The 250520-nt window shown below is 47.5% G+C and overlaps 5 protein-coding genes and 1 long non-coding RNA gene across 18 annotated transcripts; 3 read left to right on the forward strand and 3 right to left on the reverse strand.

Moving 5' to 3' along the window:
* Positions 1 to 980: 980 nt before the first annotated feature.
* On the forward strand, positions 981 to 28999 carry HADHA (hydroxyacyl-CoA dehydrogenase trifunctional multienzyme complex subunit alpha). The gene is made up of 20 exons (XM_062622624.1): positions 981 to 1213; positions 5717 to 5758; positions 5847 to 5917; positions 6698 to 6831; positions 9009 to 9147; positions 10175 to 10294; positions 10379 to 10481; positions 14209 to 14331; positions 14979 to 15097; positions 15882 to 15938; positions 19605 to 19714; positions 20026 to 20160; positions 21268 to 21439; positions 22124 to 22210; positions 23883 to 24023; positions 25285 to 25353; positions 25732 to 25927; positions 26794 to 26908; positions 27166 to 27311; positions 28384 to 28999. Exons 1-20 carry the CDS (start codon positions 1126 to 1128, stop codon positions 28527 to 28529), a joined length of 2313 nt encoding a protein of 770 aa, XP_062478608.1. The 5' UTR covers positions 981 to 1125; the 3' UTR covers positions 28530 to 28999.
* A 971-nt stretch (positions 29000 to 29970) lies between these two features.
* GAREM2 (GRB2 associated regulator of MAPK1 subtype 2) lies at positions 29971 to 37224 on the reverse strand. Of its 6 annotated transcripts, none has more exons than XM_062622605.1 (7): positions 37000 to 37224; positions 35618 to 35758; positions 34923 to 34994; positions 33972 to 34102; positions 32128 to 33243; positions 31216 to 31379; positions 29971 to 31097 (listed from the first exon to the last, which is right to left on the reverse strand). In XM_062622605.1, the coding sequence occupies exons 1-7, from the start codon at positions 37148 to 37150 to the stop codon at positions 30230 to 30232; spliced, it is 2643 nt and encodes an 880-aa protein (XP_062478589.1). In that variant the 5' UTR covers positions 37151 to 37224; the 3' UTR covers positions 29971 to 30229. The 6 variants fall into 6 exon arrangements, with proteins under 6 accessions (XP_062478589.1, XP_062478591.1, XP_062478595.1 ...); XM_062622607.1 differs by having other exon boundaries at positions 37034 to 37223; XM_062622611.1 differs by lacking the exon at positions 37000 to 37224 and adding an exon at positions 36580 to 36628.
* A 2295-nt stretch (positions 37225 to 39519) lies between these two features.
* On the reverse strand, positions 39520 to 88131 carry RAB10 (RAB10, member RAS oncogene family). Its single transcript, XM_062622612.1, has 6 exons — positions 87650 to 88131; positions 60490 to 60550; positions 48837 to 48975; positions 44989 to 45078; positions 44415 to 44516; positions 39520 to 42495 (listed from the first exon to the last, which is right to left on the reverse strand). Exons 1-6 carry the CDS (start codon positions 87774 to 87776, stop codon positions 42412 to 42414), a joined length of 603 nt encoding a protein of 200 aa, XP_062478596.1. The 5' UTR covers positions 87777 to 88131; the 3' UTR covers positions 39520 to 42411.
* LOC134165623 (uncharacterized) lies at positions 85474 to 87633 on the reverse strand. Its single transcript, XR_009965592.1, has 2 exons — positions 86600 to 87633; positions 85474 to 85673 (listed from the first exon to the last, which is right to left on the reverse strand). It is a non-coding gene; the product is annotated as an uncharacterized LOC134165623 (long non-coding RNA).
* An 11957-nt stretch (positions 88132 to 100088) lies between the features above and the next one.
* On the forward strand, positions 100089 to 115352 carry KIF3C (kinesin family member 3C). The gene is made up of 9 exons (XM_062622613.1): positions 100089 to 101605; positions 105392 to 105493; positions 105582 to 105704; positions 105809 to 105927; positions 107176 to 107292; positions 107423 to 107531; positions 108008 to 108183; positions 109055 to 112873; positions 113647 to 115352. Exons 1-8 carry the CDS (start codon positions 100193 to 100195, stop codon positions 109146 to 109148), a joined length of 2253 nt encoding a protein of 750 aa, XP_062478597.1. The 5' UTR covers positions 100089 to 100192; the 3' UTR covers positions 109149 to 112873; positions 113647 to 115352.
* An 11868-nt stretch (positions 115353 to 127220) lies between these two features.
* ASXL2 (ASXL transcriptional regulator 2) lies at positions 127221 to 241755 on the forward strand. 8 transcript variants are annotated; one of them, XM_062622616.1, is made up of 13 exons: positions 127222 to 127471; positions 159019 to 159229; positions 161282 to 161364; positions 181221 to 181329; positions 183877 to 184027; positions 209370 to 209485; positions 213892 to 214018; positions 218387 to 218527; positions 219927 to 220090; positions 223572 to 223668; positions 225496 to 225601; positions 228922 to 229639; positions 231589 to 241755. In XM_062622616.1, exons 2-13 carry the CDS (start codon positions 159206 to 159208, stop codon positions 233995 to 233997), a joined length of 4245 nt encoding a protein of 1414 aa, XP_062478600.1. In that variant the 5' UTR covers positions 127222 to 127471; positions 159019 to 159205; the 3' UTR covers positions 233998 to 241755. The 8 variants fall into 8 exon arrangements, with proteins under 8 accessions (XP_062478604.1, XP_062478600.1, XP_062478599.1 ...); XM_062622615.1 differs by lacking the exon at positions 159019 to 159229; XM_062622617.1 differs by lacking the exons at positions 127222 to 127471; positions 159019 to 159229 and adding an exon at positions 130625 to 130886.
* The last annotated feature ends 8765 nt before the right edge of the window (positions 241756 to 250520 follow it).

A 250520-nucleotide genomic window follows, 5' to 3' on the forward strand; every position in this document is an offset into this window, starting at 1 on the left:
GAACGGTTTGGGTTAGAAAGGACCTTAAAGCTCATCCAGTTCCAAACCCCTGCCACGGGCAGGGACACCTTCCACTAGACCAGGCTGCTCCAAGCCCCGTCCAACCTGGCCTTGAACACTCCCGGGGATGGGGCAGCCACAGCTTCTCTGGGCAACCTGTGCCAGGGCCTCACCACCCTCACAGGGAAGAACTTCTGCCTCAGATCTCATCTCAATCTCCCCTCTGCCAGTTTAAAGCCATTCCCCCTTGTCCTGTCCCTATAGGCCCTTGTCAAAAGCCCCTCTCCAGCTTTCTTGTCAGCCCCTTTAGGTACTGGAAGCTGCTGTAAAGTCTCCCTGGAGCCTTCTTCTCCAGGCTGACCAAACCCAAATCTCTGCTCAACCAACAGAACTGCTCCTCTCCAGGTTCCCAAACCAGACCCATTCCCTCACAGCTGCTCTCCTCGCAGCGCTCCCACTGCCATCCCTCGCCCCACGCTGTCCCCCGCGCTCTCAGAAGCCAGCTGCTTCCCAGCACCCCGAAGCGCCCCACACACACAACCGGATCTGGCCAAGGCTGTCCACCCCACGCACAGCCCGGACCCACGACGCACCCACTCCTCAGCCACGAACACCCCACTCACCCACCAGACACCCCGAAACTCAGTAACAACCACACAAACGCACCTGTCCCTCACACATAGCACAGCTACGGCTCCCTCCACCCGGGACGGGGACACAGGGCCCTACAGGATGCCACACACCGACACATGACACACTTGACACCACACACACACCACACAGCCGCTCACCTCCGCCCGCACTACCGACACCGCCACCGCCCGCCGCGCCGCCACTCACTAAGGACCCCGCGCTGGCCCCACCCTCTGGGCAGCACACCAGCCACCCGCCTGAGGAATCCCACCCATCCCACAGCCCCTACCCGCGCTCTCCCTCCCGCCGTTCCCGCTCGGTACATAACAGAAACGTCCGCGACCACGCCACGAGCGGAGAAAAGAGAGGAAGGTGGCAGCCGGCGGTGGCGGAGCGTGCAGGCAGCTCCTCAGGCAGCCGCGGGCAGGGCGGGGACGGCGCGGCCAAGCCCCCGAGCGGCCTCTCCCTCATTCGACCTCGCGCGCAGGAAAGATGGCGGCCGCGGTGCGTGCTATCGGCAGCCTGGGGCGCTTCACAGCGGCCGCCAAGTACAGCCCGTCCTGCCGCCCACCGCCCGCGGGTGAGACGGGGCCCCGCGGCGGTGCTGCCGCCTCCCGCGCCGGGGGGACGGGCGCGGCGGTGGGACCGTGGGCGCGGTCTGTCGGGGTGGGGTGCTTTTCCGTGAGGGCGGCGGTGCGGGGGCACGCGTGAGGACGGGCCTGTGGCGGGGTGCCGCGGGGCAGGGCAGGCTATCATGGGGTGGGGGTCACCTCCGGTGCGGCCTCAGTGGCAGCGGGCGGCGGCTGCAAGAAATGGGCTGTTACCGGGGACGGGTCTCTGAGGTACGGGCGGGGGACGTTCCGGTCTCCCTGTGTGTGCCTGTGTCCCACGCCAGGGTGTTGTCCCCGCGGCCCGTGAATCGCGCAGGAGGATCCCTGGCATGGCCGTATCCCCTTCCAAGGTTTCCCCAGGGAGGGTGTCCGTGCTTCCGCGTCTCGGCTTCCCACCGCGGTGTGGGGTGCGCCCACGGGGGAGATATTTCCATGCCGGTCCCCAAGGCAGGCTTGTCTTTGTGTGCCCGGCCATGGTTCCCATGTCCTTGTACATGGGTACGTTTTGGGAATCCATCTATGGCCCTGGGGAGGGGGACCCTGTGACCCTACTTTGGTGGGAGGCAGGATTATCCTCGGTGTATGAGCTGATCCCCAGGGAGAGAGCGTCCTTGACTCCATGTGTGCGTGTTCCCGGTGGCCCTGGGGGGGAGAATGTCCCCATGTCCTTGGGTGTCTGGATCCTGGGGCTGTCCTCCAGGCATACAGGTGTATCTATGGGAAGCTGGGATCTCCGTGTGGGTGGAATGCCTCCAGGCGTATCAGCATCTCCATGCGTGCCAGGATCTGGCGTTACTTTGCTGTACAGGCATCTCAGCTGTTGGCTAATGCTCCTTTGTGATCTGCCAACCTGGGCAGGGTCTAGGCACTCCGCTTGTTTGCAGTGCTGGGTCGTAGTGCTTTCTTGCAGAGCCTCCAAAGCTGTAAGGCACCATTTGCCCCTAAGAAGGCTGAAGGGCAAGGCTGAGAGCCATTGGGAGCCAGTTCTTGTTTCTGTGCTTTGAAACCTGGCAGTTTTGTTTAAACTTAGTACCTGTCCTACATGCAGTGTTGGAGCGAGTTTGTACATGAGCCGGCTGCTCCAGGAGCAGAGTGCTGCGATAGATTAACAAGCAGAACTGTTTCAGTGTGTTTAAAGGGTCAGTACAAAGAAGACAGAAACTCTTTTTTACAAGGAGTCCCATGGAAAAGACACAGGTGATAGGCACAGATTCTCCTGGGGGTATCCCAACTGGACACAAGGGAAAAACTTTTCACCATGAGAACAACCCGCTATTGAAATAATCTCCCAGGGAAGTGGTGACTCCCCAGTATTAGACACTGTTAAGGTTCAGCTGGACAGGGTGCGGGGCCATCTAGTCTAGGTCACGCTTTGCCTAGAGAAGTTGAACCAGGTGATCCTTGAGGTCCCTTCCAACCTGGGATTCTGGGATTCTAGGATTCTATGAAGTGTGGCAGCTCCAGGCTGTTACTGATTGGAGTCCTTGTTACAACTAACAAAATTCTTCATCACAAACAGTCTGGGAGCTGTGATGAAGACGTTGTTACTTGCCCTAATTAGCAGCATTGCTCTGCTGTAACAAAGTGTTAAACTGGATGCAAACCTCGCCAAGGCAGGCCAAAGAGTATGCAAAAGGCAGCAAGCAGGCAGAAGACTGTGAGCTCAGAGCTGGCTGTACCTGCTGAGCCACATGCCGTGTGCTGGCAGGTCCCCACAGGGGATAGGGAAGCTCAGGTTGTTAAAAGTTCCCCATCTCACAGCTCGACGCTTAGTGCTGTCGGCTCGCAGTTACAGGCTGGAAGCACTGGCAGTCATCCTGAGCTTCGGCTGGTTTGCTGTGCTGATACTTGGCTTGGTCCAGGACTGCAGGAAGGCTTTTCTCCTGAACCATGGATGCTGTTCCCACTTCAAGTGGCATGCCACATCTGGGTGAGTGGAAAGGCGGGAAGTGCCAAGGGAAGCAGCTGAGGAAATAACAGGGAAAAGAGAAAGTGAGAAGAAACAGGTCCTGGCTGGAATGTGTGAAAGGGGTGGTTTCCATTCTCTGCTGCATCCAAGTTCCTGGCCAAGTCCCAAGAGCATCTGTGAAGTGTTGGTGTCCATGTTTAGATGGTCTTTTAATTGGAGTGAGTGAAGTAGTGAAAATGGAATCAATATTCAAAGCTTTTAATTCTAGAGTGACTGTCAGTGGAATAGCAGAAGCATACATCTGGCCTGCTGCTGCTTCCTTTGGCATTTGGAGGGAGGACTTTTCTGGCTCCAATCTTGGCAAGTCACCATTGTGCTGCTGAATGAATCCAGGCCTGAAGCAGATGCACTGTGACTGTGACCAAATAACTGCTTTTAGTTTTAAATGTGGAAGATGTTTTCCACAAGTATTCTGGGCTCTAAAACAAAATACTGTCAGGCTAAACAAACCTCACTCAGGTATTAAACAGCTGTTACTCTGATGGCAGAACCTCAAAAGAGTTCATATTAAAATGTAGTGAGATTGGTTCAGTAGTGCCCTTGATGTTGGTTTTGTTTTTTTTTTCCCCTACTTCATATCTTTTGTTTTGCTTGAAGTGAAATGCAAAGTGAATTCAAGGTTTAAGGTTTTCATGGAAGCAGTCTGTTTGGAAACTGATATGAAAGAGGAAAGCATGCTAGATGGTAGAAAGAGAGAAAAGTTAATCCATTCCCTCTTTGTTTGGAATTGACATTGCTTTGCATGCAGTATAGTTTTTACTACCCCATCAGTACCTTGCTCTCAGCCTTAGCAGGTGCCTGACTGAGGGGAAGGAAGGAAAACGTCACTTGCCTTGCCGCTGAGAGTTGTTCGGTCTGATTCTCCTGGCTGTGCCTAGCCATGGGCAGCAATATGGGAGTGAAGTGAGGGAGTTCAGTGAGATAGTTCAGTCCTTGCCTTCCTTTTCAAGGTAGTAGGGCTGTGTGGCTTTTATTGGGTTAAAATACTGTTGTTAACAGTGCATCATATTCTGCAGGGGAGTATTTATCAGCTGAGAAACCACGCTTGGTTTTGTGGGACAAGAATGTCAGTGCTTATTTTCAGGAGTACTTGACTTCCATGTTCAAAAAGTTCAGGGAAATTAATGTTGGCTACAGCAGTGGCAATCTGGAGATTGTCCTCATCAAAAAATACTTTAAAGCAGCTTTGGAGTGAAAACCAGTTCACTCTTTGTTTATAAAATGGTGTGGTGGGCACATGACATGCACATGCACACAGAGCCCCGTTTGCCAGAGCAGACTGACGCTGAATTTCCATCCCTAGCGTTGCACAGTGTATCCTGAGCTCAGGGAATGGAGAGCAAAGGTCAATCCCTACTGCCAGCACCAGAGACAAAGTGGAAAGAAGGCCAAAGTGCAGCAGAACTCCGTCCCTGAGCCCGTGTGACAGGGCTGTGGGAAGGGGGAACCACCTGTTGGTGAGGTGCAGGCTGAGGTTTTAAGCTTGTTTTCCCTGTACTGGATTTTCTGCCTCCTTGCTGCTGGGAATGGAAATGTTGCATTCCTAAATATTTTATCAGCATCAACAGTAAACCTCTCCAAGCTAAATGGCACTGTTCCACTTACAGATGTGCATGTGGTCCTCAAGAAGTAATGCTTTTACTACATTTCAGGCTTTACGGAGCTTTGATAGGGATTCAGCCTAGGATCTGTGTCAGAGGATCCTCTTAGTCAAGATCAAGGTTGCTTGCATGGAACTGAGATTCATTCATGTATTGAGAGGTCATCAGGCCAAATACAGTTTCTCAACACAAAAAGGAGGTCTGGGATTTATGAGTGAGAAAAGTGGCTTTTCTCTTGTGGACAGAACTTGTTCATACCCTGGTCTGAATTTTGACTGCTTTGAAACAAGTTTGTCTTGGGGCTTCCATGTGTAATTAATAGACACAGATTGAGTATCTTGTTGAGAGAGGAAGGTGAGCATAAATATTGTGTGCCCTTCTTGTGTCTCACCAGCTGTGCACCCTGAGCTCTGTGGGGTAATACTTTGGGTGGCACAATTCCCTGGCACCAGGGCGTGGTTTTCCAGAAATATTCTAGGGCAGTTGTGTTTGATTTGCAGACAAGTTAGCTCATAGGCTGGAAAGCCTCCGAAGTGTAGCAAGGTCTCTGGTTTAGCATGTGAAGAAATGTTGAACCGTGCATCCAAAAGGCAGAACACCCCTGTGTGCCACCTGCTACCTCTCATCAGCTCTTTGGGAAGAAAGCTTTGATTATTTTCTTTGCTCTCAGTCTGGCATTGCCAGCATGGACTCTGCTGTAAAGGTCACTTCAGTAGTGTGCGATCTGCTGAACTCTGGTGGTGGCACAGGTCAAGCTGTAAGAGAAGGAACTGGCTCATACTCCGGATTCTCTAAAATGCTGCCCTCAGTAGGTGAGGGGAGATGGGAAGATGCATTAATAAAGGAGAGTTAAGCAGAGACTACTGAGAATTCCTTTAATATCTGCAACTTCTTTTCTTTAGGTTATGCTTGCCGTAACATCTCCACCTCCACTGCTCTTCAGAGTAAGTATGAAGTTTTCCTATGTGATTTAGCTTGCTTTCTTGGAATCCGCTGAGCATAAGCTGATAACATGTTTCTGTTTGTTTCCAGCTAGAACCCACGTTAGCTGTGACATCAAAGGAGATGTTGCTGTTGTACGCTTCAACACACCAAATTCAAAGGTGCTGTTTTACCTGGCTGTGGTGGATGGGCATATCAGTAGAAATAACAGGAATAGCAGTAGTACAGAGAAGACATTGAAAGGTCAAATCTAAGTCTAAGAGCTGTCCTAACCTGCAGCCTTTCAATGTTACGAGCAAAGCAGAAATAGGAAGATGAGTAATGGAGTGTTTAATGAGAGGTCTGAAAATGCCTCATGGAAATGTTTTGTGTGTGCTAAGCTAACCAGTGTGAAATTTTATTAAAATCATATTAAGTTCTTGTATTCAAGATGGTTAAAGAGTGTATGTTGTATAGAGAAAAAAACAGCTCATAAAATCTGTGTTTGAGGTCACAAACCCACTGTTGGAGAGGTTAAGGAGGAACTTTTAATAGCAGATTACTTGGTGATCTGCTGCAGGGTTCATCTTGGAAGATTTTTTTCTCATTGTATTATGACACAGGGTGAATTAATTTTTATAGCAAATCTAGGCTCAGTTTAAGCACCTCAGAAGTGTTATAATTGTGCCAAGCAATGCACTGGCTGTTGGGCAAATTCCTGGGTAGTCTAGTCCATTTTATTTCTTTTTCCCAAAAGGCAGATATTGAAACACCATAGAACTGCAGCTGCTACTGGCTTGGAAGACCCACTCAGAGCTACCACTGGCTTTGTTTTTTTAATGTCGATCTGTCTTCTTTACAAGTTTTCTGATGATATAATAATTGAGTCCAGTACTTAATCAGAGGCTAAACTCCACCATCATCTGGTCCTCCTATTTACAATGCTTATTTGCTGTTTTCAGGTGAACACTCTCTCCAAACAACTCAACTCTGAATTTAATGAGGTAATGAATGAGATCTGGGGCAACGAAGCTGTCAAAAGTGCTGTCCTCATCTCTTCAAAGCCAGGCTCTTTCATTGCTGGAGCAGATATTACGTAAGTATTGGGATGTTGGAAGTTACACTGATGGAGCATTCTCTGAAGTCCAGCATCCAGGTTGGGTGCACTGTGAAGGCCGAGCAGTTTGTCACGGTTGTATCCCCAGGGGTGAGTCAGAGGCTGCAAACAAAATCATAGAATAGTGAGAGTTTGGAAAGGACCTTAAGATCATCAAGTTCCAACTCCTCTGCCATGGGCAGGGGCACCTCACACTAAACCATGTCACCCAAGGCTTCGTCCAACCTGGCCTTGAACACCACCAGGGATGGAGCATTCACAGTTTCCTTGAGCAGCCCATTCCAGTGCCTCGCCACCCTTACAGTAAAGAACTTCTTCCTTATATCCAATCTAAACTTCCCCTGTGTAAGTTTTAACCCATTACCCCTTGTCCTGCCACTACAATCCCTAATGAAGGGTCCCTCCCCAGCATCCTTATAGGCCCCCTTCAGATAGAAGGCTGCTATGAGGTCTCCACGCAGTCTTCTCTTCTCCAGGCTGAAAAGCCCCAACTTTCTCAGCCTGTCCTCATACAGGAGGTGCTCCAGTCCCCTGATCATCCTCATGGTGCTCCTCTGGACTTGTTCCAACAGTTCCATGTCTTTTTATGTTGAGGACACCAGAACTGTGCACAATACTACAAGTGAGGTCTCAAATCTGCGTTCACAGGATGCTTAACCTGCTCAAATGAAGTTAGGACCTGTTGGAGCAAGTCCAGAAGAATGTCACAAAGATGCTCTGAGGGCTGGAGCATCTCTGCTGTGGAGACAGGCCAAGAGAGCTGGGCTTGTTCAGCCTGGAGAAGAGAAGGCTCTAGGGAGACATTAAAGCAGCTTCCAATGCTTAAAGGGGCTGACAAAAAGGCTGGAGAGGGGCTTTTGATAAGGGGCTGCAGGGACAGGACAAGGGGGAGCAGCTTTAAGCTGACAGAGGGGAGATTGAGATGAGGTCTTAGGAAGAAGTTGTTCCCTGTGAGGATGATGAGGCCCTGGCACAGGTTGCCCAGAGAAGCTGTGGCTGCCCCATCCCCAGCAGTGTTCAAGGCCAGGTTGGATGGGGCTTGGAGCAACCTGATCTAGTGGAAGGTGTCCCTTCCTGTGGCAGAGGCTTGGGACTGGATGAGCTTTAAGGTCCCTTCCAACCCAAACCATTCTGTGATGCTATAAAGAGGAACATGGCAAGTCATGAAACCCCATTTGGCTGTAACACTTGGTCACTCCTTCCTGCATGCTGGGGTTCAGCCAAAGAAACCCATGCTGGCTCTGGTGTGAGCATTGTGCTTTGGTCTGGGACACAGTAAGAGCAGATAATTTACATTCAGAACTTCATTTAAGCTGGGTTTGAGTGCCTGGCAGTCTGCCAGCATGGCCCCTTGATTGGGCAGGATTTGGCATGAACAGCCTCCCAGGCATTTCAGCCTGGGTAGCCTTGGTAGTGTGTGGGGCAAACTGTGTTGGTGCTCTCACTGAGATCTGGAGCACCATTGCTCCTAGTCCTGACATTGGGCAGGAGAAAATGGTTGTTTAAAGTCATTAAAAGCCAGAAACCTCTGAGGAAAGGGAGATTGGCGAGACACCCATTAAAACCTTTTTGGCTGGCCTTATTCAGGGCGGAGACTTGATACATGATGTAGTGGGAAGGAAGCAGTGAGTGTAAGTAGATCAAAAGGACAGGCTGTGTTTAAGAAGGGCCTCATGGGTCTCAGTGCTAGGAGCCTCCTGAACTACACCAGCTTGGCAAGCACTGCTGACCTTCATGAGAATAACTGGCACAGGGAGCCTCCAATTGGCAGAGTGCAGCATCAGAGCCCTGGCCATCTGCTCCTTTAAAAAGTGATCCTGGGCTCTCCCCCTCCACCCTTTCTTGCAAGTGCTTTGAGACTTCCTATGACCCTTTCTCCTGTTCCCCAAAGTCTTTCAAAGCTCTGACACAAGGAAACTCATTCAGTGCCTGCAGGCACAGCCCAGCGTCAGCATGCAGTGGCTTAACCACTGAATTTAGTAGTCTTCCTGTATTGTCTGTTAATCTAAGGCTGGAGGACTAAATAGCTCTTGCCTCTCTGTCAGTCACTGGAGCTTTGTGGGGAAAAAAGGAACAAACTCCTTGAAGCACTCTCATTTTACTGCTGTTTTCACAGTGCCTTTCCAATTCTCATCAGTCTTTCTGCCTCACTGCAGCATGATTGAAGCTTGCAAGACTGCTCAGGAAGTGACTCAGCTCTCTCAGGAAGGACAGAAGATGCTAGAAAAAATTGAGCAGTCTCCAAAGCCCATAGTTGCTGCCATCAGTGGCTCCTGCCTGGGTGGAGGACTGGAGGTACTGCACAATTCTGGGTCTGTCAAGCAGGAGAGGAAGTTGATAGTGCTGATTCTCCAAACTATCCAAATGATGCCTGCAGGACTGCTTACTGTGAGAGGGATTTGAGACCTGATGAGGGTTCATTACACACATTCCAATGAGTTGGTGGCACGTTAATGGCTTGGTTGTGCCTCAGGACTCTGCCATGCTAATTTTTCTGCTTCTGTTGAGAGCTAATCAAATATGAATCCATGTGGGCCAGGCTAATATTTAGATGAGAGCATCCCAGAGAAAACTGGCTGTTTCTGGCAGGCATTGGATCTGGGTAAATGCTTGCTGGCAAAGCGCAGGCTGGAAATTGCTGCTTTTCAGATGAAGTGAGGCTTGTATCGCAGCAACTTCTGTTCTTTAAGAGGTTGTGGTGAGCAAGATGAGCATGGGTAACCTGGCCGGGCTCCACCCTGGCCTGTGTACTCTGCTCACTCTCTTGCCTCTCACTTTGGCTGTGTGCAGTATTTGCTTCATAATCTCCATTAAGGGTTTTGTAACCTGAACGACTCTGAGGTAGTTCCTGGTGCAAAGCTGTTACTAAAACAGAATAACCTTGTGGGAATGGAGTCTCTTCAGTTGCACTCTGATTTCTCAAGCAGTCACAGCTTTTAACAAGCACTATGGTGAAGGATCTGGACCTGGTGATCCAGTGATAAACCAAGTATCATGGCTGATCTGCATATGGGACTATGCTGTCAGTGTAATGAGTGAATTTAGCTCTTGATGGCCTAGATGAGATTTAAAAGTAACTTGGCTTAGCTTGGTATTTCATGTTCATGTCATAGTTGCCTGCTATCATCTGCTCATGTGCACTTCTGCCAGAAGCAGCCATCAGTGAGAACAGAGGGAACTGGGGCAGTTGAATTAGGGAGTTGAGGTAGGGGTGGGAGGAAAGCTGAGGCAGTGTGTAAAAGAGACCTTTGTGATGGATGCCCACCCAGTTCTTCTGTGGTCTTTCACAAGGAAACCTTTATTTTTCTTTCCCCTTCTTAAGGTTGCCATTGCCTGTCACTACAGAATAGCAACAAAGGACAAGAAAACAGTGTTGGGAACACCTGAAGTGTTACTGGGTCTCCTGCCAGGGGCAGGGGGCACTCAGAGGCTGCCAAAGATGGTAAGTAAGAGAAGAACTTCAGTCAGTAGCCCCTTCTGCTACATGGCTTACTCCCATTCTGAAATGCCCTTTCTGCCCTTCCAGGTGGGACTTCCTGCTGCCTTTGATATGATGCTGACTGGAAGGAACATCCGTGCTGACAAAGCAAAGAAGATGGGTCTGGTTGACCAACTGGTGGACCCACTAGGTCAGACATGACTCCTCTCAGTTTCTTGATCTGCTGCCCATCAGTTTACCACCTTATTGAAGTGGGTGAAGAAGCCACTGGTGCCGCCAGCAGTTTAGTGAGGGCAAAGCATGGACTACAAAATCCTTGCCATGCATGCCCTGCAGTGCAATCTCTGTTTCCTCTTCAGAAGCATCTGCATGGGAACCTTGAAATGTCAGGTTCCTACTAAAGCTAAGTGAGTAAAGAAAGGTTAGTGTAGAGGGCAGCTTGCTGATGGCTGTCTTGCATGAGCTAATTATACAGATAAGAGCCTGCATTCCTCATTTATTATGTCAGGGGGACAGATCACAACCCATAATGAAAGGAGAATAGATAACTGATGTCTACGTGTATGCAGCCTGCAGATGTTAATCTCTGTGACAAGATCTTGAGACGAAGCCAACCTCCATGGCTTAGGTGCTCTGAATTGTCAACCAGCTTTCAGTTGGATGGAGAAATTCCTTGCAAAATGCATATTTCCAAGTGCTGAGTGGGTTACTGAATAATTTCTTGCTTCTGCTTTTCCTTCCCTAGGACAGCTTTCATGGAAGGTGACTAAATGAAGGGGCAAGCCCTCCACAGCCTCCTCTGAAAGGTCTGAGCAGCTGCAGCCAGGAGTTAGACTGGAAACCAGGAGTTAGACTGTCAGCTGGTACTGCCACAGAGTAGCAGGGTGCTGAGCTTGGTTTCCCCAGGCAGAGCATGGTCAGAGTACCTTGGTAGCCCTTAGCTCCTGCAGTAGGAGAAAATGAAATAAACAAAAAGGAAAGGTGCTGCTGCTTGCCCTGAGTAATGCCATGGAAGCCTTTGTATGTGTTCTCTCGTATGACAGTATTCAGCTGGATCCTTAGCTGTAGTCTCACTTATAAAACAGATCGGGGTACCCAGGCTTGAGTTAAAATTGCCTGAGTAAACTTCAGTGCTCTATACTTGCTCAAATGTGAATTGGCTTTTAAGTGACAGCCAGTGTGGCTTTTTATACCAATGATTACAATGGCTTTCTTAAAGGAAACCTGAACTTTGTGAAGAGCTGTTTGCAATCCTAGCTCAGACCAGATAAGCACGTAGGAGGAACACAAAAAACAATTTATGTGCAGGCATTAAAGGCATTTCTTGCTCATTCAAATAGCAGCCAGTGCCAGAAGGCTTTCTGCTGAGTATTTGCATGTTCATTCTGAATGTCTGGGGGAAAGCAGCTTTAAATGGAGGATAATGTTTTAACTGATTATACAGAGCTTTGAAAGAGAGAGACAGCATTAATCAGGAGGCAATTCCATGGGGTGCAGTCAGCTGTCCTTCAGTAGGGAGCTCTACAGCATGCTCTTGATGTATTTACTACTGTGCCCAGATCTAATTCTGGCATGTGCCATTTATATAGGAAAGCAGATGTGAGTCAACCACTTGGAGTTTTCCCAGGTGAGGACACAGCAAAATGTTGGGAGGTAACTGCAAGTAAAGTAAAGCCACATACGTGGGTTTGACCACCTTGCCTGAGTAGATTTACAGCTCAGACTTACAAATAAACAGCTTTATTCTTCAGCTGTAGTATCAAAGTTCAGCACTTCCAAGCTAGTGGAAGGGAGAAATCGGGTATTTGCATCTGGTGGTGGGAAGAGAATTTGGAAGCAAGTATGGTTGGAGCTCAGAAATCCATCCCAGATGCTCTCAGATTTCCAAGAAATTCTCTCAGATTCCCTGGGCCTTGCTGAAATGTAGATTATGCAGCAGCGCTGGATTAAGTTTTTATGTGCTGCCTGTAACATGAAAGATGTTGCTTTGTTTGGAATGTTTTCCTCTACACTGGATTTGTCATACTGCCAGGGCATGAGTGAGACTTCCCAACAGCGAGCTTTCGTGATCTGGTCAAAATGTGCGTGCTGCTTTATTTGCTTCTTGCTGAGAGACCCTCCAGCAGGCAGCAGCATCTGTGGTTTGCTGAGTGTATGCTCTCAAGATTTATGTGCAAAGAGATGAAACTTGAAGTTGTTTGGGTGAGTCCAGGGGAGGCCACAAGGGCTGGAGCACCTCTGCTATAGAGACAGGCTGAGAGAGCTGGGCTTGTTCAGCCTGGAGAAGAGAAGGCTCCAGGGAGACCTTAGAGCAGCTTCCAGTGCCTAAAGGGGCAACAAGGAAGCTGTAGATAGGCTTTTGACAAGGGCCTGGAAGGACAGGACAAGGGGGAATGACTTTAACCTGACAGAGAGGAAATTGAGATGAGATCTGAGGAAATTCTTCCCTGTGAGGGTGGTGAGACCCTGGCACAAGTTGCCCAGAGAAACTGTGGCTGCCCCATCCCTGGCAGTGTTCAAGGCCAAGTTGGACAGGGCTTGGAGCAACTTGGTCTAGTGGAAGGTGTCCCGAACTGCATGAGCTTTAAGGTTGCTTTCAACCCAAAATATTTGTGATTCTGTCAAGACCTCAGCTCGTGGTGGAGGGAGGGAATAGTGGGAGGTGAAAGAGGAGGGGGGTTTCTGTTTTAGTTTTGGTTTTTGACTGTCTCCTGTGTCATAGAGTAGTTGTTTGCTATTGTGGTTTCTTTGCTGTGAGGGCTCTGTGGAGCATCTGGGTGTGGCTGGAGTAGTTTACGGTGAAGGTTAAGGAGGTTGTGCAGCCATATGATAGAGTTGTAACCTCAGCAGGTTTGTTCTTCTAGATCAGAGGCAGCCCAAGGGTGCAGGTTTACCTGCAGGCTCTTCGTGGTGGCCCACGCAGAGTCACTGGGCATTGCTCTTTCATTAATGACTCATTGTGCTTCTAGCAAGTTCACACAACTGCCCTTTCAGCGCTGCACTCCGTCCTCTTGTCTGATGATACCAGTTCTGTGCTTGGAAATTGTGCAACCCACCCTTGGAGACTGCTAAAACTCATTTTGTGGTGGCTTGCTTCGTTGTTTGTGGGACAGCTCTGAGTTAGGCTGGGTGTTGCACTAGCTAAAGCAAGTGAGAGATTTCCTGCAACTGAGGCCAGAGGTGGAGGTTTCACTGGACATCAGCTCCAGGACAGGTAATTTTCAGGGATACACTGCTTTGAAACTGTCATCTGTATGTTTAATACCAACAGGTATTGTTGTACAGACTTACCATACCATGTAAGAAAGGAGAGGTGCAGCAAAAGGGAAGGCAGACAGCACACTGGAGTTCTGCTGGGATCCAGGAGTGCCTGCAATTAAATTAAATAAAAAGTTGAGGAATAAAGGCCACAATTTGCAAAAAAGATGGTCAGGTGCTGAAGCAGGGGTCCAGAGAGGTGATGGGACCTCCATCCTTGGAGTCCTTCAGAGGCTGGCAGAACATGTCTTTGAGCAGCCTGATGTAATTCCAGAGCTGGATTTAACTTTGAACTTGACCCCACTTTGAGCAGCATGTCAGAGCAGATGGTCTCACATCCCCTTCCAAAGCTATTCTATGCTTCTGTGAAAGTAGCGCTGATGTTTAAGTGGCATAGTGCTATCTGCTCCCCTTGGGAGCTGGTGTTTTGGCATTTGTGTATAAAGCCATGTATAATATATGCCTTGGGGCCTTGATATAGTTGTCTGAGCCTTTCCCTCATTGTTCATCAGCAAGAAAAGTCATGCAGGTGTGGGGAATAGAGTGGTGATAATTCAAAGGAATGTCATGTTGCTAGTCTTACCCTTGCACCTCTGCATCCTCAGCTATCAGTGACAACTTCCGCTGCATGTCCTCACGAGTTCCTTTTTTATTCACAGGGCCAGGTGTGAAGGCTCCAGAAGCACGAACAATTGAGTATTTAGAGGAGGTAGCCATTGGCTTTGCCAGAGGACTAGCCAACAGGACTGTGTCTTCCAAAAGATCCAAAGGGCTAGTACAGAGTAAGTCTGTAGGTGCTGTGGCAGATCCCAAGGGATTGTAGAGAGTATAATCCATCTTTCTTCACGTGTCTGTGTTTGTGCTCCTACTTAATTCCATTTGCAAAACAAAATTATTTCATGTTGTAGTCATCTCTTGAGCCTGGTGGGTTAGCAGAGAAAACATTGCTCTGCATATCTTGAGGTGGCATTGCCGGAGCTGCACATGGTGCTGCTCCTGAAGAAGGGAGCCAAGCCTCAAGAGAACTTAAGCCTCAACAGCTACCTCCAGAGGACTTACCCATCTTCAAAGTTTTAGTAGCAAGTTCTGTACCAAGCTTGTGTAATCAAGTGGGAAGAAGCACATGGGTTTGCTCTGCACTAATCCTCGTTAGTGGAGCCCTTACATAGTTAGAGCCCAGAAAAGGTGACATCTATGTGCAAGAACTCCCCAGAGCTCTGTTTGTCACCAGTTGTATTAGGAGGATGCTGCAGCCCTAAAAGAGTCTTGTCTGAAACAAGCCATAGAAATTCTTCTGAGGAGACCCTGCTACCTGGGGCTGAGGTTCTGGTGTAGAAATGTGACATTCACACCTATACTCCTGGTTAATCATTTAAAGGCTGATTGTGCATGTAGCACTGTGCTGAGACATGTTTTGTCCATCTTGCAGAGATAACAGACTATGCCATGGCTCTTCCGTTTGTGAGGCAGCAAGTCTACAAGACAGTGGAGAGCAAAGTTCAGAAACAAACCAAAGGACTCTACCCCGCTCCAGTAAAGATCATTGAGGTAATCACTACTGTGAGATGTAAGAAACTACAGTGATGGTGGATCTGTGGGATAACGTGGCAACAGATGGAGGGAAGGTAGTTCATTTCTCTTAGCCAAGCCTTATATCCTGATCTTCACAGATCAGGTTAGTGCATGCTGGTTGTGTGATGCATCAAGCAAGCATGGTAAAATTCAGAACAGCTTCCCAGAATACAATCACCAATCTAGGTGATACTGGTGCCAGTAAGGGGTAGATCAAGAATCCCAGTTGAAGGGAGGCTTAGCTGGAATATGTTGTCTAAATGAAACTTTCAGCTGCAGTTTTAGTTTACAAAGAGTTGGGTGAATCTGTTTGAAGCTAAGAAAATAAAAATTGCTGCTTTCATAGCATGAACCACTCCATACTTAAAAAGTTAGTTCCCCAGGTTACACAGGCATTGTGTTACTTACAGGCACAATCCATGGTTGAATCCTTATTATTTTAAAATGAATTTTTACTATTAAGTTGTTGCGAAGACTTCTCTAAGACCTGTGAATGTCCCGCTCTGACTCTTGAGAGCAGAGTCATTACAGGAGCACAGTCCTACTGAAAAACAGTTCCTGAAACCACAAGGCATGTGTAAAAATGAACCTGATGGAAACCCCCGTGATGGACCCAGAAAGTCTGAAGTGTTACCTGAATATTGGAGAGGAGTCACATGTGAAAGCAGGAGGTGCAGCTAAACAAGTGATCTTGTTAAAGTGTAGATGTTGGCAGATGTGACTTAACAGTGGCATATCCTTATTGTTCTTCTTTGACTAGGTTGTAAAGACTGGTCTTGATCAGGGGCGTGACGCTGGATACCTCACTGAATCCCAGGTAAGAAGATTAGATCCCTGGCTGTAATTAGTGAATTCTGTAGTCAGGGGGATTTGTGTCTAACCACACACAAAGGATAATATTCATCTCAGAATGGTATCTCACTCCCTGCCCCTTCTTCTGGCAGTGGGGGTGTGAAAAAGGCTTTCTTAAACAACAGAGCTGCTTTTCAGGGTTCTTCATCTCTGAAAACAGTTTGTGCCTTTTCTCGTTCCTGTCTGTGTTTCCTTTCTGAGTAGAAGATGACCAGGAGGAGTTCACCAATACAGGTTTCATAGAGCAGGACTGTCATTTCTCCATGTGTCTGAGCCCTGTTTGTTTCCTCTGATTGTACAGGGGACAGGTATCCAGAGGTGTGGGTGTAGTGCTCTTGGTCTCCTCATTGTTTCCAGACAATTTGGTGCAAAGAAGTTGTTTCCTCCAAGAGTTAACTTTAATTTTTACCAGTGCTCTGTTTACTCTGTCACTCTTTTTCACCATTATCTTTGTTCAGGGTGCTAAGTCTCCAATATTCTTGGTTTGCCATTTACCATTTCCTAGGCCAGATACTTTGTGCTGGTCCTTTTTCACTCATTGATGATTTTGGGTGCTTCTGAAAATTAGGTGGGGTTTTTTTTCAGCAGTAGTTTCTCACCCCAAATTGGACTTCTCTCTCCTTGTCCCTTGATCAAACTCACCTTCCTACCTTCCTAGTAGATACTCCAGTTCAGTGTACTGGCCATGCAGAGGGACCTCAACAAACCAGAGAACAGGGTGGAAAGGAACCTCATGAAGCTGAGTGAAGGGAAATGCCAGGTGCTGTCCTGGTGAGGAATAACCCCATGCACTAGTCCAAGCTTGGGCCAACTGGTTGGAGAGAGTCCAGCAAAGGGCCACAAGGATGATTAAAGGTGGGAGCATTTGGTGCACAAAGAGACACTGTGAGACCTGGAACTGGAGAAGAGAAGGTCTGGGGGGACCTTATCAATGTGTATAGATCATAGAATGGGTTGGGTTGGAAAGGGACCTTAAAGGTCATGTGGCTAGAATCCAGCCCTCCTTCTTTACAGGAGGGTTGGAACCAGGCTCCAGTTTTCCATTCTACCTATTCTAGTGGCAGAATAAGAGCACAAACAGAAATGGGAAATTCCACTTAAATATGCAAACCAACTGTTCTAATGTAAAGGTGATGGAATGCAGGAAGATTGCCCAGAGAGACTGTGGAGTCCCCCTTTGTGGCAGTATTTAAAACCCATTACACACAGTCCTAAGCAGCCTGTTCTGGTTTGAGTAGTGGGGTGGGACAAGACAATCTCCACAGGTCTCTTCCAACCTCAACCATTCAGTGGTTCGGTGGTTCTATGAAACAAGCCTCTGTATCATTCTTCCTTTTCTTTCAGTTCTTTACTTTCCTGGCACATCATTTGAGTTTAGCACCAATATCAACTGTTAAGGGTAGTCAGGACTTTTGCATTTAAGACCCAGAAGACTTCACCTCTTGCTCTGCTTGCTGCTTTTCCCCTGTGTCCGGCCAGTAGCGAGGCTGAGTAGCTGTTACAATCATAGAAGAGATATCGTACTGCAGAGGTGTAGCTACATGCACACTTGTGCTCACAGACACATGACACGCACGGCTGGTTGCACAAACAGCATGGTGCCTTTACTGATGACACCCACATAAACACAAACAGCTCATGGGCGTGGCCAGTGTGGGTGATTGATGCTGTTCCTCCTGGTCAGCTGATCAGAGTTGAAGTTCATGTGCACACACACCCCTTTATTAGCTGTCTGTAGAAGTTTCATCTGTCAGTCGGCCACAGCGCCCAGTCTGACCAGCTGCTGGCACATGGACCTCATGCCCTAAATGTCACTCAGTCCTGCCTTAGGTTTACTAGTGACATACCCAAGGAAGACAGGCATAGAGTTTAATATAGAGGTAGAGCAGCCTGTGGTGGGCAGGCCCATGGCTTGAGCAGGCAAATGTCCTCACGGCAGCTTGCTCATGCATGACCCTTTTATTACACACACACACACACACACATAATCTTTGTTTTCCTGTGCTTCTTCATCTTCAGCCATCCTGATCCCTCCCCTTCTCTGCCCTTGTCTTTATCTTAATAAGCAAGCTGCCCCTGATTAGTTTTTCCTCACTCAATGCACACTCAAATTTGCTACTTCTGATACTGAAGAGGCAATTCTGGCTGTGCACAGTGTCACTGGTGTGGGTCCCTTGACACTTAAGGCTCTGCAAGACCTGACTCCCCAGAAGACCCACAACGCTCCCATCTGCTTGCCTCTGCGTTTGGGTCATGGCTAACATAGCTGCTCTGTAACTGCTGGTGAAATCCATCTGTCCACCACAGTACTATCTGTAACTTTCACCATCTTCTCACATTGCTGTCACATCCCCCAGTCTTTCCTGCCATGCTTAGTAGCTCCTTTTGCTCTCTCCTCGTGACAGTGTTCTGGTCTGAGATGTAGCTGTCTGCCTCCTACCTTAACAGTGATCTCCTGGGTATACCCCATCTGTTCTGCTTATGCATTCCACCCACGTTTGGTCTGGTGCTGAATAAAAGGCTTGGGGTACTCTGTTCCTTACTGAAAAGAATTAATGTTTTTTCCTGAGAACAGCAGCAGGATGGAGATCTTCCCAGAACTCTAAAGAATAATAAGTGTCAGTGTCGTGTCTTTTTTAATGCCTCCCTCTTTCCCCTAGGATAGATTTGCACATTCTTTTCCAGGTTCTGTGTTTCTAGTATTTTAACAAGCATCTGACTCATAGGAAAGTGGTGAAGGAAGACACAGCCTGCTCCAAACTACACTGATTTGGTGGCTTTCCTTAGCTGACTTGGCTCAGACAGCATTAGTTTTCTGTTGCATTGTGCTGTCTTTTCCTGACTACTTTCCTGTTTCGTGCTGAGTGCTGGGAGTTTATGCAGGCCTTAGTTTTTGTTGCCTGGTCTGTGATCCTCTGAAAATAGTGCCAGGCTACTGCTGTCAGTAAGAACTGGCCTATTTAAAGATTTTTTTCTCAAAGCCTGAGGGCAGAGCCATTTCACTTGGAAGCCACTGGGGCAATGGTCCCAGCTACGGCAATATGCACGCAGGGGACAAAGGGTCCCATATAAGTCCTGCTGCTGGGGACCTAGAAGTGGCTCCTGCACTGAGGGACCCTGCAGCTGCTGGCTGGTCAAGGCAGCTGTGTCGTTTCTGGCCTACTATCATGGCAGTGAACTGCCAGGAAATGCTTCAAAGCTGTGGTGGGAGGGTGGAAATGAGCTGTGAATGATTCAGTGGGTAAGAGGGAGATTGATATGGAACTACAATGGCTGGTTTTGTTCTCTGGCAGAACCCCTGTGCCTCCAGATGAGAGCCTTAGAGGTACACACTTTTTCAGGTGCTTTAAATGATAGTGTTTAAGGGACAGGCCATTGAACAAGCAGTTCCCTACTGCTCTTTGGCAGCCTATGTGGAAGGCAGTGGTGCAAAGCAGGCCATGCTTAACACAGCAGGTGCTTTGCTGCAGAGGATTCATATACTCTGTCCCTTCTTCCTTTTCTAACTTGGCTACTAGTCTGTGCAGTTATGGCTGTGCTCCCCCCTTACCATGTTCTTGATGTGTATGTGCTGGAAGTGAGACAGATGTTAAATGCCAAACTCTCTGCTTCCTTCTTCCCTTTCTTCCAGAACTTTGGCAAACTTGCAATGACTAAGGAATCCAAAGCACTGTTAGGACTTTACCACGGGCAGACACACTGCAAGAAGAACAAGTTTGGAGCACCTCAGCGAGAGGTCAAGTAAGTGCATGTGTGGGATGCCTGAAGGAGGGGTTGGAGGACCTCTGCTAAAGAGAGAAGACCTCTGGAGGATCTCTGTTCTTGGAGTGAGTGGCCTACAGTCCTGAAAAGCAGTGTATCAGTGCAGAGAGATTTCTAGCCTCCCAAAGGCTAATGCTCTGCAGCTGGGAGGTCTCACCCACAAGTGAAATCTTGCATGACCTCACTAAAAATAGTTCCTGAGTGGACAGGAGCTGTGGGAATCTGTCAGCAGCAATGGAAATTCAGTGATTTCTAGCTTTAAGCATGTCCCCTGTTCCTTTTCTGTGCAGGACTCTGGCAGTGCTGGGAGCAGGGCTCATGGGAGCTGGCATTGCACAGGTTTCAGTGGATAAAGGGCTAAAAACCATTCTGAAGGACACAGCACAACAAGGCTTGGACAGAGGGCAGCAGCAGATCTTCAAGGGGTACGTGAACTAAAAGGAATTTGCTCGGGATGGAATAGGGCTGCCGTCAGTCAAAATACTCCTCTGCTTTCAAGCAGTCAGGAACTCCTGACACCTGCTCCTTTGGAGTCTTCTACCATCAGATGTCACAGAAGTGCTTTCTTTTAGTGCTTTCTTTTCTATGCAGTGTGCTGGTATATTGCTATGAAATAGGCCTAGTGTATTCAGCCTTAGCTCCTTAGGTAGGCAGATGATCTAACCATTGCTTTAGTTTTTAGATACAGCAGTAGCTTATAGAGCTAAGGGGGGGAGGGAGTAATCCTGGTTGCCTAAAATCCCATCTTAGGAGAGGCATTGGGTCACACTTCTGAAAAGCTGGATCTCTTTCCCCTGTTCTCCTGGCTCAGCAATAATAGTGCTCAGCTGTGCATCATCAGGAGTATCAGTGATTGAATCACAGGGTGGTTGGGGTTGGAAGGGTCCTCTGGAGATCATCCAGTCCCACAGCCCTCCTAAAGTGAGTTTACCTAGAGCAGGTTGCACAGCATTGTGTCCAGGTGGGTTTTGAATATTTTCAGAGAAGGAGACTCCACAGCCTCGCTGGGCAGCCAGTTCCAATGCTCCATCACCCTCATGGTAAATAAGTTGTTCTTTGTATACAGATGGAGCTTCCTGTGTTTCAGTTTGTAGCTGTTACCCCTCATCCTGTCACTGGGTACCACTGAGAAGAGTAGCCCCATCCTCTTGTCACCTGCCCCTAAGATAATTGTATGCATTGATGAGATCCCCTCTCTGTCGTCTCTTCTCCAGGCTAAACAGGCCCAGCTCTCTCAGCCTTTCCTCATAAGAGAGATGCTCCAGTTTCTTAATCACCTACGTAGTCCTCTGCTGAACTCCAGTAGATCCTTGTCCTTCTTGACCTTCAGACTAGTTGACTTTCAGACTAATGCACCAGCTGTGTTGTGTGAGCAGGGCTCTCCTTTTTCCAGGGGCCAGTGGCAGTCCTTCTGGATTGGAGATGTTGTTTTGGGTCCAGGAGGGAGGCGGGGATGCCCTTGTTGGCATGGTGCACCTCTAGCACCCTGGCCTGGCCTGCTCAGGAGCTATGACAATGCTGTCCTTCCCTAGGCTGAACAGCAAGGTGAAGAAGAAGAGTTTGACATCATTTGAGAGGGACTTCATTCTCAGCAACCTTATGGGCCAGCTGGACTACAAGGGCTTTGAGACGGCAGACATGGTGATCGAGGCAGTGTTTGAGGACATCAACATCAAGCATAAAGTGCTGAAGGAAGTGGAGGCTGTGAGTATTGTTTCTGAGCAGCTTGCGCTAGATGTGGCCCCTGTATGGTGGAGACTCGGGGAGTCCTGTCCTGCCCTGCTGGGTTTGTCACATCTTTGTGCTTGGTGCAAGTTATGTCAGTAGAGGGGTAAATGATAAGGGCAGCCTTCCTATTCCCTAAGGATATTTACTGTTCAGTAAGGAGTCAGCTTTTAGCTGAATGGGGCAATTCTGACATTTGCTAACTCCTGGGAACCACTCCAGAAATAATTCTATTTGTCTGACAACATTAATATGATAGTAATGTCTTTTGATATCTCCACAATTTATATTCCTTTACCTGCTATCTCTAGCTTTCCACCACTGCACTTTTCTGTTCAAGAGTACACTTGGGGAAGTAACGGGATGGTAAAAGATCTGGTCTGTGCACCTTTCTGAAGTCCCTCTCTGCCATGTGTAATGCTGTTGCGGTGGTCTGGCAGAAAGACAGGGGCTCTGACCTGTGGAGAGTTCAGGGGAAGTCAGATCTGGCTGACATGGGCTGCTGCTTTAGAATTGGTTTCTAATGCTGACAGAGAAAATGAGGTTTGCCTTGTTTGTCAGGATTGCCAGGTGCTTGTGCTGTTCTCTCAGGGTCTGCACATCCCACTGGATCTGTCTCTGCAGCCTGTGCGTTTACACTGTCTCTTCCACCCCCTACCACAGGTGATACCTCCTCACTGTATCTTTGCCAGTAACACATCTGCCCTCCCAATCAGCCAAATTGCTTCTGTTAGCAAGAGGCCAGAGAAGGTGAGTACCCAGCACCAAGTGCCTGTTCTGCTCTGCACGAGGATGCCTGTTAGGGGCAAACTGTCTTTGCTGGAGGTGGGCACTGGGAACTTCTACTTCCTCCTCAAACATGAAACAGCTCATCCTCTGCCCCCAGTGCAAGTATTGAACAAAGAGCTTCTGATCTTTGGGTAGGTAGGAAGTGGGTGAAGGTAGACTTGCCTCAAGTGTGATATTAAGGCAGGGTGCAGAAGGGAGGTCAGTGCGCTTCCAGGAAACATTAATGCACATGGGGGTAGGGAAGCTGTGGAAGGACTCGAGCAATTCCAGCCAACAACTTCAGTTAATTTGATACGCTGATTAGACCTAGGAGTGATTTGCCGTGATAGGAGAATGCTTCCACCTTCTTGGAGAGGAAACTAACTTAGCAGCAAAAAGGGAAGGAAGGTCAGTGACTGGAAGCTGAACTCAGAGGTGCTGAAACCACAGTGTTGGTCAGCTGTGGAATCAGCTTCTGCAGGGATGTTGGGGTTTTTTTCTGGCTCCAGATGGTCTATGTGAACAGGATGCCAAGAGTAACTGTTGGAGGTTCCTCTCGTTCATGAGCTTCTTCCTGATTTACTGTCAGACCTTAGTTGTACTGGAAATGCAAACTGAGTTTTATTTCTTCATACTTGCAAAATAACTTCCTCTTGCTGTATAAATTGACTGCATAATGACTCTTTATAGGAAACTAATAGGAAATTAGTTAACTAATTAGTGTGTTTAATTAGTTTTTCAGTCTGCAGCTCTCTCCAGCAGGTGTTCCTCTGGCAGATCTTAGTGTCAAGTGTAGCTTCCCAGAGGCATGAAGGTGACAAGCTGATTACATGGTCATGTTAAGAAAGTGAATCACACAGCCGAATAACCTCCACTTAAATGCTGTTCCCAGAGGAAGGCTGCGCATACCTCCGCATTTAGTTTCTCGAAGCTTGCCTTCTCATCCTTAAATTCACTTCATTGTCAAAAAAAGAAGCATAGAATATCAAAGTTAGAAGGGACCTCGTGGATCATCTGGTCCAACCTTTCTAGGCAAAGTATGACCTAGATTAGATGTCCCAGCACCCTGTCCAGCCAAATTTTAACAGTCTCCAACACTGGGGAGTCACCAGTTCCCCAGGGAGATTATTCCAATGGCAGATTCTTATGGTAAAAACCTAGGAACAAATCATTGACAAGCAGAACACAGGGACTTTGATCAACATCTGTTTCTGTGGCTGCTGTTCCACTCTCAATGCTCAGCAGAAGTACCACCCAGGCATGTGGCTGCCCAGCCAGCTCGCACAGTACCTGCAGTCACACAGTGCCTGTGATTTACCTGAGGGGACTGAGCTTGCTGAGGTTCCCAGACAGCTTTTGTTGCCAGACTATTAACAAGCATAAAGAGAGCTGATCAGCACTCTTGGTCCTGTGTTACCCCTTTGTCCTCCCTGAGGCAAGAACTGTGGGGCATGTGATATGTCCTTGGGAAAGCCAAGGAGGGAAGGGAGCTGGGGAGCATTTCTGTTGGAGAGGGATAGAATGGAGTGTGTGGCTGAATGGATAGTGCATTGTGGTGATGGGTGATGTCTGTGCAGCTGGACACTTGACTTGCATAGCAGATTACTCTGGGAGCCAAAGTCTGTCTTAACCCTGAGCTCTTCCTTCTGGCCAGGTAATCGGGATGCACTACTTCTCCCCTGTTGACAGAATGCAGCTGCTGGAAATCATCACCACAGACAAAACATCCCAGGACACAGCTGCTTCTGCCGTTGCTGTCGGCCTCAAACAGGGCAAGGTCGTCATAGTGGTAAAGGTGAGGGAGCACTGCACAGAATATAAGCTGGGGTAATGAATAAAAGGGCAGGCTGGTGCACTGAGGAGGCTGAAACATGGTTGTGAGTACACTGGCATTAGCTACTCATGCTGAGAAGTAAAAATGGAGGTTAGAAGGTGGCAGGTGCCCCGATGATCCCTGAAGTGTCCTTTGGAGCAGCCATGGAAAGCCATGAGGCACAGGTGCAGTCTGATCAGCCAGCACAAGGAGTTGGCAGTCCTGCTTCACACAGCTTCCAGGAGCCTTGAGCCTGTAGTGGCATCAGAGGCGGGGCAGGATTCTCACCACCTCTTCTCCCTGGCAGGCAGCAAGGACAGAGGGTCAGTGAGCAGTAACCCTCCTCTTTCTGGATTTAAAACTTGTGTGAGAGGGGGCAGAAATACATGTGTAAGTGTAGGCAAAGGTCTGTACCAAGCGGAGGGAGAAGACTGAGCACAGCAAGGCAGCAGCTGAGAACAAACTACTGTGGTCTCTAGGAGGAGGTAGCAGAGCCTCAGAAAAGCCATGGGCTTCAAGTGTTTCGTCAGGCTGACAGCTGCTATTGAACTCATGGTCCTGCAAGTAGAGCTGGTCTCATGCTAAGCAGTGCTGCTGTTTGAACTAGGTGGGAGGTTCATCCAGTAGGCTCAGGGCAGTTAGAGGAGTGTATTATTGGATTGGTGTTTTCAGTGGTGTGTGAGGTTGCCAGCAGTGCTTAGCAGGTCTCTCCAGTGGTACTGGAAAAACTGGCTTGTCAAAAAGTGCTCTGAAAGCAAGTGGAGATACAGCGCTGCTTCTCTAACCCTCATCCCCACATGCCTCCTGGCATGGCAGTTTTCAGGTTATCTCCTGCTTCCTGATTTCATGAGCAATTTCAGAGCTAAAACAACCAGTTTGTGCCAGTTCTGCTTGTGCTGAGCACCCCTTCCCTTGTCAGCCTGGTAGGCTTGGTGAAGCCATGGGACTTTTGCAGCCTGCTTGGAGCCTCCAAGCACTATTTCAAATAAAAACACTCTGGTGAGAACTTCCAGGGAGTGAGTTCGTGAGTGAATCTTCAAACACTGTGGAGCCCTCCAGGATAAAAAAACACTGTCCTAGCAGTCTATAACATACTGTTAGAAATGGAGTTGAGTGTGCTTGTCCTGTGTGTCAGTGCCTAAGCTGCAGCTTGGGCCATGAAATGCAGTTCTTGTGCTACCGAGAGGGGCCATGTTCCTGCAGTTTGTACTCACCTGCCTTTCTGCTGCACTTCTCTTAATAGGATGGGCCTGGCTTCTACACCACCAGGTGCCTTGGACCGATGCTGGCAGAAGTGGTCCGAGTCCTCCAGGTGTGTATCCCATCAGCTACCAAGCCTCTGCCTCAGAGTCATGTAAACTCTGCTTCCTCCTTACCCTCAATCAGGCTGACCCCAGCCCTGGCCAGGAAGGGGGGTGGGTAACCAGCCCCAGTCCTTCTGGTTGTCCCCAGGCCACTGTTGACTGAGCTGTGGTTTGATGGGATGTGGTAACAAGGGTCTCTCCTCCCTACACAGCACCAGGGAGAGTCAGGAATGGGGTGAGCAAGATGACACTGTTCCTGTCAGTCATCAGATGGCTAATGGGACTGGTTGCAGTCCATGGCCCCAGATGATTGAGGGATTTCTGCCCCACACTGGTTTCGGGACACTTGCCCAGAGATACCATTGCTTCCCCTTCTATTCCTGCAGGAGGGCATTGACCCAAAGAAAATAGACACCATCTCTACAGCCTTTGGCTTTCCTGTGGGTGCTGCCACGTTGATCGATGAGGTGGGTGTAGATGTGGCTGCACACGTGGCTGAGGACCTTGGCAAGGCCTTTGGCGAGCGCTTTGGAGGAGGCAGCATCGAGTTGTTCAAGCTCATGGTGCAAAAAGGCTTCTTAGGTGAGACACTAGGCTGTTCTAGTCTTAACATATTTCGCCTTTGTTCAAGGAAAAGCACTGGTATCCATCAGCTTCTTCTGCCTTCAGGTGTGAGCAGTTATAAAGAGTCCTGGAAATGGGTCCGGAATCCCTCCCAGCTGTACCCTGGGTAGAACTTTGGCTGGAACCAGACCTTCTTTTGCAGAACCAGCAGCAGCTGGCAGAGATGCTGCCCAAAGCAAAGGCAGCAGACAAGATCTCGTGAACCTCTCTGTGGCCCCTTCCTGAAACCTGCACTGGTGTCCTAGGACACAGAGAACAAGTGGCTGGAAATAAATGTTCTCAGGTGAAAAAAGCCCTGAGCTGAGCTTTAGAAGCTCCATCCACATGGTAGAAGCCATGCCACTGGGTGCCAGAGGCAGCTGTGGCTCTGAGCATGCCAAACGGAGTAGTGTCCATCAGTGGGACCTGCACATACACCATGATAGCTCTCGTCCTCCAGTGACCCATGCTGTGACCAGACTCCTGGCAGGAAGAGTTGCTCTTTAGATCTTGTCATCTCTGTCCCTTGCTCCCAGGGTCCTTTTGCTGCTCTAGCCACAGAAATTGTGTTTTTATTTGACTGTCCTCTAGTAGTAGTGAAGACATTAGGGCCTGGCACAGTGGCAACATCTTGTCAAGGATTTGGTTGAACATGAGACCTCTTCACTCTGTCCTTGGTGAGGCAGTAAATGGGCTTGCTACGAAGTGCAGAGATGCTGCCTGTGCTGGAAGGATCTACTTGTGCTAACAGCAGCAGGAGACACAAGATCATCAGTGGCAAAGATGTCAGGAGCAAAAGGGATGTGTGGCAGGATGTGACTGACTGTTTTTTTTATGCCCGGCAGGTCGTAAGACAGGGAAAGGTTTTTATGTTTACCAGGAGGGGGTGAAGAACAGGAATGTCAATTCTGCCATGGACGAGGTCTTAGCACAGTTCCAAGTGCCAGCCAATCCTGAAGTGTAAGTAGCTGTGCATGTTTGAGTGGTGTGGGCTGGCTCCCACCCCTGACCTGATCAAGCCTTTGCCATTCTTATGTGCCTGCTTTGGGACATGGCACAGAGCACAGTCCTTATCCACATGTGGATAGGGACACCCCCAGTGTGAGCACCCATCCTCTCCCCCTGGCTTTAGAGAGTCTCCCGTGCATGCTCGCATCATGTGCTCCTCCCTCCAGCTCCTGTTACCTGCACAGCCCTTACAGGCTCTTTCCTTGCAGCTGCACTGAGGAGGACATCCAGATGCGCTTGGTGACGAGGTTTGTGAATGAGGCAGCCATGTGCCTGCAGGAAGGGATCCTCAGCAACCCCGTGGAGGGAGATATTGGTGCTGTGTTCGGCTTGGGCTTCCCCCCGTGCCTGGGAGGTAAGGGGTTTCAGCTGTGCTAGGCTGCATGGCTTGGTTCAACGACTTTGTCACAGGCTTGCCTAGTGAGCTCTAGCACCAGCGGCAAGGCAGCTGTTAAGGCCAGGTTTGAGCCCCAGTCTGACAAGCCCAAGTGTCCTTTTTCCACGTAAAGCCTGAGCCAGAGAGGTTGCTCCACCATTCCCACCCTGTGAGAGGTGGCAGTGAGCCTGACAGCTGCTGTCAGATGTTTTGGCAAGGACCCTGTGGAGTTCCTCTACTGGTAACAGCTGTTTAACAGAGCTGTGGCTGGTGAGGTCAAAGGACTCCAACCAGGTCGTTTGCTGTGTCTTCAGGTTTGAATAAGAAGGCAGAGCCTTGCTGGCCCCAGCCTCATCAGCACTTCCTGGGAGAACTTCAGAGGAAGAGCTTTGACCATGCCTGATAGCTGTGGGGTGTAGGTGGGATGGGGACTCGTAAAGGCCCTGCAATTTGAGAAAATCTCTGGCTTGCTTTTGTGCAGCCATATGATGCTTGGTGAAAAATGAGGCTCTGGTGTCTCATCTCTTGCCACTGCGACTTGCCTGGCTGGGCAGGCACACATCCAGCACTGCTGGAATGCTACTCATGCTGCACATAGAATTCAGAAATTGTGCCCCAGGACACAGATAAATGTGAGCTGACAAACTCGGCCATGGTGCACAGCACATTTCAGGCCAAGATACTTACTGGACCCAGCCAAGAGCATCAACAAAGTGCTCCTGGACCCATCTGCAACCTGGGTGGGTGGCTGCGGCCATGGATGCGCCATGAGCTGAGTTTGGGGTTGCAGCTGAAGGGTACCAAGGTCTCTTGGGCCATGAGACAGTATTGCTGCCCCATGCCTCTCGTTCCCCCCTTTGAGGTAAGGGAGCAGTCCCAGCAGTCGAGTGTGTCCGCTCGGTGCAGGTGGGCAGGCAGGGACCAGGTCCTGCATTGCCCTGCTGAGCGCCTCGGGCTCTCCTTTGGAGAAGGATGGAGTGGTCAAATCCAGTGCTCTTGCCCTTGGTGCTTCTCGCCTCCGTGGCACAGCCGTGTCCCCCTGTCCCTGCAGGTCCCTTCAGGTACGCAGACTCATACGGAGCCAGGGAGCTGGTGGACAAGCTGCGCAAGTACGAGGCCGTGTACGGCTGCCAGTTCACACCGTGCCAGCTGCTGCTGGACTACGCCAAAAACCCCAGCAAGAAATTCCACCAGTGAGCGTGGCCCCACACCGCCCGCCTATGACGCGCCGACAGCTCGAGCTGAAGCCGCCGGCTCTCCAGCGACACCCCACTCTGTAGGTTAATTTCCAAAGCACCCAGGGGAGGAAGGAGAGTGGCAGCGGATCTCCTCATGGCTTCTACTCATTTCAAGTGCCTTAGCAGCAGCTACTGTGTGTTGGGCACGTCCGTCCTGTGCCACCGTGGGCCTGGTGGTTCCTTGCTGGAAGAGAGTTTCTTTTGCGTTCACCTCCATGCTGTGACCTCCAGTGCTCCCCCTTGGGCAGGCTGCACCCAGGATGGCACTGGCCCCGCAGCTTTGCCTTTCCATAAACTTCCAACAGAATAAGCCCCCATCTCCTGGGTTTGGACTCCGTACCTATTTCTCCTCCTGTCTCGCTGGGGCAGCAGCCTCTCGGCACCGAGGAACGGAACTGTTCAAGTCGGAAATAAAGCGTTCAGGCAATCCTCTGGGGTCCTCTCTGCTTTTGCTTGCTGAGCCACCCACCAAGGGGCTGCTGGCAGTTGCTGGAGGCAGTGCAGAACAAAGGCTGCCTCTGTCACCTCTGCCATCAATCAGGGGCTGTGAGGAGCCTCCGGTTCTTTTGTCTGGCCCTGAGCACTGCCGCCGGGGTTATTCTGACAGATGGACCCGCCTGTAATTGCAAATCGAGCAACCAAAGACCAGAAGGGACCCCCGTGGGGAGAGCTCAGTTTAAACTAAAAGGCTTTAAATCTCCATGCACCTGTCACTGGTTTCAGAGCTTGGCCCGGTCTTCCTTTCCTGGGCTTCCTGTGATGCCACGCATTGCCTCCCCAGCTCCAGCCTTTCTCCTGCATCCTGGCAGGGCTGGGGCCAGGAGCTGGGTGATGCCACACTCTTCGTGCCACATCCATGCTTGTTTCCTAAGGCTCCAAAACCAAAATCGGGCTGACACATCATCTCCTCCTGTTTTTGCTGCCTGCTGGGAGAGGCACAGGACTGCCTGTGGAGCTGGTAACCAGCCTTCAGCCCGCCTGGGGGGGGGGGGCTGCAAACTCTGGGACCTGGCTGTGAGAGCAGGACCATGGGTTGCTGCCCCATGGAGGGCTGTGCATGTGAGGACTGAGCTGTGGTCATAGGGCTGAAGTCAGGGGTGGGGGTATCTTGCCATTGAGAGTGGGGTGCTTTTGGCTGGGGGTTGCAGCCCTGAGCATAGGTCTCTGCCTCCCTTCCCCAAGATTAGCTCTGTCCAGCAGGCAGGGGAGCTTCCTTTCTGTCCCTGAACTCACCCTGGGGTGCAGGCAGCCCAGGGCAGGTCCAGAAGCACCATCTTCCCAGGCAGGGGGATCACAGATCCCAAGAGATGGGCAGGGTGTGCAAGGATGGGAGAGATCTTCAAAGCCTCCTTCCCCACTGACAGACTCTTTCCCCAAGCAAGGGCGTTCTCTGGTGGCTTGTTTTTCTCCCGTACCTTTATTACGCTAATCCACAAGGATTAAGTTAAACCAGTCAAAGCAAACTCCAGTATTTTCCAGCCCATTTGGGCCAAAATTACTGTCCAGTGTTAAAACAGAAAAGGGGGAGGGCCAGGTGATGGGGCCAAGCTGCCGGGGATCCCACAGCCGGTGGGCACTGCCGGAGCACGGCAGGAGACAGGAGCAGAGACATCAAGACCTATAGTCTGGGTGGCTGCCCAGGGTGTCCCCAACCTGTGGCTAGATCTTGGGGCGCCAGCCTTTGATGAACTGCATGATCTTCTTCACCTGGAGCTTGGTGAGGCGGAAGTCATCGGCCAGGATCTCCTCGCTGAGCTGCACGAAGATGCTCCCATCGATGCGCTCGCGGGCGAAGAAGCTGACCACGTCCTCGGAGAGGCCGATGAAGCGCAGGCACTTGGACACCTCCTCCAGCGAGAGGGCTGAGAGGTCAGCTGGGGGCAGCCAGGGCGAGCTGTCCCCACTGTGCCGGGGAGCAGCTGGAGGGGCCCCCCCATCGCCCCGCGCCGCTGGTGGCACCTCGATGACACCCTGAGCCAGGTAGAGGTGGGTGACACTGCCTTCAGCCCCGCGCAGGACAGCAGGAGAGAGCGGGGCCGCCCCATGGATGACAATGCTGTCCCCATCGAAGCCCTTGGGTGGGCGAGGGGGGGGCACTGGCTCCTCAATGGGCGCAAAGGGCTCTGGCGAGGAGGAGGAGGATGGGGCAGCCGGGGCTGAAGGTGGTTTGGGCCACTCGGGGCTCTCTGGCCATTCAGCTGGGCTGGCAAAGGGGTTGAGTGCCCCGAAGGGAGCAAAGCGCTTTTGGGGGTGTGGGGGCTTGAGGCGGGGGCAGCTGCGATAGGGCTTCAGGGGGGACTCAGCCCCCGACAGCAGGGTCGAGCAGCTGCCGCCCACCCCAACGCCTGGCTCAGCGTATGCCCAGGGGTCCGACCAGGAGGTCTGGGTGGCAGGGGGCAACGTGGCAGGGGGCAGTGGGCGCCCAGGGGCCTCTCCGGCCTTGCAGTCGCCCCACGTACAGGGGTAGCAGTAGAGGGAATAGGCGTCGGGTGAGGGTGAACCGCTGCCGCTCCTTGGGACGGACCTGCTGGAGGAAGAGCAGCATCACCATCACCCCATCCCTGCTGCAGGGACATCCCACCCCGGGGTGTCATCCCGCTGCCACATCCCCACCACAACACCCAGACCACACCGGCACCACTCACCCGTCGTGGAGCCCCGAGGAATAGTAGGAGAGGCTGGGGCTGGGCGAGGGAGCGGGTGCCAGCTTCGAGCAGCGCAGGGCAGCTGGGGGGCTGCAGGGTGCCGGGGGGCGGCTGCCCCTGGGTGGCACAGGGGGGGCGTTCAGCAGCCGGCATTCCTCCTTCACCTGGAAGGGGGGGTGCACACTGTCAGGACCCAGTCACCAGTGATGGGAGTCTGCCCATGGGACCCTGTGGCTGGGCGGGGTGATGTGGGGGGGTTGGGGGCAACCATCCCCAGTCAATCCGGGAAGCTCTGGGTACCAGTGGGGAGCTCCACACAAGTGTGCACCCTGTAGTGCCAGGGATCCCAGAGAGTTTGGGGAATCAAACAGAGGTGGGAGGGACCCCAAAGGCAAGGGACAGCACCCCGGGTAAGAATTTGGGTACCCCATGATAGGGAGGCGAGAGGCTGAAATTTTGCATACCCCATGGTGCAGGGGAGCCCAGAGGATTTGGTTACCCCACAGTGCTGGGAAGCACAAGAAATTTAGGTACCTTGTGGTGCAGAGCCCTGGGCAACCAGAGACTCCGTGGTAAAAGGGTGTCCTGAGGATTCAGGGACCCCCCTGGTGATGGGGAGCACTGGAGAACTACGTACCCCATGGTGCCAGGGAGCAGAGGCTTTGGAGGACTGAACAGAGCTAGGGAGGGACCCCAAAGACAGGGGACAGCACCCCAACACCCCTGCAGGGGGTCAGACTGGCTGTGCCATGTTGCTGGCAGCATGGCCCTGGGCTGTGCACCCCTGCCCACGGCACAGAGCTGCTGGTGGGATCGTGCTGGAGCTCACTACTCAGTTATCCCTGTGCACAGCGCTGCGCAGGGCAGCAGGCGGGACCCCGAGTGCATCATTCCCCATCGCGTGGCTCTTACCGCCTCCGACTTGGGTGGCACAGGGGGCGGACTACCCCCGCGGGGCTCGTCCCCGGGCACACTGGGGCGGTGCAGGGACCCCAGCGGGGCCACAACCCCGAAGGAGACAAGGTCCTGCCGGCCGGCAGCGCTGCCCGGCTCGCAGCAGCCCTCCAGGCTGGGGTTGCTCCAGAGCTCCTCGTAGGGGATCTCCAGCGGCTCCTGAGTCCTGAACTCGGGCTCAGCCCAGTCGGGGGTCACGTATTCCCGGTCGGGGTCGGGGAAGTCGGGCAGCGGCGGGCGCGGGGTGCCCCCCGCGATGCCGCGCGGTCCCTGGCAGCGGGCGGTGGGCTCCCGGGGCCCCGCGGTGCTGCAGGAGCAGAGGGAGAGGCGCTGCAGGGGCTGGCTGAGCTCCTCGCGGGCGCAGGCGGGCAGGCAGAGCCGGAGGCGCCGGGGGCTGGCGCACTCCTCCAGCAAGTCAGGCTTGGCCTCCCGCACGGCCCGCGAGTACTCGTCGGGGTTGAAGCGGTCGTGGCAATACGCGGCGCTGTCCCGCAGCAGCTTCTCCAGCTGCGGGTCCCCCGCGAGCAGCCCTTCGGGCAGCTGGAAGCGCGGCATGTCGGTCAGCAGGAGGAAGTGGAAAGGGACCAGCTCTTCCCGGCGGAGGATGCAGCAGAGCACCACGGTCTTGGAGATGATGCTGACCAGCTTGTAGCAGTGTCCCTCGCGGATGGCGTGCAGGTCGTAGGGGTTGCGCGCGGGGCGGCTAGGCACGGCCACGTTGACGGGCAGCCGCACCTTCTCGATGATGCTGCGGATGGTGTGCTCGCCCTCCTGCAGCCGCAGCTCCAGCGGGCTGCGTGTGCTGAAGCGGCCCTTGCACTGGAAGGGCAGGCTGAGGCTCTCATTGGTGCGGTGGTTCATGCAGATCAGGCAGGGCATCTTGCCCTTCACCTGCCTGGCGCCCGCTGCCGGCGCCGCCTTGCCCAGCTTCCGCAGGATGGTGTTGAAGCGCGACTTCTCCTTCACCGTCTTGGCGCAGAGGATCTCAGCTTGTCCCATCAGCGTCAGCTCGTCCCCAGCGTTCAGCGTGAAGTTGTACACCTCGCTGTCCTCGCTGAATTCCCCCGACACCACCTGCCCCGGCACAGCCCCACCATGGGACCCTGGCGCTGTCCCCTGACACCCCATCGCTGCTCCGTAATGTGCCACCACCATCCCTTGCTGGCCCACTGCTCTCTCCTGAGGTCCTGTTACCAAACTCCTCCTCTGCACACCTCTTTTAACCCCATTGCCGTACCTGCATGTCCCACCGCTATCCTCGATGTCCCACTGCCATACCTTGCTGTCCTACTGTCCTCTCCTGTCCCATCACTGACTCCTTTTGTCCCAACACCTATCCCAATGTCTACAACCACCTCCTGATGTCCCACCACCACCCTGTAACGTGCCACCACCATGTGCTGACGTCCCACCAGCAGCCCATGAAGTCTCACCACCACCCCCTCATGTCCCACTGTCCCCTCCTGATGTCTCCCCACTGACTCACAATGTCCCACCACTATCACCTGATTCTCACCACCACCCCCAGATGTCCCAGCACCATTCCTTGCTGTCCAATTGTCCTCTTGTGATGTCTCACCACCATTCCCTTAGTCCCATTATCACCCCCTGGTGTCCCACCACTACCCACAGTGTCCCACCACTATTGCGGATGTCCCACCACCACCCCCGATGTCCCACCAGTATCCTTCACTGTCCCACTATCCTCTTCTAATGTCCCAACACTGACCCACAATGTCCCCTGACATCCTACTACCATTCCCTGCTGCCCTACCAGTGTCCCCTGCTGCCCCCATACAGACCTTCACACTGAAGGTGATGGCCTCCATGACGAAGATGCGGTCTGGGAAGATGCTGGCCACTTCCTCCACGCTGTTGAAATACTGCACGGGCTCACGGATGTCCCGGTCCTGGTCCAGCAGCTTGAACTTCCCTGTATGGGACAGCCAAACCCAGAGTGGTGAGAGGAGCCCACCTTCAGTGCTTGGCCCAGCATGGCCCTTCACTGAGGGGCAGCCACCCTTGAGTACATCCTGGGGTCCCCATCACATTCTGGGGGGGCACATCCTGTGGCCTTCACCCAGTGTGTCCAATTGCTGCACATGGACACCAGAGCAGCCCCATAGCTCTGCCCCACATACATACACAGCCTCAAGGCCGTGGTTTGGGTGGGACAAAGCACACGGGCTGGCTCTGCGATGCCGCTCCGGCACTGCTGGAGCTGCAGGAGCCACCACAAAGCAGCCACAGAAACGCCCCATGGACGGAGGAACCCACCCAGGGCAGAGCCAGTGGAGCCCCCATTGCCCCCCTCATTGCTCGAGCCCCACCAGGGCCCTGTGACCCCCACCACCCCACCCCCCTCTCCCGCCTCCTGCCTTGGGTGGGAGACCTGGTATGGGGCTGGGCAGCAAGGGACAGCAGCAGAGGCAGAGGCTGGAGCAGCAAAACTGCCGCCATCGGCATCGCCTCGGCGGGGACAGACCTGACGGGAATATTAATCCCCCGGCACCAGCTCCAGTGCCAGCCCGTGCCAAGCGGTGCTGGGGCCGCAGTGATGGGGACACAGGGCTCGGTGCAGGCTTCATGTGCCAGGGCAGCTCCAGCACTGCCAAGCTCCCCCCCCCCCCCCCCGAAGCAGGTTAACACAGTGCCCCCCCTCCCCTCTTCTCTCCCCCCCCCCCCCGGGACAGGCGATTAACCCCCTCCCCCCCTCCATTTTCCATTATTTATTCATTAGCAGGACTCATTACCGACATGGCGAGCACTTAGAGTGGTCATTAAGGCTCTTGCTACGGCGGCCGCCAGCATCTCAGCACCTTCATCTGCATCACCAGCCCCAGCCCCAGTCCCATTCCCATTCTTATTCACATCCCCATCTTCAGCCCACCCTCATTCCACCTCTGTCCCCATCCTGATCCCTACCCCATCCCCAGCCCATCCCATCCTCATCGCTCTACCTGTCACCATCCCTTCCCCATCCTCATCTCTTCTCGTCCCTGTCCCTGTCCTCATGCCATCTTCAACCCTCTCCCATCCCCAGCCCCATCTCCACCCCTGCACTTGTCTCCATCCCTGTCCCTGTCTGCATCCCATCCCCTGTGTCCCTGTCCCACCCCGTTCCATCCCATCCCCATCCCTGCCTCTATACCCTGTCTGCAACCCTATCCTGTCTGTCTGCATCCCATCACATCCCCACCAGAGTCCTTATCCCATTCCAGCCCCACTCTGAAGCCCCCCCTGCTTTGGGCACCGGCAGGGTGCTAGGGGCTGAGAGCAGCCCCCAAACCAGAGCATCTGCTTCCCCAGGCCAGCCCACCCTGGAGCACGCCCCGTCCAGCCACTTGAGCAGAGTGGGGGTCCCAGCCCTGCTGCCCCAAGAGGCACCAACACCCCTGTCCTCACCCCCAGGACCCCGGCACCCTTGTCTTCACCCCTCGCACCCCACCTGGGTACTGGAGCGGGATGTCGATCTTGGGGCCAATGACGTAGTGTCCCTCCTCCAGGCTGTGAGCGGTCACCGTGGTCCACTGCCGGCAGGAGTGGACCAGCAGCACGTCCTGGGCACTGACACCCTCCACGCGCTCTCCTGCCGGGGGACGGGGCTGTCACCATCCCCAGGACACCCTCACCCCCCGTGGAAGCCGGGACGGGGGATGGAGGGACAGCCAGCGGCGGGATGCGCAGGTTCCCGCTGCCAAGAGCCACCAGTTGCCCAGGAAACAATTTCTTTGTCCCCCCTGAAAAGCTGCAGCCGCCGCAAACAACAAGTTTATTGAGCCGGGGCCAGCCCGGGGGCCCCCACCGCTGCTGCTGCACCCCCCGGCACCCACACCAGCACCCACCCTGCTGCGGAGGGATGGACCCCGCTCCGGAGGGGACACATCCTGCTCGGCCACCCCAGGATGACCCTGTGCACCCCCCTGCTCCCCACCCGGACTGCGTGTGGGGCAGTCACAGCCCGGCCCCCTCCCAGCCAGGCCGTGTCCCAGGGAGGGTGGTGAGGGCACATGGTGACCCCGAGCCCCTGCCAGCCTGGTGCCACCTCCTCCGGGGTGGCACCCGGAAAGGGTGAGGATGGCGACCAGCCTGCAGGTGAGGACCAGGGACCTCCATGCACACACACACTGAGTTTCTCCAGGCCCCCAGCCTTCCTCCCTCCCTCCTCATCATCATCAACATTCCAACCCTCCTCCTTCCTTCTCACTCCAGCCTCCCTCCCTTCTCCTAGTCCCTTTGGTCTTCCACCTTTCTCTTCCTCATCCCTCCAGCCTTTCTCTCTACCTTCTCCTCACCCATCCAGCCTTCCTTCCTCATCCTCTTCCTCAACCCTCCAGTCCTCCCCTCCTCCTCTTCCCTCCAGCCTTCTTCCTCTTCCCCATCCTTCTAGCCTTCCTCTCTCCTCCTCACCCCTCCAGTCTTACTATCTCCCACCTCATCCTTCCACCATCCATCCCTCCAGCCCTCTTCCTTCCCTCCTCCTCCTCACTCTCAAGTCTTCCTCCCTCCTCCCCACCCTTCCATCCTCCCACTCAACCTCCTCCCTTTAAGCCTTCCTCCCTCCCTCCTCCTCACCTCTCCATCCTTCCCCCCCCCTTCTCCTCCCCATCACTTCAGCCTCCCTCCCTCCTCCTCCCCATCACTCCAGCCTCCCTCCCTACCCTTGGTCCCTCCAGCCTTCTTCCCTCCTCGTCCCCATCACTCCAGGCTTCCTCCCTCCCTCCTCCTCACCTCTCCATCCTTCCTCCCTCCCTCCCTCCTTCTCTCCATCACTCCAGCCCCCCCCCCCTTCTCCTCCTCGTCCCTCCACCCTTCACCCCCCTTTCTCACCCCCAGCCCCCCATCCCGCCCGGGCGCCCCTCACCCTGCCCCAGGCACACGAGGGTGGGCAGCCGGCACTGGCTGACGATCGCGTCGAGGGGCAGCGCCGCGGGGCTCCAGCGGAGCCGGGCCAGCCCCGCCGCCAGCTTCTCCATCGCATCGCGGCTCAAGCCGGGCCCGGGCCGGGCTCCATCGCCGCCGCCGGGCCGGGGCAGCGGCGGGGCCGGGGCCGGGGCCGGGCCGGGGAGGGCGGGGGGCGGTGGGAGCGGGGCAGCGGGAGGAGCCGCCCCCCGCCCGCCCCCAGCCCCTCCCCGGCAGGCGGGAACCCCCCGGGGGCGGGGATGGGGCGGGGACCCCGGGGGGACCCCCCCAACCTTCCCCTCGGCCCGGCCACCCCGTCGGGGACCGCTCCGGGGCGGGTGGGGAAAGGAGGCGCTGCTCGCCCCGGGCTACCGGAGGTGTCGCGGGCTCAGCCCCGGCGCCCCTCCGGGCTACCGGTGAGCTCGGCTCGCTTTGGCCGCAGGAGGAAGAGGCGAGGGGGCACCGGGAGCCCGCCCCACACACACCGCGTGTCCCGCAGCCGGAGCCAGCTCCGGGGCTCGGAGCCGCTGGGACCCCGCCGGGGGGTCCCCAGGAGAGACCGACACTGGAGGAGCCGAGACGGGGTTGGCGCTGCAGGGGAGACCAGGAGGAGGAGCCCAATGCTGCCCCAAGCGGGGCGGGGACCCCCCGAATGGCACTGGGCACCCGAGGCACGAATGGCGCCGGCTCCGGGAGCGGGATTCCCCTGTCTGGGACATCACCATGATCAGCAAGGACACGGCGATTATGGGGACTCCCCGGCAGGGATATCACCAGCACAGGGATCCTCCGGCTGGGGCATCTCTGTCAGGGAGACTCCGGGGCTGAGACACCATCGTTACACCGAGCAGGGACACCGCACCCTGGAGGCTCACAGCCACCCCGAGCTGGGACACCGGGTTCAGGGGTCCCCGCACCCCTTGCACTAGGGACATGCTCGCTCACAAACCCGTTCTGGGGTCTCTGGCAGAACAGCAGAGGGGAACATGGGACGCAGGGCGCTGCACGCCCAGCCACCGCCTCGGGGTGACCCGGGAAGTGGAGGGTGAAAGAGTGGAGGAAGCCGCCACTGCCTGCAGGGTCGGTGCCCAGGCCTGGGGATGTGCCACCGTGCTGGACCCTGCTACCCGCTGTCTCCCTGACATACACCTCAGACAGAGCAATGGGTATTGGAGACCCCAACCCCTCCTCGAGGGCCTGATTCGGTGCGGGGTCCTGGTGCGGGTTAGCGGGGCACCCAAAGGTGCCGTCGGAGCAGCAGTGGGGTGCTCGGGGGCAGAGCCCAAACCTGTTGGGACACATGGAAAACTTGCCAGAATAAACAGGGATGGGGTTGGAACAGGGACAGGGATAGAGCGGGGAGAAGGACGGGGCAGGGAATTAAAAGGTGCAGGGACAGGGATGCATCAGAGATGGAGACAGAGCAGGGATGGGGATGGAGCAGAGACACGGACGGAGCAGGGACCGGGAAGGAGCAGGTTCAGGGATGAAGACAAAGCAGGGACAAGGATGGAGCACGGATGGGGACAGAGCAGGGACAGGGATGGAGCAGCGACGGGGACAGAGCAGGGACGAGGGTGAAGCAGGGATGGGGGCGGAGCAGAGACGACAGAGCTGCAGGAGGAGGATGGGGAAAGGCTCAAGACTGCCGGGGGTGATAGCAAGAAGCGGGACACCGGGAGTGTCCCCGCCGGGTCCCCTCTGCCCGCCGGCCTGTCGCACAACCACCACCGCAATGGCGACGGCTGTGCAGAGCTGCCTCGCTGCGAGCCCCCCGCCGGCAGCCTCCTCTCCGAGAGCAGCACAAACCCCCCTCCTCCCGGTTACCGGCACCATGGCAGCGGGAGGCCAGCGGCAGAAGCACGTCCTACCTCCGCCATCCCATGCCACGGGGATGGGGCCCTGGCAGAGCTCCAGCAAGGGGTCACAGAGGCTGCAGGAAGCCCCGGGAGCACCCACTCTCTGCGGCGAGGGCAGCTTGCAGAGACTGGAGAGGGCAAATGGACTCTGCTCCATAAGGGAAGGATTTGAAAACTGCTCTTGGAGAGCTGGCAAACCCACCTAATGCTCTTCCATGAGGAAAGGGCTGAAACAGCTACTGCCCTTAAAGGCAGTTGTAAAGGTCCTCTCCACCGAGCCGGGGATACCCGGGGGTCTGACTTGCATCCCAAGAGCTGGGTGCACCCCCCACCCACTGTTCTACACAAACACACCACTGCACTTCCTACAGCCCTGCCCCAGAGAAAGAACAGCCTGTAACTTCTCTGAGGAGATGATACAGAGCAACAGCCCAGCCCCATAACCCCTCAGCAGCAGCGATCAGCTCCTGCAGCCCAGGTTTTACTGGTACATCCCAGCAGCTGCGGGTGCCAGGTCCAAGAGCCACTACAGCCCCGACAGAAAGCTTGGCCCAAAAGGAGTCTAACAGGGCCTAGGAAGGAACCAATGCAAGTTTATAAAAGCTTTTATTTGCTCTTGGTATGACCAAGAATGGGACAGTGATCTTTTATACAATTTGATACAGTAAGTGGTACAAAAGAATGTGTTTTAAATAAAAAGCCAGAGTGGAGTAGCAAAAATATTAAAAGATTAAGTAAAAAATCGTAGGCATGGGAATTAATCCTAGACCTTAAGTTGATGCTGTTTTTTCCACCGTCCGAGTCGGAGAACACAAAGCACCGCTTCCACCCCTGCCCCGCACCACGGCACAGAGAGTGGCTGAGACGCTTGTAGGATAGATTCAACCTCGGGTTTTAGGTTATCATGACCAATTTAATTAAGTTACATGACTTTTGCTTTATTTGCATGACATAAAGGTAGTGCTGAGTCCTCCGCCGGCAGCTGGGCTGGCTAAAGCCGGGGAGGCTGGCACAGGGAAAGCTACTTTCGGTCCTTTTCCAGGCTGGGCTTCGGCTTCATTCCACGCTCAGGGCTGGGGAGGGGGTGTCTTCCAAGCAGAGGTTCCCCAGGCAGTTATTTCTCTAACTAGCAGGAAGTTTAGATACCAGCAGAAATAAAGTTACTGCAAAATCCTCCAACATGATTATTATTTCTAATCTTTCAGCATCTGCATCACCTCTTGCTGCTCATTCATCCTTGGCTGGGCCTTGCACCCCACAACACAACACAAAGCCAAGCCCCACAGTTTTCATACGAACAGAACTAGACCATCTAGAAATATTTCAGTTTATTAACTGGGAAAGGGGAATAGGAAATGGAGGTGGGAGCTGGTAGTACCAGCGAGTGGCCTGCTCTCTACCTGCTGGCTTGCAATGAACACAGTGTCTACAAGGACCCCACGGGACTTACACAAGAGGGAGCCAAGCCCCTGGAAGCAAATAAAAAGCTCACGTTTAAAACAAGGATTATACAAAAGACCCTAGATGTACAGCTCTCCATTTTTCCCTTTTTGATCAGGTTAGAAAGTGCAGGTTTAGCCAAAAGGCAGCCGTACTCTATTTACAATGCCGGGACGCAAGAAGCAACACAGTGCTGATTTATCCCAGCGTCCTGCCTGACCCCAAAAGCCACTCAGCTGGGAAGGGTTAACACACATGGAGACAAAATGCCAAAATACAGAGGGAAAAGGAGACACCTCGGTCAAGTTACCACCAGAAACTAGCAATTCAACGTTAAAACACCATCACTTTGTTAAAAGTAAGTCAGAGCTATTTACTACTTCAGTTATTTACCGGAGACAGTCCAAGACTCGACCAGACAAGAGTGAAGCAGGAGCTTGCCCAGCTTTAAAGGAGAATGTGAGGCTTGGGGAGGAAGAAGCTTCTATTTAAAACATCTCTTTGTCCTCAGCTCTCCTGAGTGGTGTTTTAAAGCAGGGGAACATACCTGCTGGCAGACCCAGCACCCAGTCTGGAAGGAGCAAGTGACAGCATTGGACCATCAGTCCTTAACCCCCTTCCCCTTCAGAAAGGATGAGGCCACATCGTCAGTGACACCGGAGCCTGGGCAAAGCAAGAATGCAAGCTGGAAAAGCCAGTGAATCCCAGTGGGGCTCCACAGCCTCACTGGGATTCCCCCCCCCCAGCATTCCCACAGCCTGGATCAAGAACCAGACAGACCCAAGTACCAATGACTCAGCTTTTAACACTGGAAAATGGAAAGTTTTCAGGGAGGTAATAAATTAAACTGCCAACTTTTGGGTTTCTTTCCCCTTTCTTTTTAAATCTAGTTTCACTCTGTCTTTGGCGAGGTTACAGACCAACGCACCCGAGCGACTAACGGGAAGAGAGAACTTAAAAGTTCGTGTTAACTGCTGTCAGTTTGGGAACTGCATGTTATATTCATACACATAAAGTAGACAACCACATCACCCTCCATAGAAAACTAGTGCATGCAAAGAACTCTTCCATATCATAAAACCCAACGGCTATGCAGGAGGAGAGAGAAGATATACTAGTGGACTGACATTGCCTAGAGGGAAATTAGTAGGTATCTTCGACATTTTTAACCTTGAAAGCTAAATCAGTGCTTTGTATTAAATTTTTGGCAAACATACCATGTTGCCATCCTCTTAATTAACACATCACACCATGAAGAAATGCAAATAAAAGCAGCATGCAGGCAAAAGGAAAGAGCCGCAAGTGAGGAAAAAAAAATGGCAGCAGGAACATCTGAATGGCTAGATCACCAAAAAGGAGACACAGCAGATTAAATGTCATTTGTTTTTTGTTTTTGCACCACCCTTTGTCCTCGATGCATTACATCAACAATTACAGAAAGCAATCACAAAAGAGTTTGGTAGCTTAAAATGGTCAAGTATGGATGGTACATCTCCTGCACATGCTTCCACCAGAAGAAAAGAAAAGAAAGTGAAACTAAAAGTTCCTTTCCACATAAGGCACAGGACAAAACAAACCCCATTCACAGACTCAAGGCGAAAACGAGAGTGTTCCTGGCTCTCTGGCTGATGCATCTAGAGAATACGGTGACTCAAGCACATAATCCATGACAGAAAATTCCACTGTTGTACAAAATAAATTGTTAATTCTAACTTTTATTCTTATACAATTTGCAGAGTAGAGTTGAATATGATTGCTATATGTTTTAATGTCAGGAGGAACGGGACTATAATACAACCAAAACGTAGTGGTAAGTGGAGCAGGTACATTAAAAAATGAAGTCACGGGGATGATTTTCCTACAGATGTTGTTGAGGAAATTAGAGTACGTAAGCTGTCCTAAACAGAAAACCAAAGGGAGACAGGAGCTCGTTAAGATGAGGAACAAAACATTGGTTTAAGGTTAAAAAATGGGCAGAGTGGTTTGTTTTGCAGCGAGAAAAAAGGGGCGGTGGATGGCGATTGGTGATATAGGAGAACGTTCAGCAACACTTGCTCTTCCAGCCCGTCACCCCACCTCCACTGCTGATATCTACATTTTCACTGTTGGGCTCTTTTACGGGGGTCTGCAATGAAACAAGTAAAGAGAGTTAGATGACTCATGAGGCATGCTGGAAGAAAGTGTTCAGAGCTGAAGAGATAGTGGCTTACAGAAAAAATTACATCGCCAAATGATGTTATGAATAAACTATGGACAACGAGATCCTCCTGCCCCCCTGCAGCAGAGTATGCAAACCCAGTTGAGGGCTTTCTGTTTGGTTGGCTTTAAATAAACAACTGGAAGGCTGGAAAATTAACAAAACAAAACAACAACCACCAAACCTTAACTCAGACCACCCCAAAGTAAACTCAACCTATTTCTAGATCCTGCTCTTAGAACTGAGACTCTGACTTTGGTGCAGTAAGTAAATCACAGCATACAACTAACACAAGCTGCAGATACATTATGTGAACTAATGACCTTAAAAACCACTGAGTCATTTAGGATAAACAGGGGTTGTTCAGAAGCATCTGCCTTCCAGTTAACCAGGACAGCAGTTTTGGAGGCAGTGACAGAAGAGGCTTGTCTGCATCACTGGATATAAGCTTGGTTAGACCAAGGCAAAAATCCAAGTCAAGTGGTTTTGGTCAGACACTAACATCTAACTTTAGAAACTAACCTAAACATTCACCAGAACGCTGCAAGTTTAGTCTCTGTATTCTTTTCTTCCCCTCTTTGCAGAAGCAACCCACCCTGCTCTTCAGATAAATACACCAAAATAAAAACTGAGAGGTCATAAGGGTCAGTAGGACTCACCAGCCTGACCTCCTCTTTGCCAAAGGGCAGGGATTTTCACCCAGTTTCTCACATAAAACTTGTCAAAAAACAGATTAAGGAACAACTCAGCACTACAATGACAAACCAGACATCATTGAGCAGATGTGTATTTAAAGGGGTTGTGATAAAACCCAGCATTGACCTTGCATTAAATTTTAAAGCAATTAACTCGGATGACATTATGAACTGGATTCACGTGAGTGTGGTGGCAGACAGTGATGAAGGTGGTCCCATCACAGGGCAGTCCCTACAGCTAAGCTGGAGCACAGAAGAATTCACTTAGGGTCATTGGTTTAGAAGCAACAGCACATACACTAGAGTTCGCCAATCCATGTGTCTTGGGCTCCAGAGAGTTTCAGCGCTGAAGAGGCACAACCTGACCACAAGCAGGAATGTGCCAGCACAGGGGTGACTGCCTGGATCAAGTCCATCAGCTAACTGCAACCAGCCCTGAAGCCACCCATCTCAACCCTGCAACTAAGTGGTGGCAGCTGCTGAAAGCCAATGAAAGGCATCAGAAATACAAGTGCAGCAGTATCCTGTAGCTCTGAGCATACAAAGATTTGGGTAGAGGCCACAGAAAAGACAACCATTCTCATGGCATGCTCTAAATTTCAGGAAGAGGGGCCAGCCACCAGGACTAACTGGTGACCCGCATTCTTCTCTCAGTTGTGATGGAACTGTTCAATGAAACCTTCAATGAAACACAGAGGCCAAGGGGGGTAACCATCAGAGGCCAGGTAGAGGTGACATAGTTCATCCCTCTGTTCTATCAACAACACCTGAACTCTTTCCAACGGGTGCCAAAGAGTTTTTACACAATGCTGCACATTGACAGTGGCAGGTAAAGGACAATTCTTTTCCACAACAACTGAAATGTTTTAATTCCAAGCTCATGTAGGACACAACTGTGAGTTTAAGGGCCAAACACTTACAAATTTAAGTTCCTTAGCTCTTTGATGTACACCACTCCCTTTAGATAGCACTCTTACAATAATCAAACATCAAACAAGCTTTAGAAGCTTTAGGTGTACAACACTCCTCCTTCAGGTACTTGTTTGTCTCAGCATGCCAGAGTCAAAAGCTGCAACAATTCAGGTAAACGTCAACAGACAGAAGCTGAAATTTAAGGGTATTTTTTTTAAATGAATCCTGTAGAGCACCTACCTTTCGGAGAATGTCTTCTGCTAATGTGAGGAATGCCTTCTCAATGTTTATATTTGCTTTTGCACTAGTTTCGAAAAACCTAATACCATGCTCCCTAGCAATCTAAAGCAAAAAAGAAAGAAGAGGTTAGAGTTACTGTATGCAGCTGCTGCTGCGATAACGTGGGGATTAGCAGCATTTATAAGCATGTAATACTCTTTCAGCTGTAGCAGGCATCAGAAGTACTAGCTAAGCAAAGTGTCACAAAAGAAGATTTGGAACTTAATGATTCGGGAACAGTAATTAAAGTGTATTAAATCACAAGTCAATGTCTGAACCTAAGATGACAGACACCGTATGAGTCTGGCATGGGGTAAGTAACTTAACAAAGGATGCCTGGAAACTTTAGGTATCAAAAATCAGAAACTGCAGCTGGACTCATTTGCAATGCAGCTTCTGAGAAAACATTCCCTAGACTTGCAAACCATTCGTAAATGCAGCCTCCCTCGCTCATTCCCTGGCACATCCCCTTGGGGCTGAGACTCTTGTCACCAATTTCCTCATTTCTCTAAGCAAGCTTTTGTCCGACACTTACCTGTTCGCCTTTTGCTTTAGGGACAACTCTTTTATCTTCCATGTCACACTTGTTTCCTAACAGCATCCTCTCCACATCTTCATTGGCATGCTAGAATGAGACAAGAGATCAGTTTAACACCTCTCCCAACAAACAGTAAGTATCTACTTCACTTTGTACTTCCAGGCTGTTTGAAGTCCAGGCTAACATTTACAGGTCTTGGTGCCCTGCACTTTCCCGAGTTGTAACAAATACTGCTGGACATCATTTTTCAGACTAAACTGCTCATAAAACCCGGAAGTGGAATGAGCTACAGGCTTGACACAGCTCTATCATCATCCCAATGCCAGTTATTTTTCTCCTTCCTTTTTATTTCAGTAATTTAAACATGAAGTCTTTTCTGAAGCCCAGATCCTTCTAGTTAATGACACCAGCCTACCAAATCTTTGTTAGTTTGCATTCAGTGACATGGGAAAAGAATCAGCTTCCTGCCTGGCACTTAAAAGGTGTCAGATGTTACGTGTGCTGGACAAGCACATTGCAGAAATGATGGTACAAAACATTACAGGACAAGAACTAGCCCACATCTACAGCTGCCAAGCTTTGTGCACTGGAGTGGCAGAGTAACAAGCTGTGACTAAAAACCAGCCCTCCTAATTACTTTCTATAGCTGGTTAATTGCTTTCTCCTCCCCATTTTGCTGATCCACAATAAGGGAGATTAGGCAGGGAAGGAGTGACCAGGGAGGGAAACAGGACCCAAAGAAAGAAATGTGGGAGCCATGAAGGAAGGAAAACAGGTTGGAAAAGCCAGAAAGCAGAGCAGGGGACTGCAACTGTAACAGGGAGGTGAGCAGCTGGTGTTTCCTGCATGGTGTCAGGACAGGACGAGGCAGTGTCAGTCTGGGCAGTGATGAAGAGCCCCACATTCAGCACACCTCCTTCTGGAGGTCTCAGTTAACTGGAGGTTAGCAAAACATGACACCCATCTACAAGAAGAGCCAGAAGGAGGATCTGGGAACTACAGGCCTGACCTCAGTGCTGGGAAAGGTTATGGAGCAGATCATCTTGAGTGCCATCATGTCACACATACAGGCCAACAAGGCAATCGGGCCCCATCAGCATGGGTTTATGAAAGGCAGGTCCAATCTGATCCCCTTCTATGACAAGGTGACCACTCAGTGGATGACAGAAAGACTGTGGATGTTGTCTACTTGGACTTTAGTAAAGCCTTTGACACTGTTTCCCGCAGCATTCTCCTGGAGAAACTGGCTGCTCATGGCTTGGATGAGTGTACTCTTCTCTGGGTAAAAAACTGGCTGGATGGCTGAGCAAAAAGAGTGCTGGTGCATGGAGTTAAATCCAATGGGCAGTCAGGCACAAGTGGTGTTCCCCATAGTTCAGTACTGGGGCCAGTTCCGTTTAATGCCTTTATCAATGACCCGGACAAGGGGATCAGATCAAGTGTACCCCCAGTCAGTTTCAAAGTGACACCAAGATGGGCAGAGTACTGATCTTCTGGAGGGTAGGAGGCTCTGCAGAGGAATCTGGACAGGCCAGATTCATGGGCTGAGCACAATTGTATGACATTCAACAAGGCTCAGTGCCGGGTCCTGCACTTGGGTCACAACAACCCCATGAAGTGCTACAGGCTTGGGGAAGAGTGGATGAAAAACTGCCTGGTGAAAAAAGGAACTGAACATGAGCCAGCTTGTCTCCAACTGGATAAGGCAAACAGCACCTGGCTTGTGTCAGCAACAGCATGGCCAGCAGGACAAGGGTAGTTTTACTGTCACCCGGTACTTGACACTGGTGAGGCTGCACCTCAAATCCTGTGTTCAGTTCTGGGCCCTCACTACAAGAAAGATATTGAGTTGCTGGAGTATGCCCAGAAAAGGGCAATGGAGCTGGTGAAGGGTTCGGAGCACAAGTCTGATGAGGAACAGCTGATGAAACTGGGGGTGTTTAGTCTGAAGAAAAGGAGACTGAGCAAGACCTTATCACTCTACAACTACCTGACAGGAGGCTGTAGCAAGGTGGGGGTAGCCTCTTCTCCCAAGTAACAGAACAAGAGGAAATGGCCTCAAGTTGCACTATATGAAGACTTACATTGGATATGAGGAAAAATTTCTTCCTCAAAATTGTTGTCAAGCACTGGAACAGGCTGCCCAGGGCTGTGGTAGAGTCACAGTCCCTGGAGAGATTTAACAGATTTGTAGATGTGGTGCTTAAGGACGTGTTAGTGGTGGGCTTGGCAGTTCTGGGTTAGCAGTTGGACTTGATCTTAAGGGTCTTTTCCAAACTAAACAATTGTATTATGATTTCTATGATTTATGATTAGTGAGCTGCTTCCATAATAAAAAAAGCTGCCCAAAGTGTCATAAATCCCTTACAAAACTGCAGTAACCATGCAGCTTTCACAGTGCACCTGGAATCAGCTGCAGAGGTTTGTGAGACAGATTTAAGAACCTTAGGTCAGCAAAACCATTTCTTCTCCGACACAGTGGCATGAATGATATCCATTATTCAACTTCCTGGATACTATTGAAACTCTTTAAACAAAACAACTGCAGAAGCTAAAGGCCTTGGTTTCAAGTTTACATTCAATTCATTATTAATTAAATCTCTTCCTCTATTGCCTTACCACCCCCTGTTCTATACCCACCAAGACACGTACCTTTCCATAAACAGTACAGTTTTCCATTTCTCATGTCAGGAAATTCAAGTCTCAGTATCACAATTTTGCTCTTTCACCAGTTTTAATGCTTTGACTAGGAATGCCTGACAGCCCACATCTGCTGAGACTCAGCTCTGCAGAGCCCTCTTCCTGCTTTCTAGGAAAATAACGAAGCTGGAAAATCCAAATATTTGTTCCATTTGGGAGCAGTGTAACAAAAGCAAGCACTAACAATTGTGCTGCTCTCTAACATCTCAGAACTCCCACAGAATGAAATCTTGGGGTCCACGCAATGAATGTTTCCACAGCAGTTTCTTCTGCTTCACTTGACCTTGCTTGAAATTTTATCAGCCTGTTTGTTGGTACTTCTAACAGGAATGAAAATCAGCTATGCAGGTCAGAGTAGTTTACAACAGATGTTTGCCATACTATCTGCAAAAGCCATGATAGACTTGCAAATATTTTGTGACATCAGTTCTGGGGGAGTGGAGGTGATTGTACTGATTTGTCTTTGAAGATTTACACAGTCATCCTTATAAAATAGATTAGTACTAGAGGTGACGCATTCTGTAGCTACTCCTCAGTTTGTAGCTTAGTGTTGCTCCTTTGCACACCACCTTGTGGTGGCAGCTCCTCTTGAAAACTGCAACTCCCAATTACTAGAAGATATATTGTGTTCTCCAACAAAGAAACAAAGTTGTGTCTTAAAATGTCAAATTTGTTTATGAGACCACTAACTTCTGCGTAGTACTGCAATCTGTCATGCCATTGCTGAAGGGAGAGTGGAGGGACAGGACACAGGACAGAAGATATAAATGAGATCTGAGGAAGAAGCTGTTCCCTGTGAAGGTGGTGAAGCCCTGGCACAGGCTGCTCAGAGAAGCTGTGGCTGCCCCATCCCTGGCAGGCTTCAAGGCCAGGTTGGATGGGGCTTGGAGCAACCTGGTCTAGTGGAAGATGTCCCTGCCTGGGGCAAAGGGGTTGGAACTGGATGGTCTTTAAGGTCCCTTCCAACCCATTCTATGATTATGATATGACAGCTGAAGAACAGCACCCAAACCTCTGTGTTCATGTACACCTTTTGCAAGGGCAGAAGAAGGTGCAATCCAGAAGCCAAGTTCTATGGGACTCATCACACGCTCTAGGGGTTACAACAAACAGCTCAATTCCAGGACCTTACAAACATTACTCACCTCATCTATGTTTCTGAGCCACTTGCTGATGTTTTCAAAGCTCTTGGCATTGGTGATATCATATACTAGCATGATTCCCATGGCACCTCTGTAATAGGAGGTGGTGATGGTGTGAAATCGTTCCTGCCCCGCTGTGTCCCTGTGGAAAACAGACAAAAGTACATATTGGAGACAAGCTATAAAGAAACCAGCATGGTATATCTGTTAGGTAAGTGTGTACATAACATTACCGATTTCTGTAAGTTATATGCTGTAAATTGATCCTGCAAGATTAATGACAGCACATATCTTCCCATTTCATTCTGAGGTATTTAATAGAACGCATGAGATTTGGTTAAACAAAACTGCATGCCATTAAGTTGAGAATTAGGACTTAACAGCATATTCTACAATGTTTAGCAGAGGACATAAACCTAAGAGATTACATTGGGCAGAGAAGAGATTCAGAGCAGCCCTGCGGAGAAGGACTTGGGGGTGTTGGTCGATGAGAAAATGAACATGAGCTGGCTTCAGTGGGCGCTTGCAGCCCAGAAGGCCAACCATATCCTGGGCTGCATCAAAAGGAGCGTGACCAGCAGGTCGAAGGAGGTGATCCTGCCCCTCTGCTCTGCTCTCGTGAGACCTCACTTGGAGTATTGTGTGCAGTTCTGGTGTCCTCAGCATAAAAAGGACATGGAACTGTTGGAACAAGTCCAGAGAAGAACCACGAGGATGATCAGGGGACTGGAGCACCTCCCGTATGAAGACAGGCTGAGAAAGTTGGGGCTGTTCAGCCTGGAGAAGAGAAGGCTGCGTGGAGACCTCATAGCAGCCTTCCAGTATCTGAAGGGGGCCTATAGGAATGCTGGGGAGGGACTCTCCGTTAGGGACTGTAGTGATAGGACAAGGGGTAACGGGTTAAAACTTACAACAGGGGAAGCTTAGATTGGATATAAGGAAGAAATTATTTCCTGTTAGGGTGGTGAAGCACTGGAAAGGGTTGCCCAGGGAGGTTGTGAATGCTCCATCCCTGGCAGTGTTCAAGACCAGGTTGGACGAAGCCTTGGGTGATATGGTTTAGTGTGACGTGTCCCTGCCCATGGCAGGGGGGTTGGAACTGGATGATCTTAAGGTCCTTTCCAACCATAACTATTCTGTGATTCTATGTTTACAGACAGCTTTCAGTGACACTTCACAGAAGAAGGATGTGGACCTGCTGGAGGAAGTGCAGAGTAAGCCACGAAGATGCTCCAAGAGCTGGAGCACCTCTGCTATGGAGACAGTCTGAGAGAAAATGCCTTAGAGCAGCTTCCAGTGCCTAAAGGGGCTGACAAGAAAGCTGGAGAGGGGCTTTTGACAAGGGCCTGTAGGGACAGGACAAGGGGGAATGGCTTTAACCTGACAGAGGGGAGACTGAGATGAGATCTGAGGAAGAAGTTCTTCCCTGTGAGGGTGGTAGAGGAGCTGTGGCTGCCCCATCCCTGGCAGTGTTCAAGGCCAGGTTGGATGGGGCTTGGAGCAACCTGGTCTAGTGGAAGGTGTCCCTGCCCGTGGCAGGGGGTTGGGACTGGATGAGCTTTAAGGTCCCTTCCAATCCAAACCATTCTGTGATTTTATGATAGAAACAACTCAGATGCCTATAGAAGTCTTAGGTGAAGATGCAATCGAGTGGATAGAAAACTCATAGGCAGAGAAAATAAGCCACGTGTGGGTAAGTTTTGTGAGATGTTTTGAAGCAGTCTGCCCTGAGTTTCATGATAGGCACATTTTCTTCCGTGGCTGAGATAAGGGAATAGTGAGTATGGTTACTGTACTTAAGCTAGGCAAGAAAAGATGAAGTTGCGAAGTATAAATCATATAGAGGACTGGATTATAATTCAGATTGGTTTTGACTGATTAATGTCACTGAAGAAAGTCCTGGGAAATTCAGCAGAGACAAATGCAAAGTTATCAAATTCAGTGTGTCATCAGTTAGTCAGATGCTGAAAAAATCATCTTCATCATGAGGAAGGTGAGTGGGATGCACAAACAGTGTCTGACTCTTGTAGAAAATATTCCTGTACGAGGCCGGTAAGACTTCAGCTGTGCAGTCTGGCTCAGACATGTGCAGAATGGAGGGATTCCAGAGAGAGTAATACATGAGGCTGCGTATCTTAGACCTTTGGCCAGTGAATAAGGTCTAAAGAACTTGAGGTGGCCTGGGAAAATTCAGGGAAGGTGCAAGAGCTGTGTTTATGTTAAAAATAATTGTAGAAAGAAGAAAAATTAACTCCTCTAGTTACCTGTGAAAAATACAACAAGGATTGATAGCCTTAATTTGCACCAAGGGAAAGCCAAGTTTGGCATCTAAAGAATCACAGAATGGTTTGGTTGGAAGCAGACCTTAAAGCTCATCTAGTCCAGCCCCCTGCCACAAGCAGGGACACCTTCCGCTAGACCAGTTTGCTCCAAGCCCCGTCCAACCTGGCCTTGAACACTGCCAGGGATGGGGCAGCCACAGCTTCTCGGGGCAACCTGTGCCAGGGCCTCACCAGACTCACAGGGAACAACTTCTTCCTAAGGTCTCATCTAAATTTGCCTTCCTCTAGTTTAAAGCCATTACATCAAGCAGGACAGAGTCAGAAAAGGCTTACTAAACCTATCAAGGGGTATGGCATCTGTGATTTCTCCCGACATGGCCAGCAGCTGTCATACTAAGAATTCAGATTGATTTTATACAACTTGGCATTGGCAACACTTAGTTGTTACTTATTTCTTGTCACATCTTATGCTGCTACTACTTATTTGCTTAGTTAACTCCTCCCATGTTTTTTCTGGCAACTGACACTAAGCTAATGGATGAAAAGAAAGCCGGGGAGGGAAAAAACAAAGAACCTGGAATCTTGCCCCCCCCCCCCCCCCCTTTTTTTTAAGCACTATATTTGCCCTTTCCCCTTCTTTAATGTGTTCTCCATTCATTATTCAGAGATAACTCTTAATGGATGTGAGATTAGAGACCTGACTGAAGCAAACAGAGGAAATGAGTTATGGTTTTCAAACTGCCTATGACTGATGAATCCACCCTGAGCAAATGGCAGACAGAAACCGCATGTCATCTTCACTGCCCTAGCCCTCCATTCCTTTCTTCAAACCCCCAGGATGTAAGAATATGCTCCAAAGCTATGGGTGTGCAGTAAATCCTTGACATAGGCAAAAAACATTTGCGGGTGCTAGTAGCTCTTCAAGCTAAAATAAATGCAGACAGGTATTAAGATCACCAAGGAAAACGAAGCCCTCCTGCACAGGAGGGAACTGAGAGAAACTGGGCTGTTTGGCTGCAAAATGAAGACAAGGCCTATGGGACTAGGAAAAGGAGAAGCCCAAGGAAAGCAAAAAATCTTTTTTAAATTATTCTCATGCCAACATTAAAGTATGTATAAGGTGTGTCATGTAAGAGGTTCAACGAGCTGAGAATGGGCTTTCTGGGACAGCTTTCCAGTTGACCTAGCAGAGACTAAAGAAGCCTTAAAATGTACTGTGATTTGCTTATGAAAGATTTACATGGATGCAACAAGAAGAGATTATATCTGATGATCTGTGAAGATCTTTCCAGCGCACGCAGGTCAAAATAAAGCTCTTCAAGGTATTAAACCAAATAATTCCAAAATAATCCTAACAATTTTATTACTGTTTCTTCTTATAATATTTTTAAAACCACGCAGCAGAATACTGCATTGAAGAAACTGTACTGGTGACACCAGGCACACTTTACCGACTGGGTCAGAGACTTTCCTTCACAAAGGAACATCCGAGGGATACAAATTCCAGCTTTTCTGAAAAAATACACTACCAGAAAAAAAAACCCAACAGCTATAATGACTGAAGCATCTAATTGTTTTACTGACATGCCAAAAGTCTTGTCCACCTTGAGCTTTGCACATGGTGAATAATCTCAAAAGCTCTCAGCAGCAAGAGTTAGCTTTCAGATGTTCTGAGCATAATGCATAGAATCAAAGGAAAATTTGGGTTGGAAGGGACCTTAAAGCTCATCCAGTTCCAAACCCCCTGCCACGGGCAGGGACACCTTCCACTAGACCAGGCTGCTCCAAACCCCGTCCAACCTGGCCTTGAACACTGCCAGGGATGGGGCAGCCACAGCTTCTCTGGGCAACCTGTGCCAGGGCCTCACCACCCTCATACCCAGTAACTGCAAAAATTAATGAGACTGACCGCACACTCGTTAGTGGTGCTTCCTGCACCTCTGCCTGTGCACCAACACACTTAAAATGCAAGAACTTGGAGAGAACAGGGCATTTCCACACATGGAACTATTTCTGGTAGCTATGCTGCTGCACGATTCTTTTACTTGGATGACTGTTCCAGGTTCAATGATTATTTTTGCAACAAGGTCATTGCTGAATAAAACAGGATTCTGAGGACACTTTTCTAACCATGTAAAAGTGTTGCTAGCAAAGATGCACGGATACAAAAATGTTACCTTATGGTCCTCTACACACTTAAAAGCTGCATACTCAAAAAATAAGGCTGTTTCTAAAATTTGGAATCAGTCACAAGACTGTAGGAAAATAGCCTGCCATGCAAGCTGCATGTAAAGACAGGAGGGATAGAGCAGCAGCTAAGGAGGAAGAAAAAAACTTTAGGTGTCCTTGAGTCTGATTTGAGTGATACTTAGTTCACTACGGAAGCAATTCTGTCCTCATCCAAGTGCGAATGTTTCATACCCCACCGAAGAGAAACACATCACTTGTCTTGCCCAACTCTGGAAACTTCAGGATCTAGCCTTTCATATCTTCACTTACTGGCCTTAAGAGTGCAGGTCACTGACTTGTAACAAGCTAACTTTTAACAGTTCAGCTAACAAGCCTGCCCCAGGCACAGGAACAATCAAGCACCTTGCTAACTTGTACCTACTGTCATCCTCTTGGTCTATCAACCAAAGTTCCTCCTCCTGGCTTGACAGCACACACTGCACACTGTCACAGTGCCAGGAATCTGCATAAAAACTGGTAAATAGAAAATTCACAAGTGAGGAATCAACAGCCATTAAGTCCCTAACCCCTGGGAAACTAACTCTTCATACAGCTCTACCCATATACTGTGGTTACTCCTTAAGATCAGTTTAAGACTAGCTTAAGACTTTAAGACATGTATACACCATGTGGCTATTTAAGGAAGCCTGGGATTACTTACCACTGACTTGGAAAAGCAAACACAGACCTCCTGAAAAGGCTACTCGCTCACTGCTCACATAACCCCACTTTGTTTATAATCCCTAGAAACCCATTCTTAAATACTGCAGTTATTTCTTGAAAGGCTTTCTGCCCTACCCCATCCGTCCAGCATTCCACAGTCAGCACCAGGTTGTTTGGGGTTTTCTTGTTTTGGATTCACTCTCCAAATACCAACGTCCTGTAAATCCACCTTCAGGATCACCTCCTACAGTCCCTACTTGTCTCCCCAGACTGCAGAGTCTGTGAACACAGAGACCAGAAAGCAGCTCCATTTTCTGCAACCAATTTTCACAGAATACTCTTGAATAAATAGGAGGAGAGTTCCTTGGGCAAGTTCTTCTGCAGTAGCTGAACACGATACATCATAATGCTCTTGTCAAATTCTGTTCTAAAATACTTGTTTTGGGGTTTTTCCCCTTCTATGTTTCCCTTTCTCTATTTCATTTGCATGACACTGAACTAGGGCTTCTCCTAGAGCCTCCCGCTCTTGCTGGTGGATTTCCAGCAACTTCGATTCCCACTGTCCTTGAGCTTAAAGTCCTTCCTTCTCCTCTGCCACCACTATGTTTTTTTTACATGACAGCAATATTTCCTTTCAGCCTTTGCTTCACCAGGATGGAAAACCTAGATCTGACTTCTGTGTGTTTTCACAAGCACTGAAAAGCCACACGTGGTCAGGCCAGAGGCTTTCCAGCTTCTACTTCCATGCAGTTAAAGGACTTCTGGAGCCAGAGATCACATCTGTGTGTTAACAGTCCAAAACAGTCTGTTCCTTTGTGAAATCCCTTGCGAACCCACATACATACCACATTGTGTGATGAGGAGTTTCACAGCTTAACTTCATTTCCGTGTGCTCAGCATGGGCCACCTTCTAGCCTTGAACTAATGTTCTGGGATTGGAGAAGGCAGTGAGCTATATCAATGTCTACCTACCCTTTCCAGTATACTCATGATTTACAAACTGCACTTTGGTCATTTTGCTGACATCCCAAGGAACCCTAATCTTTCAATTTTTCTTTTCATAAAATAGCTATCACATCCTTCTGATGATCTTGCTTGTCCCTTTCTTTGCAGGGCATGCTAATCAAACCTCTGTGTGATGTCAGACTGTGACACGTCCCTGCCCACTGGAAATGATCGTAACCCCAGTATCTGAAAAATCACAATTAAGTTTTCAATTTATACATTATGCCAGCAAGTTTAGTGAATTACAGGATGCCTAAGTCTTGTTTGCATTTCAAAGCAATTCTATCAGAGTTCCTGGAGCGTATGATATTACAGTCTTCACAGCTGAATTTTCAGCTCTACTACTCTATTCCTCTAAAGTGTTTCATTGCTTTTGCAGTGGTAACACTGTCTTTTCCTGGAGGAGTAATCTCTTATTTTTGTTCTTTTATTCGCTCTCCCTTCTCTATACTATAAGCATTAGTGTATTAATATTTTGTGTCATCAGTGTTAACACACACACCCCACACCCCCCCCCGGGTCCCACCCTTCCCAAGTATTTCTAATTCGAAATCTTTAATACCTTTCTCCATATGGCAATCTGCTTGTCCTGGGTTCATACATACTGTCACATTAACAACTTTTCTAAGCAGACAAGCAGCACAAGTACCTCACCAAGAAGATACCTGATTCTTCTGTGTACTTCCTCCAGAATGTTACACACCAGGAGCCCTCCTGATGCATCTGCCCTGAAGAAGCTCATTCCTTCAGAAGTGCAGGCCTGGGGTTTGTGTCATGACCTCCTCACTGCCTGCAGCCCATGCACACCACCAGGCTTGCCCAGCCTACCTGAGGCTGCTCCAGAGCTCCCAGACCACAGACGTAAGCCAGTCCCACCACCCTCCTTTTCCTCGTGTCCCAGCCTCCCCTCTCCCCACTTCAACATTGTTCTGTAACAGGCACATCTACATTTGGAGCAATACAAAAACACTTTAATCCTGGCTTGATCCTTGCTGAAAAGCAACCCAATTTCTTAATAGCTACAAAGTATGTTGCTTACCACCTCTGGCAAGGTTTAACTCGACCTTTGATTCCTACTTTACTCCTATATATATGTATATATATACACACACATATATATTTAGAGGTCAAGGTATGACTGCTCATGACTGCCATGTCTGATCATTTTCTGCACCCAGGAGGAGAGGCAGGAACACAGCAGAGATATATTAGGAAGTGTTGGGTTTAGCTGTTATCTGTAAAACTAATCACTCACTGAGAATGCACCCCTGCTCCAAGAAGTACAAAAGCCAGTACTAGCCACAGTAAGACCCAGTGACAGAGCTCTGCAGGCAGCCAGAGAGCAGCTCCTATACCAGGACAACAGCATGATTTAATATGTGGGTGATGGAAGATTATACAGATCAGTGGGAAGCAGGTCAATACAGCAATTTTAAACTGAGGAACAGTTTCTTTCCAGTGCTTCCTATATGTGAAAAGAAACACAGTTTTCACTTACATAAATAACAAATGCCACATAATCAAATACTTGAGCTCTCTCACTGATGTAGAAACCCTATTCAGTAAAGTCTGCTCAAGCCTTCCCTTTTGCCAGAGGTAGCTCATCAAATACAGCTCCTTCATAAATGCTGCATGACTCTGAAGAAAGTCCATCATATTTGGGAAATGGCTGACACATACTAAAGTTCTTTAAGGTACAAAGTAAGAGGTCTGAATCTGAGTAAACACCAATAATAATAATGATGAGGATGAGAACAGCAGCAGTGCTGCCTTTGCTTCTAACAATGAAACGGACTCAAGCAAGAAAACAGCATTAAGAAAGGCTGGATAAAGGTGCAGTGGCACTTTGGAGAGCCACAGCTGGATTTACGGTCATGGGCTGGACCGATGTCATTGCACCCAGTACGCTGTTGCTGTGAGCCACCACCAGAAGCAGCTCTGACGAGTGAGCAAGAAACAGGGCAGACTGATGGGCATTCTTACAAATAGGACAATGGTTTTCACACAGGGGGGAAACCCACAAGTGAAATACTGGTCATTTCTCTTCTAAATTAAGATCACCATGACCTGACAGTGTGCGCCTCCAGCTCAGAAAACAACCATGTAGTGGGCTGCATCACCAGCAGTGTGACCAGCAGTGTGACCAGCAGGTCGAGGGAGGGGATTCTCCCCCTCTGCTCTGCTGAGACCCCCCCTGCAGTCCTGCATCCGGCTCTTATGTTGGGGCCCCAACATAAGAAGGATGTGGAGCTGTTGGAGTAAGTCCAGAGGAGGCCATGCAGACACTCCAAGGGCTGAGGCAGCTCTGCTATGGAGACAGGATGAGAGAGCTGGGCTTGTTCAGCCTGGAAAAGAGAAGGCTCCAGGGAGACCTTACAGCAGCTTCCAGTACCTAAAGGGGCTGACAAGAAAGCTGGAGAGAGGCTTTTGACAAGGGCCTGTAGGGACAGGACAAGGGGGAATGGCTTCAAACTGACAAAGGGGAGACTGAGATGAGATCTGAGGAAGAAGTTCTTCCCTGTGAGGGTGGTGATGCCCTGGCACAGACTGCCCAGAGATGCTGTGGCTGCCCCATCCCTGGCAGTGTTCAAGGCCAGGTTGGATGGGGCTTGGAACAACCTGGTCTAGTGGAAGGTGTCCTTGCTTGTGGCAGGGGGTTGAAACGGGATGAACTTTAAGGTCTCTTCCAAACCAAATTATTCTGTGAAATTCTGAGCACGAATATCCTGCATGAATACTAGCACACCTGCAGCGCAATACTAACTGAAAGCACACAAGCACAAAGGGACTCCTCTCCTGTCCTTAACTGAAAGTATGTGTTCTCTTTTGCTATCTTGAGACCAGGTTAATCAAGTATGATGTGTCCCAGTGAAAGTGTCACAACTCTAAAGACCTGTTTCATTGATTCAGCCACATTAGCTCTTGTGCGCTTACTCTGGTCATAAAAGCACAACCCACAGTCTGGACACAAGAAAAGCTGAGAACAGATTCAGGTTTACAAGGGAACCATTCCACTAAATGCATCCTTTGCTTATGGAGCTCCTGCAGCAGGAGTGAAGTGTAATTCTGGAAATACATTACACAACTCCTAGAAGTACAGGGTGAGTTTAAATACAGGAAGCAGTGGTTAAATATAGATGTATTGCACAATATGTCTTCAAAAGACAGTACTGTCCTAGCCACCAAACCACTGTGGGGCAAAACTCCTTGTATGGGAAAAGATGAAAAATACAAAGCCTAGATACTATTTTTCGTAAATTTACTTGTTTTTTTTTCCAATCAGAAGTTTATGCCACAAGAACTTCATTTTCTGCTTTCCAAGTGTCATTTCAATTGTGACATTTTAAACTGGCAGGAACAAGATGATCGAGGCTAGCACCTCCCAGCTTTAGAACACTTAAAAGATGCGATTTCCTAAAACTCAAGTTCACCCAAACCCCTCTTCATTTCTCTAAGGTACTGAATCCCACAATGGACACAGCTTCATTAATGGGTATATAGACAAAGCAGCCATAAACATCCTTGTTTTTCAGTATTTTCAGTTTTTATATTTCATGACGATTCTTCCTGAAGTTCAGTTGAACACTTCCTTTAAGTCATTCCAACATTCTACCTTTGTTTCCCGTGGCAGTTCATAGCACCTACCCTGCTGGGGTAAAAAAAAAACATAGCACAGAAAGACTGATAGAAGCTATGGTTTGAAAACCTGAATGTCTGGGGAACTCCCAAAGCAAGAGCTACCCAGAAAGTCAATCAATGAGGCTGTATTACACCTGAATGGCTCTTTAGCTAATGCTCTGGGTTCTTTCTCTTCCACTGCTCTGCTTTCGGATCCAGTTGATCTATAACTGTCCTTCCTCAGACAGCTCTATCGGAAACACTGCCTTTTGGAAGATGGTTACTCTTTGCAACTCCCTGCTGAAGCATTCCAGCGTGGTGAGTTGCTTCATCCTCCAAGCACTTCCTTATCGACTAACTACACAGTTTATGCAATAAAATCAGCTTTGACAACTCTTTTCCTTGCAGGACACACACCAAAATAACTAAGTTGGCCAGCTTCTGCTAAAGATGTGCTCGCAGGAGTGGGATACAAGACACAACTAGGATTCAGGGTGCATGCTCACAGTAGTGGTAACAAGAAGGACTATTTGTTAGGAAGGATAACCATCTGGTTGGTCCTACAGAGGAAGAGCAGCGCCTCCCCCTAACTGGAACCCATCCATCTGCATCTACGAACGTCAACATTATCAAGCCATGAAAAGATTTTTATTAGCGGAGGACAAAATGGACAAATTCAGGTCCTAATCAAATTCAAGTTCTGAAGCCTCAGTAAAGCTGGAGAACACTGTGGCAATAGGTATATGTGGAGGAGAAGGAAGTGTAAATGAACATACAGGCTGGAAAAAGCCATTAGCTTTCCTCAGCTCTTAACAGGACCAAACCAGAAGAAAACTCTGTAGACATGCACAGCAAGCTAGAAGGAAAGATTTTAAGTTTTGCCTCATGTTAGATTTCCCAACAGAAGAACAGCCTTATTTTAAGCCAGTTGAAAAACTCCAGAGTTTATAACGGAAAAACATAATGCAGCCCTGAGGAGGACTTGGGGGGTGCTTGACCTGGCAGTGTGCGCTTGCAGCCCAGAAAGCCAGCGATGTCCTGGGCTGCATCACCAGCTCAGACCTGGGCCTTATCAGCCTGGAGAAGAGAAGGCTTTGCAGAGACCTTAGAGCAGCTTCCAGTGCTTAAAGAGGGCAATAAGAAAACTAAAGAGGAGCTTCTGACAAGGACCTGTAGGGACAAGACAAGGAGGAATGTCTTTAAACTGACAGAGGGGAGACTGAGATGAGATCTTGGGCAGAAGTTCTTCCCTGTGAGGGTGGTGAGGCCCTGGCACAGGTTGCCCAGAGAAACTGTGGCTGCCCCATCCCTGGCATTATTCAAGGTCAGGTTGGACAGGGCTTGGAGCAATCTGGCCTAGTGGAAGGTGTCCCTGGCAAGGGGTTGGAACTGGATGAGCTTTAAAGTCGCTTCCAACCCAAAACATTATATGATAAAGTAAGTGTAGACGTGGAATATGCTTTCTTGCTGACACAAAGCAAGGCTACTAGTCATAGATTTAGAGTCATAGTTTCATGGCAACTCCTAATTTAAACACACCAGTTTTAAACCACTTCCCACTAAATCACAGACTGTGAGGATCCTGTCCTCCCAAGCAGGAGAGTTGCCAACAGCCTGTCCAAGGGAGCAGCCGGAATCCACAATTATAAATGCAACACATGGATCTCTTCCCATTTCTTAAACACAGTTCAGGGGAACGCACGTGGAGCTTTACCACTACTGAAAATATAAAACACTGTTCCAAAATTAGATACCTCAATGTGATCTCAGGAAGAGTAAACCCTTCTCACAAAAACCTGCTGCTGATAGAAGCCATCCAGCAGGATGTTGACTGGCAGTTTCCTGGTTGTATTACTCACCATATCTGTAGCTTGATCTTCTTTCCTTGTAATTCAACGGTTTTAATCTTGAAGTCTATCCCTAAAATAAAAATATAAATAATTAGTGTTTATTTACATAAAAAAAGGAGCAATTCCACATCAACTTAGAACTACTGCAGAAAGAACAGCAGCTTTTTATTTCTCTGTCTGAATTGCCAGATAAGCCAAGGACACCCCAGTAAGCAGAATGCTGGAGCAACCAGGGCCTCAAAGGGTCTACGTCGGTCAACGGACACCCTCAGTTAACACAGTTAAGTTAACATGGGTAAGATGATCTGGCTTGTAATATCATGGTGAATTTTTATTTTTTTACTCTTTAGTGTGATAAATGTAATACCACCATTTCAGAAACCTCTCCAACAAAACCCACCTCTTTTCCCCACGATTCTCCTTTCCATTAATCCCATTCAAGCAACTATCTTCAAGAATAACATTAACCACAGAAATCATAATGCTTGTTACCTGTCTACCTCAAAGCAGTTGGTGCGAGAGCCTATACCGACACACGTGCAAGACTCCAGTCTATCAAAAATAGTCATCTTGCTTTTCACACCACTGAAACAATCAGCAAAATCTCTAAATTACCTCATGAGCTCAACATACACGTCCACGGTTTATGCACAGTTGATCTCAAGCTTCAATAACACAAGCAGAAGGGTTTAAGCAACACAAAGCTTTCAACCAGTTAACAAAAGGCAAGTTATCAGCACAAGAGTCCTCGTCAAGGTCCATCCCAGCTCCAGCCTCCAACATAGTACAAGCAGAGTCAGGCCTCAACAGAAGTGCAGAACCAAGACTCATGGAACTCAGAATAAGCAGAGACCATCCTGACAGAGGAAGAGTAAGGTTTTTACTTTTAATACCAACTAATACAAAGTAACTCACACATTCATTTGTGGCAAAGCTGAAGTGGAATCACAGGGAAGTTAGTTAATTATGGGATTTGCAAAGACTGATGTGATAAAGGAAAGCAGTCCTAAAAAGACTTAAGGAAGAAGAAACTATCAAAATGAAGACAGATAATGAGCCAAGACTAGTGCTGAAACCAGTATTTAATATTTTCATTATTAACTCTGGTGTAGTTAATTGTCCTAGATGAAGTCTACTGCTTACAGAAGCGAGAGGCTCTGTGCAAAGGACAATTAAAATCAGAAACTGATAATCTCAAAGACAGTATAAAAACAAGGGATGTCAGCAGCACAAAATGCAGCGCCTGTTACCTAACAATTCCTTCTGTGAACCAGCAGCTGTCTTCAGATGACAAGGAAGACAGACCAAAGGCTGAGATGTTACCATTTGACTTTCAGGGAGTAACCATGATTTGATGGAGAGGCAATGCTAGCGTAAGTAAATCGTGCAGGCACTTGGTGAGACATTTCTATGTGAGGCAGGGAAACAGGAAAACCATTGTGCAAGACCTTGGTGAAGCCTCATCTGTGCAACATGTACAAACTGGTCACTCTTCCCCAGAAGAGATGGGCTTGGAGGCAGATGCCACACAAGATGAACAAGGATGAGGACCTCCCCCAGCTGCTCCTTCCCAGCAGAGGAAGCTTGAGGACCACATTTTGTTTCAACCTTCTCTTTCCAGAACTGCATACAAGAATTACTGCAGAGTACAGAGGACTGCAAGCCACAATCTCAAAGTACTCTGACAGTATTTAGATGCCAGAGTTCTAACTTTCAGTTCCCATCAGAGAAACGCCACTGAATTTTTCACGTTTTCCAAAAATCTGTTTATATTTAGACACTCTAAAATAAGCAGCTGCAATCACAAACTTCCCTCCTAAATCTACAAGGTCATTTTATACTCAGTAAGATTAAAAAGAATTTATAAAACACACTATTATGTAAGAAGTCTGCATGGGAAGTCTGCCTTAAACTCCTTTTAGCTCAATGTACTGCACACACTGCTTCACTTTAATGCTAAAACGTTAAACTACTAAAATCTCTTCACGTAAAGTCCAGATACCAGAGCCTCTCTGGGAAAGGCTCTGCAATTCCAGAGGAGAATCCCCTCCCCACAGGCCCGTGCCGTGCAGGGGCAGGAACTGGGACAGCACTTACTAGATGGACACATTCTGCACATGCAGCCAAAAAGGAAAATTAAAACCAAGCACAGCTCCTCAGAGAGCCCCTTACCGTTACCAAGTGTTTCACAAGCATGAGCTAGAGGAAAAGAGGCAAAATCAAACGGAGCTGATCATCAGAAGCATGACCAGCAGGTCGAGGGAGGGGATTCTCCCCCCCTGCTCTGCTGAGACCCCCCCTGCAGTCCTGCATCCAGCTCTGGGGCCCCAACATAAGAAGGACATGGAGCTGTTGGAGCAAGTCCAGAGGAGGCGGTGAAGATGCTCTGAGGGCTGGAGCACCTCTGCCATGGAGAAAGGCTGAGAGAGCTGGGCTTGTTCAGCCTGGAAAAGCTGCTCCAGGGAGACCTTAGAGCAGCTTCCAGAGTCTACAGGGGCCAACAAGAGATCTGGGGAGGGGATTTTGACAAGGGCCTGTAGGGACAGGACAAGGGGGAATGGCTTTAAACTGACAGAGAGGAGGACATACAGGTTAGACATTAGGCAGAAGCTCTCCCCTGTGAGGGTGGTGAGGCCCTGGCACAGGTTGCCCAGAGAAGCTGTGGCTGCCCCATCCCTGGCAGTGTTCAAGGCCAGGCTGGACTGGGCTTGGAGCAACCTGGTCTAGTGGAACATGTGCCTGCCCGGGGCAGGGGTTTGGAACTGGATGAGCTTTAAGGTCCCTTCCAACCCAAACCATTCTGTGATTCTATGAAAATTCCCCAATTCTAAGGATTTAAAACATTACAGTGACCTAAGGCTGAGGCAGTCCACCAATTCTAAGATGTCAGCTTGGGACCTTCAGACCTCCAGTTCTGGTCAGTGCTCCATTGTTTTTTTCCAGTTAGCCAAGCAGTACTTCATCACTCAAACTTATGACTCAATACAGCGAGCATCATATATATGGTTTGAAAAACAAACCCGTTGAATGATTAACAACCAACACACAAAACTGCTCCAAATCCACTCAACTACCCCTATATTTTGTAGCATTTAAGCAAACTGTTTGCTACTATGTAGTGTTCCACAGCAACGCTATCAAACAAATGAACACAGCATTTGACAAAAGATCATAAAAGTATTTTATACAGCAACATACTTTTAGGTTCTGCCCAGATAAAGCAGGATGTTTGACAGCCACTTTTTATGTGCCAAGATAAAGTAAACTATTAACCAGCCAAGGAAATTAACTCTTCTCTGCACAGAGAGGGATTTTGCTAACTCTAGTATTCGGGATAAAATAAATCTCTAATCCCATGTTACGCTCAGCTTTCATTCCAGCATAATACTAGTTCAGCCTTCGTAACAGAAAGACCGTTATAAATAGCAATGACTATTTGCCTCCAAATACTTTCAAAGTAGTTCTAACAGGCTGGAAAAAATGAGACCTCTGTACCTCTGCAATTCCCTTTTGGTTCTAGATATCTCCAAGGAAGTCCCAAAGGCTCCAGAGAGAACGAGGTTACAGGTACAGGGAGTTTCCAGTAACATTAAGTTCAGGAAAGGGTTTAAAAGGGTAATGGATATAAAAATTGAATGGCATGCGGAACAGACATAGTACTATCAAAGGAGGATAATGACACAACTAATGAATTAGAGATGAAAACGAAATTGCTCCCTCATTAAGTGTTGATAAGATATTCATCAACTTCAACAGGGCAAACTGGAATTCACTGAAAAACCTGGGAGCATACCAGCAGCCCTTTCAACACTTACATAACTCCATACTTTCAAACAAAAAGTTGGAAGTGTTTGTTATCCACAGTCTAACAATGATGTCTCCTTACAGGCAGATGATCCCAGGTTTCTGAATCAATTCTGGCTTTCCTTCAAATTTCAAGTTCTACCAGCTGCTTACAGCAATATACAGGCCCAGGTCTGTACAAAAACTGAACTCATGGTTTTAAAAACAGGTAGAAGCTATCTGTGGATTCTTCAGGTTACTGGCCTTTGAGTATCAAGGCTTTAGGAGGACCACTGGTTGATCTCATGGTACATGCAAATAAGATTAACCCTTACATGAATACTGAAAGTCACTTCTGCCTAGTGACTGTGAAAATGCAAACCAAGAGGAGCTTCAGGAGCGGAAAGGTCACACTTGTGCATCAGGCCACTGAAGTCAAGCTTTTCTATCCCTTCATCCATCAGCAGAAGTTACTGTCAGAGACTCCCAACAAAGCAATCCAGTTTTATTTGTGTAGGTTTAAACATCTGAATGCCTTGGTGAATACAGACTTATTTGCTCAACAGTTTTGTGTTTCCATCGCTCTCAGATGAAAGACGCTAATGAAGAGCCAGGAGCTGCATCAGCAGAACAGTGCACTTTAAATCCACAATCACTGCATACAAACAGTTACAGGTCATTTTACACCTTCCCAAGCCACTGTCAATGTTTTGTAAAGATCGCTCTGCCATTGGTAAATCACAAACCAATGATTCTTGAAACAGGAAAGACAAAATGAAAGAGGGAGGGAGAAAAGTTATTTTCCAGTCCACTGCAGAGCTACAAATGATGAGCTGGCCCTTTTCAGACAGCACGAATTTTGCTTGCATTCTTTCCAAACAAAGACACCATTCAGCTCGGTGAGGGCGCTGAGAGGGAGGAAGCAGAATGTAGGGCAAGAGAGGGGCAACGCTGCGGCAATGGAAGCCCAACAGCCAACCTGCATGTTGAGTTGCCACCAAATGAAGACCATAAGCAGCACGTAAAGAAGTGCATTTTGTATTTCATTGGCTTTGCAACTCTACTTCAACTTGGGAAAGAAAAGCAAATGTGCACAAATTCATACTCAAGTCTTGTGTCTGCAAGCTGACAGAGGGTGGATTTAGATGAGATATTACAAGTTCTTCCCTGTGAGGGTGGTGAGGCCCTGGCACAGGTTGCTCAGAGAAGCTGTGGCTGCCCCATCCCTGGCAGTGTTCAAGGCCAGGCTGGACAGGGCTTGGAGCAATATGTCTCTGGTGGAAGGCCCCTTCCAAACCAAGCATTCTGTGACTCTATGAAGCTACCTGCCTTTGTGCTATAGGCTCTGACAACAGCAAGTGTTTTACTTAAGAACGTACCTAAACACTCTTAAGCTGAACTGCAGAATTATCATGGCAGAACTCAGGCCATGCTCAGATTTTCTGACGAGCACTGGGGGTGGAAGGGAAGGTTCCTAGCCTGAGCTACAGCCCTTTCTCCTTTGGCTGGAAGGTGCACTTCAACCTCCCCCCCACTAACCCACTTCAAACAACTGAACCAGAGCCAGGTGGAGCTCCTGCAAGCTCTTTCAGAGGCACAAAAAGATATCAACCTTTATCTTTACTGCCTGACTTTAGAAATCCCAGTGTTAAGTAAAGAAAGCAACTGACTAGGCAGAAAGAAATCTATCTGCTAACTTTCTTTGAATTAATGACTATCCAGTTCACCAAGTAAGAAAGAACACAACCTCATGACTTACAGCACATTAATACCAAGAGTATTACAGGAGTATACAAACTGCAGCATACCTGCAGTTAGCACAGTGCTGCCAGCACTAAGGAAAATCCGTATCTTTCACATAGGTTTACAGCTTACAGTAGGGTTCAATACACAGCCCTAAAATGCTTTTATTTAAAAACCAAAAAAGTAGTAAAAGCAAACATACCAACAGCAGGAAAATAGTTATATCTAAGCCCAGAAACTTTAAAAACTACAAAGTTAACTTTGGGGTAGAAACCTTTGTCCAGTCATTTTTCACAGAACTGTTTGATCATGAAATCCCACAATTCCCAAAACAGGTTTGTTATATTGTAAGTCTTTCTTAAGCTTAACACCTTAATGCAGAAGATGACTCTAAAACTCCTAAGCCAGCTACTACTTCATAAATTGTATTAAAGTCTAGAGCACAACACTAATAAGGAGGCAACTCCTCCAGCCCTCCCAGTATTAAACCTTTCAAAGGTATCAAGTCCAGAACTATAAACTCTCCAAAGTCAGTGCCTTGCAAACAAGTTTTAACACTTCAGAATGCTATTTTACCAAAATTTAGCAGACATTAACATTTGTTATCAATGAAGCAGTTAAGAACAAATATTTTGGAAGGAAGCTGCAGGCATAAACGTACTCTTTCCCAAGAAAGCCCTACACAAGTGTAATATCTCATCTAAAACTTCTCCTCTGTCAGGTTAAAGCCATTCCCCCTTGTCCTGTTCCTACAGGTCCTTGCCAAAAGCCCCTCTGAGCTTTCCTGTCAGCCCCTTCAGGCACTGAAAGCTGCTCTAAGTTCTCCACCAAGCCTTCTCTTTTCCAGGCCGAACAAGCCCAGCTCTCTCAGCCTGTCTCCATAGCAGAGGATGAGCTTTAAAATCCCTTCCCACCCAAACCATTCCGTGATTCTATGAAAATGAGAAGCCTATCAATGCTTTAGAGCCTGACAGGATGCAAACATCAGTGTTCCTCGTATACACCTACCAGGCAAACCTAACTTTGCTCATGCCTTTGCTGGAGCATGTAGAGTTATCAAGGCAGCTCCACACCTCTCAGTTTTACAGCACCGAATCCACCCTCCACTCCAGTTTTCAAATACATTTAATCTCATGAGTAAACAAGATAGTAACTGAGTAAATAAGACAGCTAGTCTTTCTCTTTCAGGAAAAAGCCCACTTAAAATGCAGGCTTATCTACTGATCTTCTTTTGCGTTTGTGTACACATACATACAACAGACCTATCTGCAGCCTCCCATATACACTTGTATGTGCATCAGTACTTGTTTGCATCTTTTCTATGCTTATGTAGGGCAATGAATTCTTTGAATAGAAAAAATGTTCGACATAAAACAAACTGCTCCCCTCTTGCTTTGGAAAGATAGAAACCAGGATGACTGAACCAAATTCTGCAAAACCCATACTAGTCTTCAGGGTCTGTGCAGTGTCCCAGCCCCACTGACCTCTTCTGGAGCTTTCCCAGAGAGCTGCGGTCAGTCATGGATCACCCACCACAACACTACTGTACCACAGGATGCAGATCAGGTCAGACAGCCCATGGAGGCTGCAGAGGTCTCAGGACAGGTAATCCCATGGTAGCTCATTTCAGAGCTGGGTACCTCAGGTTTTATGCCAGGGCTTGCCCATACTGTGCTCTCCTGCAAGTGCAGAGTCAGGGAAGAGGGTGGGGAAAAGAAGGAGTTGCTTTGCCAGAAACAAAGCTCTACACAGACAGCCAAGTTCTGGTTAATACAGTTACAACTGCAACCCCAGCAGCAGTTCCTCCCCTTGCAAAAGCTGGAGCAAGATACTTACAACTCTCAAGTCAATTTTATCATCTTCACTTGAATAAAAACAGCTACAAGAATAGCTCAAGACTGACACACAGAGCAAGTTACACTCTCCAGCAAGACTTTTCCTTCTGATACATTTTCCTTGACCTCATGCTAAAACCTGCAAGTACAAACTACTGCAGATGCCTCTAAAAGCTGAAGGACCAATCTGATAGCCTGCTATGATGGAATAACCACCTAGATAGATGAGGGGAGAGCAACGCATGCTGTCTACCTGGACTTCAAGCAGGTCTTTTTACACTGTCTCCTGTAACCTCCTCCTAACAGGTAAGCTCAGGACACATGGTTTAGATGAGGGGACAGTGAGGTGGATTGGGAACTGGCTGTGTGGCAGAGCTCAGAGGGGTGTGATCAGTAGTCTGGTGTCTGGCTGGTGGCCTGTAGCTAGTTGCCTTCCCAGGAGTCAGGACTGGGTCCAGTCTTGATCAACTTACTCATCAATGACCTGGATGAAGGGACAGAGTGCACCCTCAGCAAGTTTGCTGATGATGTAGCACTGGGAAGAGTGACAGATCTACCAAAAAGCTGCGCTGCCATTCAGCAAGACCAGGACAGGCTGGAGGGCTGGGCAGAGAGTGGCCTCATGAAGTTCAACAAACTTAATGAATAACCCCACACCAGTACAAGGCAGGGGTTTTCATGCCTGAAAGCAGCTCTGCAGACAGGGTCTGTGGCGTCTTGGTTGACACCAAGCTACCCATGAGACAGCAGCAGTGTGCTTGAGTGGCCAAGAAGGTTAATGGTGTCCTGTGGTGCATTAAGAGTGTAGCCACCAAGACGAGGAAGGTGATCTCTACTCTGCCCTGATGTGTCCAGTTCTGGGCTTCCCAGATCAAGAAAGACATGGAGCTCCCAGACAGGATGGCCCAGTGGAGGGCTACGAAGATGATAAAGGGACCAGAGCATATCTCCCATGGAGACAGGCTTAGACAGCTGGGCCTGTCCAGCCTGAAGAAGAGACAACTGAGAGGGGATCTCATCAATGCATACAAATATCTTAAGGGTGGGTGGCAAGAGGATTGATTAGACTCTTTTCAGTGGTGCCCAGCAACAGGATAAGGGGCAATGGGCACAGACTGAAACACAGGAAGTTCCACAAGAATATGAAGAACTCCTTTACTTTGAGGAGAAGGAGCACTGGAACATCACTGGAAGAGGCTGTCGATTCCTTGTCTGGAGACACTCAAAACCCGCCTGGATGCGATGCTGTGCAACCTTCTCTAGGTGACCCTGCTTTAGGAAGGGCATGGGACTGGATGATCTCCAGAAGTCAATTCCAACCCCAACCATTCTGTGATTCCATGACATCATCCATTACAAGCAAGCACTGCTGTAAGACAAAGCAAAAATGAAGCACTTATATGAAAGAAAACTAAGAATAAATTTAATAGCAGATCAATTTAACTTTCTTCAAAAAATAATAAGATATCTCTGAACCTGCTTGTAATGGTTGGCAGAAGGGAACAGATGGGAGGGAAAAAACAAATGGAGAAGAAAAATGTAGCAGGTAGAAACCATCAGGCAGTGACTGAGTTACTGTTCTGCCTTCAAGGTAATGTTAAGTTTCTCTGCAAAACCAAAATGAGACATCCTAACACAGCAAGAAGCTTGTAAGCTGCTTTCCAAAGAATTCTAGCTAAGCTGTGTAATCAAACCACAGCCAGATGTGGATGGAGAACAGAGGAGGCATATGGGTATCTTTCACCACTTGAACACATGGAGCCAGGCAACCTACCTAGTTGCTGCTCTTAGCCCAAGGTAATGCCATGCAGACTGCTGCAAAATTAACTGTTATAAAATAATGCTATAAAATAATGTACCCACTGGCCATAGATGACAGACAACACTTAGTGGTTATGTTAGACCATGCTGCAGACTCCCATGCAGTTTAACCAAAGGCTACCACCACACTGGTCAGACGTAAATGCTCACCAAAAAAAAAAAAACAAAAAAACAAACCCACCCAAAAAAGACTACAGTCATCCATGACAGAAAATTACACAACAGTTTCCTTACATCTTCCCAAGCAGCAGTGATTCAGGACTCCTATTAAACTCCAGGCTAGGGAGCACCCACGTAACTTGTTCAGACACAGCAGCCCAGCACAAGGACCGGGAGCAGAGCCTCAGCCATTGGGGCTAAAGGGTCTCAAAAATGAATCAAGGCAGTGCAGGGCTCCCAGAGCCAACACCTGAAGAAGGCTATGGAGAGAACCAGCAGCAGACTCCCAGAACCAACAGAGAGCATATCAGGAACCACAGAGGCGGTGACACCGAAGTGGCCTCTTGGCTGTCCCTGCTGTCTTCTTCTAAACCTTTAATTCCATCATTTTTGACATTCAGTGACCAGAAGTGTAACAAAGAACTCTAGATACCAGCAGACTATAAATTTATGCGGTAGTAAACCAGAAATCCAATGAATTCATGTGTTTCAGCATTTCATCTTCTCTGCAGTTTTTTTTCTCAGTGCAGAGTGTGCAAATTAGAGCAGCAGCAAGAACTCACTCATCCTGTTCTGCAAGGTTTCAAGTCATGACAATTCAGCATTTACAGAGCATCACAAGTTGCATCTAAATAAAGTAACACATACCTCACATGAAACCTCAGGAAAGGGTTAACTCTAATTTAAGGAAGTTCTACAACAACTTGGAAAGGGAAAAAGAGTGCCATGTTTGAGAGCACAGTTGTGACCAAGCTGGGCATGGAAGGACAGTGGTAACAGAAAGAAGTGATTTAATTACTTTAATTCCACCAGCCACAAACGATGACGTGATTATTGTTACATTTTTTTTCCACTCCCCTTCCCCATAGATCCAGTCACTGGTGTCAATTGCTCCACCCTCAGATGGAGTCTATCACCCAACAGCCTCTCCCGTCTTTCCCAGAGGACCTTCCCCAAGTGCTCTAATAGTCACCCATGTACCAACCCACCTACTCCCTTTTTAGTATCCTCATGAACAGCCACTTGAGTAAACTTGGTTCATTGCTTTACCTCAAGGTCACCAGCCTCAATCCACACCACCTCGACAGCAACAGCTACACAGAACTGTTTTTCTTAGTAACAAGTCCAGAACCCACCAGGGGAATAGCTGTATCTTTGACTGCTTGGGATCCATGGTACCTAAAATATCTTGAAAATTGGTGGGTTTGTAGATCAGGTATCAAGAACAGGAATTACAGCAAGAAAGTTCTGCTTCTAAAGTTGATATTTGCTAGTGTGGCGTGCATCGCATAAACTGCTCATTTAATTCTAGCATCTGTATTTAGGAATGCAGTCGATTTTCAAAATCCAAACAATCCTTCCTGAATTTTCAGTTTTTCAGTGTGATTTTACAGTATCTTTCAAAACTGTATTTGCAGGCTATGTTTCACTAATACCACATCAATACAGATAAATTCTGGAGCTGGTAACATAAGGGAGAATGCAGGACATCAGCATCAGCACTGTTGCCAGATTGCCTCCTACCAATTAATCTATTCCTAACAAAGCAGATGACAATCCCGTGAGACAGCAGCTCCTTAGCATGACCTACATTCTTCCATTCCAGATGCCTGCGTTTGTTGTGTTTCCAAATGCTGCCACACATCATGAACAAATACAACTCAGCATTGCAGGGATGTTTGCTCTATGCAAATCAACACTAACTGATACAGGACTGAGCTTAATATTCATTTTGGTGACAAATCCAGTCCTCTAGCTCATAACCCCCAAAAATACCTGGCTTAATCCCCCCAAACAATGGAACGTCATTGTTATCCAGCCTGACCTCGTATCAGGGAAAGGTCACATGTTGTGAATTCATCCATGTCTCCACACTGGTAGCAATGGGAGATCTTCATGCTGCACTGCTGTCTCCCCATCAGCAGCTGCCTCATCAGAACTTCCCAGACAGCCTGCTTCACATCCCACCCACAGCCACGAGAGATGAACAGCCATGCTCAGAATTACAAGACTCAGAATTACAAGAGCGAAGGACACTTTCCAAACACAAAGTTCTTTCTGAAGTGTTCCTATTTCCCTTCAAAGTGGCAGACACCCAACACGAGAAGGACGTGGAGCTGCTGGAGCAAGTCCAGAGGAGGCCACAAAGATGCTCAGAGGGCTGGAGCACTTCTGTTATGGAGACAGCCTGAAAGAGCTGGGCTTGTTCATCCTGGAGAAGGAGACCTTAGAGCATCTTCCAGTGCCTAATGGAGCCAACAAGAAATCTGAACAGGGGCTTTTGACAAGGGCCTGTAGGGACAGGACAAGAGGGAATGGCTTTGACCTGACAGAGGGGAGATTGAGATGAGATCTTAGGCAGAAGTTCTTCCCTGTGAGGGTGGTGAGGCCCTGGCACAGGTTGCCCAGAGAAGCTGTGGCTGCCCCATCCCTGGCAGTGTTCAAGGCCAGGCTGGATGGGGCTTGGAGCAATCTGGTCTAGTGGAAGGTGTCCCTGCCCATGGCAAAAAGTTGGAACTGGATAAGCTTTAAGGTCCCTTCCATCCTAAACCATTCTGTGATCTGAGGACTCTATCACAAGTCATAAGCATGCAAGCTGCTCTTACGCAACAATTCAACTCAAGGATGCATATTAAATCTAGGTCAAGACTGCAGCCTCCAAGCGCACCAAAAATGTTCTCACTACTCTCACCTGAAACCTCCTCAACAGTCATTCTTCAGAGATTTATATTCAAATTGTAAGTTAACACCTACATGTTAATTATGGAGTAAATCACTACAAAATCCAATAATGCTAAAGAAATTCTAAGCGCACTTGGGGGCAGTATTAAAAAAAAATATTCAAAAACCAAATCATCAAGGAGACAGGCTATGGCTTGTCTCTTCTCCATGAAGCAGGTCACTGCACCTACATAGCAACTGTGACCTTCCATCCCACCACTGCTCATCACCTGTATTTAAAAAAATAATCATCTTCAGAAGCAAACTTTGAGTTCTTTTTCATTCTACTTTACTCCCTTCCAACAGAAAGAAGTCCACTCCCTGCTATTATGCACTGGATACTTGCAGACATAAATCTTTATACTAGCTGGAACACAAGCAGCAAGACTTTTCTTCCTAGGTATCAGAAGCCACAAGCCTGTAAGGAAGCAAAGAGCATCAATACATCAAGAATTTCACAAAGCTGTTTCTTCTCAAGTGGCATTGTTCAGATATTTAATAGATGGATTACAACGTGAAGTGCTGTTCAACCCCACACCTGGAATTAAAACAGCAAATCCAAACAATCAGAAAGTGAGAAAGGCACCATTGCCATTCTGCACACAGATGTAGCTGAGGTCCTATCAAATATACCTGCTTGAAAGACTTTTAAAATGGCATTGCCTCATTCTACAATGACATGGCATTGACCTACCAAGAATTCTGTGCCTCTCCAGTCCCAGCTCCCTTACCCCACCTGCTGCATATATTTAAACACTGACCTGGAAAAAAAAAGCTAGTAAGAAAATTTGCAAGTATTAGTACAAAATACAACTTTTATGTGAAGATAATGACCCCTCCAATGGAGGAACTAAGATAAATGAGCTTAAACCCACTAACTAGAAATGAGAAAATGAAAATGAGCATGCAGTGTGCGCTCACAGCCCAGAAAGCCAACCGTATCCTGGGCTGCATCAAAAGGAACGTGACCAGCAGGTCGAAGGAGGTGAGCCTGCCCCTCTCTGCTCTCGTGAGACCTCACCTGGAGTATTGTGTGCAGTTCTGGTGTCCTCAACATAAAAAGGACATGGAACTGTTGGAACAAGTCCAGAGAAGGGCCACAAAGCTGATCAAGGGACTGGAGCACCTCCCATATGAAGACAGGCTGAGAAAGTTGGGGCTGTTCGGCCTGGAGAAGAGAAGGCTGCGTGGAGACCTCATAGCAGCCTTCCAGTATCTGAAAGGGGTGTACAGGGATGCTGGGGAAGGACTCTTCATTAGGGACTGTAGTGATAGGACAAGGGGTAACGGGTTAAAACTTAAACAGGGGAAGTTTAGATTGGATATAAGGAGGAAATTCTTTCCTGTAAGGGTGGTGAGGGACTGGAATGGGTTGCCCAGGAAGGCTGTGAATGCTCCATCCCTGGCAGTGTTCAAGACCAGGCTGGACGAAGCCTTGGGTGATATGGTTTAGTGTGACGTGTCCCTGCCCATGGCAGGGGGGTTGGAACTGGATGATCTTAAGGTCCTTTCCAACCATAACTATTCTATAATTTTATGATTCTATAATTAGATGTGCCTGACTGGAGGTCTGCAGAGAAGAGCTTCTTAACAACTCAAGGTAACTCCACAAGTGCTCAGAACAACCTGGTTTCTAGTAACCTGTCCTTGAGAGGCATTGTATCCTCCTCCATGTTCAAAAGCAGTGACAATGGCACACACGTTCATGCCTCAGCAATTCAAGCCAGTTTTGGGTGATTAGCTAATACATCACTGGTGATTTAAAATGATAGAGACAGCTGAAGCAGTACAAAAGAACAACGTGGGTTTCTACCTCTGGCAAAGCGCCAGGGCAGGGGACTCTGGGCATAAACTCTGCAGGGTGCAAAATGCTGAACAACACACAGTGTCCTCATCCAACAGCAACTCAGCCAATGGCAAGGGAAGTTTCTGGGACCAGAACTTCAGCCACTGGGCCAAGTGCTTGTGGCATGGCTTTGATTTTAGAGCTGGCACTCCCCATATCAGGGCTTGGACAAAGTTCAGAAGATAACCAGGGCAAGGACTATTTCCCAATGAAAAGAAGGCAGGATGAGGTTCTGGACAGCAAGTCAACAGCCATTTCCAACAGTAAGCATCTGCCATGTTTAAGTTAAGCACCAACTCAGTAGACGTGCTCAAAACACAACTGCCATGCATTCAGGGTGCAGTGAGTCTACCTGATATCCACGCCAGCCAGACTAAAACTGAGATCCCAGACAACGACAAAGATTCAGTCTCACTTCAGTGCAAGTAACCTGTCACGTACAATAGGGACAGAAGCTGCTTCTCAGGCCAGAACCAATCACAAAGCCTTCTCATCCTCTCCTCCTAAGATGCCTTCTTCTCATTCATATGCATTAATCTGACTTTTGTCTAGCCTGTAACTCTCATGATTGAGCAGTCCTCAAAGTAGCACACTGTGCCGAAATACCTGAGGTGATCACAGAGAGCAAGGAGCTAAACCAGTGAGGGTCCACATGGGATCTCTCTTCATTTAACTACATTTCATCCAGGGAAGGAGCTTCAGACATCATGTGAAAGTACAGGTCAAATTTAAATGTAAGAAAATCCCTGCTTGGAAAGAAAACTAAAGCTTCCTGTTGACACCACCTACACTGCAACTTTTATCTGCAAGACCACGCACAGCTTCAACACAAGCAGCTACTTCTTCCAGAAAAAAGAAACTTTATCACTTTGTAATTCCAGCAGCTAAACCTTACACAAGGCTCCCACAAACAAAACAAAATGAACAAAGGAACTATTTTAGTGATGTTTTATGCATACCAGGAGACAAAAGAGACAATAAGGGTTTTATTCATAAGGTAGTAAGGGGAAAAGAAAGGAAATGAAGCTCTGGAAAGAAACAGTACCTACTTCAGAGTTGTTCCCATGAAGCCATAACCTCTGCTTAGTGTCAGTTAAATCCAGGTTCTAGGGCTGATTTAATTCTCTGCCATTACATCTTCCATTTTCTAATATATTCAATAAAACCCTGATGCACATAGCAGCATTCTGCCAGCCACCTCTACCAGGACTGATTTTCAGAGAGGGTACCATGTGCTTGGGAATTCCTTGTCAACGAAGCCCATCAGGTCCCATACCTCAAATCACGGCAGGGTAAGGTCTGGACTCCAGAAAGCCAACAGCCCACACACAAATTCACAACTAATCAGAATTCTACCCTAAACCACCAAGGATGTGCACTAAGTATGTTTAAGTTCAATTACAGATGATGAGATCAGTTTTTATGCACATCTTGGCCTACTTATGCTGTATTTGTCAGCTAGAAAATAAATATAGTCCATGAACCTGCTTTCACATAAGCCACTTGTTTTATGAAACAGGAAATTTGTCACTACTTGCTGTAATTTTGTTCTCAAATTACACAAAAGTAAATTCAAGTTTAACATTTACACTGGCTAATCCCTACTCAGTAGATTGACAAGACAGATAATACATAAGCAAAGGGAAGTAGATTCATTCAGGAAAAGCATCAGCTTTCCTAAAAAGTCAGATCCTACATCTTTGAGGTCATTAAAAAGATTCAGCTCATTATAAAGTCAGAAGCTCAGGATAAGCCCAGCAGCCCTCTGCCTTCTCAGCTTCCAACTTACTGCAGTGCAGAAGCTCACATCAGATTCCTCCTGTTTCAAGAATTGGAATGCAGGAACTTCCAGTGGAAGAGAGTCCATCCTTACATTTCCAGGTCACACTAGCAGAGGAAAGACACTAAATACACTGAGACACCGCCACAGGTGAACAAGCCACACTAGAATTTCCAACTTCTACAAGCAAAGCTCAGGAGCTGGAGATTCTCCAGTTGCTTCCAAACAGATTCTAACACTCATTTCCATAATGCAGTTACTAGGAATATTTGGGAAGTGAAAGCTTGTAATGCTTTATACACTTCACAGTATGTCTGAAGTTTTTCAAAGTCAATGCAGCTTTACTGGGGCCAGGTGGTGGATTTTCAAATGTTTTCTCTGGTGATACAGCCTGACAGCTGCCTTTTCCAAATCACTGAAAAGAAAGAATCTGCTTCTACTTACTGCTGGAAAACCAGGTTTTATAGACTCATCAAATGGTTTGGGTTGGAAAAGACCTTAAAGATCGTCTTGTCTGACACACCTGCCACGGGCAGGGACACCTTCCACTGGAGCAGTTTGCTCAAAAACCTGTCCAACCTGGCCTCTAACACTGTCAGGGATGGGGCAGCCACTTTTCCTTCATTACAAACAGAAAATACTACCATTATTTACGAAAGTATCCTAAGTCAAGCTATCCAGACTGTACCACAGCAGCAAGCAGTGCTGCTGCTGGCATTAGATGCACACTGACATTACTAAAGCACTCAGGCCTGCAGTCTGAGATGCTGTCTTAGCACCATTCCCATTTAAAAGAGGGCTGGAGATCAGCCGTGACCCAGCCCTTTCTGCGTAAAACTTTCACTGCAGAACTGCTGGGTAAGGACACACCTATTATTTCTTACATAGTCTCCAAAGAACAGCGTTGTGTCCAGAGTTAAATGTAGTATGCTCCAACTCTGAAGCTCCACTGCCTGTGCTACATTAGTACAATTCAGCGCATACTTAACTGAAGCAGTCACCACATGATTTACAGTATCTTCAGTTACTGAATATCCACTTATACTTCAATACCTCAGTCTCAGAAAAAGAAAGAAATACAGAGATTTCATGGAACCAAAGCACAGCAGCAGGTACTTCCCTTTGGTTTACACACATTCTAGGAATCCATTAGACAATTTCCACACCTCCAGCTATGTGGCACAGCGTGACCATGAATGGTCCTTCATCTCCCTACTCTTGGAGGAGATCAAGTATTGTAATACCAGATGTTTCTACCCAGCCTCTACATTCTCCAGCAGGTGAGAAGATAAATGGTAGTGCTGTCAGGCTAATTAGAAGGAAAAAAAGAAAAAAAAGCTTGACCTTAAAAAAAAAAAAAAAAAAAGAAAGAAAAAAGAAGGCCTATTGCCACATATTGCCCAAAGGTGATACTTTATCAGTAAGCTTTATCACCTTTTTCAGCTATTACTGATACTGTGACACTCAAATTGAACTCACAGAAAGAGCCTGAGAAACAGCAACTATGAAAGGCTGGAAAAAGCTGGAAGAATGTCACACAACAGACCTAGACACAAAAGTTACTGTTACCCCAAACCATGGGCTTCTCCCAGGGCAGCACTGAAGGCTGTAAGACTTGTTTGGATTCTTCAGCTCACTGTATACTGAAACAAGGTTAGCTATACGTCACCTGCAAGAACAACAAAGCCACAAGCTAGCACCTTGCCAACTTTCACCTCCAGTGAAAGAAAAGGCCTTGTGCCTCAAGATGCTGAGAATGGATACTCACCTGCAAGGCACACAACAGACTCCCATTTCAGTTCTCATGGAATAAACCCATTTCCCAAGGCAAAAGTGGTCAGTCAGCAATGCCACCTTAGCAAAAGACCTGCTCTAGCTCCCACTATCCCACATCTATTCTGCAACAAAGCATCTCACCCCAATATTGAAATGGGCTATGTTAGAGAAGTAACATCAGGACCATGAAAACCTCATGAGGTTCAACAAGGACAAGTGCAAGGTCCTGCACCTGGATCTGGGTAATCCCAAGCACCCATACAGGCTGGGCAGAGACTGGATTGAGAGCAGCCCTGAGGAGAAGGACTTCGGGATATTGGCTGACAAGAAGCTCGACATGACCCAGCAGTGTGCACTTGAGCCCAGAAAACAACTGTGTCCTGGGCTGCATCACCAGCAGCGTGACCAGCAGGTCGAGGGAGGGGATTCAGAGAATCATAGAATAGTTTGGGTTGGAAGAGACCTTAGGATCACCCAGCTCCAACCCCGACCCCCAGCCATGGGCAGGGATGCCTCACACTAGACCATGTCACCCAAGTCTCTGTCCAACCTGGCCTTCAACACTGCCAAGGATGGATCATTCACCATTTCTTTAGGCAACCTGTTCCAGTGCCTCACTACTCCCACAATAAAGAAGTTTTTCCTTATATCTAATCTGAACTTGCCCTGTTCAAATTTAAACCTACTACCCCTTATCCTATCACTACAGTCCCTGATGAAGAGTCCCTCTCCAACACTCTCACTGCTCTGCTCTCATGAGACACACACCCCACACCCCGCAGTCCTGCATCCAGCTCTGGGTTTTTGGTCAGTCTGACAGCAGCTCTGACCCACATTGGTAATTGGGACCTCCAACCCAGGACCAACAGCAAGACTAAGGCTGTGGAGCAAGGAGCTTGTGCTTCTAGCATCCCACAGCAAGGCCATGTTAACTTGGGCTGCCTTGGCTGTCTTCCAGAAATATTCTCATTACCCTAAGGACAGCAGTTTCATATCTCGCTGCATTTCTGTGCCAATCATGCAACCTCCTCCCTTGCAATTCTTTCCCCAGTACCCAGGTAGGATTTTCTCTGTTGTGACTTTCATCCATTGCTCCCTGACCCCAGCAGCAGTCTCCAGCAGCACTGCAGTGAACACCCAGGCCGCCACATCCCCCTGGTTCTCCAGCTGGGTCAAGGCCTCAAGTGAGATGGAACACAAGCCCTGTGGCACATGGCTGCTACGCCGGCACAGTCTAACACTGCAGCAGTAGAATCTGAGTCCACTTCCACGCAAACCTCTAGCATCTCTGCTCAATGAAGTAGAAATAAGAAGCCTCAGACCATCCAGAGAACTCCGATTTCTGGTCCATGCTGTTCCAGGCACACCAACACTGGATATAAATCCCAAGGAACTAGCCAGTAATTACCTCTGTTTTCATCAGAAACTTGAGTAGATAAAAATCAAACAACCACACACATTAAAAACCTGTTGCTTACTGTCAAGATCAAAAAGTTATGTTGAGATGAAAGCACTTCACAGTACATTTAGTGAAACTGAAGCATTAGTGGGATTTATTTAAACAATTAATCTACAATCTAAGCTTCCTTCAAGTGACAGAGGCATGTGTATGCACTGCCTTCTTTGGATGGATGGAGTTTCTTATTTTCTTTCCCCCCATTACAAGAGCCTAGAGAGCCTGTGCAGACAGGTCAGCTTTTAACAAGATAGTTATGCTAGAGGAATCTTATTTCAGAAAACAATAGCAAAAGGTTAAGATGTAGACTGAAGCAAGCCTTGGAAAGTGGGAAATTGAGGAACTGGGGACATTTAGATACTCCTACCAACATCTTCAAGTTTATTAAATTATCAAAGCTCAGACATTTACTGTAGATCTGCAGTAGCAGAACAATGTAGGAAGCGCAGCCATGTTAGTTACCCACAGGGAACTCAGCTGCTGGAGAGATTTGGTGGTGAGGAAGAATGGGTAACATGCCTGTGATTATACGGGCAGGAGATGACACTTGGCACATGAACAGGTCCAATATCAGCAGGTTAATTTGGATGTCCAGATACCTAAAGTTACTTGAGAAGACTAAAATGATGGTGAAAGTCAAGACATAACCACCTCAGGGGGCAGAGTAACTTCTTTCGTGGGACCATTCAGTGAATGGTGCCGTGAAACACACGAGTTCAATCCCATGAGCCACAGCTGAGACAACTTGAACAGACCAGTTATAATGAACCTTCCAACAGCCTCGTAAATCAAAAGACAGATGAGCAAGTGGTACTGCACCCTGACCTATAATGGGTGAGCCCCTGGAGTTACCACAGTACTACCTTTGTAACATCGTCTTTCAAGGTTCTGAAGCTTAGACCTTGGGCCAACATGGAGCCCACTGAGGACAAAGTGGATTGCAGCCCTGTCAGACTGCAGTGCTAAAGGAACTCCCAGTATACAAAGCAGCACTCACATCAGACCCATGTTACCAGGAAGAGACTACTTCCAGCACTCCCCCAGTCCAACACTGCTTCAGCGTATCTAGTATCTGTAGAGCTGCATTAGTCCAAATATGACAGGACCAGTTTGAAAAGCATCCTCAAGAAAGAAGCTGTACAAGTATGGATGTCTGTGTAGGAATTACATGCTCAACAACAATCAAGCCAGCAGTACTCTCTCTGAGAGCATTAAGTCAGAGTTTAGAAATGCAAGACACAAATGGGTATTTCTGCAAGTTATACAGATAAGACACAATCCCAATGGAAAAGAAAGCCCCGAGTAGTTTTAGCTACAGCACAGAACAAAAACATGCAGAGACTTTAGTTAAACCCACACAAAACTTCTAGTTAAACCCACGCCAGAAAGAAAAACCCACACAGTTAAGTTGTACCGAAACACTAAACATTCAAGACAACTTGTAGCAGCAGCTCTGGTCTCTTTCCCCAGGGCCAGACAGTGATTTCCCACAGCACAGGGAATTTGATAAGCTGGTTTTCCACAAAGGATTTCAGAAATACCTTACCCCCTCGCTAGGGTTACACAAAATCAACACAGACTGAAACCCTTCTCCATGTGTCATCAGAAGGTCACAAAGCAAAACAGGCACCAGTTGCTACAGCCAGGAGGATCTCTGTAACCTGCTTTCATCCAGCATCTTTCCTGGGCATTTCTCACCTCCAGGCAGGATGAAGTGCCCTGGCAGGAGCAGCCCACTCCCAGCCACCATCCTTCCCAAGATTCTCCAGCTCTCCCTCCACTGCACCACTAACAAGCAAGAACATGCTGCCTTTCCACAGCTCCAGAAAGGAGGAGCGCAGGAGCAAGTGGTTGCCACCGAAGGGTGGAAGCAGCCCACACCCTGCTCCTGAGGGCCGCCAGGAGCAGGTACAGCCAGCGTGGCCTGCCAAGACAAAACCCCGCACATGCAGCTCAGCTGGACTACAGGCAGCAACATCTGCCTAGCACAACCTAAAACAATCCTTCCTATCCCCTATGAAGTATTTATCAATAGACTCACAACCAATTCTCTAATTAAATATCAAGTTTAAGGGTAGAGAAGATTAAACCTGTTCTTAGGATAAAGAGAGGGGAGTAGCAGATTTTCTTTTGAAAAAGGTAAATCAAGAAGTCAAGAGGAAATCCCTTCTCTGTGCCCCTCAGTTGTACTTATCACTCAACAAGGTACTAAAAAGTAGTTCTTGGTTTCTTAAACTGAAGGCTGTACCCCTGCTTCACAGATCCTGAGCAGGTTTTCTGCCAACATCAACAGGCATTTCACATTTGGTCTTGTGAAATTCAAGAGCAGACCATGGATTATATGGACAGCCTGTCACAAGAAGCCACAGGCCTACACTCTAAATCCATAACACACTTTAACCTAGGAAATGTTAGTGACTTCATCCACTCTTTGTCACTTACTGTTGAAGCGACAGTTCAGTCTCCTCCTGGACATGGTGCTGGCTTAAGTGGAGCAGCCAACCTCTGCTCACTCCTTCCCATTTGTCTCCATATCTTTGGATCATACTTAGCACATTTAGGTAACAGCTGCCTATTAGTTTCAGTTGAACATAAATAGTGTGTCAGTGCAAGGACAAACAGAAAAAGGAGCAGCAGGGCTTCTGTGTCCTGTGCTGCCACTGCACGGGTATGTGCCCAAGGAAGGAGTTCAGCAGCCTGGTTCTCACCCTTCGACAACTGTTCTGGGCCTGACACAACGACAGCAGCAGCAGAGAGAGCAGCAAGACTAGGTTAGGGGCCATTTCATAATGGGAGCAGGGAACACTAGGGAAAAGCACTGCTGTCAAGCGCTTTGTTAGTGTGGAACAAACACCTTGAAGTGAATTTTCACAAGTATCCTCTCCATACCACCTATTCCAATGCTTCTATGTCCCCAGATTCCCTCTGCATTATGCCAGTACATATTTACATGGTAACCAACCCAAGAAGCCAGATCAGGGAAGTGATCCAGCCCAGCTGAAAAAATACCAATGTTAAAAAAATTAGTTTCCAGCCCACTCAGGTCCTCAGCCTTCACCACACACTTCTCATCAGTGCTGTAAGGCACGTGCAAGCAGAACTGCTGCTTGTTAGCCATAGCCCTAGATTAAAAAAAAAAAAAAACAAGAAAAGACAAACCCCAAACCTCCCTCAACCATACCATACCATGCTGTAAATCCAATCCACTCTGCAGCCTTTCTCCTGGGTGCCTCAGAAGCCAGAGCTGAGGGAAACCACCCTCCTCAGGCCAAAGAACACTTGTTCAACCTCCAGCATCCAAGAGCAGAGGGGATTCCCAAGGTGAAGACCGCATCCAAAGCATTATGTCCATCACCCACCAAGGCATCCTCTTCAATTTTCTACTTGCATTCTGAACCTATTTGTGTTTTCCCCTCCAAAAACCACTCCATGAAGGCAGGTTTTACAGCTCAATTACCAGTATGTGGAAATGACTTTTGCATCTCTTGTTGCCTGGTTATTTCCAGACCCCATAGCATGGAAATGACCAAACAGAGGTTGAGGTCAGGGTTTTGCTGGGGGGTGTGGTTTATTGGTTTGGGCTTTTTTCCTAACCCGTTTGCTCCACACCAGGAGTCAGACACAGGCTGAACCCACAGTCTGAGCAGAACATAAACCAAACTCAAAGTTGCTCACTGTCCCTACAAGATTTGAGGTAAAAATAAGAATACAGGGAAAAAGCAAGCTGGTATGTCCAACTACTGTAGCAGTACTTTTTTTTCTGATCCCAGAAACCACTTGTTTTTCAAACTTCATTGCAACCACCACACAGCTAACAGCATTTTCACAATTCAAAACATAATTTGCACCTAGTTTGTTTTCCCACAATCTACCAAATTTTTTCCCCTTTCTCCATATGGGACTCCTTCCTTTCCAATATATCCCATAGTCCTCACAAGATCATAGAATGGTTTGGGTTGGAAGGGACCTTAGAGATCATCTAGTTCCAAACCCTCCACCATAGGCAGACACCTTCCACCAGACCAGGCAGCTCAAAGCCCCGTCCAACCTGGCCTTGAATACTTACGTCCTCAGCTTCCAAGTTAAAACGGAATATTTATTTATATGAGAAGTGACTTGTTTTATTTGCTATTTGTGTTATCTGATGATTGACTTTAAAAAAACTTAACTGCTTAAATGTATTAGTATGCAATTACAAAGCAAGTGCTTAGCAACTCATAATCACTTATAATAAAGGCCAAAGAAATAAAAAAAAAAAAGAAAAACAGATTTTAAACTATTAAAAATAGTTTTCTTACACCTTTGCATTTAAACCAACACGGTTTTGCACCCTCCTAACACAGCTTTGGCATCAAGACCTTGCTGTGTTCAGACCTCAAAACCCCACACTGCTTTCTCTCTGTCTGGATTTGTAGAGCTGCCGTCAGCATGAGCAAAGACGAGAAGCACAGAACACAGCCACACCTTGAGTACAGGTTAGATCCATGACAGCTTCACCTGCATCAGCAGCATTCAGAGGAAACCTCACCACGATCACCTACGCTTTGTTCTCTTGAGCACAGGACTAGAGGCAGTCAGATTTCATGGGAAAGCATATTTTGTGACTCATCTTTATTTGCATTTTACTTAGTCAAACAATAGCAATTATATGCTTGAGCCCAGTTTTGACATTCAAGCTTTCAGACAGCGATCCTGGCAAGGGCAGTCCTCTCTACCTGCCTGTGCTCAGGGAAAGGCCAGCACTTTACCTGCCCACTCTACAGAGCTTTCCAAAGCAAAGCATACCACTGAGCTCAGGCAGACCACTCTGCACTTCAAACTGTCATCAACTTGACACACTGAATGCCAATATAAAAATAAATTACTAAAAAAGATTAAGCTATCAAGTATACCTTGACTGAAAGTTACTTATACTAGTATTTTTAACATGAAAAATAAAGGAAACCTGCTGGAAGCATGAGAGGCAGCAAATGAAGTACTCAAACTGGCAACGAGAGGAAGCTAGGCAGCAGCCGATTAAGAGAAGCCTCCCAGGGAACAGCACCAGTGCCGAAACGAACAACCACCAGCAGACTGGACCCAAGAATAAAGTATCCACAGAGCAAAACTGGAAAGTCAGCACAACTCCTAAAAAAAAAAAACAGACACCCTAAAAATTATTTTTGCACCACAGAATTATCAAAAAGTCATTAAAACTAAAAATGGTTTGCGATAACATTACGTCTTCTGAAACATATTCCCTTTCTACCCTGAAAACGGCAACACAGCACTTGAGGACAAGGCCCCTGCTCCCTCCAGGGAGGTTACAATGACTTAGGGATTCTTGCAGAAGAGCCATCAGGATATTTATAGTACCTCTAGACAGGGTAATGAAACCGTTCACACACACACCTCAGCACATCCAAAAGCTTAACTGCTGGTTTAGCAGGAAATATTGGACTGAAGTGATTCAAAGTCAAACGTGGAAGAGAACATACCAAATCACACATACAGTAAATTATACCCAAACTGTATTAAGCGTGGATCATGCTTAATCAGTTCTTAAAATGTGTGAAGATGAAAGTAACATGCAGGCTAGTTTCAATGTTAGTTGAGACCCTTTTCCTGTAACAACCAAACAGCCCCTGCTTACGGCCAGGAACACATTTTACATGCTCAGCTATCTCGGGTTCTTGGTGGAGCTCAGTGCAAACACAGAAGCATGAATCAGAGCTAACAAGCTACCAGGTTTGGTTTGTTGTTTTTTTTTTTTCCAAATGTAAGGAGAGATTCAGCCAGTCACCTTCAATGTCATCTACTGTGTACACAAGTGCTTTGGAAATAGCATTTCCTTGTTGCTACAGGTCAAAGACTCTGCCTGAGGTTTTTCCTGAAGCTCTCCGCTTCTGGCTGCAAAAGCAGCCCAAGTTGTGTAGCTGCTGTGGTGGGATTCATCACAGCAGGTCCCAGCAGGCAAAGCACCTTTCCACATTTCTGGATTGCCATTGCTGGCGTCACTGCTGCAGCAGAGGAGAACCTGAGAAAGTCTAATCACTGTAGTTATCAGTGGCACTTTGAAATAGCATTACTTCCACACAGATTACTCAGTTGCTTTATTGTAACGACATGGAGAACAACCAGTGGACAGATATTTTAATGGAGGTCAGGATTCTTCCTTCATGGATGGGCTGTTTTTTAAAACATGCCAACATAGAGTCTTCCTTTCAACTGACACTTCTTGCACAGGACACATTCCCAAGAGGTTTCCTCTTTAACCAATTATTTCCAGAAGAACTAAGAAAACAATACATTTAAGATAAATTTGGGAATGGAATTCAGCACCACACATAAAAATCTCTCTTGTACCCCAAAATCTACTGAATTCCACTATGCAGACTCAAGTCTGACATGCTTCGACATGCCAACTAGTCACTGAGTGGTGCTCACCACCACCACAACTAGATACTTAGTTCAGAATCTAGGAAATAAGCTTGTCTGCCTGTCAGCCTACAAGCACTACAAACAATTTATGCACTCCAGAAATAAATATCCACTGGTCTAAATTGGTTTGACTATTCCAAAATGCTTCCAAACTCCGCACATGTACTCTTACTATGAAACCTGATGTTACCCTGCTTGAACACTCAACAACTGCAGTTAGACCAACCACTAATACTAATTACTCAATTATTAATTACTAAAAATTACTGGTCACTGAAAGCACAAGTTTTCTGGACAGAGAGCCGCCATACACCCGCTGACTTCTTAACTGAGACATTGACTATTTTTAACTTTGAGAATTGAAGTAAACCTTCCCAGCAAACTCGGAAAGCAACAAACACCATGTGATCCAGGCGGGAATTTGCCAAGCAAAGTTAAACTACGGCCACAGCAGCACAATAAATACAGCCTTCCTTAGCCAAGGTATGCAATGGTAAGAGACAAGATTAAGTGACTCTCATGTGCATCCCCCAGAACAATTAAGCAACTCAATGAGTTGAGACCCTAAGATCTTAGATCTCTTAGGCTACTGTGTTTTGACACTTAGCTGTCCCAAATATACTTTCCCTCACTTCAAATTACCCAAGGCTTGCTTAAGAGCATTTTTTACATCTCATAGACTGCGATGCAACTTTAGGATGACGTTTCGGCACTGATGAGGAAGTATACAGCAGTGTACACACACCTAGCACTAGGATTTACACTCTGTGTTTTCCTACCCTTGGTGAATGGCTGTAGGGCCAATCATTTAAGGGATTTATATCACACACAAAAAGCCAGATCCAATTCAACCCTCTGCCAAAATTTTCTTTTATCCAGATGTAGGTATCTACACTCATTACACCAACGGGTACTGCAAGAATGAATGGAGGCATGAATTCTCTTAAATTGCCAGAGTCACTCACTGAGAAGGTTAGAAGCTGCTGACCTGAACTCTCCATCTGCAAAAGAAGATGGTGTTGAGAAAGAAAAACGCTGTAATAAACCTAGGGAGAAAGGACATTAGGTACGCAGCCTGTCTCACAGCAGACTAAATGGAAAGAGGAAAGCCTAGGGAAACACACAGCTCTCCTTCATGATGTCAAGAAAACTACCTTAACGAGAAGCTGCGCACCACTGAAAGGTCGCCTTTGACAGCAGCCCAGCAGCTCGCTCGCAGACAGGGAAGGACAGCTTTGTTGGGTGAGGAAACTGACTCCACCCACGAGCATGATCATTTCTGCTAAGCCACATCAATAGCAGTGAAGACACTGTGCAGGGATGGTCACCCCACCGCCCTCATAGGGGCTGAGGATGAGCCGGTGATGGAAGGAACCAGGTGGGCCCTCGCTGGGAGCTGGCAGAGCATGTGGGGACAGGCTGCCAGCATGCCCCAAGGGAGGTCGCTGGGGCCACCGGGAAAACTGCTGCACCCGACTGTGGAGAGAAACTAAATCCTTTCTCCCTGCAGCAGAGGCGAAGCCGGCGTCGGGTGTGACCAGGGCAAGGATTCTGCGTCGACAGCAAGAGCAAGGAGGAGAAAGGGTGGGGACAGGGGGTCCCCGGGGACACCAGGACACAAGGGGAGGATCTCACAAAATACCACAGAACCCCAGGTTAGAGGGGACCTCAAGGATCCTCCGTCCAACCTTTAAAACACGACCGAGAGCTGAGAGGCAGGGCACAGAGAACAGGGTAAAGCCCCGGGCAGGCGCCCACCACGGTGGAAAGAGGGAGGCCGGCCGCGGGGAACCGGACCCCAAGGGAGGGGGGCAGCGAGCTGCACTGACCGATGGTGGAGATGAAGGTGGTGTTGAAGGCATCGTCGGAGAAGCGGAAGAGCACGCAGGTCTTGCCGACCCCCGAGTCCCCGATGAGGAGCAGCTTGAAGAGCAGGTCGTAGGTTTTCTTCGCCATGGGGAGGCGCGGCGGCCACCGCCGCCCGCTCCGGCCCCCCGCTCACCCCCTCGCCTTCACCGGGCGCCCCCGCCGCGGGTCCGCCCGCCCACCCCGGCCGGTAGCAACGGCCGCGCCGCTCGCGAGGGCGGCGGCGAAGGAGGACGAGGAGGGGGCCCACAAAATGGCTTCCTGTCGCGGGGCGGCCCCAGAGCCTGGCGCGTTCCCCGCGCCGCCACGGGCCCGCTGCTCCTCACAGGGAGGCGGCGGCGCCCGGACTCATAACCCCGCGGTGCGGTGCGGTGCGGCTCGACGCGTCTCGGCTCGTCCCGGCGCGGCTTTCCTGGACGGCGGCAGCTCCCCACAGCCACTGACCGAGGCTGCGCGGGCGCGCCGCGCGCAGGCCTCGACGTCAGCACGCACCGCGGTGGCAGTAAGGCCGCAAAGGAGGAACAGAATGGGCCGGCAGCGCGCGCCCCCGCGAGGTGACGTCACCCGCGCGCGCGGCCGCGAGCCGGGGGCGGAGCCTGTGGGGGCGGTGCCCCGCCTTCCCACCCTAGCTCCGGCGGGCCGGCGGAAGTCCCGCCTCCTCGCCTTCCTCGCCGAGCTCCCATTGGCTACACCGGCCTGCCAGTCTCGCCTCCTCCCCGGGGGTGACATCAGAGGGCGGGGCGGGGGCTGCCCCCTGGCGGTGGGTGCCTGTGGGGGTCACCGCGCCGCGGCAGCCCTTTTCCTCAGCGGTGCCCCGGGGCATCTGGCGGCCTCCGCAGGCCCGGGACCCGCCAGTCCCAGCCCAGCCTCACCGCAGAGCCGGGGGCGCTGCTGCCGGGCCCCTGCGCACGACTACCCGTGAGCAGCTGCAGCCAGGCCCTGTGCTGAGGGGTGTTCCATCAGCAGCCTTGTGCAGGCTCTGCCAGAAACGGGGGTGAAAACCAGGCTGTCCCAGGGGCTGGCAGGGAGCACTTGGGGCCGTGGTGTGTTACGGACCCAGGCAGCCGCATGGCGAGGGCCGGTTTGGTCACAACTCCCACTGTCACTGTGCAGCAAGGCAGTGCCACCAGAGCCAAGCTGCTGAAGCCACACGAGATGGCCCCATAGGCAGGGGCTGCCACAGACCTCAGTGCTTCAGCGTGGGGAGGAGCAGCCCTTGCCGAGCCCACGCTGTCCCGCGGTGCCATCCAGCACGCTGCCAATTGCTTTTTGCTTACATAATTAAGTGTTCCGCAATCAGTGGTTTCCCACTGTTTGCAGAATGAGTTGCCTCAAAAGGTTTAATGGGAGTCGCGTCTCTCCCGCCCAGCGCTTCCCGAAGCACAGTTTAGCACAGCTCTGAAGGCAAACACGCAGGTTTCTTCCCTTTGTGTTTCGATTTCTCCGCCTTCACAGCTCCTGCTTGCAGGCACACGGGTGGGGGGGAACAAGCCTACATCTCAAGAAGCCTTGAACTCTGTCAATGGGTTCTCTCCGGGAGCTGACACAGCAGGGCAGGAGTTTGTGGCTTCACAGCGAAGGTTTATTTTTAGCACTTTGCTGGATCAGTTTAAGGGCACCATGTGAAATGCTTCCTGTTGGCAACTGGGCAGATAAGGAAATAACTGCTGGTACCCATGGAGAGCTCTGCAGCGAGGGCACTGCCATGGGTACCAAGTGGGGACCAATGGGCAGGCAGCTTCCAGCCACTCCCCAAAGGTGTATCAGCACAAGCACATCGCTAGGTGTTTGCCCTACTGCTTACGATATCCTTTTGTCCTAAAGAGCTTGTTCATGGGCTTCAAAGGAGTTTACCTCTTAGGATCCTAGGGAGGAAGCCGTATGAAGTCACACGTATCCACACTGCAAACAAGACGAAGTATTTTCTGTGTGGTGTCTAAGACTGGCCCTGAGTTAAATGTTACCCCCCACAGGAACCAGTCCCAAGGAGACACCCCATCAAGGACAAGGGCACCTTTGCTCTGGGTTGCTTGGTGGGATCCTCACTGGGAGACCATCACCGCAGCGCTGGTCGATTCGGAGATGTCCAGTGAGAGGTGGTGCGGTTCTCACAGCTCTCCCTACCACATCATCACAAGGTTCTTCTGTCCTGATCTCAGGAGGGCACCGATGTGATGTGAGAGGGATAATCACTGAATTAGGAAGAATGGGGTGGAAGGGAACAACCTCTTCCTGGCTGTCAGAGCCCACTTGCCAGGAGCACTGAGCAGCAGGAGTTGCAACACCACGCCGCAGATACGTGCCCTCCAGATCTCACTGCGGGCAGGGGAAAAGTGAATCACAAGGAGCGAGTTGCGCAACAGTTTTGGGAGGTTTGCCTGGGGAGAGCGGTGATGTGCTGGGCTGGCTGGTTACTCAAATCCTCTCACAGAGCAGGGCCCAGCCCTTGGTGTGCACAGGGATGGAAGAGATCTTTGTCATCCAGGAGGCATCAGCAGCCACAGAGAACAAGCAGCTTTGTTTTCGCCAACTCCTCCCCCAGCCAGGGCAGGGACAAGAGCCCCACTGCTCAGCTGCAGGCACAGGTCGGGGTGTCTGAGGAGCTTCTGCTCCATTTCTTGTTCCTGACCTTGAGGGATGAGCTCCCATGGAGCCCTCTGGCACAGACCCTCCCAGCCCTTGGTCACCTCTAGCTCCCACTTCAGGAATAGCTGTAATCCAAAACTTATGCAAGGACTAGAACCCTGGCAGAGGTGACAGTAACAGCCTCAGATGCTCAGGAGGTTAACTGAGGAGGAGCAGGAAAGGGGCTGAAGTTGCTTTACCTGGTGCCATGAGACATCCCCTTAGCAGCAGTTACCACAGCACTCTCCATGCCGCGACTACCTAGGCACCAGAAGGGGAGCTCTGAGCTGCAGCCACCCCTCTGCAGGCACATCAGTGGCCAGCTGCCTGCGTGATTTCGCTGTTGTTATGAAGGAAGGGGAACTCTAAATTAATACCAAACCATACCCAGGAGCTGGTTGAGACACCCCTGGAGAACCTCATGTAAGAAATAAGCTTTGGCAGAAGGATGAATTCCTGAGGAGGGGAAGTAAAAGTGATGCTTTTCTCCTTTGCAGATACTTGCATATGTGCTGTTGGGTCTCACCAGGCTCCCCAGACACCCTCCTGCCTCCAGGTGATCTGTACAGGCAGGCCAAGCAGCTTCTGATACAGCTGTTCGACAGCAGCAGGACATGCCAATGCTTGGAGCAGCTCCTACACCACTGCTGGTGGAGTCAGACTTTCACCGTTTCGGATCACACGTCCCTGCCTCCTACCACACCTACCTCCCAGGCAGGGTTGTAGTAGACAACCAGAGAATAACAGAAGCAAGAAAGGCAGCTCCACATTGCTGAAATGGGAACCCTCTCCCCCATTTTCTGTTTTATCTGGCACTACCCCACTGAGAGCAGGACTTGATCAGCACTTCCAGGCAGCAGGGAAGATGGAAAGGTCACGCAAGGCTCAGAACCTTTGGTAAAGGGCTCGATGTACCAGGCACATCTCATTTCTGCACAGTCACCTCAGCTTGGCTTCTGGCGAGGCAGTGCCAGCACAGGCAGCTCAGAAGGGCTCCCAGCTCATTTGGATATGTCCAAGGAGCTTTCTGCCCTCGCTGCTGCCCAGTCCAGCTCCATGCAGTGTGATGGGGAAGACGTGCTGGCAATGTGACAGGCCAGACCTCCACCACGCGACAGGACAGACCTTGGCCATGCACTCGCAGGGGCTCTTTCCCTACATTTTATGCTGGAGGACCTCGATCTTCCTGTGCTTCTGCCCCCTCCAAGAGGCTCAGCCCCTCTGCCTATTGCCAAAAGTTTCTGTTTTCTGGCCACAGCATCCCTTGCTTGTGCTGGGTCATGATCCCACCCTACCAACGAGCGGGGGAAGAAGCTCCGCATTGTTGTCATCAGTGCTTTGCAGAGCCAGTCACTGCCTTGTTTTCTAAGGGTTTTCACCAGGCAGCAGAGCAGTGATTAGAACAAGGGGCTGAGAAGCAGCGATTGCTGGCTCACTGCTGCTGCTGAATGACGCTTTGACCTCTGGCAAGTAGCAGCACCACTTCCTCCGGTGCCCGGGGACTCGCTGGCGCAGAGTACACCACCCCTATTCCTTATTCCTTGAGATCACTGAATGAAGGACTCCCTAGAAGAACGTTACAAAGGAAGATGAAACATTAGTCCCTGGATCTGTGTAGAAAAGGGCCTGCCCCACATGCACTGAGGGTTTATTCTGCTTACAGGAGGGTTTGGAGGGATCCCAGGGAGAGCGTGGGAACACCCCAGTGCATTTGTTGAGCACTGTACAACCAGAGCTCTGCCTCTTTCAATTACATCTTGCCAGCAGATTATTAAATCCTTTAATCTCTGAGCAGTGATGCTGATCTAGTTGTCTTACAGCCGTTGCTCACACCACATCTGTTGAAAACCCAGATCTGAGATAAAAGCCTGAAGCTTCCCACATGGTTGCCAGCCATCCCTTTCCCCCCCTCTCTCAGCTCTTGTAGGACAACAGCAGAAGTGGGAAGGGGGACAGTGGGGCACAGCCTGGAGGCTGAAGGACATCAGCAAGTGGCCACAGAGTTTCCCCAGGTCACACAGGACTCAGGGACACAGCTCTGGGGCTGCAGACAGGGCACATATGGCACATGTAGGCTTTCTTTCAGCCTGCAGCCCCTGAAGCTGGGCAGGGCTGCAGCTCCTTCTAGCCCACTATTAGCATAACCAGAGATCAGTGAAGTGGCACAAGATGCCGCAAAGCCATCCAGGATCTCAATAGGATTCATCCTCTGAGTTCACATCAGATGGTTTTCTCCACAAGGGCAGCCTCGGGGCCTGCAGGAGAGGCAGCATTTTGCAGTGGCATTTGTTCCTCATCCCCCATTCATCAGGAGGTGCATTTCATCACTCGGCTGGGGGTTTTAAGTGTCTGGGGGTCATGTGAAAAACGGGATGTTTCCTTTAACGATGTGCATGTGGATGGGAAGAGGTTGGAGCTCTGCACCCCAAGCTGGCTCCTGTACTGCTGCCACCGTCTAATTATAGAGGAGTCAGCTGCCGGCAAACTGATCCATCCTAAATCCAGGCTTAGTATGTGTGGTGCTTACCCCTCCACCTCCCCAGCCCTTTCAGTTTGGGGTAAATCTTGCACCAGTGCAGTCCCTTGCTGCCTTCCCAGGTCGCTGTGGGTGCTCCTGCCCTTTCCCTGCCCTCCTGTGTCATGCCTGAGCAGTCTCTGCTGCTCTGTGAACACTCAGATCGAGGTCCAAAAAAGCCAGAAAACCTCTGATCTCAGCCCAAAGGGTGGCCAGAGCCTGGGGCTGCAGCCGGTCAACACCGGGGATGCTCCCAGCAGCCACCAGCACGTCCCCCTCAGCAGAGTTCACCTTCCCTAGCTCTCCAGCACCGGCCTCTGCTTGCACTGCCTCTTCCCATAGCTGCCAGGAGGTGGAGGCAGTACAGGTTCTATAGAGGATGAACAGGATCCAGTTCTGCCTTCAGGCCCTGTACAGGGAACCTGGCTCACTGGATCTGGGGTGTCCGGGCAGGGAAGGATGCATTTCCAGCACTGGTCAGGAGAGTTTAGCAGAAGCTGGAGGCTTATTCCCAGATGACTTTGCAGAAGTTGCATGGTCAGACACATCTCTCACGTCACAGAAAAACAGAAAGGTGTTCCATGCTGAAAGGGGAGACATGCTGGGGCTGGCAGCTTGCCCTGGAATTTGGAATGGGTGGCTCCTCAGCACCTTACATGCTCCCGGGCAGTGCCAGGAAGAGAGTGCTGCTTCACAAGCTCACCTGGCACATCGAAACAGGGACACACAGGGGAAGCCTGGAGTGTCTAGCAGATGAAGAGTGCCACAAGCAGATGGGATTACAGCAAAGCTGAACTGCAAAACTGACACAGAGGAGGGAAACAGGGAAAGAAATCCAATGGATCTCTGGGAATGCTGATGAGCTGATGTTGGGGGAAAGCAGCAAAATGCCTCCTGGACACACACACACACACACTGGGTCCCTTTCCCTGTGTAGAAGCCAAGAGAAGAAGGCTGAAGGCAAGAAGGACCATTGGTGGGGGTCAAGCAAAAGTGTCCAGTCTGCTGGGACAGCATCATGCAGGGACATATCCTTTCCTCCCCAGGAGGACAGGTTTTCCTCCAGGGCTGGTCCAGCCAATACCAGTACCAGTTACTCAAACTCAAGAAGAAACCTGAGGAATGTCAACCCAGTGCTGTGAGCAGAGATTGTTGTCCCTGCTCCCAGCCCGTGATCTTCTCTATGTCCCTGCAACAGCATCCACAGAGGCCAAGGTCCCCACAGGGCTGTTAATGCCTCCTGGGACCCCACTGGCTGTGGCAGGGTCTGTCCAAAGGATGCTCATTGAGCCCCAGCACCATTTCCTGGTGGCAGCCGGGTTAGGAGGGTTTTGGCAGTGAGCCTCACTGAGCAGCACCAGGACCTAGGAATGAGGGACAATGGGGATGATGAGGAGGTGAGCGGAGGTGGAGGCCAAGTTCTGGAAGCTTTGAGATAACCTTGAACAAGGTTTTGGCTGGAGGGAGCTGGTGGCACTGGCCAGCTGTGCACCTGATGCATCCAAGGGCTGAGCACTGACTGCCCATGGGGAAATGGGGCTGTCGGTGGCTCAGGAGAGCTACTGCACCAGGACACATGGGGTACATCCCAGCACAGCCCTGGCACCCTTTCCCTTTGGTCACAACCCCGGCAGAGAGCCTGAGGTGGCCCAACCACCCCAGGGACCACTGAGCTGAAGGAGATGGGATGGGACCACAGGGTCCCATGGGTGGCAGAACCTCACCACCAGCACCGGCACTGGGTGTCTCTTCCCTCCCACATCCGCCTGGCGAGGCAGGCAGGGAAACCCGAGAGGCTGAGGCAGACCATGGGAAAGGCATCTCAAGGTCTCCTGCTGCCCTGCTGCCAGAACCCGGCCCAGACAGGGCCCTGCTGCCAGAACCCGGCCCAGACAGGGCCCTGCTGCCTGTCCACCCTCACTGCCCTGCTGCAGCCATGCCGTGGATGTCGAGCTGGAGGGCTCTCCATCACTGCCACCCGCATCAGCACAGCCTCTGGACTCACTGCAGGTGACAGTGGTGTGATTTGGCTGGAGCTGCTGCCGGAAACCTTGGCTTGGCTGGGCTTCCCTCTCATGCCTCATTAATTCCTTAACAACTCTGGCCCGTGGCTTTGCCAAGTCTGGGCAGCCCTGGATCCCCTGGCCCCAGGAGATGCCTCACTGTGGGGGGCTGTCCCAGGATGAGGATGTTGGGTGTCCCAGCAGCTGGGGGGTACATGGGGCCACAGCCCCCCCTGGTTTCCCCCAGCCACCCATGAGATCTGGGAATTGGCTTGTTTGGCATTTTCCAGCATTTTTTCGAGCTCAGAACGTCTCCCTGGAGCAAAGCTTGGCTGTGTTTCCATGGGAGTGTGGGGGACTCAGGCTCTTCCCATCTCATTTCATGATGGCTGCCAGCACAGCTCCCCTAGCATGGCTAGAAAAGGGCAACAGCCACCCATACTGGGGTCCTTGCCCTGGCCACATGGGAAGCCCCCCACCTTGTCCCACAGTGGTCCAGGAGACCTGGCATGGGCAGGGTCAGGGGGCCTGTGAAGCATCACAGTGGAAAAAACAAAGGGAAACTGCCCACAGTGCCCCTCCGCTCAGTGCTCGGGGGCTGGCGACCACTGGCAGGCAGGATGCGGCAAGGTGCTGGATGGCAGGGATGGTACAGTGTCCAGGGGGTGCTAGTGTGTCCCAAAGATGGCTGTGGTGTCCCACAGATGTCCAAAGCATCCCACGGTTATCAGTGTCCCTGTGGTGGCTGCAGTGGTGACCACGGTGGCCCAGGAATTGCCATAACGTTGCAGAGTCAGCCACAGTGTCCCAGTGGCTGCGGTGTCCCTGGAGTGACCACAGTGGCCGCAGTCTTCGAGAGATGACTGTGCTGTCTCAGGGACAGCCTTGGTGGCCCAGGTCTGGCAGTGATGTCTCAGGGGTGGCCATGGTGCTGGGGACATTTTGGGGATGGGGTCACAGGGCTTGAATGGCACCCCACCATTCTGTGGCATCTGGACCATGTACCTTGTCCCGGCGAGCCCAGTGTCACCCCTGGGATGCTCAGCCCTACCTTGGCCATGGCACTGATGCTGGTGTGGTACCCACAGCAAAGAAGGGCGAGGGCAGCATTCCTGGGATGCCATATAGATCATCAAACTCTGGAGCCTGATGGGAGTGGGTCGGTGCACCCCTCACCCCGCACAGGGACATGCTAGGGGGACCAGTGGGGCCTGAGTCACTGCACAGCTCCCTCCACCCCGGGACTCACCCTGCAGCCAACCTTGTGACTCAGGGTCTCCTAATACCCCCCCTCCCCAAGGGCACTCAGCCACCCATGCACCATCCGGCACCAGTCATGTCACCGGGACCCCCACCCAGGTAGGGCTGCTCTGGGGTCCCCCAGCCCACATCCCCACTTTGCACATGGCTGGGATAAAAGCAGTGGTGGGGTTCCCTGGGGCCACACTGTGGTCCCCATACACACTGTATCCCACGTGGAGCAAAGAGTGGGAGGCTCTGTCCTGGCTGCTTTGGGGGCTGCTGTGGGGTGGGTGGCCCCAAGCCTCATAGTGCCCCTGGCCGTGTACACAGGGCTGGGTCAGCGCTCGGCAGGGGCACAGTAAGGGTCCACTGGCCCCACCATCCCGGAGACAGCCCTGGGCTGCTGCAGAGGTCAGCCACGAGGCCAGTCCAGAGGCCACCAGCCAGCAGCAGTGTGCACTGCTCTGGTGCTGACACCTGTGGGTAAGGGACCGTCCCTGCATGGCACCCAGCCCTGAATGGCACTGTGCCCCTGCATGTCATTCTGCCCCTACATGTCACCCTGTCACTATGTCACCATGTCCTCACAGGTCAGCCCAACCTGACATGGCATGCTGTCCCTACCTGTCACTCCCTCCCTACATGGCACTGCTCCTGACATGTTACCCTGTCCCTCTGTCCCTTTGCCCTTACCTCATGCCCTGCCTAAATATCACCCCCTTCCTATGGGTCACCTGACCCCTACCTGTCACCCCAGCCTGGTCTGTGGAAGATTTGGGGTCGGGGGCTTCTGTGGGAGCAGGGCTATGTGCTCTTGAACCTGTCTGCCTTGAGGACTCTCATGCCACAAGTAGAACCAAGCAGCACCGAGGTCCTTGTCCCATGGTAAGGCCACTTCCCCTCCATCCCCCCTCCCCACCATCTCCATCACGTCAACTAAGGCCTCCATCCCCCCCTTGCATCATCCCTCCCATTCTCCTTCCACTCTCCCTCCATTCCTCCCTCCATCGCTGCTGCATCGCCCCTTTAATCCCCCTCCATCATGCCTCCACTGAAGCTTCCACCTGCCTCCATCCCCTCTCCATCCCTCCTACATCCCCTTCGACCATCCCCATCTTCTCCCCAGCCCCCTGCATTCCCCCTGCATTGTCCCTTGTCCCACTTCCATCTCCCCTCCAGCCCTGCTGCATCCCCCTGCTACCCCCCTCCACTGTGCCCTGCTTTTGTCCCCTGGTCCCCCTCCATCACTGGGGCTGTGCCTTCGGTGAGGTGACCGTGCCCTGCCCCTCAAAGCTCCTCTGGGAGTCAAAGGACTTGGATTGCACCAGACAGCCCTGCCTATGGCAGCAAATACCCTAATTAATTAATTATGGGATAATCTCTGGTTCTGGGGAACGGGTGGCTGCTGGGACTCAATTAACCACAAGAATGTTTAATCTCCTTCTGAAGCCCCAGCTGCCTGTCCCATAGGGTGCTGGGGATTATTCCCACTGGGCTGCAAGGAAGGGACAGGTCTGGGGTCCAGGACCTGGAGGCTTGGGGTGAGGGGCACACACAGCCTGGGGCAGCTCGAGGACCCCAAAGCACCACCAGGGTGGCTGGTGAGGGTGACGCTGCCCTGGCCTCACAGGAGATGGGCAGGGGGAGATACCCCTGTTCCAGCTGCTGGGCCCAAGGGAAGAGCTTTGTCCCTTTGATAGGCTGCTGCCCTCCCCTGCTTCTATCCTCCACCCTGCAGCCAGCATCCCAGTTCTGCATCCTGCACCCCATACCATGTACCGTGCATCCTACAGCCCGGTCCTGAATCTGTATCCCACATCATGTCCCCTCCATCCTGCATCATCAAATGGTTTGGGTTGGGAAAGGACCTTAAAGATCATCTTGTCTGACCCATCCCAGCCCTGCAGCCTTAATCTCACATCCTAGTCTTGCATTCTGCATTCTGCATCTCAAGCCTGCATTCCGCATCCCACATCTTGCACCCTGCATCTCAGTCCTGCATGCTTCATCACACATGCTGTACCCTGCATCCCGCCTCCCAGCCCTGCATCCTGCATTCTGACCCTGCATCCCAATCCTTTATCCCAATTGTAAATCCCATATCCTGCATCCGAGTTTTGCAGCCCACATTCCAATCCTGCATTCTTCATCACACATCCTGCACCCTGCATCCCAGTCCTGCATCCTTCATCACACATCCTGCATCACCCTGCATCCGAGTCCTGCATCCTTCATCCTTCCTCACACTTCCTGCATCCCAGTCCTGCATCCTTCATCCTTCATCACACATCCTGCACCCTGCATCCCAGTCCTGCATCCTTCATGACACATCCTGCACCCTGCATCCCAGTCCTGCATCCTTCATCCTTCATCACACATCCTGCACCCTGCATCCCAGTCCTGCATCCTTCATCCTTCATCCCACATCCTGCACCCTGCATCCCAGTCCTGCATCCTTCATCCTTCATCACACATCCTGCACCCTGCATCCCAGTCCTGCATCCTTCATCACACATCCTGCACCCTGCATCCCAGTCCTGCATCCTTCATCCTTCATCACACATCCTGCACCCTGCATCCCAGTCCTGCATCCTTCATCCTGCACCCTGCATCCCAGTCCTGCACATCCTGCGCCCTCATCACACATCCTGCACCCTGCATCCCAGTCCTGCATCCTTCATCCTTCATCACACATCCTGCACCCTGCATCCCAGTCCTGCATCCTTCATCACACATCCTGCACCCTGCATCCCTTGCATCCTTCATCCTTCACACATCCTGCACCCTGCATCCCAGTCCTGCATCCTTCACACATCCTTCATCCACACATCCTGCACCCTGCATCCCAGTCCTGCATCCTTCATCCATCCTGCACCCTGTCCTGCATCCCAGTCCTGCATCCTTCATCACACATCCTGCACCCTGCATCCCAGTCCTGCATCCTTCATCCTTCATCACACATCCTGCACCCTGCATCCCAGTCCTGCATCCTTCATCCTTCATCACACATCCTGCACCCTGCATCCCAGTCCTGCATCCTTCATCCTTCATCACACATCCTGCACCCTGCATCCCAGTCCTGCATACTGCATCCTTCATCACACATCCTGCACCCATCCCAGTCCTGCATCCTGCATCCTTCATCCTGCATCCTTCATCCTTCATCACACATCCTGCACCCTGCATCCCAGTCCTGCATCCTTCATCCTTCATCACACATCCTGCACCCTGCATCCCAGTCCTGCATCCTTCATCACACATCCTGCACCCTGCATCCCAGTCCTGCATCCTTCATCCTTCACGACACATCCTGCACCCTGCATCCCAGACACATCCTGCACCCTGCATCCCAGTCCTGCATCCTTCATCCTTCATCACACATCCTGCACCCTGCATCCCAGTCCTGCATCCTTCATCCTTCATCCCACATCCTGCACCCTGCATCCTTCATCCTTCATCACACATCCTGCACCCTGCATCCCAGTCCTGCATCCTTCATCCTTCATCCCACATCCTGCACCCTGCATCCCAGTCCTGCATCCTTCATCCTTCATCCCACATCCTGCACCCTGCATCCCAGTCCTGCATCCTTCATCCTTCATCCCGCATCCTGCACCCTGCATCCCAGTCTTGCATCCTGCATCCCAATCCTGTATCCTCCACCCAACATCCTGCACCCCGCACCCCAGGCTTGCATCCCAATCCTGCATCCCAAACCCCAATCCCGCCCCCCGCCCCGCTCCCTCCCCGCGGTGTAGCAGCACAAAGGCCGGACTACAGCTCCCGGCGTGCCCGGGCCGTGGTGCGGGGGGAGCCGGGGCCGCGCACCCTCCCGCCCGTGTCCTGCCCGTGCGTGTGCGTGTGCGCGGCCGGCAGCGAATCAGCCGCGCCGCCCGGCCCCGCCCGGCCCCGCACACGGGCGGTCGCAGCGGCCGCGCTGCCATGAGCGAGCGCCCGGCGGGGCCGCCCCGCCGCCCCCCGGCTCCCGCCGCCCCCCGCCCGCCGGTCCCGGCCGCAGCCCCGGCCTGGGGGATGCTGCGGGGACGGCGCGGCTGAGCCCCCCCACCACCACCACCGCCGCCGCCGCCGCTGCCGCCGCCGCCCCGCCCGCCGCCGCCGCCATGGCCGGTAAGCCCCGCAGCGGCTGCGAGGCGCTGAAGGTGGTGGCCCGGTGCCGCCCGATGAGCAGGAAGGAGGAGGCGGCGGGCTACGAGCGCGTCCTGGAGCTGGATGTGAAGCTGGGGCAGGTGAGCATCCGGAACCCCCGCGCCTCCCCCGGGGAGCTGCCCAAGACCTTCACCTTCGACGCTGTGTACGACGCCAGCTCCAAGCAGGCAGACCTCTACGACGAGACGGTCCGGCCGCTGATAGACGCCGTGTTGCAGGGCTTCAATGGCACCGTCTTCGCCTACGGCCAGACGGGCACCGGCAAGACCTACACCATGCAGGGGGCCTGGGCGGAGCCGGAGAAGCGGGGCATCATCCCCAGCTCCTTTGAGCACATCTTCACCCACATCTCCCGCTCGCAGAACCAGCAGTACCTGGTGAGGGCCTCGTACCTGGAGATCTACCAGGAGGAGATCAGGGACCTCCTTGCCAAGGACCAGAGCAAGAAGCTGGAGCTGAAGGAGAACCCCGAGACAGGGGTGTACATCAAGGACCTCTCCTCCTTCGTCACCAAGAACGTGAAGGAGATTGAGCATGTGATGAACCTGGGGAGCCAGACACGGTCAGTGGGTAGCACCAACATGAACGAGCACAGCTCCCGCTCCCACGCCATCTTCCTCATCACCATCGAGTGCAGTGAGACGGGGCCGGATGGTGAGGAGCACATCCGTGTGGGCAAGCTCAACCTGGTGGACCTGGCTGGCAGCGAGCGCCAAAGCAAAATGGGGGCCCATGGAGAGCGCCCCAAGGAAGCATCCAAGATCAACCTCTCCCTCTCTGCCCTGGGCAATGTCATCTCCGCCCTCGTGGATGGCAGGAGCACACACATCCCCTACAGGGACTCCAAACTGACCCGCCTGCTGCAGGACTCCCTTGGGGGCAACGCCAAGACAATCATGGTGGCCACCTTGGGCCCAGCCTCTCACAGCTACGACGAGAGCCTCTCCACCCTCAGGTTCGCCAACAGGGCCAAGAACATCAAGAACAAGCCCCGGGTGAACGAGGACCCCAAAGACACCTTGCTGCGGGAGTTTCAGGAGGAGATTGTCCGGCTGAAAGCCCAGCTAGAGAAACGTGGCATGTTGGGGAAGAAGAGGAGAAGGAGCAGCCGGAAGAAGAAGGTGATGGATGGAGAAAGTGCTGCAGAGAACGAAGGGGAGGATGACAATGAGGATGGCCTGGAGAAAAACATGGAGAGCTACTTGAAGGAGCAGAAGGAGAGGCTGGAAGAGGAGAAAGCTGCTATCCAGGATGACCACAGCCTGGTGAGCGAGGAGAAACAAAAGCTGCTTCAGGAGAAGGAGAAGATGATTGAGGATCTGCGGAAGGAGCAGGAGGCCACGGAGCTACTGGCCACCAAGTACAAGGTATGTGTTGCCACGTGCTACTGTGAGCAGTGCTGGGGGAAGACCTGCTTTGCCTCTAGCCCCCTGTGGAATGCCTGAGAGGCTCCCAAGCAGGGTGTCGAAGCAAGGTGGGCTCCCAAGCAAGGTGCCCGGGGCAGCCCCATGCTCCTGTGTAGTGTTCGGCTGGAGTTGCCCTCAGACATGGAGCTGCACGGGGACTTTGTATGGGAGCTCTGAGGGCTGTGGGGCAGGAAGGGCCGTGGGGCAGTGGATCACTTTGCTGTGTTCAGTTCTTGTCCCTCTCAGCACAACAAAGCAGCTTGCAGCGGGGCAGGGGAGTGATGCTGCACATTTGTCCCTGGTGGCCCCAGGAATGCACTCAGGGGTGGGGCTGGGACCGTGGCACTGCCTGCTCCCTACCTGCCCCCCGTGTCCATCCCCATGGCTCCTAACCCCAGCTTGGGGATGCTGGGTGATGCGGAGCTGAGGGCAAGAGGGGCCACAGCAGCCCCAGCCCTGTGCTGGCATCTGGGGCTGCCCCACTGCCATTCCAGCCCTGCCCCTCTCCTGGTGACCCTGGGGGTGTGAGCCCAGGACTAGAGCAGTCATGGTGATGGAGAGGAAGCCCCAGCACCCTGCCCCACCACATCACTCTTCAACACAGCCCCTCCGTCACCACAGTGGCCCAGATGCAGTGGCTGGTCTGGGGACCAGCACGGAGCCCTCCAGGCATGGACGTGCCTGGGGTTCTGGTCTCTGCTGAGGAATTCAGGGGCTAAGCAGGAGGATGCTCTTGTGCCTCCTCCCTTGCCAAAGCCTTCTTTGTTGCAGCCTCAGGGATGCGCAGCCAGGCCGAGGGATGTGCGGCCGTGCTCAGGGATGCATGATCATGCCCAGGGATGCATGGCCGTGCTTGGATGCCTGCACAGACACCTGCAGGCTCGCAGTGGGACGTGCAGCGAGGGCAGAGCCATGGGGGAGGACACGGGTCGCCTGCTGGCATTCCGGGTGTCCCATGGCGGGTATCCTGGTGGAGCAGGATGCTCGGCGTGGAGCGGGGGTCCCCGCAGCCGTTCCCTGCACTGCCACCGCGGTGGAGTGCAGGTTGTCACTGGCAGCCATCCAGCGCGGTCTCCTCGTCCGGCACGGTGCAGTGGAGCTGGCTCTGGGCCACCGCATGTCCTGTAACTGCTGAGTAACAAGGCAGGGCCGGAGGTGGGATGATGCTGCATCCTTTTTGGTGACCTTCGGAACTGCTGTGCAGGCCGGGACCCTCAGCCCATGGGGGTACAGCACACTCACAGCAGTGACGTGTAGCCCCAGGGGGCAAAAATCCCTCTGGAGCCAGCGATGGAGGGCAGAGCCTGCTATGATGCTCACCCCAGTAGGCACTGCCCGGGGCCAGGCAGAAACGCTTAATGGCTTCATAGTGACTGTGGCAATGGCAGATGTAGTAACCGGGGGAACACAGGGTGCCCCACACATGTGTGGGTGATGCAAGTTGGACCCTGTCCTGCTGTCACACTCATGGGCTCTCTGGCACAGCCAGGGCCCAACCCTGCAGTCTGGCTGGGACATGTGGGCAGCTTGGAGAGATGGGGGCCAGATGTGCATCTCAGTGCCCAGATGTGCACCTCACCACCCAGATGTGCACCATGGCACCCAGGAGGATGGGCCGTACCTGCAGCTCTTCAGGGCCCCTTGCCCGAGGGCTCTTCTGGGTGCTGAGACAGGGGTCAGTGGCCAGGAAAGTGCCAGGGAAGTCATTGGGTGCCGGAAATGAGAGGCTTAGCGTTCAGTCTGTCCCAGGCACTAAAGAAGATTGGGAGTCATCTTCATTAAAAGGAATAAATGCTTTGGCAGGGGGGAAACAGCAGTGCTAAGAAACCCCCTAATCCCACGCGAAGGTGGCAGCCTTCCCCATGGAGAGGTGTGACAGTGTGCTGCCCTGGCCAAGCATCATCCACATGCGCACCTGGTCCCCTCCCTGCACCCCAGCAGGGTTTGGAGGACACTCGCCATCACAGGATGCAGTTAGAATCAAGACAAAGGAGGAGGAGGGGTGAGGGACCCTTTAATGCCTGGCCAATGGCACCCAACCGAAGGTGGCAGGGCCAGGAGGAAGGAGGAATACCCATCACTGGAATTGAAGGGGCTGGATGGGCACCCATGTGAGGATGTGCCCCATAGCTCTGAATGGTTGTGAGGGTGGTGGAAGGTGAGAGCTGGTGGTATGGACATGGGGGTTGTCCCACAAGTGCTGGGGGGCTGCTTGCATGTCCCTAAAGCCCCACACTGCGCACCCCCACAGTCACCCCGCATGGGAACTGGGGAAGGGAAAAAGCAGGGGAAAAAATAGGGAGAATAAGAGTATTGTCCCAGATAGCTGTTGATCGCCGGTTTGTCCAAGCCCCCACCTCTGTGCCCATGGTGGTGGCTGGGAGACACAGCACCCCCAGGGAGAGCTCTGCCTAAGGGGGTGTGTGGTGGCCCCAGTGAACACCGTGTGTGCCCCCGCAGTGCTGGCATCTCCCATGGTGTGGTGTGGTGGCACTCCCCCCTCTCAGGGCCTTGGCTGTGTCAGTGGGGGTGTCCCAGGGGTCTGCATGTGGGGAAGAAGCTGTCGGTGCTGCCGCTGTGTCTGGGACATTCATTTTTAAAGGTGTGTGTGGTGATTGGATCCGTCCCTGCTCATGTCCCTGAGGTGCAGCGGTGGGGGCATGCATGTGTGCACACAGGCTGCGTGTGTGCGGATGCACATGCTGCATGTCAGCGCTCCCCCATCGCACGCGTGCACACACGTCGCAGGAGGACACACATGGGAACCACGTTGTGGTGCGAGGCTGCTGTGGCAGCCCAGCAGGGCTCCCGGCCCCATGGTTTCCAGACAGGGATGGCTGTGCACACGCATGTTGGATGTGTGTGTGTGTGTGTACAGGCACACGAGTGTGCATGCATGACTGTAGTAATGTGTGCATCCATGGAGTAAATGGGAGCACGCATGTGTGTGAGCACCGATGTCTGCATACTTGGGCATGCTTGTAGCAATGTGCATGCACGTGTGTGTGTACATGTGCGTGTGTGCACGGGTTTGACTGTGCACAGGCATGTGTGTACATGGGTGTATGCATGTACACCGATGGGTGTGTGCGTGTGTGAGCCCTTTTCCCCTTAGGAAAGCTGGCATGGGGGTGACAGGGTGGGGTGGGATGGGATGGGATGGGATGGGGAAGTCAGGGTGGATACAGATTTGGCTGAGCCATGGGAAGTGCAGCTGTGAGTGGTTTCCCTGCTGCATTTTCCTTGGGAAGTCCCAAGGGGCTTGAGACAGAGCCCCCTGCCTGGCTTGGCACAGCTCAGCATGGTTTGGCATGGCTTGGCATGGCTCACACAGCTCAGCTGGAGGTGGGAGGCCAGGGCTGGGGCCCCACTGCCTGCAGCTGCTGCACATCCGTGGTGTCCCGCTGGCTTGCAGCTGTGCGGAAGGAAGTGGGACCCAAAACAGCCTGGGCTCAGAGCCAGCGGCCCCAAGCCACATCCTCATAGAGGGGGCACATCGCTTGCACCCCTGGCTAATGCACCCAGTGTTCAGCACGGGGCTCATGGTGTCCGTGTGCAGCCCCCTCCCCATCAGTGGAAGCATGTGTAAAAGCCCCCTGCGCCTGAAAGCAGGGGTGAGGACACAGTGCCCAGCACAGGGACCAGGGATGGGGGTGACCCCCTGGCAAGGGTGGCCTGGTACAAACCCCTCAGGGGTGTGGGGTGGTAGAGCCATGTTCTGACCCCCCACCCTCCTCTCCCCACCAGGCAATGGAGAGCAAGCTGCTCATCGGCGGCAGGACCATCGTGGACCACACTAATGAGCAGCAGAAGATGCTGGAGCTGAAGCGACAAGAGATAGCTGAACAGGTAACAGCACTGGGGCCTGCAGGTGATGGGGGTGTCCTGGGGGGACAGTTCCCCCTCCTGACAGTGAGTGTTTCCCCTTGTGTTGCAGAAACGCCGGGAGCGGGAGATGCAGCAGGAGATGCTGCTGCGGGATGAGGAGACCATGGAGCTGCGGGAGACTTACACCTCCCTGCAGCAGGAGGTGGAGATCAAAACCAAGAAGCTGAAGAAGGTGAGAGTGTGGTTGTTGGGGATGATCATCCCTTCAGCCACCAGAGCCCTGGGGCTCACTGCAGGCCCCAGGCTGTGGGGCTGATGGTGTGTTCCTCTCTCCAGCTCTATGCCAAGCTGCAGGCCGTGAAGGCAGAGATCCAGGACCAGCACGATGAGTACATCCGTGTGCGGCAGGACCTGGAGGAGGCACAGAATGAGCAGACACGGGAGCTGAAGCTCAAGTAGGTGGTTGTGTGTCCCCTGCAGCCATGCAGGTCAGAATTGGGGTGCAGAGCGCAAAGCTGGGTGCTCAGGGCGGAGCTAGGGTATGCAGAACAAAGCTTAGTTATGTAGAGCAGAGCTGGGGTGCGTGGAGCAAAGCTGGGGTGCACAGAGCAGAAGTGGGTTATGCAGAACAAATCTGGAGTGCACAGAGCAGAGCTGGGGTGCGCAGCCGGAGAGAGCGATATGCCTGCTGACAGGGACATGTGAGCACTTCCTACCCCATCAGCTGTGGCAGAAGGTGTAAAACATATTTACACCTCTTGCGCTGGGTGAGTCACATGCAAGAGTATTAAAAACTTGCTGAGAAAGGTGAGAAACCACAAAATACAGAAGCAGAAATGCCAGTACAGCTGCAGTGTGGGCTGTGGGTGAGTTATGGGACCTCACAGTGGTAGCTGGAGGTGGGTGTCCTCTGGGGGCACCTGGAGACTGCTCCAGCCCCAGCACAGTCCTCAGAGGAAGAGCAGCTCAGGGGACCTTGGGGTGAGGCCCTGCCCTGCGGGAGCTTCTGGCACAACAGTGGCAAAGCCATGTTCCCTCCAGGAACCTCTAGCGGGAGATGCATCTGCTGGTGTACCACCCTCAGTGAGTGTGTTTTCACTTCAGCAGTAACTATTCAGTGTCTTCACAAAACCCCACCCAGCCATATATCTTAAGCATCTTCAAGATAAGATATTTATCCTTTTACTAGAAACAAACTCTCACCTCTAATTTTGCTGCCTTTCTCTTCAGACATGACTCAGACTTTTTAAAAGCTGGGAACTCAATGGAGCAACTCAGCAGTGCAAAACAGTTTTCTGTAGTTGCTTGATTTGCCCCCCAAAATATGGAAAAAACGATTCCCCTGGGGTTCATTTTGCATCACTGAGCTTTCCTTTATCATCTGGTCAGGCAGCAAGGAGCAGACGGGGGTTCCTGCTGGAGGAAGTCTTGCAGAGCTGCCTATGTCTTCTTTCCTCTCTGATGACTGTCTTCCTCTACCCCCACTCTCCTGCCTGTCTTGCCTCTCTGTCCTATTGCCTCACCGTCTCAATTTCTATCCTGTTTCCATCGTCTGTATGTTTTCTCATTTCCCTGTGCTGTCTCCCTGACCTCCCTTTCCTTTCCCTTTCTGACCTGTTTTTGGTCACTTGTCACATTAACTCCTTCCTCTCCTACTCCTTCCCCATCTTTGCTCCCGCTCTGTCTCTTGGCCGGTCACTCAGGTACTTGATTATCGAGAACTTCATCCCACCAGAAGAGAAGAACAAGATCATGAACCGCCTGTACTATGATGGTGATGAAGACCAGTGGAAGTTCCAGCCACTTGTGCCCACTGGAGGGTACGTTCCTGTTCCTGTCCCCGACCCATGTGCTGCCTCCTGCAGGCACGAGGCCTCTCACCATTTGGATGGGTTTTTAGTAGGTATTTATGTTCTTTACTACATGTTCTTCTCTTAATTTATGTTTTAGAAACAGCAACCAAATGAAGAAGCGGCCTACCTCTGCAGTGGGGTACAAGAGACCCATCAGCCAATTTGCCCGCGTGGCCATGGCCATGGGATCTCATCCTCGATACCGGGTAAGTGAGGGAGCACTGCTGTGTGCCAGGGGGACAAGAAGTCATTGGATAAATGTGATGAATGGATGGATGGACAGACAGACAGATGAACAGTGGGAGAGAAGGCGAAGTAAACAAGCCCATCATGATTTGGGGTACATCAGTTCAAGCTCCCGGCTTTATTCACCCACTTGGCAGGATCGGTGGCCATGCTTTCAGCTGGCTTGGTGGCTCTGACAGCTCCTGCTGTTCAAAAGGACAGGGCCATTCAGCCTTACCTGCTGGTCTCAGCCCCAGGGAAGACCAGGAAGGGCAGAGCCATGAGCCTGAACCCCAGTGTGGAGCTCGCGCTGTGGCTGTGGCAGCCAGAGGAGGGTCCCACTCCCTGGCGTGCTGGTCACCTTCTCTCAGTGGCATGGACTTGACAGAGCTGGTGCTGTTTTGAGACATGCAGTGACTCCTCATGTTAGTTTTCCCTTTGCCCTGTCCTACTGCAGGCTGAGAACATCATGTTCTTGGAGCTGGACCTCTCCCCTCCAGCTATCTTTGAGTTTGAGCGGAGCAGGGACCCGGCAGAGCAGGACCCCCGGGCTCTGCACCTGGAGAGGCTGATGCACCTGGACAGCTTCCTGGAGCGGCCGGTGGCCTCCCGGGTGAGGAAGTCCCGCTCCTGGTGAGTTCTGCTGGGGACAAGGGGGGACTCATTTGTGCTGCAGTGCAGCTGGCATGCTCCATGTGGGCAGCGCTTGGGCTTAGGGCAGGCAGAGGAGTCGTGGCAACCTTGTTCCTTCTGGGGTTGAACCTGGCCATGAGCTGTTGGGGTGTGATCAGGTTTTAAAATATGGCTGACATTGCTTTGGTAACAGCTGTAGGATGTGTATTAAAACAGGTGATATAATTATATCCATCCCAGTACAGGAAAGTTCTGCATATGTTGGGGCTGGTCCAGAGGAGGCCATAAAGATGCCCCAAGGGCTGGAGCACCTCTGCTATGGAGACAGGCTGAGAGAGCTGGGCTTGTTCAGCCTGGAGAAGGCGCTGGGGAGACCTTAGAGAAGCTTCTAGCGCTTAATGAGGCTGACAAGAAAGCTGGAGAGGGGCTTTTGACAAGGGCCTGTAGGGACAGGACAAGGGGGAATGCCTTTAACCTGACAGGGGAGACTGAGATGAGATCTGAGGCAGAAGTTCTTGGCTGTGAGGGTGGTGAGGCCCTGGCACAGGTTGCCCAGAGAAGCTCTGGCTGCCCCATCCCTGGCAGTGTTCAAGGCCAGGTTGGATGGGGCTTGGAGCAACCTGATCTAGTAGAAGGTGTCCCTTCCTGTGGCACAGGGGTGGAACTGGTCCCTTCCCACCCACACCGTTCCTGTGATTCTGATATACATGTATCTCAGATGGTGAGACACAAGGTATTGTCCTGCCCAGCATGTTAGGGGCATCCTTTAGTTCTTCCTGTATAGCAAATGACTGAGAAAGCGGATCTGGGGCAAAGCGGGAGGCAGGGGAAGGGGAAGGAGAAGGAAACCAGGTTTTCTCTGTCCATCCAGGTGCCAGACGCCGCGGTCACTGCCATCCTCAACCACTCATGTCTCCCTCACCTCCAGCTCCCCGTGCGCCGCCACAACGCCAGCTCAGGAGTGACGTCCTGGACCCCTTGTCCCCTTGCACTGCCTCGCAGTGAGGACTGTGCCGTGCCGGCAGCCGAGGAGGGGGCCCCAGCCGGCAGCATCTCCACCGGTCCCGGTTCGTCTTTGTCTTCAGCTACTGTGTGTGCGCGTGTGTTAGTGTGAGATGCTCACGAACAGCCCTCTGGGGCGAGGGGAGCTGCCCCCTTCTGCCTTCTGCCCCCTCCCCAGTCTGGATCTGTCACTTTATTTATTTAACGTATTTATTTATGGAGTGGTTGATGCGCAGAGTCAGGAGGTGCGGTCGCACAGGAGGACATCCAAGGCTGGCAGTGGGCACCGCGCGGATGCTCCTCAGGTACGCTCAGCTCCCAGCCCTCCCCACTGGAGGACAGGGCTGGGGACACCACCAGGGTGGGCACTGCTGGTGTCCTGCTCACCGTCGTGCTCCGTAGAGCAGGCAGGAGGGGGCAGAGGCCCCTCTCTGGTGGCTGTGGCAGGTGAGGCAGCCCTGGACTCTGGTGCTGTGTTTGCTTTGCTGGATCCCAGAGAATTTGGTGATTTCTACAATGATTTGGAGACTTCCAGAGGGACTCTCCAGCCTGCGTCAACACCAGTGGCAGCAGTGACATTTCATTGACTTCTGGGCATGGCTGTCACTCCAGGAATGCCAGCTCCATCTACAGGGAGAGCTTGCAGATTAACAAAACCAAGTCAGTCCTGGTGGTGCCAGGACTTTGCTCACCTGTGCCGTGCTCTGGAGGTGGCTGGCCATGTCACATTCAGTTGCCGGACACCTGGCGTGCTCCCATCTCTGACAAAGTGGGTGTTTAACTCCTAGCAGCAAGAACAGCAGATGGAAATCTCTGTCCATTTCTACCCACGCCTCCTCAAGACACATCATCTGGGGAGCCATGCTGCCTACATGAAGCCAGTGGTGACAGCGTCCACCATCCTGGCAGCTAGAGGCAGTGAAGAAATGCAGGACAAGGCAGTGATGCCCAGAGGAGTGATGCCAACATCACTCTCATTGGGCTGGGTAATATGGAGGTCACCTTGTTGTTGGGAGAAATTTCCTGGTGTTGCATGGTTGTGGAGGGATGGATGTGAAACAGGTAATGGGTAAGAGGGCAAGACACAAAGCTGCTCTGGCGATCTGAAACCCATCCCTGGCAGTAGCACATGTGGGTGCCAGGACATCATTCAGTGTCCCTGGGTCATTGAGCAATTCAGTTGAGGGAAGGCAGGTCCTTGTTGAAGACCATTCCTGGCAGTGCCAGGGCCAGCAGCTGTGGTTTCCATGGGATGGCTTCCAGATGCGCGGAGGTGGGGGAGATCTGTTTGTTTGACTAGATGAGAATGAATGAGGGAGCGAGCCCCTGGTTCACATGGGAGGATGTGGGTCTTCACAAGGATATGTGCTGAGGCCACACCCTGGGATGGGGCTTGGAGCAACCTGGTCTAGTGGAAGGTGTCCCTTCCCGTGACAGGGCACTGGAACTGGATGAGCTTTAAGGTCCCTTCCAACCCAACCTGTTCAATAATTCTATGAAGACAGAGCTGAGAAGGTGGCAGGTAGGAACCGTCCTGTGGCAATGAACAGCGTTTACTCTGTTGGAGGACTGGTCACTCCTCACTTTGATGACTCCTGCACAGGACATGGGGTGAGGGCGGGAGAGGGGACAAGGCACAAGCACAGAGCAAAGCAGGTCCTACCCAACACAAGTGTCCCATCAATGTGCTCCACATGTCCAGGCTGGGGCATCCGTAGACCTTCCCATGCATGTCCTGACACATCCCCTGCAGTGCCGCAGGCTGTCTTCTCCCTGTTCCCTGTAACATTGTCCTGCCTCATGTTCATGATCATTGCCCTTTGCCACCATCTTCCCTTCCTCATCTGTGCCCCATAACACATTCTGCCTCTCCAAATCCCTGTCCCACCCCAGCAGCTGGCTTGTGGGCTATTTTGGAGGCTGTAGGTTGCTCCCAGGACTGATCTCGCTCCCCTTGAGTAGCAGCCAGGTCTGGCTGTGCTCAGCCTGGGAAAGAAGGTGCAGGTGGAATGGCATTTAGGAGTGAGAGATGGGTTGGTTCCTCATTCAGCGTGGGTGAGGTCCTTGTCCTGTGGGTATCACCAGCAGCCATGGGTTCTCTGTGTGCATTCCCCACAGCAAGCTGGCCTCGCCTTATGAAACACAGTGGATGAGAAACCCGATTCCTTATTTGTTTGCCAGGTTAGTGTCTGGGAGTCAGGGTCAGGAAGCACAGACCTCAGAAAGGGGAGAAGCTGCCTGCAGCATGGCCTGCAGGAATGTATTTTCCTCCCTTTCTGTTTTGTAATTGCCCCAAATTCACCTTCAGTTGGATCAGAAGCTCAAGGAGCCCCAGGGTGATGTGCTGGTGACAGTCTCTTCATTCTCTACCCAGGGCACGGTAAACAAAGCCCAAGAGCTGAGGGTGTCTCCGTATTGCGCCAGGCCATGGAGCATCATATCAAAGGAGAAATGTGCTCCATGTAGGTCTCCCACGGCATGTGTTGGTCCTCACCTGTGTCATGGCAATGGACAGCTCTGGGTCCAGTAGCACTGTGTCACAGTGGGACTGTGCGGAAGCCCTTCTGGCCGAGCACAGGACATGCGTAGGAGCACCCGGTGCAGGGGATGGTATGAGCTGTTTTCAACATCCAAGTGTGGCTCTAAGATACGTACCAAGAGCACGATCTCCCATGTGCTGGCTCCATCTCTCTCCACCGCTGCTAATGACCTCCCACCCTCCTTAGCACAAACCCTGAGGAAGGTTGTGAGCAGATGCTGGTTGAGTCAAGACCGGGCGAGATCCCGGCGGTGTTTTCCCTCTGCCTCGGGTGGCTCCGCAGCCTCTCCGTGTCACTGCAGCAACCTCAGATGTATATTTGTAATGATCTTTGGTCTTTGTATGTTGGTGCGTGTGTATTTACATATGAGCGTGTGTAGGTGTGTGTGGGTGCGTGCGTGTAGCCAAGGGATCTATTTACTGTCAACGTGAGTGTACAGGGGGCAGATCCCGGGGAGGGGCCTGGGGCTCTTTTATTTTTGCTGTTTAATTATTCAGTTATTTTAGGTTTCAGGTTTGGATGGGATTTTTTCCTTCAAGGGGGGTGGGTTTGGGTCTGTCTCAGATTGATTGACAAGGTGAGGGCCTTGATTAGGACCAAATTTTCGTGCCTGTTGCTCTGGTGATCTATTTAGAAATCAAAAGTTTACTGTATGGTGGCCCATCCTTGTCACTCTATACATAGGAATATACAGGACATATTATAAATATATATATATTATACATACCGATGGAGCGAGGTCATTAATCTCACCCCCCCTCTCTGGCTTTGGATGGACACCTCTTCAATATGCTGTAACGTAGCTTTGATCCAGTGCTGGGAATGACTGGAAAGTGCCAGCACCCTTCAAAAACTGGCAATGACACCAATAAAGGAATGAGCATCATTGCAAAGGGCGTCTGCAGCCTCCTTCATCCGCAGCTCCAGCCGTTGGGAACGTGCCAGCACCACAGTGATGCAGCTGATGCGTTAACTGAAGCACAGCTCCATGTTGTGTAGTCTGCTCAGGGGGACCTCATGGGCTGTGTGTGTTGAGAGACAAGGATTTGGGATTAGGGCTTCTGCTACAGCACAAATGGGGGCACCAGTGCCCACCTGCCTATATTTCTCCATATATTTCTAGAGGAGGCTGTCCATGTCCATGCCAAGTGCAAGGTCCTACACCTGGGTCGGAGCAATCCCAGGCACAGCTACAGGTTGGGCAGAGAAGAGATTCAGAGCAGCCCTGCGGAGAAGGACTTGGGGGTGTTGGCTGATGAGAAAATGAACATGAGCTGGCTTCAGTGTGCGCTCACAGCCCAGAAAGCCAACTGTATCCTGGGCTGCATCAAAGGGAGTGTGACCAGCAGGTCGAAGGAGGTGAGCCTGCCCCTCTACTCTGCTCTCGTGAGACCTCACCTGGAGTATTGTGTGCAGTTCTGGTGTCCTCAACATAAAAAGGACATGGAACTGTTGGAACAAGTCCAGAGGAGGGCCACAAGGGTGATCAGGGGACTGGAGCACCTCCTGTATGAAGACAGGCTGAGAAAGTTGGGGCTGTTCAGCCTGGAGAAGAGAAGGCTGCGTGGAGACCTCATAGCAGCCTTCCAGTATCTGGAAGGGGGCCTGTAGGGATGCTGGGGAGGGACTCTTCATTAGGTACTGTAGTGACAGGACAAGGGGCAATGGGTTAAAACTTAAACAGGGGAAGTTTAGATTGGATATAAGGAAGAAGTTCTTTCCTGTTAGGGTGGTGAGGCACTGGAATGGGTTGCCCAGGGAAGCTGTGAATGCTCCATCCCTGGCAGTGTTCAAGGCCAGGTTGGACAGAGCCTTGGGTGACATGGTTTAGTGTGAGGTGTCCCTGCCCATAGCAGGGGGGTTGGAACTTGATGATCTTCAGGTCCTTTCCAACCCTAACTATTCTATGATTCTATGCCAGGAGAGTTGAAACTAGAAGATCTTTAAGGTCCCTTCCAAGTCAAACCTATGATTTCTCCCATTTTGTGTAAAATAAAGTGTTTGTACTGAAACTGTAATTTGCAGGAGGCTTTGATAAGACAAGGTCTAAGGAGCAAAAGCTGGTTTTGCTGGGTATGAGCACCTGCTGTATCTCTAAAAGGAAATTTATTAGCCCCAAGAGCACAGAGAGGCCATGTAATATTGGTGAGTTGATTTTGAGGCAATTTTGTTTAACATGCTCACTTATTTCATAGAACCATGGAATGGTTTGTGTGGGAAGAGACCTTAAGGATCATCTAGTTCCATCATGCTGTGATTCTGTGATGATTCTATGGTAAGGAAGGGAGAAAGTTGGGTTTTGTCATATTCAGTTTATCTCTCCACTGCCACCCAGGGCAGCGTGCATGCAGATCAGAAGAGCAAGGTCCGGAGGTAACACAGAGAGAATAAAGACAAATCAGAAGCATTGCCATGCTGTCAGGAGCAATAGTTATTCTGAAGGAGCTCAGAAATTGTGCCTGAAAGGTGCAGAGAAGGGCAAAGGATTTTTCCACACCAACTGTAACTGCCAAAACCATTCTGAAACGTCAGCTTTGACAAGACACTTGGCATGGCCTAGGGGACAAGAAGGTGACTTGAGGCAGGTAAAAGTGCTCCAGTCACCAGCACCACTCTTTCCTTGCAAGTTCTGCAGTGTCTGGTGATGTTACCATCTTGTGGGGGTTTGATTTTCCAGAGCACCAGTCAGGAGAGCAGCTGCTGGTTTGGCTTGAGAACATGGACATTTTCTCCATCTTTGCCTCTATCCTGTCCCACACACAGGCAATGGCAAGAGGGCACAAGGTTGATGCCCACAGCTGCTGCATACCATGAATATCAATGATCCAAGTTCATCACATTTGCAATGCAGAAAATACCCCAGCGTGCCTGAGTTTTCCAGCATAGCTGGGATTTGTTCTGTGATTTGTTTACTTGGTCTTAGGGGTTGGTTTGTCTTTCTATAAATTATCTGCTGCAATTTCTCTGATGCCAACATTCAATGGGTTTAGCAGCCAGGAGAATCTTTTCTCAGATCCAAGACCTCTCTGCTTCCCTAGAACAACTGTCGCTTGTAGTCCTAGGGGATTACACAGAACCCTGCAGTTTTTACAAGCATATTGAACCACGTTATAGATATATGATTTGACGAGCTGTGTCCCATATACTGACAGTTCCAAAAAGGGCATTTTTCACTGAAATCTAAAAAATTGATGGTAAATTCACTATAGCAATTTTGGTTCCTTCCTCACTGCAGTTCATAGGACTTTTCCTGTCATAAATCTAAAATATAAGCCTAAGATTTGGTATGGCTCTATATGCCAGTATTTACATTTTTCAGTGATGGACACAAGTGGAAATTTGAGAGGTGACAAACATCTGCACCCCACCTCTGAATGAAAGTGCCCGTGGAGGCTTGTTGCCCCTCTGTCACCGCCATGTCCAGGTACAATGTATAAAAGTACATGTGAGGGCACCAAGGGCCACAAGCATGGTACAAACTGAAAGATCAAGAGAGATACAGCTGAAGTAGCAAAGATGTAACATACACCATAGACACTTGAGTGGCCTGGTTCCTGTGATGAAGATCAGCGGCTCACAGATGTAGAGTAGCTACTTAGAACTTGAATAAATCCTGACATAGCCCAGCGTGTTCAGATTCTCTTTGAAATGGAAACCCCTGTTGAAGACATGGGTTGAAAGAGCTGCAGAAGAACCAGCAAGACGCTTGTGTAATTCTTAACAGAGGGTGAGTGGGATGGGATGAAGGCAAACGGCTACCAAGGCAAGGACCACAGCATGCAACAACTACAGGTAGTTACTCCCTGAAAAGCATCCAGCTCTGCTTTCAAACTGTTAGAAGATGGTTTGAGTAGGCCCAGACTTGCTGGGCAGGGGTCATGGCAGAGCCATTGCTGCTTGCTGTGGTGTAAGACATGGGTTTGGAGTGGGGCACTTTGCAATAGATGCATTGGATTGCTCCACACTGTCCACTTACAGTGACTGCTGTAACTGGACAGCTGCAGAACAGCTTCTGATAACACTGGTCTCCAGACCAGATTCACTCTTAGAACAATGACATTCATGCAGTCAGTGATGTGAATTTAGGACTCTGTGTCTGAAGTAATTGGGTACCAGGGTCATCAAAATGACATTTGTGCTGGGAAGGTCTGGGGGGTGACATGGCCACACCATACCTCTGCCTCCCATGCCAAGGATAGAAGGATGTGTCCAGGGAAACTGACACAGCTCTTGGTCCCTCTTCTTCCTGCTCTCCTCTTGTCTGTGAAGAATGAGGCACCCAGACAGTGACTTGGCTCCAAACGATTCAAAACGCTTGGAGGTGTGGTTAAGATACACAAGGAGAGCTAAAAAGCAAGGTTTACCGAATGGTTTCTCTCTCAATCTCATTCAAGAAAACCAGTAACATTTGCAATTATTGAGCCTGGCTTCTCCTTCGTCCCACCCTGTCGCTCTGGATGGTGGTTGTAGAGATTCTGCTGTTCTCCCATGCCAGGGGAAACAAGGACCACCAGGACTCCTGGCTGTCTGGAAAGCTCATCTCTCCTGACCTTGCTCCTGAGACATGATGAGCAAGCTATTCTGACCTCCAATTTTGCTATTGCTAAAGCAGTGCTAAAGCTTATTATCATCTTTGTAAAGTACTTTGAGATTTACTTGTTATAAAAAGTTGCAAAAGAGCTAAATGGTTTTTACTCCTGAGTAGAATTTAAAGTATTTCAGCACAGGAATGCCTACAGCCACTACAAATATGTTGCATGGACTTCCCAAGACAAAAGCTGTGCTTGCTTTCCAGAAAGCGATTTTGGGCTTGATTGTTTTGTCAGGTTTTGGGTTTTGGTTGTTTGGGGTTTCTTGCTGTTCCCTGATGCTCCGATGACACCCTGTGGACTTTTCCCTGTACTACTGCAGCTGTGCAAAGACCCAACAATTTCGTTCTTTTTCTCCCGGTGGCTCTTCTACTCTGTTTCCCTACATTTTTCTCTAGTGACTTCTGTTCTTCAGCCTATTAACTCAGTCCTGAATGGCTGTTAGCAGGGGAGCCATGGCACTGATGTTATTTGGCATACACTGCTCCTGTGCATTGCTGCCTTGCTAACATTTGTTAGCTTGCAACTACATGGTGGGGTGACCTAGTTCCCTCCATGACCAGCAGAGCTCCACAGCACATCCTGAAGTGCAGCAGCATGTTTGAGGTGTTCCAAGTGACCTGTCCACTGAGACCAGAGTGATTTGAGACCCTCTCCACAATGAATATCCCCACAATGAATATCCCCAGATTTAGACTGTCTGGAAGAATGTACTTGTCCTTTGTCCCCTTGATCCTAAGTTCTATGCTAGAAGAAGGATCTATTGCTTATTTATGGCTGTTCTGCCTTAAAATGTGTTGCCTATATGCTTATTCACACTGTGGCTATCCTCACAATCAAAAACTGATCCTTGAGCAATGTTGGTGCAGGCACATAGCAGCCATTTGCTTCCCACACCATTCTCATATGTACTCTGGAAGTGCTTTCCCTCAGCATCAGAAGAGATATTAAAGGAAGGAAAAAAGTAGGAATTAAACTTTCTTTCTCCTATGAGCTCTCTGAGTGCTTGTGTCCATCTGAATTCTCACTATCAATGTGAGCAGAACCACTCAAAAACCACCACACAGCTGGAAGAGAGCATCAGAGTCTTCAGAAGACCATTCTTCCAAACCTGGAGACATCGAGAAAGGTATTACACCAAATTAACATATGAACAGAGTTTGAGGTGGCTGTGGTACAGAGCAGAGACACCCACATAACATACATGAAAACACCAGACCTAGGTGTGGGCACTTTAGGGGAATAGCCAGTATTTTGACAAGGTGAGATTCAGACTAAAGCTTGGATGAAAACTTAGGCTGAATTTTGTCAGAATATTGTACCAAAAGACAGGAACAGAAGATTCAGTCTTACAGATTTTGCTCATCCTTGTCAGCTCATCAGTGGTGACAGCCATCTTCCAATAAAGACAGAAAGTCTTTATTGTTAAAATATTGAAAGTCAAAACATTGTAAGATGAAGATGGTGGATAGCCAAAGGCTTGCATGACAGCTTCATTGAGGAAATGATACTAGGCTCAAACACCTCCAAGGAATTTTGCATGTAATACAGTCAACCCTGTGAAGGAATATCAAACTTGTAAGGATGGAAAAGAGTACTTTAGTCCTAGCAGTAATTTAAAACATTAGATGGAATAAACTGAATGGAGGCCATTGGCATGGATATTCCTGAGGAAGTCATTCCAGCCCTTTTGGTTAGATGTCCACTGGAATGCTTCCTGCTCAAAAAAGCATGCAGTACCCTGCTGTGAGCCATTGGAAGAGGCAGACATGAGATGAGCAGCCAGTCAGCAGAGTTCCCAGTGCAGCAAAGATTTCAGACCACTGAAGACCAAAATGATTAGTCACATTGCTCCACGCTTTATCCCTCAGATAAGTTTGACAGAGAAATGCAGTACATCAACTTCCCCCACAAAGGAGAAACAACACCCCTGGGAGGCCTGTGGAGCCTGGCTCTGGAGTCTGCCCTTCCTCCTTCTGTGCACAGTGAAGGCGGACAGGAAAACTCCAGCTCCAGAAGACAGGTCCTGTAATCCAGCTGCACGAAATGACCCATCTGCTAACACATTCCAGACTCCAGACTGCAGAAAGTTGCACCTGGCGCTTAGTGCATCACTTCCCAAGGAAAGGGAAATGAAGTTTACATCCTTTTTGTGGAAACAGAACAAAGTGATCTTATTGTTTCTTATTGCAGATGACAATCTTTTGTGCATGAGTGAAACGCCAGACCTGCTCTCAACACTCCCCGTTTTCAAGGATGCTGGTGCATCTTGTAACACAGGTGAGATCACCAGCTCTGAGCTTTTTATACCATCAGAAATGAACTCACACCCAAGTGTTAAAGCACATTCCATGGTCATTTCAGATCATGGAAGCACACTGAAAGTCATTCCATTGCATAGTTTGTTCTGTGCTTGCACTCGGCAAAGACAGCTGTGATTGTCTGAAGGAGAATGTGGTTATTAAATGATATTATACTAAACAAGAGTGAAATTTATAGAAGCATAGACTCATGGAATAGTTTGGGTTGTAAGGGACCTTAAAGTGCTTGCGATTGCTCTGACCCAAATGCAGGACTTCAAACTTAGTCATGTTGAACTTCATGAGATTCAGACACACAGCTTGGTGTCATCAGCAAACTTGCTGAAGCACACTTAATCCCACTGTCCATGTCACCAAAAAAGATGTTGAACAGCGCCTATCCCAACACTAACCCCTGAGTAACACCGTTCATCACTGATCTCCACTTGGACATCAAGCCATTGACCACAGCTTGTGGAGATCAGGTAAAGTCTCTCATGAGGAATCACATAGTTATAGGCAGTTCAATGACTGAGAACTCCCAAGCCACCTTTTTCACTTTTAGCCTGTCAGAGCCCTACACTCTCTTGATAGGATCTTACAGATATTCCACACATGGAAGGTTTAATGTTTAATACTAAATTCTCTTATTTGAAGATATTTGATGTTACATGTGATTTTGATTAAGCAGAGTGGTACAGCAATGATCTGAAATCACAATGCAAGCTCAAATGACAGCTAGCAGAAAACAGCAATTGCAGTATACCAATGAGTCACAACATGAAGGTGATTCCCACTACCAGTCTCCATTAAATATTCACAATCATGGCCGTTACCATCCCTAATCCCTGCAAAGGGGCCCATGCTCTCTTCAGAGCTCTTGTTGCTTATTATCCAGATTTTATACTGTCTGTGGGACTGAGCCATGGTGGGACTGCTGTTGTTGGTCTGGCTAACTCAGGAAAGTATTCAAACCCTTTTGATTAACTTGGGGACAAACATTTACACAACCACTTGGTCCGCTCAGCTGATACAGCCAGTTGACCCAAAACAAAGGCTGCCCTCCAGTGCCCTCTGTGTTGAGATCAGGTTTATTTGCAACAGGCTGCCTCTCCTTCCTTCCTTTATTAGCCCTTGCACTCCACCCCGAGCCTTCTTTGATCACAGGGGTTTATTGATTGGTCTCATCACTAGGTGCATGTCTGAGTCATGATTTCAAACATGGAACAACTGCAGTAGCAAAGTCCTGCCCAAGGATGAATCCAGGATAACAGCTAGAAAGACTTATTTGAGGGAAGAAAATGAATGTCTATACAGTAACACAGAATGCCACAGCATTCAGGAGGTATAGGGTGCATCCCAAAGCATCTGGTGGACAGTCTTGCGAGCATGTTTTGCTAGTCTATTGTCTTGCCTTATGGGAATAATCAATCCCCCTTTCTTAGTTAGGTTGCAGTTAATTCCATGGCTTTTGTGAAAAACCTGGACACTGAGAACAGACAAAATCACAGGATGTTGTGTCAGCCACAGACTGAAAGGAAGACAAATCCCTAAAGAGGGAGCAGACATCTTGCAGGTCAATAGGTTGTCATGTGCAAAACAGTCTCAACTAAGGGAATTTCAGTTTGTTTAACTTTTTGCCAACTAACAAACTTTTCATTACTGGTTTAGAAGACAAGCAGTTCAACAAACACGTAGGGAGATTCTTTATCTCCCCCTGCAGCAGGCTTTTCTCTCTGCTCATCCAAACTCACCATCTTTTCACCACGCACTGCACTCACTCTCTTTGGTGAGGCAATGGGCAATGCAGGACTTTGGGGTCACCGCTTAATAGTTTTTGTCTACCACTCCTTGCTTCTTACTCTTTTCTTTTTCTGATCCTTGCTTCTTGTACCTTCCCTGCTCTGATGTGGGAGCTGCAGTGCCTTTGGGGGTGTCCCTGCTCAGTGCGGCTTATCCACATGCCACAGACCTGACAGAGGTACCTCCCTGGGCACAAAGTGCCACCTTCCAAGAGTGTGTGCCAGCTGTGTCCCCAGCAATATTACCTTCCAAGAGTTTGAGTTTTCTTTGCTTCTTCCTTTTGCATTTCTTCTCATATGTCTCCTCCTCTGCCCCAGGCTGTGTCACCATTCTGCCCTTGAATTTCTAAACAGAGAAGGTCAGCCTCCCTGTGGCCAGAAGCAATCCCAACTGCTGTTCACTGCTGTAGCAGGAAATGGACTGTAGTAGGACTTTTTTTTTTTTCTCCTGAAATAAAGGGACAATAATTCTGTAACTTCTTGGGATAAAACTATTTTCAGCTGAAATAGGCATTATAGGAAGAGTTCCTGGAAAGAGGTTAAAAATGGGTTTGGAGTGGGAGTCCTGTAGGATTTGATGATGTACCCTCAGGCTGGGGAGTCCTGGTACCCAGCTGTTCAAGGCAGCAGATTGCCAGGACAGTTCATCTCCTGAAACTTCTTTTTCTGAATAACTGGGCATAGTTGATGGGGGGTAGGAGGGCTGGATCCTCATTCGCACCCTTGATGGAACTTCAGAGTGCTGCTTCAGAGGAGTGAAGTACGAAAGGGATGGGCCTATTTGTAGTTACACCACTCATCAATGGCACAATGTCTTTAGGAGCTCCTGGTGCATTCAAGAGGCAGGGAAAGGTATAGGGGCTTTTGTGAACAATGGAGATATGCTAAGATGTATGCAAGGTAAAAGGAGGAGCCCAGAAGTTCGTAAAATAGCTTCCAAGTTCAAAGCTGAATTAACAAACTCTCCCTTATCAGCATTAAACAAAGTCTTTCCTTCAAAGGGAACCACGGCCTTTTATTTGGCCTATATCTCCAGGAAAGGATGTTGAATGAAGCCAAGAAGAGCCTCTAACTGCCTTCTAAGGCTGCTCATAGTAGGAAGATACCCTCCACAGGGAGACAGAAAATGTCTCTCTGTTTCTGCTGAGGTAGAACAACTGATGGAAAATGAAAGGCTTCTGTTGTTGGCTTTGTGTTCCTTTTTCCTGGCAACTCTGCCACTAGTGCAAGTTTCAGCAGTGATGATGGACTGACACCAGAGCTTCCCCAGCCTCTCACCTCCTAGTCCCCTAGCACAGGAGGAGAATCTATTGGAAAGAAGTGGCAAAGGAGCCTTAAGGAATACTGCCAGGGGACTGTGACCTACAATGATGCTCTGAAGGCAGCATCAGAGCTGGTCACTCATGCCTATGCCGTAGTCTGGGATTCTCTGAACAAACCAAATGTGGTGAGGAAGGTCCATGTTTCAGGAGCTTGTCTTTTGCCCTGCCCTGATACAGATGGCATGTGGGCTGTGTTCACAACAGTATTTCAGAGTCCTGATGAGCCTCTCTCGAAGTGGTTTACAGCCATGTCTACGGCTAGGGCCATGGGCACGGCTACATATCCCCACCACCTGCAGACTGCAGTTCCTGAGACAGGAACGTTGGCTTCCTGAAGCAAGAAGTCTGTTTTGCTGGTACAGCTGTGCCTGTGAAGGGTGTCCTGCAGAGGTACCTCACATCAGTAAGAAGACATCCTCACTCTCATCACCAACTAACAGAGGAATGCTGCCAGAAGTCTTTCATTGAGCCTAGTAAGAAGAATCAGTTCTTCACCATCAGAAGTAACAGAAGCTAAGGACATGAGTAGTGAAAAATTCAAAGTAGAAACAGAATCCCAAAATCATTTAGGTTGGAAAAGACCTCTAAGATCAAATCCAACTGTTAATTCAGCACTGCCAAGTCCACCACTAAACCATGTCCCTGAATACCACTTCTACATATGTAATACAGCTATGACTTCTCCTGCTGTGAAAATGGCTCCAAAATATTGTGTTTGATTGCCACTGCACCATAATCCCTACCATTTAATTATCTGGAAAATATAAAGTGTCATCTCAAGTCCAGAAGCAGTACATTCACTGAAGCTATGTGGTGCATCCAATCACACTTATATTAGATTTAATAACACAGCTGTTGAGGAGCATGTGGAGATTTCTGAGCTGATTCTGCAACAGGTCTGCTTGGATCACATGGGGCTAATGCTTTGCCTGACCAAAGAAGTCCTGCTCCTCACAACCCTAAGTCAGGTATCTGTGTTCCCAGCAACCCAAGCATCCTGCCAAAGGATAATAAGAATCAAGAAGACAGTACAGCACTCTTTTGTGAAATGTCCACGTTATATTTCTTGTTTTCATTCAAGGTTGCATTCATTGATCTGCACAAAGATTTGCCTTCCTGGGTTTTGTATCACTTTCAGAACTTAAAATAATTACTGTAAAGCTGTAGCTCCATCACCCTCCCCCTTTAGAAAGGCCATCTGCTCATTGTTTTAGCTCAGCAATCTGGCATTTTCATGTGTTGGGTTTTTTTCCTGGTTGAAAGTATCAGCCTGCAACCAGCTCACTACCTGAACCTGAGTATAGAAGCAGGGTTTAAACAGGCTTACTGTTTCCAGCTCTACGGACCTCAGCACAAGAAAGACATGGACTATCGCAGCGAGTCCAGAGGAGGTCATGAAGATGCTCTGGGGGCTGAAGCACCTCTGCCATGGAGGCAGACTGAGAGAGCTTGGCTTGTTCAGCCTGGAGAACAGAAGGCTCCAGGGAGACCTTAGAGCAGCTTCCAGTGCCTAAAGGGGCTGACAAGAAAGCCGGAGAGAGGCTTTTGATAAGGGCTTGTAGGGACAGGACAAGGGGGAATGGCTTTAACCTGACAGAGGGGAGACCGAGATGAAATATTAGGCAGAAGTTCTTACCTATGAGGGTGGTGAAGCCCTGGCACAGGCTGCCCAGAGAAGCTGTGGCTGCCCCATCCCTGGCAGTGTTCAAGGCCAGGTTCAACAGGACTTAGAGAAACCTGATCTGGTGGAAGGTGTCCCAGCCCATGGCAGGGGGTTGGAACTCGACGGGCTTCAAGGTCCCTTCCAATCCAAACCATCCTATGATTCCTACAAAAAATGCCCAAAGCATAACTTAGAACTTAAGAAACAATACATTTTAGCCTTATTTTTTATCAGGTTACTGTTTGTTTTTTTTCTGTTAGTAGCTTTTGCAGCTAATCATGCTGGCATAACACCTTTCTCTAAAAAGGCAAGATCTTGATCTGACAGTGTTTTACACTCAGCTTGGCACTGGTGCAAACGCAGGACAAGTCAAACTTCCAGATGAGAGCATTGTATGGGAAGTTATTAATGACTGCCATTGAAGTGGGCTTTTGTAACAGGTAGAACTAAAGTCACCCCATGTGCGTGACACTGAAATCAGGTGGAAGTCCAACAACATATAAGAAGAAAAGCAAGTTGGGTGATTGGTGTAGCTGTTCCTGGAAGAGGCTGTGGGTACCGCTGTGCTGCCCAGGGCACACCAGCCAGCCTGCAGAGCACCAGCTTTCTAGGTAAAAGAAGCCAAAATATCATCTCAGTTCTCTGAAATGCAGCATTAAACTGGGCTTCCTGTCATCCTGTATGTGCTGCCTGATGCTCTAATGGACTACCAGGGAAACGTGATACTGATCTTCGGGTAGGAGCAAACAGAAACAAAATTATTTAGAATAGAGCTTGTTAGACTGGCAGATTTGGGGATTCTGAACATGTTTTGAGGATTAGACTAAAGCAAAGGAGGCTCTTGGCTGGCTGAAAATGATGATCTCCTTCCAGATGCAGCTGTGGCTGTCAATATTTACCTGGGTGGACAAGGTGGATTTTCTTGCAAGGGCTAAAAATGGTGCTTTTCCCCACACCCTTGTAGCCAGTTGTTAATGGGGTACAAAAGAGGAATGGTGAGTGCTAGAATGTGTTGTGCTGTTGAGATGGTAAATATCATGTGTGTCCCCACCAAGATACCTTGGGGAACAGAATTTTATCTAATAGACTCCAATTTGAATCAATGCACTGTTTCTTCTAGCCCTCTTTTTTGTTTGGTTGGGTTGGTTTGTCTTTTTCCCCCTGTAAATGCTTGTGTTAATCTCTTCTGTGTGGGAAGAGTGAGAGGGAAGTCTTCACTCTTAAGAAAGCCTCTGGAGCACATTATTTTCCCCAGGAAAGACTCAGGCAGTTTTACCCAAGCCTCACTGGAAGCATTTGGAAAGCAGACCCATTTTCCTACCAACAGCACTTGGTACCAGCTGTGAACGGACACTTTCTGCAGGCAGTGAAGCACAAGGTCCTCTAAGCAGCTGTAGGTGCTCTCTGGGGAGCTGCTGCCCTAATGATGCACCAAGGCTGCCTGGGCAGCAAGTTTCCTCTCCGCTTGCTGACCAAGAGGCTTGTTTGGGGTTTTTGGTTTTGTTTATATCTACTTTACCTTCTCATAACAGCTTTACTTCTAAAACCAGCTTGATGTGCCTTGGCTTTCTGTGCTTTATATGCTCCTCTGAACAAGGAAGCTGTGGTACGGTAGATGAAGTAGTAATAATAAAATATATTCCTTGGTGAGTCATCCATGTTTATTTTTACTTTGGAAGATGAGCTTCCAAGCTCCAGAGTGCAACAAAGACTGTGGCTGCTTGAGCTCCTCAGTGGCATCTCTTCCTGGAGATACATTCCCAACTTGGATATGAGGCTGAAGGAGCATGTTAAACCCCTTCCTGCTTTGCTTTGTCCCTTATGTATCATTAGGTGCTAGTGTGTGTGGGATGTAAACAAGGCAGTATACAAACTGATCCTTGATTTTATACTTTGAAAGGAACAGTGTGGGGAATGTGGTACACAACAGCCGTGGGAATCTGGCTTTTGTGACTTATGAGCAGAAAGAATAGCTTTTGAAAGGAATTTTGATGCCTAATGGTGTCTGGACTGGTATTTGAAAAATGCAGATTTGTTCCATCACAGGAACTGATTAGGACAAAAGGAAGATCCTGTGAACTTTATGGTCCTGATTTGAAACTAGAGAAACTCACAGGATCATCAAATCACAGAATTAAAATAGATTTTCTATTTACATATCTGAGGTAAGTGTCCCTCCTGTCCCTCCGTCCCAACCCCATCCTCTCAAAAACTTCATATTTCATGTAAAATTTTGCAGAAGATGTTTACGTTCCTACTCTGGCCTTTCCTGCAGTCAGTTGCCATCAGACAGGGCTGCTTGCTGCTGTGGCCATGTCACTGGTGAATGAAAAAGCCAGTGATTCGTATCTTCCAGCTTGTCTTACATCTAATGTGAAAATTAAATGACCTTCAGACGGCAACTCAAGATTCAGAACTCCAGGCTAATGTAAATCCTAAGTGGAAGAACATGATGGCTCAATCCTTAAGATGAGTCAATTGAGACATGATTATTTTACACCAAAAATATTTCCTTAGCTGATTGGGTGAATGGTTGGTTTTTACGTTATCCAAAATGTGCAATTTTTCTTTTTTAAGTTCTAGAAGCTGCTATTGAAGAAGCTGGAGTGAAGTATGGCCAGTCAGCAGAGTGCACACTAGTACCATCCCCTTTATTTCGCTGGCAAGCTCAGTTATGGTTAACAATACTAAGAGATGATGAAGGCATCTCACCAGGTACCTGGGAACAAGAAAAGCCCAGAGGAAAAGGTCAGATGGTTGAGTATGAGCTGGTTATGCAACCTCACCACAAATTCATAGAATCCTAGAATCCTAGAATGATTTGAGTTGGAAGGGACCAAAGAGTGGTTTTTCTCCAAAAAGACCAGTTCAGAGTAAGAATTTTTTCCTTTCCCTTGATGCTCAGTCCAGCATTCTCCTGTATGACCATTTATGCCATCTGCTTTGGCTTCATTGTCTAGTCATTGTACACAACCTTGCAACCCAGTGAGGGTGCTGGGAGAATTAAGGTGTAGAAGCACGGGCCTTAACTTTATTTTTTCCCTGCCACGGTGTTCCCCACACAGACACATACTATGATTTTCCACATTCTCTTCCCATAGAAACAGGAACATAAAATGCTGCACACTGAGAAGCGGCTCATTTTTCTATGAAACCATACTAGGGGAAGAGAATCCATTTGAGTGATGCTGCACAGACGTACACCCTTTGCAGGTAGGTAACAGGCTTTCAAACAGCATGATAATTAGTTTTTTTTTCTACCCAGTCAGTGATATCCCTGCTTCAACAGAAGAGAAGATGGAAACAGAATGATAGGTCTGGGTGGGAGGCTCACCTGGGTGTCCCTGGTTGAGAGAAGACGGGTTGCAGCTCCAGAGCATGAGGTGGGATGGTGGGATGGTGTGCTACAAAGGGGATTGGGAATGTATGGCGCCGTATTGCAGAACAGCCAACCGCCAGGACAGCTGCCATGGCAGCACATGGATGGGATGGGAGCAGGTAATAGTGTCGGTGAGGGAGGAGGTGGTTATCTGGGCTGCAGGAGGGAGCAAAAGGATCCGCAGCACAGGCTAGCGGCCACGTGAATGGATGGCTCCAGGGTGAGGAGGCCGTTCCTAGCAGCGGTGGAGATCAACCGGGGCCGAGCTCGCAACCGCCCAGGGTAACGGCGAGGAGGAGCGGCCGAGGCCCGCCGCCGCCATGACAGCCCAACGCGCCGCGCTCGCGGCCGGGAGGGGCGGGGCCGCAGCGGGGCCGGCCGCGCCCTTTGGCACGCCGCGCATGCGCGACAGCCCGTACAGTAGGTGGAGTCACGCGGGCAGGGTCACATGATCGGGGCCCTTTACAGTAGAAGCCCAATATGGCAGCAGAGGTGTCGGGGGGTGTCGGGGTTGTTGTGGTGGGGGTTGTTCGCACCTAGGGCCGCTCCGTGTGCCTCCGCCTGACCCCCGGCCTCCCCCACGGACGGAGTACCCCGGGTACCTCGGAGTCAGCTGCGCCCTGTCGCGTCCGACATGAGGGAGAAGGGCCGCAGGAAGAAGGGCAGGACCTGGGCAGAGGCCGCCCGGACGGTACGTGGGGCCTGCGGCTGCGGGGGGGCCGGAGGACACTGGGGCGGGTCAGGGGCCTCCCGGACGCTCTGGGCTATGGTGCAGGCTCCCTCCTGGCGGGGGACGGCTGCTCCCGTCGCGTCCGGCCCAGCTCGGGGAGGTCAGGGCCGTCTTGGCCGTGGCTGCCTGCGGGGCCGCGGGGTATGTGCGCTGCGGGCTGCCGGCTTGGGGCGAGGGTCTGTGCGGTGCCGGCTGTCGGCATTCCCTGATCTGGCTGCGGCTTCCTTCCAGCGCCACGCACTTGCATGGGCAGGTTTTGATTTTGACCTGCTCTCTGGTTGCTTAATACTTTTAGGTACAAATTTGTATGGCAAACTCCAGGGTGGTGGTGGGGAGGCATTGCCTTTTCACATTTGCAAAACGCGGGGATTAATGAGGATGTAAATAACACTGTCATGCATATTGGGTTTTTTTAAGCCTTCCCGGTGTGTCAGTGTTTTTCATGCAGTACAACTTGTTGCAGTAGGAGCTAATTGCCTCTGGTTAGGTAGTGAGTTGCAAAGCCCAAATCTGTAACTTTTATCTTACAGTTTCCCAGCCTGACAGTCGTTGTTACTGTGCTGCTTTCAAGATGGATTTACCATAGTTTCTGTGCAGGACAGGCATGTTATGGAGTGGATAAAAGAAAAGGGAAGTTGAGTAGTGGGAGAAGTATGAGAGAGGAAACTAAACAAGTGCAACCTGCAGGAGCTGAGCAAAAGCGTTAAATTGTGAAAATACAGCGTAGGCTTCTGCGAGATCTGTATTTACAGCGTGGATTCAAAGCTGCCTAATGGAGGGGGGGGGGGGAGAAGTTCAGGTTCTATTATAACCATTCTGAGAGAGGTGTCTGTTAAAACAGGACTTGGAAAGTGGCTGGAAAGTAAATGTAAATAGACATCTGCGGCTGAGACTTGCAAGCACTATTTTAATAAATAGCAATTTATTTGGACCTTGTTTTTACAGTTTGAAAGGCATCAAAGTAGCTGGTGTTGTTTCAGGTGATACAATGTGATTAGCTATTCTAAGAATATAAACTACTGGTGAATACGTTCGTACTTCTCTGTATGTGTTAATGTGTATAATTTTTAACAATTTATTCTGAAAGAAAGAGTGGAAGAATCCTAGCCAAGGGTGTATTGTGGGAGCGGATCTTTTCCAGGCTATGTGTACTGCTGTTCATCCACTGATCTGTTCCAGAATCCACTTAAAGGCTAAAACACCTATTTAGAAAAGCTGCACTGAAAACTATCAAAACTGAAGGTTATACACTTCCCTGGGTTGCACAGCCAGGCTGATGACAGAGACTGCTCAAACTAGGAGAGGATAAGTAAATGCTTGCCAAAACCTGTTTTGGCAAATGTTTCTGTTTGTGTATTCAGCGGGAATGTTAAAATATTCTGGTCAAACTCCAACTCTAATCTTCAAAAAGTTACTCTGCATTTTTGGTTTGAAATAATGTTTTCTGATTCTTGCCCTAGCTTGTGTGCTCGTATTGGCTTCTCAGCTGCCAGTGGTTCAAGTTTGTAGGGTATATTATAAAACCGCATTAAGAAACATGGCAGCTCTCTGGTGACTTAACTTTCTGCTCCTGAAAGGTAGCGTAAAACTTTCCCCAAGTTTGAGGAAGATCTTCAGTGTAGTGTTGCATATCTATGTTCTTTCTGCAGAGTTAGTTTGCTCACTGAGCTCTAACCTGGCTCACTGCAGGGTGGAGTGAGCCCTGACAGTTGCAGGTCAGCATGGAGCTGCAGGGGAAGGAGCTTGGGGCTGCGGGTTTGAATGGCAGTGTGTCCTGACAAACCACCCTTTGGTGGTCCCTGAGCAGCAGTGTGAGGTTATCACAGTTTATGTTTCTGTGGCAGTTCTGTCCCCACTCTGCCTTTGCTTGTGCTATCATCTCGGCGCTGGTTAGTGTATATAATTCAGGGAGCTAAACCAGCCCAAACCCATTGTTGCTAGGATGGTGCTGTTCTGCCTTTGTGCCAGTTTAGCCTTATCCTAACCAGGTATTTGAGGTTAGGGGTCCTCCAGCACAAGGGAGGTGATGGGAACATGGGGAGGGTAGAGCACCATCTACTTGAATTAGCTTAATCTGTTGTAGCAGTTCACTGTTAGGTGGAGACAGGATGGTAAGCAACAGAAGCATGGCCTTTCTCTTTGATAGCAGGACCTTGGTAAGTATATGGATTAAGTGGATTCAGTGCAACTCAAGTTATGCTGGCCCTTAGATGTAGGAGACTATTTTTTGGAGCAGAATTGCAGTGTGAAGTAAGGAAAGGGTGCCCCATGCGGGCAGCCTGCTCAGGGAGGAAGTTACTGTTGATAAACAACCTTTTTCTTATTTCCTGGCTCATTCAGTAAATTTGCAGCTGCAGATGACTGTTAACTTGTGACTTTTCCTGGGACAACGGCTGGGTGTCCCTGCAGTTAAAGTAAAAAGCTACATTAAAGTGTAAGAAACTAATGCTATATAGTACAAGTTTAAGGTAATAGTACACAATTTTAAGATAAATACACTACATATCATGGAATGGCTTGGTTTGGAAGGGACCATTAAAGTTCATCCAATTCCACCCCCTTGCCGTGGGCAGGGACACCTTCCGCTAGACCAGGTTGCTCCAAGCTCTGTCCAACCTGGCCTTGAACACTGCCAGGGATGGGGCAACCACAGCTTCTCTGGGCAACCTGGCCAGGGTCTCCCTAACCCCACAGGGAACAGCTTCTTCCTAATGGCTCATCTCAGTCTCCCCTCTGTCAGTTTAAATCCATTCCCCCTTGTCTTGTCTCTGCAGGCCTTTCCCAAAAGCCCCTCTCCAGCTTTCTTGTCAGCTCCTTTTGGCAGTGGAAGGCTGCTTTAAGGTCTTGCTTGAGTCTTAGAACCTGGGGCCTGGAGATTAGACACTTGGAAGAAGTTGTTCCCTGTGAGGGTGGTGAGGTGTTGGCCCAGGTTGCCCAGAGAAGCTGTGGCTGCCCCATCCCTGGCAGTGTTCAAGGCCAGGTTGGACGGGGCTTGGAGTAACCTGGTCTAGTGGAAGGTGTCCCTGCCCGTGGCAGGAGGGGGTGGAACTGGATGAGCTTTGATGTCCCTTCCTACCTAAACAATTCTGTGATTCTATAATTTCTTTTGACTGCTCACCTCAGAGTTGTTGCTCTTTCTCTTACTGATGTCTAACAAAGTCCTTGTGATACAGCTTTCCAAAGCAGAAGGGGACCTGAGCACAGCTGAATGCTCCATGCACCTCCTTGGTGTCATCCTCTGTGATGTGAGGAAGTACAGCAGTGAAGGGGCTGTTGTAGTGCATTAGTGGCCTGTTGAGATCCAGATGAGAAGTCCTGCTGCTGGACAGAAGCCACAGACAGGCTGCCTTTGTGCTTTGTTTTTGTGGAGGAAGGTGTATGTTGTCGTGTGCCAAGTTTGAAGATGTTTGAGTTTGTTTTTCATGGGAAGTTCCCCGTGTGTGACCTGACTGAATAGTTTTCCACTGTAAAGCCTCTGACCACTGAGGCAGAGGGGCTGTGTGAATGTGGGCTGGAGATGGTCACCATAAATGCTCCTTGGCTGGGCCATCTAGGAACACAAACCACAGTCTTTGTGAGTGGGTGCTGCAGCAGCAGCAGCGGTGTTTTTTCCTGCGTGCTGATTTCCTGTTGGGTCAAATTGACTTTCTGAGCTCTGGAGGGTGGAAATCCAGTGAGATAATTCACTTGGGAAAGCAGATTGAGTTTAAGCATGTTGCAGTGGTCATCTCTGAATATGCGGATGTCCAAGGACAAGTCCTGTCATGGTGCTGACAGTTGCTGTGTCGCTCTTGTGATGTGAGCTCTGCTGCTTTCTTGCTGTAGGGGTTTGTTTGCATCCCTTGTGTCAACTGAAGAATTAAAATGAAAAGATATGCTGCCTCTGAAACTGATAGCACCGAACATGAGATCTGATCTGGTGTTCCAGTCCCATCTGCTGTGTCAAACAGAAGATGATGTAGTAAGGTCAAAAGGTGAAGTCAAATAGAAGGCTTGTTTGTTAGGGAAACAAATGGTGTGTTATTGCAACTGACTTTATTAAAGCTGTCTGTCTTACATTTATGCTCCAACCCTGGCAGTGTTCAAGGCCTGGTTGGACTGGGCGTTGAGCAACCTTTTCTAGTAGAAGGTATCCCTGCCTGTGGCAGGAACTGGATGAGCTTTAAGGTGCTTTCCAATCCAAACCATTCTGTTCTATTAAGGTGGAATTTTCTGGGGGATACTTAAGTAATCTTCATAGAATCATAGAATAGTTAGGGTTGGAAAGGACCTGAAGATCATCTAGTTCCAGCCCCCTGCCATGGGCAGGGGGGACACATCACACTAAACCGTGTCACCCAAGGCTCTGTCCAACCTGGCCTTGACCACCACCAGGGGTGGAGCATTCACAGCTTCCCTGGGCAACTCATTTCCATGCCTCACCACCCTTACAGTAAAGAATTTCTTCCTTATATCCAATCTAAACTTCCCCTCTTTAAGTTTTAACCCATTACCCCTTGTCCTGTCACTACAGTCCCTAATGAAGAGTCCCTCTCCAGCATCCCTATAGGCCCCCTTCAGATACTGGAAGGCTGCTATGAGGTCTCCACGCAGCCTTCTCTTCTCCAGGCTGAGCAGCCCCAACTTTCTCAGCCTGTCTTCATACGGGAGGTGCTCCAGTCCCCTGATCATCCTCGTGGCCTCCTCTGGACTTGTTGCAACAGTTCCATGTCCTTTTTATGTTGAGGACACCAGAACTGCACACAATACTCCAGGGGAGGTCTCACGAGAGCAGAGTAGAGGGGCAGGATCACCTCCTTCGACCTGCTGGTCATGCTCCTTTTGATGCAGCCCAGGATACGGTTGGCTTTCTGGGCTGTGAGTGCACACTGAAGCCAGCTCATGTTCATTTTCTCATCGACCAACACCCCTGAGTCCTTCTCCGCAGGGCTGCTCTGAATCTCTTCTCTGCCCAACCTGTAGCTGTGCCTGGGATTGCTCTGACCCAGGTATAGAACCTTGTACTTCTCATGATTAAACTTCATAAGGTTGGCATCAGCCCACTCACAAGCGTGTCGAGGTCCCTCTGGATGGCATTCCTTCCCTCCAGGGTATCAACCGAACCACACAGCTTGGTGTCATTGGCAAATTTGCTGAGGGCGCACTCAATCCCACTGTCCATGTCAGCGACAAAGATGTTGAACAAGACCGGTCCCAACACCGATCCCTGAGGGACACCACTCATTACTGGTCTCCAGCCAGACATTGAGTCATTGACCACAACTCTTTGTGTGCGGCCATCCAGCCAGTTCTTTATCTACCGAGTGGTCCATCCATCAAATTGATGTCTCTCCAATTTAGAGACAAGGATGTCGTGTGGGACAGTGTCAGATGCTTTACACAAGTCCAGGTAGATGACATCAACTGCTCTACCCCTGTCCATCAGTTCTGTAGCCCCATCATAGAAGGCCACCAAATTGGTCAGGCAGGATTTCCCCTTAGTGAAGCCATGCTGGCTGTCACCAAGCACCTTGTTGTTTTTCATGTGCCTTAGCATGCCTTCCCGGAGAATGTGCTCCAAGATTTTGCCAGGCACAGAGGTGAGACTGACTGGTCTGTAATTCCCTGGGTCATCCATTTTCCCCTTCTTGAAAATGGCGGTTATATTTCCCTTTTTCCAGAGGAGACCATGGAGATGCTCTGAGGACTGGAGCACCTCTGCTATGGAGACAGGATGAGAGAGCTGGGCTTGTTCAGCTTGGAGAAGAGAAGGCTCCACAGAGACCTTAGAGCAGCTTCCAGTGCCTAAAGGGGCTAACAAGAAAGCTGGAGAGGGGCTTTTGACAAGGGCGTCTGGGGACAGGACAAAGGGGAATGGCTTTAACCTGACAGAGGGGAGATTGAGATGAGCTCTTAGGCAGAAGTTCTTCCCTGTGAGGGTGGTGAGGTGCTGGCACAAGTAGCCCAGAGAAGCTGTGGCTGCCCCATCCCTGGCAGTGTTCAAGGCCAGATTGGATGGGGCTTGGAGCAACCTGGTCTAGTGGAAGGTGTCCCTGCCTGTGGCAGGTAGTTGAAGCTGCATGACCTTAAAGTTCCCTTCGAACACAAACCATTCTATGGTTCTATTATTCTCTTAATCTGAGGGATGCTGTTTTTCCCTGCTTTCTTTCAAGATGTATGCAGAAGAGAGGGCAGAAGGATCGAAATTGTAGAAGTTGCCCACTTCTCTGCAAGTACCTGAGTGCATTTGCTCAGCCTTATAATCAAACTTGAAAATCTGCAAAGGTTCCAGGACTGCTGCAGAAATACGGAGAAATTCAGAGGATTCTGTAAAACAGTTTGGGGGACTGATCGGCCTAGTAGGTGATGCTGTTATTTTTTTCCTACTAGCTATTTCAAGTGCACAGCATATAGGCTGGCAGAGCTGAATTGTGTGTGTTTGCGGATGTCTTTTGACAGCAGTAGTTAGTTTGACCGGATACAAAATGCACGTGATGTCTGAGATGGATTTCTTCATTTCATTGGTACTTCAGAGGCCTGATGGCTCAATCGGAAAAAGTCTGGAGAATAATTTGTAGCATACCAGGCTCTTCCTGGTGAATCTGAGAACTGGCTTTTCACTTTCCAGCAAGGTACTGAAAGAGCGCTGTGGAAGGTGAAATGATTAATCAAAGCTTGTGAAATGAGCTGACAGCTGAAGCTGGTCAGGTTTCTTTTACCGATTTCTTAAAGGGTTCTTTGTTGCTGTGTGTTAGGTTTATTGGTGGTATTATGTTTCTTTTTTAATCCCCTGAATATTATCGCAGCTTCCTTCCCTGTTCTCAGTCCATGTCCAGGTATGAGACCTGTTTCTGCTGATGACAAGCAGCTGTGGCTAAGGTCAGCCTGTTAAATGCTTTTGCAGAGACTTCGGTGTGACAGGCTCAGTGCAGTCAGTAGCCACCACTGTGGTGACCAAGCCATTGTATGGCAGCCTCCTGCCATGTGGCGTATCGATGTGTCTGGAGCCAGGAAAATACCTTGGCAAGGTTTCTAGAGAAACAGACTTGTGGCTGCACAAGACTGCACAAAAGTTGGCACAAACATTGTCATATGCCAGAGAACTGCAGTTTCCGTTGTTCTTTACTCATACGGATCTGCTATTGACCACAGCGCTTGGATGTATTTTTCCTGCAATTTTTAATTTCTTTTTAAAAAGGGATTTATTGTGAAGTCAGCAATTGCTCTGCCAATGTAAACTGTTTCAGCCCAGTGTGGGTTGTATCCTCTGATTTTTAATTTTTTTTTTCTCTTCTGTATGCTAGACCTTCTAGTGAACTGAAAGTTGCTTTCAGCTCATCTTGGGAATCTGTAAGAGACAAATGGAGGCTTAAAAAACTGGTTCTGATGTGGAAATGGAGAATTTGGAAAGGGTGAGGTGGAAGAGTAATCCACTTTAATTGCTGTAGCAAAGCAGCATACTATAGAATCTGTCCTTCTTCCAATCACAATAATCCAGTTATTTGGCTGGCACTTACAGACTAATTTCCAAGTCGTAACCCATGTTCCAGTTAGAACTTTAACCTCTTTAAAGACATCAAAATCCCCATGAGGTACTACATATACCTGCTGCTTTGGATAGGCAGTTGTGCTTACTCTGGCTGGAGTTAAGGTCATTTGCTGGCTTTGTAGCTGATCTACAGGGTTGGCAATGCAATGCTGTGTGAAGGTGTGGTTCTTCTACAACTTCTTTTAAATGATACCCAAGGGGGTGGCTCTTGGCTTGAGGGTTTTGAAGTCCATCTGTCCCACAGCACCAATGCATGTGGGGAAAAAATGCTCCCAAGATTTTGGCTCCTGCAGAGAAGGAAGGAGGCAGATGTGGGAGCACCCAGCTCAGCAGCACAGCACGGAAGAGGAAGCAGGGAGCATTGTTGCCAGGTGGGGAATCCCCGCTGGGGCAGAGCATCAGCCCTGCCCTGAGTGCCTCTCACAGCAAGATCAGAGGTCCTGGCAATGGTTCACTTTGTTGTGTGTTCCAGTAGAAATACTTAGTGCTACTGAAGGATCTCAAACATGTTTTCTTCTATTCTTACCTAAACTGCATCTATGGTTCTAATTATTAAAATTTATACAGAGCTTAGATACAGTTTTGCTTGGTTTCTCTCTAACTTTGTTGTAGCATGGAAGGATTTAAAGATATAATGCAGACTTCCTTCAGATAGCTCATCTCTAAAGCTGCAAGAACATTGAAGTGAACTTTCTGCAAAAGTTGTGGTCTCCTTTGCAATCAGCTGAGCAATGCAGATGTGCAAGCATGTCTTGGGCAATTTTGTGCAAGACCTTTCTAAGTGCGAATGTTTGAGAACAAAAACCAGTTTTGTTTCCTGGATATGGTTTTTGCAGCATCTGCTGAAGATGGTTTAAATGAACCTAACCATTGCGTAGCAACCAGCACATTGTCTGGTGTCCTAAAGAAATGGAGTAATATTTTCCTAAAGTGTAGTTTGATTCTGGGTATTATGCAAGCTTTTTGTATACAATGATGGGAAATTAAAATACTTTGTGCTTAAACCCCAAGCTTCACAGTGTGCTTTATTTTGCACCAAGTGCCATTTGTATTAGTAATGTAACATGGAGTAGCAATCACTGATTCGGAGGCAAGTTGGTGGCAAGCAGGAGTTGGTATCAGTGCTGTGTTTGCTTCAGGGTTTTGCATCAGGGCAGATACGGTTTGACCCACAAGGCTGAACTTCTGCCCGTCACTCACTGGATGTGCTCTGAACAGAATCATTGACTATCGGGTTGGAAGGAACCTTAAAGCTCACCCAGTTCCAACCCCCTGCCGTGGGCAGGGACACCTTCCACTAGAGAAAGTTGCTCCAAGCCCCTGAGGTCCAACCTGGCCTTGAACACTGTCAGGAATGGTCCAGCCACAGCTTCTCTGTACAACCTGTGCCAGGGCCTCGCCACCCTCATGGTGAAGCCCTTCTTCCTAAGATCTCATTTAAATCTCTCTTGTCCTGTCCCTACAGGCCCTTGTTGAAAGCCCCTCTCCAGCTTCACTGTCAGCCCCTTTAGGCACTGGAAGCTGCTCTGAGGTCTCCCTGGAGCCTTCTCTTTCCCATGCTGAGCAAGCCCAGCTCTCTCAGCCTGTCTCCATAGCAGAGGTGCTCCAGCCCTTGGAGCATCTTTGTGGCCTCCCCTAGACTTGCTCAACATCTTCATGTCCTTCTTATGCTGAGTCCTCAGAGTTGGATGGAGGACTGCAGGGGATTCTCAGCAGAGCAGAGGGAGATAATCCCTGTGACCTCCTGGTCACACTTCTGGTGATGCAGCCCAGGATGCAATTGGTTTCTGGGTTGCTAGCACACACTATTGGGTCATATTGAGCCTCTCCTCAACCAGTACCCCCAAGTCCTTCTCGGAAAGGCTGCTCTCCATCACTTCATCCCCTATCCCATACAGATACCAGGGGTTGCCTGACCCAGGTGCAGGACTTTGCACTTGTCCTTGTTGAACCTCGTGAGGTTTGCATGGGCCCACCTCTCCAGCCCAGAAAGTGCTCCTCTGGCTTCATCCAAAGAGAATCCATTGTCTTCTCTACTAGCTGCTCCAGAAGGCGAGTTGAAACGTGCTAAATGGAGACAACTGAGAGCCAGCTCATGAATGCTCTCCTGAGGTAAAACTGTAGTAATTCGAGTGTGACTGCCCAAATATCCCAGTGCTGAATAAGGTCATCCTGTGCTTTTTGGCTCAGCGTTGCATGTGCACATTGCCTACGCTTTATGTTAAAAATGCACCAGAAGTGGATGCTTGATAGATCTGTTTGTTTTTTTTTTTGGTGTGTTTTTGTGGTTTTGTTTTTTTTTTAATCTATGGTTGTCAGGTTTTCTGCTGATGTGGTTGGGTTACACTGTTTGGAGGAGTAAGAATAGATGGCCAAGTGCAGCTAAGGCATTCAGTCTGATTCTTGCTGTGTATTTAAAACATCTCTGCTGTTACTAGCTTCTCAGACATCTGATCTGAATTCATGTCCTGAATGGCTTTGGTTCACACCAAAGTGTTAACAGCCTCAGAGTTCTATTGGCTGCTGCATGACAGTGGTGGCTCTTGGGTTTGGTACTGATGTGTACCAGAAGCTCCTTTTGTAATGGCTAGAAACCTAATATGTTGATTATAAGGCCCAGAACCCTGATATGTTGATTATCAGGCCTTGGTAAGATAACTGTTTGTGGGTGGTCAAATTTATTGTCCTTCCTCTGCTTTTAGAGCAACCAGGAAAGTAGTGTGTCCTATGCTGCTAAGTATGGTTTGAATTGAGTTGTAGAATCCCAGTTTGGTAGAGACCTCAGCAATCATCTTGTCCAACCTTTCTAGGCACAGCAGGATCTAGGCTAGATGTCCCAGCACCCAGTTAGCTGAATCTTAACAGTGTCCGATGTTAGGGAGTCACCACTTCTCTGGGGAGATTATTCCAGCGGCTGGCTGGCGGTTCTCATGAGAAGTTTTCTTCTACCATTCAACTAGAATCTCTCCAGGAGTAACCTGTGCCCATCACTGCTTGTCTCTTCCATGTGACTTGTGGTAAAAAGTGGAGTCTCCATCTTCTTTGTAACCACCCTTTACATACTGGAATATCCCTACATGCCCTTGTAAAAAGCCCCTCTCCACATTTCTTGTTAGCCTGTTTGGGTACTGGAAGCTGCTCTAAGGTCTCCCTTCTTCATTCTCAGCCTTCTCTTCTCCAGGCTGAATAAGCCCAGCTCTCTCAGCCTTTCTTCTTTTGAGAGGTGCTCCAGCCTCCAGAGCACCTTTGTGGCCTCCTGTGGACTTGCTCCAACAGGTCCACAACATCCAAAGGAATCCTGGCTTAAATGCATTATGTTCACCCTAGGCTAAACTGATGTGACTACCACTGACTCCAACCAGGACTGAACCCACTGATACCATCGTAGTGATGCAACTTTGGGGCAGGAACTGAACTTCTGTACTTTTCTATTTGGGGCAGATTAAAGCTTTATTTTCATGAGCACAAATTACTGCAGTGCCTTTGCTGGTAACTGTATGTTCTGCTGAAGCTGTGTTCAGTTGTTTTATAGATACTAGATGTTGTCTTCCATTCTAGTAACTGCTCTGGCTCTTTAGGAGTTGGGGAGCAATTGTGTTTTACTGTATTCTGAATTCCAAATTGATTTGATAAGATCATTTCATAAAAATGTCCCTGTTCCTTTTCTGGCAAGTCATGCGATTTGTGCTCTGCTGGGAAGAATTTTTTTTCTTCCCTACTTTCTATGTGGGGAAATGTGAATTTGCTCTTAAACCTCTTAAAAGAGGCAGCAATAAACATTATCTCTTCTGACTTGCAGTTTTGCTGTTTGGAAGCTTTTTCTGAGCTCAGTCTATACTCTGTCCCAGTGCAGCATCCCCCATGGAGAGCCACAAAACCCATTTACTCTTTTCCCCTATGCTTTCTGGCACGCGATCCACAAACAGAGCGTGTCAGGGGATTTGTAGCTGCTGAAAAGCTGCAGTAAGCAGGCGTTCCTGGCAGTACAATCTAAAAAGACTAGCAAGTAAATGGTCAGTAATACTCACAGGGCACTGACTGCACTCATCCTGCTTCAACCTGGCAGATGATGCTTCCCTGTGTGGGAATCTTGTGTGCTGTAGCTGCGTTTGGGGCTTGTGCACTGTCCGTCTATTGGACTGCAGGGTCCCTAGCCACCCTGGAGGGCTGTGCTCTGCTGTCACCCAGGACATCACCTCCAGAGCTTGAGATTCTTGAGCTGTACCTTGAACAATCCTGCCTGGATTTAGGCATTGCCACAACTCCTTCCAGTAGCTTCTGCAGGAATAATTCACAGAGCAAAGTGAAAGGTTGAAAATTGCTGATAACTGTAAGCTGGAGATCCCACAGGCTTTTAAGCACAATTCCGCAAGGCCTGGCTCCCTTCAGTTGAGTGCTTAGTATGTAGTGCAGATGTACTGAAAGGCATCACAATTTGTATTCAGTTCCTTTAGTTGCCAGTGTTTAACTTGAATCTGTCTTCATAGTATCTTAAAATCACAGAATGGTTTGGGTTGGAAGGGACCTTAAAGCTCATCCAGTTCCAACCCCTGCCATGGGCAGGGACACCTTCCACTAGACCAGGTTGCTCCAAGCCCTGTCCAACCTGGCCCTGAACACTGTCAGGGATGGGGCATTTTTTCCTTCTTGCCAAGACACTGTGCGACTGAGTGTTGAGAAGGGTTCCTGTTGCAGTCCTTCCTCAAAGTATGTGCAGTATAAATGTAATTCTGCTTTCTACTATACTGTCTTATTATCAGTGTACCTCTGCAAATACTGAATTTAGAGTTTGCTTTGTCTTCATGTAATGTGGACATAGCTCTTCCAGTGTCAGAAGGTCAGCAAATAAATTCTCATGCGCTTTGTCCTGGAAATTAAATCATACAATCTTTGCCATTTAATCTTTGCCCTCTCAAATGTGCCTGTCGGTGTATGAGCCAGAATTAATTCTGCTCTCCTTAACCCCTGTTGAAGATTAGATCCCATTCTTACTGCCATGAGAAAGTCAGTGTTTGTTTCATGGCATTGTCATAACATCACTGAAGTTACCGTTCAGCAGCTACTGGGTAGGAAAACATGAAGCATCTCTGGTGCAGGTTGTATGAATAACTGTCTTCCATTAGAATAGTAAGGTTAAACAGTTTTGACCAAGATTTGGTCTTGCTGAGCTAGATAATCTCTGTTTTAAAGTGCTAACACACACCATCACTTGAAAAGTCTGTTTCTCTTTCATGCCAAATCTTTAAAAGGCAGCTATAGGTATTCAGGGTCTCTTTGTTCAGCTCCTTGCAGCCATTTCCATCTGAACTTGCAGATCTCACTTCTTGCTGAAGTCTGAACACCAGAGTTCAGGAAATGGCAAATGTCTTGTATCAGCAGTGTTGTTGCAATAATGAGTTTGTCCTTGATCAGCAAGATTTTCATTCAGGCCTGAACTAGGATGGCTTTTCTTCCACTAAGCAACCAACATCTGTTTTGGAAGGGAAACTGAAGTAAAGAACACCTGCATCTTTGCATTTGATGTCCTTGCTTTGAGTTACTTGCCTTGAGTTAACAACCTGAAAACCACGTGGCAAGGCACACGTGGAGCTCTAGTTGTTATCAGTGGCTGTCTTAGATCTTGGAGTGCCACTTGAAACATGCTGAAAATGTTTTTCCTCACTCTCTTTATGCTGGAAGTGTTTGCAGGGGGTTTCCTTGCCTCAGTTCTGCTGAAGGCTTTCAGCTCTTTGCTGTGCAAATAAATTCTGCAGAAAAGTTACTTTTTCTGACAAAGCCTTTGAGTTGTAGAAAGAGCCCTTAACTTTGTTACCAAAGTGCTCTTACTGACACAGTTCTCTACAAATAGTAGCGTACTTTCCTTACCCAAGCCGATAACGTACTTCAAATACCTTTTATTTTGATTTTTTTGGGGGGCCACTGAGGTTTCTTGTCTGTCTTTGACCTAATATCTCCTCTAGAGCTGAAATAGTTAAATGTGCTCCAGGCTTAGAAGGAGAGAATGAGTGTTGAGGTTTCCTTTCTGCTTTGGAGGGAGGAATGTGGAAAAACACTATCCACCAGAAGACCTGCCCTGGTGCAAGTTATCTACCTGTATTTCCTGTGGTTACTTGAACGTGCAAATCCGGTGGCTCCAGTTAGCCCTGACCTCCAGGGTCATCTCTATCTTCTCATTTTGTGGGTGTTTGAAAAGCTGGAGCTGCTTACTATCTTACTACCTCTGCAGGGAAGTGAGCGATGCCCCCTTGTCTTCTGTACCTCATCCTGCCTTCTGTCCCTGCGGACTTCCTATCTCTTGGCCTTTACAGTGAAGTCCTGAGAGATATTGGTGTCTTGCATAAAATCTACTTATCGCTCTATTCCTTTCACCAAGATACCTTTGGTATATCCTGTCCTGAGCTTCCTCTGCATTTGTTGCCCTTTCTTCTTTCTTTCCTCCTGTGTAACTGGAGGAATAGCATAAAATCACCAAATGGTTTATGTCAGAAGGGACCTTGAAGACCATCTGGTTCCAACCCCCTGAATTGGGCAGGGACACCTCCTGCTAGACCAGGTTGCTCAAAGCCCTGTCCAACCTGGCCAGAGTGCCAGGGATGGGGCAGCCACAGCTTCTCTGGGCAAGCTGTGCCAGGGCCTCACCACCCTCACAGGGGGGAACTCCTTCCTAAAATCTCATCTAAATTTCCCCTCTTTCTGCCACTTCATTTGGAGCTTTGACTAGTGACTTATAAAAACACAACATTCATGGTTTATCAGAATTGGGACTTAGTGAATAGGGAAGAAGCCACCTCCTCTGCTGATGGATTCAGAAGTTTGATGCTACCTCTGTACAATTACCTTTGGTGTGTTTTGGTGTGGGTTTTTTTTTTTGGGGGGGGGGTGGGTGTTTTGTTTTTTTTATTTATATTTAAGCTTCCAGTCTGTTTCAAAGTGTGCTCGCCAGTGCTGACACTTAGGGTTTGGTGAAAAGCGTTTCTGCTGCTTGCTTTCTCTACCAGTGACAAAATGGATGAAATGAAATGCAAAGCCTTGGTTGCAGCATTTCAAACAAAACACGAACTTGAGTGCAGCTCAGCAGCCGTATCTCTCTCAGTGCTGGCTCTCCCTGCCAGACAGGAAGGTTCCCAGTAGTGGTTTTGGGGAAAGATAGACGTGCCTGAGCACTGACTTCAGAGCAGCCACTGAGGCTTTCTGCCAGGCAGCATGGATGTCTTGCCAGCACTCACCAACTCTCTCTTACTGTAACAAGAGAGTTTTGCATTTCAAGGTCTGTATTCCAATGAGATGGTGAGGAGCTTGTGTTCTGAGAGATTTCCCTTCAGGAGAGAAGATTAGCTGGATGAATAGCTTCATCTTCAAATTCAAGTGAAAGCCTATAGTGTTAGTTCTCACTTCAGGTCAGTAGGCAAGGAATTTCCCACAGTGTCTTTGCTTCAGCTTTGTAGCTAATGTGAAAGCTGAAGTAGGAAAGAGAGCCCTTTTCCTAACAAGGGTAAAAGAACATCAAAGGTGGTAACTCTTTCACTAAAGGAAAAAAGGTTGGTAATGCTATCCTGGCTCTAATTATTGGAGGAGAAATTTTAGAAGTTGAAGTAGCATTGATACTCTTCTGCTATAAAAGTGGTAAGGCCCTGGCACATGTTGCCCAGAGAAGCTGTGGCTGCCCCATCCCTGGTAGTGTTCAAGGCCAGGCTGGATGGGGCTTGGAGCAACCTGCTCTACTGGAAGGTGTCTGCCTGTGGTGGGTAGGTGGTGGAACTAGATGACCTTTAAGGTTCCTTCTAACCCAAACTATTCTGTGATTCTATGATTATTAGAACAATGTGGGGGTTTAAGTAAGGCTTTTCTTATGTTTTGTAATAAATATTACACAAATGTTTCATGTTCTGGTGACCTCAGTTAAACTGACGCATCTAAACAATTTTAAGTATTGTTAGAATTATGATGATCACGTCTAAATACACTTTTCAGTTGGACATTTTGTAAATACCTGTCCATGAGGAATAATCCGTGATGTCTCTTGCAAGTGTTGTGAAAAGGCTTGCTATCTAACCCTGGAAACCAAGAGGGAAAGTCGTGTTGATCTTTACAGATCACCCTTAATGTGGGCATGTTGACTCCATGCATCATAGCGCAGGCCTCCAAGGTGTAACACACAGGGTGAGAAGAGCTGCAGTGGCTTTGACTTGTTGTGTGGTCCTTCTGTTTAAAACCAGCTGCAGACATGCATTTAAGGTGATTTTGCATCAACCTTACTGCATCAATTGGTAAAACTGAAAGGGAAGTACAGTCTTCTAAGTAAAGGTTAACAAATCCATAGAACTTGATTTTTGTCTGCAGCATGTGCTGTTGTGAATGTTTTGTTTCTTTCTTTCCTTTTTTTGATTCTCCTTACCTTAGTAGGAGGATGAATGTGGGCAGGGTCCCAGGCTGATACCTGCAGGAAATGCAGTGACCTGCTTCCCGCAGGATCCTCTGATGTTTGCAAGGCAAAGCCTGTTTTGTGTATTGTTCAAGCTGTCGCTGTTGCGAGGTGTTTGTTAGTGCTGCCTTTGTACTGGCCTCTCATTTTAGTGCCAGAAGAGTGACCAGAAGATCTATGGTTGCCCCAAACATGGCAGTGTTGAAGGCCAGACTGGACAGGGCTTGGAGCAACCTGGTCTAGTGGAAGGTGTCCCTGCCTGTAGCAGGGGTTGGAGCTGGATGAGCTTCAAGGTCCCCTCCAAACCAAACCATTCTGTGAGTGTGTGAAACTGCTTGGCAAAGTCAGTCGTAAAGCTGTTCTGTTGTTCTGGTTTGTTTAATTGAAATAAAAAGGAGGTAAGATTATTTTTAGTTTGGATTAGATCCCTGATCTTGTTTACTGCTTGGCAGCACACATGGTTGTGCAGCCTGAAGGAAGGGCAGTGTGCCGGAGGTACAGGACCAACTTTCAGCATCAGCCTGGACACTTTAGCTTGCAGAAGTTGGATGTTTTAATAGGGTGTTCAGTCATTTGAGACAAATGCGGCTTCTTGGCAATAAGTTAAGTCAAATAACTTGCCTAAGTTTAGTAGCTGGTCGTGTTGGTTTAAACATGCCCATGCTTTTATATACAGATACTGCAGACTCATCCTTGTACGCCTGGTGTGCCACCTGCTTCAAGGAAGAGCTGGCTGCAGTTTGGCTCTTTGCCCCATGCAGGATGGCAATCTGAGGCCCGTGTGGCTTTGAGACTTCCCTGTTGGGCTGCTGCATGCAGGTTCTGGGACTCTGACCTCTTTGGTGTTTGCTCTCCAGTTGTGTTGTCATTTATTTTCTTGTGACCTGTACCACCTCTCTGCCTTGTCCGTGCTCTCCTTTCACTAACAAAATGTAGGCACTATTGCAAGGTTTAACCTAAAATATTAATTTTCTCCCCACAAGTACTTATTGGGGAGCTTAAGACCATTTATACTTTAAGTACATATGTGCAAAGATGACAACTTTGTAGTCTTTTGCATCTGAATCCTGAACTCTTGTGCTGTGTAGGGGAAACAAAATGTGCAGCAAGGAGCAGTTCAGCCAAGTCTTGCTTAATAATTGTGACCTTCTTATGTCACTTGGATCACTGCTGTGCCACTCCTGAGCCTCTCAAACTTTGAGAGAGGTTCTTTTGGCAAAGGCCACTCTGTTAGTCCCCACTGATAAATTACTTTCCATCTCGTATGCATATTATTGCTGAAGGCATGTTGTGTGCAAGCCCTCACCTCAAGTGCTATTCTACTTTGGTTTCTCCTCTCTGAATTCAGAGATGTAAGCTCCAGGTCCAGAAGCTTTGAGTTGGTTTGTAGGGATGTTCACTTTAGGATTTTCCCCACAGAAATCCATCCTGGGTATCAAACTTCTCATGGTCTTTGAGATTGATATAATCCTGTCATGCTTCTGTCACACTGCTTGCTCTCTGCTTAAAGCTGAGTTTATTGAGCGTCTGGGTGGGAGTTTTGAAGTTGGCAGGAGCAGAGTAGTCTGCAAAATGATCATATTGTATTTTGATTGGACAAGTTTTCACATGTCCAGAAGTGGTTTATTTGAAGCAACACTTCAGTTTCAGCCATATCCTTGAAACAAAACAGTCACAAATACAGACAGTTTCGGCTCTTGCCTCTGCCCAGTAGTGGTGTACAGCTTTTGACCTGTGTCTCTGCTCTGCCTTGCTCTCAAGTGGTCTGTCTTGGCAGAAACAAGCAATGAGTATCTGTGGAGCTGCTGCAGCAGTATAGCCTGGTGTCCTCCTCTAAGCTCATGTGCTCAGAGTTGTGCAGTTGCCTAACTGGGTGCTTGTGGTGAAATATGACTCTTTGGTCTCACCTCTTCATGATGCTGTTCAGATTTAAAAACTGTGTGGCACACTGTAGTCTTAAATGCTGCATAAAATAAGATGCACTGGCATTTAATGGTACTTGGTTTCTAATAATATGGAGTTGTCCATTCCTTCTTGACCTCATTTCTGGTTAAAACCTTGAATAGCATTTGGCTAATTGGATGATTAGAAAAGATACTGCAATCTAGGTCAAGTCCTTCTGTCCCCCTCTTCACTCCTCTCATTACTTGCCAGAGTGAACTGGTATTTCGCATGCTGCCTCTGCCCAGCATGCTGTTCTGGAGTGACTGATGGAAAAGGAATTCCACATACACTTTGGGCTTTTTATAGCTGACCCACTTCTCTGTAAAAGGTCTGCATTGCATAAAGATTATTTCTTTCTGAAGGAATGTATATGGAAATACACAGCTATTGCTGGCTGTTGTAGCTGGAATTCTCCTCCTAGAAAGGAATGGCCAGGAGATAAGAGGTCCATGTTGGGTGGACCAAACTTGAGGTGTAACCCAAAACAGGTTTTGCTACCTGGCCCTGCAGAGCATGCAGGATATTGTGCTGGTAACTTCTCAAGCTACTCTGGATTCATGGCACATAACGCCACACCAGTAAAACCAACCAAACAAAAAACTCTCCATCACTTCAAACACAGGTTTCCATGAGGCTTTTATCCTATATAATTTTGAACACTGGCATGATATACTTGGAGTTACATGGGCAGGACTTATTCTGATCACTTAAAGCTTTTTTAAATGGAGTAGTATAGCCAACTCTTAGTTCTGGCAAAGGATGAGCTGTAAAAGAGAACAGCATCACCCAGAAAAGTCATTTTGTGCTGGACAGGCCTGGGGGAGGGGATGTCTTTTTAGAATTCCCTTAACCAGGGTTTCAGCTCCTGTATTCATGAATGATTCATTACAGCCTTCTAAGGAGCTGCTTGCCTGTGGTGTGACTGTGTTTGAGTGACGTGCATGCTAATTTGTTGCCCTGAGAACGCTCTGAAGCTATTAACTAGCCTTGAACCTCAGTATGTATGAATGAAGGTGTTGATTCACTTCATGTGGTAAATGGAGTGTGTTCCGTCATGATGTTCATCCTTCTTTGCCTGGTAGTCAACATTAGACATTTGGTTTTGTTCAGCTATTGCTGAACTTCTTGAAGACCTAGTGCTTAAACTGCAAGTAGCTCCTTGCTGGAGTCATCTGCTGGAAAAGACACAGCACTGGAAGTGATCAAAGTCTTGTTTCATACAAAGCTTGTAGTTTCATACAATATATTTTAATTGTCTGTTGTAATTTTTTCATTTTGGAGTTTAAAGATGGAAAGATAGCAATGTAAATGGAGACACGTGGATAACTTGGTGGTGTGGCACTTTTGGAAGTGGTCGTGTGCTTCAACAAAATTTAATATGGATGCTGTTTGTATTTCTGAAAAGTAGTGTTTATGTTCTGTCAGTAAAATACCAGACCATACCAAGAACTGAAGAAGTTCTTAATACAGACAAGTGTTGAAAGCTGAGCTGCATTGAGAAAATCTTATTCTTCCAACTTTCAGGAGCCACGAACAGTTGGGCAAGGCAGTGGGTGTATTAAAAGGAAAGGAGGAAGACTTGCTGACAGATAGTTCTGGCAAAGCCATTTCAATCTGCTTTCTTTGCTTGTTGTTCCTGCTAGTTGGTGGTCAGATTGCCAGATGCTACAGTTTTATTCTCAGTAAAATTTAGGGGCTTACAATGTGAAATAAGTAACAGATAATTAGAAATCATAAATGGATTCTACATGAGGTTTAGAATCCTAGAATCCCAGGTTGGTAGGGACCTCAAAGATCATCTGGTCCAACCTTTCTAGGTAAAGCATGACCAAGACTTGATGGCCCAACACCCTGTGCAGCCAAATCTTAGCAGTGTCCTATGTTGGGTATCCACCACTTTCCTGGGGAGATTACTGCAGTAGCTGGTTATTCTCATGTTGAAAAAAATTTCCTCCAGTGTCCAGCTGGAATCACCCAGGAGTAACTTATGCCCATCACTCCTTGTCTTTTCCAGTGTGACTTATAGCATTCCAGGAGCGGCCTGTCAAGCGCTAAGTGGAGTGGGACAATGACATCTTTATCTCTGCTGGTGATGCTCGTGTTGGTGTTAACCAACATCCTGTTGGATTTCTTTGCTGTAGCCACATGCTGTTCACTCCTGTAGAACTTGTGTCCCTCAAGACTCCCAGGTCCCTTTCTGTGGGGTTGCTCCCCAGCTGGGCAGGTCCCAGCTTGTGTCACATTCCAGGATTATGTTTTCCCAATTGCAAGACCTCACGCTTGTCTCTGTTGAACTTCAGAAGGTTCTTGTTAGCCCACTCCTCCAGCCTGTTCAAGTTATCCTGCGGGGTTGCTCTCCCCAGTTACAGTCCAGTGGCTTTAGAGAGGAATGAATGCACAGTTGGCATCAGAAAAGCTTGAGCTGTGGCAAGGTCCTTAAGCAAATAATAAAAGGGCATTGATGTGGGAATAGGGCTACTTGGCAGAACTTTGAGAGATAGGCCTCAACACTGGCCAGTGCATTGTAAGATGCAAGACTTTCTTCATGGATGTGCCTTAAGATACCCTCTGATTTTGTTGAGCTTTGCCTTGTGCAGATGAAAGATGAATAGGTAAGGTGTATGTAGAAACTGCATTTTCTGCCCTGTGATCCCCATCAGGCATTCTGGTAGGATGAAAACCATAGTATTGCATTGTCTGCATCTGCATTGATGGTATGAAGCAAGCCATGAAATGTCATGTGTGCCAGGCAGAGCAGTAGTAGTAGCTCCTCATGTTACAAAGGCACTGTAATCTTCCCTTGCACAGCTGGCAAGCATGTACTACACAGCAGTAACATGGTCTGTCTGATCAGCTCCTGTCTGTGTGCAGGAAACCTGTGTTTTGACTATGGAAACAAGTACTGGACTCAAAACAAGAACTACTGCAGGGGTTCCCTGGGTGACAGCTACAGAATGGGGGAGGAGGATGCAGCTCTTGCTCTCTGAGTTTGTGATTCAGCACAGAGACCGCTGCTGGTGCCAAGACTGAAATCTTTTCAGCTAGAGAAAACCTGTTTGTTGAAGAGCTACTTAAGAGACAGAGATCCTGTCTTACCTCCTGTTTCAAGTAGGCTTAGTTGCCTGTGCTCTTTCACACACATTCATTTAGGTTTGCAACTTTTTACCATCTAGAAATCTTCCTGCTTCTGAGTAATCAGTAATTCATCTTTGAGTTCCAAAGCCATCCCACAGTAACTTTTCCTCCCTAGAAATGCAAGTTGAGAAGATGTACAGGATAATATATTCCATTGAACAGTGTGAGTTGTAAAAGACGAGTTTACCACAGCTGAGTTTTTCAACTTGAGTTAGAACGATTTCTCTCAGTTCTTAAAATGTTAAATTCCTATTTCTGTCCTTCCCTCCCCACTCCCCCTGCTTCAGGAAAAGGGTGGCCATGCTGCATGGATTTGCTTTGAGTCATTCAGGCTTGCTTGCACTTAGTCCTGGAAGCAGGTACATGTTTCATGGTGGGCTTTCTTTTGATCATCATTCTGAGGCTAAATGTTTGAGAAGCATCTATTAGCAGTAATGCTCAGGCATGTACAGTCAAGTGATGTCTTCCAGTATTTCACTGGAAAAAAGTATCCTCTTTGGAGCGCTATGGTGGTGTACTGAAACCTCAGGAGAGGACAGTTTTAGTGAACATTTCTGGATGGAAATCTCTACTCCCTGGAGCCTTTTGCACGTGGAGTAGGTGGAGATGGGAAGGGGAAGAACAGTGGTGGGCATAGTTAATTCCCATCCCTTGCTAGCCTAAGGGGGTTTACTGCAGTATCTAAACTTTAAAGGAAAAGTGATTTTTCTTTTCCTAGCAAGAAGCTGTAGGAAAATGTAGAATGCAAGAAACCATAAATTCAGTCAGTATCTTTTTAGGAAGGATCTAGATCATAAAATCCCAGAATGGTTTGGGTTGGAAAGGACCCTGTCCTGGGTTCAGCAGTAGCAGTCATTTTTCCCCTTCTTGGTAGCTGGTGCAGTGCAGTGTTTTGACTTTCAGCTTGGGAGCAGAGCTGATAGGTGATGTTTTGGTTTGGCCAAGGACTTTGTGAGCCTCATGCTCTGCCAGGGAGGAAGGGGAGCCAGGAGGAAGCAGAGACAGGACAGCTGACCCAAACTGACCAAAGAGGTATTCCATACCACAGCACGTCATGCCCAGGATGTAACTGGGAGTTAGCTGGAAGGGCTGGGAGACTGCAGGGTTGGAGGAGGTATCGGTCAGAGCTTGGTCGGGCTGGGGGGGTGAGTTATCGGTCGGCTGGTGGTGAGATGATGTATTCTCTTCCCTTGTTATTTCCTTTATCATTATTATCATTGGTGGTAGCAGTAGTGATTTGTGTTATACCTTAGTTACTAAACTGTTCTTATCTCAACCTGTGGGAGTTGCATTCTTTTCGATTTTCCTCTCCGTCCCTCCGAGAGCAGGGGGAGGGCAAGAAAAGGGGGGGAAAGTGAGCGAACGAATTACCTGGCTGGGTTTAAACCACGACAGTTCTTTTTTGGCGCCCAACGTGGGGCACGAAGGGTTGAGATAACGACAGATCTGACCAGATTAATAGTCGCTCGTCACAATGCTGATTTATTGGCTCTCAGAGTTGTTCTTGTTGATCTCACAGCTTCAGAATGTTGTAACTTACGTAGAGCCGGTATTTGCTGTGATAGTGTTTATAAAGTATGGGGCTTGGGCTAAGGTTCTTGTCTCACTGTGCTTTATGGCAATGGCTTGTAATACGGGTGGGCTCCAGCAGCAGGGCAGGATGGACGTGGCCGTGGACTTGTACCTGGCCGTCCAGCTGCTCTTCACCGTCCTGGCCCTCACCCTACTCTCCATCTTCGTGAGGCTGCGGGGAGCCGAGGGGGAGCGGCCCCGGGAGCCGGCGGCAGCCGAAGCTTCCCGGGGACCAAGCGGCGGCGGGAGCGGGGCCGGAGGCCGCGAGGGGACGGCTGCCGGTGGAGGAGGTCGGGGCGGTCCACAAAGGCGGCTGCCGAGCAGCGGGAGAAGGCGGCGGTGGAGCCGAGCCCCGCGGCCGAGCCGAGCCCCGCGACGGCCGAGAGCATTCCACGGAAGCCGCCCGCCGAGCCCCAGGAGGATGCAGGAGACCACGCAGCATTTCCCAGCAAGGCAGAGGAGGAAGAGCTGGACTCAGGAAAAGAGAAGCTGGCGGTGGGAGAGCCGGCAAGCACAGCGGCTACACCAGCCCCAGTGACAAGTACAGCAGCTACACCAGCCCCAGTGACAAGTACAGCAGCTACACCAGCCCCAGTGGCAAGCACAGCAGCTGCACCGGCCCCAGTGACAAGTACAGCAGCTACACCAGCCCCAGTGACAAGTACAGCAGCATCAACTGAGAGTTCTGAAGGTTTTGAATGGCCTTTGGGTATCCCTGGGACCTGCCTGCTGATTGTGATGGGGATCAGCATGTTGGCACACACACAGGCTGTGAACTACCCACAACCATTTTGTCTGATCTCAAAAGTTAAGCAGAGTCAGGTTTGGGTCTTGTCTGGGGTTAGACGACAATACAGGGGGACCAAGAGGTTTTCCCCAAGGCTGCACAGCCAGGAGTGGCAGGGTGTGTGGGACAGTATGGGCAAGTATCTAGTCCACTGGGCCCCTCCAGTGCTTTGGAAGCATCGGAGATGGAAGGCAGCTGTATGGAGTCCCCAGCAACAAGCCGCAGAAACTGCTGAAGGGGACAGTGAATTATTTTGAGCCTGGTGGGCCCATGGCACTTCAGGCCATCAGAGCAGAGGTGCAACATAGAGATGGACTCATGATCGAGGGGTGGACTTAGCAATGGACACTATTGCCCAGGTTATTCACGAGTGTGAACACTGCACAGTCTCTCCTGCTCTGGAAGACTGTTACAAGAGATGGAGCCTGACGTCATGGACCAGATGGACTCAGCAGCTTTATAGGGACTGGTCCATGCACTAAGATAAGAGTATATTGAAAATGTGGGATCTGAGCATGACGTGAATGGTATGGAATAAGGGGTGGATAATGTCCTGGGTTCAGCAGTAGCAGTCATTTTTCCCCTTCTTGGTAGCTGGTGCAGTGCAGTGTTTTGACTTTCAGCTTGGGAGCAGAGCTGATAGGTGATGTTTTGGTTTGGCCAAGGACTTTGTGAGCCTCATGCTCTGCCAGGGAGGAAGGGGAGCCAGGAGGAAGCAGAGACAGGACAGCTGACCCAAACTGACCAAAGAGGTATTCCATACCACAGCACGTCATGCCCAGGATGTAACTGGGAGTTAGCTGGAAGGGCTGGGAGACTGCAGGGTTGGAGGAGGTATCGGTCAGAGCTTGGTCGGGCTGGGGGGGTGAGTTATCGGTCGGCTGGTGGTGAGATGATGTATTCTCTTCCCTTGTTATTTCCTTTATCATTATTATCATTGGTGGTAGCAGTAGTGATTTGTGTTATACCTTAGTTACTAAACTGTTCTTATCTCAACCTGTGGGAGTTGCATTCTTTTCGATTTTCCTCTCCGTCCCTCCGAGAGCAGGGGGAGGGCAAGAAAAGGGGGGGAAAGTGAGCGAACGAATTACCTGACTGGGTTTAAACCACGACAGACCCTAAAGCTCATCTGGTTCCAACCCCTGCCATGGAAAGGGACACCTTCTACTAGACCAGGTTGCTCCAAGCCCTGTCCAACCTGGCCTTGAACACTGCCAAGGATGGGGCAGCCACAGCTTCTCTGGGCAACCTGTGCCAGGGCCTCACCACCCTCACAGGGAACAACTTTTGCCTAAGATCTCATCTCAGTCTCCCCTCTGTCAGGTTAAAGCCATTCCCCCTTGTCCTGTCCCTACAGGCACCTGTAAAAAGCCACTCTCCAGCTTTCTTGTTGGCCTCTTCAGGTACTGGAAGGCTGAGATAAGATGAAATAATATGCGAAATTCCTCCTTAGCTAAACGTGGATCTTCAGCTTGTAACTGCATCTCCCAAGTTAAGAAACATGCTCTTACTGACAACTGTAGAGTAAAATACAAAGGTGTAGGAGGTGAGATTCTCAATGGTTTCTTCCTAAGCTACTTTTAGTGAATCGTCAGTTGATCAGTACAATTGTAGCCCTTTGTCTTGCTCCTGTGCTTTCAGATTATCTTCCTGTGGTTTCCTTCCTCCTCTTCTGTCAGAAGATTGAAGAAAGGAATAAAATCCATAATGGAGGGGTTATCTAGCCTGTCCAGTATTGTATGAGAAGATAATGAAATGGTTTTAACTCTGATAAACCAAATATGCGGTTTTGTAACCAAAGTTTTCTTCTCACTAGGGAGGCCTGGGGGCCAGTTCAGAGGCAATAAATGTGCCGTGCTGGTCTGTGTTTGGTATGTTTTGAGAGCTAATCCATGGCTGTACCAGTGTCCAGTACCAAAAATTCAATGGTGTGAACAGTTGCCCCTCTAAGTCAGCGTCTCCGTTTTACGCATGTATGTGATCTTGCAGCTCAGCCAGCGCAGCACATGGGAACTGCTGTAGCTTTGGGGAGTTCGCATTGAGGGCAGACTGTTGTTACGTGGGGCTTGTGGGGGAAGGATCGTTGATTTCATTTAAAAAGATTTCTAAATATGAGGTGAAAGCTTTGATGTAGAGATGAGGTTGTTTTGGGTTTGAGGTTAATAGCGCTGAAGAATGCACGCCAAACTAACTCCCAAAGCAGCCAACCCTAGATAACCATGTTTAGAGGTTAGCTTAATTTTAACTTCTAAACTCCTCCTGTTAGCACTTAATGCTGATACATGGGCACACTGGTTCTTGTAGGCTTGTTTATGTGAGCTCTTTGTTTTTCATAGAATCACAGAATGGTTTGGGTCAGAAGGGACCTTAAAGCTCATCCAGTTCCAACCCCTGCCACAGGCAGGGACACCTTTCACCAGACCAGGTTGCTCCAAACCCCGTCCAACCTGGCCTTGAACACTGCCAGGGATGGGGCAGCCACAGCTTCTCTGGGCAACCTGTGCCAGGGCCTCAGCACCCTTACAGGGAAGAGTTTCTCCCTAAGGGCTCATCTCAATCTCCCCTCTGTCAGGTTAAAGCCATTCCCCCTTGTCCTGTCCCTGCAGGGCCTTGTCAGGCCCACAGGGTCTCTCTGGTTTTCTTGTAGTTTTAAGTACTAGAAGCTGCTCGAAGTTCTCCCCAGAGCCTCCAGTAAATACTGGGAGAGTAAGAAAGTTCCTTTCTTCAAAGAGGTAAAATTACGAAACACCTTTTCTCTTGTGATCCTGTTTTCTTGGAAATGTTTGCAGAAACCAGGACAGCTTCAGGGTGCAAAGCAACATGTGCTGTAAAATAGATAAGTCTGTTAGTGGGTTTTGTTAAAAATGAGCCAACTAGAACATTTTAACACCTGGGGTGCCATAGTTTGAGCATCAGTGGAACTATCTTGAGTATTTGGTTTCACCTATGTCGAACACTGACTGACACTTTTAATAGCTAGGTCCATGTAATGAGGCTTTGTCAGTACTCAGTGCTGGCACTTGCTGGTTGGTTCTTTGGGCTCATCTTGGCTAATGCTGAGCACTGTAGGAAGGTAGCTTATAAATCCTGGCTCTTAATTTAAAAATGCCTCTCAAATTCAGTTCTGTGGCAGATACTAGAATTAGTTTTAATTTATTTACATACAGTAACTAAAAAAAGAACTCAAATGGAAGATCTGATACAGGATTAAGAGAGCAGAAGAGAGACGTGAAGGTACTTAAGGTATATCTATTTTCTTAAGACTCTCTTTAATCCTTGTTCCTGGTTCTTCTGGATCAACTTGTAAAGCAGCATGGAGTTATTACTGCATGTGAAGTTGTGAACTGCTTTGCTTATCTGTGTAGGCTGAGTTTCTTAAAGAACATGAGATGACAACATTTACCAGATAGTGCTAATCTATCTTGGTCCTGTGTAGCCAAAGCTGGTAGTTTTAGTGGTTTCACCTGTGGTGGTAGTTGACCAACACAAGAAGCTTTGACCCTGCAGGGCAGAATTAACTAAAATTAGCAAAACAGCAGTGAGACAGAATGGCTGTGGAGCAACACCTGGGTTAACATCATGGACTGTGTTGGGTCTCCGTGCCCCTTCCTTAAAGGCAGTTACAGATAACACATGAGTTGTGTGTTGATAGACATGAAGCAGCCCTATTGTGGACTGGTTCAGGAGGATTTAAATGTTCATTACTCTCATTTGGGGTATTTGTAGAGCACGGCATGTTGCTTGAAGTTATTTGATGTGGGGCTGCATGCCATTAGAAGGTGTGGGCGTGCAACTTGGAGTCCCCTGGCCACTTTTGAGGGTGGGTTGTCCAACTTTTCCCGTGTGGTTTGCTCTTAGATCTGGTTGGGGATCAGGGTGCACAGGAGATATGTGAGCTTCGGGGTTTCTGGGACTGTAAACACGCCTCTAAATTCTCGTGCAAACATTCTAGTGTTTGAAGAAGCTGTGGCTGCTGAGCCAGAGAAGTTGTTTTTCCAGATGAGCCTGTCTAGGCTGAGTTTAAGTATCAGGCATGTTTTCCAAATCTTGGGCCCTTCTCACGGTTTTGTTCTACTTGATCCATACCTAATTGTTTAGTATTCACTGGATAAAATGTTTTTAGTGATCCAAAAGCCTTTAGACAATGACTTGTTCCTCTTCATGCTTTTGCAATAGTGGCAGTGTTTTATTTTTCCTTGTTAGATGTTGTGTTGAACTTGCAGACCATCAAAGGGTTTCCAATGCCTATTTTTGGGATAGGGATAGTGAATCTGAGGACGCTTTTCTGCAGTTAGGTCTTATATGTCAAAGGTGTACAGGTAGCCATTCGGACTAAAATCCATATATCTTTGAATCTGTACTTCTCTTCCTGACCATAACTTGCTTTATTTTGTGAAGACTTCCAACTTAATGTGCTTGTTTTTCCAGGATTTTGAGATAAATGAGGATGCTAAGCTTTTTAAATATTTTTTTTCTACTTCTTCATCCTTCTTTCCCCCCATTCCATGTTTCCGGTTATCATAAGTGAAAGTCTGAGATCGCTTCTTGCTGTGTAGCTGGTTAGATTACATGGACAACTACTTCATTAAATACTTTCTGAAGGCTGTTTCTATAATTTTAGGAATGTCTATATTGTCTAATAGAATTCATCTGTCACAAAGGTGTCTTGACAATAGATAGTAACAGATGGCTAAGGAAAATTCTTACATATTAAGGCAATCATGGCTTGGTCGTTTTTCTTCAAAATATTCTCCCAGCAGTCTTTGTGTGAAGTACCTAACCTGAAGGTGTTAACTTTGTATTAATGTCCTCTGAGTTTCCTGTTCTTGCCATGCATGGTTTAGCACTCATAATAGCCTGTGGAAAGTGGTTCACAGCTTGGTTTGGGAAATGTCTTCTGTGGATTTAACCTGGCCAGCTAGTAAGCAGGAACAGGAAAGGGGAACATAAAATTATGTGGTGATACTTAACCTTGGTCTGTTAGTGACTAAATCAGCTTCTTCTGATCACTTGAGGTCAAAATGGACCTCTGGATATCACCTAGTCCAACCACTCTGCTGAAAGTGAGGTTCCTAGGACATTGTCCAGTCCAAGGGTGGAGATTTCATTACCCTAGGCAACATCTTCCAGTGTCTGACCACTGCCAGGATAATAATCTAAAAAAAAATAAATCAAACCCCAAACACCACCACACTCAACTTGTGCCCATTACCTTTTGTCCTTTGAGTGGATGCCACTGAAGAGTCTGGCTTGGTGTTCTTTATAATGTCCTGTCAAGTGCTTATACACACTGTTAAGATTCCTCTGGGCCTTCATCGTAGAATGGTTTGAGTGAGAAAGGATCTTCTCCAATTTCTTCCTAATATCTTATGTAAATCTCCCCTCTGTCAGGTTAAAGCCATTCCCCCTTGTCTTGTCCTTACAGGCCCTTGTCTAAAGCCCCTCTCCAGCTTTGGCAGCCCCTTTAGGCACTGGAAGCTGCTCTAAGGTCTCCCCAGAGCCTTCTCTTCTCTAGGCTGAACAAGCCCAGCTCTCTCAGGCTGTTTTCTCCAGGCTAAACAATGCCAGGTCTCTGTCTTACCCTCCATATAATTTTAAGGGACTGGAGCATTTTTTATCTTTGTCCCTTGCTGGACTTCTTCCAGTCTGTCTGTGACTCCCTTGAACTGGGGAGTCCAGGGCTGAATACAGCACTTCAGACACTGACTCAACATTCCTGAGTAGAGGGGAAGGATCACTTCCATCAGCCTGCTGTCACTAGTTCTGCCTTGTGTAGCCCAGGGTGGCAGTGGCCTTCAGGTGCTGGTGGCCTATTTGTTTTGCATCAAGGGAATGCTGCTGGCTCATGATCAACAAGGGATTGTTCCTCTCTATGTGCTGGGGACTTGGAATTTCCATGTGGACTTGAGGTTGCGTCTGTTTCTTCAGCTTCTCAGGGTCCCTCTGAATGGCCACACAGCCATCTTGTGCATCATCGATTTCCACCTTGGTTTGTGTTGTTTGTGAGCCTGTTGTGGATGTGCTGTGTGCTGTCATCTGGTTGTTAATGGAAAACAGTCTTGGACGTGGTACCAACCCTGATGTTTGAAGGTTGGTTGTTTTCTTTTTTTTTTATTTTTATTTGAACTATTTACTGCCAAATAGCAGGCAACCTGATAGTAGATAATTGTGTTGATGAAGACTGTTTAGAGGTCTTTCCTCAGCAGTGATGGCCAGAGTTTGAATTGTTTGGTTTTTTGGTGAGCAAAGCAGCACTGCCAAAGTCTCAAACTATATTGGCAGCAGCATTAATTTCATGCTGTTTGCCTTTATCAGTGTGTTATGGGGTGCGGAGAGGAGCAAAGTGAAGTTTCTCATTCATCTGTTGAACATTTAGGATTGAAATTCAATGAAAGGTCTAGGTGCTTGGAGCTCAGTCTTCTCTCCCAGCAGACAAGCAGCCTTTTTGGATATGTTCATGTTCCTGAGTGTCCTGAAATAGATTTGCATTACTTTGAAGTCAGTGTTAATAGTTAACCTGGAGTTACAGTGCTTTTCTTGTGCATTTGAGAACAGGCCATTTCATACTGATTTCTTTTTGCAGTACCCAGACTTGTGGCACTACAGTAGTGGCTCTAGCAAAATCCCGCAGTTCTGTACATAGAAGCCACCAGAGATTCATGTCCTCAAGTGAATGTTCTTGTACATCCAGCCCAATGGAAATAAACTGGAGTTTGTGCTGTTATCTGGCAGGTAAAATGAATGTTAGGTTGTAAGAGATGTTAAAGTTCATCCAGTTTCAACCCCTTGCCACAGGCAGGGACACCTTCCACTAGACCAGGTTGCTCCAAGCTCCATCCAACCTGGTCTTGAACACTGCCAGGGATGGGGCATCCACTGCTTCTCTGGGCAGCCTGTGCCGGGGTTTACCACCCTTACAAAAAACAACTTCTTCCTAAGATTTCATCTCGGTCTCCCTTCTGTCAGGTTAAAGCCATTCCCCTTGTTCTAGATCTCCCAAAATCTTGTCCAAGGTCTCCCAAAGGAGACCTTGAGCAGATAAAAGGTCAATGCCAGGCCTTGAGAGCGAGTTTCAGAGGCGTTGAGGGTTTGGGTGATCTGCTAGATTCTGGTGATGAATGGGAAAGGCTTAGGCAGGAGGAGATGTTGCCTGAGCATCAGCTTCTGTCTGCACAGTTAGTATTTATAGACAGGGTGGGGGTTTTATGACCATGGGACTCCTTTAGGGATGCAGCCTGATGGCAAGAGATGGCATCCATCTAATAAAATGGACAAAAGCATATTTGCCAGCATGGCTGCTGACAGCATGGAGGGTTTTAAACTAGGTTTGGTGTGGGAATGTGACTGAAAATCAGAAGGGAAGTATCAGTTGAAGAGAGGCACTTGGGTGTCTGTGACAGGGGAGCCTCTTCCACTTCTCTAGAGGAACTCTTGCACCTCCCCAGCGTACCCGTGGGCCAGCCCAAAATGCTTATGTGTAAATGTGTTCAGCATGGGACAGGAGGAATTGGAGGTTTGTGTGCAGTTTTGATACTAATAGCTCTGTTCCCTCTTGATTAGCTCTCGTTATGTGCAGAGCCTCAGTGCTGGTGAGATTAAACTCATGGAGGGCTGGATGATTCGGGTGCTTTAAGTGGAAGGAGGGACATGGAAAAGGAAGAAGGGTTTGCCTTCTTTGCTAAAGAACAGCTTTAGGAGCGTGCAGAGCTGTGCTGTATAGCTGCTGATAACTCAACTGGGAGCTTATCAGTTAAGTTCAGAGGGGAGGGTTACACCGTGGTGGGCGTTTGCTGCAGACCAGCTCATCAAGAAGAGGAAGTGCATGACCCTCTACAGACCACTGGAAGAAGCTTATGAGTTCAGAGTTGGCTCTGACTCTACCCTGGCATCTGCTGGAAGCACAAAGTGATACAGGGCACAGCCTGTCAAAGAGATTTTTGGACTTACTTGAGGACAGCTTTTGAGCCAGGTGCTGGACAAACAGGCTAGAGGAGATCTAGGATCTAGCAGAGTGGAAGAGCTGATGGAGGACTATGAAGGTGGTGGCACCTTTGGTTTCCGTGACTGTGATGAAATGAGACTTCATCATGGAAATCCAACCTATTCATCATTCCTTTCAGGTCACTGAAATGAGAAGAGCTTATGTGAAATGAGGAAAGCGGGTAGAAGGAAAAACTGCCTGGCTTTGGCTTGTTCAGGGAACTGATATGTAGGATCCTACAGGAATCTTTCCTGCAGAACAGAGAAACCCAGGAGAGCTGGTTGATCTTCAGGAACAACCTTCTCTGAGACCAAGAGTGGCCCATCATGATTTGCAGGGAAGACAAGCAGGTGTGGCAGGAGGCCAGATGGGTCATCTTGCTGAGCATAACTACAGGAAAAAGTCCTGTGGGAGGAAGCTGTATGGACAGGTTACCCGGGAGAGATACACAGAAGCATCCTGTGGACATTCAAGGATATAATTAGAAAAGCTTTTCTTCTTTTCTGCTCTTAATGATGAGATTCTGTGGTCAAACACAGTTTTAGCTTGCACTGTGGTTGTGCCTAGTGAAAAATTAATGAAATGTGTTGTTGCCACTCTAGGTATGAGCAGGATGGGACTTGTCGAGAGCACGTCTATGTAGTGAAAGTCAAGAGGAAAGCACTGTGCTAGAGAAGAATGCACATTTTGATTTCAGTGTGTGAGAAATGGCAAATACCCTCAAGTCCCTAGTGAAAGGAATCCTGGCACTGCTTTATTTTTCTCCTAATTTGTTTTGCTACCTGCCATGAAAAGGTTGACACCACAGATGGAAATCGAGATAACCATAAATCTGATTGCCCTCCATGGGTTTTTGGCACAGTGTGCAGAACAAGCTTTCAGGTTTTGTTCCAAGTTAATGGTATAAAAGTATACAGTCTGTTTGGCAGTGCTGAGAGAACATGAATTAGGAGCTGATATAAATCTAAAACCTGCAGTGGTCTGACTTAAATTACTTCAACCGCTTTCATTTTGTATCCTGTTGCTTATGGCATCCTCTGTTCCAATACAGCTAGAAATGGAATGAGTCACTGAGGCTCACAGGAGAGTGAGAGTAAACAAATCCTACTGAAATCTGTTTTAAACTCCCTGTTTTTATACATGTGCTACTCTGCTACTCATTCTGGTGTGAAGAGTGTGCTTCACCCTAGCCACCACTGAAAGTCACATACTAGCCTTTGGAAATGGTTTAAGTTGCTGTGAAAGTCAGTCTTTAACATAAGTGAACAAGAGATTAGGAGGATGAGGACATCAGCTAAGGCTTCCAGAGCTAAAGATGGTGTTAAACGTAGGTCTTGTAAGTCTTTTGTTTCTGTGAGGGGAGAGATGCCTCAGTTCAGCAAGATCTTTTCAAAGTCCTTTCCAAACAAAGATAAGTCTGCAGCCATCAGGGTAACTTAAATGTTCCTGGGTGGAATAAGGTGCAGGCATTCAGGAGAAGCTGTGTACTCCCCACTGCTTTTGAACAGACACATTAAAAGGGGCCGTTTCCTTCTGCAAGGTCACTTGCAGGTTTTTGTACTTATACTGATACTTTTGTACTTACACTGATACTTTGTTTTCTGGTGTTGGAACTCAAGGGTTCATGTCAAAATGAACCCTTGGGCATGAGTCAAAAGCAGGTGATTAAGAAGGATCCCACCTTCCCCTCCCCAGTATTGCTTAAAATATCCCTATGATGTATTTTAACTGGCATCTTCCTTCAGAAGTCTTGAGCATCTCTGTCTGCTACGATGAAATATACTTTTGCATCTTAGTTCCCTTGGAAGGGAGGTGAGTGGTGCTTGGGTGCTGGGCTGGGGAAGGGCAGCAGTGCGTCCAACTGTTGTGTGCAGGGAGCGTTGTCATAGACCATATTTATAAACTTTAAACCCGAACCATGTCCAGAGACTTTCAAAGAACCCTAATGGTGTTAAACCCCGAATTTCCTTAAATTTATTTCACATGCAACCAAACCGATTGGTAGGTGTTTCAACTGTGCAAACTGTAGGGGTTTTGATTTGGGAAGTGTTGTATCTGAGGTATCTTGACAGTTCCTGAAGCATTCCCAAGTGAAGGTGCTTGGTTGTGAAGCCTCTCTGTTACCGTGGACCGTTGAATTCTCAAAGAGGCTTTATCTAGGGGGCAGCACATGTGAAATAAAATTTGGGAATTGCACTAAAATAAGCCCTTTAGCCATTCATCGTGGAATCTCTGCTCCTTACATCCTTCGGAAGGAAGGGGTGTTGATAAGATGTGAGAAGTTCTTTCTCAGTTGTAGCCATGGAGGAGTCCAAACCATTAAATGTAGTTTCATGTGCAGTCAAACATTAAAGTGAAAATGCAAATGAGTAACTTCTTCTTAATCTACTTTTGCTTGCCAGGTCCTGGAGAAATATCCTAACACACCTATGAGCCATAAAGAGATCCTGCAAGTTATCCAGAAAGAAGGACTTAAAGAAATAAGGTGAGAAACCTACACAAGTAAAACACATTCATGCTTTGGTTCCAACTTGGTTTAATTTACTGTTAACCCCTGTGTTTTGGGGATTGAAATGCTACATACGTGCAGAATTGAGGTACAGGTGCCATTTGCAAACCAGCTCTCAAGTCAGTGGTACTTTTCCAAGAAAACTAGATAAATCTCAGCAGTCCTGCATACAGCTTCAACATAAAGAAGACTTGGAGCTGTTGGAGTGAGTCCAGAGAAGGCTATGAAGATGCTCCAAGGGCTGGAGAGCACCCCTCTGCTATGGAGACAGGCTGAGAGAGCTGGGCTTGTTCAGCCTCAAGAAGAGAAGGCTCTAGGGAGACCTTAGAGCAGCTTCCAGTGCCTAAAGGGGCCAACAAGAAACCTGGAGAGGGGCTTTAGACAAGGGCCTGTAGGAACAGGACAAGGGGGAATGGCTTTAACCTGACAGAGGGGAGATTGAGATGAGATCTGAGGCAGAAGCTCTTCCCTGTGAGGGTGGTGAGACTCTGGCACAGGTTGCCCAGAGAAGCTGTGGCTGCCCCATCCCTGGCAGTGTTCAAGGCCAGGTTGAATGGGCTTGGAGCAAGCTGCTCTAGTGGAAGGTGTCCCTGCCCATGGCAGGGAGAGAACTAGTTCTAGTTGGAACTACATGAGCTTTAAGGTCCCTTCCAACCCAAACCATTCTGTGATAAGGATCATACTTAATTTCCAGGCATGCATGATTCTAGTCCATGGCTCTTGTATAAGGTAAGCTAGATCTGTTCAAGTAGTTCAGATTTCAGGTACTGAAGCATATTCTAACCCAAACCATTCTAAGTGTTCTATGATTATTTTATGTATATCATAGTCAGTTTAATTGAAGCAACCTAAACCAAACCCTAAAGCTGTCCAGGAAGTAAAACACCAGCCTCACAAATCCTTATTTAGAAAACTTTATGCTTCATGCTATTTTTTAGTATTATCTGGAGCAGCATGTGGTTCTGCCTTGGAGATCTTCCTGTTCCCACCAAGGAGCAGGCTGGTGTGCTGGGCAAAGGAAGTGCCAGCTTGGTGGCACTGATCTGCTTTAGAAATGGAGCTATTCAGATGGTATTTGAACTACTACATTGAACTACTGTTACCGTAGCTTAATTCATGAGTCCTTGCTCATACGTATTTCCCAGAGATAGTATGGTGTATTTGCTGAGATAGGGAACAATTCTCCATAGGGAGTACAAAGTACTTACATTTCTGCTTCCTCAGAACAAAGAAAAGGGGAGGGAAAAAGAGCATTGGGTGTGCCAGTTGGTCTATTTTGGAATTAAATACCTGTCCTGAATTTGACTTAATCATGTTTTCCAGTCCACTTTGCCAGTTTAATACAGTAACACATCTGCTTTGCAAGAAATACTCAAGGGCCCAAGCCTAGAAATTTTGCTTTTGGTAACAACATCTTCCACTGAAGTTGTGGACAGTGCAAAGGTGGTTTGCTTTTTGGACCTGTGAGTTTACCTAAAAGTAAGCACTGAATATACTTACTTAGCTCTTATGGAGGTGATAGAAGTGTCGTTTCTGCTCTGGGGATACACTTCACTTTGGGGCAGTACTGCTTTCAGTCAGATTAAAGGTTTACCAGCCTTGGGGCAGCTTCAGTATTGTGTTAAACGCTGTTAATCTGTCATCGAAGGCATGTTCCTAAACAATGAGTGCACTTGCCAGCCCCCTCCTTGTTTCACCCAAGGGTAGAATAGAAATGCAGCTGTCTATACCAGTGGTCTCACTGATGGCAAAATGCAAACCCAGCAGACATCCAGGCACTAACATTGGAGAATGTTTTTAGCAATTCAGAATACTCTTTTGGGGGCAGAGCCTTAGGCAGAAGCTCAGATAGGGTGTGAGAGATCCACTCTGTCTGATGAACCCAGATTTTGGATGAAACAGCCAAAAAAAAAAAAAAAGGCAGGAGAGAAATGCTGTGGTGCCAAATAATCTCTCTCAACCCAAGCCCTTTTTATTAGAGTTAATTTGGGGATTTAGCCTGAGCTAATTGTAGGTTGTTTTCCTCTAAAAGAGCTGCTGGTGAGCATCAGGGCAGTGCAGAGTCCTCATATCTTAAATGCCAAAAGATGTTTGTGGAAGCAGTCAGATGTGAAACTCAATTTCTCTAGTTCAGCTGCCCACCTTTGCAGATTTAGCCACATGTGTCATGCTGTGGCTAAGCACATGTGTTGTGGATGCTGTGTTGTGGCCTTTCCCCTTCAGTGTTTGATGTAATAAAGCTTTAAGACAAGACCTAAAAGGCTTTCAGTTCTTAAGCAATTCAATTCCAGCTGCTGCCGGTAAGTAATGTGTTTGTGTCTGGATTGGGCTTCTGACACGTCCTTGCCTGTGACAAGATGGGCTTCACATGAATTGATATCCCTGGAAGTGTTCAAGACCAGGTTGGATGGGGCTTGGAGCAGCCTGGTCTAGTGGAAGGTATCCCTGCCCATGACAGGGGGGTTGGAACTGGGTGGGCTTTAAGGTCCCTTCCAACCCAAACTGTGCTATGACTTGGTGGGAAAAAAAAATAAAATGTTTTTGACAGCATGAAAGCTGTCAGAAGAGCACAATGAGTTCACCAGTGTTAGAGTCGTCTTGTGTGTGGAGGTTCTGGCTGGAAACCACGGCAGGCAAAACCTTTGACAGCAGATTATAGCGATTTCCATGTACTTGCCTTGAGGCACTGCAAGACTTTAGTTTGGTACAATGGTGTGTGAGTTTGCAGGCAGGACATGGGCTCCCTGGTTAACATGTATGTTGAGGCTTTTGAATTTTTCAACTTGTTTATCAATGCAATTTGCTCTTAATAAGCAAAATTGCTAATTTCTTTGGTAAATATTTCCACAGTCCACATTTCTCTAAACTCTATCATTTTGACTTCAGTGTATGCTTGTTGTTTGTTTTTTTTTTTTATTCACCATCTGCTGCTTCAAATCTATAGATACATCTAACCTTTTAAAATCTCCGATTTCCAGAAAGAAAATAGTTTTAGAAGGGACAAACGGCTTTCCTACAGATGTGCTGAAATGAGGTGGAGAGAACAGGGAGCTCAGCTCGTGTCTTCCTGCCTGGCTGTACTGCCAGTCCATCTTCCTCTTGCTCTAATGATTCCTGGCATGTGCTGCCAGTTGGCCAGCTGCTGAGAAGGAAGATTGAGGGCACATTTAAAGTTCAGATGACTGGAAGTGCTGGTCCTGCCTTATAGTATTGGGGATTGCAGGGAGGAAGAGTGGCAGTGCAGAGTAGAAAAAAAAACAGTTAACAGTGACCTCTGCTACATGGAGGGCAATTTGGCTAATTTTTGGACAAGGCTAGGTCTTAAGATGGAATTTTTGTAGCAATGCAAAAACCTGGGGTGATACTGGCTGATTATCCCACCTGTATGTATAACTTTAGTCTACTACTCCATTTTAATAATGAGATTTTTAAAGGCCAGCCCAGGACCAGTACTCCAGCTCATCAGTATTGGAAGCCTAGGGCATCCTGAAGCTAGAACTATACTTCTTGTGTGATCTGTCAGCCTAATTTTCTTGATTTGCCTGTTTTGACAAGCTGCCCTAATCCTGAGATCCTTTCCTACCTACTTGTCACTGCTTGCACGCTGCAGAAATAAAATACTTGAGGATAAACACTCAACAAATTGGCAGCATAACCTTATCTGGCTTTAAGATTTGTACAACATCCTATATTGCTTTATCTCTGTTGGCAATATAGCTTTGGCAAGCCTGAGCAAGTCATAACGTTTAGATTTTCATATGAGACTTTGAAGATGCATGGGATAATGGTGTTAACCCAAGCAACACCAGCTTAGAAACCTCCCCAAGCTTGAATGCATGGGATAGGTGGCACCAAGAGTTAGTGACAGCAGCTCACATTTCTTTGATAAATAGCTTTATAAATCAAAATTGTTAACTTGTCATTGGATTTCATTAATCTCTTCCTATATGCAAGAATTGGTGTAAGAATATGAGGAGTAATTAGCTTTTAAAGGTCATGAAGTTCAAGAAGGCCTAGAGCAAGGTCTTGTACCTGAGTCAGGGCAATCCCAAGCACAAATACAGGCTGGGTAGAGACTGGATTGAGAGCAGCCCTGAGGAGGACTTTGGGGTGTTGGTCAATGAGAAGCTCAACATAGAATCACATAATGGTTTGGGTTGGAAAGGAACTTAGGATCGTCTGGTTCCAAACTCCCATACCACGGGCAGGGACACCTTCCACTAGACCAGGTTGCTCAGAGCCCCATCCAATCTGGCCTTGAACACCACCAATGATGGGGCAGCCACAGCTTCTCTGGGTAACCTGTGCCAGAGCCTCACTGCCCTCACAGAGAACTTCCTCATACCTAAGCTGAACTTCCCCTGTTTCAGTTTAAACCTATAACCCCTTTTCCTATTGCTACAGTCCCTGATGAAGAGTCCTACTCTGGCTTCCTTATAGACCCCCTTCAGGAATTGGAAGGCTGTTATGAGGCCTCAATGCACCTTCATCCTTCTCCAGGCTGAACAGTCCAAATTTTCTCAGCTTGTCCTTATATGAGAGGTGTTCCAGCCCCCTTATCATCCTTGCAGCCCTCTTTGGGTGATTCAGATCCAGCAGTGTGCACTTGCAGCCCAGAAACCGTGCCCTGGGCTGCATCACCAGCAACGTGACCAGCAGGTCAAGGGAGGGGATTCTCCCCCATTGCTCTGCTCTGGTGAGACAGACAGACACACACACACACACACATCCCCCAGTGCTGCCTCCAGTTCTGGGTCACCAAAACAAGAAGGATGTGGAACTGTTGGAGCGAGTCCAGAGGAGGCCACAAAAATGCTCCAAGGGCTGGAGAACACCCATCTGCTATGGAGACAGGCTGAGAGAGCTGGGCTTGTTCAGCCTGGAGAAGAGAAGACTCAAGGGAGACCTTAGAGCAGCTTCCAGTGCCTAAAGGGGCTGACAAGAAATCTGGAAAGGGGCTTTTGACAAGGGCCTGTAGGGACAGGACACGGGGGAATGGATTTAACCTGACAAAGGGGAGACTGAGATGAGATCTGAGGCAGAAGTTCTTGGCTGTGAGGGTGGTGAGGCCCTGGCACAGGTTGCCCAGAGAAGCTGTGGCTGCCCCATCCCTGGCAGTGTTCAAGGCCAGGTTGGATGGGGCTTGGAGCAAGCTGCTCTAGTGGAAGGTGTCCCTGCCTATGGCAGAGGGTTGGAACTACATGAACTTTAAGATCACTTCCCACCTAAACCATTCTGTGATCTTATTATATCTTTGGTAGCCTTTTCACTTAACAGCTATGAATGTTTTGATTTTCCTGGATTTTATAGGGGGCACTGTGTAAAATACTGGCTTGTGAACCTCTGTCCAAACACAGTAACGTTTTTTTCCCTGGATACTAATTAGGTGAGGAAATGCATCTAAACACTAGCTCCAATCTCAGTGGAAATGAAAACAGACAGTGCTCTGGTTACTTTTAGTTCAAGTATTTATGGAATTTCCAACCAAAACAAAGTCTTAAACCACTTTGTGGAGGGTAACAGTATAGAAGCCAAAGTCCCCATTTCTTTAGTTGTGTTTGGGCTGAAGATAAGTGTGTCATGAACAGTGGCTGCTTTATTCTTCTCATTGGCAAGTCAGTCCTTCCAAGTTCCTTGCAAGAGCATCCAGCACAGAGAATCCTTCAGGTGGGAGCTTGCTTCCAGATAAGGAGGTAGTTATATGGGGGGGGGGCTGGAGCTGCTCAGTCTGGTGCTTGTGTAAATGAGCTGCCAGCACTGTAACTTCAGGCTTCCATAAGTTTCTTAACTGGTTGCCTGTATTTTTCCTTTGTTGTTAGCTGAATCAGAAGTCTGCTGTATTTCTGAGGTTGGCTTGTCCTCTGTGAGTCTGGTAACGTGAACAGTCTGTCTTCCTGAGTGCTGAGAACTAAAGTGACACGGATTGCCCTCATCTGACACAGAAAACATGGATTTTACTTATTTTTTTTTACCTCCTCCCCTGCAGTATACTATAAAGTGAGGATCTCATCTGAGTGGGGAGAAATGCTATACTTGGTTGTTCTCCTGCAAGAGGAGAGAGGATGAACTTGAAAGGCAAACAGTGCTCTTGACTTCTCAGAAATCTGAGCAAGGGTCAAGCTGGAGCCTGAACTAAATGCTGTTTGTTGGAAGAGGAAAGCTGCTTGCTGCTAGAGGATATTCTTGCATCTCAGATTGAATTAAGGACCATTGAAGTGACGTCTCATTCTTGGCAGACGGCTTTGTCACTGAAGTATTTCCTAGTTGTTCTTCAGTACTTTGATTTCCTTATCTTCTATTGTAGAGCTAGGAAGTAAGATGAGATTGGGAGCAAAAAGTTGGATACTCCTCCATCCTCAGGGCAGTTGTTCCTTCAACAGCTTGATGTCAGGAAATTCTTTCTCCAAAATAGCTCTCTTCCTATAAACCAAACAAACCCAGCACCCCAGTCAAGGTAGGAGTGGAAGAGGGGCTTTTGAAAGGATGCAGGATTCTTAAATTATATTGTACAGGATGAAGTATTGGATCCCACTGACACTGGGTGTGAGGATAGATTGTCTCTTTCAAAGTGCTTCCCTATTAAAAGCTGCCCCTGTGAAAACTGTAGACTTCTCTCTTTGTAGAAGCTGCTCTTTAAAGCCATGATGGGCCTTCATAAAAGGCTCTCCCAGGCCAAGAAATCTCATCTAGTTGAACAGAATTAATTGACAACCAGTGAAAAATATATTTCTCATTTATCTTAAATATTAGGAAAATAGGAAAACTGAAACTGTCCCACAGTGGAAGAGATGTGCATCCTGCACCAGGCAGAAAGCAGGCAAGCCTCTCATCCTTGCTGCATGCCAGCCGTGTTGTGTTTAGAATCTGAACCATGTTCTTCCACCAGCCTGGCAGGGCAGTTGTGCAGAACTTGGTATGAAGATCTGCTGGTCTGAGCCTGTTGTGAGGTGTCAGGTCTTGGATTTCAGTTCATTAATGTAGTTTTACCTCACTGAAGCAGGTTTTATAATTCACGTCCTCTGTAGATTAGTTCTTCAGTGTTTTCATAAATCCAGTGGTCTTGAGTTTGGAACTATAGATAATCCTTAAGGTCCCTTCCAACCATTCTATGATACTAAGTGTAGACTGAATCCTTCAGCAAACTCTGTAATGGCTCTGGACACTTTTATTTGCTTTCAAGAAATGAAGCATTTTCATCAGCTCAGTCTGATTCTGGTCATGACGTTATGCTTGAGGAACTTACATAGCCATTGTCCGCCTTTTGACACCTTTGACTAAGACACAGAATATACAGAATTATCTTGGTAGAACATTTGATAATTTCTTGTGGAGTAAGCATGTCAAGAGTTTTGCTTTCATCCTTGATGTCTCTAGTCAAAATATGAAGGAAACATTCTTGCTATGCAGTCTGCTTGCTATTTCCTTTTGGTAAGTATCTGCACATCAGCAGATACTGTCTCTATTGAAAATTTTGCTTTGACTGATGAGCTGTTACACACAGTTCAAGTTTTCATGAAGGAAATTGGCATGGGTCAGAGCAGCCTTCATGGTATTGCTCTTAAAATGGCTTTGGGCCACTTGACATGCCGATGAGCTCATCTTTAGCATTTCTTTGGTGTCCTTTGATCATCTTAGCTCTTGGCTAAAAAAATAGCTTGTCAAGCAGGACCTGAGAGGAGAAGGGTCCAGAGACAGTGATGGGACCTGCTGTGGGCTTGTATTTTCAGCTTGCTTGTGCTGCCTCCTGGTTCCTTGTGACAGTGGGAAGCTGGGATTCATGAGCTGAAGGGAGAAAGGTAAATTGAATCTCATTATCCTGCCACTGCTTTGTAGGGAGCCTGGTGGGAGTAGGGTAGAGGAAGTGGGCTCAGGACCTACCAGAAGTGCTTCAGGATGGCCCTACAGTCAGGCATCCTCAAGAGGACACTTGAGTTCGTGTAGCGTTCTCTGACCTCTGCTAACCATGTAGCTTCTTGAAGACAGATCAAGCATACCAGTAATTTTTCTTTCTAGTGACAAAGACTGTAATATGTAGCATCATCCTGTTGCGTGAACAGGCTTTTCTCTGCACGCATTGTCTTGACCAGCCGGTGCTCTGTATGGGAGGTGTTGGGAGGTGTGAGCAGCAAGTGCAGTACACTGTGAGACTTGTCCTCAAGGGAACTGCAGGGCAAAAAACTGCCAGGGAACTCCTTTCAGTTTATACCACCTGTGCTCATAGAGCCTTCCTTAAAGGCTGCTGTCTGTATATGAGGACAAGATGAATTGTATTGATGACAGCATCTTGTGCCTCGCAGCACCTCACTGGCCCTGTGCTGCAAGACCCTGTGAGGAGGGGATGCTGGAAGTTGTCCTTCCTGGCTGTTGAGGGATTTGGCAGGCAGCAAATTTGGTGTGCTTGGTTTGTTTACAATGTTAGTTTATTAAAATAAGGCTTTTTACAACTTCTTAAAATAATATTAATGTTCAAATTTGCCTGGTGATAGCTGTGGCATCCCACAGTGAGGAGGTCAGGTAGCACAATGTTTGCCAGAAAAACACCTTTCTGTGCAGAGAGGTCTAGAGTATTTGAAACTACTCATGCCTTTGGCAGTCCGTAGGTAACCACACCAGGGAAACTCTCTGGCTTAAGCTCTTTGAACGGCAGTAGATTTAAAAGCTGCTATACCCAAACCTGCTTTTCATGATCTGGTGGTTGGTGTTTCTGGCGAGCATTCACTTCTGTCAGTAGCTTCCATAAAACAGGGCCAGACTCTTTATGGAAGTACACGATGCTAAACTGAGAAGCAGTGAACGCAGATTACAAGGTGGGCAATTCTGAGTGTTCTGATCTGATTAGAATGAGGGGAAACTTTTTCCTTTTTTTCTTTTGTTTTTTGGAGGGGGAGAAAAGTTATTTGTTTGGTTTGTTGTCCCCCCCCCCTTTTTTTTTTTTTTTTTTGTTTTTCCCCTGTAAGGGTGATAAAACATTAGAGCAGGACCAGGGAGGGTTCTGTAGGCTCCAGTTCCAGAGGTACTTAGGGTTGGACTAAGCCCTGAGGCATCTGACGTGTGTGCTTTTGTTTTGAGCTGGAGGTTGGGCTGGTGACCTCCAGAGTTTCCTCACAGTCTAAATGATTCTGTCACAGTTCCCAGCTTCCTTCCTTTGCAAAGTGGTCATTTGGCTTCAGTGCCTCTTGTAAGATTGTGAGTACCTTTAAAACTTGATGGGCTTATGTGTAGACAGCGAGTACCACTAAAAGGGCTGCTTCTAGTATGTGCAGCTGGGGTATGATGGATCAAATAGGTCATACTCCATTAGTATACAAGGGCTTTGTTTTTTTCTGGTCTTTCAGGGTGTGAAGTTGCAAATTATGACCTGGCTTGGCAGGTGCTGTAGCCTTTAGCTGACAAACAATTAAATAACTTTACACATTCTTTAATCCACAGTTCCTTTAAAGGTAATCTTCAAACAAGCTGGAACACCTTAAGTTCATGTCTGATGGATTTGATACTGATAATGTTGAGTGTGTATGGGGAGATAGGACAGGGACAACTATCTTTCTTATTAAAGAACCAGGAGGGTTGGGTTACCTCCAGTCTCTCTGTTGAGTTAGATTTTTTTTTTCATTCTGCTGGAAGATGGGTCTTAAAAAATGCCCATAAATTATTACTAACCTCTTGGTCTTGTCACGTGCAGAACTCATTACTCACAGCTGGGATTCCAGGGCTCTCTCCCAATGTTTTCCCAATGGGAAAAGGGAATTTGTTGGAAACAAGTGCCTTAGGGCCAGTGTCATATGCACACACATTTTAATTGCAACACTCTCCTTTAGTTTTGCTCTATCAATTACTTTAAGCCTTCAGGAAGAAGGGGCAGGCAGCAGCAAAGGCCAGAAACTGCTGGTACACTGAGTTCTTGCAATTTTTTTCCAATTTTTTCAGCTTTTTCTGGAGAAGATAAATGGTTATCACCATACCCTATTCTGGTGGTCTTCGGTTAAAAATGTATTCTGAGACCTTCATGATGCCTTTGTGTCAAGGAGAAATTTGTGTATAAAGTCTCTGGTGGAAAGTACAGGTTAAAGCTATTTTTGGTCAAATGGCTGGAAAGTGTTAGTCATAGGACAGTTACAGATTAATATTTAACAAGGTTAGTGCTATGTTCAGTGAGTGTCTCTTCAGGACACTCATGACTATCCTGTTGTTCTGTTGTTTTTTGCTCTGAACCAGGCAGGGGCTCCATACCAGGACTTCTCCTGAAGTGAAGAAAAGGTGGAGATGCAACTTCTCCCCCTTGAACGTGTTCTTCTGCCACCACTATCTCCAAGGCCACCTTGTCTTTTGGTTCTATATCATGAACCTCTGTCAGTAGATCAGACCCATACTTATGGGCAGCCTGGTTTGTTCCCCTGGAGACTACAGACCATGAGAGACACCCTTGGTCAGGCAAACTCTCACAGGGCATGTTTCTCGCTTTGCTTCATTAGCATCAATTTCACAAAAAATGGAAGTAGCCACAGATTCCTGTGCCACTTGGTGTCTGTGCAAAGCATGGAGATAAGGTAGTAGGTGCCATAAATAATACATGTAGGGGAAGATGTTGATTTGCAAAACAGTCGTTCAAAGAGAATGGTTGTAGAGAAGGGTCAAGTTTTTGCCACTAGCAGGGTGTGTGAAATACATTTATTATGAGAAACTCTTGACGAGGCAACTCTTTCCATATCTGTTATTTCAAGGTATCAAGTCCATAACTAGGAAAATATTCAACTTCTCTCATCCTGACAGACTGTGATAGTAACAGTTTTTGCTGTCTCAAAATAAAATTGCACATAAGTTTTCATCATGAGGAAGAGTGTATTAGCTGTTGCAAGGAGAAATGTGGGGTGTTATATTCTCTTGATGAACACTGCAGGGATCTAACAGGTTGACTCTTCAAGGAAACACTAGAGCCAAGGTCTCAAAAAATACTTGGATTTAGGATGCATCTTCAGTATGAACTGGCTCATGGGTCTGTAGCAGAAATACAAAGGCAGGGAAACCCAAGAACTCTGAAATTTTAACTGTGCCCCAGAAGCCTTAGAGGAAGGTGGTGCTTTCTGGATTCCTCCTTTAAAATCAGAAAATGCTTTTTTCTACATAGTCCCTCAAGGATGTCAACAGCCCATGAACAGTATCTTGCCTGTGGCTGCCAAGTTAAGGTAGAGCTAATCAAGTGCTGTGACTCCAAAGGTATTGTGTACACCTCTAAACCATGTCTAAGGAAGCCGGTTGTCTTCTACAAGGGTGTTTAATCTTATCCAGGATGCAGCACATGGTATCAGTCTACTGATGTTCCTGCAGGTCAGATTCAGTTGTTGTGATAGACCATTAAAACTATAAATGAAGCCCAAGGTCAGTGTGTGCCAAAGATCTTTATAGTGTCCTCTTGGGTAATCCCTATCCAGGAGTGCATCCTGGGCCCTTGGTTACACTGCAGTCAGAATGAGGCTTCATCTGAACCTACTGTGAAAGCTGCTGCACTCAATGTTCTTTTGATCTTGTACAAATTCCCATGAACTTTGAGGGCTGGTGTGTTAAAATTGGCTTTATAGCATGAAACGTTTTACTTGCCCCCAGCCTCACTACTGTGGAAATATTTAAATACATAGAGTATTAGTTGTCATTATTAATGATGTGGTGAGCCCATGGGCAGCCATGGAGGTGATGAAGCAGTTATGGTGCAGGAACGAGCATATACAGTTGGCTTCATTAAACTGCTATAGAAGCCTGCCTCGCTTCTCTGGCTTGCAGGGCTGCTCTTTTTTACTTGGAGTTGTGAGCCATGAGTAGTGCCAAGGAGGTGTGAAAGAGCAAGTCAATTCCTATTCTGCTCTCTGTCTGCATGCGAGATTTCCAAAGGGTTTCTCTGACTTCTAGAATATGTTCATTAGCTGGGGAAGGTTGAGAATAATGCACCCAGCAGTTGCCTGTGGCTGGTGCCTGTATGCCAGCTTCACTGAAAGCAGACCAGAAAAATCAACCAGGTCTATACCTTCCTCCCCTGAGCGTGTTTGATACAACCTGGTTTTAGTATTACTGCAGATCTGCCTGAAACGTTTAAAGTTTGGTTCTGGTGGATGGGAGGGAGGGTACATATTAATGATCAGACAAATTGTTTTGCTCAAGTTTTTAAAGGGGTGTTTCTCTCCTTTTTTTGGGTTGCACTCCAACTCCAGAAGGTAAGAACCACTGCTGATTGTTCTAAAGCTACTCTTCCTGTTAACGCAAGCTGCAAACCCTGTAATTAAAAGAGCAACTGCTTGTTTCACGCACACTTAGAAACCAAGTAATGGTAGCAATCCTGGTGTTAATGCTTCTGTCCCCATAGTCTGCCCTCTCCTGCATGGCGTTTGCATCAGTGCTTTGGTGTGATGCAAACTTGAAATCTTAATGTTTATTGAGTCTGTCAGTCTAATGGCATGCGAACGCTTGGTGTCTCACTAGTTAACCCTGCTGCATGCAACCTGGGGTTTGGGGGTGTGTGTGCTTCATTTGCATGATGTGTTTTTTGTGCATTCTTTGTCTTGGGTACGTTTGGCACTGCATATTGGGCGAAGCAAAATCTAACACATAAAATAAGCTGCTTTTCTAAATCGTGAGTATGCTTAACAAGCTTGAAGTTGGTACAGTGGTGTCTGCTTATGGTATGTCTCTGCTCTGGCACTTCCATAGATCTGAAACTATTGTTGTTTAAAATAATCATATTTTAATATACTAATAAACAAAAGCTATATGTGTGAATGTCTGATTCAAATCAAAAGTGGGGAAGAAGAGGATGCTCCAAAGAACAAAATGGGAAAAAAACTTCACCCTTAAGCACAGTCCTGTCTGTTTGGGTGTTTTTATCCAGTTAAATGCATGTGCAGTGATGATGGGAAATGAAGACACTTGCTGCTGGATGCACTTTATATTAAGCTTATATTTAGAGCAGGAGGCAGTAATTAACTTTTCTCTGTTGTTGAGGTTGCTGAGTGCCACAGCACTCTGCAGCTTTTCCTTGTGAGGGTGATGAGGCCCTGGCACAGGTTGCCCAGAGAAGCTGTGGCTGCCCCATCCATGGCAGTGTTCAAGGCCAGGTTGGACGGGGCTTGGAGCAACCTGGTCTAGTGGAAGGTGTCTCTGCCCTTGGCAGGGGGCTGGAACTGGGTGAGCTTTAAGGTATCTTCCAACCCAACCATTCTGTGATTCAATTTGATGATGATTTGCTGTTGTGCACATAAGATATACAGTGAAATCTGCCAACCAAATTAAAAATGGATCATTAATATAAAGTAACCATTTGATGGATAAATAAACCTTGCATGATGCTGTGAGACCAAGGTTTTGCAGAAGTTGCAATGCATCATGACTGAAAATTCCGCTCCACATGTGACTGAACAAAAATTATTTGGTCATACTCTTTTTCCAGTCGGAATGAGTTGGCTCAGTCCCTGAGGGTTCAGGAGCAAGGCAAATGGGGAGGGATGCTGCAGCAGGACTTGAAAGCATGAGCAGGAATACTCCACCTCCCTCTTTCTCTTCAACAGCAGCTGCTTGGAGTAGAGAATTCTCACCTTATGCTTGTGTATTTTATCACTCCCAAATACCTTTGTTCCTGCTCAGTCTGAAGAAGCTTTGAATTTAATTTGGAGTTTAAAATGACATGGTTTAATGATGGCTTAAATTTGGTGATTCTCCAAAGGGAAATAAGGTATATAGGTGTCCATCTGAAATGTCAAGTAGCTTAGAAAATACTGGAGGGGTGAAAACTCAAAATGCGTTTCTTCTTATGCCACTGACTGGCCTTATAACTCTCTTTTAACTACAGACATTGCTATGACTGTTTCAGTCCCTTCAGCAGTCCAGTAAGTGGGTAAAGAATGTGGCAGTTCTGGCAGACGAGGGACTGTCTTTGCTGGAGACCAAGTTGAGATCAGTTTTCTAACTTGTTAATGAAAGTGCAGATACGAAAAATGTTAATTTTCAGAATAGACTAAATATTTGGAAGTTACCAAAACCTCTCAGTGAGTCAACAGTGTAAGAATTTAGTTTGTGTAGCAATCACAGGTTTCTAAGTTATAAACAGGTTTATAAATTCCAGTAAATCCACTGAATTGGTTGGCTTTAGCTGGCAAGGTAGTGTTAGAAGGGAATTAATTACTAAAACACCATTTTCAGAGCAAGGCAGCACTGCTGAGCACAGTGATAGCAGCAGAAGGATTGGGAATTGAATTTGTAACTGGAATAGCATTTGTTATTTGCCCCACCACAGCACACTGGAGACATTTCAAGCAGGAGTTTGTGCGGTACCTCACTTCTTGGCCGACAAAATAAGTATTGTTAAGGCCCTGCTGTTGAAGGTGCTGTGTAGCTAAAAGGTTGGTGCCTGCTCCAGTGATACTGGTTTAAGGGCATGGATTTGCTCATCCTGTTCGCTGGGTGGTCACCTGGTTAAGTACTGGTGGGTACTTGCTTGTGTTTGACCTCTCCTAAGCAGCATTCCTAAATGAAAATATTCTCTATGGTTCAAGCATGTGTCAGCACATGAACCATTTTTGCTTTTGATAAAGGTAGCTTTGAATGGGTGGGTAAGTTAATCCTGAGTTTTTCTCAACCTGACAAATACTGCGAGTGAGGGTAATGAATAAGTTTTGGGAGAGCAAAATGACTTTTGACAGGGGCCTGTAGGGACAGGACAAGGGGGAATGGTTTTAAATTGGTAGAGGGAAGATTTAGATGAGCTCTTAGGAAGAAGTTGTTCCCTGTGAGGGTGGTGAAGCCCTGGCACAGAGTGCCCAGAGAAGCTGTGGCTGCCCCATCCCTGGCAGTGTTCACGGCCAGGATGGACAGGGCTTGGAGCAATCTGGTCTAGTGGAAGGTGTCCCTGCCTGTGGCAGGGGATTGGAACTGGATAAGCCTTAAAGTCCCTTCCAACCCAAACTATCCTATGATTCTATGAAAAAGCAGCAGCATGCTGCTAGCATTAAGAGGCTGAATACTTGGCCCTGGGGTGTTCCGCCTGTTGTATTTGGAGCAGTATTCTTGCTGTCATGATGAATTGTCCTGCTCTTTTTTTGTCAAAAATCGATGTTAGGAACGCTATATGAGGCACTGTAATTTTCTGGAGGTGGAGCATGTCTGAATCAATTATTTTCTATATTGGAAATTTATCCTTTTTTCATCAGGAAAATGCTTTTATTGTCAGGAAAGTGGCCTGATGAAACAGAATTATGTTACCAATATACACTAATGAAATATCTGAATAGATCTGATAAGGGCTTGCATTACTTGGCAGTTGGATAATATTGCAATATCTTGGTAGTGCATGTAATTTTTTTTTTCAGTGTATAAACTAGATTTGGGATAGAAACAGTCCAGGTAGACTGGCCACGGAGATGAGCCCCTACAGTGCTGGCACCAGCTGATGTCTATCTGCTTCTACCATAGTTAGTTTTTGGAGGATACCCCAGTAGTTCAGTAAAATTGTAAGCATGCTCTTTCTAGATGAAGCATCTGAACTGAGCTGGGTGCCCTGAAACTGAGTTTAGAGTTGTGCCCGCTGTTGCGTTCAACAGTGTGCATTTCATCTCAGGTAAGAACTTCATGCACTGAGTTAGGTGAAAATGTCATTTTGATTCAGAAGCCTTCCCTTGTTTCCAGACCTAAATGGAACTCCCAAACCCCACACCTTAAGTGTGGTATCAAAGGAAGTCCTGGAGGGGTTGTAGGTGCTGTGCCACTTGCATTGAAATTGCTCAGGTAGGAAGTAGCTGCTCTTTTAATGCATTTGCACCAATATGCCAGTATCTGGACAAATGTTTTGACTTTGCATTTAACTGTAAGTGGGATTCGTTTGCTGCTTCCTGCTACTCATAGCAGTTAATATTGGTCGAAAACAGGGCAGTCAGGGAGAACAGGGGAACGTGGAAATGTAGCTCAGTGGTATTTGGCTCATTTTGGAAGATTCTCAATTAGCTGATTAAATGGAAACCGCTGTATGTGGAGAGGGTCAAAGCAACTGCTGGACCGTGGGCATTAGCTGTGGGAAGGTGATGGAGGGGAGCTGGTAGAAGGGATAATGTTTGCTCAGTTGTCTCTGGGAGAACTTGATGTACACGGATACACCCTTCCTGTCTCTCTTTCTGCCCTAGCTGTGCATATGCCACCCACCCATGCTGCAGTAAGCTGTCAAGATAGTTGACTGCAGAAAACTGGTAGGACAGGAGACTCCAAAGCAGCTGTGTAATTCCTGCCTCTCGAAACTGAGAAGGTTTGTGCATCTGCACCTCAAACCTCTCATCTTCAAGCCAAGAACCACAGCTTGAGCTTCTTTAGAGCCCAGGGTGGTTGATGACCATGAGCACAAAGCTGGAGAACATCTCAGTTCAGAAGCTTTAGAAACCAAGTTAGGGGTTTGAGCTCTAACAGATCTGACCCAGCTTCCTCTAAGGGGACACCAAGAGGCACAGCAGTCACAAACTAGTCATGTTGCTATCCTGCTGAGCTCCACATAATATTTTGTAAAAGATTAATCCTGTTTTGAAACTTCCACAAGGACTGATATGTTAGCAGTAACCTTAATAGAAGTGGCTGTGCATGCAGAGCAGCACAGATTTAGGTGGGATGGAAAGGACTGACATGAAATGGTGGGTAATGATGAATATGGAATAGGCAGGAACTCATCTTTCGCTGCATCTGCTTCTCAAAGTGCTGTTTTTCAGGTGGAATGATGGGAACCGCTAGCATGTGTTCCTGTCAAATGACGGAGATGGCCTTCATCAAGTAAAAAAAAAGAGGCAATAAAATAAGTGGCATAATAACTTCTGGTGCCCAGGGCTATTTTTAGGCAGCTATTGCATTTTGAAGTAACAAAAGGTAGGCTGGGTGCAAAACAGATAGTTGGAAAAAGTGATGAATGAACATTCAGGATTCTGAGCAAAGGGGCAGCAGAGAACAAGTGAGGGGTGAAACCTTCCCACCCAGAGGTGAACAAGTTTCATTTCCAAGAATAAATGTAACCACAGTCTTGCTGCATGTTTATTAGCAAACTGGCAGAGCTGTGGGCAACAGCGCCTTTTATCAAAGAAACACCCAAAATTATGCTTTCCTGTGGGATTCCGTCAGGTTTGACACAACCCTGCTGGTTGGGGCTTCATCCCAAATCTGGCATGAGCACCTCGGCTCACTTTCAGGTTTTTTTCTGGGGGGTTGCTTCACCCCTTATACCCCCTACTTTGAGGTTTATATGTTCTATTGAGACCTGCATCAGTTAAGTTGGAAGCTGCTGGTTAGGCAGCTCCTGTAACCCTGCAGCCACAACCACTCTCCAGCTCTTCTGCAGCTGCAGTGGGGTGCTGCTCAAAGTGTGATCTACCACACTGCGCCCAGAGTGGTGCCTTACGGCATTAGTTGTGAGAATGAGATGGTTTCTATAGAAAGGGCTCAAGTGCTCACAAGTACTTGATCAGAGAGGCAGAAAGGGTCTAATATGACATGAAGACCCATGCACCTTATATTCAGATCAAACCCACATTTTTTTTTTGACAGTTTGGTGGGATTTGTTGACTGGTTTTAACCTTTAAAATGTTTTACAGTAAGCTGTGCAAAAGACTGGGATAACGTTGCATTTGTGCTAGCTTTTCAGAAGAGCCTGTAGAGGAAGGCACATAACTAGAGATGGGCAACCATGAGGAGCAATACAGCAAGAAGAGTGAATTAGCTGTTAAACAATGGAGTCAGTTCAGTAGGAGCAGTGCAGGTGCCAGTGAGTAAAGATCACGCCTGCCAATGCTTCATTCCTTGGTGAGCTTCCAAAGCGTAGCTCTGCCTAGACTTTTGTAAAATGCTTGGCTTAATGTTGGTTTTTGGTTTTCTTCTTTGATACAGTTTTTAAGAAGGATGAGCTCTATGAGCTAAAGGTCAGGTACACGTGCAGAGCTCTCCTCACTGCTCCTGAGCTTCCTGAACATGGGAATGCTTTGGTGTGTTCAGTGCTGCTCAGCACACTATAGGAGTGATCTGGAAGAAAGCATGAAGTGACTCCTGATAATTTTCTAGATGCAATGTGAGGGTGGTGAGGCCCTGGCACAGGTTGCCCTGAGAAGCTGTGGCTGCCCCATCACTGTCAAAGCCAGTTTGAACGGTGCTTTGAGCAACCTGGTCTTAGTGAAGGTGTCCCTGCCTGTGACAGAGGGGTTGGGACTGGATGAGATTTAAGGTTCCTTCCAACCCAAACCATTCTGTGATTTGATGATTCTGTGAGCGATGATGCTGAACAGTGATGGGAGAAGGATGGGTACATTTTTTGTACTGCCACATACAGCTGCACCTGTATGAAATACACTTGTGTGCAGTTCATGCATAGTGCTCGTGCAGATACCGAATCCAGGAGGAGAGGTGAGGAGATGGGTGTACTCTGGGGAGCAATGTCTTTGGAAAGAATCTTGGGTTGCTGTAGGAAATCACGCTGAGTTGTAACTTTCAGAGACCCTGTGGAGAAGAGGATTAACCTTGTGAAGTTAGCTCATGGCCTTGGTGAAGCTGGTGAGAGAAAAGTTGCTTCCAGTTGCGTTGTTCATGTTTACAGCAGTTGCCCCACTACTGAGGAAGGTGCATGGAAAAGCCATGGGGCAGCAGGGATTGATGAGCCAGGGGAGTCACTGGGTCAGTGTAAGGGTACCCAAATGAAACCATTGACATGCAAGAACCAAAATAAAATGGGTGGATGGTCCCTGAGACTTAGCTGCTTCCTCCCAGTTAACTGGTACGTGCTGGGGTGGAGAAGACCACAGACCTGTGTCAGGGAATTGGTTTCTGCTTGTGCTAGGCATCAATAACTCAGAAGAGTTGTTTTCCAGTTCTTGGGCAGAGCTTGGAGCGTGTGTGCCCTGCCCACATGATTGAGGGCTGTGATCCTCTTCACTTTTATTTCCTTTTCCTTGCAGGGATTATTTCACCCCTCTCAGTGCGAGTGGATTGAATGTTCATAGCACAGTTTACTCCAGACAAACAGGTGTACTTTTGGCCCAGGAATTTCAGTGAATCCATCACAAATTTAGGTTTTTAGTCAATTTGGTGGTTCTGGTCCAGCCTTTGTGACAGGGTGTTGGGAGGTGAAAACTTCTCAGTTTCTATGCAGGTATTGTCCTTGATATCCTTTGCAAGCAGAGACGCCTATTTAGTAGAGGTTATGATGCCTGAGTCTGCAGTGGGAACAAGTTACCTGCATCATTGTGTCCTCCTGATTTTGCTTCTGTCTACAGCAGAATGGGTTAAACAAACAAAGAAACCCCCACCAGCATCAGTGAAAAGGTGGATCTTCTGTTTCCATCTCCTGGCTGGGATTGAAGATCTCCACTTTTTTTCAGGGGGAATTGCATAACTGGCTTCCATTCTTTATCCCACAACCCTTATTTCAGTATGACAAGGGGGTTGGAGTTGTTTTTTGAAAACAACACAACTTTAAATATGTCCGCAGTCAGTCACCAGCTCACAGCAAACCTGCTCTGAGTTTCAGATGAGCAGCATTGAGTACCTAGAGTTTAAAAAATCTGGGATCATTCTGATGTTTGGCAAAGAAGCATTGGAGAGCCTGAACTCGGGGGCTTTTTTGTTTGCTTTTTCCCCTTGACTGGAGCGTGGGTATGTGGAGTGGTTTCGTTGTTGCTTATTACCAAGCTTCAGCTTGTATTCTGCTTGGGATAGAAGTTGGATCTGTGCTCTTTCTGCCTCTGCATGTGTGATGGTCAGGTGAGGGGCTGCAATTGTCTCCCAGCAGAAGATTAGCACCAACCAGGTATATTCAAACATTAATCTCTTGGTTTTGTTTTCAGTGGGACTTCTCCTCTTGCCTGCCTGAATGCCATGTTACACACAAACTCCCGAGGGGAAGAGGGCATTTTCTATAAGGTCCCAGGGCGTATGGGAGTGTACACTTTGAAGGTAAGTGGCTTGGGGGGGGAACCTCATTTGAATGCACAGCTCACTTTTATCCATTTAAAAATGTTGTATTAGGATAATCCTGAAGAGGGGACTATTCCTCATTGGCATGAATTGTAGCATAAATTTGCCCTGTGAAAGCAAACACTGAGGCTTCCTGCTTGCTAGTGAGCACCTGGGTGCTGGATATACAACTGGAGGTGATAGTTTTTATTCACGGTTGCTGATATTACTATCCCACAAATGAAGGAGTAATTAAAACTTTAATGGAATTTTAGCCCTAAAAGGGTAACTTCATCTCTACTGATCTCAGCCTGCAGCTAGAAATGAACAATTACCTTTCCTCAGTCTACTAATAGTAGTCAGAGAGCATCTGTTGAGAGAAAGTGTGTATTCCTTGACTTGTCCAATTGGCATCTTTAAAATAACATTTATCTGAAACCTTTTACCCCAGTTAAACTGCTAGAAGGAAGCCTGCTCTCACTGTTCCTGACTTTCTCTAGATTTGACTCTGAAGACTGTGCCGTCAGAGCACTTAGGATTCCCCTCCCTACATGTAGACCTGTTTCATGCAGGTATCTCCACTGGAACTGCTCTCCTCATTTCTTTCCATGCTCAATAGAGAGAACATGAGGTTTATCTCATCCTAAAATATTCAAAACATACGAGAAACTGGGTTTTACAAGTACCAGTTAGATTACCAATGGAATCAACTTAAGATTTGCCCTGAAAAGAGAACTTCCAGGAATCATCTGGTCTAACCTGCCTGTTTAATACAGAGTCAGCTACAGCAGGTCGCTCAGGACCATGTCCATCTGGTTTTAAATTCCTTCAAGGATGAAAACCTTCAGCTTCACTGTTCCAGTGTTTCATCATTTTTGCAGTAGAGAAGATTTTCCTTATGTGGAAGTGGAATTTATGTGTTTCAGTGTGTGCCTGTTGCCTCTCACTTTCTTTCTTTCTTGATTATCTGAATCTGTAGTTCACTGTGCTAATGGAAGAAATCTGGAGTCAATTACATTGTTAACACTTGTATTGTCTTGCATACTCTTTGGCCTTACATGTGGAAATTACTCAGCTCTAATTTCAGAGAAAGTCAAGAAATCAACTGTCTCCAGTTAAACAGAGAAGTGTTTTGATTTGTTTGTTCCAGTGGGTATTAACAGAAGGATTTTGCCCACCTGATGCATGCGGACCTGTCTACTTGTCCAGCTGTTATGGCCACTGTCCTGTTTGTTTATACAGTAGACATTTAAGCTTCAGTTAACTTATTAACAGGAATTCAGGATGACAGTACAGTTTCAGCTTTGCCATGTGACTCACTGAGGTGGTGGGATGGAAGCAGAGCAGAGGGGGATGCAGGTGGCCATGTTGGGTGGGAATGGACTGGTGCCTCTGGCTGATGTCCTGCCTGGCTTGGCTCAGCACCACTGCAGGGTGGTGTTTTAGGTGTTTGGAGAGTGGCAGCATTAATGACCACAGCTGAAGACCTCGGCAGCAGCAAACAGTCTGTTGTTGCTAATTAGCACCGATTTCCAATGTAGGTTAAAATCTCAGTCTGGCAGAGTAATAGTAAGGTGGCTCTGGGGAGACCTTGGAGCAGCAGTGCTGAGGTGGGCTGACAAGAAAGCTGGAGTGGGGGCTTTTGTCAAGGGCCTGTAGAGATAGGACAAGGGGCAATTGCTTTAAACTGACAGAGGGGAGATTGAGGCGAGATCTTAGGCAGAAGTTCTTCCCTGTGAGGGTGGTGAGGCCCTGCCACAGATTGCCCAGAGAAGCTGTGTCTGCCCCATCCCTGGCCAGGCTGGACGGTGCTTGGAACAACCTGGTCTAGTGAAAGGTGCCCCTGCCCCATGGTAGGGGGATTGGAGCTGGAGCTTTAAAGTCCCTTCCAACGCAAACCGTGCTCTGGTTTTATGGCTCTATGAATCACTAGAGGGCAGTCTGGGTTTAGGTGTGAACAAGGCGAAAGCTGCTGCTTCTCCCTGCTGGCCATTACCAGCCTAAAACCCTGCAGGTGAACCCACCGTCTGTGCAGTGCAAATGTCTCACTGCACAGAAACACCAGCCAGGCACAGTTTTGAAAGGACCTGTGTCAGCAGGGCAGGGGCTGCTGTGGACCTGGCTGCAGAAACCTTACTGGTGACCATAATGAGGACTATGAGGCACTGAGCTGTCCAGCTGTTTTTCTGTCATAAGTTCAAAAATTGTCTGGATTTCTCATAAAGTGGGATCATACTGGAGATCATACTGGAATTAGGGATTGGGGATGGAGAACGAGTTAAGGAAGAGTGTACCTGGGAAAGAGGTGACATGGGTGGTGTAAAAGATGTGCCAGCTTGGGCTGGGTTAAGTATTTCATACGGGCTCACAGAAGACAATGTGCATGTTTGAGGGCAGTGGCTGAGCTGTTCTGATATTGCTCTGAAGTGTAGAAAAATCCATAATCAGTGCTGGATAAATAAAGAAAACCACTACTTTTAAGAATTTTGTTAAGTTGGAGAGTCTTATGGTGGAGTGGGTAACTATATCTATTTCTTCCATTTGCAGAAGGATGTTCCAGATGGGTTGAAGGAGCTCTCAGATGGCTCAGAGGAGAGCAGTGATGCCCAGTCTGACTCTCAGAGCTCCGAGAACAGCAGCAGCAGCAGTGATGGGTGCAGTAACAAAGATGGGAAGAAAAGCAGATGGAAACGGAAAGGTAATTTTCCTTTTCAGGAGTGATGATTTTTAACATGGTCTGTGTCCATGAAGGACTTGGAGGTTTTTATCCACCTCATCTGTTGCTTTATAAAGATGGGCTGTTAACAAGTTAACAGCCTAAAATCTGCTGTTACCATTGGTGTTCCTGAATTTACTCAAGTGTTGATTTACTTTTGTGTGCACCGAAAGGGAGAAGGTGTCTGTAAATAAAGTGTGTTTAAGTCCTTGATACAAGTCACAGACCACTGTGCTGCACACCCAGGAACAGGGAATCTGTTTTTTCTCAGCTTTTCTCTGCCATCTACCTGCTTTCCCAAGAAAATTCTGCCTCTTATTTCTGGCCTCTTTTGATGCTTTTGGGTGGAACACTGACCAGGAATGAGTGCAGAATCTCTGAGGCTAAAGCATGTGGACTGATGTGTACTGTAAGGTTTGGGATGGAGCTGCTGTGCTGTTTTTCTTTTTTGGACTCCTTTCCCGCATAAACCCAGCAATATTTAGGTATTCAGTACTGTTCAACATGAAATTGTTTACACCTTAGCTGATAAACTGTTGGTTTTTCCTCCACTGCTTTATCTTAGTGATTGCTGAAGTTGACGATTCAGTGATGGCTCTAGGATATCTAGGTTCTGGATTTTCTACAGAAGTACCAAGCAGAGGAAATAATGGATTTCATTCTCTGTGTTGAATCCTGGTGCCTTTAACCACCCTGAGAAGGCAATGGATGTTGTCAGATACTGCCACATCATGCTGTCATGCTGCTTCAGGAACAGCGGAAACCAGCATCTCTCAGCCAATGAGTTATAATATATACTCCTTGTATTAGTAATAAACTGAGTTCCCACCTTTCCACTTCTAGTTTCAGCACCTACTCATTTGACCAGTGAGTTCTTTCATCCGTCAAAATTCTGCTCTGGTATCTGCTTGTCTGCTTAGATGCTCTGAGTTGAATTAATTAAAAAAGCCATAATAAGATGTGAGGAAGCCCTCCGTTTGGACAGAGGTAGCAGACCGCAGCTCTGGGTCTTCCTGGAGAGCTGCTCGTGCAGCTCCTGGTGCTGTATCTTTACCCTTCAATCCAATCTTTTCCTTTTCTCCTCAGTCATGTACAGAATTTCCTGGCTGAAATAAAACACAATTTAAAGCTTATTTCCCATACAACAGGATACCTGCATGGAAGTGCATGAGAGGTTTTCTGAAGTGGTTAAAGACTTGCAGTAACAGATAGGGTCGGCCAAAACCCTTCCATTGGTGCAAAGGTGTGCAGTGGGGAGTCACTGAATGAGAATGTGCTCTCATCGTATGGGTGCATGAGGCTCATGTGGCTCAGACCCCACCTAGTGCTCTCTTCATGGCCTCTTCTGGACTTGCTCTAACAGTTCCACATCCTCCTTATTTTTGGGGTCCCAGAGCTGGATGCAGGACTGCAGGGGGGCGTCTCACGATAACAGAGTCGAGTTTGAGTTGTTCTTCCTTCTGGTCATCATGTTGCTTTGTATCTTCTGAGTTACACCTGCTGGTTTGCGCCCCTTCAGGAGGTGTGTGAGATCCTCTTGCCATTCTTTGCAATCTGGTTTAATCTTTCGTTATGCAGAATAACTTCTTATCATATGCGTGCACGCTGTGTCTGCAGATCGCGTAGGTTGCTTGGCATGGGCTGTAGCACACTGCCTTGGACACCCCACTGGTCCCTGACCAAGGGGCAGCCTCACTGGTTCTACCTCCTGTTATATTAATTGGTTATTATCTGCAGGATGTCAAGATCTGTAAGACTTAAAGCAGACTCCTTCACTCTTTTCCTAAACCAGATAAGTTTACTTCTAAATCCTGAGTCATCTTTGATCTGTGATAAGCTCTTCTTCTAGAAATCTGCTCTGGTTTATATAAGTGATGTCTTTGCCATTGGCACGTGTTTTACCCTTAGAATTTTCCTTGTTTTCTTAGTAAAAAAAAACACAAAACGACAACAACAAAACCAAACCCAAAACAGAAAAACAAACCTAAAGCTACTTACTTCAGCTAAAAATCACCAGCTTCATGCAAGAATACAATTTTCTCACCTAAATTGCACAAAAGAACTTTCAAAGGCATAAATAAGTGCCCTAGTACTTTGCTCTTTAAAAGGTTTTGATACGGGAGGTTTGCTTTTTAAGCAATTTGGGCAACACTGAAGTACAAGCAAGTACATTGTACTTACAACTCTAATGAGAGAAGAACAGCCTTTTGTTTTTATGGGGTATTACAGAATGATGACAATACCCTGTCCTACTGAAACCTGTGCGCACGGATTCTGGTACGACCTTCGGCTGTGTCACACGAGATACTCGGATGTTGCTTTGGAGGGGGGAGGGCAGGAGCATGGGCATATGTTTCTTTGCATACTCTTATCTAAAATACAGTCTTTTGCTTCTCTGAACCTGTGGGTGGCAGTTTTTGCACTGTACACATGCAGAGCTTGCTTTTGTACTTGGGGTATTACCTGAATTTTGCTAAGAAAAGGTCAGGTCCTGCTGGTTCCAGACATGCCTCCTGCCGTGGATTAGAGCCTGTCTGGTCTGGGGTGAGCCCACTCCAGGAAGTGGGAGCCCCCCAAAACCATGGAAGTGACCTCAGTTTGAGGAACACTGCATATCTATCATAATAAGCTCCCTCTTACAGCAAAACAAGAATACAGACTTGTTCAGTGTGCCTTTACCCTGTGTGGTGCTGGTTGATGCTGCTGTGTCACTGATCCACTGTAGGAAGGGAGCGACCACACCGGGGCTTCCCCCAAGGGCTTTTTGCTGTGCTGGCAGATTCTTGAGGTTTTGCTTTGCAGTGCATGTTTCCTTTCTCTGTTATTCTCCCTTTCCTCTGTCTCATCCTGCTCTGCTGGCTGTGGCAGTGAGGATTAAGGGCAGCATTTTCACGTCATTTTGTGTGCCACTGTCCCCAGGTGCCACCTCTGCCACCCTGCTTGCTGGGAGGCTCCCAAGCACAGCAGAGCCCTGGGGACTCAATAACATGGTGGATGGATGATAACTTCCTCCTGCAAATGGTGGATGAGCCGACCAGGAGAGGAGCGCTGCTGGATCTCATCCTCACTAACAAGGAGGATCTGGTTGAAGCAATAAGAGTTGAGGGCTGCCTTGGTTGCAGCGACCATGAGATGGTGAAGTTCAGGATCTTGTGTGGTAGGACTAGTAGAATACCAAGTAGAATTGCAACCCTGGACTTTAGCAGGGCAAACTTTGGCCTTTTCAAGCAATTGCTAGGGGAAATCCCATGGGCAAGGCTGCTTGAAGGTAAAGGGGCCCAAGATAGTTGGTTTGCATTCAAGGACTGCTTTTTCCGTGCTCAAGATCGGAGCATCCCGACACGTAGGAAGTCAAGGAAGAGGGCCAAGAGACCTGCGTGGCTAAATAGGGAATTGCTGGGTATGCTCAAGTGGAAGAGGAGAGTTTACAGGTCATGGAAGGAAGGGCTGGCCACTTGGGAGGAATATAAGGCTGCTGCTAGAGGATGTAGGAAGACAGCTAGGAGGACTAAGGCATCCTTAGAATTAAACCTGGCAAGAAGGGTCAAGGACAGCAAAAAGAGCTTTTTCAAATACATGGCAGATAAAACTAACACCAGAGGCAATGTAGGCCCACTGATGAACGGGATGGGTGCCCTGGTGACAGAAGATACAGAGATGGCAGAGTTACTGAATGCCTTCTTTGTCTCTGTCTACTCTGCTGCAGGCAGTCCTGAAGAGCCCTGTACCCCTGAGACCTTAGATGAAGTCAGGTCGACGGAACGGTTTGCCTTAGTCAATGAGGAATGGGTTAGAGATCAGTTGAGCAATCTGGACATCCATAAATCCATGGGTCCAGATGGGATGCACCCGCGGGTGCTGAGGGAACTGGCGGAAGTCATTGCTAGACCACTCTCCATCATCTTTACCAAGTCTTGGGAAACGGGAGAGGTGCCTGAGGACTGGAGGAAAGCAAATGTCACTCCAGCCTTCAAAAAGGGCAAGAAGGAGGACCCGGGTAACTATAGACCGGTCAGCCTCACCTCCATCCCTGGGAAAGTGATGGAGCACCTTGTCCTTGGTGCCATCTTAAGGCATATCAAGGATAAGAGGGTTATGAGGGGCAGTCAACATGGCTTCACCAGGGGGAAATCATGTTTGACCAATCTCTTAGCCTTTTATGAGGAAATAACGCTGTGGATGGATGATGGCAGAGCGGTGGATGTGGTCTACCTTGACTTCAGCAAAGCCTTTGACACAGTCTCCCACAGCATCCTCACAGCTAAATTGAGGAAGTGTGGACTGGATGATCAGGTAGTGAGGTGGACTGCGAACTGGCTGAAGGAGAGAAGCCAGAGAGTTGTAGTCTATGGGGCGGAGTCTAGTTGGAGGCCTGTAACTAGTGGAGTGCCTCAAGGGTCAGTACTGGGACCGGTATTATTTAATATATTCATCAACGATTTAGATGAGGGAACTGAGTGTACTATCAGCAAGTTTGCTGATGACGCTAAGCTGGGAGGAGTGGCTGACACGCCAGAAGGCTGTGCTGCCATCCAGCGAGACCTGGACAGGCTGGAGAGTTGGGCAGGGAATAACTTGATGAAATATAACAAGGGAAAGTGTAGAGTCCTGCATCTGGGCAGGAACAACCCCAGGTTCCAGTATAGGTTGGGAAATGACCTGTTAGAGAGCAGTGTAGGGGAGAGGGACCTGGGGGTCCTAGTGGACGACACGATGACCATGAGCCAACACTGTGCCCTTGTGGCTAAGGCCAATGGCATCCTGGGGTGTATTAGAAGGGGGGTGGTTAGTAGGTCGAGAGAGGTCCTCATTCCCCTCTACTCTGCCCTGGTGAGACCCCATCTGGAATATTGTGTCCAGTTCTGGGCCCCTCAGTTCAAGAAGGACAGGGAGCTGCTGGAGAGAGTCCAGCGCAGGGCAACAAAGATGATTAGGGGAGTGGAGCATCTCCCTTGTGAGGAAAGACTGAGGGAGCTGGGTCTCTATAGTTTAGAGAAGAGGAGACTGAGGGGTGACCTTATAAGTGTCTATAAATATATAAAGGGGGAGTGTCACGAGGATGGAGCCAGGCTCTACTCAGTGGCAAACAATGATAGGACAAGGGGTAATGGGTACAAACTGGAACACAAGAGGTTCCACTTAAACTTGAGAAGAAACTTCTTCTCAGTGAGGGTGACGGAACACTGGAACAGGCTGCCCAGGGAGGTTGTGGAGTCTCCTTCCCTGGAGACATTCAAAACCCGCCTGGACACATTCCTGTGTAACATTATCTAGGTGTTCCTGCTCCAGCAGGGGGATTGGACTAGATGATCTTTCGAGGTCCTTTCCAATCTCTAGCATACTGTGATACTGTGATACTGTGACTCCTGCAGTGCTTCTTGCTGATGAGCATGTGCTTGGGATCCAAGAAGGTAGCAGGTTATTTATTTTTCTTTAAAGCTAGGTACTTTTGACTTGCTGCCACCCACGTGCCTGTTAAGTAAGCTCCAGTACTTTGAAGCATTCCAGGGATAGGGCATTCACAGCTGCTGTGTGCCAGGGCCTCACCACCTTCCTAAGATCTTCTAAGAATGTCTTCTTAAGATCTCATCTTAGTCTCCTCTCTGTCACTTTAAAGCCACCCCTCCTTGTCCTGTCCCTACAGGCTTTTGTCAAAAGCCCCTTTCCAACTTTCTTTCATTCAGTTGTGAATGCTCCATCCCTGGTAGTGTTCAAGGCCAGGCTGGACAGAGCCTTGGGTGGCATGGTTTAGTGTGAGATGTGCCTGCCCATGTCAGGGGGGTTGGAACTTGATGATCTTCAGGTCCTTTCCAACCCTAACTATTCTATGATTCTGTGATTCTTGTCAGTCCCTTTAGGCACTGGAAGCTGCTTTAAGTTCTCCCCAGAGCCTTCTCCAGACTGAACAAGTCCAGCTCTCTCAGCCTGCCTCCATAGCAGAGGTGCTCCAGCCCTTGGAGCATCTTCATTGTCTCATCTGGACTTGCTCCAACAGCTCCACATCCTTCTTATGTTGGGCCCCCAGAGCTGGATGCAGGACTGAAGTGGCGGTCTCACCAGAGAGGAGCATAAGGGGAGAATCCCCTCCCTCTGCCTGCTGGCCTTGGTGAACTCAGTGAGGTTCACCTCTCAAGCCTGTTAAAATCCCAAAAAGTAAAGTAGTTTCTACTTCAAAATGAGTTTTATTTTTTGTTGGTACATTTGTTTTGCTCTTGAAAATAACCAGAAAATCATTAAATTCCAATTAGAGAGATTCCTTCAGTGTTGGGCTGTATAGCATCAACTCTGGAATGTACACTCCTACACGGCTGCTTCCTGGACTGTTTGTGCAACAAAAACCACAGAAAATCATCCTTCCTTGTTTAAAAAAAAAATATAGAATAAATCACTATCTGGTCACTTAAAGAATATCCCAGTTTCAGCCCAAATTGCCTCCTGGCATTGCTTGACTCCAGCCATGTTTTTACCAATGTGATGTTTGAGTTTGGTCTGTCATCACTTAACACCAGCCCATTGTAAATCAACTGATCCTGGGAGTCTCGGTAGAAAGCGGTGTTAGTGCTGGGCACAGTTGCTGTTTTTGCAGGGATTTGGGATGATAGTTTTATTGTGAGAGTACGGAATTGCGATAAAGATCAGCCAAGTGAATGCAAACTGGGGTAGACAGCAAACAGATGAGCTGCACATATTATTTTGCTTCAAGGCTTTGACTTGAGCTCTTTGAGTGTGTACTTTAGCTTAACTTGACATTATTTTTGCTCATATACATATAAAACAGGAAGTACATTCAGATAACATCAACAGCCACTTCCTTATATGTACAAAAATAAGTGCTCTGACAGCAGCAAAACTGACACTTTGATTTTAGAAAGGATGGAAACCTTTGTGCATTTGTAGACCCACATGAGCATTACATGGCACCAGTTAGCAGCACAGGGGGAGAGGTTTAAAAAGAAGCACCTCACGTTTTCACCTGCATCTCTGTGCCTGAGCTGGAGGCAGAGGAAACCAGTAGCAGGATTGACTGCAGAGCTGAAGCAGCAGCGATGTTCATGGAGCAGCTTTGTGCAGTTCCCCTTGCAGGTAAGTTGCTGTTGTTTCAGCAGTGGCTGCAGCAGATGCTCATTTTTGAGCTCAAACTAGGTTTTTTTCCTGGCTGGGGTCCCTCTGTGCTGACCAGAGGCAAGGCAGATGCCTTTTCTTCAGCCTTGAAGTGAAATGGGTGTTGTCTTTTGAGTTTGATGATAAAACAAAGCATTTTTTTGGATACAGCGCTTGTAAAAGATACCAGCAAGGCTCCTTGGGCTCTGTGTTGTTTTAAATCATCCTCAAACTTCAAATCTAAATGCCTCATTATGGTTGCTTTTATCACCAATATGTTTTGCAGGACAACTTGGAAGTGGTTTGTTGTAATGCATTCTGTGAATGTGAGGAGACAGTCTGTGTATACCTCATTTGTACACCAAGGGTTGTACCTGAGCTTGGGTTTATTAATATAGTCTGTCCTTATGGTGTCTGGAAATAAACATTTATAACTTAGTTGTATTTCCGTGATCAGCTGCAAAGCTTCGGTTGACTGGAGTGGAACCACAGTCAGAGTGCCTACACCTGGGCTTGCAGGCGGGTACAAATAACTAAAAGGCATTTGGCTCCAGTGCATAGCTGCCTGGACTTTCATGGCTTCAGGTAATGAAAATGGCTGTCAAAATGGGATTTTCCTTGAATTTCTTACCTGTCTGTGGTGTTGCCCTTTCTAATCAGAGTCCTCATGAAAGAGCAGGATCTTGTTTAACTTTTCTAACGGCTATTGTCTGTGTGAGCCATTGCAGTAGCAGGTGTCTCCTCTAGCAAAACCCAACCAAAGTTTGCTGCATTAAGAAGGGGAAAGAAAAAAACAGGTGCTAAAATAAACTTTAAGGGAAAAGGGGGAAACAAACTTGGTAAGATTATCAATAATCATTCTCCATTAGTCAGCAATCAGCTTGACTTGCATTTTTACGCAGCAGACACATACCTGGGGTGCCTTGGGGCTCCCAGGGAGTCAGAATTTTGTTTGACAAGATTAGTGTTCAATGTGCAAAGTAGCTATGTTTGGCAAAATGTCATTTCCTGAAAACAAATTAGAAGATTTTTAGTAAGGTTAAAATAGGGTGTCACCCTAAATTCTTCTTAAATAGGGTAGCGAAATAAAATAGGTAATTAAATTTCTGCGTTGTGTTCACTGCCAATAGCCCGTACTTGGGAAAACAGGAATAAGAAATAAAAAAGTATAGATGATCTTCAGGTCCTTTCCAACCCTAATTATCCTATGATTCTATGATATGTATAATTAACTATATTCTATAGCTGAAAGTTTGTGCTCTGTCTTTTAGTACAAAGGAACACCTTGGGCATCTGGAGGCAGAGAAGTACCAGTTTGCAGAGGCATGACCTCGTTTTACTCTTTGAGCTCTGCTGTGGTGGTGGCTCTTAGCTTCCTTAACTAACACCCGGGGCCTGATCCCATGTGACCCTAACAGCTGCCAAAAGTGATTTAAAAAAAGAATTCTGTTTGGGTTATGTCATTTTGTTTCTTCCTGCTAAAGATTGGGTAGAAATATCAGCTTTTCTAAATACAGCCGATTCCTACTTCTGCTCATGACTCATGAGGAAGCTGTTCCCCAAGTATCACATTATGCAGTTTACCAAGGAATCTGCAAGCATGAAGCAAAAAATAGTCCTTTTTCCTTTATGTAGGTTAGTGTATCTTCTCTTTAGGCTAGTGTATCACAGCATCCAAATTTTGAGTTAGGTGTAGTTTCTCATAGTGGGCTGTACAGCCTCCGAGGTCTCACTCTCTACTGGTCAGAAATCACAGAATCATATGGGTTGGAAGGGACCTCAAAGCTCATCCAGTTCCAGCCCCCTGCCTTGAGCAGGGACACCTTCCACTAGACCAGGTTCCTCCAAGCCCTGTCCAACATAGCCTTGAACACTGCCAGGGATGGGGCAGCCACAGCTTCTCTGTGCCAGGGCCTCACCACCCTCACAGGGAACAGCTTCTTTCTTAGATCTCACCTAAATCTCTCCTCTGTCAGGTTAAAGCCATTCCCCTTGTCCTGTCCCTACAGGCCCTTGTCAAAAGCCCCTCTCCAGCTTTCTTGTCGGCCCTTTTAGGCACTGGAAGCTGCTCTAAGATCTCTCCAGAGCCTTCTCCAGGTTGAAGTTGTGTTTTCATCAGACTTCACAGCAGTTTAAGTTGTTTGAGCACCAGTCATTCAGCTGCAGTCACAGGCACTTAACGTGCAGCCCTGTGTTTGGTGGACATTTTAGACATGTAGCAAAACGGGTTATAGACTTAAGAATCTACAGCAGAAGATTTTTTGAGTGAATTCCCATGCATGAATTTTCCTCAGCCTCTAAAACCCCGAAGGCTTAATGAGGAAACAACAGGTCTGTTTTCTGCAGGACACCTTCAGTCTGTGCTTTACAGGTGAACTGTTGCCAAGCTTTCCCAACACTTTAACAAACCCTTAGCTCACAGTCTTGGCCTGATGAAGCTGTGCTCTCTGCCTCTACTTGCTCTCTGCAGAGCTCATCCCAGCTCCCGGTCCTCTTTCCTAAGGAGAAGTGCCAGGCAGAAGCTGTAGGCAGTTATGTTATCAGGAGTCGATAACATATTGCTGAACTGGAGAAGTCTTAGGCATCACTCCTGCCCTGTGTCTCTAACTGGTGTGGGGAGGATGGCTGTTTTGGGGTGGTTATTATCTGTGTAGGGTGGGAGCTTGGCCAATGTATGTGGTATGTATGTGGTAGCAGGGAAGGGTGCATAGTCTTCAGCAGTGTCTCTGCACCTCCAACATGTCCACTGACGATACATAATGGGTGACAGACAGAAAGATTCAGCCAAAGAGTTGGAGAGCAAAGAGGAATCGAAAGCTGCTGCCTTGTGGCTGCAGCGGCATAGAGCCAGTGTAGGAGCAGTAAAACCGCTTCTGTCTCTATCCGGAGCTTTGTTGTCCTAATGCATTTTGATTATGCTTAGCAGGTTTCTCTGGTACTTTTCTGAGCCAGAGGCTTAGGAAAACCTGGTGCATGTGCATTTGTTGAGTTGCCAGGTATCAATGTTGTTCCATGTAATTCACATCAGACCTTCCAGTGACACTGCAATACAATTAGAAAAAACTCTTGCTTCTGATCCTGTCAGCAAGCTCTGTGGTGAGGGATGCAGCAGGAACACATCCAAGGGTTTCTTTCTGCTCAGTAGGTTTCCAGCTGATAGGAGATGGAACACCAACAGTCCAGCCTCAGAAGCCCCAGCGTGATGGAAATGTTCTTGTTCAAAGCAGTGAAGTCTCCTCTCCATGACAGTCTGTCAGGATATACACGAGTTGGTTGTACAGGCTTTCATGTGGAGCAGGGAAGGTTTTGCCATGTGGTACCTGACAGGACAAGCTCATATCCCACCTTCTGTCACCAGCAGTACATGGGTACATGAAGCAAAGTATGTGCAGCCCTGTCTGAGAGAGCAAGGGCTGCTTTGGGATTGAACTTTCTTATCTAGGACTTTTTTTCCCCCTTAGTTGCTTCAGTTTCTCTGACTTGTCCTGGAGATTTTTGCAGTTTGTTCTGTCATTCCATGTCAAGCAAGTTCTTAGTGGCTTTGACTTTCAACCTCACATACTATATCATGTTTGATTTTCACCTGCAAAACCATATGCTGTGTGCATTTTATCTCTACAAGAAAGGCTGTCTGTGGCCTCCCACTCCTCTAGGTTTTATGTTGTAGGAGAAAAGGGGATGAAAACTTGAAAATACTTTGTTCAGTTTTGGTCCCTGCTATGTAAAAAAGGTGTGGATGGGCTAGAGAGGGTCCAGGGTCATCTTGTTCCACGCTTAATGGCCATTCCATCTTTGTTGGACTTTTCTAGCTCAGCTGGATATATTTAGAGCCAGTATAAAAAGAGTACATGGGCTTCAAGAAATAGGTGCATGTATGTTTTGCTCTGTATTTTCTCCCTGGTAATTCCTGTTGTTCTGCTTGCTTTGACCACTGTTGACCTGAGGCTTTTGTACCAGGGCTTATTATAAAACTAAGATAACATTCCTCCATGGTTATTTTCCCCTCTCCTGCAAGTTGCCTGTCAGCCCATGGGTTTTCCCTTGAGTAACTTGGTGTCATCAGTAAATTTTGCCATTTCACTATTTACTTTTTTTTTTTTTCCACACAACTTGTGAATATAATACTTGGATATCTTGACATCCTCCTGATGGTGCTTGCTGTCAGACACGTTTTTGCTCTACACAGGTAATACCTGGCTGCTGGACAGCTCCTGTGGGGAGCCACCAGGACATACAGGATGCAGTAGTTTGGTCTGGCAGTATTTTGCCAGGCAGGTTGGCTGTGGCATCTTCCCTCTTTCACTATTGCAGAAACCATTAAAAAAGCAAACTTTGCAGAGACGTGTGCTAAGGAGATGTGTCACTGCAATTCAGAAATGCTGGAGGTAAATTAGGCTACATGTTAATTGATTGGAGGACCCCATTCCACAAAGTGTTCAAGGCCAGGCTGGACAGGTCTTGGAGCGACCTGGTCTAGTGGAAGATGCCGCTGCCTGTTGTAGAGGGATGGATGGAACTAGATGAGCTTTTTAAGGTCCCTTCCAACCCAAGCCATTCTACGATTCTATGATCAGGTCAGCTTTTCAAGGAGCTGAACCATCTTACAAGGTAGAATTGCTTGAGCCTGTCAAAACCATGTTGATGGAACAATCTCATTGTCTTCTGTTTGGGGCAAAACCTGCTGCCCTTTTTGAGCTCTGTTTGTTACACAGACCCAGGTGTATTTTAGGCAGCTGAAAGCATTTGTATTTCAGTGAGGCATTACATCAGGGAAATGTGCTGCCACATGCACATCAAGGTTTGGTGGCAGCATCAGATCCATGCAAATGGGGTATCTCTAGTGGGATTTGACCACGTTAGGGTGTTTGTCATTCATATTTTGAATTTGGTTGAATGTCCTGTCCAAACATTATTTAAAGTAGGAACGCTATATAGAGTCCATATATGTATGTATGTATACATGTACACACACATTAATGAAATGTAGGGATGTGAGGAGTCTTTGTTGATGGGTATTGCATAGTGATTGCCCCAAGTGACCAAAACCATTATGTGTTACCAATAGAGGAGAAATTTTTTTTTCCCCTTACCAAAATCTAGTTTTTAAGAAGTATGTAACATGTTCTAAAAGTCCTGGGTATGTAGCACTGGCCTGTGCTAACCACAGAGGAACTGGCATTTCACCTACCCTCCTGCACTTTGCTTTTCAAATAAGTATTGGCCACATAAGTGCCTCTTTGCATTTTTAGCATCAGTAGTAGCAAAGTTTGAACTTGCAGTGCTACTGTCATCTTCAACTGTGAAGGACTCATAGTGATGTATAATACATTGTTTATTTTAGTTGCTTCCTTTGCTTCTCCTCTAAGAGAAGAATGTTCCTATTCCATGTTTCTGATGAGTGATGGAATTACCTGTGAGTTACTGATGGTCTAATGAATGTCTCTCTAATGATCCATGGTTTTCACTTAGGCTTTTTGGCAATGCTCTTTCCAGTCAGTTTTCATCACTATGGGAAATCAAATCATTTAAAGTGAAGTACTAATGAATTATTGATATTAGTGCTTCAGACTGTTTCTGGCATTTTCGACTACAGCATGGTCACACTCCCTGTGCCCTCAGCACTTTGCCACCTTCTAGTCCAGTAGTCCGCTTTTCCCTGCAAAACATGGCCCGCAGTAATATCCTGACTTTTGTAAATGTTAAAGCTTTTACTGGTGACCACATAAGGCTGCGTGAACTGATGTTTTTAAGACTTTGCAGTTTATTTCCATCTATTACAGCCAGATGCATGAGATCTGGGGTATCCAGCGTAAAAAGGATGTGGAGCTGATGGAGTGAGTCCAAAGGAGGCCAAGAAGATTCTTTGAGGGCTGGAGCACCTTTGCTCTGGAGATGGGCTGAGAGAGCTGGGCTTGTTCAGCCTGGAGAAGAGAAGGCTGAGAAAGGAGACCTATGAGCTGCTTCCAGTGCCTAAAAGGGCCAACAAGAAAGCTGGAGAGGGGCTTTAGACAAGGCCCTGCAGGGACAGGACAAAGGGGAATGGCTTTAAACCGACAGAGGGGAGACTGTGATGAGATCTTAGACAGAAGTTGTTCCCTGTGAGGGTGGTGAGGCCCTGGCACAGGTTGGCCAGAGAAGCTGTGGCTGCCCCATCCCTGACTGTGTTGAAGGTGGTTGGATGGGGCTTTGAGCAGTCTGGTCTAGTGGAAGGTGTTGCTGTCCCTGGTAGAGGGTTGGAACTGGATGAGCTTTAAAGTCCCTTCCAGTCCAGACCATTCTGTGATATAAGTCTGTGATTTAGTGTACTGGTTACCACATTGATTCAGAAACAGCTGATGGCTCTGAATAAAAGGACCTCAATAAGTGTGAAGCAAACAGCCATGTATGATGAGGATTCTTTCCCTGTGTTTGTTCTGCCTTCTGGTAGTGCTGTGGCAGTTGGGGGGTGCGGGGAAACTTCCCCATTGCTGCTGTGAGCAGCATGTTCTCCTCAGTGGTGTTGGGAGGCAATGGAAGTGGGAGTGCCTATAGCAAAGGCTGCCCAGCAATCTTCTTTTACAGACCTTTTTCGCTTGCCAAACTTTAATTTTGGAGCTTGGTTGTCTGTCTTTCTGGGTAAGGGGGAGTGTCTTTTAACATCAGCAGGATCTCTTCAGCTGCTGCTGAGAATAAAGTGTAGGGAAACTGATTTTTTTGTCCACTTTAAAGCCTTATTTTAGCAGTGTAAGACACTGCCGTGGCAGTGCCTCAACCCAGGACTGGGAATTTGACTGTGTAGTTTCTTGATGAAAGGAAAACAAAAGAAAACATCGTTTGTTTCCCTGACATTGTGCCTGCACTTTGGAGCAGCTCTCGGTTCACAGTCATGGACAAGGGCACAGGTCAAAGAAGCAACAGGCACAGGGAGTGCAGTCCAGGGGTCATCAGGGAGGCAAGTTTCTAAGTGCTGTTTGTTTTTCACCAGAACTGTAAGTACTTCAGTTTGGCTCTTCCTTTATTTTCGGTTACAAATCATGGAATCCATTGTCAAACTGCAGGACCAGCAGTTTTTGGCTCGCCCCTCCACAGCAGCCACTGGGTGCCTGTGCTGCAGCTGTTGATAGGCCTAATGCACACTCCGGTTGCAGCTGACAGGACTGAATGTTTCTCAGCTATTTTTAATGTGCATTTGCAAATTAATGAAAATTAGTTTGGGGTATGAGTTGGAAGTGCTGCTGACAATGAGTTTCATATGTGGACCTTGCTGATCCTGAGCGATAACTCCCATATGGACAGAATCGGGAAGAGTTAATCATAAACAACTGTGAGGGGACGAGCTGTAATGGCTCTGTTCTGATATTTTTTTGACAGTGTTAGCTGGAAACTGGTCTCTCAAGAGCAGTGAATTTTCCTGCTCTCCTATAGCGAACTTTTAGTTGGACACGTCTCAGCCTCAGTTTAGCATGGCTCACAGATCAGAAGCTGCAGTGCTGGATGCTGTACGCAGGTTTCCTGTCCTGGGAAGATGTAGGCATGTCACTAAAGTGACAGCAGGTAAAAGCAGAGGAGGGAATACAGGGAAACAGTTTAAGTTCATCTGTACTGACTGTGCTTTGACCCCTAATTTAGGACTCCAAGGTTGTATTTCAGCTAAGTGCCTTAGAGCTGATATTAAATGCAGCCATTGGCATCATATTATCTTTATCAGTTTCTCTGCAGTCAAGTTATTTGGAGAACTCCTAAATTGTCTAAGTCGACTGGTTCCATGTCAGCTGTGTGGTTTCACCAGTGAAGAAAACTGCTACTTCATGGGGTAAAAATCGGGAAGCTCAGTGTAGTGAGTAATTCGTTGGTCTTCTCCAAAAAATTGAATACTTGTGCAAGTGCCATCTCAGCAGTAAATGCATTGGCGTCACTGCTGCTACAGTCCAGGCCTCACTGCTTATCACTGTCATGAAGCACACAATAACCAAATTATCCCCTCGCAGGCACTTGTGCTGTCCTGAGATTTGTGTTCATGCTTGTGTATTTGGCAACAAACCCTCATTAGAGGATTAGTTTGTGAGGGACCTTGTAGGCACACAAAAGGTGGTAGCTGGGAGTGCCATGTGCAAATTGTGGCAGGGTCTAGGTCATGCTGCTGCATGGCTGGGTTGGATGAGATACGAGTTTTTTAAACGTCTTATTTTCTTTTATTAAAATGTATATTGGCAGAGACAATCTGCAGTAATAACGATCAAAAGACCTGGGAGCTAATGAGTTAGTTGTAAGCAGCTTTCCAGACTTGAGGAGAGCAGCAGTGCTGCCCCAATGCAGTCGCAACAGGGTAATAGGGGATGCAGGAGCTCAGATGGGAGTTCAAAGAACCACGATTACATCTTCCCCTCCTTGAACACCTACACTGGCTTCCTATACATTTCATGTTTGGCCACCTCTAATGTGCTCTGTGTTTGAGTCAGCAACCTAGAAACATGTTCTGTTACCCTAAAACAGTGCATCCGAAGGATACAGTCCTGCTTACATTGGCCTCTAAGTGTCCACTGTGCAGAGATGCTGAGGGTCAGTTGAGCTGCTTCGAAGACTCTTTCTGCCCAGGACTCCAGTCTGCAGCCTCTCTTTACTGGACTTAGGTGGCCACAGAGACCCTGCAGTGAGCCAGCGTGCCTCAGTAGCCCTGCGAAAACAGTGATATAAGCAATTTGAATCGGCTCATGAAGGGACCTGATGCATGTGGAGACAGTCTGAGGGAAGAGATGGGAGCTGCTCTCAGGTTGCGTGTGTAAGACCTCCCTCTGACAGCAAGCCGGTCAATCAGTTCATTTGCTTGTGTAGCTTAACAACCTTTCTGTGTTCCAGATGTATTGTTGTTGCTCAGGTACTCGTGTGTCTTCAGTATGCTGTGGTATTAGTAGGTAGTCACAAATAATACTCAAAAAAAAAGGATACTTTACTGAAGGATTCTATAAAGAAGCGTAAGAAGAATCTTCACTTTAACTTACAGGGATTTTACACAAGTATATGCTGCCCAAAGGGGGTTGCTTTACAGCGAGCAAAGCTGTATGCAACTTCAGTTGCAGGTGTGTTACTTCCTCAGAGCAAATATTTCCATGCAGAATGAGTTGCATCGAGATTGGATTCTCTTAAAAATAATTGTAAATAAAAATACAAAATACAATACAATAAAAATACAGTGCAACAAATACAATTGTTAATAAAAATACAGTGATACCGGTCACGCCAGCCAGCAAAAGTGAGCTTTATGGACATTTCATGCTTGACATCAGAGGTAAAGCTTTGGGTTCTGACAAGCTTTTCAGGGAAGTGGCTCTGCCTGAAAACATTCACATTGTCACCAGCGAATTTTGTGCGTGTGCTTCTGCTTCCTTTGGCAGTTTGATTTTCTTAGTCATGACTTCATTAACCTTTTGCCATACTAAGACAGTTCCTTTTCTGTACATCAGAGGTTTATTGCTGTAGTTGATGTTGAATTCAGGAAAGAGTATTTCATTCTTCAGCGAGTGTTGGGTATTTATCATCAGTGGGAATGAATGGGGATGAATGATCGCTTCTGTCAACTGTGTGGGCTGCCATAGTGTATATCATGGATAAGTTGGGTTTGCCGCTCACCCATACAGCCTTGACTTTTTCCTGAAGGCACACATCTGCTGTGATGTTTGTTTTTTAGCAAAAAGCTCCAACCAACTCAACAACTCACTGATGTTGGCTAATTTGATGTCAGCTGAGGTCATTACCACTTACTACAGTAAATTTTTTCATGAGTATATGTAAAATATTGTATTTCTCTTCTTCCTTCCAGTACAACAGCTGAAAAAATGTTTGGATCAGTAAAATAGCTCTAAATTCAGAACATACTGGTGATAATGATTTGACTTTTTAAATATCCAGGGAGCTGTGCCTTTGTGATTGCTGTGTGGCCTCCAGAAAACTTGAAAATGCTTGAGCCTAGGAAGTTATAGGGATGCAAATTACTGAGGCTTTTTTTTTTTTTACTGTTTCTTTTAGTTTTGTTTTATAAGTACATCCTCAGCAGGCTGGGTTGGTTCCTTCTGCACGTATTCTGTCTGCAGCAAGATCTTCCAGTCTGTGGCTGGTGTTCTAGAGGTGCTGCATGCTGTGAGTAACAACCATAGTCACATGCTCTCCCCATGCCTGGGCTGATACCAGAGCTAAATTTGTGTCATTTAGGTAAGCCTGGGGTTTGTTAACTGGGAGATCTCTGCAGTCGGTAAGGCTTTGTGACAGATGTTGTCCGAGAGGTTTATAATGCTGGAGAGTGCTGCGGCCAATCTGAAGGGCTGTGCCTGGTCCTGCATCCCAAAGAGCTCCTCAGTGGCCTGTCCCTTGATGAAGAGCCATCATAGACACATGGAATACGTTTTGGTGGCAGTGTCTCAAGTATTTCATGTTGAGTCTTGGCTACTGTTGGCAGCTTCAGTTGTCAGATCTTTCTCTTAAGTGACCCAGCACTGTCCTCTTCATGGTGTTAAACTACTTAAGCAGAGGTCTTTGGTGCCAGTTTTATTTCTAAAACTAGAGCAGAGAGCTGCAGAGCTGTGTCTTTCCTGTTCTCATTCACCTTCTTCCATAACGTGTTTGTGATGTCCTTTCCTAGAGCAGAGGAGTTGCCCAGCGTATCCAAGAAAGCACATACTAATAAATTTAAAAGAAAGCTTTAAACTGGGACAGGAGACAGCATGTGGAGACAAATGCGTGATCAGACCCAGACTTGTTGAGTATATCAGTTGTTGAGTACTTCAGAGCTGCCAGTGCAAGACGCACTCCAGTCCCTCCATACAAAGCAAGGAATTGATCTCTTGTATGTTTAGAAACCCTTAATCTGATAAGAGGAATATGGGATCCCTGTCCAAGTTCCAGCTTTACCGAGGGTGAGTGAGGAAAGGGGGAGTCCTGGAAAGTCGCAATTGGACATTATTTCTTCCTTCATTTTAGCAGGAGCAGTCGTGGGGGAGAATTCTTTTAAATGGCTGTCTCACTTGTAAGTATGATGATGTTCTGATGTGAATTCCAGGTTGAGTTCCCGCTCTTATTCTGGTAAATGGCTTACCTGTAGAAAAGAAGGGTACTGGATTAACGGGAGACATTTCTGTGCTTCTCAAAACCTGTTTTAATGGCTTTCACTAGAGGCTTTTCATGTAAGACATCTGGATCCCATTAGCTGTGTAAAACTGGGTTATTTTAAGCTTATGATTGCATATAGGTGGGGGGAGTATTGTATTTTTAGTTCAGCTTGACTGTACTTTCTTCCCACATGAGTGAAGTGCAGCCTTTACTTTCTGAATGTGTAGATCTGGGGGCAGACAATCCCATGGAAATGCATGCAACCCCTTGAGCAGGAGCTCTGGATCTACTATTTTAATTTTGTTTCCTATTATCCTCTCCTGAGCTCAAACAAAATCAGAGACAAAATCCCAGCAGAGCTCCTGCTTCTGAGCTCCAGCAGAGGTGAGCATCTCATCTGTGTGCCCACGTGGCTTTGCACTGAGCTCTGCTGCCAGAGTGAGGAGGGCAAGCGCAGGGCTGACTGGTGGGACATGACCACGCAGCAGTTTGGTCCTTTCGAAGGCGAAGATTAAATGTCATGGCTGAAGAGCATACAGAAGAGTGCTGCTTCTGTGTCAAATAATAAATCAAATTTACCTTGGCATTGGGATTAAAGATTTTGGACTCCTCGTGGGTAGAATGAATTATCAGGATGCGTTGCCCATTTGTAAGGTGGCAATGGTTTCTGCAGCCCATGCAACCAGAGCATTTGGTCATGCTCATGAAGCAGTTACCCAGCAAAAACGTTTTTATTCCTGCTAGAATTTTTACCTAATGCTCTTGAGTATAAATTTAGCAGGGCGGTTTCATTGTTCCAAAATAGTTTGATTCCACTGACCCAGAGATGAGAGTTCCCTCTATTGCATATTATATTGGAAACCATAATTAGCTCTTGGCTTTAAAAAACTTAGAGATCCAGTAAACCCCCACTGTTCCAGGAACTGTTGTGCGAGTGGTTTGCAAGGCCATGCCCTTTGCCTATATCGCTGGCCTTGTTGCAGTCAAAATAGAGCATCTGTATCGTGTTTTTACACTAGTGGCATTTGGGTAGGTTGCTTTTGGTTGTCTTCAGCCATAGCTCAAGCAGAAGACTTTTCTTGTCAGATTAATTTTGGTTTTGCAAACTGTTATATCTTTTTTTCCTTCTCACTTGAAAGTATTTTGATTCCCAGATTCTCTTAACAATTGTGGTTGTATTTTCCTTTACTGCTAGTGCATTTTTACTGTTTTTATTTTGTTTCATGCTGTTAAACAGCACATTAGTCAAGGTATCTGTATTGCCAGTATTTGGTCAAGTGAACTGCCATGGTTGACCTTAAGCTGAATAACCCTAAGAGTAATTTTCTTTTGGACCCACTGAAATTAAACCTTTTTATAAATGTGAGATCATTCCTTTAGTTTGCTTTCCTCAGCAGTGTCATAGAAGCATAGAGTCACAGAATGATTTGGGTTGGAAGGGACCTTAAAAGTCATCCACTTCCAACCCCTGCCATGGGCAGGGACGCCTTCCACTCAACCAGGTTGCTCCAAGCCCCGTCCAACCTGGCCTTGAACACTGCCGGGGATGGGGCAGCCACAGCTTCTCTGGGCAACCTGTGCCAGGGCCTCAGCACCTTCACAGGGAACAGCTTCTTTCTTAAAATCTCGAGTTCTTCTCTCCTATTCCTAGAGTCCCTTGCAAAAAAGTCTCTCTCCAGAGCCTGAGAAGCCCAGCAGTTATCTCTGCTGCATGAGTGTAAGAAAATCTTAATCTTTATTTAGGAGTTGCTTGAGTGCCTGCCAGAAAAGGCCTGAGTTCTGTCATCATCCTTTTGCTGTAAGATCTCCCTCTACTTTCCTGTTCCCCCCTCTCTGGCTCAGTGCTGCTCCAGGTGTTTTCCTGCACTGGCTTAACCCGCTGTCCTGCAGCCAGCTGCGCTCCACGCAGGGACAGGGAGGATAAGGCAATAAATCAAAAAGGAAATGGCTGGCTGAGTGAGCAGAGATCTCTATAGTTCTGCTTAATAGCCGTGTAATTTCAGGGGGACGTTACTCTTGTACAGTCACTTTTGCTGCCCCAAAGCAGGATCAGCCATGTCTCTGTATTTTCTTGTTGTGGTTTACTTGACACTGTTTGTGAAAGACAAACATTAGCCAGAACATTATTAAGTATCTGAGGCAAGTGAGCAGATATATAGTGGAAGCCAGTGGGATTTCAAACAAATATCCTGCTATTTCATACCCTAAAAGGTAAATAACCCATGCAAGGTGAGACATCCAAGGAACCAAAAAAAAAGTAATATTCTGAGCGCATTCCCCTTTCTGTAATTTTCAGTCTCTTGCTGAACAATGCTGGTTACCTGACACCCTGAGAATTAGGAGTTAGTGTTTCCTCGGTGGTGAGATAGTTTCAGCTTCTCAGTCCTGTTCTGGGAGGTGACAGTGGGGAGGGCATGGTGGGATCTGAGTTCCTTCATCCAACAGGGCCGAGCAGAAAGTCCTTACTCTTACCTGAACTGGGACTCTACAAAGGAAAGGCACAAAGCAGCCTCTGGATAAAACTGTGCAGTTGGACTGTTTCTGTTAGAAGGGATCCCTGGGCTACATCCTGTGTTTGATAGCTGTAGCAATTTACTGTGTTTTTTCTAAAAGAGCAACTCATCTTTGATAAGTTATTGTTAAATAATTCTTATTCCTTCTCTTTGCTACTGTTAGCAGTCTCTTTATAAATGTATACAATTGATTGACCAATAGTTTAGGATTTGCAAATCTTAAGAGAACCAAATACCTTGTGAAATGGTTTGCCAGAGTGAAATTTCTAATTTAATTGATCTCTAACATAGCTGAAGTTGTGTTATAATTACATTTATTAGAAGGAATGCTCTTGTATGAATTAAATTTCAAGGAAGAAGTCTAAAAGTGTAAAGGAGTCTCTGTCCCTCAAATTACAGCTTTAATTGGCTGTGGATGGATCTTCCTCTGGTATTTATTCCTGCAGCTGGGACATGGGATTGTACTGGATCCATTCTGAGTTTGTCTGATGAGTCAGGGTTCATGAGGGTTAGCTGACACATGTTCCACTCTAATCTCATCTGCTTTTATCTTAGAGAACTGTTAACATGTCACCTGTCAAACTCCTCTCCCAGCCAGACCAACTGCAGGAAACAATGAAACCTCATGATGGACCAGCTGGTGCAGTGACTTTTGGGCCAAGATTTGGCTGGTTTGGAGCTCTTCTGGCTATGGATGCGCATGTTTTACTGCCTCTCCAAGCCAGCACCCTCAAACATAAAAGGCTTTTTGTCATTGCCCTTTAAGCACATTCTGTCCTTACCGGTTAACATCAAGGGACATTGACATCCTGTCTCTCGTGTGCCTCTATGGGATGAGGGGATTCTGTTTACTGTTCCTAGTTCACAAAAGCTACTGAAATTTGTTTGCCAGATACTGGCCTGCCATCTTCCCTAATCTTAAGCTGATCAAGGAAATCCTTATTGACACAGAAACAGTGTAAAGCAACTCATGAAGTAGTTTAATATCAGAGTGTCTCACTGGAAGCACTGGTTTCCCAGTGTTCCTCTACATTTGGTAATTATTTCTGCAGCTTCTCTGCAGAAGTGCTCTTAAGATTTAAGGACATCAATCTCATCTGCACATATTTTTCAAATTATAAGAAAGCCTGAAGTGAAGACAGAACTAACTTTGCTCAAATTCTGTTTAAAGGAAACAAAACTCAGCTTGTCAAGCCTCATCCTTATGGGATTCTTCTACACGTGCACATCTTTCTTGCACCTCCACTTGGCTGTGTGCAAAGTTCTTAAAAGGATGTGACCTCCCTGAGAGCTTTTGGGTCTGAGGATGCAGGGGTGTATTCTCACAGGTTTATTCTCCCATCCATCCCCCCCTTCACTTCAGGGGCCCACAGATGAGCTCAAGCAGCTGGGACATGATTGGCCTTCTCCAGTTCTCCAGTTTGTTCTTGAGACTCTGTTGTGGTTGCAGCTGTCAGTCCAGCACAGCAGCTGTTGTGGCACCAAGGGCTTTCACCCAGTCAGAATATGTGCAGAATATCAAAATGCAGCTTTATTGTGTCATCTCCAGTTGAGTTGTCTTCTAGTTTTCTTTGTCCAGAGGCAGCATAAAAATCAAAATGTGAATAGAGTATGAGGCTGGCAAAGATTAGCCTGTATTTGGCTTAATCTTTCTATTTCATACAGAACTTGTAGTTTTAGCAGTGGTGGGCTTCAGAGAGGATGTGGTTCATATTCCTGCTATTCAGATGTCTCAATGCCAGTAACAGTCAATCTGTTTCTGGGCCTGGGTTTTGAAATGTTAACCTGAACTTACTTTCTCTTTGTAGTTTAACCCCAAGGGTTAGTTTTACAAGGATGGAGCTGTGGTGTTTGCCTGGCCAAGGGTGGTGTTCCCAGCAGCTGCAGACTGGGAATGTGCCTGGTTAGTGCAGGAGGGAGGCCGATGGCTCCACTGAGCCCAGGCTCTCCATGTTTTCTTTACTTCCCTGAATCCCATCAGATTTTGTTGATGTGTTATGGGAGACTGCCAGTGTGAACGTACAATAGGAGTTGTATATACTTCATCTTTGCATCCTTACATGTAGCATCATCTTGCTGGCCATTTTCATTCAACGGAGCAAATGTTAGCTGTAATGGATCCCCTTCCGAGACAACAGTTTGTTTAGATTTACTACAGGTTCTATGAGGATCTTGGTTTTTTTTCCCTCAAAAAATTTACTTACTCCTTTTTTTTTTATGCTTTACTTCGTATTTTTGGTCTTTTGTTCTCTAGGTTATATCTCTCTGTTTTTCCACACAGTTCTCTCTGACCTTAACTAAACATTTCATATTTTACTGTTTGCTTACAGTCTATCACTATGCACTAAACTGCTTCCTACTTAGTACGTGACCTTGCAGAATATCTGCTGGTTTCTTGCCTGATTACCATTTAATTCTGTTCTTTGCCTTCTGTCCCATCCAGCATCAGAGTTGTGCCAATTCTTTGTTTTTTCAACAATAGCCAAATAATTTTTTAGAAGCCTTTTGTTGGAAATCTGTAAAAATATGAGTGAACTCTTAGCAACAGACTTTCTTTTCTTCTCATTCTCTTCATTGATGCATTCAGAGAATCCCAATGAGTTTGAGATCTGCTTTTCCTCTTCAGCTGCTGATTGGACTCGGATCTTTTCCAGCATGATTTTATTCCTCTTGAACTGCAGGTTCAATCAAATTGAGTGACAACTGCAAGTTTACAACCATTCCTTTACTTTCCAGGTCTTGGTATAACATCAAGGTTGGAGGGGGGTTATCCTTTTAAGTGGTAATTTTGCTTCCCGTGTGACTGTGTCATCTTTTATTGTGTGCATGTATCAGCTGCATATGGTAATCTTGTCAGTTACTTTTCAATTACCAGTTCCTTACCATACTTTTTTATTGTTGTTGTTTGTAGTGACATTTCCAAGTCTGGTATCACCTCATCCTGTTGTATACCCTGTCTAAAAACAGTGGCTCTTTTCATTTACTGTCCATGCCACATGTGAGAATTTTACTTTTTATAATTTTTTGTTAGTAATTCTATGCATTTTGTTGAAATGTTCCTTTCTGAAGCTTATTGTCACTGCATTATTTTGGGGAGTTTGCCCTCTCTGTGGATCCAGAGTGGGATCCTGCTGTGGCTGTTGTTAATGAAGAGCTGTGGTCCTTACCTCTTAACTCCTTTCTGTTGCAAGACACTCGCTTAGCCCTGTGTTTTATAGAGCTAACTGCACTAATTTAAATGTGAATTTGTTTACCAGCCTTTATGGTAGGGGTTCCTTCCCACCTCCCTGTGATCAAACCTTCTTCTGCTCTTCGTTTTGCTTCCTTAATCTTAAAGTGGGCATTATCACCTACAAAAATTCACATGCAGATATATAGACAGACCATGAATTTGTGAACTTATGTTGTTTTTTTACCCAGCTGCCTCCATGCCTGGTCTCACAGGTTTAACTTTAGTGTTCATTGCAGGAGCCACTGTATCTCACTGATGTTCTTGGCTCTGTGTCCATAGCATGTGTTTTGTTACAGCCATTGTGCAATAGAAGGCAGTCTACATAACATCATTTTGCTTTTGGCTTTTTTTCTTGTACTGCTTCAGCCTCAGCAGCTAAACATATTTGAGCAACCTGGTCTAGTGGATGGTGTCCCTGCCTGTGGCAAGGGGTTGGAACTAGATGAGCTTTAAGGTCCCTTCCAACCCAAACCATTCTGTGATTCTATGACTAGCCCTACTGTGCTGATTTCTAGGCTTTTTCTATACATGGGGTGGATTCACCTTGGTTGCTAGCTAGGACAGTATATATTTGCCAAGACAACAGAGGCAAACCTGTGATTATGGGAGACTGGGAGCAATTGGTTTCCCTGTCTGGCCATGTGTCTTGTCACCCTTCTGCTGCCAGAGCAGTGTTTTGAGTATCCAGTGCCAAACAGGTACATTTGAGCTACATCACCAGCTGTTCTTTAATTCCCCTCTCTGCTTTTTTGGTTCTAATGAGACCATTTAATAGTTTAAACCACCTGAAACTAGGAGCCTTGTTATAGGACTCCACATGGTGAGGAAGAGATTTCTTTGAGCGTGTAGGGTCATGGAAATATATGTTCATGTGCTGGTATATCCGGTGTATTCCCTTATTTCTTTTCAAAAATGAGCAAGTGATAGTCAAATTCCACTTCCTTTGCATGTTATTTATCTTCCCACTCTTGAACAGAATTCGGATTGAATCTGTTGTCCATTAAGTGTCTGACCACAGGTCATTCCAGATGAAGACAGCGGTTGCCTCTACCTGTATTTCCTGTTAGATTTGAACTGCCTAAACCTGGTTAAACCCGGTGCTTTCTCAAGCTGCAGTGTTGTTTGATAGCAGCTGTTTACAAGATTAATAGAAGTGGACAAGAGATGAAAAATGTGAAGTTGGTCATAGAAATCGCTGTTGGCTTTCAGAGGCAAACAGCTGTTTTGGTGGTGGGGAGGAAACAGAAATGATTCTTCATGCAAAAAGTAACATTTGCTAAAGGTGCAATTTTTATGAGCCTCATGAGATGATCTGAAATGGTGAGGACTGGCTAATGTGCTGCAGGCAAATGTATAAGGGTCGAGTTATGTGTACATATATATTTATTTTTTCTTGTAGTGTCATCTAGACTGTCACAGACATCCTCTCCTCAGTCAGGCTGCCAGTCCCCTTCCATCCAGGCAGGCAAAGTCATCTCCTCATCCCAGAAGCACAGCAAGAAGGCACTCAAACAGGTAAGTAGCCTTTCCTGGAGCCTAGTTTGGGGATTGCTGCAGTAAATTTGCTTCTCTGGTTAATCATCTTTCTTGATGAGATTGTGCTCTGCAGGGAAGTAACACAGGACTTCATGGCTGTCTCATGGTAAATAGAGGTTTGCTAAAACATTCCTCTCTCTTAGAGGTGATCCAAAATACTGTGCTATTTAGTTCTTTTGCTTTTTCCCTAAATAAACATTTGGACTTTCTTTAATTATTATTTTAGAAGATGGATATAAGGATGTTATTTCTCTTCACCAAACCTTTTGATGAGTGTGCTTAGCTTTCTACAGCCTGTTTTATTAAATTGAAAGGGTTTTGGGGAAAAAAATTAAATGCACTGATTTCTTCCCCTGGCTAGCAGTGTATTTTCCCTTCCTAGGAGTTCTGTGGCTATTATAGGTTTATAGAGGTAAGAAGGGGAAGGAAAGTGCACTGGCTTTGCATTGCACCTCTGCTGGATTTAATGAAAGAAAGAGGGGGACCAATTATTTTCCATGCTTGAAGAATGACTGTTGTATAGATAGTGTTAATTATGTGCATGCAGGGTAGGATGGGTGAGTGTCTGCACTTCAAATGATTTGTTTCTCCTAATGAAACATGCAAGATGAATTAGTCCCCCAAGTGTCTTATTTGCAGGTGTTTCCCCAACTGCATTGTTTAATTTTGCCTGATCCTTAGGAAGGAAATGCTTTATCAGGGTTAGATTTACTCCTTGGTAAAGCAAAAATCTGTAAGGAATTATGAATCAAGATGCATAGGAGGTGCTAGTCCAGGGATTATAGAAGCGTGTCATAGACAGATGAAATCGTGATGTGTTCCAGATAGGATTTACCTTTTCTAGCCCAGTGTATTTTTCTGAGTTTCACCAGCTGAGAAGCAACATTTGGAACGGCATTCAGGTGATAGAGCTGCCTGTGGCCTTGGGAAAGGATCTGCAGTGAGAGAGAAGAATGAACTAGGGCACATTATCAAGGAGAATATTATAGTGGGAGATAAGGCAACTGAATAAACTGGAGCTTTGTTTCTAGCAATAGGGAGTTGAGTTGGTGTCAAACTGAGATGCTGGCTTTAGGGAATTTTTCTTTTCCCACCTGGCTGTTTCTTGACAGAAGCATCAGTGTTCTGATGATGTTGCTTGCTGCTGATGGCTGCAGTAAAGATGTGAGATTGTGTTCTCACTTTAGGCAGATTTTTTTTCCACTTGCATTTAAATCCTCACAAAATAGCGTTAATTCAGCAAGATATTAATTACACTCTTTGCTTTCCCCTCCTCATCCAGCCTTCTTTAAGCCTGGCTGTCAATCATTTCTCTCCAACATCCGCAAAGACTCTTCTCTTTCAAGAGAGTGATCAAACAGACTGCGGGTTTGTTATCAAAACTCTTTCTTCTCCTCTTTGTTTTCTCTGGTCTGTAGGTCCCTGTTTCACAGAAGGGGAAGGGACCTCTGCCGAAATGCAAGCTACATTTCCAAACCTACACTCCATCTAACATTCCCTTCTCTTTTCCAGCCTCTGTCCTTACATGCCTAATAATTTTCTGCTTTTCATGTCCAAATTCCCCATGCTACTGCTCCCACCAGCTTTCCCTCAGTTTTTTATTCATTCCCTTCTCTCTGCTTTCTCACTCCTCTGCTCCTCAGCTTTCATACTCTTGAGATATCTACTTCCTGAACATCCTTATTCCAGTGCTGAATGTAATGAAATATGTCAGTGAGTTCCAAAATGTAGATGGTCTTCTCAGTTTCACTGTTAATCTCCTTGATTTGGGGGAAAAACCAGAAACCCTGAAAGAAAAATGAGGAACCACATGGAGGCCTTGATGTCTACATAGCATTTCTGTTTGCACTTAACACTTGTGCAGCTGTCTATAGGGCAAAAAGCTATTTCTGATGGTCATAGAATCACAGAATGCTTTGGGTTGGAAAGCACCATCCAGTTCCAACCCCCTGCCATGGGCAGGGACACCTTCCACTAGGCCAGGTTCCTCCAGGCCCTGTCCCACCTGGGCTTGAACACTGCCAGGGATGGGGCAGCCACAGCTTCTCTGGGCACCCTGTGCCAGGGCCTCAGCACTCTCACAGGGAAGATGTTAAACAGCACCGACCCCTGAGAGGCACTGCTTGTCACTGGTTGTCATCTTCTAAAGTTTGCTCTAGTTTTGGGTCAAATTAAAAACCTTGCATGCCTAAATCATTGCTTGATTTTAGTTCAAGTGGAATTCTGCCATTTTGGTAATATTTCATATGGTCAAATATTTTGACATATTTCACCTTTTCCTAAACACGGTTGCCACTGTGGTCAGGAAAAGTTAAAAAGAGTAGTTAAAATGAGGAAATACAGATTGCAGGAAGGAGACAGGTGTTATAAATAGAATAGTAGGAAAAACACAAGATACTGAGTGAAACAGGAATTCAGGAAAGCTTTCATATTTTTAGTTTTCTCTGAGACCTAGATTATTAGCTAGTGTGCACTGGAGAAGATGGCTGGTTGGGCTCAGCCCTCCTGTCTTGAGTGCTAAGTAATTATAATTCTACTGGAGGGAAGAGAGAGCAGATTTCTGAGTGAGAACTTTTAACCCTGGGACACCTGCTGTTGCTATACTGACAGCGAGTATCAGGTTCTTGAAGAAATAAGGGTCATGATTTAGTTCATAAGCATATCAGAGTTACAGCTGTAAAATACAGATTAATAGTATGGCATACACTGATGTGCCATACCACACACTGTAGTAAGTAAGTGGATGGCTGCATTCCTTATACTCGTTTGGAAGAATCCTGAGCTAGAGGTTTGCAGAACCTGAATCTAAATTGGTGGACACGTCAGTGCTTATCCTGCTGGAAAGATTAAACAGTGATGGGGAGAAACCCCCTTTGCTACTCTATCACCTTTTTCATGAAGGAGGGAGCTGTACAGTAGTTTCTTCCCTATTAGGTGGATCCCCCCTGTTCCAATGGGTTTTTAATACCATGGTCAGAGTCTGTGGGCCAGTGAAAAACAAGAGGCTCAGGAGCAGCTCCTGGTCCTGCTGTCATCACCACTGTCAGCCATAGTGGAGCTGATGAGGAGGAGTGTGCTGGGGGGACACCAGTTTCTTTGTTTAAATTGCAATTAAAGCAGGTGCTGATGGTACCAAGTGGTGCCGTTTTGATTTACACTCTTTCTGAATTTACTCTTTTTAGAGTAAAGTGGTGGTTTCCGGCCTCCACAGTGGGGTTTACCTCAGAGCTGCCCTTTGTGCAAACACACCTGTGTGCTCAGGAACATTTTCCTTCCACTGCAGGTGGCACAGTGAGAACAACGGACAACCTGAAGGCAAACAGAAGGAAAATAACAAGCCCCTGATTTGAGCAGAGGGGGCATATGGGGCAGCACACAGAGGCTGAAGGAGAGCAGAGGGCTGGTGCTGGTGGAGAGGTTGCTATGCTGGGGGCTCTGTGAGACACTCTGCTGCTCCAGGTGTCCCTGCCCGTGGCAGGGGGGTTGGAGCTAGATGAGCTTTAAGGTCCCTCCCAACTCAAACCATTCCATGATTCTAAGTATACAGCAGAATTTTTAAATGGGAAGCAACAGGAAATGTGCTGTCTATATCTAAATGAATTGGCCTGTTAACTAGAGATCATCACTGTCTTAATAATGCAGTTAGATCCAGGAGAGAGAATACTTGATCTGTTGTAATTTATTCTGCTGTTAAGTTTATTTGGGTTTGGATTTCATTTTTTGAGAACAAACACTTTGGTTTGGGTAGATGCTGCAGTCTAACCCAGTGCCTTGTTTGTGCCTTCTCAGTTGAGTCATGGTTGCCTTAACAGTCTTTTCTAAAGCAAAGGATTTTCTTTTCTATTTTTCTAAAGCAAAGGATTTTATTTTCTTACTTTTAGTGTTTAAATGTTTCTTACTTTCAAAATTATCAAAGTCTTTCCTAATGGCCCGTTGTTTTAGTACTAGTACTAGTTACTTGTTTTAGTACTAGGTACTAGTTACTTCTTCAGAAGACAGAAATTAATAGCATGATGGTACCTTTACTTTGAAGTTACTTATATAATTACTTCTTGAACCACCTCCAGATTTGGAATCCCCTAGAGAATGAAACAACTCAACCTAGATGTTCTACAACCATTAATTTTTTCCTTTAGATGCCAAAGGTAGGAGATCTGTCTGCTTGTAATAGTGTATTTAAATAGCCAGTATCATATTTAAACAGATGGTATTGCTGTCCCGTGTGAACTGAGTGTGTTTGGGAAGTCGTTTTTCACTTTTGACGTAGTTAGAATCAGAATCCAGCTATCAGTTGCTGTAAAACAAGCGGCTTGTACTGTGTACTAATAATTTCTAAGACTATTTTTAATTTCATTTTGGTCCTGATCTTCTGTCCTCTTCCACAGGCCTTGAAGCAGCAGCAGCAGAAGCAGCAGCAGCAGCAATGCAGAGCAGGCATGCCTGTGTCGTCTAACCAGCACGTCCTTCTGAAGGCTGTCAAGGCAGCCAGCGACTCCACACCTGCAAAATCCGGTACGTGCAACGACACCTCTGTGTGCTGTATTACTGCTGGGTCTCTTCAACTGGCCTTTTATTGTTTGTAGGGGATGAGAAAAGAAAGTGCTTTTTTTCTGACAGTGTTCTTTTTGTTTCTGAAATAGCCTAGTTTCTGTGTCCCTGGTTTTGTTTTTATTTGGAATTTGTTCAATAGATCTTGAATAGAATTTACTCTGCCATTGTGTGGTGAAAAGCTTCTTTTTTGTGATAAATGTGTTCCCTGTAGCTGCCTGTACGCTGTGGTCAGGTAGTTCTCATGGCTAAGCAAATGAGGTAGTTTTTCTCTTTGTATTTATGTTTTTCGAAACGGGCTTCTCATTCTGTAGCAAGTCTTTCATGTCTTGTTCCAAAGATGTATTCTCTGCTCGGAAAGATCCCCAAGAGGCTTCCAGCATTTATGCTGCATTAGAAATTGAGATCACTGCTCTTATTCATTCAGGAGCGTTAGTTCTCTTTCCACCAGCAGCATTTCACTAGTTATCATAAATTTTTGGCAATTGCTTCCAGCTAGCTTTCTCTGGAGACTTTTCAGGGTAACTGATTGCCATAATCTTCTGGTTCTGTGAGCCTGATTCAGGTTGTTTTCTTTCAGATGCAAGAAGTGCCTTTGTGTTTGTATAGGGCAATTTTCAGGTTGTACAAGTAAATGACTTAGTAGACTAATGCCATTATCATTTTATGAAGCCGCAATTTGTCAAGTCATCTATTTGGGCCTATAAGGATGCTGGGGAGGGACTCTTCATTAGGGACTGTAGTGATAGGACAAGGGGTAACGGGTTAAAACTTAAACAGAGGAAGTTTAGATTGGATATAAGGAGGAAATTATTTCCTGTAAGGGTGGTGAGGCACTGGAATAGGTTGCCCAGGGAAGTTGCGAATGCTCCATCCCTGTCAGTGTTCAAGGCCAGGTTGGACAGAGCCTTGGGTGACATGGTTTAGTGTGAGGTGTCCCTCCCCATGGCAGGGGGGCTGGAACTTGATGATCTTCAGGTCCTTTCCAACCCTAACTGTTCTATGATTCTATCTGTAAGCATTGCCTTTAGTGGCTCTGAACCACCTCCCAGATCATTGAGCACCAAAGCAGAACCATGGGCCTCTGAAATGCGACAAATTTGGCCTGGTGACCTAGGTCCAACAGTGCTGATGGTACATGGGTTGAGAATGCGTAATAGCAGAGTAGGTCCTAGTAGGACCTCCAAATCAAGAGGATGTGTCTTTGTGTTCATTGGACTGGGTGGTATTTTCTTCACTGGTTTTGCCTAACCTTGGGGAATGTTGACTTTGTAAATGCCTTGTGGCAAACAACACATTGTGAAAACGACTCATTTTTGTTTAGTTTTGAGCCAGGCTTCTTATACCTTTATTTCATTTCTTCTGATTATCAAACAGGCAATGAACAACTGTTGTTTATTCAAAAATTTTGCCACTCGTGACTTCTGTAGACATCTTCAGTCTAAGGAGTCCCACTGTGATTTCTCATTCCTCATATGCAAAGCTCTGTGAGAATGAAAACTGTACATGGTGTTCAGGGTGCAGGACACGTTCTGCGTTTGTATAGCATCATTTTGGCAGTCTACATTTTGTTCATCTTTTTTCTCAACAATGCCTACCATTCAGGTTTCCCTTTTTGACCCCATCAAAAGCAGGTGTTTTCCTACATTACAATTCTCAAACTCTTTTCTGAGAGTCTGGAAAAAGTTTTCTATTGTAGGGCCTGACAGCGTGTATGTAAGGTTAGGGAGTTCTTTTTTACATCACTTCATGTTTCTGTACAGTCAAGTTGACTTTCTGGGCTGGAAGTACATACTGCTGGGTCATGTTCAGCTTAATATGTTTTTCTTAGTCTGTAATCAGAATCTTCTCTTGCTTCCTTGGCTTGAAATCCAAGATTTCCTGTCCTATCCACCATGGACATAGAGCACAGGTTATTTGATTTCTTCTCCTTGCCACCTTCTACATAATTAGAGATGTTTCCTCATCTCATGCTGATTTTCTTTAGGATAAAATTCTGTCTGTGTTTTAGCGTGTTTGTTTATTCTCCCTTTCCAAACAGCTCTAAACAAATCCAAACCAAAACTAGACCAATATGGCCTGGCGTGCTGGTTGTGTATGGCTGGAATGTTTCTGTAACATCTGTTAAGCCATATGCATAGCTGCTGCTGGGCACCATATATCTGACAGAAAGGAGCAGGCGTGTTTGTCAGCTATACCTCATGCAGCATTTAATAGCAGAGCGAGTGTCTTGAGGTTGCCTATTGTTCCCAGTTCAGACTCTATTAAAAAAGTTAAAGGGCAAAAGGTTAATACCATCTTGCTTGATTGAAACTCAGTCCTAAACTGCTCTTGTGCCCTTTTCACCTTGGGTGGTGTGGCCTGAGAAGGAAGCCAAGAGGAAAACTATGTTTCTCGTGACAGTATGAAGACAATGCAGTGCCAGGTTTATGAGGTCTTCAGCATAAAATGACTGCTTAAATCCCTCCTGCTTTTTCTCGTCTAACCAGGATTAATTCTGAATGGTTGATCAGTGCAACAGGCAGATATTGGTCTGGAGGACCTCGTCTCCAGAGCTGCCTGCCCCCAGAGGAGTTGGATCTCTACTTGGGGAAGTAGGAACAGTGGAGACCTGAGAGGGACTGAAGCAGGATATTTTGTAAGATTGTTAGCTTACATAGAGTAATTATAAAATAGACTAATGGAGGAAGTAATCCAAACTCGTGTTACTTAAAGTACTTCAGGTATTGTTTGGTGTCTTTATTTTTTGTGATTATAATGAGGTTTTTGCCTTTCCTGGCTGTCTGGTGCTGGTAGCCTGCTAGCTGGCCATTCCCAGCCACAGAGTGGCAGGCCCTGGGGGCAGGAGGCACATCACCTTCTCTCCTTATTTTGGTTTCACACTTCCCAAACTATTGGTACATCCACTTCAGTCACGGCAGAACCATTTTCTTCCAGCACATCTATTTAATTTTTGTTACTGGGTTGGGTTTTTTTTCTCTCAGACTTCCCCATATTTTGCTGCTACACCACAGTTGCAAGGTATTGTACATTGTGCATGTCCACTCATGCAGCCTTTTTAGCAGTACTCTGAAAATATGTTCAAATCGTAGGACTGTTTATGTTGGTTGGGACGTTGGTTGGGACCTTGGGAGGTCTCTTGCAGGTGGACCTCCAGCATTTCTAGGGGCCAGTCAGATCTTTGCAAATCCAAGTACAGAGGTGGCACAACCTCTCTGGGTCCCTGCTCCGCTGCAGGCTGTCCTCACAGGGATACATTATTTTCCTTATATCCTGGCTGATTCTTGCCTGTTTTTTCTTGTTCTCCTGCCAGGCACCACCGTCACAAGCCTGGCTTTATCTTTCTGCTGTCCTGGTAGGAACAGTAGTGACTACCAGGTCTCCTGCAATCTGCCTTCTTCTCCAGCCTGAAGAAGCCCCAGGCCCTCAGCCTCTTCTCGCAGGCAGAGAGGATAACGAGATACAGACTAAGTGAAACAATGATTAGTGCAAGTTGTTAGTGAGAGCCAGCATTTGTTCTGTTTGTGAATTAACCACATGTGTTGTGGAGTTTCTCTTTCGAGCTGTGGCACTCCAGCGCCTTTCCTTACTTGAGTGAGTGATGTTACTATAACATAAGCCTAGAGAGTGCAGAGGGAAGACCAGCTCATGTTCTTAATTCATCTCACTAAAGAGGAAGAGGGAAAGGAAGGCTGAGAGAATCTTGGGAAGAAGCTGTTCCCACTGGCATTAAAAAATCCTGTTGTACAAAAGAGAATGTGGGTGTCAGTGGATTGTGAGGGGAAATCAGAGTGATGAAATCTGTCTAGTTGGGCCAGTAGTGACTTTGGAGGAGGACACAAAAATATCCATTGAGTATTGGAAAGAGGAGGAGGAATTCCTGAGGGTGGTCTGGAAGAACAAAAGCTACACTTGTAGTTTAAAATTTAGAAAGGACACATGCAGTATGAAGAGATTTTTCCTGATCGTGAACTCCAACAGACACTAAAGCTGCCTCAGAAAGGAAGTTTTAACAAGATCATTACTGGACTGAATATAAATGAGAAGTAAGATGGGGCAAACTGGGAAATAGACTTAAACCATAAACAAAGTGATTGTCCTGCCCTTTATTTTGTGATAGTCTGATAGGTACAAAGGGCGCTTCTATTTCCACCCTGTTGGGACGCAAGTGCTACAAGAACAAAGGAGTATAAGTATCCTTGGAGTGCTTGTCCCTGAGCTGCTAAAACTAGGGTATACACATTAAAGAATCTTTATTTCAGCCCAAACAGATGTCTTGTGTAATACTTCTTTGTACATCCCCATGTTTAAATATTTCTGTTTCCTCTGCAGCTTGGGAAGGCAAGCAGTCAGATGGACAGTCGAGCAGCCCTCAGAACTCTACCTCTAGTTCTTCTCCCTCTGTTAAGCTTGATAACTCCTTGCCAGGGTTGGGGAAGAAACCATTCCAGAGATCTGACAGGCTCCACGCAAGTAAGATACTTACTTTTTTTGCTTACAGAGATTTGGTTGCTCTGATAACAGAACAAAAGCCTAAATAACAAAGCTGAGTAAAATGTGTAATTAATTGCATTGCTAAAGTGACTTCTGCACAGTTCTGGATGGTACTGCTAGTATGCTGTGTGAATTGGGATAAATAATTCAAACTGTATATATGCAAATAAGCCTTTTCTCATTTCTTACCATCAGGGTTTTCTACGTATGAATTTGCAGCTTGCTGTTTGAGAAGCAAAAAAGGACTTGCATTATTTAGCAGGCTTGTTAATGCACTTAAGAGGCTCTGATAACATTAAAAAGAAAAAAGAAATTCCTTCCCAGATCTTTATACTTCAGACTCCCCTGTTACTTGACATCCTTCCCATTCACAGAAGTTAGGTCCTTCTCAGGCTTCCAGACCTTTTGTGGTTTCTTTTACATACACCAATGGTGGACTCAACCTTGGTAAAACTAAGGGTATTCTGAGGTCTCTATCTATGCTATTCATCCTACATTGTCTTTGTCATTGGTGAAAACAAACACTTTTCAAAGCATGTTTCATTTGTCCTGTGTAATTAGGAAATTCTGTAACTTAAATAGATTATAAACCTGCAGAGCTGTTTCCTGAATGACTTCTGATGGAGAACACTTTCCCTAGAGAAACAAGCCTCCATGGCACTTATTTTATTAGGTTTTCTGAACTTAAAAGTAATTGCTATCATCCCTGATGTCAGGGGAGCAGGGTAGTACTACCCATTGTGCTAATAATGTGCTTTTAATCTAAGCTTTGTAATATGTGGTATTTTGCCAGTTACAGACAGTGGGTGCATCTGAAGGAAATAGAGCACACAGTGCAAATGCTGCCTTTCACAGCACATGCATGATGCTGGCTATGACATAAGGGTTAATGCTTGACTTGCTGGCTTTCAAACACAGAAAGAGAATAGTTACTCATTGTTACTGCTTTGTCTTCCCACCCAAGTGCAATGAGCTGGTGAATTTTTCTGAAATGCTTTTGCTAAGAACAAAGTAGGAAAGTCCAGGAAGAACTCCCAAGGAACAAACTGACCTTAGTGAGAGGCTTAAAATAGAAATCAATGTGACTAAAAGCAATTCTAGAAACCCTTCTGAAAAAGATTCCTTGCTGTTCCCCAGATAGCAGGATTCTACAGGAGTTAGGTCAGCTGACACAGGCTACAGTGGTATGGAAATTGTGCTGAAAAGAGCCTCCTGTTTTGTTTTGAACTGTATGTGCAAAGGTAAAATATGTTTTTAAGGTCAGGGTATGAAATAGATCACAGAGGTGGCATTCTGAAAATCTTGGGGACAGTGAACTCCAAAAGGAGCCTGGAATCCTCTCTCAGGTACAGTATTACATCTTGCTGGTTTGTTGCAGGGCAGCTGAAGAGAGCAAAGTGTGCTGAAATTGATGTGGAAACTCCCGACTCCATCCTCGTGAACACCAACCTGCGGGCGCTGATCAACAAGCACACGTTCTCCGTCCTGCCTACAGAATGCCAGCAGCGCCTGCTGCTGCTGCTGCCCGAGGTGGACAGGCAGGTAGGTCTATCTGTTTCTTCTAGGTTCTGCTGTGGAGGCAGGTGGCTATTTGGTGTCAGCAGGGAGCATCTGCAGAGGAAATTCAGACTAGACACCCAGACACTGTGTATATAGCTAATGAGGTAGGGTGCTGCTTCTGTGCACAATGTGGAAAACAATTGGAAAATCCTTCTCACTTTGATGTTTGGTGTTTGGGTGTTTGTTGCTACCAGAAAAAGATCTAAAGCCATCTAAAGATGGCTAAATCAATCCACACTCCCAGCTACAGCAAGAACAATGTTTCTGTTACACTGGACTTGCAGAGGGCCAGGAGTGATGGGCATGCAGCAGTTTTCATGTCTTCCTCTCTCCTGTCCTCACGTGGATTCTTCAGTACAGTATTGACCCTGCAGCTTCTTAGGCTGGTGCCTTCCCACAGACCACCAATACAGATGCTGCCACCTAGTTCCAGCCTCTTCTGCTTTTCTGGCATCAATGCTGTCAAATTCTGAATTTGGTAAAGTGAAAACTGAGTAAGTTTTCTATGGCATATTCACACTGTCCAGACTGCAGAGCAGGCCTGACCTGTGCCACAGAGCTTGAGCCCTGACCCAAAACACACAGTTAAAGGTACCAAGCACACAGTGTGCGGCAGCTGTGGAGACAGCTCATGTCTGTGGATTGTCTAAGATCTCTTTGCAAGTGAAGAGAGGAATTTAGAAAGGCAGAGGAGTATTTAGTGGGGAGAAGTAGGCTCCTTTGCTCTGGGAGTGCACAGAAGAAATGGTGAAGTTTTTCACTGAGCTCTCACTAAACAGTCGGTGATAACAGGAACATGAGTTACAAGGGGGTAAGAACTCAGCTTTCAGGCCTGAAAGAACACCTAAGAGAATCTTTTGGTAGGACAGCTATTTCAACTCAGCTGGACCTGATGAATTTCATCTGATGCATGAAACAATCTCAACATTGCAGCAGGTTTTTTAATCAACTTGGAGAAGGCAGGGATGATACTGAGAGATTAGAAAAGATTAAATGTTGCATGTAAAAAGAGAAAAATAGAGTTGGGGAAGTGAAGTTCAATCTGTTTGTGCTCAATACCAGAAAAGTTGCAGCTAGAACACGGATGCTTCCTTCCTTTTACCTTACTTGTGTCATGTTAGTCTTCAGTATTCCTACCCCAGCTGGCTGGGAGCTTCTGAGCAAAGCAGGAATCTGCTATGCTACTCAGTTGTAGGAGTGTCAGTTCAGATGCCTTAACATGTGTGCCTAGAGCCATTTTAAATGTTCTTTAGATAGCAAAGCTGGCTTCAAGATTCCACTCCAGATGGAAGTCTTCCATATGTCCTGTCTCAGGTCTGCAAGTCCCTTTAAGATACTTTCCTGTGTGATGTTCAGATCAGTACTAGATGCCTGCATTTATGCACTTCAGTCACTTCCTCAGAGTCTGTCTCAGCTGCTTACTCAGGGCTTCTCTTATAGAAAGTGGAACTCCAGTTGGTACACTCAAGAGCTTTTTGAGCACATGCAGGTGTCTGCTTCAGCCTGAGCTGAACCAAGTCCCTACCTCCACACACCCAGTTGACTTGACCACTATAGACTGTGAAGGGACACCAGCCTAGATGGAGATGCTAGATGGAGCAAGACATCCATGTGCAGTAAAGTGTTACCCATCTCTGGCCATGCTGCTCTCCTGGCTCTCACACAGTGTTAATAATATCTGTGGTCTGGCAGCTGCACTGTGGTCTGCTTTAGAGAGGATGCTGCCCTGAGCAGACAGTGTTCCTTTGGAGCTAGGAGGAGTTCTAACTTTTTACATTGTCTCATAAATTCTGATCTTCAGTCAGCATTCACTGGGGACTTGTTAGTCCAAGGCTGATTCAGTAATATTTGAAGCAATTGTTTTTTAAGTCCTGTGGCCTTTGTAATAATTAGGTATGTGTCAGAATATGATGTGATGGAGTTTGCAGCTGGAGTTTACTGGCAAGAACCTCACAGCAGATGGTAGGACATTTCTGCCCTGGCTTTTAACTTTAATTGTCCTTAAATTGAATGAGAATTTCACTGAGAACAAATGTTGACTAACCCTATAACATTGCTTGGCTCCTGAGAGACCAGATCTTACATTTTGCTGTAGTAAATCTCCTAGAGCAGCCCACCACATCAAGTGGTGCTGCATGCTTTATTGCATGTCAGTCTTCACTGTACTAAAGAGGAGAAGAGGCGAAGGCGTTGGACATGCCAGTTGTGAAAGGTTGCCTGTCTGCTGTGTGTTGCTTGTCAGGGACTCAGTCTGAGCTGCTTCAGCTGGTTTTTCTTCAGAGGGGAAAGCAGCCACTGAGGCCTGACGCTACCAGCCCTGTGGTAGTTGACTGCCCTCCAGCACAAGGAATGGGCAACCCCATATGTGCAGCACAGGATAGTCATGTCAGTTCTGCTCCCTCTAGTCAATCAATAGGGTTTGGGACTAGAAAATAAATCTCTGCTTTTGTAATCCATACAATGGCAGCTTCTAACTTAAAAATCTACCAACTGTATCTTACCCATAAAACCTTCTATTAGGTCAGTTCCATAATTTTCATTACCTGCACCACAAACACTGGCTCAGGGAGAGCACAGATTCTCTGTCAGTCCTTCTGGTGAAGGTTTCCTGCACAGTCTCCCAGTGTAATCAGGTGTAGCTTGCACTGGGACAGCTGGATTTTGCTTGTTCGTTCTGATTTATTAGGCAATAAATGGAAGCACATCAGTTTTGCCCACGGCAAGTTTTTGCCACTAACTGAACCATAGATGTATTTTTGTTTCTGGTGGAGAAATTCCACATTTACTTCTGTGGAATAAAGAGCAACAGCAGATTTCATGTGTGTTTTACTACGCTGGTTATCGTTTCCCACTGCAATTGTTCCAGCCTTGGCCTCATGCTTTCTCATTTATGTCCTGCTCCATAGCATGACTGCCCTATTTGATTAACCATATTTCAGAGACACCAAATGGGTTTTAAGCCTCATTTGTCCATTTTTCCTGAAGCATCTGTGGTTATGATTACATACAGTTCAGGTGTAATGTAAAAGTTACTTTTATACAACACCTCTTATGTCCTTGCTTTTCCCTCATACGCTTCATGTCCATGAGAAGGCAGCAGAGCTGGTGCTTTGGGTGGTAGGCAGCTCATTCATTCTACAGGGGAAAGGGCAGCTGAAGGAGCTTCTCAGAGGCTGTGCTGTTCAGTTTCCATGTGCTTCTCCTTGCCACCTCTACCATCTGCTGCTTATGTGTGTTTGTGCAGCTATAGAGGATGGGCTGAGGCAAGGATGAGGAAAATCTCCCACAACCTCCTGGATCCCAGCCTTGACTATGGCTGCAGGTTTTCTCCTGCAGTCAAGGCAGTTTCCAGAGAGATCTTTGGCAGTGTTGGGCCTCTTGCTCTGTTTTCAGATCACATATGATGAAATGTGACATTTGCTTTTTCAGCTAGTTAATATGTTTGCCTTGTTATGTGTTCCAGGTTGGGGCAGACGGTTTGATGAAGCTCAGTGGCTCTGCACTCAACAATGAGTTCTTCACCTCAGCTGCCCAAGGCTGGAAGGAGAGGTTGTCAGAAGGTAAAACTTCCCCAGACAATGATGCAGAACTCTTAGAAGGCTTTCAGCTAGTGAATGTTTTGGGGAATGTGTGAAAAAGATTTCCTGGAGAGGTTGAAGCACTGGAAGGAGTTCCCAGGTAAAGACAGCTGTAGTCAACACAGGCTGAGAGCACATGCAAGCTCAAAACCATGTCATCTCAAGGTCATAGAGGGGCTGCAGTAAGGAGTTCACTTTTGAACTTAGCATGTACAAAAATTATAGAATCATAGAATCGTTTGGGTTAGAGGGAACCTTAAAGCTCGTCTAGTTCCAACCCCACTGCCACAGACAGGGACACATTCCTCTAGACCAGGTTGCTCAAAGCCCCATTGAAAAATGAGCAAGTCTCTGAAAGAGATGAGACAAGAGGGAAAAATGTGTTTAAAATAATAGTGCGATGACTGTATAGCTGTCTTATTCTGAAGTGGTGGTAGCTAAATATAGCCCACTGCTGAGCTCAGTGGAGAAGGTAAATCATGTTCCCCAAGTAATGCACTTGGTCATCAGCAAAGCTGTTTGGGCACAGCTGGTGTGGTGAAGTCCTTTGGGCCAGTATTTTTTATATAACATAACATCAGATATTTACTAATCAGTAAGATTCCTGCACCTTCAATGGCAGTTTGCATCTTGAACTTAGAGGGGCTTAATTCCATCATTTGATCAAATCACATCACCAGAAGTGCAGTCATGCACTGTGGGCAGGGACCATCTCCACAGCATGCATCTGACTGCAGGCTACCGGGCAGGTTTTCATGTGCTTTGTGCTCAGGGCATACCTGAGCTTATGACAGTGTGTGCTTTTAGCTGAAATGTCCCAGCTGGGAAACAAAGGATCACCGCAGCACTGGAAATCCAGGAATTCACTGCTGTAACAGAGACTGTTTCAAAGGGCTGAACTTTGAACCCTGTTGCTATATTACTCTGAGTAAAGGCATGTGTTCTGCTGATTTTGATGCAACAGATTTTCTGTAGTTATTTACCTGACCAAATTTATATAGAAATATGAAAGGAAGTTGATGTATCACAGATTCTGTTTGGGCCCTCTGTACTTCTGCAATGAAAAGATGAGTGTCCTGATTTAATACTGACAGGTACCAGTGTGCTGAAAAGGGAGCCAAAAATTGTTGAGAAACAAACCCTGCAGTGGTGAAAGTATCTGATTTCTGTTGATCCTCTAATTAATCCCCTCTCTGGAGTAATTTTGGCAGGAGGCTTAAAAGAAAAAGACATAAGAAGTAAAATAGAAAAGTCTGGACACACATTGTGTGTATTTGTCTTGGCCTTTTTTTACTTCTGGATGCCCTTGTTTCTCTTTGATTCCTCTGCATTACTGCCATTGAGGTGGGAATGCTGGGGGTGTCTGCTGAGGAGGAATATGGATGGAATGGAGGAATGTTTGATAGAAATAACGTCAAGATGAGATTTATCTCATTTTAAAATATTCAGAACATGAGAATCTGGGTTTTATGAGTGCAGTTAGGTTACCAATGGAATTAACTAAGAATTGCCCTGAAAAACATGATGTCCTCATTGTCATAGTCAACCTTCTAGGATTCTGTTGGCTACCAGAGTGGACGCTCACAGGGATGGGAGTTACAACTGTCGGGCAAGAAGTTGTTGCCTGGAGCAACAGACAGCAGAGGAGCACTTTGCAGCTCAGGAGAGCTGAAGTACTGCAGGCAGGGCTGCAGTGTCACATGCTGTGAAGGGTTGTCTGAGACAGTGTGAGTGGGAAGGCTCCTGTGGTTACATGGCTTCATTTCATCTATACCCTTTTTTGAAGGTACCCTTTATTGCTTTTTGCAGGTGAGTTTACACCGGAAATGCAACTAAGAATACGACAAGAAATAGAAAAGGAAAAGAAGGTTGAGCTGTGGAAAGAACATTTTTTTGAGAGCTACTACGGCCAGAGGTAAGACCCTCAACTGTCTTTTTTTACCCTTTCATTGCCTATCCAGGTGTACCTGTTGCTCCATTTGTAGCATGCCCACGAATAAACACAATTTTTCATTAGTCCTGAAAGCTGACAAAGGCCTCCAGCTTCATCCAGCTGCTGCAGAACTGAGAAAACACCCAAGGGAATTATGTCAGAAGTGATGTGTTTGCTGTTGTGATTTCTAATGCTTTAATAACCAGCGTAGAACTGGTTTCCTCTGGCAAGGATGTCCTTTACACTTTACATCTTAACTTTTCCCACTCCTTACTACAGTACTTTGACGCACACCTTGTAGGGTTCTTCTAGTACCAGGATCCCCAGGTATGGTGGGGGTGCATACTCTACCCTGCAGCAAATCATCTGCTACGCAACATCTCATGTGTTTCTTCACATCCAGTCAGACACGTGTTTGGTTAAATTCACACACATTCCACATTCCTCTAGAGAACGCTTTTCAGTGTTCCTTTCTGCAAATATCAGTGTATGAGCTGGAGTCAGATGAAAGCTGCATGGGGTTGTTTGAGTGCTGTAGCAATGTGCCTGTGGTGGCTAATAATGGGAGCCTTTCTTGTTGGCCAGATGTCATGGTTTAAGCCCAGCTGCCACGCAGCCCACTCGCTCACTCCCCCCCTTACTACCCCCCCGCACCCCGCTCCCAGAGGGATGGGGAGGAGAATCGAAAGAATGTAACAGCCCAGTAACTAAGGTATAACACAAATCACTGCTGCTACCACCAATAATAATAATGATAAGGGGAATAACAAGAGAAGAGAATACAACTGCCACCCGCCGACCGATACCCAGTCCGACCGAGCAGTGATCTAGCCCTTCCAGGTAACTGCCCCCAGTTCTACATCCTGGGCATGACGTGCTGTGACATGGAATACCTCTTTGGCTAGTTTGGGTCATGTGTCCTGTCTCTGCTTCCTCCCAGTTTCCCCTCCTCCCTGGCAGAGCATGAGACTCACGAAGTCCTTGGTCAGAGTAAACATTCTGACTAGCAACTAGAAACATCGGTGTTATCAGCGCTGTTCCTATGCTGAAAGTCAAAAACACAGCACCAGCTACTAAGGAGAAAAATGAACCCAGGACAGTATCCACCCCTTATTCCATACCATTCACGTCATGCTCAGATCCCACATTTTCAATATACCATCACTCTTATCTCATATATATATATATATATATATATATACATACACACACACACACTAGAGAGAGAGATATTCTTTAGTGCATGGACCAATCCCTATAAAGCTGCTGAGTCCATCCAGTCCATGATGTCAGGCTCCATCTCTTGTAACTGTCTTTCAGAGCAGGAAAGAGAGTGTGATGTAGTCAGTCTGCCACGCCTCCCCATATTTGTACTTCAGCTGTCATCCTCCATACCGGAGAGGCTTTAACAGCTTGGCTTGCTTAATTGCAGCACGTTTCACACTCATGAATAACCAGGGTAATAGTGTCCATTGCTAAGTTCACCCCTTGATCATGAGTCCATCTCTATGTTCCATCTCTGCCCTGATGGTCTGAAGTGTCATGGGCCCACCAGGCTCAAAATAATTCACCATCCCCTTCAGCAGTTCCTGGAACTTGTCGTCGGGGTCTCCATACAGCTGCCTTCCATCTACGACGCTTCAAAAGCACTGAAGAGGCCCAGTGGACTAGATACTCGCCCACACTGTCACACACATCCTGCTACTCATGACTGTCCAGCCTCAGGGAAAATCTCTTGGTCCTACTATATTGTCATCTAATCCTAAACAAGGCCCAAACATGACTCCGCTTAATTTTCGAGATCAGAAAAACCAGGCAGGGATAAAACACACTCTGTATGTGTGCCAACATGCTGATCCCCATCACAATCAGGCAGGTCTCAAAGGTACCCAAAGGCCATTCAAAACCTTCAAAACTCTCAAATGATGCTGCTGTGCTTGTTACTGGGGCTGATATAGCTGCTGTGCTTGGACCTGGAGTAGCTGCGCTATCTGCTGCGGTCAGAGTTTGAGTAGCTGGTGTACTGGTTGCAGGGGTGTGTGGGAATGTCTCCCTCATAGGCTGACCACCCGAGGAGGGGAAAAAAGATATGCAATTGCTATACACTTCTGTTATATACCTCCCAAAGTACAGAGGTGGTGACCACACTGGGAACACAAGCCAGATGAGTTTCAGATCAATGAGTCTCTTGAATTACAAGTCATTACCATAAAGTACAATGAAACAAGAACCTTAGCCCAAGGCCCCCAGCTGATAAACACTAAGACAGCAAATACTGGCTGTAACGTACAACATGCTGAAACTGTGAGATCAAGAGCAACAACTTTGAGAGCCAATAAATCAGCATTGTGACAAGTGACTATGAATGCTTATCACAAATACAATTAGACACACCTCAGTCAGATATGTCGTTATCTCAACCCTTCATGCCCCACGTTGGGTGCCAAAAAGAATGTCGTGGTTAAAGCCCAGCTGCCATGCAGCCTGCTTGCTCACTCACCCCCTTTCTCCCCCCCCCAGCTCCTGGAGAGATGGGGAGGAGAATTGAAGGAATGTAACTCCCATGGGTTGAGATAAGAACAGTCCAGTAACTAAGGTATAACACAAACCACTGCTGCTACCACCAATAATAATAATGATAAGGGAAATAACAAGGGAAGAGAATACAACCGCTCACCACTGGCTGACTGGTACCCAGCCCCACTGAGCAGTGATCTAACCCTTCCAGGTAACTGCCACCAGTTTATATAGTGGGCATGACATGCTGTGGCATGGAATACCTCTTTGGTCAGTTTGGGTCAGGTGTCCTCTCTCTGCTTCCTCCTGGCTTCCCCTCCTCCCTGGCAGATCATGAGACTCACAAAGTCCTTGGTCAGAGTAAGCATTACTTAGCAACAACTAGAAACATCGGTGTTATCAGCGCTGTTCCCAGGCTGAAAGTCAAAACTGTAGTACTGCACCAGCTACTAAGAAGGAGAAAAATGACTGCTACAGCTGAACTCAGGACACCAGATTAACTTGATTTGAAGCCTGGAAAATTGGTATCAGGATAGAGGACTAGATCTAATCTGTATTCCAAGTATTTAGCTTAGTTGGGTTTAAACTTTGCTGTTCTGTTTAGTTCTGTTTCATGTGGAAGTACCAACAGTACAGAAAACTTTCAAGGATCCTGGCACAGAATTAGATGTGTGAGACACATCGATTTAGGGTGTGGTATGTAGAGAATCCTCACAGTTTTTGTGAGGATAATATGCTTTTTGCAAGAATGTTTCACAAAATAAAAGATCTGTTTTTCTTGATAGTTCTGGGCTAAGTCCTGAAGAGTCCAAGAGACTGATAGCAAACACCGGCCCTGCCGAGACAGAGACTGAAAATCTAGCAGCTGAGCCACCAAAATGCCCGCCATCCTCTCTCATCCCACTCAAAGAGGAGATGACCTCTCCATTAGAGTCTAAAGCACAAGCGGTCCAGGAAGCACCAGTGATGAAAAAAGGAGGGGAGGAAAGAAAGGAGGACGTGCAGGCAAAACCAGCCAAACCTGCAGAGGCCTCAGTTCCCCCTGGTGGGTGTGCAGTGAAACCCAGTGACCATTCCCTCCCTTTAAAAGAGAGAGTTCAAGGAGAGTCCATTCAAGAGAAACCACAAATTGCCAGCAGTCAAAAGGCAGACGAAGAGAGAAAACACCCTGCCTCAAAGGAAGTGCTGGGCAAAGAGACTGTCAGTGCCTCAGGTGTGGCCCCGAGTAAACCAAAGAGCCCCGAAGCAGGTGAAGTAGTAGTAAACATGAAAAGCCCTGTGATGACTCCAGAAACACCAGAAAAGAAGCCCCCAGTAAATGAAGACATGGAAGTGAGCGTGGAAGCCCCTAAGAGGAAGTCAGAGAGTAGGGAAGAAGCTCCAACCACTCCTGAAAAAAAGCCGCGGATCATGGAGACCTGTCAGCACCACCAGGCATTTCGGAGCCAGGCACAGCCCTTTCCTGCTGCAGGGACCCCGGTGCCACGTGTACCCCCACTCAAGGTAAAGGGAAACAAAGGCAGCTCCATAGAGCAGGTCGTGGCTCAGCTCAGCTCAGCTGGTGGCTTTGTCAGTTCAGTTCCAGTTATGTGTGTAAATTGTGTTACCCACTTACAGCGATGGAAATATTGGATCCAAAATTATGTCAGTGGTTTGCTAAAGGAGATCTGCTGGCTGGGTAATCAGCATGACTTAGGTATCTCTTATACACGTGCCTCTGTTGAAAGATCTCTTGGGCCAGAAGCTCAGAGAGTAGTGCAAAAGCCCAGGGCAAAGCATAACAGAGTACTGCAGTTCCCAGTGGAGACTGGGGAGGAACTGCAAGACCACAAGAACAAAGCAGTTTGTAGCCCAGAGGTGCACAAAACTTGGCAGGTGTGTGAGTATCCCCAGTACGGTCCACAAAGACTGTTAACTGTCAGCAGCTTCCTCTGATCTATCAAGCCCAGGAACTAAATTTTACCTGTGTTTAAAGAAAGACCACCTAGAAGTAACACAGTTAGCATTTATACATCTGGATACGGCATAGCACCTAGAAGTAACAGTTATCATTTATACCAGCTGGATACGCATACCACCAGACTAGGTTGCAGGAAAAGACCATTTCAGGGAACACCTCCATTCTAAAAGCCCTTTGGCTGCTGAGTCTTAATGAGAACCTACATGGGAGAGGAGTCAGGCAGTTGTTCACCATGGGGATAGGGCAGGAGGAAGGAAGCATGCAAGAACCACTCCGGTCTATGGCCTGCACAATGCACTCCTCTGGCATTGAGACCCAGGTGGTGGGAGCACACACCTGCAGCTGCGCTGCCAGGAGGTGTCCTGCTGGTGAGTACCTACCTCATCCACTCAATCCAGGTGTTCCATCCTCTTCCAGATAATGATTGCAAGACTGCACAGCACGGGTACCCCTAATTGTTTCTTCAGCGGTGTTATTTATACTCAACAGTGCATGGTAAATGGATGAACCAGCACAGAGAAAGTTTTGCAGTCATGTGTGACTGTGACAGGAGAAGTTTGGTTTCTGCAGAATAGAGCCTCTGCTTTTTCTGCCAGAATGTGCTCTGGTTAAGATTCATCTCCCTCATCTGGGGCTTTAGGCAGAAGTTGTAAATGCAGAACTGCTTAGTTACTGTATTTCTCGATGTCCTAAGAATTCTACTCTCCTAGTAAGACTCCTTTATACTGGGAAGTACACAAACACATTTTACAAATGGTTTGTAATTCTCACCATGCTAATAAGTATAGCACAGGGGCAGGAAAGCATTAATGGAACTCATTAGTGAAACCAAAACTGGGAGGAAACTGTCAATAAAAGATACTTGGAATGTCATACAGGAAGAACAGTTGATCTGCCAGCATAATAAAAATGGGATTTAATTTAACAATGGAGTGAATTGAAGGATGGTTGCAAATAGTTTCCCATGTGAGGTAGAAAAGACAGATGTGGTGAGTGGTTACTCAGAGGAAGGAAGTCAGCAGATACATGGGAACAAATGTAACAGTAAGGTGTACTGGGGAAACAAGTACAAATCTACAGGGGTGGAAGAGACGTGCAGAATCCGATAAAAAGCCGATAAAAGAATATAAATGACATATGAATAAAGTATTAAATGCAGAATAAAGGATAATAGGTGTTGAGGTTTGGAACACCCTCACAGATTTTTCTCTTTTGGAGTAAGGGTGTATGATGTAGTAGCTCACAATGGCAAGGGCTGAGCTTCCCGTCTGAGTTACCAAGATTGTAAGGACTTAAAAACAGGGGTGCCAGGCATCAAAAGATCATGCATATCTCTTACTATTTATCTCAAGCGAGGGAGCGAAGGGACTTCTCCAAAGGGATTCCTCCAAAACTACAACTGTTTCTCTTAAGACCAAACTATAAACGCCTCTTAAACACAGATTAAATGGTCCTCTTGTCTCAGCTGTGTTTTTCTCTTCCTCTGTTTCAGATTCCCGTTTCCAGAATCTCCCCAATGCCATTTCCTGCGGGCCAGGTCTCTCCCAGGGCACGTTTCCCAATCTCACTTACCAGTCCAGGAAGACGGGGAGCCAGAACTTTGGCAGACATCAAAGCAAAAGCCCAGCAAGCCAAGGCTCAGAGGGCAGCAGCCGCTGCCGCCGCCGCCACCGCTGCTGCTGCTGCTGCCGCCTCGACAGGGGGGGCTGTCCCAGGGCCTGGACCAGGCGGTGGTGGGGGCCCACCGGGTGGAGGAGAGAAGAGTAACACAGCAGCAAGTGGAGCCACCCAAACTGGAACTCGAGGAAATGCACTGGAACTGGCAGGAACTGGAAGCGGGGGAAGTTCGAGAAGGTTTCTTACCCACTGCCCAGGGAGCTGTCCCCACGTGGAGACCCAGGCCCCAGACCAGGCAACCCCTCACCATCCTTCTAGAGCACAACTACAGCAAACTCCCGCCCTGCAGTCCAGAGCTCCAGCCAGCAATACAGGCACCGGCTCCTCCTCACCAGCAGCAGCGGCCCTAGAGAATACCAACAGAACAAAACCATGCACCCCCAGTGCGACCATAAATCAGGTATCAGGCTCCCTGTGCGTGGGCAGCAGGGAAAAACGAGAGAATGCACCTCCTGCTCCAGCAGGCCCAAGCCAGGGCTGTGGGACAGCAGCAGTCCGGGATGGAGCAGCCTGCGTCACTATGGCCGCAGCAGATGCCAACACAAGTGTAACTAAGGTATCACCTACGGCCTTAGGAGGGACCAGCTTAGATGTTTGTAAAAGCAAATCTCCTTCCCCTCTGGTGTCTTCACTGACATCCATGAGCTCAGAAGCGCAGGCTGGAGGTGTGGTCACATCCACAACATCCGTCCCACCCTCTAATGCATCATCAGTGGCACCTAGCCTTAAAACTCATCCAAGTTCAGGCTCAAGTGGGGCCCTCCCAAAGCCAAGTTCCAGTATTCCTGCTAACAACCCTTTAGTCACGCAGCTTCTTCAAGGCAAGAACGTCCCTCTGGAGCAAATCCTGCCAAAGGCTCTCACCAAAGTAGAAATGAAAACTGTCCTGTTATCTTCCCATGAAGAAAAAGGGGCAGCTAGTAGCGCAGGTGTAGCTGGGAGCAGCACTGGAACCGAGGGTGGTGAAAGGCAATCGAGTTTACCCACACAACAGCTTGGGAAGGTCTTCTGCCAGAACAGGCCTCTGACTCACATTCCAAGGACTTTTCCACTCCCCTCGGGAAAGGACCCCAATGTTGACCAGCACCAGGGCCACGAGGCACTCAGCAAAACCGCGCAAGAGCAGATCCTTCAGACCCTCATCAAGAGGGTCCAGAGGCAGAATTTGTTGCCAGTCCTCCAACCCTCACAACTGAACCTCCCTCCCTCAGGTTTCCAGTTAGAAAACAGCTCTGCCAGCCAGAGGTTTATGTTAGGCTTCATGGGCAGGAGGACATCCAGGCCTGCCATGTCTGGTCATTATCTGCTCAACATTTCCACCTACGGTCGTGGCTCAGAGAGTTTGAGGAGAAGCTTCTTCTTGAACCCTGAAAACCGGTTCTGTCTAAACAGTCCTGCTGATGCTCCAAAACCAGAATTTGGGGAATGTGAGGAGGCTGGCCACGGCAGCAGCAGTGATGGAGATGCAGATGATGAGAGTACCGGTGATGAACATGAACAGACCAGCGTGAAAGAGGAGCCCCAGGCCTCACAGGTGTCTGGCCAGTGTGAAAAAGAGCAGGTCTCACATGGCATAAATTCTTCGGATTACAGCACCCTTGCTAAAAAGGGTGTAAAGGCAGAAGCAGCCACGTCCCAACAGGCAGCAGGCAACAAGGAGAACATTCAGGCGTTTGATGGAACTATGCTAGCACGAGACTTCATTCAGGCCGCTCAAGAGCAAGTGGCACATGCGATGAGGGGGAAAATGCACAGCAGCCCGGAGCTGTTCAGTACTTCTGTGCCGTCCTTGGACTCCGCGCCGCAGCAGCCTCCGCTGCTTTCCCCGCCGCACCCTCCAAAGCTCTCTGCGAGTGCTGCAGCGCAGCTCATTGGGCCCAGTTACAGTGGCACAATAAACGTCTCCACCTCCCCGGACGTGAACCAGGGGTCCCTCATGACCGGGCTGTCTGACTGCAACCAGTTGTCCAGTAGCATGGGGAACGTCATGTCCTTCTCAGTGACCGTAACCACCATCCCCACCAGCCAAGCTGTGAACTCTGGCAACCACAGTCAGACCATCCCTGTTCAAGCCTTCGCTGAAGACAGCAGCATGGAGGATTCCCCTTCCAAATGTTACTGCAGGTTGAAAGCCATGATCATGTGCAAGGGCTGTGGGGCCTTCTGCCATGATGACTGCATCGGCCCCTCTAAGCTCTGTGTCTCCTGCCTTGTGGTGCGGTAACGGGGACGGGAAGTGGGGAGGAGGAGAATGGCTTGATTTTGTTTTTGCTTTTGGAAGTTCATGGGGAAGAAACAGGAAATTTACTGCCTTGCACAAGAGACACGTTACTGAATCAGGAATACAGAGTAGAGTTCTTCTTTCATTAAAGAAAGAGCACCTTCTTGTACAGTGAGTCTAAATTGAGCTCAACTACATGAATTGTGACAAGAGTTTGCACTTAAGGAATTATGTAAATATGTCACATTATTTTGTTTAAAAATATTTTTTCAATCTTTTAGGAGATAAGTGTTTGACTTGTACTGCAGTTTCATTAACCCCAGCCTGTTCTCCGGCATGTTTGCTGAGCTCTGCTCTAGATGGGGGAACAACGCCCCCCCGGCAAAACCTTAGCCCGTTGTTGGTCTTCTCTTGACAAAGAGTAGACCAGGATAGTCAAGAAACACAATGTTTGTACTGACTGATGACAGAGCACAGAAGCAGGAGCTCTGCACGGGCTTGCTCGCCAGCTCTAAATCTAAGTTCACATTTTTTCAGATGTGGAAGGCATTAACGTTATGCCAGCCTTTCACTTTTGACCTGGCTGTTTCCGGAATGCATACTGGGTTGTGCAATATTTGCTGATGGGTTTGATTGGCATATCCTCCCCTCTTCAAGGGGTCAGTTGCAGTAACCTTGTTTGAAGGAAGGTAATGTCTGATTTCCTACTGGTAAAGACTGAAAAAAAGCAACTGTATTAACCATAGGATTCAAGAATTTCAGTCACTAAAACAACTCGGTGACCGTGATTATCAGTAAATCCCAGGAACCATTTAAAGCAGAGATCACAAATATGTGCTGAACTGCCTTTCATTTCAGGCTGTTGGGACTCAGCAGAAAGGTGCTCTCTGAGGCGTTTCGAGGGAGCTGGCAAGAGCCGTCCCACAGTCAAGAGCTGTGTCGGTGCGTGATGCGAGTAAGGTGCCCCAAGCTCAGTCTTGCTGCTTTCTGGGAAGCTTGCTGTGCTCCTCCAGACCTCCACCGCAGTCAGATGTCTCTCATTTCTATAGAGGATTTTATATTTAGCTATGTATAGGGAAAGGAAAACAAGTGTCTTGTTGGGTGGGCCTCGCTGTTGCCCACTGTGGGTGTCTCTTTGTGTTTTAACAGACCTAATCAGGCTCGACTCGGTGCGGATTTGCTCAGCTGAGGTTTGGGGTTGCGTGGGTCTGGGGAGGAGGCTGTGCCCCCTGCCTCAGCCCAGTCTTGGGATATCGCTAGTGATGCTCATCCTCACTTCCAGTGTTCAGGAATTCATTCAGTTTGGTTAATTGAAATGAAAGCCATTACAAAATGGTACTCTGTTCTCAACAAGTGGCGCCAGGCTGGCTAACGAAGCACATGCCAACCTGCCTTTTAATGTATCGCAACGCATCCACATCACATCGAGGACCTGTGTGGTGTTTCTCTTCCGAAACACAGAACATCAGGTTCGCTGATCACATCCAGTCCCATGTTGTCACTGTTGGGGGCGGGTGGGGGCCATACTGCATCTTGGTCAGGTAACAGATCTGTGTATGTTTTTGATGGAAAAGCACTGAATTCACTTTTAATCCAAAGGCCTTTTTAAGATGAAGCAATATAAACAAAATAGGTGGGACAGCTGTTTTGTGAGCAGGGGTCCTCAGCCTGCCTTTCCGCATTTGACTTATTCTACTGCTTTCCCCTTTCCCTTGTCTCACATTGGTAGAACCCGGAGATACTCCCCTGTGAAGCAGTGTGTTTTTCCAAGGAGAGGTGGTGATTTATTTGGTAACGATAAAGAATAGCGAGTTGCAGATTTAATCATAACAGAAGCGTTTCCTTCCCTGCCCAGCAGAGCGTGGCCCCCCTGGAGCAGGATTAGTGGGTGTGAGGTAGCAGGAGCTGCAGCGTTATCTTGATCTCCGGTTTGCTCATATTTAGTGGGGAAACCAGCACCCCTGGTTTCTAATTGCACATCACTGCTCAGACACCCAGCAGCGCAGAGGAGTCAAGTGTTAGAAGTAAAGTCTATATTTTTAATCCCAAACTGAAATCTCAAAAAGAATCACATAAAAAATTGCTGTCGTGTGCAGGCTGCACGTGTGCCCAGTGGTGGCTGTAGCTCAGGAAACACCCCACTGGTCTGTGTGTGCACGTGTGAAGGGGCAGAGCAGCAAATGTGGGTTCCTTCTGCTGTTGTTACCCTGTTGGTACCCTGTTTCTACCCTGTTGTGCTGTCATGGGGATAACTCCTTCCCTGGGTGGCCATGTCCATTGGCACCAATTTGGAGGGCAGCCATTACTGCCTGATTCCATCACTTCTTCTGTAATGGGAATTTCTGCCACTTTAAATCTTAGATGCAGTGTTGAAAGGTTTCAAACTGCCATCCAAGGGCAGTGCAGGACTGAGAGCAGGGTCTGTCTCTTATTACTGTGTCATCTAGGCCTGAAAGAAGTTACAGTAGTGTAATCCTTGGGCAGACACATCTATTCCTGTTCAAGACAGGTCTCCCAGTATAACCTAATTTAAAGACTGTTGCTAGTTACAAACAAAGTGAAAAAGTCATTCTTGCCTCAAATAAGAGTAAAGAGGTTTTGCTGGCATAATTGGGTCAATTCTGCTCATACCTTGGCTTTTATCAATGGGATTTTTCAAGGCTGCTTGAGAGGGAAAAGGAGGAGAAGATGCGGGAGTTGCAGGCTGTGATCTGCCACCTTGTCCTTGGTGCCCATGGGCTTTTCAGCCTGCTGCTGCTGCTGGGCCTGTTCCATTCTCTAACACAGTCACTGACCCTGGCTGAGGGGTTTCTTATTTCTCCCTTTAAATTGTACAGGATGAGGGTTCAGATGGCTCCTGCAGCTCCGGCAGTGGGGGAAGCTGCCCCTTCCGAAGCAGCCCTGTGGGAAGCACAGCAGCTTGGCTCTAGTGGGCCCCAGCTGGGATGTGTGGTGAAGATCCCAGTGGCTCCAGGCTCGTGTTGGGCAGCATAGGCATCCTGTGTGATGACTCGGACATTTGCCACTCTGTTCAGTGCCTTAGTTATCTTTTAATGGATCAGCACTTTGCTTGGGCTACTTTACTTCTATTTCTTTTTAAGAAAATAAATTCTTTTAACTGCATGTCTTTAACATATGCTATGAGCTACTAGGTGCAACTTGATGGAACCATCTCCACAGGTTTGCGAGTGGGCATTAAGTAGTTAGGAAATGGTTAGATGTAATGGGGCTCAGTGTAATAATCTCTGCAAGTACAGGTCGCCATTAACACCTTGAAGCCTTGGAGTGTTTTACACTGCTGGTTGTTGAATCATGTATTTTAGAAGGGGGAAATCCAGCAGCCAGTGTTCCCCACATGGCATCAGCCCCTGCTCCTGCCACATCGGTGCTGAGCTCCTCCTGGCACTCCCCACTCCTCCCATCATCTGACCTTCCCACTGTTCCTTCCAGATCGTCAACAAACCCGTGTTCATACAGGGTTTATAACTGAAACTACTGTCATGACATACTGAAAAATATTACTTCGATTTCCCCCCTCAGGTATTAATACCACTATAGTAAATGCCATCATAAAAAAAAACAGTGAGATAAAAGTGAGATAAAATGTTTTCAAAGCCTAATGTCAAACTATGTTTGTGGCAGTAAAAGCAACTTGAGTCAGAAAAGATGCTTGAAAGGGAGAATTTAAATCCAAGTTTCATCCAAGTCCTGCAGCCTGAGAACTAGACATACAGACTAAGCCATGGAGTTTAATTTCCCAGCGCAAACTCCCCCCACACGTATTGATGCAGTGGAGCAGTGAAGGCAGCTCTAAATGAGTTTGGGTGTTGAGGCTGATTGGCAGCACAGGGACCGGCTTTTGAGTGAAATTTTCATGTCCCCTCTTAAACCAGAAGGAAGGACCACAATGCCAGATGGACAGGCTGCTTGGCAAAGGTTACGGTAGTAAGGAACAGCTGATGGACAGCAAGTTCCTGGTGAAGTTACAGCCAGGAGCTATCCTCAGTCGTAACATTAGGTGAGTCTCGTTCAGGTGCAGAGACCATTTTGGGCCTGGCGTGTGCAGTGGTAGGTTTGAAGTGGGCCGAGGCATCTCTGGTGGGGAGATCCCAGAAGGGCGCCCTGCCCGCACATCCTCCTACCTCCCTGGAGGTAGATGGTCTCCAGCCCAGTGCAGAAGTGCCAGGATAAGCACATGACCTGTGGAAGGGCTGAGGCAGAACCCACCACTGCTGCAGGGGCAGGCTATGGCACACATCAGCACTGTAGTGTGGAAAAAAGGAAGGGGCTGGAGCGTCTCCACTGGAAGGCCGGCAGCTTCCTTCACTGGAACCCCCTCACCGGGGGCTCTTGGAGCCCTGGGGAAACCTTTCAGTCTCACTTGGGAGTTCTGCTTAGGCTCTGTTGTTTGAAGACCACAAGGTTGGCCCTCGGCACCTGCCTTTGCCTCCATGGCTCTCGTGGGTTTGGTAGGGGAAGGCAGGCAGATGCACACTGAATTACCTCTGGCAATGAGCACAGATGTATTGTGGCAGTGGGGCAGGTGCGAGGAGGCTGTTCCAGGCTGTTGCTGCCTCTGGCTGACCCATGGCCTGATGGTCAGTGTCCTGGCAGCCCTTGTGTTGCATGGGGAGAGCAGTGGAGTGCTCAGAGGGTGACAGCCAGAATTCTCTTTGCTACCTAGTGTCAGTTTCTTTTTTTAATGCTATACATTTGATATAACTGAAGATCAATTTTAAGAGCTTACAGTAATATATTTTAAGTAATATATATTTTAGTATATGTAAAAACAGTGGACAAAGGAAGATTTATGAACTAGATGAACAAGGTTTTGGGAGTCAGCAGTTTCCCAGCAAGGCCAGGAATAGTTTTACTAGCAGGAAAACTGACAAGATTCTTTTTTTTTTTTCCACTAATGCAATAAAAATAGGAATTCTTAAAAAGAAGAACTCCAGTGCTGTTTACCGCATGCGTTTCTTGTTTTGACAACAGGCCTGTAAACACAGTTCTGAAGATACTAAACCTTTGTCTCTCTTTTGCCTTTTTAAAAGGGACTTCAATTGGAATAGAGGGTATGTACAGAAAAATCGAGTTGACACCATTTTAAAATGTATTTTTACACAAATAATATAGAAAAAAATCATATTTTACATAAGAATTTTAAGTATTTGAAATATGTATATATATACTGTATGTACTTCATATATTCTTTATTTTACATTTTCAATGTATTAAAAAGTATTTGAGCTGGTTGGATTTGAGCATGTAATAATATTTGAAAAAACAAAGGAAAAGCAGAAAAGAGGGGGAGAGGAGGGATGTGCTGCCCCGCGTAGCAGCAGCCATGGGTAGCACAGGAACCAGGAGTGCCCGAGCAACTGACTTTTGCAAGAGTTTGGCAGTTCTGGGTCGAGCACACAGAGCAGTTTTCAGTCCTGTGTCCTGTTTGTGTTCATTCTGCTGCATAACCACCCCGAATGACCTATGGGGAGAAGACAAGGCATTGAGGTGGATCTCTCACCCCATCAATGCTACTGTTCTAGCCAAAGAGATGTACTGCTACAGAAGCTACTCAACCAAAACAAAATCAAAGCTATTCAGTTTTGCTCTGCCACTGACATTTTAATGAACAGCTTGATTTCTGATGCAAGTATCTTATGATGCTTATGGGAAATTCAAGCAATATACCAAAAGTCCAGCAATTTCAAGGAAGCACTATCAAAGCAGATGTGGTTATTTTCTTAGTTTGTAGGCATTTGGGTGAGAATCTCCCTGGAGAGGATGCAGCATCTTTGCAGCTATTAGAGATGAAGGGGATTCTCATCAGGAGTGGGATCCTACAGACACTGCTCTTGTGTAGCAATGCAGAGGGCAGCTGCAGAGCAGGTTGGGCAGACCAGCAGCTCACAGAGGAGTCAGGATTGGGCGCAGAGCTGCGTATTGCCAGTAACGCAGCGGTTTCCCTGCCTCCTGGTACTCTATTCAGATACTGCTTGTTCTCTGTGTACCATTTCTGACAGACGAGGAGAGCTGCAGCCCTGCGATTACTGGCCCAGTTCTGTAGCTCCAGAGACAAGAGTACAGATCCCTGATGAGGGAAAGGGAGAGGCGGCTCGTCAGCACAGGAGGTGCAGTGTGCTTGACTCATCCCTTTTCCGTGATGCCTTTTGGCTTAGATAAATCTCAGATTACATTTACTTCCACTTTCTCCAGCAAGCAACTGCAGGAGTTCTGTGTATAAACTGGAGATGTTTACAGCAGTCCCGTAGTGCTGGGACTGACAGGGAAGGAAACTGGATGTGGGAAAAGAAGAGCTGTTAACCAGTCAAGTTTTAAAAGTACAAGTCTGAAACCTGAAAAGGCAGACAACTGGGATTTTTATACTGCTTCAGTTATTATTGGAACCTTTTTAAAGGCAAACCACGGCACCCAATGCTTTGTCAGAACTTGCTCTGGACAGACTGAGGGGCCTTCCACTCTACAACAGTTGCACTATAAGAAAGTCCCGCTGTTTGGGGGGTGTATATATGTGGAGCTGGGAGGGGGACTGTGCAGGTGTGTCCGTGTGTACACACAGCTATGTTCTAGGTAGGTGTACCTGGTCAGACCAGCTTCATCTCAGTCCTCTGGTGACATCACACCTTGCAAAGTCACCACAGACCTGAGACGGAATTACAGCTTTTGTATTTGTTTTCGTATTTAAGATGTATAGGTTAGAAAGAAGATATAATAGCAATGTGTTTTGATCTGCTGCACTTTTGAAAACAAAAACATTCCTTATTCCCCTGGTACTGCTGCATATCCCATCCCTTCCCCAGTTTAAAACAATTTAAACTTTTCAGCAATTTAAACCCAACAGGTCTGTACCTTTCAATTAAGACCTCTCAGCTGCTGCATTATTGGAAAATCTCGGCCAAGAGTGTCCCTTTGGGAGGCCGGGCCTCTGGGATCCTTGTGGCCAGTTCCATGGCCATCACCAGGAATGCAAACCACCAGGACATGAATATGGCTGGTGAAGCACTCCTGCTGCAGCGTGTGCACTGGAGTGTTTCCCAGGATTTTAACCCTACCGGTAGCCGAGACAGGACAGGCATTACCTTGAACCTCAGGGACAGAGGTTTCAGTAACTATGCTTTCCTCTGGTGTCTAGAGGTGCACCAAGGATGCACCCACAAACACCCGACTTCGCTGGATTTACAGCGCTTTCTGTTGCCGTAGATCTCCTGTGCGATTGTATCACAGTCCGTTCGTAAAGTCAGGTTTGAGTGGGACGTTGTGGCCAGGTTTGTGTGGAAAAAAGAAAGCAATCGTAGTTCAGTGTGGTAACTTCCAGGCTTTGAAAATCAGCACAGGCCAGTTGTAGCAAAGGAGCAACGCGTCAGGGAGAAAGGTGGTCCGTTGTGCTGCAGCTATGCATTTTGGCAAAGGTTGTTTTGTCAAGGTTTTCACCCATTTTGCTGTATGATTCCACCTTAGCTTCTCACCAGCATTAAGAGGGATCTGAGGAGTGCTAGAAACTGCGTCTAACCTTTCACTTGAAGATCTGCGTGCCCCTAGGAGGCAGCACTTTGACAAGCAACAGCCTGCCCTGTGGCTTTCGTCTTACTGCGATTCTGTTCCTCTTCCTCTCACTTCTTTTTGTCATGTAAAACTACCTGCTTTATAAATGAATGTAAAATACAGTAGTTCTTCAGCACATGGACAAATGTGTATTTTATCTTAATGTTTCATTTTATGTTAAATAAAAAGCATATGATTTTATGGTCGTTTGTACTGCTCCTGTTGATTGTTCGGTTGACTATCTGTTGAAAGACTGTCTTTCAAGGTACCCTGATGAATGATAGTGAACTGCACATCTCTGGCTTTATAAGCTGTGGACATCTGCAAAAGGTGTTTGACAATTTTCAAGGGGAAAACTTTGGTTTAATGTTAAGCCTTAACAAACCCTCAGCAGTTCCCTCAAGCCTCACTTCTGTCTCCATAGGAAGGTTGCTCCAGCCCTCAGATCATGTCCATGGCCTGCTCTGGATTCACTCCGACAACTCCACATCTTTCTTATGCTGAGGCCCCAGAGCTGGATTCAGGACTGCGGGGGGGGGGGGTCCTCACTTGAGCAGTATAAAGGGGGACAATCCCCTCCCTTGACCTGCTGGTCACACTGCTGGTGATGCAGCCCAGGACACGGTTGGTTTCTGGGCTCAAGCACACACTGCTGGGTCATGGTGAGCTTCTCATCGACCAACACCCCCAAGTCCTTATCGTCAGGGCTGCTCTCAATCCAGTCTGCCCCAGTCCATCCTGATACCAGGGATTTCCCTGACCCAGGTGCAGGACCTTGCACTTGGCCTTGTCAAACCTCAGGGGGTTCCCATGGACCCACTTCTCGAGCTTGTCCAGGTCCCTTTGGATGGCATCCTGTCCCTGAGGTGCATCAACCACTCCACTCAGCTTGGTGTCATCACTGGACTGTATTTTCTTCTCTAGTTTTATTCTTCTTTTTTTTCTTTTTTTTTATTTTAAATTCATGTAACTCATTAATTACCATAGCTTATTGTTGAATAAATAATAAGACTCTAAGCTTCTGTTAGCCTCATAGAACTCTCCTGTGACCCCTTAGAAGAGCAAGGCTGGGCACAGCACACAGTTATGAAACAGTGAAGCTTGTACTCTTTAAGAGTCCAAGGCATAAACAAATAAAGCCAGGTTACCACCTGTTGTTTTTGTAGGTTTCGGAACTTCCCCCTGCAGAACACATGGCAAATGGATTTTAAAAATTATAATTTGCCTATACACTGCTAAGGAAACAGGGTGGCGATACGAAGGCTGCATGCCCTCCACTGCATCTACTTTGGAGCCTACATCTTCTTAGTAAATGGCAGATACAGGCACAGAATCATAGAATCATGGAATTGTTTTGGCTGGAAAGAACCTTTAAACTCACAGAGTCCAACCATTAACCCAGCAGTGCCAAGCCCACCACTAACCCATGTCACTAAGTGCCACATCTACACGTCTTTTAAATACCTCCAGGGATGGTGAGTCCATCACATCCCTGAGCAGCCTGTTCCAGTGCTTGACAGCCCTTTTGGGGGAGAATTTTTTCCTAATATCCAATCTAAACCTCCCCTGATGCAACTTGAGGCTATTTCCTCTCATCCTACCACATGTGACTTGGGAGAGGCGACTGACCTCCACCTCACTACAACCTCCTTGCATGTAGCACCATCATGCTCTTCCATCCCACAGGTCTTCCCAGTTAGCAGCCAACACAAGATAAAGCAGAAGCTGAGCTCAGGAGAGAGAAACAATCTCCTCTTTTGTTCCTCTTCTGTGTGACAAGATAATTACCTTGCTTGAGCCATAAGCGTGCTCTTTAGCTATATTTAGAAACTTTTTTTTCACTTGGAATGTTTTTAATTGCACTTTGGCAGAGAACAAAACAAGCCAGATGCTGCTGCATGTACAACTGAAGCAGGTCCTGTTCAAATACAGGTGAATTGTCTAATTCTCATAGGACATCCTTTGTATGGCTCCCTCCCAGGGCACAGAACTTACCACAGCTGACTCATTACTGAAGAGGTGTTTGGAGAGCTGGAAAAAACCAGACACCATACCTTCCATATATTCATGAATCCAACAAAGGAGTACAGGCCACAGGATAGACTGGGACCTATACAAACAGTGTGGAGAATTACTACTTTTTTTTTTTAATTAAAACACAAGCAGACAAACCAAAACCCAACTAGAAGTGCCATTTTCTTTACTTAGACCTGGTAATCAGCCATAATTTCTAACATCGGTGGGATACAGCATAAAATTAAAAGCGAGCCAGTGTTCAAACAGGAAAGGTGCCTTCCAGCTGGAGAAATTAAAACTTACAGAAGGAATTCAGAAAGTATAAACTATTTGAGGCCAACACCATGAAGGAATGCTAAATAGACGAATCCAGGCTGAGGACAACATGTCAAAGTATGAATACTTGCTGTCAAGAAAAGGTAATGGAAGTAGACATACCCGTTTGGCAGGCACTTACTACTTCAGAAGTATGTAAGAAATGAGGACCCAAGTAAGCTGAGTTGGCAATACCACATAAGCACATTGCATTTTAATAGTCCATGGTCACTCAAGCACCCAGAGTCAACTGGACGCAGCAGAAGCAGGGCTTCCATCATCCCAGGGGATGAGGTTTGTGTCTTCTGTCTTTTCAGAGCATTGAACCTCTCACTGATACTTAAAGAGCTCATAATTACATAGTAAACATCACAGCCAAAAAAGCCACTGATTTGGCACATACCATCAAAGTGGTAAGACAGGATGCTATATGCATTTATAGGGTTTGGAGTGGTATATCTATTTTTTAATAGAGAATAAAGAAAAACAAACCTGAGAAAAGGTTGGTTCGAGCCATCTGGAAGAAGAATTAAGCTCTGCACTGTCCAACCAAGCAGAGGAATGCTATAAAGCTCCTTGCTGCAGAGGCTATTGCTCTTCATAAACAAACGAGATAAAGTAACTACTGGCATAGGAGTGGAGTGCTCTGATCAGTGAAAAGTAGGATTTTGGAATATCTTGCAATAGGTGGGGAGGTGAACAATCCAAGTTTTCTCACAAACTTACGAAGTGACTTACAGACATGTTGCCAGTGACATCAAGGAGCTGTTCTTGCTGATACAGAGATTCTTTCCAATTCTACATTTCTTATCACAAACAAGCTTTGTGCACTGTGTCACACTGGAGATATCATATGAGTAAACGGGTCCAATTCACCCAGCAGTGGAACGTGCTGCTTTTGAGTCACTCCTCGCCAGCATCTTTCTTCACCATCAGTTTCACCACAGGTTTAAACAGAAAGGCAATTTGCACTCAGTGCTTGGACTGAAAACAAGTATCCGCTGAAGATCTTAAATTCCCTGGTTAACTCCTGAAACATCTCTGTTTAAAGACGTGAGAAGCTGCAAATGGTTTTTAAGCAAATTTTGCCACATTTTGCCACTTTGCTAACAAAGCAACAGCTGTAAAAGGGGAATAAAAGGAAGACATGGAAGATTTTGCCACTGTCTCTTCCCTGCCCCCACAATTTTTTCCATATTTTTCTCAATTTATCTTTGAGAAAACATTTGCCCTTGCAGTGACTCTGGTTTGAGTTTGCTGCCTCAGCAGCAGTTGAGCTTTCACTGCTGATTACTTGCATGGTTGTAGTGGGCAGCTCCTGCTGCCCTCCTTGTCTTGTTTCTTAGACAGAAGCCTTAATACTCTTGTGCTGCTGAGAAAAGCCATATAGAAGACAAATACAGCCTGTGGAAAACACTTTCTTTTTACTTCAGAATAATGGAAAATGAAAGCTATTTACATTGCTATACAACTTCTGTTATTACTGATGTTGCACAGCTTTCTCCATGCAAAGCTTAACCCACTCCAATGCCTTTTTCTGTTTTCATTTCTTCTTCACCTCTACTGAATTTGGTTTAGCCCTCTCCTCTTACACCTCCTGAAAACCTTTTCCTGTCTTGCCCAAAACGGGTCCAAAACGCAGCTTATTAAATTGTTAAGCGCAGGGAGACTGAGTTGAATAGTTCTTTTTTTGTTGTTGTTTTTAGAATTGCATTTAATGCTGAATATTTAGTAATGGAAAATAAAATGAACAGCTGATTCTCTGCTGGAGGTCTCCAAATACAGAAACCTGTAAATTGAGGTTATGGTAATGTTCCAAAACATACTGGGACACTGAATTTGAGCAAAAGGTACAGATGAATTTCATCTTCTCATTCGCTTTCAGATCTGTGCTGAGCAGTTTTTAAAGGAATAGTGAAGAAAAGATCCTACTACTGTGCTGCATAAAGAGAAGCATTATTTGTCAGTCTGGTGAAGGAGCTCTTTCCTGAGCACAGTAATTACCTTCAGTGCTGCATCTTGTTTTGGGAACCAAAGTTCAAGGATGAGTGGGACAAGAAGACAGGATTCCAGAAAAGAGCAACTGAGTATCTCTGCAGAGAAAACATGCTCTACAAGGAAGGCTACTGTTGAAATCTGAGCAGAGAAAGCTTCAGGAACGTCACAGCATCTGGAAGTACCTGTAGAGGAAGGGAGTCAAGTCACTCAATATCCAATGGAGGAAGGACAAAGAGCAGCACTGAAGTAACTCTGGAATGGCAAGGCTACTTTCACACTGCAATAGATCGGCTTAGGAAGAATATGAGTCATTCATTGCCAGGAGTTTTTTTAAGCCACATTTGACAAATGTGTATGGGTGCATATTCCATGTTATGAGATTAACATGATGGGCTTGTTTGTCGACAGGACACAAAGGGATCCATTCAAGAGTTACTTTTGTGCACCGTGAACACTGTATTCCAAACAAGTAGGATGCTCTCCCATTAGAACAGAAAATGAAAGAATATTATAAACCTTCTGCATCTACAATCATCTACTTTTGGGTTTGCTTTTGTTCCTCTTAATGCCTTTGTGACAGCCCCAAAATGCAAATTCAATCTTATGCTCAGATCTGAAGGGACATCATCGGAGATTTCCTTTCTTTTTTGTGTTTTATTCACAATTGGGTGAAATGACATAGAATGACACTGAAGCTGAAAATCTCAACAAGAACAAAAATATTTCCTGTGCCAAATTTCATGTTATTTTTAAAGTAGTACCGCTACTCTGGAATGCTAAGTACATTCTTGTGTCAGAATTGTATCATCAAAGCTTACTCCTACAGAAGGATGTCTCCAGTCTCTTTTTCTGCCTTTTGATGTAGCTGTTGCTGCATGCACAAGAAGAATGCTGTGGGCTTGCAAGTGCTTGTTGATATCACAAGCTTCAATCCACTTACTCACCATTTAAAGAAAATGACATTTTGAATTCAGAAGTATCTGTAGGGCTTTACTCTCCTTTTGATGCATACATTTGTTGCCCACAAATGCAAAGAGGATTTGTATGTACACAACCTGAAGGGAAAATCAATGTTTTTAATGTCTAGCTTCTGCACACAGGTACTTCAAAGCTGCAACAATGGAAAGCAGTTGAAAATGACAGTGGGACATCTCTAAGCATTGGTACTTTCTTCAGATTTATTTCTTGCGTGTCACAATTTCTACCTCCCACAAATTCGGACCAGTAAGCTAGTACACAGGTATGAGGTAAACAGGCTCTCCAAATATGTGTTATCCCTCATCCAGAAAACTAAGCCGGAGCAGCAGGAAAAAGCAATTCACTGAAAAATCCTAAATTTTACATTAGTGGTGATAACTTTAATTCTCGGTCATAGAGGATGACTGAGAATGCCTTTCTCAGCCATCTGAAATGCATTTTTAAATGCATTTCACTAAATGCAAATGCTAACACTAGATTCCATTTACTCCAGGTTACCAGCGCCTTTCCCAGGGAAAAACAAAGGAGTATGTTTGTACTTAGCTACTACTCGCATGCACAGGACAGATCTGCACATGCTGAGGTTACCAAGTGTCTGTCTCCCCTGGGCATGGCAAAAGACACTGTAACCCTATATATTATGTCAGTACTCAGAACCCACGAATTAATCTAATTTTCTAGCACTACTCTTACAAATGGGAGTATGTTCCTGTTCCTATATTTTCCTAAGGAAGTGGGAAATTAGATTTCATTAAAAGAACATGAAACAGAAAAATACTTCACTGGGAAACAATAGCTCCTTTAATTACGAATGAGAGATGACTGGATTGCTTTATTACTGAAAGAAGCCAGATGTTTCTTATTAAAATAGGAGGGTGGTGGCTATCGGGGCCCCCTCAGCCTTTTCTTCTCCAGCCTGAAGAAGCCCTGGTCCCTCAGCCTCTCCTCAAAGGGCAAGCACTACTGTGTGCTCATCATCATGGTGGCCCTCAGCTGAGCTGACTCCTCATCTTTAATGTCTTTCTTGTATTAGACACCCAGGGACAGGACACAGAATCAACGGGTGGTGTAATGAGTGCTGAGCAGAGGAAGATAACCGCTTCCCTTGATCTGCTGGCTGCAGTCTTGTGGTCCTGCAGCCCAGGGTTCTGTTGGCCTTTGGTATTGGGGCTCAAGTTCAGCTTGCATCTGCCAAGACTCCCAGGTCCTTGCCAGCAGAGCTGCCTCAGCTCGCACTGTGGTCAGGGACCTCCTTTCCGAGGTGCAAGACAAGATGACCACTTGCATGGACCTTGAGCCTCATTCTTGCAATGTCTGGGACTGCTGATGGATGCTGTTGAGAACTTGCTCTGTCTGCCATGTCCTGTCCTGTGGCACTATGCTTTGGTCAGTGAGGTGCTGCCTGGACTATGGTCATCCTCAGCATCCAGCCTGTGCCCTCATCGATCAGCTGGGTATTGCTGGCCCTGCCCATGGCATCTAAATAGACGGTAAGGACTTTCTTCAAGCTTGTATCTTTCTTCTATTTTCAAACACAGTGGTACACTTCTTGGGCTTTACTCAGTCTCAATCCATTTTAAAAGCAATAGTATTCCTTTTCAAACGCCATTGCTTCATGGGACTGAATGTACCACTGCACTAAGCAACATTTTACCAAGCACTTAAATTAATTGCTGGTGGTTGATGTTGAAATTCAAAACAGCAAGGAAAAAAGGGATGTTAATTGAGCTTCTCTCACTTTCAGGAAGCCATGACAGTACCTGCTGCACTCCTTTAGATATTGTTAGATGTAGGGGTGAGGCTGTGGAGTGCACTGATACTGTGCCCAAAACACAAAATGGTATTTATTAGCCTTAATTTCAGCATCTTTAATTTACATGCCTAAATCTGAACAAGTTACAATTTCCCTTAAACTCAATGAAGACAGAATTCAGAGGGCGAGTCCTGTCACTTCAGGAGAGGTGCTTATGGCAGGTTATACAAATTGCTGTCCAGACTTATTCACTTGACTGTGAAGGATCCCAGGGTGTCAGGATCAGAGTTTTATCTCATTTTTAGATTTCTCAAGTTAGATGATATAAACCCCAGGTGCTGTATAAACCCAGATGATATAAATTCAGGATGCTAGATTCACAAAGAAGATGCAGGCATGTAAATGTCTCTTTATTCACCAAAGTCCCACTTGAGGAACCCCCTCTTTAGCCCTGCAGGTGCTTAAATTTTTATCACGTATAATGGAATAATTTCTTTCTAATCCATGTTAAAAAGTGGTTCCTCAACTCCAGGTGAAGCAGAAGAAAATGCTTTGTGTCCATAGTGTTCTAAGTCCAAGATCCCACCCAGCATATCAGGTGGGGTGCTCTGAAGTATGACAGCAGTTGCTTTAGCCCTTGTACCTCCGTAACACAAGACTCCCTCACAGACACTATAAATACTCTCAGCTCATTTTCTTGAGACTACATCAACATGCTCTACACAAGGAAGTACCCTCTCTGCACACTTTCAGCTGCTCTTTTGCTGTAGCTGCATAAACAGCATGTGTGCTGTTGCTGCAGTTCCTCCTTTTTTTTTTCTTCCCTTGGAATAGCTTGGAGAGGCTGTGACCTAGAATGGAGCAATACTGTGCAGATGGATGTTGGCATCTTGAAGGCAACTGTACTGCAAGACCGCAAGGGAACGGGAAGAGTTTTGTGAAAATCATGTCCATTAATCTCCCCTCTCAGGCATTGACTTTGGTTTGGGTCATAGCCCAGGCTTGGTTTCCCCTTTGTCAAGGGAAGGTTTTAAGTCAAGGGACTAAGTACACACTAGTGTGACCGTATTGTCCTATTTACTCTGAGCAACCCACAGCCCTTCTGAAATGAAGAGAACAGTCTGTTCTGCCTCTGCTGGGAGCTGGTGCCCACTCAGGAGGAGGGGGAGCCAGCTGTGTCACTGGAGGCCATTGCCAGCTATGTTTGAAAGATCATGGTGACTTGGGGATGTTCCTGAAGGCTGGGCAAAAGCAAGTATCACTTCTATCATCAGGGCAAGGCAGATACAGCCATTTGAAAACACATGAAGGGCAAGAAGGTGATTAGTAGTAGGCAGTGAACACAAAGCCGTGCCTGGCAAACATCCCAGCAGGGAAATGATCCACCTGCTAGTCATCTATGATGAGGAGAGAGCAGTGGATGTTTCCCTGGACTTTAGTACAGCTTTTCAAGTTCTTTCCCACAACATATTCGGAGAAACCAGTGAAGTACAAACTAGGTGAGAAGGCAGTGAGGTGGGTTGGACACTGGCTGAACTGCCAAGCTCAGCGGGTTGTGATCAGTGGCACAGTCCTGCTGGAGGCCAGTCACTAATGGTGCTCCTCAAGCTTGGAACTGGGTCCAGGTATTTGAGATCTCCATTACTGATAAGGCTAAGGGGACTGTGTGCAACCTCAGCAAGTCTGCAGAAGATACAGAACTGGGAGGAGTGGGGGATCCTCCAGATGATTGTGCCACCATTTACAGGGACCTTGACAGGCTGGAAAAATGGGCATAGAAGAACCTCATCAAGTTCAAAGGAAGAACAACCCCATGTACCAGTATGAGCTGTTGGGCTACTGGCTGGAAGACAGCATGAGAGAAAAGGACCTGGGTCCTGGTGGCCAGCAGCGTTCCTTGGGGACA

The sequence above is a fragment of the Pezoporus occidentalis genome, unplaced genomic scaffold (genome assembly GCF_034315485.1).
Source record: "Pezoporus occidentalis ecotype Australia unplaced genomic scaffold, CSIRO_AGI_Poc_V1 ctg244, whole genome shotgun sequence".
NCBI classification, from domain to species: domain Eukaryota; kingdom Metazoa; phylum Chordata; class Aves; order Psittaciformes; family Psittacidae; genus Pezoporus; species Pezoporus occidentalis.

Coding starts and splice junctions, on each gene's coding strand:
- HADHA (XM_062622624.1), top strand. CDS start 1,126: ATGGCGGCCGCGGTGCGTGCTATCGGCAGCCTGGGGCGCTTCACAGCG. Junction 20,161..21,267: donor CAGCAGCAGATCTTCAAGGG/GTACGTGAACTA, acceptor GTCCTTCCCTAG/GCTGAACAGCAAGGTGAAGA. Junction 25,928..26,793: donor GGTGCAAAAAGGCTTCTTAG/GTGAGACACTAG, acceptor TATGCCCGGCAG/GTCGTAAGACAGGGAAAGGT.
- GAREM2 (XM_062622605.1), bottom strand. CDS start 37,150: ATGCGATGGAGAAGCTGGCGGCGGGGCTGGCCCGGCTCCGCTGGAGCC. Junction 35,759..36,999: donor GGCGGGATGGGGGGCTGGGG/GTGAGAAAGGGG, acceptor GTCCCCCGGCAG/GAGAGCGCGTGGAGGGTGTC. Junction 34,995..35,617: donor CATCCCGCTCCAGTACCCAG/GTGGGGTGCGAG, acceptor CTGGTGATGCAG/ATGAAGGTGCTGAGATGCTG.
- RAB10 (XM_062622612.1), bottom strand. CDS start 87,776: ATGGCGAAGAAAACCTACGACCTGCTCTTCAAGCTGCTCCTCATCGGG. Junction 44,517..44,988: donor CTAAAGCAAAAGGCGAACAG/GTAAGTGTCGGA, acceptor TTTTTGCTTTAG/ATTGCTAGGGAGCATGGTAT. Junction 42,496..44,414: donor CAGAAGACATTCTCCGAAAG/GTAGGTGCTCTA, acceptor GTTTCATTGCAG/ACCCCCGTAAAAGAGCCCAA.
- KIF3C (XM_062622613.1), top strand. CDS start 100,193: ATGGCCGGTAAGCCCCGCAGCGGCTGCGAGGCGCTGAAGGTGGTGGCC. Junction 105,494..105,581: donor GACAAGAGATAGCTGAACAG/GTAACAGCACTG, acceptor CTTGTGTTGCAG/AAACGCCGGGAGCGGGAGAT. Junction 107,532..108,007: donor GATCTCATCCTCGATACCGG/GTAAGTGAGGGA, acceptor GTCCTACTGCAG/GCTGAGAACATCATGTTCTT.
- ASXL2 (XM_062622615.1), top strand. CDS start 127,415: ATGAGGGAGAAGGGCCGCAGGAAGAAGGGCAGGACCTGGGCAGAGGCC. Junction 218,528..219,926: donor ATCTGACAGGCTCCACGCAA/GTAAGATACTTA, acceptor GGTTTGTTGCAG/GGCAGCTGAAGAGAGCAAAG. Junction 220,091..223,571: donor TGCCCGAGGTGGACAGGCAG/GTAGGTCTATCT, acceptor TATGTGTTCCAG/GTTGGGGCAGACGGTTTGAT.